Below are 288,358 nucleotides of genomic sequence, written 5' to 3' on the forward strand. Positions count from 1 at the left end.
TCTCAGTGTTCATTCAGGGGCAGATCTGATAATTTTTTACTCACCATGAATCCTAGTAAGAGAAACAGGGAATGAGACACATCCAGAAAAAAAATCAGTCTGAGCTGCCTCATCTTACTTTTCTCCTTCTGGGTCCACTTCTACATTGCTGCTCTTGGCAGATGCATTTACCAACAGAAGACAGTGACCCACTTGGTTCTCAGCTAAAAATGCATAATGATCTTCGCTGAGTATGACCATCAGATTTGCTCTACTGTTTCAACTGAAAAACCAAGCTGCTACTGTAAATAGTTTTTGGAGCTATTTACTATCAAGCTTGCTGCATTAATGTGAGAAGATTTCCTGTGTTAAATTTTTACTGTAAAGAAATCATTGGGCCTGATCACAGGCTGAGTGAGGATAATATTTATATCCTCAGAAATGGTAAAAGGAAAGAGAGGAGTGAAAATAAGTGGCATGAAACAGAACATGTGTTACAGGCAAAATTGGAGACTTGCATGCCCCTGGATTCTACTTAGCACCCTGCCTGTCAGCTCCAAGCTGAATGCATTGCCACTGGAAGATACTGCAGTCTTGGCCAGTAGTTGTATACAAATCCTAAAGACAATAGGGGAAACAGCAGGGTATGAAAGCTGGCTAAACCCCAAAACCCTAAGCATGAAAAAAACAACACAATGCTGCCACCAATGATAAATCTGGTAAATAATAACTGAAACAGCTGATGGTTCCAAAAAGGGCAGCAAAGCAAATGGAAGAGAGAATCTGCTCTATTATATCAAATAAATCGCTTATTTCTCAGGAAATCTGCACGTCATGAGTGTGCTATGGTGCACTTCTCATGCTAAATGCCTGTCCACAAGACATAAGTGTGTATCTGATAATCTTTTCTTTTGCATGAAATGCTCTGCATGTCATGTTTTGAATGTCTTCTGAGAGTCCAAGCTGTTGGCTCACTGAATGAAAAGTGCACCTCACACACGATTGTGCCTGAGATTTCACAAAGAGGCTGGAGCTACCTATGGGTCTCTGCAAAGCAAACACCAGCTTCAGTAAAGGCAGTAAACACGTGAATACCTCCTAAACAAATAATTACACTGAGAGCAATACTGGGAGAACGGATGCATTCCAGACTTGCACTCAGTTGAGAGTTTCTGGATAAAACAAATTTGTTCAGCAACACTTGATATTAATCCCTTTGTTCTCTGTACACATTAAGTTGTTCCCATATGTTTTATGTCGTTAACAGATGGACTCTGAGGAGCTGCCTGTTACCTGCTAGTACTCAAAATACTGAAGAAAAAGCACAATTTGTACTTTTTCTAATGCTAAAAAACCTTCTGTGCTGACAGTACATGATGAATGCCTACACAAACATTTTACTTGACTTCAGGTCTTCCAGGTTTCCCACAGCCCTTCTTTCCCCTCTGAATGGGTCTGAAGTTCAAACTCTTTCAGTAACATGCAACTGTAACTCCCACCTGCACTACCAGTATTCACCAGCCCTACTGATACCTCCAGAGGCCTATTGGAAGACTGAAGACTCTGGGTCTTTTGGATCAAGCTAAAGCAAAATATTCCTTTTAATTAAGCATCATTTTATATAATTAATCTGTACAGAAAGCATTAATTTTTCTTTCTATCTCAAATTTCCCCAGAGAAAAAACTTAACAATTCAGGCGATCCCAATATTTATCACTATAAATCACTGTACCTTAATAACACAGCCTGCAAGTACAAAGAGCATCCCACAAACTCATTTTAATCACAACAGAAATGCTGCCTTACACAGCATGCACATGAATTCCAGCCTTCAGCAAAAACAAATTGTGCCACAAAACTCTCATAGAGCAAATCTGTCAGCATCACCGAGGCTCTATCCATTCACAGCTCTGGTGTTTCACATATGTCAGCAACCCAGGAATCCACAGTTTGAGCCAACTCAAACCACAACTCCAGTGACTAGGCAGTCTCGTTTCCCAGGCTTGCCATCTTTGGAAGAACGTTCCCTAAAGTCCTGTTCTTACCTACCAAAATCAAGGCTGTCTTCCATTTTTATTGATACTGCTCAGGACCTTGCCTCATGTACTTAGAGATGTGCATGCCAGTGTGTGCAGAGATGCCCATTAACCAGGTTCGTTAATTTGCCTTAGAGGAGGGAAGAAGTATTCCCTCATGATAGCAGCTTGGGGATTCATTTCATACAGGATCAATAGCCCTCACCCACCCTCAGTCCCGCTGTTGTGTTGAGAATGATTACCCCAGAAATGGAGGACAGTTCAGAAGGAAGTATTTAAAACTGAAAGGAAGAACACATCTTAGGCCTTGAGCCCATACTGGGCACCCTACATTTTTAGGTTGTCTCTATGGTACAGTCAAAGCTGAGCAGATGCACACAAGATACCATCACAGTGTCACAAGCAACTTTTCCCCAGCAGCTGATTCATATGGGTTGTGGGCTGGACAGACCCCTCAAAGAAAAATGCTTTTTTTGGATAAATGGAAATGAACTTTAGTCTGTGCTGAAATGCTTTGTTTGTATTTCTTGACTTACCAGTCACAAGTTCTGAATAACCCTATACCATCTTCCCACAAATAAGTCTAGTTTACCTTGTAGGGCAAAGTGGCATAATGAAATAACTATTCTCTGTAGAATTTGTACTCCAAAGAAACATAGTAATTGCTTTTGATTTGGTCAGTATTTACTAGCTGCCATTTGTATAGGTGAGAGCAGCATCTTTTGGCAGGACTTTGTGTGTAAGGCTCATCACTTTTGGAGAAGGGCAACACTGTGCCATCCACAGATGTGTTGGTATAACAGAGGGGCAGCTGAATTAGGACAGGTACAAAAATAGTTTTATGCACAGTTACCTGGTTTGGCAAGGACACCAGCATATCAGAGATCAGCAGGTTCATACTCTTCAGTTCCTCCAGGAAATGGAGTTCCAGCACTGAGGGGACAATCCTGGAGAAAAGCAGGGAATAGGAAGTTCAGATTCTCCCTCTCATTCTCCTGCATGAAACTTTCAAATTGTCATTTGATTTCAGAGAATTTACCATTTATTGTTAATTGTTACATCATTATGTCTGGAACTATCCACTTTAAAAAAAATAAATTGTCCACTTGGAATAACAGGTAACACAATAGCCTTCACAGACTCTCTAAAAGCATTGCCTCTGCTTTCAGGATCATATGTGCAGCTGGGAAACGAGGCAGGGGAAGTATGCAGGAAAAGACAGCCTATGTTCACATACAAGAAGACTGGGAATGCATAGGACAGGCCTGAGAAAGAGCCAGTTAGTAGCTGAGCACTTGGCGAATGATAATTGTTTTCCAAGTCACAAGATTTTGACTGACTGATTGACAAATCTGGGTAGAACATCCATGATGCTCAACATGCCTGTCTTCTTCACACTCATTTGTTTTCACTGACACGAGCTTTCCAAACCTTTAATCACCTCAATGAAAACAGCATCATTTCAACTTCCTGAATACTTCACTTTTTAAAGCTACCATAAAAAACAGCTTTTAGTCTAAATACTGTTTTCTTTTAAATATTCAAAGATGTGCTGGGATAATTGTTTCTGCTTGACTGCAAGCAAGAACAACCCGATATTGGATGTATCTATGCATGAGAAATACCATGGTTTAAGGAGACACATAGTTATTTAAAAAAAACCCACCCAAAACCACACCCCCCACCAGCCACTCAGGTAGGTGGTAATGAAAGAGTGAGGGGAAAAAACACTTCTGAAATGCATTAAGTACATGTACACTCATACACAAAACCTACCTACAGTATTATCCTTCAGGAATTTCATTTACAGCTTTGGAAAATCGTATATGACCAAAGATTATGGGTCTGTCTTGCAGCAAAACTTGACTGTCTCTTCTGTGAAGTTCACACTGAACTAGACTGGAGTTGAGGGAAGATGATTACTTACTGTTCTGCACTCTAGGTGGGGATTGACAGGCAGGCTTTCAACATCAGCCAAAAAGCAATCAGCAATTACAAATCATATTGTGTGATGAAGACCATGCTGTGCACATGTGGAGTATTCTGGCTGCACACTGTCTCCTCGCCAAGAGTTAACGAGATAATTTCTTTCCTTGGAGGCTATGCCACTGCTAAATCCATGAGTAAAGGCAGCCCTTGCACAAGCAGTACCTCCCATTGAGCAGGCCCCTGAAACAAAACATTACCTAATTGTAGGCTGCTACTCAAAAGCAACAGCCAAGGAAGGCTCCTCCTGGCTCTGACAGCAACTGTTCTTAAGTGGGATGTATTATTTGAATGTGAGAACCTGCAGGATCTATGTGCATACTCTCAAGGATGTTTACATCCCTTCTACACATCTTTGATAGGTGGTCTTTTTCTGTTTTTTGATTGTTTCTACCTCCTGCTCTTTCCCTCAAATACCATCATTATTATTATTTTAATTACTATTCCTTAGCCTGATTAAGGACTTCTCTGACTCTAGGAGGTATTTTTAATTTTGGTTTAATAAAACAAAACAACGCAGCAGAGAACCCTCAGGTCTTTCAGCAGATTCATGCAAGGCTTGACATTTTTATCATCCCTGCTAATTGTTTCTAGCCAGATCAGAATAAAGCATTTAAGGTATTTAAGCCTGCACCTGACTTCAAATTAGGAGTCATGACATTAGCTTCAACCTGACAGTGCATCTATCTGATCATCTGCATAATGTCTTGCTGAGTCAGTCAACAAGAAAAACAAAACAGTCCAGGAAAGTAAACCGCATGCATGCTGGTATTTGAACCCCCTAAGGTCTCTTAAAAAAAGCACTCCCCTGAAAATGAAATCTGAAACAGGCTCAGCAGAGACTTTAGGAGGATTTTGTAGTCAGCCTAAGATTTCACAAGGAAAATAAATGCAACAGAAAACCTTTTTTTTTTTTTTTTTTTTTTAATTAACCAAATTAAATCAGTAAGGACAAATCTCAGCAATGAAAGCCCCATTTAGGTTTGTTTCACAGGCAGAATGGGTGGTCTGCAAAACAGGTTAACAATAAACACTAGAAAGATGGCTCTGCCAGCATTTCCTGCTGAAACCATTCGTGTAAATCCTGGCCCTTATGAGGACAAATTTTCCAAGCTCAAGTCCAAATTTTTAAGTGTGCAGCAGGGAGTGTGGAGGCCAGATTTGCAGGAACTTGGGTCCCATTTAGACATTTAACAAAGGGTTCAGATTTTTGCAAGTTCTTTGTGAAGTAACTGAAGACTTCTGAAAATTTGCTGTGTTACAAGAAGCAGTTTCTGCTGCATGGAATAATCTCTACTTAACCTGGTTCATACCTAGTAGCACAGATATGTTTCCACACAAAACAGTGAGAGTCCAATGCTGTAATAATCTATCAAGACGTCGTACATCATGAACAGGTAAGGCTCTACAACAGGACAACACATTACAGCAAGTGATCAGGTGTACAGTGGCAATTACTCTAACCCTTAATGTAGTTGAACAATGGAGTAAACATGCAATTATGCCCAACAGCTGGCTGGGCAAACATTCAGTCCTTTTCATCTGGTCCGTACATCAGTAAAGACAGCCAGCTATGCAAAATTTTGCAATAAGGTGAAGTCCTCCTTGTGTCTTAAGCAAATCTAGGTTTTAGCCTAGCTCAGCATAAGAGCTTGGGCATCATTACTTTCTTATCCCTGGAAAGTTTGCTTGACTTAAGTTTTAGATGTGAACTTATGCAGAGAGTAAAACATAACATACCCTGAACTCCCTCCCACTGAGTCAAAACTCCCAGTTCCTTCTGCCCACATTCCCCTTCAAATTGGTGACCCATTCACTGCTGTACTTCTAAGTTGCTTTCTATGGATGACCAACCACCCTCAAAAGCTGTGTACAACATAATGCTTAGGGGCTTCTCCAGCACAATTTTTTTCTACCAATACATGTTTGTCCGTGCTACGAAACCAAAATCCTGAAAACACCAAGCCAAACTCTGAGGAAGATGGCTGAGCATGTTCTTTTGTAATTTGTTAACTTGGAACTATTAGATGCTTCTATTGCTTCAACTACAGTGGTAGTACAACTACAACTACAGTAGTACTGCTACAGCTACAGTAGTAGTTGGAGGTCTACTAAGAAATTAGGGTCCCATGTGCTAGTGGCAAAGGGTCAGTGAGGGTACACCATAACAGTATTATTCATAGATAAGAGCTTCCTAGCAGTGTATTATCCACCCATCATATTTGTGCATTGATCTGTCTAAGCTCCTGACTGATACTAAAAATAGTTCTGAAAAACTCAGAAACTCTTACCTTTTTTACAGCCTGTTTAACAACGGACTTAAGTTCCTGCAATTATTCTGGGTTCCATCATCAGTTCCTTATAAATCTTTAAAACAAGCAAACAAACAATTAAAGGACTGCAATCTAAAGGACTAATGACCTCACCTCATTCTTAGGGACTACATTTACCACCTAAAGGTGCTAGTATGTGTCCTCTTGGAAAATTCAATCCTGTCACCTTGGAGGATGAAAAGCCTGGTTGGGGATCACTGTCATAGAAACTGGAGAAGAAGGGTTGGAGCTGCAATGGAAAGCTGACTTCAGAAAGGCTCTGGGAGAGCCAATCCTGCCCTCCCCACTTCCCCAGAGGACAAGACATACTCAGTGCTGCTTCTAGAGCAATCTCTCCATCCCTGGGAGGAAGTGCAGTCCTGGCTTTCCAAAACTGGCAGAGTGGGTGTTGTGAATTTTCCTGGAAAATCACTTATCTTTCTGTACTTCAGCATCCCTCTTCCTCCTTGGATACACACACATATAATGCAGGTAAGGTGTAAAAATGAGAAGCTTACATACCTATTCGTATTTGTACAAGACCCAAAGGCAAAAAACTTCTTGGGCTCTGTAACCAACAGAATTGCTATTTGCCAAAGCATTAGAATTCCATTTTGTAACATGGCATGAGAGTGACCAGTCTGTCACAGCCAGAGTACACATGTATTCAGCCTTAAGTACCCCAAATTCTCAGCAAGTTTGTTCAGCACACAAGGTCTGTCCTACTGCATGCTTAACAGTATTCATCCAGTCCTGGTTTCACATGGATGGGTACCACAGAGAAGAGATGAGACAAAACGAGAAGTAGATTGAATGAAGCGGGAAGTGATGGAAGGCTGAGGTTCCTTCTTTCTTTTGGTATTCACCAGATGACCACTAAGTATCTTCAAGTTCAGTATAATAAATTCCTAATACCCATATGTTTAGATTAGTTGCCCCTGTGACCATTTATTGCACAACTTTTATGTGCAGCACACATAGTAAGGCTGCTTGGCTTTTTTCACTGCCTTTTTTTTTCCTGCTATTTCTCAAAAAAAAAAAACAAACCCCAACCCACCAAAAAACAAACCCAAACCCCAAAAAAGGTAAAAGAAAAGAAAAAAATAAAGGCAGCCAGGTTGTCTTTGCAGCAACAGGAGGTGACAGTTCATGTCACTGTCTCAGGATGTGAGAACCCAAGAGCAGCCCTAGTCCATAAGGTAAGTTGGTTCTCCTCTAACAAGCAATGAGCAGGAGGCAGTAATTTGAAGTACAGTCCTAGGTGTCAGTTTATTCCACCTTGTCAGGAAAGAGTAATTAGAGAATGCCTCCCTATTGCCTTCAACTGACTCTTGCCACCCCCACTGATTTTAATCCATCATCAGGAAGACTTCATTCAGTGATTCATTAAGAGAGGGCTGCCTTTTCAAGGGAGGCACTGAGGAATTTTCCACTTCTCCCTCCCCCTGTGCACAGCAATCTCATTTCATTACAAATCCAGGATCCTAATGTCTGTGTCTTTGGGCATCTGCTAATAAGGAACAAGCAGAAAACACAAAGTGTGCATTAAGAAAATCTTCTGAGAAAGAAACCTCATTACATGTTTATGATAGGGCAAGTGAGCAAAAGGTAAGGGCTTATGAAAAGCTGAATGAAATCCTGGGTGGAGGATGGGAGGGCCTGTAAAGTACACAGTAAAAGCACTATCAGGAAGGATGAAAGACAGCAAAGCAGCTTGGGCAAATACTGGTTTATGTACAGGACTTTGAGAAGAAAAGAAGGGTTAACATATATTTGCACATATAGTACAAAGCATTTCAAAAGCAGTAAGGATATTTGGAACAACTGAGCTCAGATAGATTCCAACAGCACTGGGTTCTAACTGCCCATTTTGCTGCTTTCTTCTTCAAAAGTAATTGCAAAATTTCTCTCTGCATGATGTGGCAAGAAGACTTATTTTAGTAAAGCACTTAGATTCATGTTTATGTGCATGCACTACGTTTCTATGCAAAAACTGCAAAGGAGGAACTGCCATTATTCCAGCTCCTTTGAGCTGTTCTAGCTGGGTTCAGAGGATTTTCCAAAGAGAGCTGGCACTTTTTAACAGCACTATCAGTTTAAAAAATTCTGTTTGCTAACTATACTGTTATAGATGCATTTATTATACATATATGTATACAGCATAGAGTTACATACTAAACTAAAGTCTTGTTCAATCTTCCAGGTACATATTGCAACTAGGGCATCTTTTTAGACCTGGAGTAGGAGTGTCCCAGTTGATGAGCCGCCCTTAGAAAGCACTGAAAATTGGTTCTACACTTAGGAAATGCAATCCTCTAGAGAGCCACTAAGCTCCTCTCTTGAGGACATCATCCTACACCTGATGTTACCTATCGTGGAGGTTGGAGAAACAATGTTTCTTGAAAAAAACAGCTTTACTTGAAATGAAAATTTAAAATCAGAGATAGCAGCTCATTCAAGTTTTGAAGGGTTTGAGAAAAAAAATGCATTTAGGGTAGGAATGAAACCAAGGCAAATCAAATTAATTGATGCAATGGCAAGAAAGTCAACCCTTTTGTGGAAGCTGCATGTCGTGTGCTCACTAAAAGTATGTTTCTGAAACTCCAGGTTTGTACAATACTTTTCAAGTAATTATACAGCAGAACACAGACCGTGCTACTACTTTGCTCACTGGTGCTGGAACTGCATGCTAAGCTCCCAAAAAGGATAAAGCTCTTTCTGTGGATGTAATTGAAAAAAAAGAAAAAAGAACAGCTCTGACTTGTTTTTAATCAACTTGCTATGAGAATGCCAACTGAGAAATATTTAAGGCTAAAAAACTGTCCTTCAAAGCTGGTAGAATAAGTCAGAATACTCAGAGGATGAATATGTTCAATTTGTATAAGAACACTGACAGCCTGAGACAATGGAAAATTGAGTAATGGCAGGATATCACATGCTAATTTAGCTAAAATTATGACTGCTAGCAAAGGCTAAGTATCATATGGTTGAGTCCATGACATTTAGTTCCAAATTCTGGTCTAAATTTATCTGTTAACACAAATTATTTGTTCCTTATTGAGTCCTTTTAATAGAGATCTGAAGTGAAGAATAGTGGATGTTATAGGAAGAGATCCATCCAAAAAGCTTGACACCTCCTAGCTTGTGATATTTTAGTGTATCATATAAAAATGTCAGTGAGATTAGGCCCCCCTGCTATAGCTACATGCAGGCCTCGGTGCCTATATTTCCCTACTGAGAAGCTGTGAGAAAACTTAGCAAAAAGAATTTGGTGGTTTACTACTGCTGAGGCAGAGCTTTTATGCCTTAACAAGCAACAGAAGGACACAAAAGCACTATGCAAACTGATCTGCTTCTCCTCTTCTACACATAACTTCTGTGCACATAACACAAACCCACTTAAAATGCTAAAAGAGAAAAAACTGCTAAGAGAAAAAAACCCCCGAAAATAAAAAATAAAAGTACTTTCTTATTATGCTCTGACCTCTGCTTTATAAGGCAGGCTATGATTTTATTGCTGGCATTCTAGGGTTACAAAGCCTGGTATTCCATTAGTTTTACAGAAGGTGCCAATCTTGATAAACATCAAAGAAAAATCTAAGTATTGTCGTCATTGAAAACACATCATAATTTATTACGGCCCAACTGCATCAAAGTGTTTATTATACCATGATTGCTGATCTAGCTAACCAAAATTTATAACAAGCTTTGTAATATGAGAGCTTCTTCATCACTAGTACTATATACGTGATAGATGCTGTGAATTGTATGTGGGAATGCTGAAATTCATTCATTAATAGGACTTACAAGTGAAAGGATTGTTTACAAAATTAGTGATGGAGGACTCATGTTATCTATGTTTGGCTTCCCAAAAACCAGCTTGTTCCTAGGAGAGAAGTATTTAGTCTTTAGCGTCTACGTTGTCCTCAAACTCACACATTTTAAGTAGTCACAGTACTCACTACATTTTTTTGTCTACACTGAGTAGAATCAGGAAGTGTTAACGGCCTCGGAACTGAGTCACCCAGATTATGAAAGACATACCAGAAGTTTGTAGCAAGGCAGGCAATAATAGCCTGGTAACTCAACTTACTGCCATAAGCACTGGATCTCTTAAATCCCCCCAGTTATTTCATTTAACTGTTTTGTACTCACAGGACTTTTACTCCTTTGGCCAGCTCAGCTGGCAAGAGCTGATACCACCAGATGCTATGACTCTAAAATGATGTAATGCCACATAACCCTAGATAGACAAAGATAGACAAAGAAGAGACAAATTTAAAACTGCTTCAGTTAGGAAATATTAATTAAAACAGCAGTCTACAACTTTTCTCCAGATTGTTCCATTGAATACAATGATTAACACATTGGTATCTGGGTTTCTCTACTGTATCTAGTTTTTCACACAGATTACTGTGTCTGGAAACTTGGTGCCTGTATATTACAGAATATAGCTCCTAAAGCACATAAGGAGCTATCACCAGCAAAGTAAAATATATGAATTACAAGAGCACATGCACCAGGGTCTCTACCTTTCTGTGCAAGACCACAACCTGAGGTTAATCTGAACACGGATTTACATTATGGTTAAACACATTTTGGGAAAAAAAGTTTTACAAGAAATAATTACAAACTGATTCCATGGTAATGAAACTCATTCAATTTGGTTTTTTTTTGACCAGTTTCTTTAAACTCTACATAACATTGGTTTACTAAACACGAACAGAAGATAACAGCCACACTGCAATATTGAATTATGTTTGAGCACATGCTTATGGTAGTACGTGATGAATCTGTCAGCCTAAATTAGTGGAATACAGACTCTGTTGTCATAGGACACAAACTGTTGTCCAATAGGTATTTTAGTATAACTAATTAAAAGGCACCACCAGCAGCAAACTTTGAGCTTTATGGTTACTTGAAAGGCAAATGAAACACTTTTTAAATTAGGAAGCAGTTTCTGGCATCAGCTCTCTACTGAGGCTGGGAATCTAAACTAATGACAATATTAGTGTTATAGCTTGGGATTCAAAGAAAAAGGAAAACTGTAGTTTTGCTAATCTAATACACAAATCTGATGTTAGCTCAATCAGCACAGATCAAGTTTCACTACTTCTCCTGGAAAGAAACACTCTTTTGGGAGGAATAACTCTTTCAGTCAATCTTCACAAGCTGGGCCCAGAAGAAAGAATTAAAAATAGCAAGATAATACTGATGGCAGTAGTTAAGTTTCTAACATAAAAGTGAGAGAGACCAGTCTGACTCATCAGCAAAGAAAAGATAACTGGAAATGGGAGATTAAAAGGGTACACTCATTCCCACACAATTCGCAGAACTCCTAGTAACTCAATATGAACACTATGAAATGTAAATAAAGATAAAGTTTTTATATTAACTGAAGAAACTTGGTAAGATACTAAAACTGCAAATGTAAATTAAATCTCTGTAAGGGATATTCTGGACAACATTCACACTCTGCAAATAGGAGTAGCAAGTATGTCTCAGGTCACAAAACAAACAGGCTCTCATAGTACCTCCCTAAATAGTAACATGAGTTATAGAGCTGCTGAAGAGCTCATATTTTTTGAGTTTGGGTTTGTTTGGTTTTTTGAGTTTTGTGTGTGCAGCTCTGAAGTCCAGCTCAGAGGTACTCCTATATCTTGGGGTATCTTCCTTAGCTGGCTAGAAAAGAAAGGGAAGACTAGACAGTGATATCCAGAAGGTCATAGAAAAAACATTGAATCACTGTATTATGCCCATACAGATTATTTCTACACAAAGGCATAGAGGGATAGCAAAAAGGAAGCGTAGTGATCTTGTCAATTAGCCTAATAGTAGATTGAAGCCTGGAAAAACAAACAAGGAAAGGATGGTATTGAAACCCTTTACCCAGCCTGACAAATTATTTAGCTCTTCACACTTCTAGAGATTATTCAGGAGACTGGAAAAATAAATCACCTAAGTGAAAGAATACACACCTGTCTCTGCAGAGCTGCTATGGTTACTGTTTCTATTTCACAAATATCAGAAAGACTGACTAGCAAATAACTTGGACTACCAGTGGGGAGAATATAAATCAAAAGCAAAAACTCATGCTAAGTTAAAAAAAAAAAAACAAAACACCAACAAACAAAACCCAAACAACAAACCAGAATTACCTGAAGTGAACCAGATTAATGAAAGCTAAAGTGAACTAAACATCACAACTTACTCCCTTCTACACAAGGCAAGTTGTTCCCATCCTGAGTTGGGAAGATACCATGGTCATAGTTGTCCTAGATTTAGAGAAACCAGGATGACAAAGGGAAAAAAGACAGGTCCAGGAAGGGAGGTTCCTAGGATAAGAACAGATAGCCTTAGACTTTGCTCAAAAAAGCAGACCAAATAGGACAGATATCCACCTGTGATCAACAGATAAGGAAAACCCCAAGTTGAATACTGTTTCTCAACCATTGTGGTAAACAGTGAGAAAGAAGGCTCTTTCGTAATGTTGCCTAATCCTTCTTTATGGGTATTTTTATAGACTGTTGGCCTCTTTTGGTGATGAATTTCACGTTTTAAGGATGTACTTTCTAGAAAAGATGGGATGTTCTATTTTGGTTGCCTCTTTTTCCAAATTGAAGAGTTTCAGTCCACATAACTAACATCATCTTATTCTGACTGTTCTGTGTCCATTCTAACCCTGTGTATCCCATCTATGCTGTGTTCAAAATGTACCATAGGGGTTAATTCTCTGATGGCATAACTTGTTTTCTTATTTCCTCACTACCAGAATAATACCCTGTGTGGCTTTCTGGCTGCTGCATTTGCAATGATATCTTATGATATCTTATCTGTCAACAAATTCACTGTTGAATATGATTTAAACTGTTGTTCTCCAGGGCTTCATGTGTACCCCTTCACAGTGAGTCTCTCTGACACTGAGTTATCACAAGGTCTTTCTCATTCTACATGCAGCCAGGCACAATTTGGATCAGTGGAAGCTTGTTAGTAACCTCACTGCTCCTCTGTCTCCAGATAAATTTCAAGTTAGGGCCTTCCCAGAAACTGCTGTAGAATCCTCTGCTAACAGCAGAACATCATGGTCTGTCCCGAAGTTTCATTTCTGATCCCGTAACTCAGTCACTCCGCCAGGTATCTTGGATTTTTAAAGTCAAAAACTTCTTGAAAGCTTCAGTAAATTATGCTGACCTTAGACAAAAGAAAGCCTGCATATGTATTAGCATGTGGTAATTGCACAGAGTTGTTTTAGACAAATCACTGCCAAGATAGAGAGCTAAAAGGTGCTTTCCTTCCTCCATACTGTTTTTTACTCATTATACGTTTTCAATAAAACTCTCAAACCACAGCTGTGGCAAGACTAAACCTCCCTGGAGACAGCACATAATGCTAATGACTAGCTTCTGAAGATTCAGGACAAAATCTGATCATCGCACAGGCGGGAACAAAGATGTCCTCTTTCAGCATCTTCTTAAAGGTCTTGTCTTCCACGGTTCCAGTTAAAAGAAACCAGCCCAATCAACCCCTCTCCCCCCAGAAAAAACCCAAATCAAAACCAAAACCCACAGAACAAGTGACCATTTTGCCAATTATTTACAGAAACTATTCACAGCCTTCTCACTGACCCTCTCTCTCGGTTGTTGTTGTTGGTTGGGGGTGTTTGTTTGGGGGTGTGGTTGGGTGTGGGGGTTTGGTGTTTGTGGGTTGGGGGTGGGGGGGGGTTTGTTTTTTGGTGTTGGTTTTGGGGGGTGTGGTTTTCTTACAACTGTCTGTTTTGGAATTCACTTATGACAGAAGAAAAATGAAATAATGTTAGCTGCTGCAATGTTCCATTTGCCAAACTAGAACCTATTCATGCTATAAAATCCTCAGCTAAGGTGTAAGATAACCACACCTTCCAGAGCAAATCCTCATTAACCTAACAGTGAGGTTGTATCATATAAACTGCTGTGTCCTAAATAATGATCTAATAAAGAGTATGGTGTCAAGTTCACAAATTAACAGGCAACTGTAACCATGTAAAGAGATCTTTGGTGTAATTTTGTTCATTTTACAAAATACATTTTAATCCATACATTTAAGTGATCCGTGTAATGTCATACCAGTGTTTTCTAAACTTTAAAATTGTAGAAAAAGCAATGTAAAGTTTCTTGTCTTCTACAATAAATTATTTCAAATTCCCATTTAATTTCAGAGCCATACTGTCAGTCTCATCACACCTGGTTTTGCTGGATTAAGGGTACTATTTTCAAGCGGCACTCTTGAAGACAGATTCTTTTCTTTTCCTAGTCTTTTTTCTCCCACATTATTTTTAGAATTCTGGATCTGACATGCTAGCAAAGCTAACCTGGGATTCTGATGTGGAGAAATTAGGGTGGGTTTGTTTGCACATATGCAGAAAGACGGTACTTATCTGAATCAAATTTAGCTTTTCAGCAACAGAGAGATGCCAATTCCTGTTTCTCTCTGTGATTTCAATACTTTTGGCTTCTTATTGCAAAGCAATTTCCACATCTCTAGTGCACAGTCACCTTATGCCCTTTGTGGAAGCCTGCTTTCACTCATCTACAGCACTTGGTGTAGATGAGTGGAAGTTTAGAAACAGGTTTAGTTTAGAAACAGGTTTATTGTCTCAATCTGTCAGTTTTAAAGTTCATGTCTAAGGAGCAGGATTTAATTAAAAAAAAAAAAAAGACAAAATTGACACCACTAGCTGAAAGAGCAGAAAACCAAACAGAAGTTTGCACCTCCACTTCATACAAGAGTGATTACTGTCAAATGTTTTCATATGAAAATTAAAATTGCAGTGTTTCTTTTTAAGGCATGAGATTCTAAAATGGGAAAGCACTATTATTCATGGAGTATCTGATCTATAGTCATAAGTCATAGTATTGTCAACAGCCTACCTTTTCAGCAAATGTAACTGTTTTAGAAATTGTTGCATTTGCTGTGTTTGTGGAAATAGAATGTTAAATTCTCCAAGGAGGAGCAGGCCTTCTCCACTTCTGTAGGATATGATATAGTCTGAATTGACTCAGCAGCAGCTCTTACAGTGACTTCCAATCTGAGACACATCTTTATTACTAATCCAGATGAAACAATGCTTTTCAAAAAGAAAGTAGGTTACAAGATGCAGCAATTACTCTTTAAAATATTCAAGAACACACTTTTTTTTTTTTCCACAGGATACACACAGGGTACAGTTTCAGCTTGTAACTTTCAACATTCACAGTAAAATATTTTTGAAAAATAATCTATTTAAATGCAGCTTAGAGCCAGCCAGTGCTAGTTTACTTTGTTCTGCATAAATATTTATAAGACACCAAATGTCAGCTGAGTTACTCTTTGTGTCCAGACTTGCTCAACTAGTTGTGCACTACATCAGTGCTGAAAGAGGTTTCCTGGAAAGCTTGAAGCTTCACAGTCTTCATCTGTTCCAACTGAAGCTCTATACCAAAGAATAAACACAAAGCTCCTGTGATCAAGATCTGCAGGATAAGACATGATCATCATGATAGCTTGTATAGTGAAGATGCCATAATGCCCTTTGGGTTCAGGTAAGATTTCCCTATTCAAACAGATTGTCCTGAATGTTTAAAGTCACTTAAATTTGTGGAGAAGGAACAGTGAGGAGACCAGTTGGCTTGATCTTGTTGATTCCTCCATCTAGGATGCATACCCTTGGATATTTGTTTTTCACTAGGTGAGCTGCAAACTGAAACAGATACATCATTAGCATGCTGTATATTACAGTCCTTAAATCAAAATAACTTCATATTCAGTGTGGCAAGTTAAGCAAAAGAAAAAATTATTGGGCCCTAGAAGCTCCTTCTTTGCACCAACTAGTCCAACACAGGAACCCAGGCCTGTGTTGAAACAGCTGGAATTAATTTGGTGGTCATGAAAGTGTCACTTATAACCCTGAAATTTATTTATCTCTGCTTAGGCAGGATTTTACCTCATCCTAACAGGATTTTCTAATATTCAGGTAACTGCTGGAACTCCTCCCAAAGTACGAAATACCAGGTATTTTTCTCTGCATTAGTCTAAATCCCAACTGTTTTCTGTAGAATCCCAAATACACAAGCATCACAGTTCGATGGTACAGTATCTGCTTACCTGTCAAACTTGTTTGACATGACTTAATTTCACAGATGTCAAATACGAATTTGGGGTCCAGCAGCTGCACTTCCCCTGCCCCTAGTCTGCCCATAGGCAGGTTACACAGTGCAAGCACATCTCCCCCCTCCCTCTCCAGTCCCTGAAAGCCTTTCTTCTCGGTTAATCCATTACACATCAATTGCTATACTGATGATGGAACAATATTTTGTATATCAAAATAACAATAATGATTAAAAAATTAAAAATACTAAAAAGTTTTAAAATATCAAAATAAAAAAGGAACAGCATTTTGTGTATCATGTCAAACTTGCCTTTTAACTACTGACTGCAATACATTAAAAAGCAAGCCACCAAAATGGATTAATCAGAGAAACTATAATACTTTTACTTTATTTGCAATAGCTGTGAAAAAAATGCCCTGCCATTCCAGCCTTTGAGATGGTTGAAAAATTAGTACAATTTATAAAATTACCGAGTGCTTCCAAATGGGATATGTAAAACACTTTTAATTAACTTTTTGACTGTGTAAAATAATTCGTAATACTATTGCAGGATCCTGTGCAAGTATGATGTGCAAATAACTAACTCTGCACAAAGAACTAACTTTGCACAAAGAACTAAATCACCGACTCTAGAACTGCAGTAGACACACCATCCAAACAGTGCACGGGATTTCTTTTTACATTTACATTCCCTCTAATTACCTGTAATAGTATAACAGATACTAAGGCAGAACAAGATGTACTACATGATTACCTGACCAAGTACAATCCTGAAATAAACTCTTTACCAGGTAACAGTTCACAGCAGCAAAGTTTTAAACTCCTTCCAGGCGAGAACTTTTGCTTCACACTGAAGGTATTTTGTATATGCAAGGAATTTATTTCTGTTAACTATGTGTCAGACATAGCTACTGCATTCGTTTCTCTCTGTTTCAGGATAGATTTAACCAGGGCATGAGCAACTCGTACATGACCTGTAACCACAGAGGACTTGTTGAGACAGAGTAAGAGGTCATAGTGATCAGTCAGGACATTTTGACTGTTATGTTTGCTTCAGTTACTTGCCTAAGGAAGACCAAAAAGAAGTTCAATAATCTCTTCTCCCATTAGTTTGGGTCAAGTCAGTACAGGATTCAAAGGTTTTAATGAAAAAATCCCCATAATCAAATAATCAAACCAGCTAATAGTAAAGTTAGACAATATGTGGATGCCACTTTTCATAAGAAAAGTAAATGCCAGGCTTTTAGAGAGGTTTTCTGATGCAGAGGTGGTGTAATATGCATGGAGGTATAATTGGGAGAGTCCAACAACCTCTTGCTATAATCACAGTCCATGAAGTTATGGTGTAGAGTAAAACAGAGACAAAGACATTTCTGTCTGTCAAAAACAGCGCTCAGCTGTGCATACCATGAGGTACAAAAATAGCATACATTCCTAGCGAAATACTCCTACCAGACATCTCTACTTCGTATGTACTTATCTGTCACCTCACAGTGCTCTCCACCTGTGACTAATGGATGGTGCTCTGTCTCAGACACTAATGCTGCTCATAACTGGCAGAAGTGAAAAATGGCCACAAACGTTCAGACTGAGAGGAAGCAGCATGTTATTTGGCAAGTACAGTGTCCCATGTGTCAGCAGAGAGATTCCACTCTCTGTCTACTGATAACTTTACACTTCAGACAATGAACTGTAAACTCTGCTCCAAGTGTTTGTATGCCCTAGCCACAGTAAAACTAATATTCCATGTAATATTAGAAAATATGAAAATATGCAAACAAATGCTTTGCATTTAGGGGTTGAGCATTAAGGCCTGTGTCCCTCTGTATTTTAGAACTGCTTTAGAAACCAGTCTATGGCTGGAAATAAATTTTCTTCACTACGTATGATAAGAGGTTCCTTTATAATCTTACTGTGAGGAATCTCTCACTTCTTGCAGGGCCTCCGTGAAGCATGCAACTGCAGAGTCTGTGGCTGTTAGCAAATGACAGGCAGAAGGCACATGAGCACAATGAGATGATATACCACAAGATGAACTGCATTTTTTTTTTTCTTGTAAGTTGTCATGAACAGTCTGCAGTTGTTTACATATCTTCAGTGAAAAAGGCTCCAAATACAGCTCAAAATACTGCATCTCAACATACAGCCAGGGAAAATACAGAGTACTACTACTGGTACCCTAACACTGTGGGAACTATTTTCAAGTCAGGAGCCCAAAGGCACGTATATTGCCATAAGCTGAGAGCTGCCATCATACTTCAAATATCAGCCTCCAAGAGCTTTGCACATACACCTGTCTCCACAACTGCAAAGTGCCAAGGCTTAAATCATAGGGTAATAGAATTTGATCCGATTAAAGACATTCCTAGTTTTACCTTCTGCCATCTCACTCTGTGTCACAGAAAGTAGAAACAGTAACTTTCAGTGAAGAGCAGGTTTAGAAGTAGTGGCTAACTAGTACTGCAGTCTTCCTAGTTAAAGCTTTGACTTTTTATAGTTCTGCTCCTCAGTACATGTTTGTGCCTTTCTCTCCCAGACAGAGGAGTACGTCTGTCAGAGACAAGAACAGCAACTTGTTCACCATGTTTCTGAAATGTTCCAGCACCACCTGGTAACTTTGCCTGCCAAAATATACTGTATGAAGCCATATTTTCAAAACACATGAAAGTGTTATTTCTGGCATGTGTACTGATGGACTGCCATGAGAGGACAGACTATTTGAAATAGCTACACAGTTTTCTTCCACAATGTGACCTTCATTAATGTTCAAATATCAGTAACTTAAACCCAAGAAATAAACAAAAAAAATCCTAAAAAGTTGAAAAAATCAGTGGTCCACAAAAAAAGCGCAAGGTGGTTTTTTTTAATTAATGCCAGACTTTTTACAGCAGAAACTGCCACCTTACACTTCACACATGGGCTCTATTTCCTTTCCAAATGCTATCATAAATTGTCAACTAGAAGTTTAATAACAGCTATGTGAATATGTAATTTGTAGTCCACTAAACAATTTACAGAGGTGCTCTTAAGACAGAAGATAACATGGTGAGGGGATAAGCAAATAGGTTACATCACCCTTAGCAACCTGTAAACCACCTACATTTTAGAGAGAGATTTATTGAACCTATAAAAATAGTGCACAATAAAATTTTCACATTCAGGCTGATTTTAAATAGAAATGGACCTTATGTCATTTATATATTGATTATACTTTCTCAAATTTATCAAGTGTTTGTGTTGACATTACTTCTGAGATATATCTGTTTCCCCATACCACCAACGGATGACAGTCCTCTGCAGGGCTTCTGTTTCCATATAGACAATACCACTAGTTGGACGAAAAGAGTTATGCTTGTCTGAGGCAGAGGATTAGAGGGATGCTACAAGATTAGGCTTTTTCCCTTTCTGCCTCATGTGGCCTTTCCTCAAAATGCACTTTCCAAGAAAGTTCAGTTACTTACTGTGTTTGTACTGGCTGCATCTTACTCCTTCTACTTTCACAGCAAATATTACATATGAAAGGGTGAATATGTGAACAACTTGTTTAATGACTACTATGTGATGGCTTTGGTGAAAACTGTGGAAACACTGTTCCTCTATTAAGTAATGCATCAATCTATTCTAGATAAAACAGCTTTCCTGGTGAGCATAACTGAGCCAGAAATTTGTAATTTACATTTGAAAGCAGTCAGCTAAGACTCTTTCATGCAGATACAAGAACTCAGGCTTTTAAAGACAGACAAGATCCCAGCAAATCCATATCAAAATTTGGGCAAATATTAAACATTTTACCCTGTATTGATGTTGCTGTCAATACAAACAGCATAACTTGACTGCTTCTTTAAGTATCATCAAGAACCTTCATAATCTGCACACTGAAGCATTTATCAAAATGTTTCTACTACCCTGTTCCAAGCAGTGAAATCACAGCTTTCAAGTATGTCAAATGTATTACACCAGGCATATCACATTTTTAGGCTGTCTACAGCAAACAGGCTAATAACACAACAGCTTGAGTGGCATCGTTCCCAGCACCCTTCAGGCTAGCCATCAGGGTTGCTATGTACACATTATTCACCTTCAGACATTCTTGTGACAGGCTGTAATTAAAGGGCAAGTTGGGAGGGAAGGAGGAGTATCATACTGTACTGGAATACCAAAAACAGACTGCTGCGACAAATGTTACCAGGGTATAAATGTCAATATCATATTCTGAAAGAGTCAGAAGAAAAAGAGATACTTTAAAAGCTGGAAGAGAAATATCAACCCAACAATAAAAAGGACATGGAACTGTTGGAGCAAGTCCAGAGGAGGGCCATGAGGATGATCAGGGGGCTGGAGCACCTCCCATATGAAGACAGGCTGAGAAAGTTGGTGCTGTTCAGCCTGGAGAAGAGAAGGCTGTGTGGAGACCTCATAGCAGCCTTCCAGTATCTGAAGGGGGCCTATAGGGATGCTGGGGAGGGACTCTTCATTAGGGACTGTAGTGACAGGACAAGGGGTAATGGGTTCAAACTTAAACAGAGGAAGTTTAGATTGGATATAAGGAGGAAATTCTTTCCTGTTAGGGTGGTGAGGCACTGGAATGGGTTGCCCAGGGAGGTTGTGAATGCTCCATCCCTGGCAGCGTTCAAGGCCAGGTTGGACGAGGCCTTTGGTGATATGGTACAGTGTAAGGTGTCCCTGCCCATGGCAGGGGGGTTGGAACTTGATGATCTCAAGGTCCTTTCCAACCCTAACTATTCTATGATTCTATGAAACATTAGGACAAAAGTCACTGGACTTCCCACACAATAGATACATTCCCTCCTGAAGCAGTTGGTCAATCCCCTTCAAAAGCTGATTCAGATACAGTTTAGGGAACACTCCAGAGCTGAAAAACAGCTTCAGAAAGTGATAATTCTATGTTACAATGCAGTATCCCTGAGTGATAAGGATACAACCTAAACCATGCAAGCTCATACAAGGATAAGGGTGCTCTTTCAGAAGTGCAGCCCACGAAGACAGTATAACCCAAGGCTGACATGCCTGAATGAAACTCTGGACCCTGACAGCACCACTCCAGGATTCAGGATTCATTACCTCTCATCTTTCCTGTCCCTATGATTGGGAAGAGCTGAGTTCCTGCTTGCCAGCATATCAGAAGTCAGATATTTTTGGTAGGTAAAGTGGAGGGCTCTGCAATCGTTCATCTTGGGAACATCCAAACCCTGTGAAATAAGGCACCCAGATGTGCCAAACAATGTCTACAACTAAAATTTACGGTAACTGTAGCCATTGGTCTCAATAAAAATTAAGAGACGGAACCTATTTGGAGGTTTAGAAGTAGCCTACTTTCTTTGGCACCTACTTCAGAAGAGGAAAAGGAACACTCAGATTCTGCTCCTGTGACTCCATCTTCAATTTCCCCCTTTCCTCTTTCATACCTAGCTGGATGGCAGAATATTTAGGTCACTCTGCTGTACCTTAGGTATTCAGAGCAAACTAATCCAAGCCACTGATGGACAGAATTTCAAAAGCAGATCACTACCCCTGGCTGGCAGCCCAAGTACCTTTCTCAGGATGTGTGAAGGGCAACATACTGGCAACAGCAGCTGGGCTACTTTCTGTTGATGAAGGAAAACATGCATTCACTATGCATATTACAATAATACAAACTTTACAGTATAAAATAATGAAGACTTAACCATGTTTGGGGTAGGGTTACAATCAGCAGGATTGTTGCTGATTAAGTCTTTCAGTCTTAGTTAATCTCTTCGTCTTTAAAGGCAACAGAGAGGCACCTGATGATTCCAGTAGTCTCTGAGTGCAGAAGGGAGGGTGATGCCTTAATAAAGCAAACATGAAAAAAGCCATTCTGGGAATCATAAGGAACCCCTCCATCCCCGCAAAGAGAAAGTACCTTCAGTTTTCATTCACCTTGTTCAATCACTTTTCCGCAGAGAATACTTACAAGGAAATGTAGAATCTAAAAGATGTATAGTGGAAACATCTCAAGAAATTTATCACCTAATTTCTATTTACTTTCACTCCAGAGATTTCACTGGACCCTTCTAACTAAATGTATCTGTCTTTAGAAGCATGAATGCACCTGCCCTCTAGTATTCTATGCAACACCTAATCTTCAGATCGCCCTATAAAGTTTAATGGGTATCCATTTGTGGTTTTAAGACAGGTTTGTAACAAGAAACCAACTTCAGCATGCAGGGACTTGCTTCTCTGGCAAGGCCTTTTTAATAATCTTGAGGAAGATGACAACAAAATCACACAAATTCAGTGGTAACTGGACACTTTAACCTATATGTCTCAGATTTCTTAGAATAAGAAATGCATTTTTTATAGTGTACTGAGAGAGAGAAAATGTTACTTTCATACAGAAATTACATTTTTTTTCAGGCTAGGAATATATTATACAGGAAGAATCTTGAACTTGACCCTCTCCCTCTTGCCTTGAAAAGGGTCAGAAAGATCTCCTGGAAAATCAGGAATGCTTGTCTTTGCTTTGGAGATAATTCATACATTTTATCTATTAGCTACTGTGATGCAATAAGAATGACTACTTTGCTTCAGTAACTTGTAGAAATTGTTTTGACAACATATTTATAGCAGCAAAACTTATCTAGACAAAAAATAATCAATGTAACAATCAGACATTATGGTTTAGAATTTACTTCCCTGCTATAAAGACACGTTTTTTAAGCATTTATCAAGCCACCAGGAAACACATATACATTAAACCTCCACATCACACAAGCAGAAGTGTGTTACTGTGAAAACTGAGTTGCTGAAGTATGATTTAGTAACAGGCAAGGTATTTTCTTGTTCTAATTTCAGTCAATACTGTGGTAACAGAGGCAAAAAGTTGGAAATGAAAACAGATAATAGCTTAGGACCTAGAGCTGATTAAAGGAGGGAAGATAAATTAATGTCACCCTTCAAAAAAAAAGACCAAAAAACCAATTCCCATCCTACATATGCATAACTACCATCTGCTTTTGTACTTGCTGTATCTCAGACTTTGAAAGTGACAAAAATCAGAAGACATGCTATTTGCCATACACCAAAAAAAAAAGGAAACTACAGTTCAGCACTCATTGACTATTTAAGTACCATTCTCCCAGCTGTAATGATCCCTTGCCTATACTGGAATTTACAAGGTACTTTTCTATCAATGGATGTGGGAAAAGGGGAATTAATTCACTTAAGAGATGCTACCACTTAAAAGTTAAAAAGCGAAACAGAATCTGGTTGATTAACTCCAGCATAATGCCTTTTATGTAGAGGTTTCCTGCTATTTTCAGAGACAAACAAGTATCTGCTCTGTTACCAAGTGCCCAGAATCCCTTAGGAGAAGAAAGGCTGCCATGAAGTGAGAACCAGCCCAATGGAAGTATTCTGCAGAGAAGCATGAGCCAAGCAGCACAACCCAATGTCCAGTGCAAGCTCCTCTTTACAATACCTTTATGCTGCTAATGGCACATTCAGTAAGGCTCTTCTACATCAGCCAATCTATTCTTTAGGGTGAGTAAATTAAATGGTTTAACAAGCATTCAACTAGAGCCAGAGCTATGCTTAAGTCTGTGGCACTCCTGGCTTCCTTTGCCTCCTGCTGGAACAGTGCTGTGATGAAGTTTTCAGGTTTCCCTCTCGTCTATCAAGTTCTAGACAGCATTTTATTTCCAATTTAAATGTTTCATCATCTGGCACTAAATAAAATACAAAAGATACAAACACAAAAGTGTGAAAAGGGGAAAAAGGCTTTTTCTACAGGTCTGCACAGTACACTCGACTTTAAATTTTTTTTGAATTTATTATTTATTTAATGATGCCAATTAGGCTACTGATATTAAGCGCAACTGAAAGATTCAACCTTCTATTTACAAATAGCCCCTAAAAAACTCAGTGCTTTTTCCACACTTATCCTCACCTCTCTCCTTCCTGCATATATTTAAACCAAACATCTTACAGTGCCAATCTCCATATGTTTAATGGAGTAAATACCAGTGAATGCTTCTGAAAAATTCTCCTTTATGGTGGAGGGTATAATTTGTGGCTCATTCCTTTTCAGCTGGAAATACATAATTGTTTAGAAAAAATACATTTTAAGCTGAACATCTTACATTTCTTTGTACAAAATTGTTTTGTTTCCAAGCACTCACATCTGCAATTTTTCATATGATTGGATTACCTAGTAAAATTCAAAAAGTATCAGCTATTGTTCTTGTCAAGTCTCAAGCTATACAGTTTTGGAATGGTTCAATTTGTGAATAGTGGCAAACAGTTCTGTGCAGTCATGCAGAGTAAGACTGAAACTGGCCTTAAAAAAAAATTCACAAAAGGAAGGCATTCTAAATTTTATCAATGCAGTCAAATGGAGGCTGGTTTTATATGTACTTTACGGACGTGATAGAGGTGGCGAGTCCCTACCAGTATTTAGGTTCCAGTATTTAATTAATTTCTGGTCAAACTGGTCAATCCAGTATTTTGTTGCTATTTAAAACTCTACACTCTTTAGTTAGACTTTCAAGAACTCTAAAGGCAAATCAAGAGGCAAAACAGCATTTCTCTTCTGTGGAAAAGATATAATATTGACAATCCCAGTTAAACTGGGTCAACATTGTCTCAGCTGCAGAAAGTGAGGGTTTAGAGGATAAGGCAGCACCCTTTCACATGACTTAAGTACCTGCACTTATTAAGCACACTGAAAGTTTTCTTTAGCTGCACTGCAAAGGAACGATTCAATTTTCATTTAAAAAACATTAAAAAAAAATCTAAGTTTGCATAAGAAGTGTCACTACATTACAGGAGAAAACTGTACCTTCTTAACTATGGTGTCATCCACAATCTGCACTGTAAAAGCCTCTGTCCTTTCTGTCCGTCACACACTTGTTTCAGATTGTTCCTTTGTTCTGTTTTGAACAGAATACTTGCAGTTTTACTTCGCTAATGGTCCTGGAAAACTACTTGGTAGCATGTGGGATATCTCTCATAGACACTCATTAGCGAATACCAAAGCACCTTCTTTTTCTTGTTCCTATTCCTCAGGAGGTTAGTGAATGGTTAGGATCCTACTGAGGTAAATTAGGATGTTTAGTGTTTTACAGTGTAATTGTTGAAAGCTGCATAACCCACCATCAAACATGTAAGGTGTCATTGAAATAATCTCTGTTTGGATCTTGGCATCTTATACACTTAAAGAGAAATATGTCTTGGTCTAGAAGCAGAAACGAACAACAACAGAAAAATCACTCCAAATGCTGTCATCATACCTAAAGTTACTAATTAGAATTACTCAGACTCAGCATTTATTTACTACTGTCTGCACTCATGCCATTGATGTATTTTTAAGTATAAACATACACGTTATAGTAATATACTTACAGCAGCTGTGTTCTTCACTGCATTTCCTACAATCACCACAACTCTTCCTTTAAAGCTCTGGAGTGTGGCAGTTGCTGGACACTGGACAAGATCGCCTTCTGCAGTAAATGCTGATGCAAATGGGACATTGATGCTGCCTGAAATGTGGCCACGGTTAAAGCTTAGGAAGATCAGTTAAGGACATCTTAAAGGCAGAGAAATCTGTGGTACATGCAAAGCTGTAGAAGGAACCTAGTCTTCATTCTGGCTGTCATGATACAACAGTGCTGGTCTTTTATGCTGGTATATTTTGACTAACCTCCTTGATTATTTACTCTTGCGCAGAAAACAACTTCTGACAATACCTATTAAAAAAAGGATGGAATGAAGAGTTGTTTTTCCATGAAGGACATCGCACAGCACTACAGAAACTGATCTGCTAAATGAAACACTTTGTGCTACAGAGCCACTATCCACAGTATACATATTTTCGCGGATTTTACTTCAAATCAGCTCTAGTCTGATAACAGGAGCCAATTACCAACAAGCAGCAGGAGCACCTCTTCCAGAGATGCTTTATGCAAAAAGAAAGTACTTGAAATGAGAACCAAAACTAAATGGAGATTATTGGAAAATTTCCTTAAGACTTCTGACAAGCCCCATGAGTCCCCTGCAATTTTGATCCAAACTGAAATTCTAATGCACATGCACTCAGATTCCCAGACAATGAGCATCATATATATCATTTGCAGTCCCAGTAACAGAAACAACATGCAAGTGCAAGCAACATTAAGATATAGCCAGTTGTGCTTCACTCTCAAAGGATGATCATTCAATGAGGTTTTATGATCAAATACTGAATGTGAAAGTCTCTTCCATAAAATCAAGCTGGACCACTACTACATTACTTTTTATGAATTTGAAAATGCACAATGACCTTGACAAACCTCTGACTTACTTTCCTGGACACAAGCCTGGGAACACTCCCTTTCTCCAACAATTTGAAAGAACAGCTTTGACAAGATGGGAAACAGAAAAGTTCTGCAAAAATATTCACAATATCAAATATCTAATTAGTCACTCTTTATAACTGTACTTGCAGAAAGCTAGTTCAGTTTATAATTAAATTCCAGAATAATTTTTAATAAAGAAGGTGCCTTAAATGGAGATAAAACTGAATTGACTTAGATTAATATTAGCATGCATTGCTTGTGATTTCTGTAACACTTTCAGGTTTATGATTATCGTTACAGTTTGGGATAAACACAGCTATATAAGAACATTTGAAAGAACAAAAGATCATCACGTACCATTCATTAGTGTTGACTGTTTCTATTTTGAAGGGGAAAATTATGACATCTGCTTTTCCAATCTGTGCCAACCCCCTTTCCTCAATCCCATTTATAACCACACTACTCTCGTTGCTACTGACCACAGTAAAAGTTCTGAAACAATCATCAGTTAGACAGAAAATTACTTTGGACAGATTTAGTTGCTCACACTTACATTCAACTATGCTTAACTGCTCAGAGAAACTTGACCTAATCTGTTAAAATATAAATACATTCGATATCAACATTAGTACCAAGCTAGATAGATCCAATTTTTTTTTTTTTGTCATTCACACGCCCCCTAACCTTATGTGAGCATTTAAAGCATTCCAGTACTAAGACAACAAAAAGGACAAGATTTTATGCTACAGACTGAGAGACTGTAATAATGCAGTTACCATTTTTGTATCAGGAATGGAAAGCTGCCAGTATTTCTGCTAACATGCTTAAAGAAATGAATCTTAGATGAATTGCTGGCCAACACAGGCACTGCTTTGAGTTTATTACCTTTTCATTAGAAGGTCTTCTGATACAAAGCTGTCTACTAGGGAAAAAGGGCCAATAGCTCTTGGTCTTGGAATGTGAGCTTTATTACAAAACAATGCCTTAGCTTTCAAGTGCATCCTAGTATGAAAAATGAAACATGTTTGATACTTATTGAAAGTCCTCTCATGCTTTTTTGAAATCACACTGAAAACAAAGTGAGGGTGAAGTTTAGCACGACAGGCGTAGACAATGAAGATGAGTAACACTAAAACATACGAAATGACCATATTTTTGAAACACCTCACAGTGGTCTGTCACATGAAAGACAGCCTCATAAAACCCCTCACATCATAGCAGTCAAATGATTTCAAAATAATTGAAATTTTGAATCTACTCTGCTAGAATAGAATAAGATTAGTGCAACAGTAGAGTAAAACCTACTACCAAGCTATTAGGAAGGCTACAGAAACATCTAAAGAAACACCTTGACTTTGACCCTGATTATAATATAAATAAATCTATTACTATACACAGATACACTGAAAGTTGACTTTCAGTGCAACAACTGTAGTCCAGGCATTTTATATTACTTGCTCTCCTTCTGCATTCCCCTTGATGATTTCTAGGAAGTAGCTTAAATAATTAATAACAGAATGATCCATGTAGAAATAGAAGCATTATTTAACCTGGTTTTATCAACACTTTCTATGCAGTAACAATAAGCTTTTACAGTTTTTAATTCCAGGGAATTATCTCTTAAACTGAATCTGAAAAGTATTCTCTCTTGATGAGGAAATTATCCTTCATAAAATCGCCTGCATGTTTACTGTTTTCTGAGTAAAGAAGACCATGTTTTCAACAATCTAGATCCAGAAGTAAAGAAGCTGCTGAAATCCAGACAATAAAGAGTCAAACTACCCAGACACATGTATCTCTGCTTAACTGGAGTACTTAACTGATGCATGAAATTAATGCATGCAAGGAAAACTACTTTTTGTGTTCCTTTGACCATTCTGTCTTAACTACACAGAGGATCACATTACAGATTGAAGTTTGGCATACAATAAAATTGTAATTCCTAAAAATAAACAGTTTTAATTTGGAATAGTCCAGTTATACTATTCCATTTACTACGTAAATAGTAAATTTACCTCTACATAGTAAAAATAAGATTTTTTTTTCTACTTCACCTGACTTTGTCACAAATATTGCTAAAAATTTAATAGAGAAAAATGTTAGTAGTGGTGTTTTTCTACATATACAATTACCTCTAAAGTGGTATTTTAACAAGCTAGATGAAAAAGTTGAAAGTTGAAACATTGTTTATTTACTTTTTTACTACACATTTTAGCCCAAATATTGGCACCAATCCATTCATTTCACTGTCTTGAATTTTCAAGGCCAGGTTGGACGAGGCCTTGGGTGATATGGTTTAGAGCGAGGTGTCCCTGCCCATGGCAGGGGGGTTGGAACTAGATGATCTTAAGGTCCTTTCCAAGCCTAACTATTCTATGATTCTATGAATTTACACTTTTCTGGTAAGCATGCAGTATGTTAGCGCATTTGTTAGACACTGGAAGATCTTTTCTGATCATAAAGGTTTGGGTGCTGGTTGAATCTCTCTTACTGGAGATCTCTAAGAACAAGCCAGATGTATGTAAGAGAAATGATCTTCCTTTCTGAAAGTAAAAGGTGGACCAAATCTCATGATTCTTTCACTATTTTTCCGCTGAGTACTGTTTGCCCATTAAGCTAAAAACATTAATTCTTAATGGGCAAATGTAGATATGTATGTAAGTTGTTTTTAAGCTTGTGACACAGCAAGCTAAGAGTACACCTACCGCAACACCAAATTCTACATCACCTTTGCTATTGTGAAAGGAGGAGCAATACTTAAAAAAAAAAAAAACACAAACCAAAACCAAGCCAAGTATATTCCCAAACACTCGGCATAATGTTAACAGTTATCTCTAATGAAACCTTATCATTACCCCCACTTTTAGATGGATGTTGATGAAGAAGGTAACTAGAAGATATGTTAGGCAGCCATATGGCTGCATTTCCTGACAGTACCAAGAAGTCATTCATTGGAATTGATTTTCCACTGAGGGACTGGCAAAGCACATGATCTATTAACTCATCTTTATCTCCCCTCTACTTAATTGGAAAGCCTCACACCCTTCCAAAATACTAAACAAGGAAGGTCTACTGATAACACTTGTCATAAAAAAACGCTATTGGTACAAAGTGGTTTAACTAGACCCACAGCTTAAAATGGGAAGGCAAAAATATATTTGTCCTCTTCTCTGCAAACTGAGTCTGTCCATAACAAAGTCTGCCATCCGTCCTTGCACTGTACCTCTACCACATCCCTTCCATTATTTACCATTCTAACATTTCACTGCCTGCAGACAATGAGAAAATAATTAACACAAGCATGATTTGGCAAGGCTGGCACTCAGATTTGAAGGATACTCTTCACTGTTACGGATGTCCACAACCAGCAACTTTGGCTTGCTAGACTTCGTCTTCTTTACAGGTGTTTTGGAATGATTAGGTCCTGTCAACTCACACAGATCAATCAGATCTTCTGCTGAAATTCGTGGTGACACCTCTGCCTTCAGGTCATCCAACTTGATGGAATCCCTAGACTTTAAAAGAAGAAAATTAATCTTAAAAAGTGACAGAATACATGGTTTTCTTTGAAACTTCTATTTATTTGACAACCTCAAAGTGTAACAACCCAGTTAGACAGAAACAGATCTTTTCCTTATAACTCTGAAATAGTTTGTGTTAAAACCATCAGGACAGAAAAGCTCCAGAGCAGTGCCAAATGCCCATCTGCCAATTATTCTGTTGAAGTTGTTAAAAACTAAAATGGCTCAACAATCTGTGCAAACTATTTCAGTTTGTGATTTGTTAATGAATTATTCACTGTGGCCGAGGGGGTCACAAAACACACAAGAAGTTTCTCAGCATCAGAAGGTACATAAATTGGCTAGAACGTACACTCTGAAAGAAGAAGCTGAAAGGCCTCATCCTTGGAGTGGGGAAAAAAGGGTAGCAATTGTAGACTTTGCACAAAAGCTGCAGGGATACCTCTGTAAGATACAGAGCTATCTAAATACCAGGTATCACCCCAGCCAAAGACAAGGCACAAATCAGGACACTAGAAGTGTAAGAAGAAACAATCCTCTACTATAACCCAGGAAATTTGTTCCTTAGTTTTGGGGGATGAGGAAATTGGGGGACAGAACTGTTTTTCATAAGAGAGCCTTCACTGTGAATTATTTCAGAACTATTTCTAAGTGCTAGCATTTCTTCACTTTACATTCTTAAAAGATCATGCATATCTAAATGAAATAAAAAACCCAAAACTCTAACCCTCCTTATTTTTGTGAATAACAATGCAGAAATCCTGTGTTTTCATTAATTACCAACACATATAAATCTCTGAACTGCAGAAGAAAATAATGAAATATGGTCACCCAAAATTACTCACAAAATCTGTAACTGTACTTCAGGGAATATATTAGCCTACCTTTTCCATTGTATGTGACAGTATCCAAAACAGAACTTACAAATTGCTAGAGTCTCAGTACATAATTTCCTCCCAAATTCAGAATACCAGAGGTCACAATACTTTATAATCAGAAAAATGCTTCCTTTTCTGGACAATGTGTTCTCCTGTGGGGAAGGACTTGGGGGTGCTGGTTGATGAGAAACTTAACATGAGCCAGCTGCAGTGTGCGCTTGCAGCCCAGAAAGCCAACTGTATCCTGGGCTGCAACAAAAGGAGCGTGACCAGCAGGTTGAAGGAGGTGATCCTGCCCCTCTACTCTGCTCTCATGAGAACTCACTTGGAGTACTGTGTGCAGTTCTCAACATAAAAAGGACATGGCAACTGTTGGTCCAGAGGAGGGCCACGAGGATGACCAGGGGGCTGGAGCACCTCCCATATGAAGATAGGCTGAGAAAGTTGGTGCCAAAATCAAACTCTTCTCACAAACTTCAGACTTGCCAAAAAAATTCAGCAGTTGATGTCTAGGGGATTCACAGCAGACACAAGCTTGCAGTATCCAAGAAAGGTATCAATGTAGAAAGAGTAGTGATGACACAAATACACATTTAGCTGAGACAGCTTAATTTGCCTGATGACTAAAACTGGCAGATGTCACTACACCCTCCTCAAGTGACCCTTCTTCCTCAGGAGAACATTAGTGGAGCAACACTGAGGTGTGAAGGGAAGTAAGTCCACTGCGAAGAGTTTAATCCTTAAAGTAGGGTCAGATTACAGGTAACAATAAACCTGGTAGCAAAGTCAGGCACTATAAATGTGGACCATGCCAGTGAAGCTGGCTGAGATGACCCAAATTAAGGCTTACAGAGAAATATTTACATTATGATGGAGACCAATTACACAACCACTTCCTACTTTTATTTACGTAATTCTTGTCTAATTCAGCAGACGGGATGAATGCCTCAGGAAAAAATAAAAGTTTAAGAGGCAAGCATGAAGTCTACAGCAGAAAACAAACTAGTCAAATTTTTCCTATGCTCCTCATCTCAAAGTATAACGCCACAAGAAGTGCTCCACAGGTAAACATTATCTGTCCTGTGAATAGGTTTCAATAACCAGGACATTTTTTTTACTTTAACTGGGTTGAAAATAAGGAGAAACACATTCAACCGTGAATTTTACGATCATCTTTGCTTTGACCTAGTACGTCCAGATCTGCTTCAGCGGCATATTTAACGATACAATATCTTTATGTAGGCTTTGAAAAAGCTGCAGCTGAAAGCTCCTCAACAGACTTGTGGGAAATAGAATTGCTGAATTTTCTTTTTTTTAGCAACTGTTTTATCAGATGAATTTATTTCCTTCAAATGCACAGTGAAATATATGCATGCATTTATAAGATCATCTTTCCTAATTATATTTTAAAAACTGACTTTATCTGCTGTATCTGATAACCACTGTATTTCATGTCAGGCATGTCCTCACAGGAATTTTCTAATGAACTGTCACTCAGCACAAGCTAAACACAGCTAACAATAAACTGTCAATTCTTCTACCCAGTCCACCTCATACTTCTCCTCTTCATACCACCATTCTGCTATGGATACCTGCAGTTTGGAACTGGACTAAAGTTCAGACAGTGCTTGAGGCTGTCATGGCCCCATAACACCTAAACCTTGCAGATTCTCCTGAACCTTTAACACCCTTCCTACTGCCCTCCACAACAGTGTTCCAGCTGTTGTCTGCCACTTCTGTGACTACTCTGTCCCTCAGCCTGGCCAGCTAAGAAGAGATGCACAAAATGCAGGCTGACATGTTAAACAGGAGGCTTAGTATTTGTCCTGACTGCTGGTTTCAATTCCTTGTGTAGGCTTCAATATGTCATTGCAGCCATCAGTTTCCAGCTGTGAAGAACCAAAAGGAACAGCAGGTGAGGGAACGGTGAGGACCCACTTCAGACCAAGTCGTTTAAGGCTCTTAGAAAAGTTTAGGGCACTGGTAGTCTCTTAGTTATTATTTACAAATATCCAACAGATTGTGAACAGGCAGTAGTATACAACTGAGATTTTGATTCCAGCTAAATTAAGATGCAGGTAGTTAATTCTCAGGACACCTGCTTACATCTAGTTGAATCTGCAATTTTTTGTTTAAAAAAAATGAAGGGAGGGTGTAAGGATTATTCCACAAACCAAAATGTCCACGCTAGTAATACTTATTAGTCTATTTGGGCTACAAATAGGACAATTTAAAAAGAAAAATTAAAATAGCCAGCATAACCACTGGGAAAAGTTTAAGTTCAGGCAGCATATCACATACAAGATGCTTGTTCCTTCCTTTTGTTCATCCTTCTCCTGTGATCTATTTACTCTTTTCCAAGGCAGACATGGTACATAATTTCTAAGAAACCACTCCTCACTCCTTAAAAAAGGCAAAAGCTCTACTTTAATCACAGTTCCAGAAGGTAGTTACACAGTTGTGATTTTATCGTATCAAAGCATGAATCTTGCTTTAGACTAATCAGCTATAAGAAGTTGTTCATCAGGGAAGATTGCCTGATCAGCAGGCTGGTAATAGGAAAAAGAGTACTTAAGCTGAAGTGTGAGTTCTGCTTGCCTCCCAGAAGTTTCTCTGACAACACCCTAAATTGTTTACTTTCAAAGTACTTACTGTTCTCACCCCATTAATTTTCAAATAGGCCTGGGAATTGCTAAACCACATGCATTTACTGCTCTTAATAAGAAGTAACAGGCATTAGGAATTTATTATTTTTTCTTTTTTTAATATTAGGAATTAAAGCTGCCTAAGAATTCTCCAATTATAAGTCAAGCTTCAGAAAGATTAAAGCACTCCAAAACATTAGGCTGGCACAATCATAGCTACTATCTCTTTTTCCATTAGCCTGTAATCTCTTATAAGCATTTCATTCTGGCTATTAAATAAAGATATACATTATTTATTTATTTATTTAGAAAATAAGGAAGTATCTTTAGTTCTGCTGAACCTGAATTTAACAGTCCCATCTGATAAAACAGAGAGGATATAAAGGAACTTTTTACCCATGGAAAAGATAGCTTTATCTGAGTAGAAGCAGGGTTTTCCCCCTTTTGTCTTTGAAGTTGGTGAAACTTACTGCAGCAAATTTAATACAGAAGGAACTTCAGCATGAAGCTCAGTATAATCAAAATCTGGTGTTCAAGTAAAACCACCTAGTCAAAGTATCAAAGTCCTTCATAAAAAAAAAAGCTTCATGGAAGATGTCATTCCAGATAGCTGGAATATCATGTTTTGTTTCTGAAACCAATGTATGCATGTATATCTAGAAATAAGATGACAAAATATTTTAAAACCATCTTAGAAAATAGTGGGTTTTGAAGACTTCAGTAAACAGAGACAAAGGCAGATTCACACAGCAACCAAACAGATGCAACTCCAAATCAAAAGTCACACTAGTCTGTAGCAAAGACATTTCTGTTTGTGCTTTGTTTTACTTTAAATAACCATTATGGAAGGAAGAGAATGTATTTTTTACAGCGAATTTCACCTGAATAATACTCAATCCCATGGTGCCATCACATAAGCTCTGAGATAAAAAAAAAAATGTATATAGTAGCACTATTTTATACCAACTAAAACGTAACTTCTTTTCAGAAGAAAACAACTAGTAGAAAAGGAGAGAATAAGCAAGAACACGTCACTTCAGGACAAATTTATAAGCAAAGCCACTGCTATCACGTTCTTATCCAAAAAAGAATTTTCAAGACCTGCAAAGTCAGTTTACAGGAAGCATCTAAGAACAAAACCAATTAAATAAGAACACTGGATTTTAGCCACATCATCCAAAAGTATTTTATAACTGAAACCAATCATTACCAGCATGTTTGCACTTAGTATTTTCCATGCAAATGTTTTTGTCTGTATCCTTCGTAATTAAGTAGATGAAGGCAGTACTTAGTTCCCTAAGACCACTGTCCTTTGCATGTTTATCTTTGGTGGGGTGTTTTTGTTTTTAAACGAATAGAATGACTACATCAAATTCTGATGGCCCAGTAAATACTTAAGTCCTGTACCAACTGAGAAAGATTAATGCTTAAATCCACTGTTACTGACAGAACAAAACCTAAACAGGCAGGTATTCTAATGATCATAAATAAATAAAAAGGAATACAAGTTTTGATACATTCCCTAATTCCTCCCCCTCCACCCCGACCATTTTTTGATGACCATTATTAACAAATGGTATACAAAAAGTTTTCAATGTTTTGATGTTGAATCAGAATTACCTATTAAAATGAAACAACCAAAAGTGCAGACTTTAGGAACTGTTCTTGAAAATTTTCTAAACACTATAAAGCCACTGTTCTCAATACAACCTCTCTAGCAAACTCACACTTCACGTTCAGTCCTTTCTTGCCATCGTATTGCTACCCTCCTTGCCTCCCTCTACTTCGTATTTCTAAACTTTGCTCCATTTCAGTTTGCAGGCTGTACTTCTCCACCTCTTCTCCACAACCCCAATTCCCCACAAAGATTCCAGCTCCAGAACCCACACCTTAAAAAGCAGTGTGCAAACAGCAATTTCTAGCCATTTGTAATCCATCAGCATTCTCCAAATGTCTTCATTGTAGGCACTCTATAGAAATGTAAGTGAAGTGTGTTTGCCAAAGTAGCTCGTTATTAAGGAAACCTCTCTCTCTCTCCCTGGAATAACATAATTGAGTGAATAAGCTGAGTCAGCAGAGCAGAAAGACAAGTTACTCCCTGCATGCAGCTAGGCAGACATGCTGGGAAGTCTCATTAATGTCTCTGATGTGATAAAACAGGTAAACACCTCTCACCACTGCAGGGAACCATTTTAAAATAAAAAGCTGAGCCATAATCCAGTCATGCCTGAAAATACCCACAAGATGCTTCAACATGAAATAAAACTTGAAGTAAAAGTAGCAACAAGAATGATCTTGTAAGCCTTCCCCACTTTCCATCAGAGCCTCTTTTCTGACTCTTGATAGATGTGCTCTCCTTGACAAGAAACTGTATTACTTTGCCTTGGGAAAAAGAAAACGCAAAACCTACAGAATCTTAAACTATCAGATTTCCTTGCCCTCCTTAAAACCAAAATCAACAGGAATTTTATATCACATCTCAATGCAAACTGTAACTGGAAGAGGAATTTCCCTTGCAATGTGATCACATATGTTACTTGGTGTCAGACAGAGACCTTGGGTTTAGGCAATCCATGTTTTTTTAGGATTCAACTGTAGTTGTTATTTATCCACAATTTCTGTTCTCTGAACTGGCATTTACAATGGCAGCATTGCTCTGTAGCATTTTCAGTTTGCAGCATGGGCTCTGTGGCTAACTTTTGCTGCAAGTTCAACTTTGCAATCAGTATACGCGTTTTCTTCTAGTTACGCTGTCACACATATTTGAAAATCAGATTTTCCATTGGTAAAAATGACCGATGAGAAAAAAAATAAACACAGCTGTAACAATTTTACTAGTAGATTAAGATGATGTTAACACAATCACACAAACCACTGGACAATCTGTACTAGGCTATTAACTGCAATAATGCAGCAACAGAACAGGCAAGAGAGCTGCATTCAGGAAAGTCTTTTTCATCCTCTCACTGAACTTCCTAACAAAATTAGATCATAATGACACTGCATCCTGACTCAACTGAGAAAACACACAACACTTAGCCTGGCCTAAGGTGCATTAAGAAAGGGATGTGATGGAATCCTGGATTCCAGGTTAGCCTAAGGAGGGGTCCCATACAGACCTATGTAGAGACAAGAAATAGGGTAGGACAGAGGATAGGAGCAGAGGAAAGAAAACACTACAGGCCTTTGATAGATAGAGATACAGGCCTTGTATCTCTGACACAGTACACCCCCTCCCCATGTAATGAAATTAATTTCTATTACATTTTCTCAATAGCACTTTTGCACAGCACTGTGTTCCAAGACATAACTTTCACAGTAGTAATAAATATATGGCATATATATGAAGGAGTTAGTGCATGCTGGACTGAGAGCTGCTGTGAGTGGCAGGAGGTAGCTATGTCTGTGGAAGCATATTAGTGTGTGTGATAAACTAATAAGATCCCTAATATATAATCGATCAAAGGGTTACAAACCCAGAATTTGATTTTAAAGCATTATCAAAATTAGAAAAAAAAATTTTAAAAATAACATTCCCACAAGGTGCAGAGCGAGAGAAGTGGGTAGATTATTTTTCTCTTTTTCTAATTAATTTTACAGGTATAATTACCTCCCCATTCCCAGCACGTGTTAATCAGTCATGGAATCCCAATTGTGTGAGGTCAAAAAGGTCAGATGCACCCAGCTTTCAACTTCAAAGTGGGTATAATCACAAAGGCTTGTGAGGAAGGACTATAGAGACAATCAATGAATCCAGAACCTGAGCCTAAGGCTGCAGTAGAGAGTGCTCTGGCAGCTCCAAATGCTCCATTTACATTCACAGCAGACAAACATGTCTCAGGGAGGCTTGGAAACTAAGTCTGCACAAAGTATGTTTGTAATCCTTAAATACGATCTAAGTGACTGTCTAATAAACTATTAAAATCTCACATAAATAATATTTAGATTATAAACATACTCCTTTAATTCTGCCTCAACTAATAAAAAACACAGCCCATTTGTTTCAATGAGTTTACATTCAATTAAAATAATTGCTATTTGCATTACAACCTTAAAATCCCACAACTTTCATTAGAGACTTGTAAATTAATATTTAACATCAGTTATTTCTTAAGTCATATATTTCTTGTTTTATCCACTCTGCTAATTAATTTACTATCTTATCTTCTATCAGAAAGAGTTCTAAACATTAGAAAATACATTCATACTCTTAAAGTGGAGTGAAGAAAATCTAAACAGGCTTCCTTCACCTAATTTAATCTGCAGAAACAAAGCGCTGGAAGCAAGAGGTTTCCTTACACTCCCCGCTTCTTGGATGCTGTCTGCCTAATGGTAGAAGCAAAAGAAAAACCTGGAGAAGTTAACATATACACAAAAGAAGTTCTGATGCTTTCAACAATTCCAGAAAACATTTGCCAGAATATAATGAACTTACGACATGCCTAAATAGTGAATTGTTTATTCACTCACAGGAAAGAAACATAAACATTTTAACCAGCTCATCTCAAAAATGACAAATAAACCCAACTTCTCACTCAAGTCACAAAACCAGAAGTATCAAAGGCAGATGCAAAATAAATTAGAAGCATTAACTCAGGTCTTGATTGGTAAATGCCTTACACAAAGAACTAAAGACAAATTTGAGGAACAGCTTTCTGTTGAGTAGTAGAACAATGAAAGAAGAAAACAAAAACAAGTTCCCTACAAAAACAGAACACAAACCAAACCTGAAATAGGTCAAGGCAGTCAGAAGACACTTGAGGCAGAAGATATGTAACCACCATTATGAACAGCGCAAACACTTCACAATCATAGAATCATAGAATAGTTAGGGTTGGAAAGGACCTTAAAATCATCTAGTTCCAACCCCCCTGCCATGGGCAGGGACACCTCACACTATACCATCTCATCCAAGGCTCTGTCCAACCTGGCCTTGAAAACTGCCAGGGATGGAGCATTCACAACCTCCTTGGACAACCTATTCCAGTGCCTCACCACCCTTACAGTAAAGAACTTCTTCCTTATATCCAATCTAAACTTCCCCTGTTTAAGTTTTAACCCGTTACCCCTTGTCCTGTCACTACAGTCCCTAATGAAGAGTCCCTCTCCAGCATCCTTATATGCCCCCTTCAGATACTAGAAGTCTACTATGAGGTCTCCATGCAGCCTTCTCTTCTCCAGGCTGAACAGTCCCCACTTTCTCAGCCTATCTTCATACAGGAGGTGCTTCAGTCCCCTGATCATTCTCGTTGCTCTCCTCTGGACTTGTTCCAATAAACCCATGTCCTTTTTATGTTGAGAACACCAGAACTGTACACAATACTCCAAGTGAGTTCTCATGAGAGCAGAGTAGAGGAGCACGAGCTTGAACATTTCCTAGCTTATACACTGAAAGAGAAATGTGGGTATAAACTACTCATCATGCTTGTTTTAGAAGAATATACACACCAGTTATTAAAGGACTTGATATAAACCCAGGCAATACATTTTTTATATGGACAAATATACTCTAGGTGCAAAGGGGAAGTTAGAAGCAACGGAGTGCTGGTATATTTATTGCCAATAGGCCCAAATTCCCATCTATAAGAAGTCTGTCATGCAAGCTATCCTTGATTATCTGCAAAGAAAGTCAACCAGCAGGAAAGTTTGCTGATACGTCCTTTTGATAAAAACAAGTGTTTTTCATGTTTGTACTGTTTCATAAAGACATTAATTCATCTTCCCACTTAGGTATTTATCCTACTCTTTATCAAATCAAAAGCTAAACTGAACTGTTGGCATTCACATCTGTGCAAAGAACAACAGTCATCTGGTAGACTTTTATCCAGTTGAATGCTTCAATTCCCCAACATTCAACAGGTACTCTCACCCTTGAAAAAGGGATTGGTAGTCAAAGACCAAGACAAAGGCATAATTGTATCAGCTTTGGGATTTCTGGGAGTCCACCTGCCACATTTGAACAGTCATCAACAAAGAAATTGCATCATTCTCTCTTTTGTTTAGAAATATACAGGTAGCTGGAGAGAGTGTACATCTACCACGTCTGTAACAATGGAGAAAGGGGCATAGAAGAAAATTGTTACATGGCAAGTATTATTTGGCTCTCTGAGTCCTGGATATTCAACAAAAACACTTTGAAAACACTTTGGAAATTTCCAAAGGAAAAAGTTTTTTAGGAAGAACAAAACAAACCAATCTGTGTACTGTTCAAGAGAAAATGACAGACACAAAGCTGAACAGACTACTACTAAAATTATGGAATTTGACTTTTTTTTTTCATTCGTGATACTTTATCTTTCTCAAAATAAATATGCAAACCCACTTAAGATGTACATTCATTTTCCCTGAAACTATTTCCTCCTTGAGATTTTATCTCAGTAGAATTATGCTTCATGGCTGAAAGAGTAAATGGTTAAGCATCACAAGTCCAGGAGGGAAGAGAGTACCCAAGCCTACTTACAAAGCTGCAGATGGCACTTCAATAGAAAATAGGTGCAACCAAAATAAAAACTAAGTCACACTAGTGAGAAAAAGAGTCAAAACAATTTTGTTTTGCTGACTGTTTATTTAGGCAGAAAAAGTGCTCACACGGGGCAAATACTTCTCATGTTATTATTAACTAAAGCATCATAAAATGCAGATATACAGATATACATGAGTAGCCAATAAAAAACACTTAAACTAACTGAAGCAGCTTAGAAAGAAAATACAGGTATAGAAGTAGAAGACAGCTGGTGCTCAGAATTAAATACACTAATGTTTCAAGAAATCATAAATTAACTTCAGAAGCAAACCCACAGCTTTCTTTCTAAAAGGAATTGTTTCTTACCTTACCCACCCTCAAATACAGAGGTGAACCACAAACATAAAACCAGAGATACAAAAGTAATGTAAAATACTTGTCAAAATAATGACCAATGAAAAAGGCAGAGACAGAGCAAAGTAGTTTTTTAAGAGCTAGACTGACCAGAAAGGACACAATGGTGTTTTAGAAAATGCATTAAAGGCTACTGTGCATATTAAAGGTTGATCTCAGATTCCACTGCTTTCAAGTAGGAAATAAGTTTCCTCATGGCAACAAACAAATAGAGGACATGTGTGAAGAAACAGATAGTTCCAGGATAAAGGGTAAAAAACCCCTACTAACCACCAAAAAAACCCCCACTCAAAACCAAAAGACCAAACACATTTGGGTGTAAATAGTGTATTTCACTAAGAATTTCATTTTTTTTATTTGAGCAGTGTTGCTCAAAACCCTGAGAAGTGTCATCTCACAAAGACAAATATCCAGAAGTACAGAACTGGTCACAACTGAGGTAGCTTGCTAATGGCACACATTACACAGTATTTTTTAAATGTGAATCATGGCTACTGACAGAACCATAACACATTTAGCTTATATGTATGTATCTCAAAATCTAGCACACAGAAATACAGCAATGAGAGCAAACACTGCCCTCAGTAGTAGACTATAACTTAACATGTGAATTGTTTTCTTTCTCATTCTGGTATCCATGAGATTAGCTTCCCCTCTGATACAGAAAAAGCCTGAATACATTCCCCATTTCTATATAAATTTCATAGTGTTGCACCCTATGATATGCTAATCCCTCTGACCCCCAAAACCCCCACCAAGAAACAAAAAAACCAAAACCAAAACCGAAGCAAATCAAGTAGTGCGCTGTGTGAGGTGTCCCTGTGCATGGCAGAGGGCTGGAACTAGATGATCTGCAGGTCCTTTCCAGCCCTAACCATTCTTTGATTCTGTGATTCTATGAAAAAACCCCTAAAGCTCTACCCAAAAGATCCAATACACTTGATCTTCAAAAGACGTTAAACCATCAGTTACACTGAAGTAAATTAAAAGTGCTTTGTTGTTCAGTAGAAATAGAAAAGAAGGCAACAAAGGTTACAGTATTTATTTTTCTTCTCTATAACATACCAAAACTGTTAGCTTAATTTCTTGGAAATTGTGGAATAGATGAGCCTAGTTACTGGCGTTATAAACAAACACATCTTCTGGAATGAAAATAAAATGACTACCAGTAAAAAAATACCAAACAAATTTCTTGGGAATACAGAAAGAAACTTTGCTTGACCCAAAATTATGAATTTTTATCTTTGCTACAAATCTAAACCTTTGTTCTATTTACCAGTTCAGCAGACTATTGCTGCTTTCTCCCATCTCTCTCCTTGCTATTTCCAACTCCGTTCACCCAGCTTGGCACAGCACATCACACACTGAGGAGACTTGCCTTTTTAGTCTCTTGCTGTCATATCGTTAAGGAAAGCTAGCACACATACAAAACCATTTCCACCATTAGTACCTCCAGGCACCAGGCAAGGCTGTCAAGAATGACTGCATAATCTCTTTCTCTGGAAGTTTTCATGATCTGACAGAACAAACCCCTGGGCAATCCCACCTGAATTCAGTATTGCGCTTGTTTTCTGCAGGAATTTGTACCAGATGACTTCCTAAGGTCCTATCTGAATTATTCTATGAATGTGCAGCCCTTAGATCCTTCAGAAAATCTCTACATCTCTCTAGTGTTGGCTATAATTCTTGTTTGATGATAACCAATATTCTCCTCTCATTTTTCTTCCCAGATGCTTTTCTAGATCCATCTAGTTCTTAAATTACTCTAAGTGCTTTGAATTTCCTTTTGTTCTGCATTTGCACGTCTAACTCTCGGAGCCCTAGATTTGTTGTCAAAGCTTCCAGAACATACAACTATACAAATAAAATCAAAACTAAAAACCAAGAAAATTACTGAATATCAGATTCAGGTTTAAGTACTACTTAAAAATTAAGATACACTTGAGGGCCAATACGCTACTTAGTTTCTTAGCAGTTGGGAAAACAGACGGGAAGACTAAAGCCTAATGCAATTGACCAAATAGATATGTCAGGTCTATATATACTACCCCTAGTATTACAATGTACTTGTGAGTGAATTCCCATTGTAGGTGAAGATGGAGGTAAAAATCCCAAATAAATAAAACTGTTTAATTTTTAAGAGAATGACTAGATTTATACTCCTGAGGAAGGGAAGCAGTCATTTCAAATCACCATTCGTAAGATGGTGTATTTGACAAGAAAAACCACCATCAGGTTTTACTGGAGAGAGGGAAAAATATTTTTGCTAAACTGAGTATCTATTTAATGTACCTGTTTGCCACTAGATATTTTTTGCTAAGATAAACATAGGCATAACTCATATACCATATACTACCTCTCATAACTTTAGCTATACCTTTAACCTTTTCATGCTAAGATGGAAAAAGCAGCCAGAGTTGCCTGCATCACTTTCCAGTTAGCCATTTCTCACTGGCTAATTTTTGTTTTTACTATTTTTCTCCAAAGATAAAGCCTGTTTGCAGTTTTACAGGTGAGTCATAGACATTGGTCTGCTGTGGTAACAAACACCACAGAGGCAAAGGAGCAGGATTTGGGAGAGGCAGAAATACAGCACAAGAAGAAACAATTTTATTGGCATATACATCAAAGAAGCTGAAGTTCAAAGCAGTTGAAGTTCTGAAAAAACAAACCCCAACAACCTTTCAGTTAATTTTCATTCGCTGTACTGTTCATTAAAATTAATATTATGGCATAGGCTCTAACACTGTGCATTTACTGACAAACAAATCAGAACACCTGATGAATGTGTCAAACCCTTGTGCTTGGAAGTGACAACATAAATGCCAATAACTGAGATTTGATGGGTATTTTCTTTCTGTCTAAATTTTAAAGAGATAAAAAAAACCCCAAACCCACCTGGGACAGGAGAAACATGTAGTCTGAACAATTCTACCCCCTCCAATTCCCAGGTCACTTACTAGGTCGCTTCGAGGTGCTTCCTGATAGTCTGCTGAAAAGCAGGACATGGAACTTGTGCCGTTGCTCTCACTGCTTTGTCGTGGAGGCTGCGCATATTGCCTGTATGTAGCACTCTTTGGTGTCCAGCGGAACAGGTTGATTGACTCACGAACACAACGCTCAATATCAATCTCTGATCAGGGATTTAAAGAGAAAACAAGAAATGCAAGCATGAAAAAAAAATCAACAAAGCCAATTAGCCTATCTATGATATTGCTAAACATATATATATATATATATATATATATATATATCAGTGTCTGCCTGTTTCAGGGCTCATAATTTTCAAAAACATTTTCCTATAAAAAAACACTTAGAATTTTTAATGAAAAACTAGCACAGACATTTTAAGCATTAATTTTATCTCTAGTTATGTATGGGAAATGTAACAGAACTTTGATCAGTGCAAAGACAGGAATATAATAGAAGCCTAGTCCACTGTAAGGCACCTTCATTAAATGTTTTTGTGAGTCAGGCTGTTGATTCTTGTAAGTACGTAAGTACCTGCAGTCCATCAAAAGTACATTTCATGCAGTATATGGACATCAGGAATTTTGGATCAACCAAGTGTCATATTCATCAGTGCTAGAGCCATACTGAAAGCTTTTAGCTGTCAAATGTATGGTCTGCCATTCTGACAAAGCTACACGTTACAGGGTGGAAAACAGTTCTCAGCACTAACTTGTGTTTGACAGCAAACACAGTGGATTTGTTTGAGAGCTTTATTAAAAAGCCAACGGAAAACAACAAAGTGAAAAAAAAACAGTCTAAACACCAAACAGGCATTCACAGTGAAACATTCTGTCTCAAAGAGTAAAGTGTTGTGTGTGACGAAAGTATTACTCAACCTGAAAGGAAAGCAGATACCCCCCAAATAGGATGCATCCTAAAATAAGCAGTGATCAAATTAAAATTACCAAAGCATACTGAAAAAATGCAAAAGAAAAAAGTAAACATATCATTTTTTTTTGCAACACTAAGCATCCTGCATGCATCTATCTTCCAGCAATATGTAACATAAAGCCCATTTATTTTTCTATCACTGTAAAAGGACTTGTTAGTTCTGCATTTCCTGTCTGCAGTCTCATGAAAAGAACACTTATCCTAGCTTGCATTTAATGACAAACCTAGAGTAGTGCTCCAGATATTGGCTCAGATTGGCCAGATAGTGCAACAGGAATATTAGCACTTCTTGGGTTTGTCCCAAGAATCCTGGGATGATTCATTACAGCACTTGGAGTTAAGAAGATGTAAGCATCAGCTTCTATGAATAGCGGAACTGTAGCCAAGCTTTACATATCTCAAACGGATATGCTGAATTGCCATTGACCATTCATTGCCATCAACAGACTTGATGACTTGACATCAGTCAGGCAGTTCCTCCAGAAACCTCAGTCATCTGCAGGGTGGGTGAGCGAAAGAAGCTAAAACTGAAGCTTAGGGAAGAATATTCTAGTTGGATACAATTATTTATTTTGCTTAAAATCTGAATGATGTGATCTATTAATCTCCCATTCAAAAACCTGACTGTATTCAGGCAGGAGACAATCTCCAGCATATGCTTTAATTCCACTGAAGACAACACGCTTATGTGCTTCCTTCTGAAAAATCTGTGACTAAAACTGTGGTTTACCCAATTTTAATTTAGAGCTAGAATTTTAATTCTAGCGCTAAAACCTTTCTGTGGTTGCAAAGGTAGGTCACAGTTTTCCTTAACCATATCAGATTCCCAAGTATCATTGGAATAACACTTGCCAGAGACAAATAATGTGGTGACTCAACAGCAATTATTTTTCCTTCTGTGATGAAAACTTTAGAAATTTTTCATTTTGAATATACTGTAATGGCAGAGTGTTATTTAGTATTATTCCATGTAACTGGATGATCTGACACAATTTCTAAATTCAGGTAAAGACAGCAGTTGCCTTTCACTGGTTGTTATTCCTAGAGCTTAGAATACATTCTGAATCATGGTAATTACAGTTGCTTTCTCTAAATTTTTGAAGACACATTTTATTTATAAAGTTGAGAATTTCAGTTCAAGACTGGAGCACATTTATGGCTTTTGTTTTTTTTTTTCCTGTAAAGGGACAGCTATAACTGTGGGTTATAGCCCTGTCTCCTGAGATCCTTAGCTAACGAAATGTCAGCAGTACTTTTGTAATACGTGAGATCAAAGCAGAATTTAGCCAGTGAAAAAAAAAAAATAAATTCTGAACAACATTTGGTTGTGAGAGAGCATAACAGCCTACAAATATCTGAAATTGAAAACAGAGAACTGTGGGATGGAATAGGAACAATATGTTCAGTAGAAAGTTATGAAAAAGCCGAAAGCAGAAATTGAAATTGACAGAGTTAAACTTTGAGACAGACTATCAAAATATTTTACCTAGGAACAAGCTCTCTAATTGCAAAAGGAATCAATTTAGAGAACTGGAAAATGCAGCAATGGGTTTCCCTAAAAACAATATCCAGTTCTCACACACCAGAGTGCAAGTGAAAAAAATGCAGGAGTCTCTTGTTCTGCGATTCTTAGCTGTTTGGTTTCTCATTTCTTCTAAGCAGCATTTCAGGAGGACAGTGGCCGTAGCTGAAAATTACATTCAATGGAACAAGAGGGAATTTTAAATGATTTGTGAGGGAGGTCGTCAAAAGCCTAACACCAGTTTATGGTCTGCTGATTAATTAACCTGCTTCTAAGTAGTACAGAATAAAAATATAATACGGAGATTGTGGTTTCCACAAATAATAAAACAAATAACAATGCATGCACATAGGCACACGTATGCCTGTATATGGGAATGGTCAACATTTATTACCCAGAAGGGAGACAAAACTATTGGTAATGAATTTACTCACATTGTTTTCTTTTCTTTTTCTTTTTTTTAAACCCAATTAGCTTTAGAATACTGGAGTTACTACATTAAACTGGTGTAAGTATTTATTAGTCACATTACATGAAGAGCCGTTGCACTTGCGTAACCTTCAAGCCTGTTTTTATCCTTTCTTTTGTCTTCTGGTTTCATTCATACAAATTATTCTGTTTGAAAATCTGTAACAATAACATGCTGACATACTATGATGTCACTAACTGTGAAGCATGCACTAAAAAAAATTAAGCCTAACTTTAAACATAATATGAATACCAAAAAAAGAAGTTCTCATTTCAAAATTTAGTACCTCTTCATGCAGTCTGGGTTTCAAAAAGTGCAGAGCACCTTTCAAAAGCCAAAGCTGGCACCTGAGTACCTAGGAACTAAAAATCACAAGTTTCACTTTAAAACATTGGTGTTAGGAGTTCTGGCTCAACAAAGCTTAACTATTTCACAACCACGCAGCAATCAGACCTTGTAAGAAACAATTCTATGGCATCGGCTAATTCCTCCATTATTGGGCATCAAAAGACTTTTCCTGAGATTTCTAAACATGCAAATAATACAGGAATTGAAAAAGGTGGGGGTGGAGAAGTAAATAAGTGATCTAACAGTAATACCCTGGGTTTGCCATGGCCCTATCCCAATATTAAGCCTATGGAAATGTATTATTCCTTTTTTGAACTAAACTTCTTGGTTGCTCTAAGATGTTCTTAAGTTTTCTCTGTTTGTGCTGAATTATCATTCCCTAACAGGTTGCCACCTTCCTCTGTCAACAGCCTCAACTGAAAAGGATGGCTCAGTCTGACATATCTGCTTTTTAAGCTACATATATATAGTGGTTATTATTAATTAAAGATAAAGGAGAGAAATAGACAGCACATTGATGAGATGTTAGAAAGAAGCATCAGTTTGAAGGCAGTACACCTTTGACAAAAGCACATAGAATTTTCTAGTTTTACTGCAAAACTGGATATGCACACATTGTTCACAGCAAGTGAAAGCAAGTAATGGAGAAAAACCTAACACAAATGACTCTTATTGAAAATGTATACAGACCAAGTCTTTGTGTGCAGTTAATCAAATCCAGAGCCTTTTCCTTGAGTAACAGGATACCAGTTAAGAAATTTGGCCAAAATAAACTGCTTCTGCATTTTGGGAACAGCTCAGATTTATAGGCCTGGTTTGACCTCTCCATCACAAATACTTTATTACCACCCTCCCAGGCAACATCAGCTTCACCACACAGCCACATAAATAGGCCAGAAAACTTCTGTGCTATAAAAGCTGGGAAGCTGAATAAGTCACACAGTTCAATCTCCCAATTCCTGCTCTCAGAAGAGAGTGAGTGGTGGAAGGCCGTAAGAGAAGACACATCAGAGAAGCATCTTGTCTGATGACACACAAAAAGGTACATTAAGCCTAGATATTTAAAAGGACAACTCTAGGAAGAGAACTGACATTTCTGTCCAACAACTATATAGTAACCTCCTAGCAATAATGGATACAAACAGAAAAATCAAAGCAAAATTATTCTCTTTATGTAATTTATTTCATACATTACAGGATAGTGGTGTTACTTCATTTTGTGGATACTGATTTGCTTTTACACACATCAGCATCCTTTCCAGTGCATCTTGGGACAAAATTTCAAAGGCAACATAAATATCAGTCATTAATTTATAACTCTTCAGCTAATACGTTCTTTTTTCAACATGGATGCAAAGTGTGCCTCTTTAAAGAGCTGCTGAGAGGACAAGTGCTGTCAATCAAGGAGCCATCCTATTTTTTATGAAATGCAGCAGGTGTACAGAAGTTGCACGTAGCTAGAAAAATGACTGGATACAGAAGCAAAGGAAAAAACTATATACTATGTCTTCAGACAGACTGCAAGTTGCATGTAATAAGGATCAAAATTTCAATGCTCCATTGACAGACTACCTTGTCTTTCACTATCTTGGAATAAAAAAATCTCCAGATGGTTCTCCACAGCCAATGTTGTTTACTGCCTTTGGATGATATTGCTGGTTTTGTTGAACAAAACAGAAACAGCTGGGCCTGAATGCCCAAAAGCAATGTTAGAATATCAAAAGTAAGATGGTCCAGGTCCTGGTGTCTAGTGCACACTTTTGCTTCCTAAGCCCTAGTCTGATCCTGAACCAGTTGTTATGCTCATAACTTTAACAGGGAAAAAACAATAAAAGAAAAAGGAAGGAAATATTTTTCCAATATTGTAAAGAGAAAAAACATATGCCACATCTTGGAGCAAAGCTCAGATAAGAGTGGCCTGAATGCTGTCTTTCCATGTCTAGAAATGCTAGTATTTTATTCTCTTATGTCCCCTTTCCTTATGAAGAGTACATAGAGGCTCTATCAAGAAACATGAGACATAAGCTGTGTATCAGTGATTTTAAGAGATGCATTTGGAAAGTTCTGCTGATGAACTCACTTTTTACCCTTTTTATGAAATACCATCTCTTGAGACAGTCTTTTGCTAAAGGATATTTGTCTTCCGCCAGTGACAACTACAGACTAGCAAAAACACTAACATGAATAAAGGATTTTGGTATATTTTCTTTAGTGTGTCACCCACCACAGCATTTCTCTTTAGTCTCAAGAGGATATAATCTATAAATAGAACTGCATTTTGCTCATGTCACTACAAGTGGAAAATGTGAATAATTAAAGAATTCACAGCTTCAGGTAAAATGACATTAATCTTACACAATTTGACACTACCAAACAGCCTTGGTGAGCAGGTGTGCCCCAACAAATTGCTCTGCCAGGTCCCAACCCAGTGGCTGTAAGCCATAAAAAACAAACCAAAACACACACACAAACACACACAAACAGATGGCGGGCTAGCGAGTGCAAAGGGGGAGGAGTGGAGAAAAGAATACTTAATAGCAGCTACACTCAGTTTATGCTTCATAAATGCCCTTATTTAGCAATGAAAATCTTCAGGAATGCATTGTAAAATACACCTGTCTCTGCAGAAAAACACCTAACACAGTGAAGATGAGGAGTATGTTCAGAAAAAGATGTTTCTCTAAGTATCAACCTGACTTACATCTTTCAGGAAAACTGGAAATATGATTTCATTTTTACTTCTGATACTTTTTCTCTTTCCAATCCATTTTTCATGTCATAGTTATAGTGCCATTATCATGTACATCATGTGACAGAGACCAAGTTGCTGTTTTTCTTCTGCTATATTATAATTTGAGAAAGTAGTCCAGCTCTGCTAACTCCATGATAAATCACCTTGCAGTGTCATCTTCCATGACTGACAACAGTTTTGAACTTGGGCAAGCTACAACAAAGCCACATGCCAAAATTTTACAGCTAAAGTTACAAAAAGTTTCCTTTTAAAGGAAGAGCTATTATGATGTGTTCCTCAGAGTCTTCATCTAAGCAATAGGACATTTTCAAAACTGTATGATTAAAAGTTGAACCCTAATCAAATCACTCTATTACCTTTACTTTTCTACTGCTCACTGGCACACGGAAGACCCCACTGTATCTCTTTCAATCTCTTTAAAGTTAGTGTTTTGATCTCAGAGCTTACACTTTCATTCAAGAAGTGAATGAAACAATGGGAACATGCACCAAAAACCCTCAAACAGCATGGGCTAAGGTGGCCAACTGCCATTTCTTCCTCCTACCAAATCATAATTAACTAGATGCAGAACCACCAGAAATCCTGGCACAATAAAAGCGTATGAATCACAGACATGGGCAGACAAAGGGTTTTCAGGAAGAAAAACAACAGAAAGAAAAATGGTAGCAGCCTAGGGTCAGACATGTATCTAAAATAGAGTCCTCTGATGCGTGCCCAATTCTGCTGCTGTCAGCAGAAACATATCATTCAAAACTGCAGCATACAATCTTAGTGTAGAATTATACTAGTTTTTAATCTTTAGTCCATTTCTGAGGTGGATGTAATCCTTCTAATTATTTATTTGGTTTTCATCATCATGGGACTCAACGTTTTGGCATGTCACTATAGCGGCAACAGATAAAATTCTTTCTCCCACATTAGAGAAACTCTGTTCCTTGGAGAACCATTTATTTTTGTGGTTTGGCAATAGCCAGCTCCTTCACTATGTCGCATCTTAAAGTTACATGCCTGTGTGCTACAAAGTAGAATCCTATGTTTTCCACTTCAAGCATTTTACTGTAGCTTCTCATTGCACTGGATTGCTTTTCCACAGCTAGTCTTTCTGCAGTTCTGCACTTCTCATCTGAGGCCAAGGTTCTTTCTTTGTAAGCACTGACTAACCTAGAGTCAGCAAAACTACACCTTTCTAAGGTGAGCAGTGTCAAAAGAACAAACCTCCTTTGTGTTCTAAAGTTACAAAACATCAGCTTATTTTGTGAACTAACCTAAAAGGCTTATTTGAAACTATGTTTTATCTCACTTCTAGGGTTAGTGTTTCCCTGTTCTTTAATAGCATCTGTCCCCATCTTTTTTTGTTAGTTGCCCTATGCTTTCTGTAGTCCATAAATAATCTCTGTATGTCAGTGATGGTATTGGCATAGATCTATAGAGGAAGATCTATCTACAAGGCCTTATATGGCATCATATTTCAGGTGAGAGTCAGGTGGTCTATGGAATCCTTCAACTGTTTGCAAAGAGCTACACACATCCAGATGCGTTCTTCCTGGGTTTGTTTCCTAACAAAAGGTGCTGGTGACTCTGTACTACTTGTACAGAGGCTAAGGAACTTAGTAATCAAATCCAGCTACAGTAATCAGTAATCATAATTTTTGAGTGGCACAATGTACATTATCCAAAAACTTTGAGCAAGATGCTAAAGACTAAGCTATAGGAAAACCTGTAAGTTTTAAAGTAAAGCTACCTATATAGCTGGCCCTCAATGCATGAAAGAGTCTTCTGGATTGCAGATTCACCAATATGCAAGATGAAACTATCCAAACTGGCTTAGTACAAGTCGGTATTTGAAAGCAGAGTCCTGAATCTGTTGCTGGTACTTCAGGAACCACATCATAGTAGTGAAGTTTTATCACCCTCATTTTCCTGCCACATTCTCCTGATATGTATCAGACAAAAGAAAACCAAAGGTAATGCATGCTGCAACTGCTCTGTTGCATCACCTGAATAAGATTAAGTTTACTCAAAACATAAAGGATTAGCAATGACTCCAGGGTTGGTTTTGTTTGTCTCAAATAGTAACTCCTAAATCTCTGGTACTGATACGTTTAAATCAAATTTATACATAACAAAGCTCCTTAGACACAAGAGAAAAAATCCCTATGAAAGAACAAATGAAAGAGAATAAAACAACCACCTTAGTGTGGCAATTTCCTAAACAATCTAATTCTATTTAAGTAATCAATATTGGCACTGTGCCCTTCTTTTTCTTCACATCATTAACTTTTTTAAACAGTAATTGAAACTGTGTTACATGTGTTTCCAGTGAAATGGAAATAAAACAGGCTTTTTGGGTTTGTTTTGTTTTGGTGTGTTTTTGTTTGTTTGGTTGGTTGGTTGTTTGGTTTGGTTTTTTTTACTTTTTTAAACATACTTTTTTAGAAATAACTACTGTAAAACCAAGAAATCTCGAAGTGTTTCACAAAGTTGCACGACTGCAGTAGAATAGCCTTATCAGTCTGGAAAGCAAGTCACTTTCACTGCCAGCCTGAGATAAGCTGTTCCATTGCACGGAAAGCTTAAAAACCACAGGAGTTTCAGATTGTTGAGCAACAATTGATTTTAGATTGAAATTATCACAGATGTTTTGAAGAACATAATCTCTTCCTCAGGGTGACCCAGTTTCAGGTGAAGGTTGTTTATAAATTGCTTTCAGAAAAATTCTCAGATATGGCACACAGTTTATTTTAACCAAAATAACAGACGTCTCATTTGGAAGACATAGGTGACAAAAAGTCAATACTCCTTAACAAGAAATAAGACTCAGGTCAGAAAGAGTAGGCACAAGCTATCATAACTGTATGTTAAAAGAAGTTACTGATTCCAGAAATCTCAGCTAGTTGAATAACATTTATCTAAGTCACACTAGGATTGTCTTCCATCCTGATTCTTTATTCCCTTACTAGTTGGTTTATGATATGCTTTGGATTAATCTCACAATATTCAACTGTGTTACTGTTGACATCAAAAAATACTGTAGACAACACCAGCATTACAATAAATAAATCTTTTCAGAAATTTCTTTTCAGAAACACCATTCTACCAAAACATTTCCTCCCAGAGTATCAGCAAAGCTGTCATAATCAGCAGAAAGCATGTACATTATAACCCTACAGATTTTAGTGATTTAATTATTTTATAAACAGTCATGTATTATGAGAACCAATGTATTGGTACACATGACCTCAGCATAAAGTACTTCAATTGTCAGTAAATCAGCAGGTTCAAGATAAATTGGAATATATGATTTAGAACCACTCAAGGAAAAAAGAAAAATAGGGAGAAGCTACCTTAGGCAAGAAACTAAGTTAAATATTAATGAATCTATATTTAACTAAGACATGCAGCTAATAGATGGGGGGTAGGAAAGGAGGAGAGAGACAATCTTACAGTTTAGCTCTCACTTTTTGGACCATCTGAAAATATCCAGTTAAATTTAATAAGAGCATTTGAAATGACTAAGCATATAGACTGAAACTGAAAAATCCCACACCATAAGGAATGGCCTAATCAATTTCTTATAAATTGAAAAATACAGCAGCAATTGCATTATTACACACTGAACTGAAAGGTAGCAGAAAGCAAAATTTTGAAATCTGGATGTGTGTTCAAGGGTATACAGCAAGAGACAGAATTTGCGACAATAATATTTAGAGTAATTGCAGACCTTCATCCCTGACAACTCACTGAATTCTTGGGAGACTGATTTATGAAACTATGAACTTAGCTTCAGCCTGCTTGCTCCCATATCACAGACTACTGCTAACCTCTGTAAACTCTGCAGTTATGGAGACTGCCACACTTAAGACCTTTTAAATCTAAATGCTCTTCCAAACTTCATTCTCTCATTGAGTTTTGGGGGTATTTCTAGGTTTCTTCTGAAAGCTTCATATTTCAAATGGAAACTGTTTTAACACAGAGCAATTCCAACAGTTTCTATATTGCTTTCTCTAATACTTTTACATTAATTGTATCCACAGCAAAAGTTTAATCATTTTCGAAAGTAAGACAGGCTAGTACCAGCATCAAAGTGGAAAAGCACTGTTCAGTTCACAACAGCACTGATTTTTTTATTTTTTTTCCACTAAGAAATCCCTATCAACTGGATTGTTTCTATGTATAGCATATCTACAAACAGTTGCTTAGGAATTATTCAATATTGTTCTAGTTTTCACATGAAAGTATACCAACCTACCCCTAGAAGCAATGACAAGCTCACCCAATTCTTACTGGTATAGCAAAAAGACTTCTGATTTCATCAAGCTGTAGTTAAGACCTACATATTCTGACAGTGAGTTGCCTAAATCTACCATGATTTCCACATACATACAATATTTGTAGTATATATTCACATACAAGCACATACTTTCTTCAGCAACACACTGGGGAGGACAAAGGAAGAGAGAAGAAGTATTTTTTCTGTACCTGGCAAGTCTGAAAAAAGAAGAATGCATTCATTGAATCCATTAGCCAGAAGACGATCCCTCAGCTGTTGAAGTATTGCAACTCCAATACAGAATGGGAAAGAGGAATTTCCAAGCAGTAATGTATCCCACAAGTGAAAAATTTTGTGCAAAGGAAAGACATCTGCATGATGAACAAGCACAATAAAAAGAAAAAAAGAAGCTATAGGCATCTAACATAATAAAAGCATATACACACACAGTCTATATAATTTTTCTCTCCCATCTTAGGGTTTTTTACTTTTTATTTGGCAGCAAAAAGGACTCAAACAGTTCAGAAATAGGTTTATCTTCATATGCAGTTTGATTATTCTGGAAATCATCTGTATCTTCTTTCATTATTAAATATTTAGAAATTTGCAGGTTTTCATATTTAAAACACACACAAAGTTAGCCAATTTATTTCTCTTTTGGCACAGTACAATTATGCATTAGGACATGCATATCATTTTTTCCAACAGTATGAATTCATTAATGGGTTAACGAATACGCTCAACCACTTAAAATTCAACAAGAAAATGAGCAAAGCACAGCAAAAATTCACAGAAGAAAGGAATGACAAGGAGAAAGGCCTATAAAATGTAGCAACATTTTACATAGAAAGCTGAAATTGGCTCTCCTAAAATAAGCCATCTTCCAGCAAAATAGTCCCAACATTCTATTGCAATTCATTGCTGAGGAAACCATCTCCTTGGTTTTCCAAAGGTAGTGATTCTTATGAAAGTTCTTATTAAAGAATGGGCAACTGCAAGAACCAGTGCTTTATAGTCAGGATCTTTAGAAATTGCAGTCAAGAATCTCACATTAAATTCTTTGATATTTCATCACAGAAATAATCCATCAGCTCTTTTCAGAGCTGCCAATTTTGTTTTTAATTCAAAGTCTGCAAATGTTGACATGACATTAACAGAAAAAAAAAAATCACAGAGATCTTTGAGGAAAGGTTTATAATTGCTTTCTAGACCTGCTGTATCAACTTTGTCCTCTTTCATTAAAAGCTCACCAAATTAGAAAGCTCTTTCTGTTCCTAACATACATGTGGAAATATCATAGTAAACTAGTGTTAGTAAAATGACAATGAAAAAAACCCCTTATTTCATTGATCTTTGAAAGCAAAGTTACTCTCTTTCTTACATTATTTGGGTAAGGGGAGGGGACGCTGGTGAGGTGGGGTTTTTTTTTTGTTGTTTGTTTTGTTTTTTTTTTTGTTAACCATATCTTTTTTCCACTAGATAACAGCTTCCTTTGCACACTCCCTAAATCCTGCATGTGTAAAATAATCCATGTTGAATTTAATAAAATTCTTAAAAGAAAAGAAAAAGAAAAGAAGATAATTATTGTAAAATCAGGGTACAAAGTATGTGAGGCACTGTTGAGACTCAAACCACACCACAACACACATCCTTGCAAATTATAAGTGTCCTACTAAATGATAGACACACCCCACCAATTAGGAGGATGTTAGCTGAAAATGTGAGAAAAACTATGCTGAAGAAATTTAAGAACTTTTAATCAAAGAAAAAGGGTGCATACTCACGTGTAAACATTGTAAGAAACCAAGGAATAGCATAAAGCTGCAGAAGGTGGTGATGAGGAAAGAGAACAAAAAAAATGTTTTAAGAGTTATCTGTGACAATTATCTACTACATTAAAAATTGCCTAACTTGGCATAAATGTATCTAAAATAGGAAATAACAGGAGTGGCAGAACAACTATCACACAACTTTTAGCCCCTCAGAGACGCTCTTTTCTTCCCCAAGTTCCCATTTGCATTTCTTTCAAGTTATTAGTTTGTGATACTGTACTGAAAACAATAACAAAAACAACCATCACCCTCACTAGGCTTACTGTTTGCAAAAAATAATCCCCAAAGTCTTAAAGAACTCAGAAACCTGCTCTATTACACTGTCACTGTTCTCACCTTACATATATATATATATATACTGTTAAATGATAACAAGCATAAACCAACTTGATTCAATATATCTTTTTGACTATGGAAAAAAAACCCTGATTCTATATAAATAACTAAAAGTGCAAATCACAATTTCTAACAGAAAAATTAACCGTATCTATCTTTTTTCTATGTTGCTATTTATTAAAACATATACTTGGCATTGAGCAGCAGTAAGAACAGTTTCATTCTCAGAACCATATAGTGCCAGTTACTAAAACCTAAAGTATTCATGTTGTTCTACTGTGACCTTTAAAGGCAGGTGTCATCTGATTTGAGGCTGCTTCAGCACTTACACAACTATTAGACTAAGAACTGCTGCTGCAGCGGACACAGAAAACCTTTAGTTTCTGTCAACTTTCATTCTCGTAATACCATATAGAGAAAATTTCAGTATGCATTAGAAAAGCTAAGCATTTGTTACCTTAAGAGTTTCTTAATTTTAAATTAATTATTTAGCATGTTGAAAGCAAGAGAATCTACTTTCTTGAAACACTGAACTGCACAGAAAGTCACCACAAATAAGGGAAGCAAGAGCGAGATGATCATTGTTAAATTTTACTCAGTTGCATAGCTCATGTGCTCTGTTTTCTACTTCTGAAGATTTACAGTTAGACATAAAGCTTAATATATTACTTTTTAGCTCATAAAGTGCAAATTAGTCCCCCTATTAAGCTTTCCCTGGAAGCAAGCAAATGAGAACTAGAAAGCCTAATTGATATTATGTTAATAAATTACTACTTATTCCATAAACCCTTAACTGGGTTATGGCACTGGCTAAACGATGCACACATTTGCTGAAAAGCTCTTCAGCACAGCTCTAAGTTTTAATTCTATGTCTTCATCTGAGCATCTGATAATAGCTGAACCATACTGTCCATAAAACTAAAACAGCTGTGATGATCAGACTGTTCACCACTTTCAGTATTCAGGAGGCTTTAACAAAGCTTGGCCTCCAATCAGCCAATTGGTTTTAAGGGTTCAAACCCCCTTAAACCCCCTGAAAATTGCGAAATTTCTATTACTATTTTCATCTTCTAATACATTCGTACTATTTCACTGAGTATATCTTTGCATGTCTTCAATAGATGGCTCTCTGCTCAATAACAACATACCCTGTTCCCTGAAATACCTCCTACATAGTGGTTATGATCAGCCAATACCTGTTTACCTGCTTGCTTTCAATGCACTAGAAAATCAAGCACTCCTAAAAGCCTGAGGCTCCTTTTTGCTTGGAGGTACATATTATGCAGAAGTAATTTTGAACTATATTACTTCCTTGGTATTTAAAAGCAATTACTTCCTCCTTTTCATACATTTGATTAATATGTTTAACCCAGATCCACACTTTCTCCTAATTTCACAAACATCTCTAATTTTGTATGCATCTACTTAGAAATATACAGGAAAATACCCAAAATTTTTAGCATTAGGCAGATTATTAAGATGTAACCGCAAGGCAAAGCATCACTTTGCTGTAAACCATCATTACCAAACTTAACAATGACATGAAAATATAGGTCAACGTATTTAAGTGTAAAGTATTAGGCAAGTTTTTTATTGAAGGGATTTTTCCATCTAATTTTCATAATGGTCTAAGACAAGGAAGTCTTAGTAAACCTGAAGAGGTTACGATTACTATTAATAAGCAAGCAAAGAAAAGCCACAACACTGGTCATATTATTCCACCATACAAGGCAAGTTAAAAAACAGACGAAAAGAACTGCACTGACTTGAAGTCCTTAAATGAATAGGCTACCAAACTCGATGAAATGACTGCACTTTTAACATATTATTAGTAAATGCTGCCCTCTAGCAATCACCGGCTGGAACAGCATCGGGCCATGCTTCCGTACTAACCAGCTGCTGAAGAGGAGGTTTTCCAGCTTTCACTACTGAACCCTGAAACATAATGGGGTTGTGGATTTACTGAAACTTAACTCTTCGTAGCTAGAAAACACAGCTAATGTTTAATTAAAGCAGCGTTTTTTAACTCCTGGAACAGCCTGAGAATAAGCCACATTAAAATGAGAGCCTGTAAAACTAATACTCAATATTTTTTTAGAGTGAACTTGAGATCAGCAATGCCATAACTACCATTTTGCTTTGCTAGCAAAATTCAAGCTTTTTTTTTTTTTTAATCTATTTCTTACACATTAAGAAAACAGCAGTCCCCTAACATAAGTTCCCAATCAAACAATCATCTGAATAAATCCACAGGGTTTTTTTTTTTAGTTATATTTGTCCTTAGGCTTGCTTTCCTTCTCCATCTTTTCCTACCTCATTATTCCTGTCTAAAGCTTCTTTTCCAAGAGTGCTCTGCTGTAACAAATTCTGATCAGTACCTGAGCTTGGAGATGCAGTTCATTGCTCTTCAACAGGGTGAAAATGTTTTACTTGTCCATACTTAGATGGGTATATTTTGAAAAGGATGCATCTCTCATTAGACATTAAAAGATCTTAGATATACTGGTTCAGATCTTGATGAAAGTTTTTCTGTGGGCATTTCCTTAATCCCCTGCTATTACTGTCCGGGTTTTTTTCATTATTTGACTGTTTCTCCAGAAGATGAGAGCTTTACACACTTGTGTCTACAGCAGATTGAGATTTCAGTTGCAAAGACAGTAGTTTTAAAGAAAACTAGGCTCAGGGGATTTTGATTCTAACGATATTTCAGAAGAAATAGCAAGGTGAAAATGAGTGTTAATGTTTGTTGTTGGGGATGGTAGAGAGTAGTAAAAGGCTCAAACAAGCTTCTTGTACTCTGAAAAGTCTGTAAGAATTAAGTGGCTGTCCTGTATGATTCAAGTGTACCTTATGAACATTATAAGACACGTACAGTGAAGCTATGTACCTGTCTGCAGGATAATGAAAATTAGTTATTTACAACTGAAGATTTGAGTTTTCAAAACATCAAAAATGCCAACATTCTTCACAAGTTCTTGTTTGTTATGTATGTATATAACGCTTGAGTGTCCCAAAAAACTAAGAAAATTCAGAAATCTCTACTACATGTCAGAGAATTATAGAGCTGAGCTCAAGGTTAAATACCAACAGTCTTAAAGATAAGAAACACAATAGGAGTAACCATTATTCTTGCAGTCTTTCATAGAAGAATCTTCTCCTGACAATCTGTCATTCAATGCAGTGTGTTATGTTAAACTGGTAAACTGTTAAGTCTTCACCATCTTAAAAATATTTATAGATGGATAAAAAAAAAACCCAATACATGCTAAGGCATGTATTTCACACTAATACATGCTAAGGCAAGTATTTCACACTGTTTTCAGCGCTCAAGACTTTTTTATGTTAGAGCCTTTCTTTCTCAAGGCTGAAGTCACACAGGAATATAGGAACTACCACAATCAATGGCAACTGTGCAAGCATTCTATCTCCAGCAATGAGCTCGCCATTTGCTTTAGGAGGAACAAAATTTTCTGTCTACGAAGTTGCTGTGGTTTACTTGTTTGGGGTTGATTTGGGGTTTGGTTTTTATTTTGTTTGGGTTTTTTTGTTTGTTGGTGTTCTGTTTTGCCTGATTGATGTGTGTGTGAAAGTGTTGTCCAACAATAAGGTGGAATTGTCCTAACAAGGCTGCCTCCCAGCTACTGCTTTTTGTTTCAATTTTTATTTGTGAAAAAAAAAAAAGTTTTTGCCCTCTACAGCTTCCTGAAGTGGGGAAGTGAAGACAAAGGTGTTGATCTATTCTCCCTTGTATCCAGTGATAGGACATGCAGGAATGGTTCAAAGCTACACCAGGAGACATTTAGACTGAACATTAAGAAGCATTTCTTTACTCAGATGCTGGAACCAGCTTCTTGGAAGGTGGTTGATGCCCCAAATCTATCAGTATTTAAGAGGCATTTGGACAACGCCCTTAACATGCTTTAGCTTGGTTGACCCTTAACTGGTCAGGCAGTTGGACCAGATTATCATTGTAGGTCCCTTCCAACTGCAGTAGTCTATTCTATAAACCCCCCATCTTGCACCTTTATGTTCTGACTTCAAAATACATACACACATACTTAGCCTCAAGCCTATATGGTGCCTAGACAATTAGTCAGAACTTTAAATGCTACAGAAAGGTGCAAAAATGTTTTGATGACTGGGGACGCAAAGAGAATCTACCTACCTATATGCAGCTACACAAACAAAATATGAAGAATGATCACTTTCCTCACAAGATAAATATACCAGCAAGAAATCTCTCCCCAGGATTCACCAGTAGGTAAACAGGTAACAGAACAGAGATAAAGTACTTCAATTGTGGTATTTTTAATTCTCAGGTGAAGGCCTATTACTAACACCTCCTGCATATCACCAAAACCAAGCTAAGATATCCAGACACAACTAGCTGGCCAGCTAAGCAAAATACAGCAGCAGAACCTGGAGATATGTAATTTGGATCCAAATACAGGATACCTGTTTAAAGTCCGTGCTGTCAACAAAGGAGGCCAAGGAGACTGGAGTGAGATCTGTAAGGTATTGTAGATTCTTCCTACACTTCAGAGAGCTGCATTAAATTTCTTGCCTCCACAATTGTTTTTTACTCCATATATTTATAAGGCTTTTAAGAAACATTGCCTATCTAGGTAAGTGATACTAATAGTTACACTGGATTTGTCCATACATTGTTCTTTCTAGCTCAGTTTGCAGGTGCTTGACCTATGTAGAATGTTCCTCATTTTTTCTGGCAGTGATGCTGTGCCATGAGTGCATCAGACAAGTCACTTTAATTCATATTGCTTCAGGACTGATAGAGCCTTTGCACTAATCTCTCTGAATACACAGAGGAAGAGTTATTAAGTATCAGATCTAAATGCTTTCATGCTAGAACAAAGCAGTAATCATTAAAAGACAAGAAACAAACAGAAAATTTAGAATATTCTTTGGCACCTTTGGACATGAGCCTCCTTTACTGTGGTTTTAGGAGTTTTAATTACAAATGACACCTTCCTGGACTGTTCCACTTACTATCCACAAACCACTGAGCACAGCAGTTTCTTTTTATCTAACACATTGGAATGGTAGAGTGATTTTTTTATTTTTCCTGAAATCTGTACTTTCTGCATGCAGCACAGTCATATTAATATTCCAGAGAAACTCACTTAACATCTGCTGTAATTTCATAGAATCATAGAATAGTTAGGGTTGGAAAGGACCTTAAGATCATCAAGTTCCAACCCCCCTGCCATGGGCAGGGACACCTCTCTCTAAACCATATCACCCAAGGCCTCGTCCAACCTGGCCTTGGGTGATATCTACCTATGACAGCAGTTCCAGCACAATGATATTAGTAACTGCATCCAGACTTCATCATCTCTGTTCATGGACACCTGTCAGCTGTGTCTAGCTTCCATAATTTGCAGCTGAAAGCTCTTCAGATTAATTTATAGCCATAGTTAACCTTTTATTAATGTAGCACACTTCCTTGTTTTCCTTCAGTTCAAAATTGCCTGCTGTTGGTGTTAGCATTATTCAGTAAAATATAGAATGAGTTCTAAGGCATTATATCGGGCAGAAAGGGAGAAATTATAAACTTCAGGAAAGTGAGCAAAGAACTGTAAGATTCACCATATATATCCCTCTATTTACATGTAAATCGCATAGCTGCAGCAATGTACTTAATCCAGGCCCTGCATCAGCTATTCAAGTTTCAGCAATATTCAATATTCTGAGAGCTACGTGACCTGAAGCAAATGAGAAGGGTGCCAGGAAACACAATCTTTCCTGCAGCAGAGCCTGCACTTCAATGATGAAACACTAATCAGGGTTTACTCTGATAGCATTAGTACTCAAGCAAGAAACTCTGGTTCAGGTCTCATTACTACAGTGCATATCCTTCACCTCGATGGATCCTGTGCTATCTTGTTACAGGTACAAAAAGTCACTTCTCACTAACCTAAAAGGCAGAACAACTTTTACTTGTTAAAAACAAAAAAATATGATTTAGAAAGGAGAACCTCTCTTCAGAGGCTAGTGTTAATTTTAGAACTATCATACATATTCAATGAAAGTTTTTTTTAATATACCTCTATTTTGTAATTATTTAGTATATTATCTAATCATCTCAGACTTCAACATTTAAGAGACATTTGACTCTCAAATTTCACTATGCATTGTCCATTGGCTAGCACAACACAAACCCTAAAATATAAAAAAAACGTGATTTTAAACTATTCCATTTGACTTGCACCTTGGAGGTTTTCAGTGGAGAATTTTAAATGTACAAGAAGACACTAGAAGCCGCTGAAAGATCAAGTTAACACCCAAGAGAGGTTGCCACAGAGCTCTCATGTAGGTTAGTGGCAAAAATGGGAACCTGTAAGACTGTCAGGGAAAACTACATCTCTACTTCTTCAGTTGGAACTAGCATCCTGGACAAAATACATAGAGGAATTGCTCTGGTCATCCACAGCCTTTACCAAATAAATATCAAGTGCATTTACATAGTGCTGCTGTAAAACTGATTCTCCTTCAGGAACTTAAACCTTGCTGTTACCCATGCTCTTCAACCCCCCAGATATTTAGACTTCCTAGAAATCAATGTTCTCCCTTCTTCCCACCTTTCCTTCATCTTCCTCTCACTTATCCTGCTGAGATGTGGGCTATCAGCAATACGTGTGGTCTTCTCAAACATCTCTCTTTATATTGCAATACTCTGGCTTTTTCTTCTGCTCATTTTAATGTCACAGTATCTTTTAAATTTGTGTCATTCATAAACAACATTATTACTTTAAAACCAACTCTACAAATCAAAGCATGTACCTGCTTTTCCATTACAATCTTTGTAAACAGTGATAATGAGTATCTGTCAGTCCCAAAGACATACACAATTTCACCCAGGAATTAGTGAATATGTACAACAAATGACTTTCAGAGGCTTAGCCTTGCTGTTTCAACTTGAATTATTTCCTAATAGGCATAAAGCTTTATACTGCTTACAGAAGAAATGCATATAAATTTCTTGTAAAATTTATATTTCTACATCAGCATCACTTGACTTCCTCCTTCCATTTTGACCTCTCAGTCATCATCTCATCTTGTTGTTACAAAATTTCTAAATGTCAAATGTAACATGACATAGACATTATCAATCAATAATGTTCTCTCTATAGCCTTGCCTAAATCTACTTTTCAGAAACATCAATCAAACTTCAGTGATGCTACAGTAGATAGACAAATATTTTTATAGTGTTATCTTGGCTTTCTGGAATATATATATGTCTCTAAACAAAAGAGGAAAGCTTCACTATCTGCAGTGACAGCTAAAAGTGAGCCTTTAAAGAAAGCCTTCTTTTGCCTTTTCCAACATACCCCTCCCTCTATTACATTTTGGTTGAGTTTTAAGTTTTCATTTTCCTCTGTCTTACAGACTTCTTCCAATGAAAGCATAGAACTTGAATACAAGTTATGCACTTGTCCAATGCTTCTGATAGATTCTAACAAATGACTGCTATGCATCTTCCAAAGTATGACATATCTACAGATTAACCATCATTCACACACATTTTTCTATATTATTTGCAAGTTTGTGTGTCTTTTGTGTTAATCAATGGCATTTAACTTGCTTGGAGAAATTTAGCTTTTAGTCATTTATGGACATATTAATTTCTGTATATTAATCCATGCTTTATAAATAAAATTACATTACATAAAATTATACCTTTTAAGATGAATCATAGAATCATAGAATAGTTAGGGTTGGAAAGGACCTTAAGATCATCAAGTTCCAACCCCCCTGCCATGGGCAGGGACACCTCGCTCTAAACCCTATCACCCAAGGCCTCGTCCAACCTGGCCTTGAACACTGCCAGGGATGGAACATTCACAACCTCCCTGGGCAACCTATTCTAGTGCCTCACCACCCTAACAGGAAAGAATTTCCTCCTTATATCCAATTTAAACTTCCCCTGTTTAAGTTTTAACCCATTACCCCTTGTCCTATCACTACAGTCCCTAATGAAGAGTACATCCCCAGCATCCCTATAGGCCCCCTTCAGATACTGAAAGGCTGCTATGAGGTCTCCATGCAGCCTTCTCTTCTCCAGGCTGAACAGTCCCAACTTTCTCAGCCTATCTTCATATGGGAGGTGCTCCAGTCCCTGATCATTCTCGTGGCCTCCTCTGGACTTGTTCCAATAAATCCATGTCCTTTTTATGTTGAGAACACCAGAACTGTACACAATACTCCAAGTGAGGTGTCACGAGAGCAGAGGGGCAGGATCACCTCCTTCGACCTGCTGGTCACACGTCAAGTTATAACTGACAATTAGTACTTTTCTGTATTTACCATGCTAACGGAACAGGAAAGACTGAGGTATGTAAAACAACAATCCAAACTTTATCATTTTATCAGCATACTCAAAAAAGTCCATTAATAAGAAAGTTTCATTTATATCAAACTACTACTGAAATAATCTGGAAAGGCATCTCATCCAAATTGCCCTCATTTTCCATTTTTTACTTCCTTTGAACAGTACTTATAGAAATGCTTAGCACTTACATCTGGAATAAAACCAATTTCATTGAGGTGGTTACTCAGCTCTGGATCATGGAATGCAATCATCTGGGAAAACACTGTCAGGTATTCTGAAACAACAAGCAAATTCAAGATCATTGACAAAAAAACAAGCCACCACATGCTGTTAGCTGATAACTGAGCTGTAGAAAAGGAGTAACACTGTTTTTTTTAGTAATTTTTTTTCAACCTAAAATTAAGCAGCAAGTGAATACTAGTGCTGCCCTCTTTGTCATCATTATATTCAATACAGAAGGAATGTTCAATATCTCTTTCTCAGTACTTCACAATCTGGATTTTCAACAACGGTTTACTTGGTTCATACTCAGGTTGTTATGGTTGTTTGACATGCAAAGTTAAAGAATTTCCAGTATGACTATGAGCCACAAGATATTCATGGAAGCAAATCAGAACAGGGCTTTCCAAGGATTTTTTAGCCCCGAATTATTCTAATGATAGACAAAGTTTATACTCTTTAAATTATATCCCATGTGCTTTCTTTTCTACAAAGTTAAATTTTGTAACCCAGAAGTTTAAAGAAATGGGGATTTAAGGTTACCATTTCCATGACCAGTAACACTTCAGTTTGTAATTTTTTGAATAGATAAGAAGATGTATTTATTGTAAAAGATAAAATGTATTACATTTTCAGCATAGCACATTAGGCCAATGGGCACAATTTAATTATCTAAATAATGCTTTTAATTGGAAGAGAAGCAGACAGCAGAACACAGACATTGACAGATTTCTTTCTGTTCTGCCCCTCTTCCAGTTTCATCCACATTGTCATATGCTTTGTTATGAGGAAGATGAAGAAGCAATAACATTGTAGTTTTGTAACAGATGGCAATTCCTTTTCCTCTATGCTCCCAAGAAGAGAATAATTAGGGCCCAGACAGCTACTTGAGGGGGAGAAGAGAGACAAAGAATGAGAACCCTCCTCCCACGTCAGCATATGCTGACATCTCAGTGCATCCCCTGAAGATAAGGCCCCAAAGATCAAGTCCACACAATTCCAAAACTTAACCATCCAGAGTTGCCGTGGTTTTTTTAAAGTCTACTGTAAGGACTAGATGCCTACTCCTGTCCCTCTTGGGGAGAGCAAATAACTCCCTATTTCTCAGCTTGACTTTATCCCTGAAGGGACAAAATCAAATTCCAATTCCACTCCTAAGAAGCACAGAAGTGGTTCTGCTGGGTTCATGCTTAAACAGCTTTAAAAATAGAACTGGGTCTAAACATCCACTTGTTTACAGGCTCCTATCTCACTCAAATCTTCATTATCTGTATTCAAGTTAACTCCTTTCAGGTTAAGCTGGCAAGTTAAGATCAATCACTCTGTAAAATAATTCTGTACGGACCAGAAATTTTAAAAGCTGATTCTGCCTTAGGAGGGCCGATCAACAGTGCTCTCGTAACAGCACGAGGGAAATAAGCCACAGTCCTACTGGAAATTATCCTTGAAAGGATGCGTAATTCTCCAATGTAAGTTACAATTAGAAATTAAGACCTCTTGAGCCTCCTTCAGAAATTCTGCAACTTTTGCTTCTAGCTGCAATGACAAAGCCCCTGCACTAAACCTCTTAAGAGGTATCTGGCATCTTATGAGTGCCAGCCTCTCCCCTCTGATACTGCACCTCTCTTATGCCACTGATGCCCTGGCAGCACTCAGATGAGGAGGTTAAGTGGGTAAACAGACCCAATACTGAGTTTTGCGTCACCAAGGTGAGACTGTTTTGGAGCTACTCACAGATCATGTTTTCTCAGTTTCAAGCCAAAGTTATTCACATGCATACAAGGTTGGGTGATAACTGAATCTATGTCTTAAATGCATACAACACTGCGTTATTTGTTATTTTTTTAAAGGGCATTTCACATCAGTTTTATTTCATGAAACAGCCAGCAATCACAAGTCAGGTACAGCAAACCAGTAATTCCACACAACCCTACACATTCAGCTGTATATTGATGAAAATGATTTCACAAGTAGCTTCTCTGAAGCACATTTAATTTAAAAATGAAGATCCGTGCCCATGATGGTTCTCCACAGATATAATAAAGGTTGATAAAAAACATCTTTATTTGAGTAACTAGTCTTATGAAATATAATTAGTGCATGGGATTACATGGTTAATTAGGTTTTTAAAAAAACACAAGTCTTCACAAAAATGTACCACTCAGGTCCAGCCAACTGCTGCTGGCTGGAATTTCATTGTATGATTTTTCTGTTTTATGTAATTTGGCATTCCATACCCAAACCTCTTGAACTGCTTATTCCTATTTCATGTGAGGAAATACATCTGACAAGCTTAGAAAAAAACACCTGTCTTCATAGTGTAGGACAAGTTCAGAAATGAGGTATGTGTTAAACTCTGCAGTTCAAAAGACTCTTCCTGTCCACGTCTACAGGGAAGACACAAAGAAGCTCAGAAGCTAAAACTGCAGTAGGCAGTTAAATGACACATTCTTAACACTTTCTTCACACCCAATAAAGCAGGGAAATTACACAGGATTTTCACTTAAAACTGCCATTTACACATTGGCATTTGACATACAACCCAAGAAAGGATTAAATCAGAGTAATAAATGACTCCTAAAAGGTCTTCCTGAGTCCCTGATGATGCTAGACATTGCACAGGAACTCAGGAATGCCTGAATTGACACTTTGGTTCACAGAATCCTACTGACCTGTATTTCTGACTTTTTATAAAGCCCCTTAGGGATAACATCAGGAAACTCTAGAGAGGAAAAGTATTACTTTATGGAAGGATATACCGCTTGAGAAAAGTCTTTATCAAGCTATTAAAGTCTAAAGAGGTTGTCACCACAGGAGCATATATTTATTCTGTTCATCTTTACACCTCTACTGCCCCTTTTATCCAGCAAGCACTCTTTCTTTATAGACAAAATGATGCAAAGAAGTTCTATTGAATAGTTTTTCCAAACTATTTATTTTACATATTCAGTTCATAACACTTCTTACTAATTGTGTCTCCTAACAATTCCTTATGTTAGCTCCCTCCCTATTATCCAGTACGTCTAATTATATGTTGTTGATCAGGTCTTAATTTCATTTTGTTTTTTTGCAGAAAAAAAATTACAGGCACTGCTCCTAAATTGAGGACTTTCACAAGTTCTATACAGAAGAATTTCTCTAAAAGAAACAGAAGGACAGGAAGCCATGCTGAAAGCCAGTATTCAATAAATACTCATAACTGCTTGTAATTAAAAACATTCATTACCAGTTATTTTTTTTAACTATTAATGGCTTTCAAAAAGCTTATACAGAGCATTTGTTTTTTTTCTGCCTGAATTACCCATTTATTTTTATCCTATTTTTCTTGCACAGCTGTTGTTCTTACTTATCTAAAATAAACCTTTTGAAATAAATAGGTGAGTATTTCTACAGTGAGATTCTAATTGTGTTTCAATTTTGCAACTTGAAAAAGTGCATTTATAATCCAGAAATAATTCCACTTTTCCAGAAAAAAAAAAATAAAAAAATAAGGGACAGACTTACCTTGAATAACATGAGAATTATCCTTCAAAAAGAAGTTATACAAATATTTGGGGATAAAAGCAGACATGCAGGCATATGCTAGAGCTGAAAGAAATAGAAAAATAAATGCACCTACAGAGATAGAAATGTAAGTAAGTATACCTAAAAGTTCATTATTAAGCAGGTAATAAGCTTATGCTTATTATTATTCTTAAATCAATCTATACACAAAAATGATTGTATGCACAGTAGGCATAATAGGAATCATTGTCCTAAGAAACTAGTTTCTCCCCCCCTCCCTCCAGGCCTTACATAAGAAAGCCAGATGCAAGAGAACAGAAGATTGGACTACACCTATTCTGAACAAATCACATTCTACGCTGATAAAGGCCACATATCCAAAGCTGGTCAGATAAGCTTTTAGGCATTTAAAGCAATCATCAGCTTTTCTGAATAAAGCTAGTCTGGAGAGGTTAACAGGTTAGAAATTATACACTCACATTAAACAAGGCTGAACTACAGCTTCACTGAAAAAGACATACTAGAGAAGCTTTTCTTGCTTTCTATAAACAAAGTTATTTGTGCTTTTTATTATATATTCATTATTCTACTCAATAATTATGCATTATGTATTCATTACTGTATTTAATAAATGCAGGATTTGAACCCCTGCTTGAAGAGTAGCACCCCATATACACGTTTCAAAACCCAACTGTTTCTTTTGACTTGTGCCAACAAGAGCTTTAAAATTCTTTTGTAGCTACAGAAAGTTTCCATCTATAAGTGGGTGCATGTGTATCTGTCTACAACTAGACAGAGATGACAGATTATGCTTCCCCTTCACCCTCAGCAGAAAAGGGTACTCACCTTCATTGTTAAAATTCAAGTACAGAAATGGTGCACAAAGAGAGTCAAGACCTGAAGAGAGAAAAGCCACAAAAAACCATCATAAAGAGCTCATTTACAGCAAGGCACAAAATAAATTTGCACTCTTGATACTGATTATAATTCTGCAACCTCAGGCTTTACGTGTAATGCTGAAAACAACTGTGAAATCGATGCATGAAAGAAGATGTTGAACTATAATGCTGAATTGATTATTCTGCCAAGGCTACCAAGAAATGCAATTTACTATCCAAAGAACTTGCCCAGTAACTTCAGCAGTTTTACCTTGGAGCTGAACAATAAGCAACAGACTTTTTTTTTTTTTTGTTTAAGTGACTGAAGCTTAGGAAGAGTAAATATATAAGAAAGACTGGGGTGATTTTTCATTATGAATTAAATATAAATTAGTAGGATCTAAATTTGTAATAACCCATAGATTCCTTCTTCAAAAGAAACAGAAAGGAAAGTGCTCAAAAAAAAAAAAAAAGCTTACACTGGGGGTAGGGATAAAGGTGGAGGCATTTTTAAGTCAGCCATAGCTTTCCAGTTAATTATCTGACCTAGCCAACCAGTCAAACTCACCTTGCCAGTACACCAAATCAGGATGGGAAACAACCCAGGCCTTCAATACACGTCTAAATTTTGCATGACCCTCTGGTGATGACAGCAACTCATCATACTGATGGCAACGAGGAATATCAACTTCAATCTGCATCACAGCCAGGCATATAATATAAAGAGAAATCAGGATAAGTGAGATAGTAGTACAGCAATCTTGCAACACTAGAGGTGGAAGTGAGCCAAAGAATATAAGTCAGACCATCATCATAAACACAATCGGCTTCCTCTATCACACTCAAAATCAACACTGAAAGGGGACTTGGGACTCTAATAGCCCTGTCCAAGATTAAAAAGAGGGATTTTTTTTTTTTCTTTTTCCAGATTCATATTTTTAAAAAGCCTTGAAAAAGGCAGAATGCAGACTACTACTATAGGTTTTTTTTCTGACCCAACTTTTGGACTCATTCCAGGTGCTATGATCCCTTTGCTCTAAAGGATAATCAAATCAGAGTTCTCAGAATGTTGTACCCAATTTGATGTAAAATATTTCTTCAGCTAGCCAAAAGGAACAGCTGTTGCTTGTGATGTCTTTTTAGGTCTGGCAAGACTTCTGGAGAACCAAATTGCTCAAGCACAACTCACCTCACAGGATCTCCAGGTACTCGGCACTATCTGCTACAAGGTCCAACATGCACAACAAACATTCACTAAAAACAGGATTTAGCAGGACATCAGTAATATTGCTTACTACACTCTGCTGCTGTTACAGAAACAGTGATTCTGAAGTAGAAGATTTAGCTTTCCACATATTATAATTCGAGTTAAACTACCCATTCCTCTGTTTTGCAAGATTCTTGCTCCAGTAGGAGTAGGGTTAGAGGACAGGGGGAAACCTTTTATTAGTATTGGCCATATCTGTTGTAACAGGCAAATGTCTGTAGCTCTAGGAAAAGATCTTTCCATTTCTTTAAGTGGCAATATCTGATAACACCAGAAGTCTTACTTGTCTGTCCGTAGGAATCGGTGTGTCTTTATCAATGGCATCATATTTTGCTTGTATGGCACCCTAAATGTGGAAGAACAACACCCAAATTTAGAAAGTCATTACTAACATGAATGCATATGACAGTGTACACACTGATGTACAGAAGTTGACTGGTTTTGTTAGGTGCTTTAGTTAGCAACTTCCCCCCCCCCCCCAAATCTTTCCCAAAATACAGGAAATTCTGACATCTGAATTTCAAACAAAGCCATCTTTATTCTGTTATCAGGACATATAAACCTTTTCATGATCTCCTCAGTACAATCTTCAGCAATTTTCAGTTGTTTATGCAGAAAATTGTGTACTTGATACAGTTTTCCATTTTCAAGTTAAAAAATGATCTTCAGTTTGAATTAAGTGCTTATCTAAACCACAAGCAAGTGGCTTTCAGCAACATCTCTCTGAAGGCACTGAATCCAGCTATACACATCCAATATATACTACTCTTACATAGCCTGTCCTTACATGAATCCCAAGATAGGCATGCTGACAAGTCCATCTTACTACCATGGCACAGGGAAACACTATCTGCATTGTACAGATGATAAGCTTATGAAGCATGAGAACTTCCTCAACTCCCAAGATCCAGGCCACAACCCTGAGCAATAACTGTTATTTACATTACAGCTTTTTTTTTTTTTGTCTTATTAGATAGCACTCAGCAGATCACCTCCTAAGCTAAACATCCTAAATAACCTGGATGTGTTATCTAAGAAAACCTCTTTGTTGCACTACAAACAAATTGCAAGCAGGGTAGATGCAAGAAGAGGGTAAGTCAAACAACCTCTGTGAGGAGCTGTCACTTCTGGGATACTCCTTTCTACTCCTTTGTCCAAAAGTGTTACATTTATTTATTCTCTAGTCTTTTGAGAAAATGTATTGGTGAGAAAAATACATTTGGTATGTTTCATCCTGTTTTGCCCCACTGTTGCTGACTGGAGCAGAATAATTCTAAACTGCATTTGTCAAAAATATTTAAAATCAAAGCAAAAAGAAATTTTAAATATTCAAGCAAATATTAAAGCAAAAATATTTATAATCAAAGGAAAAAGAAAAAAAAAACTGTTAACAACCAATTGTATTTAAACAATCTAGCAAAGTTTGTAAGTAGTATTTTTCCATCCCATAATCAAAATTAAAGGCAGCCAAATTAGCATACATTCTCTGAAATCAAATAATCTTAAGAAACAAAAAGCAAGTCTGAACATTATCTCCATTCACACAATTTCATGACTTATTTTGTTTGACATTTGAAATTCTACCTGACAAATCTTCAAATCCATTCCGTCTTCCCTGTCAAATCCCATTGCTATCCCATTCCGTCCCAGTAAGTAATGCCCTCCAACTATCCTTACCTCAACACCCAACAGGGCAGCCCAGGTTATGCCTCTCAGAAGAGGAGGGATGTCAACCCTGGCTTCTTTCCAAATTTGGTTTTTCTTATATGGGTAGGCCTTCAAAGAGAAGAAATTAATAGCAAAAAAAATGTTACTATGTAATTGAAACAATTCAAATTCCAATTCTGGGACGGCGTTTCCTCCAAAAGACAAATGCTGTCAGCCAAAACAGAGAATGCCAGTTTTACAAGTTAATTTCATTCTTAACTGGACACCTAGATGGAGGAACTCTGATCTTAAAATGCCCATTTCTTCTCATTAATGTATTCATGTGCTTTCCCACGGTGGTCTCTTGATCTCTGCTCCCTTTTTCAATTATTTGGTCCTTTAAAAATCCTCAAATTAACAGATCAAATCTAATTATCCAGCATCAGAAAGGTTCCATACCTTCAGCAGCCTGTCAAACAGGACAATTCTATTTAGCTGGTATTCTGTGTCCCTCTCCCGGATGATGAGAGGAAGACTTGCAGCTGCAGACAGCTCATTACTACTGTTTGAATGAGGTAAAGTTGACTGTCTGGAAAAAGAGTTAGGATAGTAGCAGTGAACAGCAAGAAATACAAATCACCATAAAAAAAATTAATATCCTGTGATGCATTTCTGAGTCATAAACAAGTTTAAATGGACACTTTTGAATACTCTGTTCTGGAAATCAGCTAACAAAACAGTTGATTCCAGGACAGAGAAACAGGCTAGGATCTTCGATTTGGTATCAGGGCCCTAAGTCCACCACTACAGTGTTTGTCAGCTCTTAAGTCTAACAGCCAAACAAGTACATGTTAGGTTTGCTTTTGGAAGACAGCTGTGTCTAGCTGTGCAGTGTGCCACTCAAATAAAACTAGTGACTCAAAATTCAGTCCCTCATATATGTACAAGCTTATACACAAACTTACTCATCTTCAAGCAGTGGATAAAATGCTTCCCCACCAACATCTTTCAGTCTCTGAAAAGAAGAATAAAAATAATTCATTATCAGAAAGCTGTTCAGAATTCAAGTGGAAATATTTAGTGGAATAAAGATCAATTAGCAATTTATTTGCCAAAGTTCCTAGCTTGCCTTGAGACCTAAGCATTAGCTCAGTCCTCCATCAGCAAAGAAATGTACAGCATTGAAAACTATAAACTTTTGCTAATAGGGGCTTTTTGAGTTGATAGAAGTTGTTCTGCCCGAAGATAACACTCATTCATAAATCTGCTTACAGACAAAACATAGTTCTATAAGCCATGAATTAAATGGATAGTAAAATGGGAAGTTCAATTCTACTATATAGTTCTTTTACTTTTCCTCATTTTTCTACATGGACTTCCTATCCAAGTAGCTGCAAAGCAGGTGAACAACTTGGTTTTATGTTTTTAATCAGTTCAGGAGTTAACACAAATCTGTGTTCCTCTCAGCATCTGAAAGTTACACACAAATATAGACACTCTCTGGAAAGGTAAACAGGCAAACATGCACAGACTTTTGCCTCAAGTTTTCAGGTATCTTTGATGCATGATGATAAATGTTTAATACCACCTTCCCTGCAGTATTCTGTTTTGCAGTTCAACCCCTAACTTAAAGGCATACAGTGCACTGCCTGTGCCTCCTGGGACTGACAGTACAGTTCATTCTTAGTTCATTCAATACTTATCCTCTTTTGATTATAAGCATCATGCTCTGCTCTATAAAAGGTGTTTAAAGAAATGCATAAGTTCAAAAGTTTATTTCAGCTAACACTGCAAGGTTCAGGCTTGCATATTCCCCCCAAATCAGATTTCAGTATATACTTATTTGTTGCTGCATTTATAGAAGTAGTGGGTGATACACAAAATTACAGATTAAAAAGTTAAAAAAAATGCCTTAAAAGCTACCCCTTTTTTAGGAACAACAGTAGAAGTTGCAGTGCATGTTACCTTCAAAATAGCTGTTGCATATTCTTAACCTCCTTTGCTTGCCCCTCAAATCCCACCAACCAAGCAACAAAATAATCCAGTTATTTGGTCTCTTTTCATGCATTTGTGTGAAGCAATGCAAAGTTCTACCAAAGAAATACGTTTATACAGTATTTGCCACATTGCCACTAAAATTAAGATAACGGCAAAGATTAAGACTTCAGGAGTCACCTTTCTTTCTGTATTAACCCCTGTAATCATATGGAAAGGTTCTTTCTAAAGACTGTGACAGAATTGCATTCACTGCTATAAAAAGGAAGCTGCAAATAGTACAGCGTAAATTTTTAATTCTACAGCAATAAAGCTCTACATGTGCAGAGACATGAACAATTACCACATTTCAGTAATATACGCAGTAAATCTTTTAACTGATATGAACAATTACCACATTTCAGTAATATACGCAGTAAATCTTTTAACTGATCATGACATCACACAAAATTATGAGTTATCTCACGTTGATTTTTCCACTGAAGATGAAAATTGCACTACTGCATTCAGGAAAAATGCTCTGAAGTGATCTTTTGAACTAGTTGTTTCATAGCTATATATTCCAAAGATTAGTAATTAGCTACTAGAAACTTGGTATAAAGGCTTTCAGGAGCTGCAACTGAACCAAGTTTATCTTTCTTTTCGATCTTGTGTGCCACCTACAGACAGGAATTAAACAATGCAAGATGACAGTGTCCAATTAATTTAGCAATACTGGAGAATATCAGGTACCACAGAACTATTTGGGCTTCACCAGAACAAAGTAGGTAACAAAAACAGGGAAAGGGAGGGACACATGAAGGGGATGGAGGAACAGAAGATAAATCATATTTAGTAAGCTTCTGCAGACAAAGCAAGAAGAATTTGCTTAGAATTAACAACACTGTCATTTGAAGGAACAGCAGTAGGAGCTGCTGTTACATATCCCCTTCAAACAAATATTTCTACAGTGAAGACAAGAACAAGTACACAATATTCTTCTTACGTTTCGGAGCTGGCACAGAGACAAAGTCACAGTTGTGTCATCTAAGAGGGAACTTCTATCTCGTCCTTGCCCAAAGCTCTCACCATCTTCTAATAAAAAGCTTCAGAAGGAAGGAAAAAAAACAAACCGTCATTTTAAAACACAAGACTTGAATTAAAAAAAAATAAAACATTTTTACTATCAGTTTCCTCTTTAAAGCAAAATACTACTGCTTAGAAGCATACTGTATTGACTCTGCATGGCATGAAGCCTGCTATCAAGGGAATGTGCAATTGCTTTAAATTATTCAAACAGGTTTTGGAGTAAAAAAGGCACATTTCAGGTTTTCTATAACTCTGGTTTGCACACAAAAGAACAGTAATGAGATATGGGATTAATATTCCCTTTTATTCCTTGGCCTGGCACAGACCAGGACTGACATTTATTGTGAAAAGCAAAAATAAGACATTATTGTAATCTGAAAGCCATTTCCCACCATGACAAAAAACCCAAACAAAAGTCTGACAAAGACCTTTCCTGCTGCAGTCCGTCAAAGAATACAAATTCATGCAACACAGCACACACAAATTGTCTATCTTGTGATATTTTTAAAGCCGATCACATGAAGTTGATTTCCAGAAATTAAGCTAGCATTCTCAGTACCACTTAGAGGATGGAGTTAGATTGTACTTTTGAAATGAACACATTGTTTTCAACACAGATAGTATGACAAAAGTATTTTCCCCTCATAATTCAAAAGGACATGCATATACACCTGTGGGTACAGAAATAGGCAATCATTTGAAATCCACACTAATTATGCCACCAAATTTCACATAAAATCTAGCTCCACCTTTTTTTTTTTTTTTCCCCAGTTACCGCATTTTGGCTGTACATTGACTTTACGTGTTTTTAAAACCCAGAACCAGCAAATTGATCTGTATGGACACATAATCATGCTTATTAAGATCCGCTTCTAAGATGAAAACATGAATATACTACATAAAATTGCAACATGTGTAGCAGTAAGATAAAGGCAGTAATGACTAAAATGCTGTCACAGAACTGCAAGTCATAAACCTAAATTTAAAAAAAAAAGTAAATTAGCCAATCTGATGAATAACTGGGTTGACCATTCAGCTCTGCTGCCATGCGAAAGGGATGCAGAACGTGAGAATTTGCTACAGAATGTATTGAATTAAATTACAAATACACTGTTGAAGCACAGTGAGATGTTTTTACTAGAACTTAATGGTATTGTAAAGTGTGCTAAATTTAGGGACTTACATTTTAGTGTTTTGCACTTCACCTACATTTCTTCAGATTTCAGAAAGAACTATGCAAGTGCAGGCAGGCAACATATATAAAGCACTCAAATAATGCCATGAATTGGGTAAGAGGGGAAGTGACATGATTTCTTGCTGTTCAAGAATGTTATTTTCAATATTTTTCATGAATACAGGTCTTGAAACTAAAAACCAAACCAAAATGTTTCCTCAGAACATTAGCTTTCTCCATCCATTCTTCTTTCCCTTAAAGTGCTTCTCCTTCCTTACTTGGGAAGCGTGCAGACAGGTGGCTTTGATCGAATGATTTCCTTGTTGACAAGTTCTTTCTCCAAGTCTCCTCCAGCCAAACACCACAGGTAATAAACCTCTTCAATTGATCTTTCTGCTAGGTAATCATTATCTTCATCTATGAGGAGAAATCACCCAAAAATTAATTACAGCTTTTTAGGTAACCTATATTTCTTCCTACCACTCCAAACACATACTATAAAAAAAAAAAAACCAAAAACAAACACCCATGCTTTAAAGGTCCTAGACCTTAATGCGAAGTTAGCAGAAAAGTGATCTTCCCTTTGCAAGTGCTCTTTAGGAAGATTTTTCAGAAAGAACAGATGGGTAAAAGTCAGAAAAAAAGCAAATATTTCTGCAGTTAGCCTCGGTGCCAGAAAACAGTACCAATCATATAAATACACTGAAATGTGGACTTTCGTTTCCTGTGTGTCTTTACAAAAACAACCACCACCACAAACAAACAAAAAAGCCTAAAACCAAACACTATCTTAGTCTCCCAAAACTGTGTAATGACAGTTTCTGAACAAGTAGAAAACTGAAGAATTCAGAAAAAGTTAACGAGGACTTCAGAGTGGTAACACTTTCAGCATATGCAGTTTTAAACTTAGAAATGTTGTCTTTTATTCTAGAATGTGACCTTTTTCACAAGGATTTCCAATACTTCCAAAAATCATGCTGTGATCCAGCAGAATCCTCTTACCAAATCACAACACAATTCAGTGAAAAAAAACAAACCCACAACCAAAACCCCAAACAAAATACTAACAAAACAAACCCTTGTACATGCACCTGTCCAAATTCCAAAGGTAAAAGTATTGATATTCCAAGCTGGACTTGAATATTAATGATAACTATTTATTCCTCAAGATTGTTGTGCAAAATCAAGATGCCCTCCTTTGACATACATGTATCTCTCAAAACATGCTTGCCCATATTGCTGCCCATCAAACAACTTACTAAAATAATGTAGTGTTGTAATATTTAATCAACTCCCCTCCAACAAAATATTAAAAGAAAACACAAATACAATTTATTTTCCTTCCCCCTGCAATGACATTTATCACAATACCTGCTTTTACCTTTACATAATTGACTTATGTCTTCAGGAAGTGTTAAATTAGCACATCTTGGAGAAGATGAGAACAGACCAGCAGGTTTGTGGAAGAGAGGATATAATGAGGATATCTCACTGAACAAGCTGTCATGCAGCAATTCCTCTGGAGTTGGCCTTGAATTAAGAAAAAAGAATAAAACACTAAAACACTTCCAGAAATGTTACATGTCAGTGTGAAATGTCCCTAGGAACAAATACTGGCAAGTTATTTTAAACTATAATGGATTTCAGAAATTTTAGTAGCAAAAACGTCTACCAATTTTGTTTAATTCCTCATGCATAACACACTACGTAGTCTGTTTACAGCCCAAGTTGAGATCTCACCTTCATTTAATGCACACCATAACCGTTTTATTAGTTTCCCTTTAATTCCTTTAAGCAGAAATAAAAAAAAAATGCAAATGCAAAGCTTTGATTGAAGAACAAAAGCATACTTCAGTTTTCAGAAGAAAGTTGTGATAGACTGACATAATGAAAAAGTACTTTTAAAGAGATGTGAAGACAATAGCCCTAATTCTAGCTATTTCAGAACTACAGTAACCACCACCAACTTTCAGACATGGAAGTAAAACCTGTGAACTTAGAACTACAAATACCCCCACAACACTCAGATTTTATCTCAAGGTTTTGCACAGTTGATTCCTGCAGACACAACCCCTGCAACTCAAAAGCAACAAACCCAAGAATTTCCTATCAGCACCATAAATCGTCAGTCTTCCGAAAAAGGTTCAGCAATAGGTCTTCTAATTTCATAATATCTCAGCAGTTTACTAGGACTTGGACTGAATACTTGCCTCTTAGAAGGTTGGAATGTAAGACATTTCTTCAGTAAAGCTATGATATTTTCAGAAAGGTCCTGGAACATAAGAAGAATATGGAGGTCTCCATTATGGTCTTAATTCAGCAGGCCACTTAGCCCATACCTAACTTTTAACATACACTGCCCTCCTTTGCAGCCAATAAAATTTCACACCTACACTATGAGTTAGCTGTGTTGGACCAAAATGCTGGGGAAGCAATTCTCACCTGCATTTGCCTGGGGAAGGGGGTGGTGGGTGGAGAGAGAACCTGAAAAATTTGCAATGTTTGCAGCACAGATTTTTACTTTTAATTTAGATATTCTGTACCCAGCTTGAAAAAACGCAGTACCTGGGAACAATCTTCTGCTAACAGAATCCTTTCGCAGAATGTCTCAAAACATACAGACACTGCAAGTCAGTGATTAACTGGGGGAGTGGGAAGGAGTTGAACAGTATAAACCTATGCTATCGGAATGTGCAGTGAACAAGATATAAGACTAAATATTGAGAAAAAAAAAAAACAACTTAACCCCAACAATTCAAATAAAGTTCACAACTTAGTAAACTATCCAAAGAGCATTAATATTTACTGAAATTGACAGTAATTTGGGAAACATAAATATTAACAGTATGGCTATTTGAAAGGATCTTAAATAAGTAGTTTATTTTTTCTCATACTGCAATACATTAAGTGACCAAATAAGTTTAAAAAAAAAAAAAAAAGTTTGTATGTGTGAAATACTATACAATAATAATAAAATGTTTCGGATAAGACAGCATAGAAGAGCAAGCTAGTTCCACAAACCTGAACAATATCAAGGCAACCATGTTCTTCTGCCAATACAGTTACAATATCATCTACACAGCCTTTGAAAGACAAACAGGACAATAAAAAATTAAAGACTATAAAAAAAATTGATCCCAGTTACATAGGATATCAGATAAAATCCCACCCCAATATAAAGCACTTAACTTTGGCTTTTTATTGACATTGTCACGTCACCTGAAAGTGAATTCTCAAAGTTAGAAATTAGAATTATTGTTATCACCTATGCAGACAGAAAACTGAAGCCTAAGAAAGTTAAGCAGCACATCTAATTTAACAGTGAAAAAATTTTTGCAGGCTTAGTAAATCCAGATTGTTAGTCTCTAGCAAATTAAAATAGTCTTTCCACTTAAAAAAAACACCCCAGAAAACAAAAACCAACCTGAAAGAAAAATACCTGCATATAGAATCTTGAAGCAATTTCATTTTGTTGCTACTTGCAGACAATACTAGCAGTATTTTATAGCTTGTTTTCAACACTTTATTGAGAAAATAATTCCCAAGACAGGACATGAATGTTTTCTAGTGGGTAAAGGTTACCAGTAACTTGCATTCAGCTTGAAGGAGACTGAAATGCTTCAGGAAGCTTTATTAACAAATTACTTACTAGAACAGTCAGAATTTCGGCATCTGAGCACTAACTGCTGAATGTTTCTACTGACAGTAACTAACTTTAACTGTATTATTATTTGTTCTGGATAATAACAACTTCCTGACAAAGCTTCAAATTGCAAATTCATGCCCTTCCCCTCCTCAGGGTTTATACATAAACCCCACAAGAAATCAAATTTCAAAAGCCACAGAACAGTACCATTTTCAGGATTATTTGCATTAAGAAAAAGGTCCATGTCTACAGGAATGTTTGATAGTTTGTAGGTGACACCAGAAACAATGGCATGGATCCAGTAGTACACTTCTGAGCTCTCTTTTTATTTTCTGTCTTCCTCTTTCAATCCTGCTTTTCCCTGTTTGGGATTTGGTTCGCAAGTACTGCTAGTTCAGGGGAAGTCTTTTTTAGTGTCATGTAATTCATAACTTGTTTCATAAACCTCCTGAAACAACAAATAACCATCAACATGACAACCTTTCCAGAGCATTTTTGGTGGTTTTTTTTTTTTTTTTTCTTTTTCGGTTGGTTGTTTTTTTATATCCTGCTTTTACTCTAATATACTCATAGCTCTCCTGGTAAGTTATTTTTCCTGTCATCTACCTGTGTACCTTCCCTAGACAAGCAGCCATGCTTCAAATGCCTATTAAATTTTGGAAATGAAAGTTGACAAAAGGTAAACTGCTTTAGGTCTGAGCAGCTGAATAGTCTGTAAAGCTCTAATTATAGAACTGCTTGAAACTTGAAATATTGATTTTGTGCTACTTACCTAACATAATTATAAATTTCAATCTTTCTGCTATCTCCAAACTCTGGAATAATTTTCTCCCCTAAATGAATAACAAGATCAAGTCAACAATTGAATGCTATTACACACAAAAAATTAGATAGCATACACACCCATCCATATACAAACACAGTGAAATAAGTTTCTACACCTGTATTTTTAGATTTAGGAAAATTATGTGTTAGAACAGAAAACATTGCTTACCCCAACTACAGCAGAAACAGTTTCATGTCACCATAATGAAAAGAAATGTATCATTTATAACATCTCTTAATTGGAACAAATGTAATCCCCCCCCAAAGAAAACAACCAAAAAAACCCAACGTGTTGGTGTGAGTGTGAACAAAGGTAATTACTTAATAAACATGGTAATCATCATAGCTTGTATTACTGCTCAGTGCTTTTGAAAAGTCATCTGAAAAATAACTTTAAAGGTGTTTCAAAAAATATCATTGCTTTCAGAAAATGTATTATTCAAAACAATAAATAATGATCTATGAACACTACGTGAACTTACAGAAAAGTAGAATATGCCAAAGAAGACTATTCCCAGTGTCCTGATCTAATTAGCATATAAAACACATTCTTGACCATGCAATTGTCTGGCAATTTAGTTGTCTTATATGAGACTAAATATCAATATTAAAGTATTTGTTAGATCATATATATTCCTATAGAATGTTGTTGTCTTTGAATGAAAAAAGTCCAGCTTAACATATATTGAAAGTAAAGACTATGCTGTGTCATAATTTATTTCAACTGATAGAGTCAAATAAGAATTTTCCAAACACTGAATTCTGTACCCAAGTTCCTTAAACTCTGGTGGTAAGACATTTTCCTTTCCCTTCCTTTCCATGAAACTTTTAGTAGTTTGTCATCCTTTCCAAGAAGGATGAGGGCATGAGTGCAATGGTTATTTCATGCTTAAAAGCACAATTAGAACAAACAAAAAAATCCAGAGACACTTCTTGGTTCAGAAGGTATTACTCGCTAGGAATTCAGTCATGCATTCACAGCTGTCCTTCATGGTTCACACATATACTCAGACCAAGCCATTATGCACCTGATTACTTGAACCACCACCAAATCTGTATATGTAGGAATGCTAATGTATTCTGATATTTGGATTTTGGTGATGGTCAAAGTGTTATTAACCCCATACTCAAGAGCAATCAAGTTAATGTAACTATTCCTCAAGAGCCACAGTCAAAAGAATTATCCTCTAACTTACCATGCAAAGCTCAAATAATATCATACCAAGAGACCACAGATCTGATTTAGGGCCAGAAGGCAAAGGCTTCTCACACTGAGCATGATCATTCGGTTTGACTATTCCCTGTGCAATTACTTCAGGTGCCAGATATGATGGGTGCCTAGAAAGATGCAGCAACATTAAGTAATATCCTGTCTGTCCATAAAAACTTACTTTTCAGTTACAGTAATCAAAATAATTTTGCATTCTGAGAAACTGGAATTCATTGCAGTGCAGATTGTTCTACTCTATTCAGTCAAAATCTACATATTGCAGCAAAGTTTCACTGCAATTGCAAAATACATAGTCCCTACTGGATAAAAGGTCAGATCTCAACCACTAGGTCTGCCTTTTTTTGAGAGGAACTAACAGCAGCTTTCAAAACTGTATGCCTACATATCTCAAAACATATATTGAGTTCCAACACTAGGACATTAAATAAATGTATCCTAGAGCCATATTTGGGGGTGGTGGCAGTATTCCCCCTCTTATTGACAGTGCTTCCATCAAATAACTTTTGAATTTGTAAAACAAGAAAATGCGTTTAGGACATATTCTACCTTCTGCTAGATAATTTTAAAATAACATTATTGCTTTCAGTGTCAACAATTCATTATAATACTTAAAAAAATAATCTGAAATCACCCTTTGAAGGGAAACAGCATTACTTCTTTCAGGCATCTTTAAGAATCAATTTAGTATTTCAATTGTAAACAGCATTATACCTTAAAAGAAACTAAAAAGTGGCAAGGAAACACTGCAACAAAGCATATCACTTTGGCTAGACAGTAAGATCACTTGAAAATAAATCACAGACTGATAAAGAGAGGCCTACAGTGGTATGCAATAGCTTTAGGTTGGCTTTTTCCTAAATTTGAAATCAGATTGTCCCTCCAGAATTTGAGTCATAAGGAATTGTTAGCATTTGAAGGTAAATCTAGGCAGTAAGAACTTACAGCACAATTACAGTAACATGCTTGTGTGGCACCTGTTCTCTGTCTTTCATTAATTTAACCTAGTCAGATGATAGCCACTTCAGTCACATGACTAGAAGCTTCTGTGTAAGGGCTATATGCACTATATAGGAATTAAAAAAACAATCTATAACCTGTGCATACAACACACTTTTGAAGATGATGCCTCAAAACACAAATATATTTCCTGAAAAAAAAAAAATCCCTGATAAATTTTACTGTGTAGGTACATCCTTACCCTATAGGAAAATCAACATCAACACCTTGAGCAGTCATATGGTAGAGCCCAAATTTAGCCAATTTCACATGTCCCTGAAAAATGAAAAAAATAAATAAATATTAAGAGCAGCAAAATCTGACATTGGAAGAATCTGGTTTTAAGTTGAAAAAACAACAACAAACCAATAAAACCCCAAAGAAACCAATAAAAACCCAAACAAACCAAAACAACAAAAAAAACCCACAAACAACACTAACATTTGAAGTTGCTTTAGCTGTCAGAAGACAGTTAAAAAGTCACCTGTGTCATCTGTTATGCAGAACTGCACTGAAAGTTAATAAGATGCTTATTTCTAATGCTTTTACTTTCCAAACACATTAAGTAATCACCTTGCTCAGACCACACAAGAAAATCAGAACTTTGTAAGTTACAGTATATTTTCAGTAAATTGAAAAGGCTTACATACTCTATTAAACATTTTCCCTGTTTGACAACTGTTCAAAATACTGTTTGAATATTAGAACTCCCTAAACATCACCACTATTACCTCACCTTTTTCATTTACCCAGACTTGCTTCTCCAGTTGTTTCAATCAACTCATTACTGTTTTGCTCTCATTAACTGTATCAACATATATACAAAAGAAACAAGTTTTCCAGGTGTTTGTCTTTATTCTGTGGAGGCAGTGAGTTAACACCGAAACAGCAAAAAATAGGCGTAGAAGTTAAAGTGAGGTATTATTTTGGTGGGTTTTTGATTATACTCATCCAGCCTGTAGATGGTGCAACTACATCAGCAACCTACTCAAAGCGCAGGGGAAAAGGTTTCAAGTTTATTGTTTTATGGCCCATATTTTGTTCTTTTATAGATTTTAGGAATATCTTCAAATCCTAAAGTACTTTTGCTGTGAGAATATTACTATGATTTTCATTTGTTTACAAGTATATAAAAAGTAGTGCTCCTTCCTTCCTTCTTCCTCTCTTTTCTTTCTGTCTTCCAAAGGAAGGATTTAGCTATTCTTGCTAAACTCAGTAAGAAGGGGAAGGAGAGAGAGGTTACGCAGACAGGTTAAGCTCTTTATCTGTCAAGTTCAGATAAAGCAACTACTTTGAGTACAACAGCAGCTATCAGTTTCTCTCAGCCTTTATAGGCATAACCTATACGCCACACTGCCAACTCAACAGTCTGTGACAGAACTGGCACTAAAATTTTAATAATCCAACATGAATAAAGAAATATGTTGATATCTTAAAAGTCAAGTATCAGATCACCATGAAATGAAGAAAATATTAACAGCTAGTTAGCCAGGAAAAATACTTCCCTATTTAAACAAGTAGGAAGGTCTTGTAACTAATTATGATAAGTACACTTAGATTACCACCTTCAGAAGAAAAGGGTGAAAAAAGTGGTTTGGGATACAAGAAAATGGGAAAGGAGAAAAATAAAATCTGAAATACATTTGAAATTTAGGAAATGGGGGGAAACTAGGTTAAAACAAACAAACCCCCCCCCAAAAAAAAAAAACCCAACAGCCCCCTACCCAAAAAATCCAAATGCAAACCAACATGTTTTCAGGCATGCATTTTTTTCCCCCATCAGAAGGACTGTGACTGCCCAATCTCCATATACATATATATACGGAGATACACATATGTATATAGCATGCTACTTATTGGCAGCAAGAGAAAAACAAACAAACAAAACAAACCCATAGATTTATTCATGTAACTGTACCTTTCGATCCAAAAGAATATTGCAAGGGGAGAGTGCTCGGTGGACCATTCCATGTTTGTTCATATATTGCAAACCTTGCAAAACTTCATAAGCTATGCAAAAGATCCTTGAAGAACTGCAGGGAAAAGAAAAGATAAAGCAATATGTTTCCCTTTTTAATTTGTAAAAGTTCCACAGCTATACCAAACACAAACAAAACATTTACAATTCCAAAACAGTTTAAGGAATTAACACTGAGTATGGTAGGATATGTTCAGTGCCACACAGAGCTTAAAATCCCATTACTAGGTTACTTCCCCTGAACTGGTCCTTCAAAACAGCACAGAACTGAGACAAAATATAAAATATTGTCTGTAATACAAACTGTGAGATATGCCTTTACTAATTGGAGAAAAAACCCCAATGAATTTTACCACCCAAACCATTCTGACATAACCATGTATTTTGACAAAATTTATCATTTACTGTAAGAACTGATAGCCCTAAAGAGCAGTTCCTGTGAACAAGAGAATAGGAATTTGTACAGAGACCACCAGTACTAGGCTTCCAAAGTACACTCAAGATAAGAACAAAAGGTACAATCTAATGTCAACCAAAAAGATTCCTTTTAACTTTTTACCCTCAGGGAGCACATTTCAGGTCTGTTTGGCAACTTTGAATACACTGGTGTACAAAATATCATGAAAACAAAGCATATTTACTTCTAAAGGGCTAACTTAACATCTCCCCCATTCCTTTTTTTTTTTTCTTTTATTTCGTTGATAAAGAATAACATAGAATAACATTCTGGACAATGCCCAACACCATCTCTTATTAAAAATCTGTGCAACAGCAAAATGAGGGGCAGCATTACAGACTGGCAAGAGTGATAAGCCAACCAGCTCACTAAATACCAACATTAATTTCTTTATTATGGCCTTATTAGCTGCTATTCATACCTAATAGAATGCCAAAACTTTGCCACAAGGATAAATAGATACATTTGGACAAAAGCCACAGGTCCAGTAAATTCTGAGACAAGGGCAACACAGAAATACTGAAAATAGCTGTTTCAATAATAGTCTAAGGCCACCTTTAAGTTACCTTACGTGGTGCCATTTTCTAGACTCTAACCTTTCCCTAGGAGGAGAGCTCTGTACTGCTTCCTGCTAGTTGCTAGCATACACTTCTAAGTCAAATTTTAAGCACAAAGGGGATTTACGCTAAGAACAATTCCCTTTAAGCCACATAAGCCATAAGCCACACTGTTGTACCTAGACCATAGCATAGCTAATAACCTCAAAACCAACCCAAAACCCCACAAATCTCACTCCTCCCTCACTGGCACTTTTTCTTCCCCATCTCTCTCACTCCCAAGTTATATAATACATCATAGCATCAGACATCACCAGCTGTGATTTCCCCCCAGTCATTCTTGGGCAGAGAGATAACTATGGTAAAAAACCTACTTTACTAGCAGGCAAAAAAACTACACAGGGAGGCTGAAGGTAAAGCAAATATTAATGATAACAGTTGCAAACAGAATCCTTTTGCTTTTTGCACAGTTTTGCTAAAGATGACACGAAAAATAAATGATAGAGAATTCAGGTTTCTAGTATGTAAACAACTGCATGTGTAAAATGAGTACACCACAAGGTATTTTAGCTTAAAAAGTGTTTCTTTGTATTAAAAATTAAAGTGCAATTTTGTAAGAAGTAAGTGTGCTCTGGTGGCACTAGGGGGCTTCAGTCATCCATTTATTCTCCAACTTCTCTAGCAATTCATAAAACCAGAGCCTGGGCAAATGCCTGAAAATACTGCTTTTAGGTTCTTTGCTATTTAAGATAAATCCTCCATGGTGTTACAACGACCAGCAACACATGCCTGAGATGTAGTTTTCACTGCACATAATTCTCAGTGTTCTTAAACTCTTGCTACCCTGCTTGGCAGAAGCGTTCCACCAAGTACCCTCAGGCTGAAGCATGTACACCACCTCCCCAGGAGAGAGGAAACCCTGTATAACAAGCTCTTCATAGTGCTGTTGCACATTATCTAGTTGTTACTTTATTTCTTAGGTAAATCACGCTGTTTGTGGTTATTACCCATGAGATTCGCATTTAACTGCAAAAGGCGTGACAATAGTCATTGCTGTTACTGAGCACAAGAGAAATCTCTGATTTAAACCCCCAAAGGACAAGTTCAACAGCACTCACTTGACTCACTGGAGATGCCTACCACAGCTGTCTCCTCACTTCAGTATCTCAGCTTTCCCCCAGTTTCTACAACTAACGTTGGTGGCAAGGTCTAAGCAGATTCAGAAACTTTCTCCTGATTATCTGGAATTCTGTTTTCCAATAGGCTAGCTAGGGTCCAACATGACAGACCTAGAGAACTGGTTTAGCCACTGGGGCTCTTAAACCAGAGGTTTCAACACTCTCCTTTAACAGGAGGTGAGAGAAAAACAAAACAAAACAAATAAACCCCAGCAAAAGCCCTAGAAAAAATACAGGAGAAAAGGCAGCAAAATGGAGGTGTGTCAGGTTCAAACACCAATCATGTTATACCACTGACCTAGTGAGAGTTGTGTGGCATGATATACCCTGTTCATCTCAGCAGCTGATGATCATGGCTGTGATTTTAAACTATTGTGAAGCAAATCAATCTGCTGCTCAAGGCAGATATAGTAGGAGGCAGTAAGTAAAAGGATGACTGTGATACACTTCAACAACTGGCAGATCTGAAGGGGCACTAGTTGTCTCCAGTTTCCTAACTCTCCTAACAAGACTTGTTTAAGGTTCTTCTCTCCACCAACGGGAGAAACAGAAAAGCAACATGACGTTCTCTGTAAAAGGAACATTTCACAGATATAAAAAAAGAGCATAATTTCTCTACAACTATCAGCACATTTTCAAGAAACAGGCTTCATTTTAATCCTAGGTCTGGTTACCAAAAACTTTACAGTTGTAGCCTACTCAGCTAGCCTTTTGAAAAGGAGTTGTCTTCAAGTGAAAGGATTACACTGATATAAAATCAAACTGCTTGAATTTAATCATTGTCTGCTTTTTTCCTGGTTTGAAGAAGAAATGTAACCATGGAAAGGGGATATTTTGTGCCTTCATTCTAGAAATGAAGAACTAAAAGAATATATGGATTAAAACCTATACCAGGTTTAGGTCTGTAACTTGACTGTATAGAGCCACAGTAAAGGAAACACAAAGGATAACTGAATTCCTCCTTCAGAAAATTCATCTGTAAGTAGGAAGGGAAAAAACCTCTGTACAAATTGATATGAGCAAGTTCAGCCAACATTACAAACCCAGCATGGTTAAGAAAGGCATGTGCATGGCATTTGTGGGTGGAGAGAGAAGGGAAGATGACTTAGAAACCCACAAAAATGAGGACTGTTTTATTACCTCCAGAATTTGTCAGACCAAAAGCTATACCAGACAAATGACTAATTTCCACACTGTAATAGTACGCAGGTGCTGCATTGTGCCTTCACAAAAAACATTAACTTTTCCACTTAGCGGTCAGCCTGATCTCCAGTCTGTTGAATTCTTGCTGTTAAGGACACAAAGCTGTACTCCGGAAGTTTACTTCAAGAACAATGAATCTAACCTGTCAGGAAACAGATGTTTTAGCAGAGTTTCAAACTCTTGTGGTGCTGCAAATCCACTGATGAACTAATATGACTACTTAGGATACTTTTGTCACTTTTCCATTTGAGGCAGAGTTAAAATGAAGAATCATCTTAATGTACCCAGTACAATCTTCCCTCTGACTAAGAACATATTCTGGGCCAAGTTGAAAGGGAAAAGTTGTACTAGAAGAAATTAGCATACCAAGAGTCCTACCTTTCTTCAAAAGGATCTGATATTAACAAACAGGGAGAGGAAGAAAGAAGGATTTATCAGGAACCAAGTAAAGACAATAAGCTCCCAAAATAATTAGTGGAATGGAGAGCTAAGAGTGAGAGTACTCTCCAGTCCTACCTTGTTCTAGATAAAGCAGTCTCCCTTTTTGATAACTTTGATACAAGACAGCTGTAGCTATTACAGTGGAGTTAACCAGAACACACAGATGTACCTGGACAGTACTACTGGGGCTGCATCCTGGTTTAACCCCAGCTGGCAATTAAGTACCATACAGCTGCTTGCTTATTCCTCCCACCCCCAGTGGGATGTGGAGGAAAACTGGGAAAGAAAGTAAAACCTGTACATTGAGGCTTCATAATTAAAATAAAGCACAACACAATACTACTACTACTATTACTAGTAATAATGAAAAGGGAAATGACCAGGAGAAAGATCTAAAACTAAAAGGGAACATCACCACCTTCAAAACACCTCCCACCAAAACCAACCAAACTGTCCAAAATGAAAGAAAAAAAACCCAGCAGTGATACACAATACAATTGCTCATCACCCACTGACCAATACCCAGCCCAACCCAAGCAGCGATATGGGCCTTCCGGGTAACTTCGCCATATTTATATACTGGACGTGATGTGCTGTGGTATGGAATATCCCTTCGGCTAGTTTGGGTCAGGTGTCCTATCTCTGCTCCCTCCTGGATTCTTGTGCCCCTCCTCACTGGCAGAGCATGAGGGACTGAAAAGTCCTTGATCAGAGTAAGTGCTACTTGGCAACAACTAAAACATCAGTGTGTTGTCAGCAGTGCTCTCAGATTAAAGCCAAAACACAGTGCTGTACCAGCTACTTGAGAGAAACTTAACTCTATCCCAGGACAGGCTAGAGGCAAAGTGGTAGCAGCAGCAAAAAATCCTGAGGAGAGAATTATTTCTCTATGTGGTATTTTTAAATGGTTATGGCCAGCTGTAAATTACACTTGCTTTTTATGCTCTTATAACAGTCTACATGGAGTACCTAATCCATTTTGTAGAAGAAAGCAAGCTGTGCCTGGGAAGTACTGACAGCACAATCAACACTTACTGGACTATTTTGAGTAACAGTGTTTCATCTACTGAAATGAACAGAAGCCCCACTGGACACTCAGACAACACAGGACTGGCACCAGAAAGCAAGCCTCATCACCTACATAACTGTAGACAGCCCTGTGAGTTTTGTACCTACTGGAGACAAAAATGTGGATTAGTGTTAAGTCATGATTCTTCAACGCAGTGGCAACTTCAGGCAAGAGGAAGTTGATAACAAAAACTGGAACTAGAACTATTTTGACTTCCCTCGGGATAAGATTATGCTGATGGTACCATGTTCCAGAGCTTCTCTTTCCTCAGACTTACAACTCATAAGTACATACACAGAAATGCATGCCTAAGGAAACCCTTTATCAAATCTGCGCATCTTGTTCTAACATTGTACTATTGCTGAAAACAAGTAAACGCTGGAGGAAGAGAATCTCAGCAGCCAGGAGTCTTAAGAAGCTTATGGCACTGATACACAGGAGCAAAAACACGGGTTCCTCTTCCAAAGAGGAGTGTCAGACAGAGTCTGCCCTGAGGAAGCATACCAGAGCAACACAAACCAGGAATGTCATCAATCACTACCCCAGAACTTGTGAAACTAACACGCATTTGGAATTCAGGAAAGAGATTCATCACAAAAAAATTGTGTCTGCTCAAAGTGGAACGGAACCAGGTTGTGAACAGATGTAATGTCTCTGAACTCATAAAAGTGACAATATATCAGTACAAGCAAAACTATAAACCAAAGCAAATGACACTTGCAGTTAGGTCCATTACTGCCAACAATGTGGACAGACTGGTTCAGGGTGGTGTGGTCAACTGCTTACAGCAAAGGATAAATTTTGGGTATAATCCCAGCTGAGACAATCACTACACTGACCTCAAGAAAGCCATCTGACCTCCTTACGCCTCAATCAACCAGCTGGAAAACTGGATAAAAAGCAGGACTGGGTTGAAAACCAGATGTGCAGATAAATTGGGTCTTCCTGGGTAAATAAATTACAAAATGGCCTACACAGAACATAAAGAGTTTGATGCAGGTGGGAATGGTTTATTTAGCACTTTATTATGTGTTTGATTAAAAAATGGCACTGGGGACTGAGATTATAAACACTGCCAATTGACTTCAAAATACATTCACATTATCAGAATGAAATGAACTGGAAGGGAATGTAACAAGCAGAGAATACAAGACAAAAAAGTGAATTTTTATACACAGAGTCCTCAGGAAGTCTCTAACTCATGCACAAAGGTATTTCACACAGGATATCTTCAACAAGTTCACATTGCCCACCTGAGGAAACTTAAAAGTCCTTCCATTCCTTTTTTAAAGGTCTAAGCTGAAAGCACAATTTTAAAAGCAATACAAATGATGTTGCATTTTTATGAAGGTCTCAACTTGTAATGTACAATAAAAAAAGTCCATAAAACAATGGATGAAGGCACAGATAAAGAACAACTTCATATGTAGCGCAGATTTCACACAAAGACCTTTAATAGGTGATTTTTCAGATCATTCTCACTCTGAATGATTTAAATGTATCTGCTCCTCATAAAGCAAATATTTTGAAAACATTTCATCTTGAATTCCTTTAAGATATTCAGCATCCCTCCCATAAACTGGGGGAGCAAATGAACAGAGTCCTTTTAAAAAGTAAGCACACCTTATAAAGAAAGCATCATCTTAATGAAACCTCTAGTGCCATCTGGTTTAAAGCATGGAAGGGGATAGACACAGCCATAATCCCAGTTTTTGATCATGCCACTGTTTAACTCCTAAGAAGTAGTCTTTTGAATCTTAGCCTCAGCTTACTCATATATAAAAGGTATAATAATGATACTTTTAATTGAACCAGAAAGTGCAATGAAATAAACAAAATTTCAGTCATCACATGTAAAGATTATGTTAAGTATCCCTCATATAAAACAAGATCACAGTCTTTGCATTCTTATCACTGACATTCTGAGGTAACTAACATAACTAGACAGTGACAATAACAGAACAAAAGGTAATGGGATGAAAACCAAGACAGTGACCTCAAAATATACAAAAAAAGAACTTAGCTTCAATAGTGTTATACACATGCACCATACGTCACACTGCCCACATTTCATTAAAGGAAAAAACACATCTCGCATTCTTCTCTCCTTCTCCAAAAAGAGTAAACTGGTAAAATACAGAAGTAGAATTAAGATCAAATGAAGTCAGATCTCAAAAAAAATTTATTGTGTTTTCTTTTAGACTTCATCTAAACATATACATGTACCTTTAAAATTGCATACATTTTGTGACCAACAGTCCTGGCAAGGTCTATTACAATCTGATAGACTCAGGAAACCAATCAGATGACATTTAAAAACCAAATAAGGGAATTAACTTCAGCTAGGACACTATTCTTTTACAATAGAAGGCAATAAATTGGACCTTCTGTTGCTTGGGCGGGCCCTGTGTAGTTCCAAACCAGGTATCAAAACCCATGCTCTAGGCAAGGACTATAATTCCTTTGTATCTGAGCGGATCAGCATTTAAACTTCTTGGCATAAGGTATGTTAAGTTTCAGCTCTCTAAAGTACAGAGGCCTTGACATTTGCCTATTAAGCATTTACTACACAGTAAATGGTACAAGTAGCAGTAGTATCAGAGCCTTAAACCACACAGTCATTGAAAAAAAAAAAAAAGAGTGACTTTCTAAAGGTACATGATGCATGGTCACACAGTAGGCAAGATCTACTTCCTAAACTTTCTCCATGTTAAAGATGTACCTGAAAAATAATTGCTGCTTGCATGCTGAAAAGCCAACTGGCAATGATAGATCAATGCCTGACTCAGATTCTATGCTTTTGAAGACACCTATCTGATGTTTTGAATTATTACTGACATAAAATGATGACTTCAACTGGACTAAATCTACAGAACACCGTCCTTCCATGTTTCCAGTTTTTTCCCTCAAACACATTAATGATTTAAGAAGAAATTATGCTTTAAAAAAAGCTTAGATCACATTATGTATTGCTTATTACATATCTATTACATAGTGTAATGTAAGCTTTTTTGGTTAAGAAAAAAAAAAAGTCTAATTTTTAAATATAAATGTTGACCTAACATCAATTATGGCAACACTACGTTGACCTCAAGCCTGTTTAAAGTATTCTCTCAAGAAGATCATGATAATCTTTTACAGTCATCACAATCATTCACTATAAACGTTTAAAAAAGTATGATTTCCACTCTCCCTGTTTATAGTCAATTGATATCTTTAATGATTGCTGAATCCACAGCAAGAAACAAAAACAGTGTTTAATGCCCATGCATTAAATTTTAACTGAACCAGAGTTGTCAGAAACTCAGTCTGGTCAGTAACTAACCAAAACTGCCCATCCTGTGTTGTCAGCATACCCAAACAATATCCAAAAGTTACTCAAAGCTTTCAATACTACACTTAAAATAGACATTACCATGTGCTTGCTCAGCAGTGATTCTGTAAAGTCAGCAAGTCTCAGTACTATTTTGCATTACTCACTCAAAATTACTGCTTCAAAGGTTTGCTGACAGGATACTGCTAATTAATTTCATCACTGCTTTTCTGCCTCCTCCCATTAAGAAAAGAGGTAATACTGCACAGAGTTCGCTAGCGTGGTCTTTGCCAGGAAAAAAGGGAAGTGGGGTGGATAGGAGGATATTACCAGAACTGCCTTTCTGTGCTACAGTTAACTTAGTGCAGCTTCTTTTTACACGCCAAGGCCAGAAGGAAAATATTTTCTTAATCAAAGGCGCAGCCATATACATATGAAAGAACAGTATCAGTGAGCCACCTCAGACTGTACGTTTGAAGAACTGTCTTAAAACAAATGTTCATATGTTTAAGGTATGTTATTGTGAGATATTAAAATAGCCTCTTTTCACCCTGAACTCCTATACCCTGCAGGCTTAGCTCCAGAGGATTCTTCTCCTGCCACCACTGTCTTTATCCAGGCAGAACTCAAACCTTATAAACTGGAAGCTGTAACCTTATATCCACTTCTTAAAGATAACTGTGATTTTACTATCACTAAGGATTCCCTGCTACAAAGATCAGTCTCACAGCAATATTTCTTAAAAAAAAAAAATGCCAACATAGCAAAATTTTGAAGTTTTCATTTTTGATGGGGAGTGGGTCATAATCTGCATTTGCTCTTAGAAGCAACTTTGCAACCATGTCACTACGAAACTAAAAGTCCTGTCATACTTTCAACTGTGAGCAATGGGATTGAGATCGCTACTAAGAGGAAGCTTTCCAAGAAGTTTTTGCTTAGAGTGACATTATTCATAAGACAAAAAAGTTAAGATATTTTATTTGGAAACTATACTTTTGGTTGAGTCTTCAGAAGGGGCTTTTACTCCTATATTACATAGTTCTTGGTCTGTAGCAAATATATACACTGAAATAAAAGTGGGGGATACCCACAGAATTACAAGTTTGCTTTAAGCATTATTTATTAAAAGAAAAAGTCAATCCATTTTCTTTCCTTATGCCAATTTCTTTGCACGTCAGCTTCTCTGCGTATATAAACACGCCTATGCACACATAGTGGACTGTAACAGTGGCTTTACAGTGCTAAAAACTTTCTCCATAAAGAAAAGCAAACCCAATGTTTTATTACTTTTGTAATAGCCACTAGCAAAACAGCTGAACTTAGCTTGTACAAATTGCTTATCATCTTTGATAAAATTACGAGAGCAGAAGAAAAATGAGATTTCAGAAATCACTAGAAAATAAAATCAAGATAAAGTTGTCTGTTCAGGATTTGATGGAAATTTTGTACAGAAAGGAAATGACTAGCCATAACTGAAGTACAGGAAAGAAACATGTCTCCAATGCTAATCTAATTTTTCATCACCATATTAAGTCTGCAGATCTCTGAAGATCAAAGTGTCTGAAGAGTTAAAATAAACCCCAAACAAATAAATAAAAACCCCAACAACCTAATGCCTAGATTTCCTTTAGTGAGATTTAAACCTGAATGACTTCTGGAGACTACAAAATATTATTAATAGCAGACAAGAAAGAGTTCACATGTCTGCCTTTGTATTTTATCATAAACTTGCACAAACTTCAGCTATGTCTGGAAGCCAAGCGTAAATTAATCACAGAGCAAGCAGGTACTGCACAATCCAGTGTTTTCCTTATCTTTGAACCTCTCCCAGGTTGGACAGATGTGCCACTCTTCACTGTGCTGGAAGCAAACAGAATAGACAAGCTACTGGAAAAACAGCTTTCATATTCAGGCAGTCAAAGCAAGAGGTGACCAACCATTAAAATATTGCCTGAATTCAAAGATCATGTATTACGGTTAAGAAAAATTCTAAACATCATGTCTTCTGCAAAAATTCAACATTCTTTTTGCCCTTGTTTTGGGGCTTAAAAAAAAAAAAAATCACAAATCACTCAAATGCACAAAAAGTTAACAGAATTCTCAAAACATTCAGACCATAAAAAAAATAGAGAGCTTCTCTTCTTCAAAGACCTAACAGTCAAAGAACTGAGCTCCCTTTAAGAGTTTAGCTTCTCTGCACACAACAGTTTTCCTGCACACATAATTTAATGCAAGTAGTAGCCAAGGAATAATCTTCTGACGAGATTAAAGATGACCTTGTGACTACTGCATGAGATTCACTAGATGGGGAAAAGGAAAAAAGTAGACATCATCACTGAAATATATTGAAAGTAGGCATTATCATTCTGTTTAAAGAAACCAAACACACACAGAAAAAGTTTTTCTATGGTAGCAAAGGATCAAGAAAATAACACATGAACAAACATTTGGAATTTAAAAAAACTTGCATGAGGGCTATAAATGTTATACCATCTCACTATAGCAGGACAGAACACAAAAGTGAGCAACCTCACAGGTACTACATTGAAAACTTAAGAATACATAGAGATTACTGAGGACATATGGGGAAAAATAATCACCTTTTCCCCCAAGAAGTACACACAAACAAACACAAAGTTGTACAAGAACCAACAGTCCTCATCTACCTTCAGCATCTTACCTGTAATTTTACTAACATAAAGAAAAGCCAGACCTATGTCCCACAACTTCTAGCTTCCCTTCTTTCACTCTGTACCAAAACATGGTAAGTATTTCATCCTTTAAAATTAATCTATCTGTGAGGAATTCTGAGCAACTAAGAATAAAGGAGAAGCTTGGCTCAATTTACAAGTTACTTTGCTAATCAGCAAATGGGATACATAAACAGGGATACATAAAAGCTTTTCTGCAGTTTATGCAAAAGTGAGCTTTATTTAAGTTAAACAAATGAAAACAGCAACCTTCAGTTTTGTGTTTGCAGCAAAGAGCCCAAGGCAACCTAAGAAGTTCAAACATTTAAGACCTGAGTTTGGATCAGAGCACACTTTTGAAGTATACCCTCCCATCATGCTTGATTCTGAGAGTGGTTTCAGAGCACACAAACTGGATTCCTTCTAGATTAACTAGACGGTAGGATCCAGAACCTGCCTACTGCCCTGTCAATGGATATTTGATTTTGAGCAGACTGAAAGGAAACACATGGAATCAGCACCCCTAAAAGTGTATAGCATGAAATCAGAACCCCTAAAATATGTATTTGCTGTACACATCTATTCCTATTAGATCACATTACTTTGTAATAAAGAGATAGCCTGAGAAAAGTCTCTTTCTCAGCACAGGTCATCCAAGGCTTTTTTAACCTCATCTGTGGTTAAAAATATGCTCCTGGGTGCCCACAAAGACACACTAGCACTGTGGGCAAAGAGGAGTACAGCCAGACTACATACATGTCATCCCCATGACTGAGCTAGCTGCCAATCTAGCTCAAAAAGACAGCATTTCCTGTATGAACTCCTTCCCACAGCACCAGCAGGGCACATGCAGGGGCGGAAGTCTCAGCTGCAGCTGTCCACAGCTTCCTCCACTGCAGCTAGGGAGTATACATGGTTAGCTTCTCAGGGTGGAGGGCTCTTGCCCTACTGCAACTGAGAGACAGGTATTGAGCAGACACTTTAAGGTCATAGGTGTGCTTTCTCCCATTGAAGGTTACAATAGTCAACTGCATGTTTTACTTTATTTTTAATGAAGACATATATCTATGGCATGAGAATAGTTTTGCTTAACATAAGCCAGTCTTTCTCCTTCCCACTGCAACAGAAGTGATGGGTCCCTAACTTCATTATACAAGGAGATGGATACTCTTATTCTTTCTGTGGTGCCCCAGGTGGACCAGAAAAATCTCTAACAATCTATCAACGAAAACTTTTAAAAGAAAAGCTGTAGTTATTAATGCAGTTCACATTACTGCAGCTGTGGGGCAGTATGAACTGAACTGACAGCTCTAGAAATCGTGACTAGCTAACAATAAATAATGCTGTCCTTGCAGCCAGACAGGATTGATTTTTTGTTATTAATTTCTGCAGTTCTGTGAAGCACTGCCAGTTTCAAAAAAAAAAAGGGAAAAAAGGAGCAGGGCAGGCCTGCTGGCTACTTCACAACAGAGTAGCTGCAGAGCTAACACACTAGAAGATAATTAACTTTTAAAAAAAATTAAAAAGGAAAGTAATTTCAAAGAAATAAATATAACCACTAACTCCAGTAAGTACAGATATGAGTAGGAATGATAATGAAGCATGTTTCTCTTTTCTGAGTTACAGGGTAGCAGGAAAAGCAGCTAGAACTTTTTGTAACTGCACTAAAGCAATCTTTACAAATTTCTCAGCCTTTGAGAAAGATTGCAGGCAACTCTGCATGAGAGGATTAAGCATTAGCAACAAGCCACATTCCTAATTAAAGTCCTGCCCCCCCATCCCCATTTTATAAAGGTACAAGAGAATTTTTAAAGCTATGAACAAAATGCAACAATGCACAGCTCTTCTCCTAAAGCCAGGCATTTCCTGTAGATCAGTAGACTTTGCAACGGTGTTCTTCCACAATTAAAAAAACTCCCAAACCTCTAAATATGTAATATTAAAAGCTGTACTTAGGGACAGTTTAGTGTTCCGCTCAAAAAATCTGGATTCCTGTATCAATGGTACAGATGCTACTCAAAAGTGAAACAGAATGGAAAGTTCCAAGAGAAGAACAGTCTCAAATGCAGGTGATCAAAGGGACTTTGCAACTAGGCCAATAAGCAACAGTGCTTAGGAATTTCATCACTAGCAACTAATATTCCAAGAGGCATTAGAAGTGTATCGCTTTGATCTATATCCCAATACGTGTCATCACAAAAGGCAGGAAACACCTACCTAGAGAGGTAACAATAAACTTAAGTGTAGCCAAAAGTAGATGCCTGTAACTATAAATTAGAAATTGACACATAATTAATATTAAATCTCCTTGAAAGTGATATGAGAAATGTGATCACCAAAGGGGCAAGTAGAGATAGGTATAGCTGCATGTAGGAGAAATCTATCAACAAAAGTTGCCAGACAAAAGCACAAGAGAAGCTCAGCAAACTGTAAATATGCAAGACATACTCCCAAATACCTAAGAAGGATGACTGCCAAAACATAAAACAGAACAAGCAGTACTGGGTGTACAGGAGACCACCACTAGGGGGGGCTGGAGCATGGCGATAAAAGCATCGGGCTTTAGATAACAGTAGAAGAAAGACTGGTTCATACTGGTTCTTACTTCACTCACAGAGCTATCAAGCACGATGACCTTGACTCCCAAGAACCAAGGGCCATCACTACCACTGTTAACTGTACAGCATCAGTTCTGTGGTATTGTATGCTCACATCTAATTTACAGTATATGTTACAGACTAACAATTTTGTGTACACAGTGGTGTTTAACAACATGCATGAGTTAACCTCTAGCAAGATATGTGCTGTTAATGAACGAAATTAACAGTTTTAAACCTTGAAACTAGCCCAATCTGCCAGCATTCTAACCTTCTAAACACTCCTATCACAGCACTCTCCAATCCCACGGTATCTATCTAGCTATAAACACACATGCAAGTGCATATATCAGTCCCAACACAAGTTTCTTCTGTCTGCATATGTACCTGTGTATCTGAAGGTCCTGTTGGTTTAAGAGCAGAGCAATTCAGTCATCTTAGTGCTGTGCCCATGGTATGGTGCCCAAAACAATTGCAGGGTGGGAAAAAATGGCTACATGATGTTTCCCATAACATTATATTATGTGAATCTATTATTTCAAGTCTGGCACAACACTGATGTGGGGACAATATGGAACTAACACAGCTTCTAGGCAGGAAAGCAGCTAGCTTGGGTCTGGGTATATTTGTGCTATAGAGAGGAACTTAAAAGAGAGAGCATCCATATGCACAAAAGAAACGATCTCAAACCACAATGACGTTAGAAATGTTTGCAAGCATATCAATGTATAAGCCAGCTGCCTCATCACTAATTGGTGACAAATGCTCTCCTGAAGACATTACTCAGTAGTCCCAAATGCAACAACTTGCACTTTTAAATTATAGTCCCTTTCTAGAAGCGCATACTATATAACAAGTTTAATGAGTGTTAGCTTTTCCTTTTTTTTCCTTCATAGAAACAGGATGAAGTGTCAAACACTGTATTAAGTTGGAATAACCCTATACTAATCACATCTTGCTCTCACAAGTGTACAGACAATTTTCATTCTACACACAACTATAATAAATCAACATTAAGATTAGTAATGTGCCTCAAATCCAGTAAGATTTGCACAGTATGAATTTGACATTTGTTTTTTTCAGCCATTAGCTCATTAGTAGCAGTTTGCCCATTTATGCAGAATGGAATCTTAACACTGATCGTTTCACAGTTCCTTGTAGAAATGTTTCCGCAGGATGAAGCCACCCTCTCACTGAGGATGGCATTTGATCTGTTTGAAAGAAACTCATCACCCTCTTTCACTAGATACTGAAGACTCAAAACGCTCTGCTTCTTTTGTTCTCAATTAACTCAGCATAAGTCATATTTAGCTCAAGATCTTTAATACTGCTTTTAGCACGGAAATCTGTATGAAGTATCTACAAGAAACTACAGAAGCAGCATAGTAGAGCAAAAGGTTGAAATACTACTACACACTTTTTCCACATCTACAGATTTTATATTGAATGCAGCCATCATATCTACTTTTTAATAGCAAGAAATAGACTATCATATCCTCAAAGAGTAGGATTCTGTTTTCTTTTTTTCCTGGAAGAGAGTAAGCTAAGAAATAAGCATGTACCCACTGCTATGTTTCACATATAAGAGAGACACGGGCATGTGTTCTGGGATGTCATTGTGCTGCCACCAACAGTGCAGCTAACTACACAAAGAATTTGGTTCCATACCTAAAAAAAGTCCCTCAGCCATCAAGATCAACAATGTTCACCTCAACTACCTCTTGGAAGTTACACCCCTTTTCTATTTCAAACAATTGTTTCTGTTCTGTGAGGGGAAAGGCAGTCACAGGAGAAAATCTATGCTAAAAGGAACAGTATGAGAGGACTTGCAGTCAGACTAAAGATTACTTACAGGAATAAAAACACTCCTATATGAAGAAAAGCATCATTGGACAATATATAAACAAGCCTGGACAAATGGCTAATCTTCCGTCATAGTTTTGGAAGTAAAGCATTGGCAAGAAACTAAAGAAAAACTCTTCAAACATGAAATGCCCAAACTACAGACTCTCACACATGCTTAGGAAAAAAAAAGGAAGTTTGTTTATTAATGCTACTTTATTTTACTACATCATTTATCCTTGATAAATGCAGCCTCATTATGACATATGGTTTTCTCATGTGAAATTCCAACGCAGACTTGATTCAAAGCAGAATATGCTCAGCCCTTGAAGTTCTGCTCATACACAGCTCTTTAAGTCAAATCATGTAAAACCTTCAGCCTTTTGATGACTTGCACCTGTCTTACAATATTTTTTAAGAATCCCTTGCTACGCAGAAATTGATTCCCCCCTATCTAAAAATCTCTTCTGCAGCATAGTTTTACTTCAAATTTGCCAAAAACACACCAACAGGAAGTATGGCATAAAGAAATCACTGATCAATCACTGAGAAATCACTGAGCAGACAACTGTGTAATGCAGTCAAATAAAACGTACTCATCCAAATCAGTCAGATCATGTTTTCTCCAAACTAGTAAACAGCTGCAGACACAGTCTGTTTCCTATCAAATGTTCCGTGTATAACAAAACTATACCTTGTATCTCTGACGGTTCACTAGTAATTTTTCAAAACCATGACTTTCAAAGCATACAACAACTACGTTTTACTGAAGAACTCAAGACTGCTCAAGCCACAAGTTGAAGACCCGTCCAGAAACTCTATTGTAGATGCCAAAAGTCTGCTGAATGTCAGTATTTGCCAGCATTTTTATTATTACGAATACAAGTGCAGATCAACTTCTTCAAAGAAGAAACACACTTCAAGCGTGACAGAGAAGGGAAAGCTCTCAACTCCTACAATCACAGCACAAGAGCAGAGAAAATAACTCCTTTACCACTGTCTGGAAAAGGTATCCCAAAGGAGTAGTCTTAGATGTGTTTAAAAGATGGAGAAGCTTAAAATATAAAGGCACATCTTACATTCAGGTCTGTGGCATCAACAGTGCTAAAATAGCCATTTCGAAAAGCTTGTAAAATTTTGACTGCCACAAGCATGAAAAGTAGCCTTAGTGAGGTTGCTGAAGTACAAAACTCCTTCTCATAACTTTTTGTAACTTATTTTCAGCTCATTCACAAGAAAATATCCTTGCATGCACAAGGCAACACAGAAGAAGCCAGATGGACCAAGACATGTTTTCAAATCTCTGAACAGCATCAAACTATTTTGAGCTTAAATCAGATATTTACTATTTTTTGCTTGACTACCTAAATGAATTCCTATCTCTTTAAAATTTAACTGACTCTTAAACATGCTGATTTTGCACGAATGTGACTGCTATAAACTAAGTACATACTTTCTCTAACACAGAGTAACAACGGACAGAATAATAAATTGGGAATTAAACAAACAGGAAACAATGACCCAGACACTAATCTCTCATGCAGAGGACAATGGAGATTGGTCTGGTAAAAAATGGGACATCAAAGACTAAAGTTTTATCCTACCCTATCCTATCCTAAAACTCTTCCGTGGTTGCAGCCTGAGTTCCCTGTGGAACAGAACTCCAAAAGAGTTTCCCTGCTGTTACTGTGATGCCCTGTGGAAGCAGAGTAAAAGAGATTTGGAGTTAATGTCACTTTTAAAAGCATTAATTGTAGTTATGATGTCCATATGGCATAAAACCCTGAATAAAACACAGAAAACACTCAAGAACTGAGGGTTCCTTCTCTGCATCTGGTTACCTATGGTAAAAATTGCAAAGAGCCCACGCATTTCATCCATTTTAGAGTTCTTGAAATTTACCTGATAAAGAGTTCTAACAGCAGCATATACTCCTAGGATCCCAAATATTCATTGCTTAAAAGAGAAAATTATCTGCCCATAAATTACCAAACATTTTCATTACCCTTTGAAAGTGAAGTGGAACATGTTAACTTTGAGGACAACGACACACTGTCTTTGTAATTACTGGAGACTGCTGTCACAGTATTGTTAGGTAATGAATGAATTCCTGAATATCGTAAATAATCATAAATCCAAGTTCTAGAAAAAATTTGGTGGTATGCTTAGTAAAATTATTTGCTGCACGGTGACATAACAGGTACGGTAAATGGTTAGAGCTCTGATTTCCAGTATTCAGCCTCTATGGGCAACTGATTCATTAGAATGAGAAAACTTGATGAGACTCAGGTTAATAGAACAAATAACTTCCTTGGATTTCTTTTTTCTAAATATAATTCATATATTAAGGAATGTGTGCTACGCTTGATGCATGACTTCAGGAAAGATTAATAACTGCAAATAACTAGCAAACAGCTGTATGGCCTGTTTTCCAGTATGCATGGAAAGACACAGTCCATAATGTAATGTCTTGAATTTCAGTACTAACATAATAGAAGCTTTCCTGCTGACTTTACATCAGCTTGTGGTACAGGTGCAAAGGACTTAGGTTACTGGCAAGCATAAGGAAAATTAATCTAGAAACCAGAAAAGCAGCTTCTCACATTCCACAAACAGTTTATAAAATTAATTGCAATAGCATACACATCAACTCCGGATGTGTAACCAGCTATGCTATCATTGACCAATACAATCAGAATACACGTAAAAAGCCAAATATTTCCCCCCCAAAGGTAATTGATATAGACAGATCATATAACCAGTAACTGGGAATTGGCACATCCAAGTTATTTCTGGAAATTTATGGGTCTCACATAAGAACCAAAAATGTCTGCTTTTATTAAAAAAAGAAAAAAGTAGAGGAAAAACATCAATCTTGTGAGAAGCTTCATGTGAAGTGAACATAATTTATCTTTTAGCTACTACTGCAAAAGCTGTAATTTATAGTAGATGAATCACTAATGTCTCTTAAAGCTATGAACATTCATACAGGCTATATTTTAGCCCTATGCCATAGGTGTTACAGCTTCCTGAAGAAATCACAATTGGCTCATTAAAAAGAAAAATCAGATAGCAGAACAACTTATTTTAATAAAAACTCTCACAAGACAAGAGGAAAAAATAAAGCCGAGCTTTAGGCATCTACTGTCAAAAAAGCTACAGCCTAAATAGCTGAGGAAACTGTCACAAACTAAGTAACTTCTTTTAGCACATAAAAAAACTTGAAACTGCATACCCTAGCAAACTAGCTAGAAAGGTCTCAAAATTCCTAGTACAGAGGGAAATAATAGATATGCATATAACCACAACTGTTATTTGAGACAGTTTTGTTTATAGAATTATGAACAATTTTTTTTCCCCTCAGAAAGTTATCTTGCAATACTAAAGATGCAGGATTAAATTGCAACAGAAGTTGTCAAGAGTATCTACATAAGTATACTACATCAAGCAATTCAAAGCAAATTAAAACAGCTCCATGCATGTTTTCTCAAAACAGTCAAGATGCAGCAGGCAGCCTGGGTTGCTTCTCATCTGACACCAGGATACACATGTTCAAAGAACAGTGTGAGGACTGACTGAAAAAAGAAAGCAAAGAGTTTCTGATGCTTTAACTATTTCTGGAACTTTCCATAACAGTAACCTGATGCAAAACTGTGTGAAGGGCTGTAATCTATACCACACAGGAAAAGCCCTTCGCACCTGAACACTTCTCTACCTTAAGAAAAAATGGAAGCCATATTTCCCTAACATTCCTGTTCAACACATACCGTCATACAAGCTTAAGCCCCCCAAAAGCTAACAAGTAGGCATGGGCCATTTCACATTTAGATTTACCTCTGCCAGACAACACTGTTAGCATCCTATTGAGGAGTTGCAAGGCTCAAAAGGCTACAGATCCAGTATTACTCCTTTTATACAAATCAAACCTGGGATGAGTCACATGAAATTTATCTGTATAGTTCCTGATCAAACACAGCCCACCTGAGATGCCCAACATTAACTGGGAAGACACATAAAAACCCATTAATTATTTCACTGAGTAATCATCATCTCAATGCCTTTATGAACACCAAGAGAGATGAAATCTAATGTTTGCTATAAACTTTTCAGAAACTAGAATGAAGAGACTTTGGATTTCTCTAAACGTGCTTTGTATTTATATATTTGTGTGCTCTGGAAATAGCCAGTTAGCCTATGATGTCTTGCTATTCCAAACTGAAATCATGTTACTCTTCTTCCACTCTTTTAATTTTCTGAATTACATATTCTTTAGGACAAGATGCCACTTCTTTGCTCCTAAGATGCTAGTGACAGACTTAAAACTGCAGTTAACACTTTTAGCAACAAGTATAATGGGAATTTTGTTTGTTTGAGTCTTTAAAGATACAGCTCAAAAGTTCCATACATCCCAGTATGAAAGCAAATATTCTTGACATCCAGCCTTTGGACCTTGTTTTGACCAAAGCCTTGCTGAATTGACTGTATTAACTCAAATGTAAATCACTTACTAGCACCCTGGCATATGTATCTGACATACTGTCCATTTTCTAGTTAATAAATAAAATACATTTTTGCATATGAAAAACACACATAAATTCTGTGCATTCTAATGAAAAGCTGTATTTCATCATCTGGCAGGCATACAGTGTTCAAATTAATTCTTACAAAGATACTTATCCAGTCATAGATCTGATCTTATTTTAAAGAAGAAAACCCAAAACTAGTATTACAAGACAGACAGCACGAGTTACAAATGTTTCAGTTTTAAGCAAGTTCCCCATAATCCTTCTGGCTTTCAGAATCGTATGGAAATAAGTACTCCCTCTTACAGGCATGTGTTTTGTCTGAAAAACAATATCTTTAGGTTAAACATTAACATAGTAAAATTTACATAAACCAGTAAAAGTTAGAAAAAAGTTTGGGATTTTGCCATAGATGATGTGAAATTATGGTGAATGGATCTGATTTTAGCTTGATACCTTACCTGACTGGCTTTCCTTCTCGTAGCAAATCTTCCAGACTCTCTTCGCAGTGCTCAGCAGCCACCACCAGTCTCTCTAATTGAAAAAAGTATAAGAGGAGTAGAATCCAAAGAAGACAATGGGAGTACAGACTTCTCAGTCTACCTATCTGGCAGATATAAAATATTTCATATATTGCATGTAAAATTACACATAATTAAATGTTGAAGATGTACAACTTCTGGATATCACCACCATTTTCATTCATGGGATACAGAAGATTATCTTTCCTCCTTCCTCATGCAAAGCACTGTTGTCCTGGGTTTAGCAGTAGCAGTCATTTTTTCTCTTTCTTGGTAGCTGGTGCAGTGCTGTGTGTTGACTCACCGGCTGGGAACAAAGCTGATAACAATGATGTTTTGGTTTGGCCAAGGACTTTGTGAGCCTCATGCTCTGCCAGGGAGGAGGGGAAGCCGGGAGGAAGCAGAGACAGGACACCTGACCCAAACTGACAAAAGAGGTATTCCATACCACAGCACCTCATGCCCACGGGAGAACTGGGAGTTACCCGGAAGGACAGGGGTCTGCCGAGTCGGACTCGTTGTTCGGCGGGTGGTATTGTACTCTTTTCCCTTGCTATTATCTCTTATCATTGTTGTTAGTGGTGGTAGCGGTGGTGATTTGTGTTGTACATTGGTTGCTGGACTGTTCTTATCTCAGCCCATGGGAGTTGCATTCTTTCGATTCTCCTCCCCATCCCTCTGGGAGCGGGGAAGGGGGGGGAGCCCCTGGGGAGGGGGGGTGGGACGTGGGCCTCGACTGCTTCCAGCCCGGCACCACTCACTGGGAGTGAGTGAACAAGCTGTCTGGCTGGGGTTAAACCACGACAACTGTCAATCCATCTATCCAGTAACCTCCTAACAAATGCTGAATCCCCCAACCAATGTCAATCAAATCTGACTTAAGGTCTGAGGTCTCAAAGAAGATAAACATCCACATATTTGCAGGAACCTGTGAACGGCTTATTGAGAGATAGACTCAAAATAACATCAGCTTTGAGAAAAGGTGCTTGGAGTGAGCACAGGAGTTTTAGTCCTGATGAACCAACTAGCACATTACTAGCTCTAGTATCTTTTACTCAACAAATAGTGATGGGACTGGCAGGGATCCCACATGTTCCATAGACTGATGGGCTGGCTCTGAATACTGACATTTGCAAGAAAAATAACAATAAATTACAATGCATAGGGTTGACAAATGAAAACTTCTGTCAGGGTCAGAATGATGAAATTTGCACAAAATCTGCCATTTTATTTGAAAGTGATTAACTGCTACTTAACCACTAGAAAGAAAACGGTCTCCTGACTTCAGGGCTAGACATTTTATTTGCTGTCCTTCAAGTTACTTCAATTATGAGAAGATTGTTTCTCCTTCATATTTATACATGCTCAAACTTTCACGTCATTGACTCTTCACTGCCAAAAAGGCTGTGTTTTCCTATTTAACTGTATCTTTCACTTACAAAATGTTAGCTAATGTTTCTTAACCTTTCATCCCAAAGAATGTTGTAAGAAAATCCCAGTTCCTGTTTCAAAAGGTACTAGAAAAAACAAGATGAAAATGAATAAACTTTCTAGATCTCCGGATGGCAGAAAATGAAAAATATGCAAATAAAGAGCAAATAAAAACACAAAGAACCCCCACCCCACAGAATACTTCCATGTTTGGAGTCAGCAATATCCTAAAGATTTGAAACATCCTCTCATACTACATACTAAAAGGGAAAAACGTACTTTCTCTACTTTATGAGACCCTGTAGCTAATCAAATACATACAATCCATTTTCATGTGGGAACATTGTGATTTAAAAGTTAAAGATGGCAACCACTTAAATTGTCACAGGTGTTCCAGCCTTTTTGTGACAATTAAGTGCTGTATTCCTGCTGAGCTTGCAACAGAATAAGATCATCTGGAGTACAAAAAAAAAAAAAACCAAACCCAAACAACTAAAGCCTATTTGAGTCAACTATAAGTGTGATAACAATTACTAAGGGAAAAAAAATCTAAAATTGTACTAGAATAAAGTAATTGTTAGGGGAAGAGATCTTAAAGAGCTAGAACAGAAAATAAATAAATAATGGAAGCTTGCAGCCAAGACACAAAATAACTGCAACAGCAAGATCAGCTGCAATGTACAAGAAACCTAACTATGACATGAAAATGTTCACAATATTAGAACATGGGCATAGGAGCTCAGTGTCAAAAATACATGTATTTCAACATCCTACACAAAAACATGGCACAGCAACTGAGTATAAGAATTTTAGTGAGGTATAAAAAGAAGAAAGTTCTTGGCTTTTATCACTTAGCATATCATAGAACAAAATAGGACAGACAATTAATCCCTTTGATTCTGTATAGAAGAAACAAAAGCACCAGTACCACCAGTCACAGCAAAGGTATACAGTCATTTTGAGACTAAAAAACAGCCACTTTCTGGTGCTATAAAGGCAATATACTGCTAGGTCACCTTTAGATAGGCTGTCACAAAAACATTATTGTAACCATACATAAAATTTCCTTACTAAACTGATACTCACCGTGTTTGCCTCTGGTAATGTCAACATACTGGCAAAGTCTGGGATGGGTGATTGTTTTAAGGATTTGAAATCTCCCCAGAATTTTGATGGAGTTAGGTGTCAGAGGAAGGCCATTACTTCCACAAACATCATGTGGCAGAGCAGAGGCAAAAAAGGTGGAGGCACCCATTTCAGTGTCTTTTAAAGGAAACATCTTTTTTGCACACTCCTAAGCCCTTCAGAACAATTTCCGTTCCTTAAAAAGAGAACAGAGAATAAAGATTTATCTGCAAAATAGATAGACTCTTGTGACTAAGCTTACTAGTTGCTTACTAAATAACACAATTTGAATGGTTTGGGGAAATGAGACTTTTTGCATAATAAAAACAATAACAATACAATGCTACTGCATCATAAGCACTACATTTGAAGATCAAAAAACAGTGATAGTTTTAAGAACGGATCTAAGAACCAAATAATACTATTTTAAAAGCAGATAAAAGCTTTCATGCAAACAATCTTCAGGTGACTACTGTAATACAGTAGGCTATTGATTAAAAAGCAGTAAAGGCATGAAACAAACTCTTCTATAATACCTTCTTTGCAGCAGAAAATTCCAGTAAAAAACCTAAAAAGTATTTTCTATGACTCTTGAGTGACCCCATGACAAGTTGCACACAGATGCCCAGATATGAAACATATTTACCTAGTTTATGAAAATGTAAATTATGGAATGTATCCTCTGCTTTAACTAATACAGTCCAATTTAAAATACAAAGGAAATATAAGACTCTCATCTGCATTTTTCCCCCTGAATACAAAAATGAGATATGCACATTTAAATGCTAATATACATTATCCCATTAAATATAAATGCAGAGTATTAAGCAATCAAACTTAAAGGAAGAAAATCTGAAACAGCATTGAGCATTGGAGTTTTCTAGTAGTATTTTTGGTATTAAAGGTCTTATTTGTAAAGATACAATGCTTTCATATCTCATGAATATTTACTATCTTCTGGAAAGCATTTATTTTAGGATGCCAACAATGCAATTTAGAGTTAGAATGTTCCATTGCAAAGACATAAATTGGACTGAATGCAAGCACAAAGACTTACTGGCATACAGCAAGTTCCAACTGGAAAACTTTAACTGAGTATTTGTATTAAGACCCTATAAAAACATCATGTCTGCCAAATGAACTACCTGGCTTCAGAAAGAAAACATATATTAATCAGGAGAAAAAATATCTTGATTTGAAGAATTAATTATAATCTTGCTTGGCACAACAATTCTCAAATAATTGCTCTAAAATAAAAGAATGTTAATATGATCAGGGTTGAGGAGGAAGAGTAAAATTATGCCAAACAGTGAGATGCATTATGTCTCTGAAAAGTAAAATATGTAGGGTGCAGTATTTACTATTTTTAAGGTAGAAAAATAAGCTTCTAGATAATACTTCTCTAATACACTGCATCTGCATTCAGTGGACATTTAGAAAGGAGTTTTTATTCAAAATGTTAAATATCAAGTCAATAACTATTCTGAGATATTAAACTTTTCTTGTACTGTTGGGCACTTGGCCTACAATAATGAATTAGACCACTGCAATGCTTTCAACTAGACAACTGCAGATTTATCATTTACTTCCTTTGGTTAGGAACCACACAGACAAAAAAGAAGACATGATATAAGCAAACAATCTATCCTGTCAGCCACCTAAAAGAACCAATAAAGAATTTTAATATATATGCATTAAAACAAGTTCCCTTACTATAGAGTTCATTTTGTGCAATCTGCTAAAGCAATGAAAAAAAACAACCCTCTCTGATGATGGAGAAGAGCTAGTTCTGTCAATACTCACCTTCACAACTTAACTCAAATCTCTGTCCTTAACTCTCAACTTCTACAAATTCCAGAGGCTGACTTGAAAAATAAACCAAGTAATCCCCAAACCTAAAAGCTTAATCCTTCCAACACCTTTAAAAAGGGACACATATATTACAGCTAAAGTGAAAGGCATTGTTTTAATGAAATTATTTCAGTCTAGTCATGTATTCAGTTGCTCATTGCCATTTCTAAATTCAAACAGAAGTGTTATACATATTTTAAAATTTCATCTCAAAAAAAATCTCATCTAACTATTTTTAAATTAGGTTTTTTCTTTTTTTCAAATCCACATCAAAGTCTGGCACAACTATAAACAGACAGAATGCTGCACATTCTCCTCATGTTCAAGGCATGCAATTTCACACCTTAAACTCACCTTTTCTGTACAGAAAAGATACATATTGCATTAATTTTATGATTTGGAGGAATGAATTATGGCCTGTAGAACTTCCTTATTACTTTGGAATAAAAAGAGGAAGAGAAAGGTTTGTTATTTTAAACTGACACTAGAAACAGATAAGGTAAATTCAATTTTGGGACTGAATTCTGAAAATTCAATTCTGCTAATCTGGAACAGTGAGGATGGAAGAGCAAAGAAAAACTTGTCTTATTACTGTCAACTAAAATTACTGAGCCGTTGTTTCCAAAGTACCATTTATTCCATATATGTCTATCACATCTGCAAAATAGGTCTGACAAAGATCAGAAGTCCAGCAGTTGTTTTTTTTTTGCATCCAACCTCTCAATGATCTTCTCTAGCCCATTGCCTCCATCCAAATCTCCCTTAGCAACCTTTACAGTACACAAAGCCACTAACCAACATTCTCAACAAAATCCACCATAAGCAGAAGAACTTTACAAATTCCTATTTAACATTCAGATTAGCTCTACTTCAACAATCTTCCACTTGATAGCTTTTCTATGCCCGACACTGAAAAATAAAATACAAAAACCTGTCAACTAGAAAGCAATTTATTTGCTTCTCTGAATACCTACTGCTCTCAAAGAACAAATATTTTTTCTTCAGAATTCAGCATTTTACAGCCATCATTTACAACTTTTCTCACTGCCCTGCTCTAAGGCATCAGACTCACTGGACACTAAGAACTTTGCCCTTAAAAAAACTCAAAACATAAATTTGGCTCTCAGAAGCAAACATTGCACATACCAACCTGTATGAATCCATTCTGTGAAACACATCTTTGGTTTATAAAGGATCCACATGCCGAAATAAAGACAACTAGCCATGTGCTAATACCTGATAGCCATTTTAAATGGCCAGTTATTTAAATGCCTCCTGAGTATCCAAGTGTAAATGTCCCTTGCCTAATGAAGGCAATTTTTCAGAATTAAAACATGATTATAATCAGTACTGCTATTGAATTATTTTTAAAGCAATTAACAACAATTTCAGGAGAGCAGGTGGCCTGAACATCCTATGTTTACCCTGGTCTTCATTAAACCACAGTATTTTCAACAAAGTGAGCTATTTCATATGAAGAAATTGTTTCACAAAATATCTTTTCTTCTGCTCTTAAGTCTGAAAATATCCCTGTTGCAACAAGAGTAACTACTAATTTGACAAAGTAACTGAAATAAAAGGTGCAATTTTAGCTACAGTGTTGCTACTTCAGAAAAAAAACAAAACTGTGTGATTTGCCTCCCACTGTGCAGCATCACTTAACTATTCATATTAAGATGCAGAAAAGAAATTGAAAAGATGAATTCAGATTCCTATGGAATGGAGCATAGAAAGCAAGTATTTGTTAGGACAGCCACAAACAATGAGTTGGGACATATTCACTTCATAATAAAAAGTATTAACTTATCAGCTTAATTCTTGCAGGGGGTGATGGAACTCAGGATTAAATTTAGTTTACCTCACAAATCTTTTTTTTCATCTGCAGTATAAACACCTACTACAAACACCATAAGGCTGCATAAAAATATAAATGTAATCAGAATTGTGTTTAATCAGATGTTTTGTCCTATGGCAAAACATCAAATTGTTCTCTTTTACAAAATTTTCTAATTTTTCTAACATTCATTGAAGTAAGAGGTACTCTACCTATAGAAAAGAATAACTATGGAGTCATGGGCAGGTAATCACAGACTACACACACGTTAGGCATACTTTAAAAACAAGCAAACAAATTGTTGTTTTGTCCAAACTAATACATTCAGTGCAGGAAAGAAACACTTTGGATCACAGTTATACAAATTTGGTAATAGATAAAATAAATAACTATGCCAGAATTTTCATTATAATGCTATTACTTGAGATCAACAGAAAATGAAAACCAGATTTTGGAAAGGTTCCAATGTCATTATTTTGTCTTCAATACACAAATTTCAAAGGAAAAAAACAAAACACAAAACCCATAGAAGTATCACAGTGGTTTTGGCATATATGGCTAACAAATATTTGAGGAGTTATTTCATGAAAATACTAAATGGTAATTCCTTTCCCTACTGTTGTGGGGATAAGAAAGCAGCACTTAAGTGAAATGTAAGACAACAGCAAAGATTAAAAAATGCTCTATCTCAGTAGCATTTGGAGAATTTTGTGACAGGTACATTAAAGCATCCTTATCCCATACAGGTGCCTGCATAAGTAGAGTTCCTGGTGTTGTTTGCAGCATTTACAACATTACTGCATAGAATAAAATGCTGCTGCTCTGAAAGCCAGGCCTAAGGGTTAGTGAAACTTACAGACACCTCAAATTTTGTATCTGCAGCTAGGACATTTAGCTAGTGAGGAAAAATAAGAACACTTGGATAGCATGAAGAAATTATAGCCTAATTTTGATAGAATTTAATAGTCTAATAGACTCTCTGTTTTATAAACCTTTCTTTTAGTTGTTTATCAGTGTCTTGGTTACTGCCAGCCTGCCTGTTCCACTACATCGGTGTCGATATACACACAGAGATGTTATGTTAGCACTTGATACTGCACACATTATAAACGGCTGTTCAGGAATTCAGTGGAATTCAGATTTAATCAGGTTGCTGAAGGACTGCTAAAAGTGCCGGTAACCCCGAGCCGCTCCAGTAACCCCCAACGCCCTAAGGAAACGCGACCAGACACCAACCCCCCCCCCCGCCGGCGCTACACCCAAGTCACTTCGCAGCTCGAAAAGGCGCGACCCGGCGGCGCTGCCTTTCCCTCCGGCCCAGCACACCTCACGGGGCTGCAAGGCAGCGCTCGCCCCGCGCCTCCGCCCCACACACCACTCCCTCGGCGCCTCTATCACCCAACGACCACCGGCGAGGAGCTGCCCTCGGCGGGGGGTGCTGCCCTGAGCACAGCCGGGTATAAGAAGGGAAAGAGAGGAGGGGAAGGGAGGAGAGCCGGGACCTGGGCTAGGAGGTACCTCCCCGAGCGCCGCCGTCCCCGCTGCGAGCCCCTCCCCTGAGCGCGGCATCACCGCCCTCTCTGCTCCGTGGCGTCACTCCTCGCTGACAGAGCCAGAAGGACCCCCGGCATAGAAGTGTCTTCTGCGGTGCCTGACCTTTCTCTTTTTCGGGCTGTTTAAAAAAAAAAAGAGTTTAATAGTTCCCCTCCCGCCACTTGTGTGCGTGCTCTATCAGTACTCCGACAACGACATGTTGAGCATCGTGGCAGCAAAAGCAATGCTTGCTGCTGGTAGTGAGGCTTTCCTAGGCGCTTTCTTTATAAACTTCAGGCGCTCACGCAGGCAGTTTGGGGGAAAGGGGTCTTTTTTCTCCTCAGCGGGTGGAGGTGTGTGGCGGCGGCTCGGTTCATGTGAGTGCCTCCCGGTGGGGCCCAGCAAGGTCCCGACACGGTGGGGTGGTGGCTGTGCCCCCTCAGTGTGCTCCTAGCGCTCCCGTGGGTGACTTGGTTCTGACGCCCCTAGCTGCTGGGGGCTCGCGTCGTGGCGGTCTGCCGTGGGGCCCCCCCTTGGGTCAGGCCGAGCTATCTGGGGAGCCAGATAGGGCTCAGTTTGCTTCGGAGGCGACTGAGGGCGGGATGTCCTTGCAGGCTGTGTGCTGCTGCTGCGGCGGCGGCGGTGGCGGTGGTTGAGGGAGGCTGCTGCTGTCCTTCTGAGGGCAATTCCCCTGCAGTGGAGAAGTAGGCTGAGGGGGTTTAAAATAGAGGAAACCATGATTGTTGTTGTTTAATTTGTATATGGGATTTAATCACGGGGCGTAGTGTGCATTGTAGCTATAGGGTGGCACTACAAATACAGATACCGCATTTTGCGGGGAAGGAGCATACATGTAAAGTGGTTCTTCTGAAATCGGTTGAGTTCCTTTATTTAGCTCATCGACTGGAATGACAGTTTGAAAGCGGCATAGTGTGGCGGGCGTTGAAGAAAATGCTGTAATAGCCTGGGAATTATGTGTGTACGGACTTGAGCTTTGCATAGGGCCGGCTGTTACTTATTGAAAAACAGATGCTTTCTCTGTTTTGGTAAATGGTATATGTTTGTTATGCTTTTGCATAGACTTCAGTGAGTGAAAACCAGTTTTAGCTAAGTATTTGGTCATTTCTCGGTAGAGATACTTGCAAGATTTAATATGCAGAACATTCTGTAGAGGGATGCATGATAATCCTTGTTAAATTATCTTACAAGTTTAGAGCTAAGCAGCATATGGCAATGTAACTGAAGTACTGTATATCTCAATAAGCAGTTTTGTTTTGGGTTTAGCAGCTAGCAAAATGAAGAAAATACTACGGCAAAATATCCTTGCATTTTCTGATCTTTCTGTTTCTTTAACTCAGATTTTTTTTTTTTTTATTATGCAGTTATTACTTTTCACAGGTAGTTTTGCAGTTTGGGATAGTTACATGAAATTTGTAGAAGGTGAGGCAATGGTCATTAAATATAGCATCCCATTTTAGTATGTCATTGTTGTTCTCTTACTATATTATTCTCAAGTTATGTTTAAATAATAATATGTTATTTGGCAGACCTCTGCAAAAGTAAACCTAATATTTTTTAAATAACACTGAAGTCCTGAAACAGAATTTTTAATACTGGATATTATTTAAAGAGATAAGGCTTTAGAAATAAGTAAAAGATAGAACATTGACATTTTATCAAATAGTCAATAGAGTGGGGGTTTTCATCCTTCTGATTTTGGGGATGTTCTCTGAAATTTCTTTTCTCCTAAATGTATTTTACTGAAGTCTGTTTAATACAGTACTGTTATTTCAATTACATGTGTTATCCAAGAAGACTAGCAATGAAGTTAACTGTATGCCATGATCTGGGAGGAAGCAGGCAACCCTCCGGGACTTTGCATGCTTTACAAAATCCTTTAATTCATGACTTTTTCTTTAAGTTATTCCTGCAAATCACTCAAGGGATTCTAGTCTACTACAGTCTTTGACTTTCTACTGACCTGCAAGTTTCACAATACTGTGCTTTCATGAAAAGGGAACTATAAAATGTCATGTGAATAATGCTCCGCCATGCAAGGCTTATTGGTGGCATTCCTCCCTGCTCTTGTTCTTTCTAAAGCTGCCTGCTTAATACCCTTGATAAAATCATGTTTTTGAAGAATAGAGTCATAATTTAGAGAATGTTGAAATATATATTTACTGTAATATTTATCACTGAAATTTCATGCAATGTGCTTGACAGACTGAATTCCTAATTCAGATGAAACATCACGATAATTTGATCAGGGTTTCCACATTATCTCTCATTCTTTTGTTTGTTTTTCTTCCATAAGCTCCATAAAGATGAGGTTGTTTGTGATGTGTTGTGTGGTGGTGTTTCTTAAATTAGGACTAAAGTAGAAAGTAAAAAACTTTGCTTTTATTTTGATCTGTAATATATTGAGATACCATGCACTCAGTTGGCGTGAAGGTTTAAAAACAGTTTCTGGAAATATTGTAAAAATACCTCAAAGTACTTCTATACACAGCACACTTCATCCTATAGAACTCTGCTAGGTTGTATTATAAGATAGTAAGTCATAACATAAGGTAATAATCAGCTATAGTGATTTGTGGGCTTGCTTTCTGAGTCAACAGACTACTTCTGAAATTGTTGCTTTGTGTAAATTTGCTAACTACCAGTAGAATAAAATTAGAAAAGTACTGGTCTCTCAGCTTCCCTCCCACCAACATGAAAATAGAATAAATAATTTTATGTCTGTCATGTTACTCTATTCATTTCTGAAAAAGCCTGAAGCAGCCGCAGCAGAGGTAGCTTGTACATTCTGGAGGACAAGAACTGAAATAACGGCATCAGAATGAAGAGCAGATCTTGAATTGCAAGAAAAAAAGTGTATTGAGATCAAAATAGGAGATAAGTGTTATTCATGGCCTCTCTAGACCAAGAGTGAAAAGAAAAAATTGAGCTTGGGTATGTATAAATCCCACCTACTTTACAAGTCCCCAAAAGCATTCTGGGAAGATGTCTCTGTAATAAAAATAATGGAAAGCAGTTGTCAGCAGAAGATGATCAAGTGTGCAGGAAGACAAATCTGGTATCTACCATAACACTTTTGAACTTTTCTGATTATGTTTGATTGCTGTATGTTGCAGCTCCCATGTGAACGAATTAATTCACGTTTGTCTCTTCAAAGGGAATGTTTCCTAAAACTTAAAGAATGTCAAATGCTAGACAACACAAGTAAACTGAAGGGTCAGCATAGAGGGTGGCTGCTAGGAACATCAGATGTGAGTAAAGTAAATAGCTTCTCTTGTTTCTTGTATAGTGATATTAATTATATGATGTCAGTCCAGCAGAGACCCCCGGAAACCCCTGTTTATTTTCCTACTAAACAGTTACCTGTATGGTTCTTATTAACATCACCAAGAAATATTTCCCTTGTTAGATATCCTGGCATCCTGGCGGTGAGGAAGAAATTGATATTTAGTTTTCATTTCCGTGGTTACATTAGTGTTAAACAGTAGGGGGGAAATATTTCCACAGTTACGTTAGTTTTAAAAAGTGTTGGAGGGAAGTCTTATATGGCTCTTATCCCCCAGTGTGGTGGAAGCCATCCTTAGTCATAATTTAGTATGGTTTCAAAAAGATTTGGATACTTCTCAAAGCAGTTTTCTGCTTTCATTGTTTGGGTTTTGGTTTGGTTTGTTTTTTTTTTGTTGTTGGGTTTGTTTGTTTTGTTATTGTGGGTTGTGGGTTTTTTGATACTTGAGAAAAAGTGCTTTCCTTTAAAAAAAAAACAACCAACAAGCAAATACTTTAAGCAAAAACTGAAAAATGGTTGGCTGGCTAGGCTTTGTGACCGCAAATCAGTAAGTCATCAGTTAAAATTTTCACAAATTTCTTTTCTCTTGGAGAACAAGAAAATATAGTACTGTCTACATTATGACATTAGAGGATAATTTCTTCAGTCCGAGTGCAAACCTAATGCATTGATGTTTTACTTCACAGGTGATTTCTTTATCCTGCTTTCACAGTTAGCAAATCTTTGATGTGTGTTTTGCTCTACCAAATAATCACACTTGAATGTGTGGAAATGTCACATTTAAAGGGATAGGTTTTACAAAGTTCAATAAAGTGCAGGGGTGTGAAAGGAGGAAGTACTGTTGTGTTTGTAATGCTGGGTAACCTTAGCGGAAGAGGAGCAAAAGATCTCAAATTCACTCTAATCTATTGTATCTTAATCAGTTCTGACAGATGTTTGCATAATCTCTTCTTAAAATCTTCCAGTGATTGATATTCCACAACCTCCATAGGTAGCCTGGTCAGTCAATTAGTCTTAATTGAAAGGTTTCTAAATGTCTAACTTAAATCTGCCTTGTTTTTTCATGTGCAGTAAACCTGGTGAACAGTTTAGTCCTGTTCCCATACCAACTTCCTTTGCTTTTGAAGAACGAGGCCAAGCCTTCCATCTATCTTCTCTCCTGTAGACTAAACAACTGCACTTCTTTCAAGCTTTTTGATCTTCTTTGAAGTGTCTTTAAAAAGTTGAGAGACAAGAAAGGAGACCCTGGACAAAAGCAAATCTCTGTAGCAGTTGTGGGGGGGTCTTGAGTATGCATGAGTGCAATGTGAACATTTCTTGGGAAGCCTCCTGAGCAGCTGAGGCAGTTTGCCTGTAGTAAAATGTGGCTAGTCAGGCCTTTCCTGACTTGCCTCTCCTATATTTCCTCCTGTATCCCTCATACTTCTTGTCTATAGAAAAGACAAGTTTGAGCAGATTTCCCCACTCCCTTTTTTTCTTTTAAACTGGAGGGGAGAGGCATGGCAAGATAATTTCCGGGTGAAAAGTTGTTCTTCTCTATACTGTTTGTGTTGTTAATTATTTAGTTGCCTTTACATTTTTGAGCCGTAAAGCCTTCTAATGGTGAAGTCTATAACAAGTATGACACGTTCTGCAAGCAGGTGTTCCCTGCCTGAAACTGTAGTCCCTGTAGCTCTGGTCTATTGAATAGATCTGATAGAACAAGAGAAAGCACTTACTGAATTTAAGAAATATAAGCTAGTTTGCTTGGTTAGTGTGGTGGCTTCAAATATTTTGAGATTGTCACTATATTCATTTGAGTATTCCTATATTGTCCAAGTTTATAGTTAAATAAGGAAAGTTTGTTGCTTGAACTTGCTCTGTGCTACTGACAAATGCTTATAAATTTAGCATGGTTAGAAATTTGTAAGTAATTATAACTGTGGTTTAGGCATGGCAGTCACTGGCATTCCTGATTATAAAATTCAGTGTGCCAGCTCCCTGTTCAGCTTTCTAGGAGACATGCAAGTCATGACCTGCTCCCAGGTGATATTTTGTATCGGGCGACTGGCCAACACAAGAAGAAATCGGTTTAATTTATAGGATTTTTTCTGAATGTCAGTTTTGAGTTTTTATTTCTCCCCCTAAATAAGCTATCTCAAAAATGTCATGCCTTTCAGGACTGTCAGATGGCAGCTGTTAGTATCCTCTTATTTTCTTATTGTTAGCTTGTAAAGTAGTTTGCAATTTTGGTTTTCAATATTGCATTTTAAATAACTGGCTGGTTCAAATAGAAATAGAGAAGCAGTTCAATCACTTGTTTATTCCTTTGTATATTATTTATTTGCTGTGGTAATTAATCTATCCTAGTAAATCTAATGCTGCTGCTTAATGGCTAACATTGAGCTGCATTAGCAGTAGTGTGTAACCACCAAAGAATCAGTGTCTGAGTCACGTGTTCTTCTTGAATGTCCATGACTGTGTTCCTCTTCTGTTACTAAAAAATTATCATGTCCTACCATGGGATCAGAGCAGGAATGGGGGGATAAAATTAACTGGGTAAATAAGTCCACATCTGAATATCTGAGTAACTTTTTGAGCCTTCCAGTTGTTCAATTTTGTGGTTTGTTTTGCTTCATTCTGTTTTGTCAGAATATTGTCAATTGATCAGTGGACTTCTAGTAGGGGTAGGTCACCTGTTCTGTCTAGAGAAACTGACGAGGGGATGTTTGTCCAAAAAACTCTTATTGCCCATATAGAGTGCAAGTTTTATGCCTTTAAAAGTAATTCATATCTTTATTAATAGGGTGAGGGAATCATCTCTGGCTACCCAGGTGAAAGATAAGGTTTCTCTTCAGTTACATTTAAAGCCTAGAGTCATGATAGTCTGAAATTGATCCAATTTGGTGATTAAATACCTCAGTGGGAGCATGTAACAGCAGCTGTCATAAGTTGTTGACACTTGTTGTTTCTGAAGAAAATGACTGATACCTTACTGAAATGAGAATTAGATAAAGTCCTCTTTGCTATGTACAGTTTTCAGAGAGAAATTCCAGAAAAGAAATGCCTTCTGCTGACCTAGCTTTTGTAATTTTTGTTGTGCTGCACAACTTTTATGTACAGTTCTTAAGTTCTTATGCCACTTTATAGTAACAGCCTAGAAACTGTTCCTTGACTTCAAAAACTCTAGAGATGGAAGCTTAAACTAGCATTCATAGTAGAAAGCAATATATCCTGTATTTAACCGTCATCCATTAAATACAATTCATGTAGAAGAACCCATTCTTTTCTCAGAATGCTGGCAAAAAACCTATGCTGGATTATAAAACAAATGAGTTCCTCTTATAACTGCTTCCCTGATGTGTTGTCTCATATCCTAATTATCTGAAAGCAGGCAGATTCTGAGATGCCTTTTACATTTGAAAGCAGTTCGTAATCCATAAAACATTGTCAAAAGTTGCTTTGAGTTAGCAAATCTCTTCTTGAGATCATTTGGTGCAATCTTTTGGCATAACACTGTCTGTTATAGAAGACTTTTATTTCCATTTCCTTCTCATCAGGAGCTTTCCCAATGTAACTTCAACTGAGTATGAATTAATAGGTTAAAGATTAGTCTCTGACTTCAGGACCCTCTGTCAGAAGCGATCCATGGCTTTTGGATCTGGTTTCTATCCCAGAGTGTCTCTCAATTACAGTTTAATATACAGCTTTGTAGCAGGATCTTGTTTCTGACTGAAGATAAGTGAGCAGATATTTCAGCAGCTCATTTGGCCAGGGCAGCCAGGGACTGCTCTTTCCAGAGAGTGCACAGGCTTGCACATGGCATGCAAGAGGTACTACATTTGGTTTAGTAGCAGCTGCTCTGGAGTGAAGGCCATAAGTTCACATTTGTGCTTGTCCTACTGTAAGAGCTACTTTTGTGTCAAGTGCTCCAGTAATTGGTAAGAGTCACACTAGGAAGTCACTGTTGCCAGCTAGGATATGACACTGAATTGTACACCAGGGAAATGAATCTTTTCTTAGGGGCTGAATTAGCCTGGTATGACACAGTGGGTAAGTAATTTCACATCCATATGACCATCTATAAAATGATAAGAACTAGGCACAGATTTTTTTTTTTTCCCCCTTTACATATAGCTTATGAATTTAGCGTTTACTGAGAACTTGCCTGCAAATTTTGCAGGTTTTGAAGGTGCTAAACCAAGGTATTTTAATTGAAAATAATTGGCTTTAAATGGTTGGATTTATAATAGGATAACTTGGAACACAGCAAAATTAGAATTTAGCTCAATTTCAAACTATGGAAACAAAAGAAGCTTTGAATCCATGGGTGAAATATGGCTGTTGCCCAAAAGCTGCTTGGAGGATTTCTCTGTCAGATGCTGTCAGTCATACAGCTGACATCAGTCTTCTCAGTGTCCAGGAGGAATGCACGAGGGTTTTGTTTTTCTTTTCTCTGCACAGACTCAGTATTGAAAGAGGGGAAAATAATTTTCATCCTAGAAGCTGTAAAAGCTGCAAACCTCAAATGCTTCTCTCTACATACAATTACAAAGAAGGTTTTGAAAGGCTATTACAAGACTGCCTACATTTTTGGTGCCATTAAAATATACAATATTGCTGTGCTTTCTCTCAAGCATTACTTAAGTATTTATAGAAGATGTGGTCCAGAAGTTTTACTTCAACTAACATACTGCAAATTCAGTAATGGTGTTGCTGTTCTGGCCTGTGCCCGAAGGACTAGTGAGTATATTTACTTTTAAATTGGGTAAATTTATATAAATAGGTATTTAGTAGCAGTGATGTTCCTAACTTAGTTCTTTTCAGCACCAGTGCATGAACATTTTAGTGAGAAGTTACTCAGTAAACTACGCAATATTCAATTAACAAGGGAAGTAGCAGCTTGATTTTTTTCAGGGGTGCTAAAAGGTAATCCAAAATACTCTTGGTGTTCCTTTCTAGTTTTAGAATACAGAAAACAAGTCAGGCCAAAAGTAAACTTTTCAAAATGGTTTGGGAAGGTAGTTACTATGTGTCAACTAGAATAAGTGCAATAGTCAAAGGTGTATTTGTTTGTGTGGGGTTTATATTAGTCTTGGAAAGCTAACTTGCTTTTCAAAATGTGAAATAAGCATATAAAATCTGAGTGATGATTCTCTATTAGTAAGAAATTATTCTAATTTTAAAAAGACCTGTGTTAAATATAAACAGCATTTCCTGTACAGGAAAACGTGGTGTGTTTTTTTTTTTGTTTTGGTGGTTTTTGTGTTTGTTTTTTTTTTTGTTTGTTTTGTTTGGTTTTTTTTCAGGTTTTTTTGTGTGTTTGTTGTTTGTTTTTTATTTATTTTTTTTTTAATTTGAAGGATACTCTTCTGGAAAAATCTGTTTCACATCAGTAGAAGATCTGAAATGGCTATGTTGTAATAAAACCTTTGGTGGATATCCACGTCTAAGCAGAAGCTGGCATTTTTATTTCAAGCATCCTTTGAATTTTTACTTTTTGCACTTTATTTATAAATGATTGACAGGTAGTTATTGTACACTCTTTGCTTCAGAAGTTGGTTGGTTTGTTTTCCTGCTGAGAATAGTGAAGTCTTCATCTGCAGAAATGCAAATCTACTGAAAACTTTTTTTCTTAGGAGTTCCTTTCTTTTACCTCCAAAGGGGGAAAACTATTCTGCATATTTCTACCACACAAGTTAAAACCATTGATCTGAAAGGTAGTTGGTTACAATAATTAATAGTTATATCTGAAGATTTTCCAAGTACATGAGATGCTTGCTAGGAATTTTAACTCTTCACTCTACATTGTCAGTGTAGAGTATTTTGAGGCTGATGCCAGGAATATGCAGTTATGAATACTGCTGGCATGTGGTTTGAAATGACATGTAACTGCTTCTGGCTGCTGAGGATTAGTTGTCAGCCAGCTTTAAAGTCAAGTTAGACTTTTCACTGCACAGCTGAATAAATAATTTTCTCTGCACAGGGTAAGTTAGTTTTTTTGTATATTGTGTCTGAATAAATTCAGTACTGGAAAGTACAGTTATTTGTGTGATGAAACTGGTGTGTTGAGTATGTGTGGGAGGGTTTTGCCTGTGTAAATAAGATACAGCAGGTGCAGTTCAGCGAGGAGTAGTTTTCCCCTCAGAGCTTTGTTGTCCCTGGTTAAGAGATGTTTGCCATTCTTTCAGTGATTACACACAGACACATGCACACATAAAGCTGCAAGTTTTCAGGTTTAATTTTCTTCACCTTTTGCTTGGTCCAAATAAAAGAATATGTAAAGTTTCTTCCTCAGTAAGTACCGGCAGTTGTTAATGTGGTTGTTAGAGAAGGCCAGTTCTTTTGCTGTACATCTGCCTGATGTCTACTGAATGTTTTCCTGAATACATAATGGTTATTTTTAATCTTAGCACTTGCGTTAACTGAATGGTTAAATCGTGTTTTCCTTTAGCTGTGCCACAAGATACTACTTTTATATATAAGAAAAGCTGAAACTAATGTAAAAAGTAATAAATTTCACAGTTTAACTAAATAAGGTAACTAGTAGGCAGGTTTTGGATGTGAAGAGTATTGTGAATTAAAACTGAAAAGGGGGATTGATGTTGCTGTGAACTACCTAACCAGTGCTATTATTTTGCAGACTGTTGCTGACACAAAATGTATTGCTTAACAGTATTCTTATTTCCAAACTCCTCAGTTTTTTGAGGAGAAAGTGTCTTTAAAATGTCTTTTTAGCAGCTGGGATTTTCAACAAGGGTTATTATCCTTACTGCTCTGACAGATCCAAAAGAAAAAGATTGGGTTTTGAGAGAGACTTTTAAAATACATTTTTGTTCTGATGTGATGCCTGTCTTAGGGAGAGAGGGTAAATATTTTTCTTTATGTTTTTATAGCTGCTGTGCCTGCTCTTAATTAAGGAGGTAGTATGAATGCTTACCTTTTGAGGATAAAGTTACAAAAATAAGTGAAATACCTAAGAAACAGTTTTCTACTTGGTATCAACAGGTAGATTTCAAAGCAGTTCTGGTTACTCTTCTGCTATCTGATTTACGATTTTTTTTTACCATGTAGTTATGACAGTAATCTAAAGCTTTCGCTCCCCAGTAAAACCCTAGAGGTTAAACTGCTCTACAGATTCTTTGTGTTCCTGTGACATATGCTGACCTTGTAGACATGTCCAGATGCAGCTGAGTCTGCTTATATTTTTTGTTTTATAGGCATATATGTGTGTAATTCTAAAGTCCATCACCTGTCATAGAATCACAGAATGGTTTTGATTGGAAGGGACCTTAGAGATTATCTAGTTCTACACCCCCCCCCCACTAGGCCACCTCCAGGTGGGGTCTTACGAGAGTGGAGTAGAGGGGCAGGATCACTTCCTTCGACCTGCTGGTCATGCTTCTTTTGATGCAGCCCAGGACATGGTTGGTTTCTGGGCTATGAGCACGTGCTGCCATATCATGTTGAGCTTTTCAGCAACCAACACCCCAAGTCCTTCTCTTCAGGGCTGGTGTGAATCACTTCTGTGCTCAACCTGTAGCTGTGATTGGGTTTTCCCCAGGCCAGGTGTAGGACCTTACACTTCGTTTTCTTGAGCTTCATGAGGTTTGCACCGGCCTACATCTCAAGTGTGTTAACCACACCACACAGCTTGACATCATCAGCAAGATTGATGAGGGCGTGCTCAATCCCATTGTCCATGTTGCTGACAAAGATATTGAACAGGATTGGTCCTAACACCAATCCCTGAGGAACACCACTTGTTAGTGGTCTCTGTGAACATTGAGCCTTTGCGTTTTGTGAGGTTACTTGGAAGCATGAGTAGCAGCTACTTATTTTATTTTGTATACAGTGATAGCCACTGGATACACCTAGTTTCAGAAAATTAAGTTTTTCTGAACTAAAAAAAAATACAAAATCCCAAACAAACAGAAAAACCCACAACAAAAAAACCACCAAAACCAAACAAAAATAACAACAAAAAAAAACAACAACACCCCAAACCAACCAAAAAGCCACAACAAAACTTGCTAATGTAAGCTTTATGATCCAAATAATTGGATATATTTTTGGTTTGGAAATCAGTGCTTAAGGTCAAAGAAATAAGGTAGCATTTTGTGCATGTTGCATCTTTTCCACCATGGGATTTATGTGAGAATTCCTTCTGCACGTGGTGATCATTTACTGTAAGATTCTGATATTACCATCAAAATATTAATGCAGTAGGATCCAAAAGTTACACAGTGCTGAAAAAAATACATACTTCTGTCCAACTGTTTTGGCGTATGAGCTGCTACTTAAATTTCAGACTGCACTATAAAGCACAGCCAGCTGAATCTCTACTGCCAGGGGACCCGGCAAATGTAGTGGGTGTGTAACCTGTTAAGGCTTAAGTCAAGCAGTGCAAAGAAGCTGCTTTTCTTGAGCCATATTGTGAGCCATCCATGTCTACCGAATTACTGGGCAGTCCTCTTGGATTAATAAGTTATGTACAACTTTATATGTAGTCTTTGTGACAGGCCACATCCAAATCACTTGACTTACCTTAACCTGGACATAGCTCCATGTAGTCTCTGCTGTGTTTAGTCCTTGGGGTGTCTGCTCAGAAGTGAGAAAGAGTGCAAAGTTAATTCAGAATTGGACTGAGACAAGCACTAGTAAAACTTCTCCCTCAATACAAATTTAGCACAATCTTACAGCCAGGATGGGAATGAAATTGAAAGTACTCTTAACTTTTTGAATGTTGCAGCTGTGGTCTGTTAAGATATGATAAGGGTAATTAATAAGTCATGGCATCTACTAAGTCTTGAAAGGCAAACTTGAACAAAATACTAAAATAATTTTTACTTCTGACTGATCAGTTTCTAATGATCTCTACCATATAGATCAAAGCGATTCATTTTAACTCAAAGTAAGCCTGTCGTAACACTCTTAAAGTAAAAATTTCTTGCTTCTACCTTTGTTCTAACATGTCTGTTTTCTTCATTCATTGTTTCTCATAGATTTGATTTTTGCCTGTTTCATTAATGCTGTGACTTGCTTGTGACTTTGATAAATCATTCCCTTCCAAGACAGCTTTGTCTACATTTTTAAAAGTAATCATTACTGAGTAGCTTCTATTGTGTCAAAATTGGTACCAGTGGATGGGCCTTTTTTTCATGTGTGTGTGTGCAGTGTTCCATCAAATTAAAAAAAAAAATAAACCTCTTTCATGTTGCAGTGTTTTTCAATATGAAAAGGTTGGGTTGTGTGTGTTTTTACTATTCACAGGCCTTTAAAATAGGGAGGGGTAGGCTCTTAGGACTACTAAAAGATCTGTCTGCAGCTGGGTTTGAGCCTGATTTATCTGGCAGCCAAAAGGGTTGGACTGTGGTCTCTAGAGCTAGCAAATCATTCCTTAGGGCTGGCACAGCTATTTGGATGGACTGCGTTATTCATGCTAGTTGTTTGGAGATCTGCAACACAATTATTCTGACTTTCGCAGAGTTGAAATAACATATGGGAGAAATGTACAACTTCGTACAGTTTGCTTGCTAAAAAAACCAGCCAAGGCTGTTCAACTATTTAAAGCCCCAGTTACAGCAATCACTCAATCATGTGTTTGGGGAGATGAGAAAGATGGAATTCTTATGTCATTTTTCAGTGATAAGTCTTCAAAACTGTATTGCCGTACTTTAAAATACTGTCTTACATTTTAGGCTGTAATTCCATTTTACTCATTAAAAAGAGCATTCTTTGTTTAGCAAAATACAAGGGTCATAGTTTGATAATTCCGTTTGCCTTTTACAATGCCACGTTTCTCGTACCTTGTAGCGGGTCACTGGTCTAGTACTGAGAGTCAAAAATTAGTTTTCATGATGATTTATTTGATAATAAGTTCTAGATTTTGAGTTTGTACACAGCAATTTATCAATATTGTTCAAAATTTTGATTAAGAAATATGTGGTGAGGTTGTGTGTTGGGATTGTTTTTTTCTTCTGTTTGTTCATTTGCTTGCTTTTAATCGTTTTATCATTGATAGTTGTTGCTTTCAAGTGTTTTAGCCATTGCCAAAATATTTTGGTAGGTCTCCTTTGCTGTATGCAGAGGAAGACCCAAGTGAGCATCTACATTTTCATCATTTACATGTATTTACTTAGAGCCTTAAGCTGTATTTTTAGTTATGTAAACTTGCTTCAACAATGTGAGATTTGGGAAAGTTGCATTTTTCCCTTACAGTGCTAACAACATACTTAATTCTCATAGTTAAATAACTGATGTGTGTTTGTCTTTTCAAAGTGGGTGGAATGATACTTAAGTGTAATGGAGTGCACTATATCTTTTTCCTCTAGTATTACAAGGGAAATGGTGCTTTGATTATGACAAAATAGTCTCAAGCAATGCAGAAGTTATATCTAATATATCTGAAATACTTCTGTTTTCTTTCTCAGCATTACACTGCTGCCTACTGATAACTTAGCCTATTTGTATACGGGTTTAAAAGGCAAGTTTTTTGAAACATGCTTGTGAGCAGCTTCATCTTTTCCTTCATTAGGCAATTAAGGAATTATGATTTCCAAAATGTCCTAGCAACAGAACTAATCACTGCAAAGTTGTGACTAAATGTTACAGACTGTTGCCTCCCTAATGAGAAATCGAGAGGTGCTGCTGATCATCTGTGCTTTAATTAGAATAAAGTAGGGAGATGATAAAGTCAAATCTAAGATTTGATCTCAAAGCTAATCAGTTGTAGCTCTCCTCAGTTTTGTTTTTGTTTTTGGTATTTTTTTTTCTTTCTTACTTGGTTTTGTTTTATTTTGTTTGGGGGTTGGGTTTTCTTTGTTTGGGTTTTATTTATGTGTGTGTGTGGGGTGTGGTGTGCATGTTTAATAGATTAAATTTTCATAATTTTGAAATCTAAATCTGAAGTTTTATTATCAAAAAAGTGAAATAGGGAAAGCACGAACCCTGATTCTCTGGGACAGGAGAAGATAAGAGATGAGTTACAATTTCCTAGTTGCACTGATACTTTGGTTTAATGAAAGTTAACAGTTGCTCTCTTTTTCCCTTCTGTTTTGATCTGCTTGCTACTGTTCCTTACTTTGAAGAATAAAAAGGCGTGATGTGAGATTCTTAAATGTGATTCACTGTGTCCTGACGGTGCATAGAAGTGCAAAGCACAGAAATCAGAATCTGGCAAACAGCTGGCACTTTCTGTTTATGGGGTTTTGTAAGATTGTCTGCCAGAAATTACCATAGTCAAAAAAGATGCTCAGATAGAAGTCTTTGAACACGCTTCTTAAAGAAACAAAGTGATCATTGATACTTTCTATCTTACAGAAAGTATAGTACTTTGCTATAGAAATTGGCCACAATAAAGCGTCTTGAAACTTCTCGTGGAAGAAGAAAAGGAGTTTGAGATCTGCTGGAGACTTAAGACCAAAAGCTTAGGAAGAGGAATGCTATTAAATGTTTTTCTATAGTTTAAATTAATTAACTTTATTTAACATTGGAGATACTACCTTTGTGTCATTGATAGCTTTTAGAATAATGCTGATCCCACTGTTTCTGCTTCATGAGGCAAACTTCTAATTTTTTTTCTTTTCAGTTGAGAATTGCAATTCTCAACTGAAAAGCAAACAACCTGTTTTTCAGGCTTTTACTTTCTGCTGTAGTGATTCCTTGCCTTAGGTCTTGGTTGATGGCTATTCATAAACATGGTACTCTCTGTAAGGCGTGTGTTTATGCTGTCTGGGTCATCTTGTTATTGGTGTCTGCTCTTTGCTACAGATCAGTAGGATTGGCTTTGATGTAAAAATACTTGATGCCCCCATAGCTAGCACAAAGTGAGGAGCAATAATGAGTCAGAATGATGTTGAAGTTTACCCTATTGTTGTGGAGGAGTTAGTGTTTATGTGAGAGAGAAAGAAGGGAGTTGCAGGCAGTTGTGGTAATTTTGTTTCATTTTACATAGTTTGAGAGGAAATGTATCTACTTTTTGTCTGTACACATGCTCAGGGTGACCAACTGAAATGCACATGGTGTTTGGTTGTGTTGCATTAAGGCCCATGGGGAAAAATTGAGAACAAGAAATAAGATGCCTGTTACCTAAGTGAGCAGCATAAAAATTTACTGAATTGAAAATGCTAAAATAAAGCTTCATCACTGTCACAGATGTACCTGACACATACATGGAGAATGTGTTGATCTGTAGGCAGTAGGTCTTAAGAAGCAGCCCGTATGTTAGATCTCGTATTTAGTAGTCTTGTGTGTTGACATTAACAAAGCATTGCAAGAAAAAGCTGAGATCTTTAAAGTACTGAGCTTTCTTAGCCCCCAGCTGGAGAAAGGAATGCTTAGAGCTGATTATTTTAGGTTTTGGGAATAAGTTGACTTCTAATTTCTGGGTTGTGGGTTTGTTTTTTTTTTTTTGTTTGTTTGTTTGTTTGTTTGGTTGGTTGGTTTGGGTTTTTTGTTTTGGTTTTTTGTTTTGGTTTGGGGTTTTTTTATTGTTGTCAAATGATTACTTTTCTAATAGTGAAAAGTAATTGATTATGTGTTCAGACTATGGCTAGATTCCAGATGCAGTTTTTAGAGTTTGAGTTTTAAATCTTGTTATTAATTTTGTGGGGATTTGGCTTTTCATTGCTTGTAAAACAAAAAAAAAAAAATCATACTAATGTTGCAGAGGGAACTATAACAAGGTGTATGGCTTTTAGCATCTTCTTGGTGTGTTTGTTTTTGATCTGGATATATCCTAAGGTCAAGGCCAATGTTGATAAACCAGTATTCGTAAAACGTTGAAATTTTGGGGTAATTTGTACTATATGAGAAGTCTTGATTTATTACAGAGTTTGTCATTTTGGGGACCCTTTCATGTTATGTTCTAGAGAAACAAAGTTTCCTGTAAGGGTATTGCAGCTACTTAGAAGATGGCAGGAGGTAATGTGTTCCGTTTAAAAAAGATAGGCAACTTTGTTAATGAGCAAGTAGAGTGATGAGAAATTAGCAACTTTTATGTCTTGATATGTAACTTACTCAGTAACTGCAGGACTTGAGTCTTTCATTTGAAGATTGAGTTCCATTGTAGTGGAGCAAGTCAGTTTTGGAGTGGTTCTGAATGTCTTGTAGGTAACAAAGTCCTCAGAAGTCTAATATTGCTTAGCTAAGGGAAACTGTTTAACCAGCTAACTTGAGGAAGTTACCCTTTGAGAAGGTCTGAATATAGCTACTCTTTAATTGGGTTTTTTTTCAGAACTGTTTTTTGTTTGAAGAGAAAGCATTTCATTAGGCACACTGTATGAAGTAACGATATTTTCAGTTGGCCTCTGGAGTGTTTTCTGCAACACAGCTCAGAATGTGTCTGTAATAAGATACGATTTAAGTTTTTTAAGCTATATTATTTCTTTCTTTGTGTATTGCCAATAGGAGTTGGTTCTTTGGGGGCTTTTTTTTTCCTGTGGAGTGGGGGGGTGGGGTGTATTAGCATAGTAGAAGACAAAAGAAATGGGGAAAAACTTTAAAAAAATAATAAATTGACTGTAACTTTTTATTGTTGAAGTGCTAAAATTTTTAATGTGCTTTGTGTTTTGTAATAAAGGGTGGGGCTTAACTATTTTTTGTATGTACTCCTTTTAGGTACAGTTTTATCACTCTGTTGTGTGTGCAGCAGTTCATTTCAGCCGGTTGGCTCTTTATATTAGTATCGGAAATACCTGTTCCTATGTGTTATTGTTATAATACTAGGTTTACAGAAATTTATTTGACAACTGGGAAAATGTCTACCTGTTGTAATCATGTAACTTCATTTCCAGATCTTCAGTTCATTCGCCAACTTGGCTAAAACCTACAAAATGTACCAGTTCTATTCAGTTTGAAGTATTTGTAGCATTTCTGTTGCTATTGGCAAAGTTTCCACTGTTAGTATTGTGTTTCCCTGAGAGAATATGTAGCTTGCAAGAAATCTTACTGGTATGCAGACAGTAATACCCCAGACTTTGTATTATGCTGTTTTGTGCCATAATAGTTTTATGTCTATTTCAATTTGACAACTAAATCAGTAACTTACTGGAATAGCTTTCCTTTTTAAAACCCTCTGTTTTCAAACTGCACATAAAGCAAAAATTATTTCTTAATAGCAGAGGTTAATTTGAATATTAAAATTAATTTACCTGTTCCAGGGAGATTATTTTACAGCTTTTCTCTCCATGAGAGTCCCTTTCTTTTAAAAGAAAAATCTGTTGCAGATGATCAGAAGGTGTGATGGCAGTAATGCTCTTGCATCTTTAAGTGAAGCAGTGTGTGTAAAACAGACTGTGATCTTATTAGACTGCAAAGGAGTGAAGATGTTGGTTCATTCATCTTTGTGCAGGAGCAGTATACCACATGTATCATCTGACTACTGTATATCTCACTGGCATTGTGAATTTTACTTTGGGAGCTTTTAATTAGACTGAGTTTTATTTATTGTCTTTTACCTTTTTTTTTAAGATCTATAGCTATGGAGAATTAAATTCTTTGTAATAGAAGATCAGATATCAAATATAAGTTGATAGCAAGAGTGCAGTAAGGTGGTAGGTTGACACTGGCATTAGTGTGATTCTATCTGTTCAACTCTGAGTTATTTCTAAACCTGTTTTGTTTTTTAGCATGGCTTTTGTTACAAATATTAACAGAGCATATTGGTATGTTAAAAACAGATTTAGGTCATAGTGTCAGAATAATCTTGCAATAAAATGGAAAGTTTTCTTCTGCTTTGATATGGGAAAAGGCATTTTTGGGCTTTGATAAGGTTGAGAAGCCAATGCATGCATCTAAATTACCATTTTCTTACCAGTTCTTCCCTTTGTTGCAGTTGATGGGCAAATTCACAGGAATTGTGTCACTGTTATTTGTGAAGATCTGCAAGGTGTCTTTTCTTCCCACCTATAATCAATTTTCTTGATTTAAAGATGTTCCAGCTTTTAGTACACTTTTTTTGTTCATCCAGATACTGATAAAGGATCTGCTGCAGATATGAGTGACTGTATTTCATCATTCTGTTGATACTATACAAGCTTTTGTGGTCAGACACAAATGTTGCAGAGAAGGAAGTAGCCAGATATGGTAGCTTGCAAGAAATATGGGCTATGCACAAAGTATAGCTAGTTTCTGGAACATTACAGAAACCCAATAAAAGGAATTGAACATGCTAAAAGAAGGTTGAATGGCGTTTATTTGTGCTCTTGCGTTTACTGATCTTCTGTGTTTCCTTCTTCTTTAATTTGTTAACTGTGTGCCCAGCCTTCCATTTTACTGGAAACAAAATAAGACAGTTGAAATCAGTGCTACAATAACTCTGATGGTGTAAACCTGCAATAAAAGTTGTATCAACCTGAGTAAAAATACTGATTAAATTCTGCTTAAAAGTAAAATTACAGGAATTCTTAATGTAGGCACAACCACAGTGTGTGAAGTATTCAGTATATTTTGAATGATTGTATTAGAAAAGTTTGGAAACTTTTGTGGGATGTTTCTGTTTTCTTAGTCTCATAAAATTCTGCATATATTTAATAAATTATTCAGCTGAAACCAGGACATGGTATTCTGCTGTCCAACCTTTTCTCTTTTATTTCCTTCCTCCGTCTCCCCTGATTTATTCAGACCTTTGTGAGAAGGTGGAATTTTTTGTTTCATGAAGGAAGAACATGTTTTCTGCAGCTGGGAAAAAAAAGTAGCTTTTCTTCCAAAATACTTGAAAGCAGCTGTCAGACATAGATTCTGTTCAACATTGCTTTTCGTTTGAGCTTTGCATTAGGAGGTGGGAGCCCAGCTTCTTCATTTATCAAATTTCCTTATCCAGCAACTGAATTTAGGTGAGAGATGGCAGCATTATTATGTTAAGAAGTCATTAATTTTAGACTGTCTGTTGTTTGTCTAGGTTTTCAGCCCGTTTCTTGGTAAAGATGGCAGCCAACAATGCAGTGCTGAACAGACTGGAGCAGAAGGGTGCAGAGGCCGATCAAGTTATTGAATACCTCAAGCAACAAGTTGCTCTGCTCAAGGAGAAAGCTAGTAAGGGATTATCTATCTTATGCTAAACTCATTAACCAGATGGTTAACATTAACTCCCTGTAGAAAAGAAAGAGAACATGGACAGCTTCACTGATGTTGTCAGCCTTTTAAGTGTGATTCAAGTTGTCCAGGTTAAAGATTGTAATAGTAGCACTACTTTATTGTCTAGTGGTTTGTGGGTTGTTTTTTTTTTTTTTTTGAAGCTGCTTATTCTGAAGTTGAAGAGGCACGAATGAGGAAGGATTAATGACACAAACAGGTAATGAAAATTCAGTAGGCCACAGTCCTATCTGGGGGAAGAAAGGGAGTCAGGAACAGTGTGAGGCTGTGTATTTTCCTGAACGTGTTACTGCTTTTTCACCACTGGGTTTCTCTCAAAAGTATCATACCTTCAACTTTTATATTGGTATCAATGAATTAAGGTGCTCTGTATTATAAACAGGAACAAGCTTTTTTGAAGAGGTTTCTTGTGAGTCTGTTTAGGGGTCTGAGAAGCTTGAGAGGCAACATGAGTACATAAGTATTGTAAAAAATGGCTATTTCAACAAAAAAAGGATTACAAAATATTTCTGATTATATACTCCTTGAAAGCTTCCACGTTTGTCGTTTTGCTCACTGTGTTTCACTTTTCTTTAAAACAAACAAACAAACAAAACAAACAAACAAACAAAAAACAAATCCAAAAAACCCAAACCTCTGTTTGCCAAATTATGAATTCTAATGATTGAATCCTAATGATTGAAATCTCTAGTCTTGCAGGCATCTCTCCGAGAAGAGAAGAAGCTCCGTGTGGAAAATGCTAAACTGAAGAAAGAAATTGAAGGGCTGAAACAGGAGCTGATTCAGGCAGAAATTCGAAATGGAGGTGGGGGAAGAGTCCTATCCTCATCCAACATAGATCTACTTAGCACAAAATATGATCTGAACTATCTTGATTTTTATCTTTCTCTATGTGACTCTGTGGCATTTCTTACAAATTCTGGATTTTCCTAGGTTCCATGCCTATGACAAGTTACTCAATTCCAACATTTTATTATGTGCAAGACTAACATGCTGGACCTTAATCAGACATGGAACTGCTTCTCTGTGTGATTTTGCACAATGACTTTCATAATTAGCCATGAATTTGACTGATGGCAGTCATTTCTTATAGTACCTTAGAAATTGCTGAATGTCTAACACTTTGTGATGCTTTGTGATGCTCGCGAGGTTTTAATCTGTCATGACTGAAAAACCCCTATGGAAAATCAAGCCATAGTTCAAAGTACAGATACGCAGTGACTTGTTAGAAAATCTGTGGTAACATAAAATTAGAAACAATGTGTTTTGAATTTTTGATTTCATGCTTTAGTAAGACCAGCTGTTCATTGCACTTCTTCCTTCTTTGCACTCTTCTGTGTAGCTCTGCTCATCTTGCACCATCTTTATATAATTCGTAGTAAAACAGGAGAAAAAACCAAAACTGAAGTGTTTCAGATCCTGCATATTTTGTTTAAAATTATTTTCAAAGAAAGCTTCCTCTGCCATCAACAGCTATTAGTATTTTTACCCAAGCTGTCAAGAGTTAGTATCCAATTTAGCTGGATGCTAGCATTCAACTGAATGTTTTTTCTGGTAAAACAACACATTCCATTTTCAGAGAGATTAGCATTGTATAAATGCAGAGAAATATTTTTCTCCTTTGGGTATGAATAAAGCCATGTTATCTACTAAACCAAACCATTAATTTATATTTTTCCATTGTCTGTTACTCTGCAGCAGTACTTGAGAGGTATAGGATATTTCACAGAATTTGTTATGCTTGAGAGAGGTTTCAAGGATTATTTTTTTTCCAAGATGGGAAAACTAGCTTTATTTAGCTGTTTTATCTACAGGGTAATAGGACTACATTAATATTTTTTTTTTAAGTAAATTAGTGTATGCTACTTTGACAGATTTAACTAGTTGAACACAGAAATTAGATGAACACAGTCAAAGACATTGTTTTTAACATCATATATAGATTGAGTTGTGAAATGTGTTTCACAATGTTGTGCTTCACTATTCAGCAGCTGTAATATAGGTATTTTAAGCAAAATTCTCAGTTCTCTCTACTTTTTTATCTATGTCAGAAACTTTAAATGTCATAATGTTCAAAGTTCTGGTAGTCCTTCTAACTTCTGTGGTTTTGATTTTAGTAAAACAGATCACAGTTCCTCCTGGTACAGCCATTTCTTCAGCTTCGTTTTCAGATGATGTTCCACAAACTACAGCAGTCACATCATCTACTGGTTCCAAAGATGAAATTAAAGGTGAAGATGAAGAAAAGAAAAAGAAGGAAAAAGTAGAAAAAAAAGGTACTTAAGTTTTCTTAGTTGTGATAGACAGTTGAGGCATTTAATTTATGCAAGTATTTTTACATCATTTTGGGTACAGAAAAAAAACAGCTTCTACAGCCATGGTAGGAAGAGTCATGCACTAGCTCTTAAATCTTGGAAGTACTTGAAGTTAATGAAGGCTGTCAGATAAGCTGCGGATTCTTAATTACATAGAATACATGCCAGATTTCTTCTAATGTGACTGAACTCCTTTTTTTTAAACAATAACAAAAAAAAAACCTCCCACAAAGCACCCAAATAGCTCACAGCAGAAAAAAAGCAAAATCAGAATACACACACAAGGGGGGGGAAATAAAAGGGGAAGGAGGTGGGATGAAAATGAGGACACAAAACTTAGAGAAGTTTGGCAGACTGTATGGCTTTCTGTTCTGAGGCTTAGTTAGAATTTTTTTCTGCTATGGAAACAGTACAAGCAAAAGGTGAAGACAAGGTCAGCAAAATCTATTGCAAACAGTAGTAGCATAACAATACTAAAGGAAGAGTGCAAAATTGCCATTTTCTGCAAAAAAAGTATGTGGGTTTGTTGGGGTTTTCTTTTTTTTGTTTGTTTTTTAAGGGTTTTGTTGTTGTTGGTTTTGGGTTGTTCTGTTTTTTTTGTTTTTTTTTTTATTATTCCTGGAAAATTCTTACAGGTAGTAAAGTTCCATTAGATCAAAAGCATCCCTGTCAACACTGGTGAAATTGTGTGGCTAAGAGTAAGCATACTGGGGTAAGCACATAGGCAGATAACATAATCTAGTTTGGTCAACAGGGAGTAAATGTGCGAGAAGGATATGTAGCCTTCCTAACACCTTTCATTCTCCTTTTCTCTTTTAGCTGTATGTATTGACTTTTGTTTAACCAACTGTCTTAATAGAAGAAAAGATAGATGTGTGTTACACTTGCACAAAAATACAGATGTCTGTATTTGTAATTGAAACTGATATTTTGGAATCATTCTCTTAGGCAAGTTATTATTTATTTGCTATGAACTGATTTGTACAGCTTTTCACAGTTTGGATATTATGCTGATAGGGCACTGTGTCTCTGATTTTTCCAGTGAGCTATATGTAGACTTATAAGATTCTTCATTTCTTTTGATGTACCACAGCCTTTGACACATCAATATTCCACAGGGCTGTTAATATAAAAGCAGAAGCCCTATGTCATATCAGGCAATTAACTATTTTCTTCAAGTATTCAGTGGCTGCAGAGCAAGCATGTAGTTGGTAAGGAAAAATAAAACTTTCTTGTGTTGTGTTTCCTCTCATTTTGCATAAGTAGCTTGAATTTGGAAGGCAGTCTATTTGGCTTTTTCCTTCCAGTGACTGTATTTGGGAAAAGGTGAAATACCGTATGAGCCCTAAACAGATTATTTCTGGGCAGTTAAACATCTGTTGTAAGTGTAGTATTTAAAAGTCAAAGTAACTAATAAAATTTGTTTTGCAGTCTTGAAATTGATGAAATTATGGAACATCTCAAATCCCTTTGCTTTCTGTCACCCATCTCATATGTTTCCTCTCTGGTTATTCCCATTGTCTTTGTTCAGCTTGCAAACCTCATATATGAGGCTTCTCTGGATATTGATTCTGGACTAATGCCAGCACAGGCCAGACAAGTGCTGTTCTCTCCTTAGCCTGCAGCACTGAAATGGATGTTTTCTGCACATCCATACGTATGCTGTATGCAGGCATGCTTTGCTCTTTTCTTTGTTTTGTGACAGGCTATATTTCTCTAAAGTGAAATAAATAGGGTGTTAAATGCTGATTTTTTTGGCTTCAGATGATTATCATAGAATGGTTTGGGTTGGAAAGGACCTTAAGATCATCCAGTTCCAATACCCCTACCACAGGCAGGGAGACCTCCCATTAGACCAGTTTGCGCAAGGACCTGTCCAACCTGGCCTTGACCACTTCCCAGGGAGGTTTCTGACAGCCCGTTTCTCCAGCCTGCTCAGTTATCTCTGGAGGGTACCATGGTCCTTTGGCCTGTCAACCACTCCTCCCAGTTGTATATTATAGAGAAATGTCATGAAGTGGAGAACAGTGAATAATGATACCAAGGGTAAATATAGCAGGTCTTTTGAAATTATCTTAGACAGACATTAATTGTTAAGTATTTTGATGTTATTTTTTCAGTTTCTGTTCAATTATTATGAATATGACTGGTTTTATTAATCTTAATTACATTACAATTTGATTAATAAACACCAGATCTTTCTGTTCATCATATATGAACTATTTTTGAAGAGCTACCACTAATGTTAATAATAAAAAGGCAGTATTTTTCCGAATGTGTTGTGTAATTTCAAGCTTCTAATAGAGCGAGGATAATGAAAAATTATATGCTGTGTCCACTTTTTCCTCTTTTGCTCTGTAAAAAAGGGAGTTTAGTTTACATTAATGAGTAAGCTATCTTGCATAAAGGAGTAACAGAATATGCTTATTTTAAGTAAGTTTTCTTTGATGTGTCTTAGTCCCACAGAGATTATAGTTGTTAAGCAAATCTTGAATAACTTTTAAACAGGAGAGTCTCATATATAAATTGGATGTAACTTGCGCATCTTGAAAGGAATATCTAAATAAGCAGCTAAGTATGGGGAATGTTGCTTCATTGATGTTTTATACTCTACAGTATGTGCGGGTAATAATAAATCCTTGCATTGTCATAGAATAAAGACTCTGCATCAGTGGAACCCCGTAAGCCATGATCATTTTCGTACACTAGTATATTTGGATAGTGGAGAATGTTAGCTAAAGTCATCTTGAAGGGCTGCTCTTGAAGAGAGGCTGAGAGAATTGGGGTGGTTAAATTTGGAGAAGGCCCTGGGGAGACCTTGTAATAGTCTTCTGATACATAAAGGGAGCCTACAAAAAGTCTGGAGAAGGACTTTACAAGGGCATGTCATGACAGGAGAAGGGGGAATGTGTTTAAACTGATAAAGGGGAGATGTAGATTGGATAATAAGAAAAAAATACTTACTATGAGGGTGGTGAGACCCTAGCACAGGTCACCCAGAGAAGTTGTGGCTGCCACATCCCTGGCAGTGTTCAAGGCTGGGTTGGATGGGGCTTTGAGCAGCCTTGTCTAATGGAAGGGGCTTGGAACTCCATGATCTTTAAGGTCTCATCCAACCCAATCCATTATAGGATTGTATGATTCTCTACTGGAAACTAGTAATAAAGGTGCTAGCTCTTTACTCTTCATTTATGTTTTGCACTTGTTTTTCAGATTGCACTTTGCTTTCCTTTGCAATAGTCATATACATTATTTATGCTTTTTTAAATGTTTATTTCATGAACTAAACTTTCTTTAATAGGTGACAAGAAGGAGAAGAAACAGCAGGTAGCTGCTGGAAGTAGTGATGCAAAACCTGTAGATGTTTCTCGACTGGATCTTCGTGTTGGCTGCATTATCACTGCCAAAAAGCATCCAGATGCAGACAGTCTGTATGTTGAAGAAGTGGATGTTGGTGAAGCAAGCCCAAGGACTGTTGTCAGTGGTTTAGTGAAACATGTTCCTCTGGATCAGGTATTGACAAAATTATTTATTGATATCTTTTCCATTCCTCAAGTATCTCAAGAGCTTCATAAACATCCTGTTTATAGGATGTGTTTCATCTGCTAAAAGATTTTTGTGGTCATGAAAACAAAAGTAAAATGCAAACGCAAGTAATGCTAACAACATTTGCCAGAAAACAGAGGAGTACCCTTCCCCTTGATCAGTTCCTTTCTGCTTCTGTCCTGGGATCATGCCCTGACTCCTCTGTGATGCTATTAATACACAGTGGGCTCCTAAACCAAACAGATGTGACTCTCCCTTTAGGTTTCCTAGTATGTAATAGAGAACCCATAATAAATTATTTTGCTATCAGCCGAACTTTTGAAACCTTTGCCTTCCAACTTTCTTCATAGTCTGTTGAAGTGTTTGGCATGGAGTAAAGCAAAGCGCATGTAAATTTGACTTAGATGGTAGTGAGTGGCTTAAACAACAGGAATTCAAAATGTGTATTTTTACTTTCTTGTCCAGAATAGGGTCTGCCTCTGTGCTTTTTTTAGTTGATACATTTTGCGTTTGATATACATGTTTTATGTATGTCTTGGAAACAGTGTAACACTTCAAGATTAGATTTGCCTTTTAGAGAAATCTTCCTTCTAAAGGGTTCATGGAAGGCAGGAATTTACTGAAGGCTGCTTTTAAACTCAAATGCAAGCTTGGTAGTTAAAGCAATGTTGTATAGATCAACTGTGGAACGGGTCATGAAGGAATTGATCTTAGTGTGGAAAAGCAGCTTTTTCTCAAGTGGCTTTTCAGTCCTTATTAATGCCCTGTCCCTGTGTTAAGACTGCAAGTACAGAAAGCAATTAAAATTGTGATTGTTGTTATGATGCAGGAAGTTAGTGAACTGAAAAAAAATAGTAAATACACTAACTGTTCTGTGCTGACACCTGATAATGTCCAGTTACTAGATTTGCAGTGGGCAGAAATTCAAATTGCTGGCAGTTAACTCTCAAGTTGTAAGTCCGCTCTCAAAGTATGTATGTAGAAAAATATCTTTAAAGCCTTTCTAAATAAACTTAGGAACATGAAGTGTATAGAATGCAGTGGCAGTACCAGTCTTTTCTCTTGAACCTGCTTTCTGTCTGGAAAAAATAATCCAAAGTACTCATTAAAAAAGAATTAGGGATCATTTTTGCACGTTCTTTTGGGAACAGCTAGTTTGTGTGTCAGGGTTTGGTTTTTGGCAAGTCTGTATTAAAGAGTAAATTCTTAGGGGCAAGCTTCCATCTTTTGTGGTTTTTTGAAATGTTCAAAGACATGAAGGCCTGCCATGAAACTACTGACATATTTATATAAAAATCTGTATGTCAGATCAAGGACTAGGGGTGTAATTCACAAAAAAAAATCAGCTATTTATGATTGCAGTGTTTGATGTTCTAATTTAGCAGTGTTTGTTGTATTTGTACCATCTGATTTTACTTTTGGGTAAGAAGTACAATGTATATCTTCATTAACATTTTGGTATGCTGCGCAAGTTATTTAGGGGTGTGAAAACTTCTTGCATGCCTACTTCATGTGTCGTACGTTCTGCTTTTGTGCACCACTGCTGGTGGTGAAGCCAAGTCAGAAGTTGCAGTCTGAATTATCTTGTGCAGATGGTAACAGGGATATGGAACTGAAGCACGAAATGGACCATGCTAATACTAGCTCTTTCAGCAGTAGTTGAGGGCAACTGGAGAACATTCTGAAATGTCAGCAGGAATGGACAGCTTTTCTGCCACTGCATCTGGCTTTCTGAAGTGGATCTCTGTGTGCTTCTAGTGTCAATACCTGTCTCGGGCAATTACTCTTGAAGTACAGACCATTCTCAAGTATTGCTTTTTTTCCCCTCCTGAAATCCCCTTTAACCTAGGAGATGCTCATGTCAGTGGTCTAAAATGAAGGATGAGAGTGCAGGGCATGTATCTTAAACCTAGCAAGAAGAGAAGAGGCCATCATCAGAAATGCTACCTACAACCATTCTTTGTGAGAGAATGCATTACAGCTATATCTGTTAGGAACTGTATAGTCTCATTTTTATACCAGAAACTTTTCCTTTTTAAATTGGCTTAACATTTCTTTCTTTCTAGAGCATTATTTAAGGGTTAATGTTGTCCACCCAGGAGTTAGCAAACAGTACTGGAATTGACATTTCTTTTTCTTAGATAGAGTGGTAATTATGTTCTTTATACATAATCTGGATCTTCTGATTTTCCTTGTCTAGTCTGCATGGAAAACATTTTTCTATAAATTATAAAGAACCGTGACTACAGCATGATTGTAAACATATTGACACATTCTGTGTGATAGAAGACACCTTTCTTAAACCATTTTTCCTCTTGCTTTTGTAGCATTTGGCTTCAAGTATATTAAATGCTACTGTGTTTCTTTTCAGATATGAAACAAATAGAAGTCTGTGTAACCAAGCTTCTTACATTTGCTGACAAAATTACATTTGCTGGCAAAATTAAGATGCAGGCAAGCATGTAATAGATTGAGGAGGGCTTTTTGTTGGTGTTAGCATGGCAGCTTGCTCTAGTTTTAAAGCAATCGGTGTGTTGGTTTTAACTCTTACTCACTAGTCATTGCAGTCTGGCACACTATCTGATTTTGAGATAGAGAAGGATAGCTACCTGATAACAAGTTAGACGGGTATGGGTAAGGTCTTGGGGTTTGTGTACGGTAAACTTCAGGATTAACTTTTCCTTGGTTTAGTTCCTGTGCTTCATTGATGTTGGGAAACTTCATTATTTTATTCTGAATGTGAAGTAGCTGTGCATCCAACCTTAGAAACTGTCACAACTGACATGTTTGCTGAAAGTAAATGAGTTTATCACTAGTTGAGTTGTCAGTTTTGAAGTTCCTGGATTTCTGAAACAAAAGGCTGTTTGGAAGGCCAACAGCGATTGTTGCTATTTCTTGAAGGAGATAACATTTGAATATCCTTTGCTGAGTCTCAGGTCATTTACGTATCAAACATGTCCTGAGCTATCAAAGCCTTATCAGTTCCCTGTAGACAAAGACTTGTTTCTGTTTGTTTCCTTGTAAGTGTAGAGACTTACCCTATAGTTCTTAACCAGAATTTACTTTACTGGATAATAAGAGAGGTGAAGGAGGAAGCACACTATCTGTGTCACCTTCAGCTGCTTTCAGTAACTCCCTGTATTTCTGATAAAACTTTTCACATAATGGGTGCCAGATTTCTTTATTTTTTTCTGCCTAATCTTATCTATCTGCCAGGAAACTCCCAAATTTACTTTTACACTTAGCTTTGAAAAACTAGGCTGCTTATATGTTCCTCTAATTTTTGTAGTTACAGAGAGTGGTCATCAGTAGAATTGCAGGACATGACCCTTTGTAGCTGATGCTTTTCAGGGTTTAATTTATCATTTACTGTATAGAGATCTCCTAAGAGCAGTGCAGATAGAATGACACCTGAACATCAGCTTCCGTGACAGGAGGAATGCCTGAATACAGAGCTGTTGTTATTGTAACCAACCCTGTGTTTTCTGGAAACCCACAACTGAAAACTTTTGCAGTTAGGAAGCACTTGTTCAGGTCTATTTTCTTTTTTTTTCTCTATTCTTAAGGAATTGTCATTTATCTGAAGGCAGGCTTAAAAATTGAGCTATTTATAATAAAGAGCAAAAAAAACCACCCTTCAAATAGCAGTGTCCATCTTGGGGTGGGATTTTCTTTTTGTTTTATGAAAATTAACCTTGTGGGGTTTTTACTATTAATTTGTGAAATCAATGTGAATCTTAGTTTAGAGCAGTTTTTTAAAAGCATTTGAATTAAAAGTGATGGAATAATGTATATCTTTGAAATGTTTATAAATAGTTATTAATTTTGTGATAGTAATCTACTTCTCATACAAAAATATAATGCAATATATATAAACATTTGGACCACTGATTGGAGAGGAGGGAGTGATGTGATGCTAGTTTGGTTTTTTCTCGTGTTAGCTTGATGAAGATGATGATCTCCATTTCTGTATTAATACAGTCTGGTTTTGTCAATTGTATAATCTGTAATAAAAAAGCAATGCTCTGAAATCTGGATTTTTTTCCAGTTAGTCAAAACTGAAGTTGAGTACCAAATGCAGAAATCTTGTTTCTTCTATTCTATTTATCTATTTACTGATTTTTATTCAGTGCTAGATAATATCCACAGTTTGCACTTCAGTGTTACTGACACCTTGCAGCCATTTCTTGTGTAGCAGTAACTTAAGAAAGTTTCAGTCAAAGGGCTTCCTTAAAGTTTATGCAAGATCAACTTGTTACTGTAACTGTTTCATTTGGGGTATTTATATTCTTTTTAAATTGTTTTACTTTGAAAATATGGTATAATCATAATACTTAATAAAACTCATATGTTCAAGTATTAATATTCCGGGGGGGTGGGGGTTAAGTTTATTTTGTAATGCAGAAAGACCAAAATCGAGAAATAGATGTGTAGTAAGAGTATGGGCATTAAGGCTTCTTACTTTCTGACTCTCCCTAAATTTTTTATTTAATTTTTATTGAAAAGGTGGTGTTTTTTAGGCCTAAGTGTGGCAGTTTCCCCTAACCAAGTATGTTTTCTCTGGTTTATTATTTTTATTAAAACAGTAAAGGAAGATAACTAGTGTTACAGTTTTAACAAATTGCAGTGCACAGTATATGCAGCCATATTTAATGGCTAAAAAAATAATTCAAAACGTTTTGGTTAAACAAGTAATATTTAAGATTCAAGTGAACTGATTATGTAAAACACCTATATGTTTCCAGTACACACTAATTTGTAGGATGGGGTTTGGTGTTGTTTTTTTTTTTGTTTGTCTGTTGGGTTGTTGGGGGTTTTTTTAACTATTAATTATATGGAAATTGCTTGGTTGATTGTCCTATATTGAAAGTAGACTGAAGTGATGATCTAGAATGAGTGAAGATGGAATGTGGGTGAAATGCATTGCCTGGTTTGGGGATTTCTGAACTGCATGTTTTGTATTTCCATAAGTATGTCACAATTCAGCAATTACTCCCTTATTCCCTGGCCAACTCTCAAGTGGTTTAAGTGTTGTTACTGGTGTCCAGGCATTAAAATTGTACATCTGTTTCTGTGTGATTCTTGTCCATATTAAGGTATCTTCATTGTGGTTCTTCTGCTGTAATGAAATATTTGGAATCTCCAAAAGCATATGGCATTTAACTTCTCACATCCTTCTGTTTTCTTCCCCAAGATGCAGAATCGAATGGCAATACTACTCTGTAACTTGAAGCCTGCAAAGATGAGAGGAGTAGTATCTCAGGCAATGGTGATGTGTGCCAGCTCCCCAGAAAAAGTGGAAATTCTGGCTCCCCCACCCGGGGCAGTACCTGGAGATAGAATCACTTTTGATGGTTTTCCTGGTAAGTAGGTATCTGGGAAAGTGGAGAAAATGGCTGACCACGGTGCTGAAGCAGATAAAATAGTATTTTAAAGCTGGTTGCATTTTTTTTGTTGCTGAAATTTTCTGGTTTAGTTATATTCAAACTATTTTATTATTAGCATACTAATACTGTACAAATAACGGGTTGCAAATAACGGATTGCAAACCTGAGGGGTTTGGTTTGGTTTCATTTTAATTTCTTTTAGCTAGAGACTAAGGTTTTTTTGCTACTTACCTTTTTGTCCAAGTAATTACCAACTTCTGGTCAGTTTGGTATCTCCTTGAAGGCAATCTAGCACTTCATAGTACTGTAATGAGGCGGGTAGAATCCTTGCTATGTCAGATGTCGTTTAATTTCAGTATTTGTAATTAAACATTTACATTCTGATCAAGTTATTTGAAAGCATAAAGGTTCAGTTTGAGTCCTTGAAATGAAAATTGAAAGGACAGCTGGGTCTTATTTTAGTTTGAAGTATGAAAGCCTCTGAGGCAACAGAAGCAGCAGCAGCAACAATAAAGCAACTCTAAAACATATGCAGCTGTCCATCAGGCAGCCTGGAGTCAAGTTATTTTTAAGCCTTCTTTTTCTACCATAAAAAAGTATTCATGAGATACAGGCTAATATTCCTTGGTCCTTTTAGTCAAAGTAAACACATGGTGTCTTGATTCAAAGCAATTGGATTTTTTTCTGCAGACTTGAGAGTTTTCCTAGAACTATCTTGAGTATCATAGGGAAATGATTTGGTAAGGAATGCCATTGTCTGAAGGAGTGTTCTTTTCTGTTTGTTTGATGTCGTTGCCCTTAAGTGGACTTGACACTGTTGTACACTCCAATACATGAATCTTCAAGATCTGTTGGACCTTTCGTTCTATTAAGAACTTCGTGAAATTTCTGTCCTCCTTCAGTGATCCAGTTTATGAGCCATTGAAAAATTATTCCATTATATGTCTGTAAATACTACACCCTCCCACACAGTAACTGCTGTAAGGCAGCAATAATTCTTGGAGATTTCACAGCTAACTGCCAAACCAAATCTACTTTCTAATAGTTTAACTGATAGTTTGACAAAACTCTTCAACGCAAAAATGCCACAGGACCCATATATCTGTTACTTATTTGTGTAATGAAGTAATGATTCTGGTCTAAGAAACCCTGGCAATTTAGTAATAATTATCTCTTTAAAAAAATAGAAAGTGCTAAAAGTGAAGTGCAGTGGTTAGTCTGTATTTAACAGGTTTCTTTAATTAAAGCTTTGGAGGACAGATGCTTTCCTTCAGTTGTATAGTTATAGCACACAGCAGCTAAGTGGTATTAATTTTTCATAAGGTCATGTACATCACCCAAGCTTTTTGCCCCTTCTTACACATTATTTCAGTAGTTATCGAGCTGTTACAAAGCAGAGAGGTTTCTTGTTTATTATGGGAAATTCTTTTGTAATATTTAAGCTGCCAAACTGAATTACATGCTTAACAAAATTTGGGACCTCTTACTTGTTTCTTTTTGTGTAAAGAGAGTGAGAAGCTTGTTAAGCCTGTACAAGTTATTTATTTATGGAAACCCTTCTAAAGAATATTTTCTGGGAAGAAAGAATGCAATGAGGAGAATTCATAGGCAAATGCACAGCCTAAAGCTCTGGTAATGTTTAAAATTGGTGCCTATGCTAATCTAATATGAGCTCACCACAGTTCCCAAGGGAGCTTGAGAGAGGATTCCAAAGAAACATCCAAAGCATGGTTTATATAATAAAAGTCAAGGGTTTTTTCTTACTAAAAAAATTTGCTTGCTTTTTATATTTAAGGAGGGGGAAAGAAATGCACAGATCATTTGACATTCTGTTTAATGGTTTTATTAGTTTGTATGCATTCACTTTAGTCTAAGTCCAAGTCTGTCTTTGCTTATGAACTTGAGCATTAAGCAGGATTTTTACTTTTGTTAAAATGCACAGTTACCTCTAAATGTTTAATTTACTAATGGTATTACTGATTTTTCTTTTAAATATTAAGTGCACTGTGGTTATGAAATAACTGCATTACTGAATTTTGCTCTAGCAAGGCTAGCCTACTTAACAGAGAAATCTGGCCTGCTCTACTTCTCTTACACAGTTACAGACATAGAAGTTACAGAACTTAGACCCCTCTACAGGCAGAAGTAACTTACTTTTGGAAGCATTGAGAATGAATAGATTGAACCATTGAAAATATCTGAAGGAGAAAAACAGTAAAACAGGAGGAATTAGAGTAGTTCATTTGACTGCCTGTTGGACATGCAGTCCAGAATACACCAAGCAATAATGAACCTCAAACAGCTACCAGAAACACATACGTTGAAGTCCCTGTAGCCTTATAGTTGGCTTGTGGTCATTAGAGATTCTTAAATAATTAGATTTGGTAATGTAGTTAGACTGTCGATGCCTCTAGGGGCTGTGTAGCTTACCTGGGTGTGTACACAGCAACAGGGAACTGAGACTTGCAGAGACTGAGGCCATAATTGCTGAAATACAAGCTCATTGCTAGTGCTGTTATTTTAAGCACCAGAACTTGATGTCAAATAGTACAAAAAGAAGTATGAGAACAGTGTTGAAACTCGGGGCTAAAATAATGCATCAGTATCCTAATTTTGGACTATTTTTGACTAAGTTCAATATTCCTCAACTGTAAGGGCACCTGCCAAATGCACTTAATAAATGTAAGATGTTGACAAACCTGTGTCAACGCAGGTGAGTAGTAATTTCTATGGTCCACATCTACTTAATTCTTAGGAGCCCTCTTGGTCTCTAGTAAATTGTGTAAATCAACAGCCAGCAATGATTTGATTTCTTCTTTTTGATAGTATTTGTAGTCTGTTACTTAAAACCTTTTTTCCCCCTGAAAAAGCAGCATTTTGAGACATGCTCTGGAGATATTTCCTAGAATATCCCTAGTTCCAGTTAAAAGTATTTGTTCTGGGAATTGTTGGTAATGTTTGGGGGTTCCCTCTGTCCCCCTTCCCCCCCCAAAAAAAAAATAAAATGTGTGTGGTAAAGTTATGTACACATCTGTGACATCCTGCATAAACAGATCTTTTGCTCTGCCTTCTGTGTTGTGTGCTATTAAGTTATTCTTTGTTTTGAAACAGGAGATCCTGAGAAGGAACTTAATCCCAAGAAGAAGATTTGGGAGCAAATCCAACCTGATCTTCATACCAATGACCAGTGTGTTGCTACATACAAAGGAGTTCCATTTGAAGTGAAAGGAAAAGGAGTCTGCAGGGCAGAGACCATGGCAAACAGCGGAATTAAATAAATAAATGGTTGTTAGAAACTTTTTTAGATGTTGAGATGAAAAGTAATGCAAGCACAATAAAAGACACGAAATGCATGGCTAATACCCTTTTTGTTTGACTGCTCTTCCAGAGGGCGCAGAATGTGTTATGCTTCCAACACTTTCACACTTCACACATTCACGGTGCTTACTGTCCCTGAGGTTAAGTGTTGTCGTTAACCACTCAGTGCTCAAGACTTCATTGGCAAGGCTTGTTCATGGTAGAACTACAGGTAGGCAAGCATATTTTCTGGACAGCTAAAAGGTTTAGATGATCTATGGAGCAAGAGCATCTCAATAAGGAAAAAATTTCTGCCATCTTCCTTGTGTGCTAACTGTTTTCCAAGAGGTCCAAGACTACCAGTTGGTCAGGAAAGACCATGATTGTCTTCATTCTTCTTGTTACCTTTTAATAGTTTTTCTCCTCTTTATATAAGCAGTTTTCACGTATATTATAAACTTCTGCAAATTTGTTCTTGGCTGTGTTGTCTCAGTAGTCTGCAGACAGTTGTAAGGGGAAGATTAAACCCTTTGTGCCCTAAATAGACAAATAGGTGTAATTTCTTGTCCCACAATCAAGTTACCATGTTAGTAAGATCAAAGCTGTCATTTTGCTGTAATAGTTATCTATCTATCTAGTCCATTTTTATATTTCCTTCCAAAAGAATGAAGTGCAGATAGACTGGATAGACCAGAGCTAGTCAAACACTATCATAAAAATACCTGATTCCAGTGCCCGGACAGGTATAAAATGAGTTGATTTTTTTTAGGTTTATTCTGTTTTAATGTGTTTTTATGCAGTGATATTTTATAAATATATGTATACGTATATGTATATAAAAATATTTATAAAACAGAAATAGCTTCTTCAGTTGTTGCTGTTAGAATTATTCCATAATAATGTAGTACAAGTAGTAATTGTTGCTGTGGTAATAGCCTCAAATTGCTTCTTTTAATTCCTGCCTTTTAATAATCTGAAAATAACTATTTTAGATCAATTTACAAGAAACTTTTGAAGTAACTGTTTAGAGGTAGTTCAGATACTTTGGCATATAATATTTAGTTAACTGCTTACTGTCTAACCACTGAAACAGTAAGTGCTTTTTTAACCACTGAAATAAAAAAAAATATAGCCACTCTGATTTTGTAGGCTTTGAACTTCATTCAGTAAACTGGTTGGTAAAACAAAGTGACACTAACATAAAATTAAAAGGAACAGGCACAAAAGAAGAGATGAATGGTTTTATTTTTCAAATGAGTTTTGTATGTGCCTGTAAACTATTAGTTTTTCATGCATTGGGGAGTAAGCAAGAGTATTGGTTCTTTTAAATGTGCTGAGTAGTATTAAACACATAGGAGCTATTTTATCTGCTGTGTAAACTACATAGCCAGTAATGTCTTATTAAACAAACTTCTTTGGAGTTCAGAATCTCAATTCTAACTAGTTCTTACTCAGGGTAAAGAAGTACTTTTACAGTAGGTAAAACTTATCATTTAATACTTGAAAGCTCTTCACAACCTTTGGAATTCAGAGAAACTCCTGAAAACTTGAAGAAGCAGTCTGAATTCATGTTCATTTTTAACTTCTATTTTCCAGATCAGTGTTCTGTAAGAGCTGCGGTATATAGTTTGGTGGAGAATAAAATCTGATTTGTGACTACATATATATTAGGACTGTGATTTAGAGCACTAGCTTGCTTGAATTTTTCCTTTGAAGCTACAGTTGTGGATGCACTAGTGTGAAGTACTCTGAAGGACAAGTAGTTTGGTAATCTAAGGAGCCATCTCCAACTGTTCAGAGGTATTTTGTATGGGTGTGGACTTTTCCAGTTCCAGCACTCTTTTATTAAATATTACCTGCTATAGCAAATAGACAAATGAGCACCTGAAAGCTAATTTTATGCTTTGTTATGTTTAAGTGGAAGCATTTGATAATTATTTTGTTTTATAAAATTCAAGAGCTTTCTTAAGACAGTAGCTCTTTCCTCTTTAATTATGCTCTTATGGTTGTCTAGGAAGATGTATTTATGCTGTACTGAGCTCAAAAGTGACAACAGGGTACTTGAGGCACTGTGCAAGTATGCTTCCTCGTTGAATCCAGCCTCTTCTGCCTTGTCTGCATGAGTAAGTAGAACTGCAGTGAAATCATTCCATGTGGGACCCAGAAGTTCCTGTAATAAAAAACAAATACTAAATAGTTATCTTTCCTTGTTCGTCTTCCCCGCTGCCACCTCATATACTTAGGCATTAACAGACCAGCTACATGTTCTTTTCCTGGCAGTAATCCAGTTCATGCTATCTGAGTTGCTGAAATTTTTGGGGTTTTTCACCTTCCCAAGACATTGACATCCATTTTAAGTGGAAATATGTTTTGTGCAGTGCTAGCAGTTCTTTGTTCTCTTGCTACAGATGTGAATAGTATTTCTCCAGTTAAAAAATGGCTATGTAAATAAGGAAAAATGGTTGTTTAGCTGTGTCACACATTTGTTTAAATCATTGGTTTCCTCATATCCGTATTTCTACAGTTTTTACAGATAATTGAAATTTGGGTTTCAAAATCACCAAATTACCTTGTGTTGAAAAATAAATGATGAATTTATACATAGGACCAACTGCAGTTCCAGCTGTATCCTGTAGAATTGAACTGTTCTCAGCAATTCAGGATGATCACAAATCAAATGCATCAAATGCAGTCTGAGCGACAGGCCGGAGAATTTGTCTGTAACCACTGTGGTTCATCTGATGGAGGGGAATGGAGAAAACAAGCTGCTTTTTGCAATGAGTATAGAAAATTTTAATGGAAATAAGTGCTCAGGCTTTCATTTGCAGATGTAAATTAAATTACAACTTCAGTGCAATCACGCTAATGCCCATGTATGACAAGAAACCTACTTGGAATAAAGTCCACTTTGCAAAGTCTTAACTGTAGCCTAAATACCAAGGTGTATAAAACTTTTAAAGTATACCTTTGTACTGCCAGGGTAAGCAGGGAATTAGAAAAAACTGTCTATTGATAGTGATTAATCTGCTTTAGACACTAGGGTAAAAAAAAATTGTACCCACACAAATTTTTGGCATAAGCTGTCTAAGCCCATGTCACTTTTGGAGAGAAAGGATAGTGCCTTGATTTGCTGAGGACTCACACTCAATGCTAATGTTCTGAAGTCAGTATCCACCACTCTGAATTCTTTAGGCTATATTCACTGATACGCCGTCTCTGATTTGCAGAGGAACGTTGTGAAAATTCCTGATTGCTGAAGGTAGTCTTCACACTAATGTCTTTTTAGAATGACATACTGAAACATAACCAATAAAAGTACAGAATTCCTATTCCCAACATCTGGGCAGCTGCCTTGCCCTGGTTGTGGCTGAGGAAATCACAACATCTGGTCTGCTAAGTGGAAAGTAACTAAAAAGCTGACCATTATATATGCTGAGAGCGAGCTGTAATCATGAAACAGAAGTGTTGCTTCATTTTTAAACATGCTTTCTTTCCAGTATGGGTTTTAAGGGTCCATTTAAAGAGAAAAGGCATTAGTGGCATCTCTTATGCTTTTGATGCCCACATGGACTTGATCCAGAACAGTCTGAAACTAAGGAACGTGATGATTTTTCATTTGCTTAGAGTAAAAATAGTTTGAGTAAATGCTGCTCTTTAATACCATGAAGTATAGAGAGATGGAGAACTGTATAAGGGAACAGAGTAACAGTGAAAACAAGTATATATAAACAGACAATGAGTAAGAGTGTTGAAATTAGAACCAACTCTTAAACTACTGGAAAAGTGAGGAGTAGCCTACCAATAAAGAGTAATCAGAAAGTAACAGAAGAGCAAATCAAACAAAACACTTGAAAGCTGTTTTTCTATCTATATATGTATATGTTGGTATATTTTTAACTACATATATATGTTATAGATGTATTTAGGTAATACCAGTTACAGCAGGTGATAAGACTTGATGAACCAGGAAGTCCTTCCCATCCTGAAGATGTTTATAAAGTTCATTAGTGTAAGACAGATGCAAAGCATAATGTGACTTTGGCAACAACTGAAACCCTGTGTTGTCATTAATAGTCCAAAAGTAGTTCATCTGATCAGACAGATAAACTGAGCAGTATCTGTTTGTTGGCATCTTTTTCCTTTTATGAATAAATTTATGGTAACTTCCTAGTTGTTTTGTCTTACAGATACAGCAGTAGTGACAGTACAGGACAGAGCTGAGCATCCTTGTGTCAAGTCAGTCAGATTTTCTGTAGGATTTTGGACCTGTTGCTCCATTTTGTCTACTCAGAGTGCAGGAGGGTGAGGTAACCTGATTTTTGCTTGCTTTAAAAGCTTTTCAGTCAGCTAGAATGTTTACGATAAAATTTTAACTGATTACTGAGAGAAAAGCTTTCTTTGAAAAGTAAATGTTGTTCCTAAACTCCTTTGGGCTGAGCCCATGCACAAGGGAGAACAGTTTTGGCTATTTCCAGATTTAGTGTGGTAAGTGTAGCTGTGGTGTTGGGAGTTGCGAATGCTGTGTTTCATGAAATGTTTTCAGCTGCACTTCTGTATTTCACTTTTGCAGTCAACTCTTTCATAGCTATTGCCACCTGAATACAGGAGTTGCCATTAGGGCAGAGACTATTTATTTGTTACCTGGATGAACTGAATTGTATGATAGTTTTCATCCGGACACAGAGGCAAGTCAGCCCTCAGGACCAAGAGAGCGAGATGCAGGCCTTCCTCCCCGAAGTGGTGAGCCAGGGCTGAGCTCACTCTGTCTCTCACCTCCTCTTTGCTCAGACTACTGTGAGGGTAGCCTGGAGTGTCAAGTACTCGAACACGGAGAGCTAGCTCACTGCCATTTCTTCGTATAATTCCCAAAATACAGCAGCTGCGTCCAAGGCTGCAGCATGTAGTCACAGATCTTGGAGAGCAATAATTCTTAAAGTCTGAGCTGCCCAGCAAGCTGTTCCCAGCAGCACTTTTACCACTCTGAGTTCTTCCAAGGACAACAAGGTTGATGGTCATCTCGTTGTTGCCTGCCATTTTCTGTGCTTTTATCCCCAAACCTGTCATTAGGTGAAGAACAAATAACATGAGCTGTTTCAGATCTAGCAAAAAATTGCAAAATTCAGTATCTTTTGAGTGTCATGTCCTGCTTGAAATGTTTTAAGGAGTGTGTGGTGTAGCTAGACGTGAAGTACAGCACGTATACCTCTGATCCAAGGACAGTTCTTTGCTGCCCTTCTTAGTCTGCTTCTTAGAAATAAGACCCCATAGAAGGTGTCATAGATACAAGAGCAACCTAACAGGCTGCGCTCATACACTTGCAGAAACTGAAGAGCTGCGAAAGAACTGGGTGTGGGAAGTGTTTGCGGAACAAGTAAAGCAGATAAAGCTAAGGAAGAGCAACAGGGAATGAAGAACTTGGGAAACAACCATGGAAAACAGGATCAGCATGCAGAGAGAGTTGGTAATGAAAAGGAGGAAAGCTAGGGGAGGAAGAAGGGAATGGTGATAAATATCTGCTGCTGTTGTTAAGTGACCATGTTTCAAGAAGTAAATCTTTACTTAGTTTTTAGGAAAAAAAAATGGAGAGTCAAGGAAGGAGCACTTTTTGACAGCAGAGAACAACTTAGAGTACGTATTTGATCAGCTACTACTAAATTTGACATAGATGGTAATCTGAAAGTGCTTTCTGATGTAGATAAATGTTAGAAGTATGTCCTAATGAAAAAAAAAGAAAGAAAAGCTGAACTAGCCAATGCTGCAGGTTCTAACCCCACGTGAAATCAAGACTTTGCAAGTGTATACTGTACAGACTTCTAGACTTACGGTGCAGTTAGTGGAAAAGAAAAGCATAGACTGGTGAATGGGGATGAGTGATGGGTATAATTTCCAGTTACCGTAATTGTTCATAAATACATCCTCTTGTTCTCTTTGTACTTTTTTTTTGTAATCCAGTATCTGAAGGGGTTTTGGTGCACAGTAATTGTCTAACAGGAATACTGGCTGATTAAATAAATTCAGAGGCGTTTCCAATATGGAAAACTATTGGCAAAGAAGTAGTTGGTTTCAAGTTGTCAGTGGCACCTGAACTTGAGAAAGTTTGGTTTTTTTGTTGGTGGTTTATTGTTTTGTTGTGGCGTTTGTTGTTTGTGGTTTGGTTTTGGGTTTTTTTAACATACCATGTTTAGGTGCTCAAAGAGATCCTGAATAATTTTAGAATGGGATTTCCTGTGATTAGTTTATTTAGATTCTTGCACATGCAGTTCCAGCTTTCTCCCTCATATTAAACCCGTGCCCAAGTCAATCTTTTTGAAATAACCAGTACAAAGCCAAACATGAAAGACCTGTTAACATACTAATTTTGTAACATTACAATCTTCCCTACTGAATTCAAGTGAGGTTTTTGTGGATTTTTCAATGATCAATTTACCTTTTTTTTTTTTTTTTTTAAGAATACCTTTTAAAAAAGACACATTATGAAATGGTTGTCATCAGTTATTCATCAGTCTGGATATGCATTGTATTCTTTTTCTGTATCATAGTAATGTGATATGGTGGTCATGCATGTTTTGTATTCCTTTTTTAAATCACAGAATCATAGAATCATCATCCAGGTTGGAAAAGATCTTTAAGATCATCAAGTCCAACCATTCCCCATCACTGCCAAAGCCACCACTAACCCATGACACTGACGGCCTCATCTGAACAGTGTGTGAACACTTCCAGGGACTGTATCTTCACCACTGCTCTGGCCAGCCTGTTCCAATGCCTGAGCATCCTCTGGGGAAGGAATTGTGCCTCATCTCCATCTAAACCTTCCCTGGTGCATTTTGAGGCCATTTCCTCTTGTCCTGTCCCTTGTTCCTTGGGAGCAGAGACCAGCCCCCTCCTGGCTCCATCCTCCTGTGATCAAGGATTTCTTTTTTTTTTTTTCCAGTAAGCAGTCTATACTTAAATAATGACATTAATTTCATATTATATCACTTACCTTATTTTCCCTTAAATTCCTTTTTCATTCAGACTTCACGAACCATGTGTGCAGTGTAAAAAGAAGTTCATATGTGAACTTTGAAACTAACAGCAGCGATGTACCATGCTGAGACTGTTACGTACACATTAACCTGGTTAATCTGTTACTAATAGATCTCCATTTAATAGGTTTGGTCAGTAATTGGCAATGAATTTTTGCAACTTAGCTGCAGATGCATTTTTTGCAATCACTTTAGTGATCGTATGAATTTGTTTGGTTTGTTTGTTTGTTTTGGGGTTTTTTTTTTGAAAGTTACTTGAGTTCTACCAGCAGTTAAGTGTGACAGTGGTAATGGAGGGTCAGGGATTATTTTGTGTTGCATGTTCTTGAATGGGTGTTCATATATGCATGTGAAGAGCAGATGAACTTTCTCTTATAATTGCAATGAATTAATGATTGCAATATTTTCAAAGTACCGTGTAAAGCATATGCAGATGTAAAGCTGTTTGCCTAACAAACATGGATTAAAATAATAAAAAATGGATTAAAATGCAGAAATTATGTGTGAAATCTGGAAGAAAACTCAAGACTTGCACCACTGCCAGTCATACGTGTTAGCTGTTGGTTTGCTAGCTTGAAACATTTGTTAGGGGTTTTGGTCTAGATGATCTCAAAGTCCTTTCCAACCCAAACCATTCTGTGATTCCATGATTTCTCTTGCAAGCATAATTCTTTGCCATGCTATAGTAGCATTAAAACAAGGGATAAAAAGATTGTCCAGTAAGAACCTATCACTTGCACTTTAGACAATTTTGCACAAGGGGGAAAGTCATTGATTTAACCTTCTATGCCTTATGAAGAAATTAATATAAATTTGTGCATTAATTACCAGGTTGTAGCAATAAAATGAAAGATTGTCTGTTCAGAAGGAAGGGTTTAGATAAGCCCGCTCTCTGGCTCTAAATCCCAGATGGATGGAAGCACATGTTTACTCCAGAGGTATGTGTCATTACAGTAAGAACAGGAATCTGGTACAAGGCTGTCTGTGGTGGGAGGAAAAAAGGAAGGTGCTTTTGAGAGCCCAGTCCAGCTGGTGACATTTTCATCCAAAATGTAGTTCTATGTGGGAACCTGTAAATACTGGTTTACTGCAATGCCAGGGCTGTTCCTGCCTGCTACAGCAGTGGAGAGAGACATCAATTCCTCTAGAAGCTTGTTGTCTTCCACTGTGGTACCACAAGCACAGCTAGTGCTTTAGCAGAACATAGGAGTTAATGTTGCCTTCACATCCTCCTCGTGTAAATTTGCATCATTCATCATGAAAGAATTCATCAGTTTTGTTACTTGGCTCCAGATGGATGTGTAATAATTTTGTTGGTTGGTGTTTTTGAAGAGTACGTAGACAAGTTAGTTGTTTTCATACAGTTTCCTGCTCTTGAGCTTCACCCGGTGAGAGGTGAAACATTAAATCATTTCCTGTATTGCATGTGTAGCCAAGGCAACTACTGATAATTTCCACTGTGAAAAGGCTTGTGGCTCAATCCTGTGCACAGCCTTTGTGCATCAAGCCTATATTTATATATAAAGTATATAGCAAGGTTCCTTCATTTGCTAATGGATACAAACCCAAAGAAGTCTGAATGGAGGGTGACTTGCAAAGCAAAATGATAGGTCTTCCTCATAAAACTGTAGATAAAATCCACAAGCTTTCTTTAATTTGCCTAGAAGTCTTGATTTTGGTTAAATTGTCACAGTTTGGCTCTGTACTTTTTGTTGGACTGTTCCTATGCACAGTAATGCCTTCTATGATATCTGAAGCAGAGGTATGTCCTAGTAGTCACATCCAACTGAGCCAGTGGCCTGCCAAGGGGATAATTCGAGCTGTGCCTGGACAAGGATTTAGACTACCAAGAAAGGTAGAATCCCAGAAGCAGAGTGTTATATGCAAAATATAGCTTGCTCAGTTTCATGCAGAACAGAGCTTTTATGCTAAGAAAGATGGCTGTAAAATAAAGAGTACTGGAAATGAGGCACTGCTTAAATGATGGCTATAACATAGCTAAGCACACTTCTCCACAGAAAAAGGCATTTCTTTAGACCATTATTATGAATGTAATACAGTCCCAGTTGGAGTGCATCTGGAAGATCTTACAGCAGCACGGGCAGAAGATTTTAAGAAGCCTTTCTTGGGAGTATATGACAAGGAAAAAAACAAACTGATTTATAGGACACTTGCTTAGGCTCCTCAATGTACGTGGAGTCTTCCCCAAGGTGGCAGTATCAGCCTGCACCACAGGTACTGTAAAACTCAGCTGGGGGCCCCCTGCTCTGGAGTCCGCTGCTGAAATACAATACCAGGTCAGAAATGAGCTAAAGCATTAGAAAATATAGAATAATTAAGGAGTCTTCAAGTGTGCCTTGAAATAAGAAATGTAAAAACCATTTGTTTCTCCTTTGTCACAAGAAACATTTTTTGATCTATAAAACGCAGACAGCGTAGCACCTCAACCAATTTGAGCAAGAGTAGTGGAAAGGTAGCAGGTAAGAAACTGGAAATGTTACTGTCCCTTATTTGATTATTTTTCTAATCTAAACCTTTGTTTTCATTGGCTTTTGAGTGGGGGATATTTATTATGGGGCTTTGGGTATGAGATCATAAAATCTACTCTCAGAGCATGAATTTGTAAAGAACAAATACAGGGTTCAAGATTGCCTTGGATGATTTTTAGCAGTGCTCAGTGCCATTGGGTAAGCTTTTAATTTTGTTTTCTTTGTTTTGTATAACTTTATTATTGAAGTGGCAAAGAGAAAACCAAAACTGAGCTTATTACAGATTGACAGGTAGGAAAGCTTCCTGTAACTGATAAAGAAAGCCTTGTACTGCTCCCATAGAAATACCAAGCAAGTCTAGTGAGGAATTGTCAAGAATCTAAGGAAGTAGGCCCCCTGAAAATAAGCAGCGTGTGTACCCAGCTTCTTTAGTTGCCTTTGAAAAACTAAAGCTAAAATCATTTGCAAGTGCTTGTTGTATTTGTGTTTATCTACAGAGTTAACTACAATTGCAATGCATCTTAGTCACATTACTGTGTCAGCTGCTGTTCTGTTGTAGTCCCTGTGATCACCCAGCTGGTTTGCATGCACCCTAAACAAGCTGTCTGTGATGCTTGTTAGGGTATACCAAGCAGGCTAGATCTTGTAAACTGAAACAGCATAGTTTCTCCTTAGGCACATGTCGTGTCTTACCATGTGTCATCTTTCAGTTCCCACGCCTTCTCATCCCTTACAGCTTCTTTCCTGATGTGGGCTCTCATTTTAGTTCAAGATGATGCCATAATAAGTAATTTAAGATGTGCTTTGATGAATTTCTGTTACTTAGAGAAAACCCAGTGAGGCCATTTTATGGATTGCCACACACAGAGGAAGGCTCTTAGCCTTCCCAAATAACATGAGAAATCCAGAAAGGTATGCAGTCCATGTAGTCAGTGTGGCTTCATTCTGTTAGATGTGTCATTTCTAAAACACATAAAGCACATCACTGATGAGTGATAGGACAGACAGATCTGCTGATGCTCTACTCCTTTTGGACTGCGTTCACGACAAAAGTGTCTGTGGTGATCCTAAAGGAGCACACACACAAAATACACTAATGCTTTCTTAAAACAGACCTTTTTTTTCCCCCTTCCCTTTGCTTAAGCCAGTCCCCAGCATCCTTAGTATTTTTTAACAAAAGCAAGCACTTACCAGCAATCTACAAGACTGTTTCTCTTTGCAGTATAGACAGCGGTGTAGCTTATGTGAGACTACATTGGCATTGTTAAGGGGAAGGCAGGTGGGGTATAGCTCCAGGCTAATGCTTCAGTTGCATCAGCTGTCAGACAACTGGTCTGCTGGTACAATTGTGGAATCAGCTCCCTAGTCTCCCAATGTACTTCTTACACTGATACTGCTGGCAGAAAGGCAGAACAAGGACCCACCTTGTGTTTAAAAGAAGATTGAGCAGGACTATCAGCATAGTGATATATCAGTCAGACATCCTCCTCCTCCCTCCCTCCCCCCATTCACTCACTGAATCATCCAGATCCACAAGATATCCTTTTCCTTCATCCTCTGCAAATAATAGGCAACTTCATCCTCAAAACCAGCATCAGTACATCCTGATCTGGTAAGTCTGCTGTGGAAGTATTGTGTCTCTTCAGTTGGCACAAATGTTATTCTTCGAAGCATTCTGCTTCAGAGTGCACTAAGAACAGAGCACTGTAATAAGCCAAAAGAGCACTGTTTTTTCTTGTTTCCTGTTAATATGGTTTGGGGTGACCTGGCTTTTCAAAATGCTGGGGCATGCATTGTAAAATAGAGCACATCACACTTACTGTCACAGCTTGCCAGTTTCTTAATTCCCTTACTAATTCAAACATTCTCCAATTTAACTAATGATTTTCCCACATAATTTTGGGGGGCTTTTTTTTTTTTAGTATGTAAAGAATGTTTTTAATATATTGTGCTATATTGTCTCTTGAGCAGATTAGAGACATTGAAACTATCTTGTGTTTATCCATGTTGCCAAGATATGTTATTGATAATATAGCGGTTGGGCATAAGTCACTAATGTGCAGGTTTAGCCATAGCGCTGTGCTTCAAGTCTGACATGTTTGTGTCTGTTCACAGCTCCATGTGAAATATGCAAAATATTCAAAGAAATAAAGCTGATATTGCAAGTAAGACCATACATACATAAATAACATTACCCCCGCCCCAGCATCCCACCTCTCCCACCCTGAAATCATGAACTTGATTTCAAAGGCATGTATTTTGGAAAGAAACAATAATCAGAAACTATGAAAATACAGACTTAAGGGAGAACCCTTTTTCCTTTATATATACTTAGCTGGATGAACTCTGTGACTGACCCAATACTCATTCACCTTCTTCTGATTAGCCTCAAAATTCATCCATGTGTGTAAAAATATTTTGCATCTGGGGCAAAAGTCCTGTGAATGGCAAACATACCTGGAAGTTCAGGAAACCTAGATCTGGCTGCTGTTTCTGTAACACTCATTCCCTTATTCTGAGAAGCTGCACGATTTCTCAGCTTCCTCATCTAAATAGTATGGGGAGTATTCACCTCTTTTGAAGATGTGTAGTAAGATTGATTTAACTGAAGGGAACAGATTTCTGAGGGGCAATAACAGCATTGATTGCATTTTAGAAAAAGCATTTTTATCATATTGGAGATTGCTCTATAGAGACCTAAATGACGTAAAGATCACTTTCCAAAAACATTCCCACAATGCCTGGGAAGGGTAACACTAATAACCATAGAACTTGCATTGATACACAGAGTTGAACTGGTCGCACTGCTACCCTTATGTACTCTAATCATTAAGAGACGTTTCATAGAATGTCAGGAATACAGAGCATATAAAGCTTGAACTCAAGGATGTGTGAAAATGCACCTTTCTACTCAATAGCATGTGTTCAGGACAGTACTTAGGTCCTTCATTTTCTTATTTTTTGCAGTGTGTTTTTATTTCTAAGGAAACACATAACACACATTGAGGACTTGCTTTAAAATACCCAACAACTAACAACCTGGTATTTTTTATGTTTAATTCTGATTATTAGTCTTTCTTGTCTTCTCTTTGTATACTTACGCTTTAGAAGCAATACGCTCAATTGCAAAGAGCATTTCTTAAAAATGCAAGTTTAAGAAACTCAAATACTAATTAGAAGTATTTTTGCTTTTGATAATCATGATACCTTGTGGACATAAGCCTGGACAGGTGCTTTTTGTATTTTAAAGCATTCCAAACAAGCTGAATCTGAGGACATCTTCCAATATATTTTGCGATGCCAAGCCACTTGAACATGTAACGTTAGGATTATGCTGTAAAAGTTGTCTTACAAGCCAGTGTGACCTGCTTTGGCAATGCAGTTATTTAGAAAAGTAGAATTGCTGTAGATGGTTTATTAAAATTCTGAATAGTATGTGTAAGGAAAGAGTGCAGTTACAAAGTTACACAGTTACGGTTACAAAGCTGGTGTGTGTTTTGGGACTGTGAGCCCCAGACTCAGTAATTGACCCCGATGCTTGTAACTTTCCAGTATCAACTGTCACAAAACACTGTGAGATTGGAGCTTTTTAAATCAGTGTCCTTTCTGCAAGAGGGGACAAAAGGGGCAAAAATGCCCATCTTCCTTTGACAGTGGAAATGATTTAAGAAATTGGAGTATTTCTGGTCTCCAATGCTGTGCGTGCTGTAGCATCTGCAGTATACCATGTTCAGGAATGTGGTACTTCTGTAAAGTGTGCAGAGCGTCTAGGATCTTTAGGGCTTGAAGTGTGATAGACCTTATTCAGTGGCTGGAAATCTGCTTGTTGTTAATGCAAATACAGAGTTGTATCCCTGCTTGCTCTCCTGAAATTAAAGTTTTGGTACAGACAAGAAAAATGTCTGTGCAAACACCGAAGACCTGAAGCCTGGTTCCAGTGAGCACTGGACCTAGGAGCAATGGAAGTCACACTTGACCTTCAGGAACAGCAGAGGACTGAGAAGTTGCAGGTCGCTGGATTTTATCCTATGTTTGTCTTGCTTGTTATGGCAGTGCTTGGCAGACTGAAACATCCACACACAGTGGAAGTCTTCTGCCAGGTATCTTCAGGTAAAACAGCCCCAGGTCTAGCACTCCACATGCCGCACAGAATTGTGAACCCAGTTCCTTCTGATGTCATACATTTTACTCGTTTAAGTCCCCAGAATTTAAAGGCTGGAAATTTTAAGGGTATTACTACTACATGAAGAAACAAATAGGAACCAGACGGAAATTTTCAGAAGCCAGTTCATATTGTGTATTGTTCTGAGTGTTTTTGGTGTTTGGGCTTTTTTTAGGGGAGGGGAGAAGGGGTCCTTTTTTCTTTCTTTCTTTCCCTTGAGGTCTGCGAACCAGTTTGTCAGTCCAAATTCAGTGAATATGCTCTGCTCCTTCAGGTCATCAAAGTCTTGATTAGGAGACTGCTTGCCACCTTCCCCATCTAGGCTTGGCTTGTTTCCTTCTCCTTGTGACTGTCTTTCCAGCCAGGAAGAGCTAGGTACAACTTCCATCCATTAGTTTCCTTAGTTGACAGCAGCCTCTGTGCCCCAAAGAAAGTTTTTAGGGTGTTACTTAGTTGTTTCATTTGGGGTTATTTTTCCTCCTCTATCAGACATCTGGCATCCTGGAATGAGTTGTTTCTTGCCAGTGATTCCAGTTCTGTTGCAAGCCTGGGTTCCCTGTACAGATTGGGACTAACACGTCAGAAGGGAAGGGTGATGATTATGCGGCTTCACTAACTCACTATCAAGTTCATGGACTATGATAAAGTAAGTTAAAGTATAGCTTCCCCTGCATGTAGTTAGCTATATTTTTTTACCCAAATAGTTAAAGTCTGTGATGTATTTTATGATACAGTACACTAAACCATGAGACAAGGTTAAAATGTGGTGTCATGCTGTGAGTAACCTCTGCGGGAGAGATGGGAGTATTCCATCTGTAGCGCAATGCAAATGCAGCACTGCTGGTGAAAACTCAGCTATAACTTACCGTCATACAATGTTCAGTAGGCCTTTTCTCAGAAGAGAGGTGCACAGAGGACAGATGTATAGGACAGACCAAATGATGACTCCCAGTAGGTTAACAAAATTTTCTGTCTCCCTGGTTAGTGAACCAGCAGGAATAATTTCGGGCTTCAAGTGAAGTTTAGTTCTGAATCGGAAAAAAAAAAACTTAACATAGTGACTTGACATTTTTACATTACCTTAACTGTAGCTCAAACAGTGCTTGCCCATTCTCATCAGCTAAGGTTTTACAAAACCTTTTTTTAGAGTCAGCACAAAATCATCACGAAAAACAAACAAGAGAACTCATCTTTTAAGTCCTACACCCACAACTCTTTCTTCAGAAATGGTATTTGTCTCAAGCAAGAGAACAGATTTGTTGAGGTTTTTTCTAAGGAAAAAAAAAAACAAAACAAAAACGATGGAAACTGTAATGCGGGAACAAACCTTTCAGCTGTCAGCATTTCCGTAACCTCACAAGACCCGATTTTCATGTCTTAATTTATAATGTTGGTGTAAAGAGAAAACATGTCTTTGTTTTTCCTGTTTCAGATTTGAATAACTGGGTGTTTATATATAAATTTACAGCATTTGTGCAGAAGATGTGCCAGTTTAAACATCTGTCAGAGAGCTGCATCTTAAATTCCTTCCCATGATCATCTTTTGGGTGTTATTTTCTGGCAAGTTTGGGACTTTAAACTGTTTTCGAAAATTCTTACTGTAGCATAGATAAATCCATCCTTACTCAAGGAAGTACTCTGTCTAGCATGCATACAGTTAGGATTTAGTGGCTAAATTATCAGTGACAAAATTCAACAGTTAGTTGAGTTCTGGTGCTTCCTGAGGGAGCTTCAAAGGCCTGTAGCAAAGCCCTGAAATGTAAAATAGGTTGCTACAGAGAGACAGCCTTAAACAGATGGTAGAGAAGTCTTACTTTTAATTAGAAGTCTGTGTGTAGTGATTTGGCACACCTTTGATGCCATCACTCAAGTTGTTTGGTTATGAAATAGCTTCTGTTTTCTGGTAGGATTTGAGAGAGTTCACTGGAGGCTGAGAGAGTGTGATGAAGACTTCAGTCATTCTGTAAGAGCTCCAAATGCAGTTTCTGCTGTATATTCTCTATCCTTCAAACACATAACTTCACTTTATGAATAGATAAAATAGGTGCTTTCTTAGAAATGGTAAGAAATAGCTTCTTAAAGGCACAATTCTTAACCTACCTCTAGCACCAAAGTTCCACAGGCTGCATGTGGAGCTGACAGGCTTTGCAAATAGGTGTTGTTGGGAAAGGCAGACATCTACCAGAACATGCTAAGAAAGCATGAGAAATCATAATATAGAAATAGTTCACAAAAAAAAAGACTCTGCTTTAATAGATGAGAGATTCAGTAGTTGTTTGAAATATGCCCTGTACCATACTGATTTGTGCTGCATTGTTTAATATTAGTCTGCAAAATTTGGCCCACTGTCTTACACTCCATGATAATAACTGTTATGGAAGATTTAGCTTGTGGACCCTGGCAGCTGAAAAGAGGAGTTATGACTTCAGTGTTTAGAATTTCTGCATTTAGGGAATATTACGGAACTGCTAACAAATTAGTCCTTCTTAATTGTAATGTCATGTATGTGTTTCCTGTCCCAGCATCTCCATGCTTATTCATAGCACACCAAAATAATTAGAGATACTTTCTTGCCTTTGACTAGAAGCAGCATGAAGAAAGATTATTTTCTAGACATCAAAGAGAATGAAATCAAAATGGCCAAACACAGAAAACTGAGCAGAAATCTAAATATTGGCCTGTTTCATCCCATTTCATGAGAGCAAGACCAGCTATTGAAGAAAACAAAAGGAAAAAAAGAAAGGGAAGAGGGCATTTGCCCCCCAGTTTGTATTTAATCATGGACATAAAGCTTATAACAGAATTGCAATTTGCACTGTAATCTGGTGAAAATAGCCTTTTAGGACCTTAGTACAAGGATGATATAGTAATTCAGACTGTAATTTGAATAAAACATATTGGATACTTAAGTCTGCCCTAGCACATGACATTTATAGTTTCACCTTTCAGATTTCTTGGATCTGAATGTGCCTAACCTTATTGAAATGCAAATTTAGACACTGGAATCACTTAACTGCAGCTATGTCAGCAGTAAACCATTAGTTTGCTGTGTTTCAGAGTAAGAAGTTAAATACATCAGAATAAACCAAAGGATTGTACAGGCAGAGGGTAAACTTTTAAATGCAATATTGACAAGGATTACCTGCTAACTCTTGGCAAAAATGTCACAGGAGTGTGCTTTTGTTGCTACTTCTTCCCAGATACTGCGGTTACACAGTAGGAAAAAAACCTGTCCAAATTGAAAGGGAAGAGTGGAGGTATATGTCATCCTTTTATATGAGGGAGTGCTACACATTTGCAGGCCCAGCAGAAAAAAGATGAATTATTGCCCAAGTGAAGAAAAGGCACCACAAAGTGGGGCAAAATTTATGAACAGAAAGATAAAATTAGACTGGACAAAGCAGGAGAATGACTCTGGTTTGTTTGTTGGTTGATTTATTTGGTTGGAGTATTCTAATCTGAGTATTTGAATCTCTATATAAGAGTAAGGAATTGAACTTGGTGAAGCAAATGGTAAGATTGTACAGCTTTGTGTTAAAATAAGGACTTTTTATTTTGTTTGGAATCCATATTAACTATCTGTGTCTCTTGGCATCTGATATCAGGAATGTAAATTCAGACTATCTGCAAGATTAGCAAAAGGTGAAACTTCTGAGGTTTAGGATAAGAATGTCTCAGAAGGATGTTCCAAGTAGTCTTCTCTTTGTCGTGTCCCCTGAATAAGGTCTCTAATTTCCAGAAGTGCTCAGCATCCAAAAATTCTCATTCGAATTAGTAGGAACAGAAAAATATTGCAGTTCTGAATCAGAATTGGGAATTGAAATGCTTAAATGCGAATGTAACAAGCAACTCTTCTGTCTCCTTAAAATAAAATAACAAGACCCATGTTTCCATTCTAAGCTGTTCCTAGATAACAGTGCAGGGGCACTCTCTGGGCTTGGGAACCTGACTGCAGCTCCAGCAAATCCTGGATCATTACTGTTGGAAGGCTTTGCAGAAGTGTGTTTCAGAGAAGAGACTTGCTTTGATTGAAAGGCCATATGTTTACAGGAACCTGGATCCAACTTTCACTGGCATAGGTGGGAATTTTAGCACTGAATTTCTCTGCTTTTCTTCCAGATCATACAGTTTATGTCCTTTTCTTGTGCATTCAGTTTTTCTGTTCTTTGGCAAGGTTCCAAAATAAAGATCATCCAGTGGCTACCAAAGAGCGCTCTTGTCCAGCTCTTTCCTGTGTTTGTCAGTCTCTTTTGTGTTCACCTTGAAACTTGTAGACTCTATAGTCTGCAGCTTTTCAGATTCACCAACTGAAAAGACTTTCAAGCCTAAAAACATGACTGTAGCAGTAGCTGAAGAATACTGACCAAGCTTTAATGCATGGAATTATTGAACAAAAGCAGGATGGCGGTCTTCTATGTAGGCACTGTTGAGCTTACTGAGAAAAAAGCTACTGGATTGCTCTTGCATTGAGCCAGTAGAACATGACAATGGTAAAACATCATGAAGATAGGTTCAATTTCCATGCATAACAGTAACTCATGACTCTTGCAAATACAGCAGATTGAATTCCTTTCTGCTGTACTCCAGAATAACTCCATTGGGTTCATTTGCTAGAACTACAACTGTGCTCTTTTGGTTGGGCATGCTTATAAATCATTTGAGTAATGCTGGTTAAAACTGAAATAACATTGATGTAAGCGAGACCTTTCACTTCAAATTGAGATGGCAAAATATGTTCAACCTCTTGAGAGGAAATGACAATGAGCTATGGCATACTAAAGGAAAGCTGAGCATTGTAACTCTTGGGATCACATTGAGAAACTCTTTCTAAGGCCACGGCCTCTCACTTCATATTTTCAAGTGTCCAAACTGACTTTAATTCTGTTCCAAACGAGGACACTCAGGCTTTTATTTTTCCTGCAAGTTTGTGTTCTCATTTCTCTCACTTTCACAAAGAATGTTACCTCAGAAACATTAAATAGGAAACATGTGTTTCAGGGCTGATGGTATTGCTGCTTTGTAAGGTCAGCTCCAAAGCCTCAACATAAAGGCGTTCTTAATCTAAAGTGAAATAAAAGCAGCTGTCATAAAACATGTGATGTATAAACTCTCATCTAAAGTTGTATTATATTCCTCTTATTATTTTTAATAGTCTGAATTGAGAGAGAGAAAAATATTTCTTGAAAGGATAAAAAGCAGCACATTTCTAAACTTCCCAAGAAACGGGAGAAATATTTTGTCACTGATAAAAAGACACTATCTTTAAGTACCTTTTCCTCCTCTCTGATACTCATTTCTCTTGGGTCATATATTCTGTCTACAAAAGAACAAGGAGTGTTGGTGTTCTGTAGCAGAATATCAGACGTCTTTTTCAAGCTGATGAAAGAGCATCTTTCTGAAGTTCTTGTTCTGTCACTCCCAGTCAGCGGTTTGATTTAGTTTGGTGGTCCCAAGGAAAGGAATTCTCCCATGTTCCTACTTCATTTATTTGAAAGTTGCAGTCAACATTAAACAAAATCAGGCGTTGCTGTTCACGTCATGAGACCTCTGTGTGTTGATGAATACTGGTGTTTCTCTCACTGCAAATTTAAGTTGCTTCTGTCTTCTACTGCCCCCTCCAATCCCTAGCTCATATCTCATTAAGACTAGTGTAAAGAGGTTGAGTTACTCCTTGCTACAAATGATCATTTGGTCTCCGTTGGAGCAACTTTAGATGTTGCACTTTGAGGCCCAAAAGAAATGCTTCACGTTGCAGAAGCTTCATGTAGGGTATACAATGAGGAAAGATGTTAGGATGCTTGACAGACAGTTCCAGCTATGAAGTCCATGGATTCTTACCTGCCAGAAAAGGGAGGAAGCAGCTGGTACATATGAACAGTTATCTCGATTTTCATTTTAGAATTGTATCTATACAACTTTTAAATGCAGAATGTGGTATGTGTACACATCATGAGAAAAGTTGCTGCTTTTCTAAAAACCACAGGTCCCTGTGTGTGTCTGATTCTTCTCTCTAAAGATTCTTTTGCAAATACATGTATTAAAAGCAGGACCCTAAGACATAACCTGAGGCTGAACTATTTCATCAAGAACTAAAACTTTCTTGACAAAGGTAAACTGTGAACATGCAAACTAAAACTGTCTGCAAGTGTTGCGTATGAACTTTTTCTGATACTATAATGATCTAGTTAGCTTTATCAAATTACATTACAGAAAAGTGTAGAAATGTGTGAGCAGTTTAAAAGATGTTGGCTTAGAAATGTGCCTTTTAATGTATCTCAGTAAGAGAAGAAACAACTGAAGAAGCCTCAAACAAGATTTTTCTTTTTCATTGCCTTGCTGGTCCTCATCAAAGCTATTACCTTGGCAAACAGAAAACTTAGAGCCCTGGAGAGAAGTTTGGAGCTTTTTAAATGGTATTATGTACATTTCTCATATATATCTTGAGACAGTTATTTTTCTCCTCCTGGTTGTTTTGGTTCTAGTGAACAGCTTTAGTTGTGATGTGGCTATATAGTTTCTGATAACACAGCAGTAAAGACTACTGACAATTTTGGCACTCTACAGAGTAAAATAAGAATAAAAATTATATTAGTAGAACACTAAACTAACAGTTCTACAATTTACGAGCAGCACAATTCTTTCCTTCTCAGTTTCAGCTTCTGTTCCACATTTTTAACTTCAAAATTAATTTCTGGGTTTGTCTTACTTAATATCTGTTTAATGTATTTCATATTTGCCACGTCCAGCAAATCTTTCTTCATTAACTGTAGCTTTTTTACTGAGTGTAGTTTTATGACAGCATAAAAATGCCTTTGTTTTCAGTGTATAATTATAGCTATTCTTTATAGAGCTTATACCAATTTCATAATGTACATCTTGAGGTACTTGTTTTGGTGAACTTTAACTGGAATATCCTTATCTCTCTTTTATAACTATTTTGGATATCTTTCTTCTAATTTTCTTTTTTCATTTTTTTTTGGGGGGGAGTGTGTGTGGAAATCACAGTTTCTCTTTTTACAGCTCTTCAAGAAATCAGAAACCTTATTAAAAACTGTCAAAATGGAAAAAACATGTTCTGTGAAGCCAGAATATCTGTCTAAGTGTTTTTATGGTCCATTCTTCCTTTCATACAAGATCAAAGCATCAAGAGACAAGAAAATAGGGTGCGAAAAGTCAATTCAAACTTGCAAAAATCACGCTCAGGCCAAATATTTATCCAGTGATTCATCAAAAATGTTGCAAAATGTAGTACTGGATCTTTAATGATTACAGGTTTTACTGCCAGTTCTTGTAGGACATCCTGTTTTGATGCAGTGTTTAAAAAAATAAAAAAGAATTAAACAAATGAAGCAAATGCACTAGGTCAAACCATAATTCAGGGACAACTGAAGCTGTGGTTTTCAAAAGAATGTAAATACTTATATTGGTGGTAGAAGACTCACATTTAATCTGATGGTAGAGAAATTTCTTGTAATTGAACAAGTTCCTGTTGCTGCTCCCAGAATAAAAGGATTCTTCAAGAGTGAAGCAAGTTTGGAAAAGAAGTGGTACTGGCATGACAGTGGTAATCTCTCTCATTTCAGTTCTGCTGAAAGAAAAGGTGAGATTTCAGAACTTCAAACCACGAGATGGTGAGCAACAGATTACTTGTTGAAGGACACTGATAAAGTTTATAGGGAACCTTGGCATATAGAACAAAAGCATACACAAGAGAAGCAAATGGACCCTGAACTCTGTTGGCATATTAGGTACTGGTTGAACAAGGCACAGTGATAGAAAATAGTAGAGCAAATGAGGTAAAGCAGAAAGGTGTGAGTCACTATCAAAGGAGTTGCAGGACAAAATAGCTGTGAATGCTAGTCAAGGTCTGTGTAACAGTTTATCAAGTACAACTGAGAGATGTCTACATGAAATCTACTGTTTTGCTAAACTTTAACATTTACAAACCACTAATACAGAAAGATTTGTTCCAATGCTTTTATCCTATCAGGAATTGTTGTATTCTAGCTGGCTGCCCTTGTTCACTCTAGGTTGCTGTATTTCAGATATAGACCTGTTCCTTTTATACAAGTAGTAACACTACAAGAGGTGCTCAGTCTATGGAGAAGAGGAGGGGTCTTGAGAGGCTTCACATCCTGAGGCACTTTCCTAAGTACCTTTCCAACCATGCTCTGCATAAAAATGAAGTCCAAACACCGTTTTTCAGCCTAACTACAACTCCTTTCCACTATGTCTCCTACTATATCATGCATCAAAACTTGGGTTTTTTTATCAAAAAAAATGTGAAACATCTTAATGCATGTACAACCATATAACCTCTATATTAATGAGATAAACTTATAGACATTAACAGAGGAGACACTAAGAGGTAACTTCGGAAACTCTTTTTTGTGTTTGAAGGAGCAGAACTGCTACTGAAGATGAGTTTTGCTAACAAAGCATAGGATGCCTGCTGTGCAAACTGTATCACATGTCTGTATCCACAGTTCTGCATTTTATTTTAAAACCAATCTTTGACCTTTTTTCATATGGTAATCTTAAAAGTGAGAAGACATTTCAGTGCATTGGACTGTAGTGCACAACCACATATAACCACAAAGGTTATATAGTAATGAAGGTATAAAATAAAGAACAAACTTGGAATGAAATGCATGGGAAAACTTTGGCTCTCATTCTACACAGAAAAAGGCAAGCAGATTTCTCTCTTGTGAAACATGAAGGAAATTATGTAACTGAAATTTTAAACATACAAGTTTCTTGGCTTCTTCTCCCTCCAGGATTACTGAGGTAATGAAGATGGGATTCTACTCCTACTTTTCAAAATGTTATTAATGGCATTCCTGATTGTGAATGGAAATATCTCTGCTGACTTCTGCTAGACTATTAATTTCTTTTGGAGCTGTAAAACACTGACTATTCCCAATCATCTTAAAGGTGCACCTTCTTGGTCACTCCAGGAGATTTCCAGTGAAAAATCCATCAGACTTAACACAGTTTACATACTTGTGTGCATGTAAGCAAGGAGAAGTGCCCACCCTCTCTAATGCAGAGGGGACTGCAGGCAAAGGGGCACATGGTGCTTGGCCACCTTCTCTAGTGCTGCTGGTTTGGCAGTGTTTTCATGCTCATGGTAGAGCAGCAATGAATACTATAGTAATGGGGGATTCTTCACCCTGTTGTTAAAAGCATCAGTGCCAACAAAACGTGCATTTTAAGGAAATGTCAAATTCTTACTTAACCACATTTTTTTCACATAAGAAAGCATGGAAAAGTATGAGGAAAGTGGCTCAGACTAAGTTGAATAGGAATTAGAGTGCAGGAAGAAGACTAATTCTCTTTGCTCTTTTGGGCTAATCCTTAAGACCAGTGAATAGACAGTAGAAGATTTGTCAGAAAAGGAAACATGATTCCCACAGGGAAAACTATAGTCTTCTTGCAATTTTTTTCTTTGGATAATGCACTGAAAGGATTCAAGGAAAAGCTGGAGAGTTTGACAGCTCTGGGAAGAAAGCCCCTCTCTTCACTTTTAAAATAAACAGTTTTGTTAATATTCTTGAAAATAAAATAGTACCAAGTAAACAGGTGATTTGGTTTGAAACACACACAGAGGCATTTATTGCAATTGTAAAGCATTGTTGATATGATGCTGTTATCTTTCTGGACCAGCAAAAATGTGGCTGAGTGGTGATTTAGGCTTTGATTCCTACCACCTGTGCTACACAGGTGATGGCATCCAAACAAGGGGTGCACCTGTGACCTGCTGGCATGCCATGGGAAGGCTTTGTTCCCTTATTTGAGCATAGGTCTGCTCTGTGCAGGATTTTTTCTCTGAAGAAGCATAGTAGTTGTTGATTTACAGTTAATTCTTTTACATTGCAAAACTAGAAGAGAAGCTGACCTCTGATGAGCAGCAGCATCTGGTTTTCTGCATTGAGTAATGGAGGTAAGTGACTGCTGCAGCAAAGTGGGTGTTGAGATGCTGGAATTAATTATTAAGGTATAGAAAGAAGGAGTTATTTAAATGTAGGCTGGGGAGAAAGAGGAGATGGATGGGGACAGTGGAGAAGTGGTGGTGCTTGATAGATTAAGTGGAGGATATGCGGATGAAATTCTGTTTCCTGTGCGCAAGATGATCTGACCAGCCCTGCATTCTCATAGTTATTTTGGAAATTTCTGGTACTTTTTGCCTGTGGAGGAGGCACTTGTGCTTGTTTATCTTGATATGTGTGTACCCTTTTGTTGCTCTCTTGGGTGAGTTGGGATTTAGAGAGCTTGCAACATTTTTCAGGAGTGTCTGAGGCTCTAAATCTGATTAGCGAAGCAAATTCTCATCTAGACTTGGGAGCATTTCAATTAAGCCTTTTCTGTCCATGTCTAAAAAGATTCATCCCCTGCTCTGCTCCCAGATAGCTTCAGTTTCTAGAGGTTTATCCTAACTTGTGAGCTTTCTGGGGAAGGAACTGTCAATTTGGTTTTCAGTTGGGCTGTTATGAAGAGATGCAAGTCATGTGGATCTGGATGCAATGTATATGTGGCCAGTTTTCTGGGCAAAAGCTGGAGGAAAGACACAAGAAGCAGAATTTGATGCTTTGTGGAAAGGCTAGTCTGTCTGAGAGCATGGCTGCCACACACAGTACTGAACTGAGACCTAATTCAGTTAAATGCCTTATTGAGAGTCTTAGTAGCCCAGAGAAGGATACAGTCCTGGAGGTACCAAAAAGAGAGTGCTTTGTGTTTGCTGATGTGTAAGGAGGAGAAAGCTGGTGACGCTGTGGCTGAGTTGTTTAGAGGAAAGTAGTCAATGTCTGCCACCGTAGTCCTTACTTGTCTCAGTTAATCATGGGTATTTGGGGAGATGGATGTGGTGGAGCTCAAAACCAAAAAGGAACTTATACAGATGTGTGTGGAGGTGAGTGCTGTTCAAAGAGTTACTCTTTTTCTGTCTGTGCTGACCTTAAAATGTCACATATGAGTGGGAAATTGTTTAAGTGCTTCATTTTTTAACTCCTATATTCAGTTAAATTTGAATTTATACAAATAGGTCAGCCACGTAAGTAGTTTGTTGGTTTTTTTTTTTTTTTGTTGCTCCTTCTCATGATGAAGAAAGAATTTCACCAGGTTTAAAACAAAAAGAGAAGTTTATATGGAAAACTTTAGGTTGGAGTGAATTAGTCCAACTACTGCAACAGTCTTTATTCCAGATGAAGTTGCACTAGCTTGAAGTGCCTGAAACTTGTGTGAGGCAGGTGTGCTCATGATCAGAATATGGACATGAAGTGTGTTTCTGCTGCCTCAATGGATCATGCTAACTATAGGAGGCAGAGAATCAGCTGGTATCAGTTAGCCATCAAGATGTATGCCTCCACTTGGCTTGCTGCCTGGCACACGCCTGTGCAGTAACAAGAGACAGGCAGGACTTACGAGTACATTAGGAGACAATTTGACACAGAACCGAACAGGCAGCGCAGAAGATGAAACAGGGAGTTTTAGAGGTAGGCGTAGAGTAAATTACCAAAGCATTTCTCTTTTCCATGTGTTTAATTTGAGGTCTGACTGCATAATAAGTGATCCCATGTGGTGCTTCCTTAAAGCAATACTTACCTATTGTAATCCTTTAAACATTTTGAGATGCCTGAAGAATGAAGTAATTTTAATCTATTACCTGCAATGTACTAATCACACTCAACAAATTTTTGAGCTGCTATTAAATATCTGAGTGTCATTTTCCCTCCTCATTCTGCTCCACCAACCCCTCCCTGGGCTGGAGTCACTCCTGTCAGTACTGTTTCTACAGCAACCCTGGCATAGATACAGCTGTATCACATATAATCCTGTTGGTGGTGAATGGTGGTTGAATAGAAAGTTTTAGCTGGATGTGTATGTTTGGACAATATAAATCAATGGTTTAATATAGTGAGTAACTTTCTCCTCAGTTCAGCTGGTAGCTTTTAGAGAAAGCATTTCTACAAGGGGGGCAACTTTTTTTCTTTTTTTTTTAAATTTTCTTTTAAATTTCTTTTTTTCTTCCATCAAATGTATGATAAATAGTGACTGTTGCTTTTTGCCAAACAACTTGTGTAGCCCTGGCTTGACTCCTGATAAACGTCTTGAAATCGCACTGGGTTGATTGTACTCGTTTTGGGGATGTGAAACAAAAGAAACAATGTTCCGTGCTTGTAGGTCTCTTTGCAAGGAATAGCACTGAGAATCTGAAGAATGTGAAAGTTTTCCAGTAAAAACATCACAGTAATTGCATTAAAAGAGTGAATCATACATGTAATCTTTCAAATATGCTGGCATGGGTTTTATTAAGACTGACTGACCTGGCTAGTATGAGAGGTGCTATACTAAAGAAACACCTAATGATAATACAGAGACTGAGTGTGATCTCAAAGCAAGGTATGGCCAAGTGGGGATAGCTTTTGGACATGAAACTTCCTGGGACACAACAGTTTGCAGAAGCAGATGATTTTTATTTTGGGAGATGCTGCACTGCTGCTAGAAGTGGTCTCTGTAATTATCATCATGATCCTGGAGTTCTAGTGACAGCAATAAAAGTCAGCCAGGTTGGGAGGGATGTTAGGAGGTTGCCCAACGCTGAATTCAGAACTAAGAAGCATAATCATTTTCGTAGAAAATTGGCTGCATATGCTCTTAAGCCTTTGTTCTTGCCAGGTTGTGTGTATCACTGTTTAACCTCCTGCCCACCAGGTCCCCAGGCTTGCAGTGGAGCTGCCAGCCACTTGGCCAATCCTTGTTCCAGGCCCTGTGCAGCTCTTTCCTTGTAAGAGGAGATCTAGTTTGCCAGGTTCCACCACCATTGCTTTTAGATAAGAAGCTATGTCTGTATAATCTAGACCTGAGAAAATGTGATGAAAATGCAGACAATCTTGTGGAATGCTCTGAAGCTTTCTAAATGAAGGACACTAGAGAAGTGCAATGTGCTGGTGCAAGATAGTTTGTTTTTTTTTCTTCTAAGACTCATTGTTATGGGATTCTCTGTATTTTAACACATACAGTTGAAGTTTTCATCTGAATACATGACTCACCAAAACTGAGCGTGAAAGGGGACATGCTTGTACTGAGTAATAAATAAGACCTTGATTAGTCCGAATACAAACCTAGACTCGGAACATAGGTTAATAGTGAAATACTGGTTATTCTGTATACTAATATATACAGAATATAGCATATATATCTATGTCAAGAGCTATTCTATATATATAGAATACTATACCATATCATATGAAATTCACAGTTCATGTTACTACAGGATATGACAAGTGATTCCCACCTGGTGAAGCAGAAATGCCTTTAAAACCCATTTCTTCATTTACTACTCTAATCCAGTGGTGTTGTTATTGTGGAAATGAATGGGTTTGGAGGTTTTTTTCCTTCCACTTCTTTAAATCATACAAAAACTATGCTGTTTTCTGTTCCCATCTCTTTCAGAGATTTCTTTAGTGCAAATTCTGAGATGTATTGCTCGGTTAGCTTGTGATGCTGGGGGGAGGGGTTGGGGGTGGGCATAAACTAACTGTCCAGTGCTATTAATTTAATGAAATGTGGGACTTAAATATTTTTCTCTGACAACTTTCCAGAAATTAATTTAATCTTCATCCGTGTTTGTTTTCAAGCAGTAAATGAGCGATGATAATAAAAAAAGCCGGTACTGGTCTAGGATAGAAAATGTGACAAAGGAGACACTGCAGTCATCACTGATGATGGTCATGGAATTGCTGGGTGATTTTTCTCTTCTGGAGACCTTGTTCATCCACTTGGAACCCTATAAGGCTTTTTGGAAGTGTGTGAAAGAATCTTTTTAGATAATAGTTGTATTTAACATGTCTTTCCATCAATTCATCTACCAGTTAGGGTTGATACTAATGTGGCTGTTGCATTTTTGCCCTATACTCCCTTTGTTTGCCACACATATTTCTTCCTGCACCCATATGGTGGCAGGTGCTTTGTACGGTAGGGTAGCTGTTGAAAATTGTTGCAGCTGTTACTCGCTTAGCTATACAGCAGCAGAGTAGCTCAAATCAGGGGTAGTTGTCTGTGAGCTATCTGCTGACACTTGGTTCGTGCAATTATTTATTCATTCTTGCTTGGTTCATTCAGTTCACCACTATAAATAGTTCAAAGAACTTCAGTGGCTCTCTAAATTGGCTTAAAAATGCTGGAAAAACATAAAAATCTGACGTTAACTGAATTGTCTTTGTTCTCCATTTGAGATTGGTTTACGTGTTTTTTAAGTTGTTGTGTAGCTTTCCAAACAGGTTGGTGTTTAGAGAGGAGTGAAAAATAATGGAAAAAGTTAACACGCATTCAGTATTTGAAAAAGATGGAGTTTAAATATTTATCCAAACTCTGCATTCCAATGGACTGTACAAAAACATTTTCCTTATGCTTTTCTGTCTCTTAGGGTAACAATTTCTACTAGATTTGGTTTTCCCCTTAAATATATGCAGGAGAATGAGAACTCTCTCTAGTTATCTTTTTCTAAAAATGTTGGTGGGAGGGGAGAAGAATAAAGTAAAAAAAGAAAAACCAACAAACCACCAACCTCCTCCATGCCTTTCTTCTGAAATACCCATGCCTTTGTTTGTATTGCATAATTAAAACAGGATGTTGGCTTTTATAGGAAATTAGGAAAGCAATCAATGCATAATATAATAAACTACTTTAGCACATATTGAGAAATACCCTAACAATGGGTGAGGTACAATGTTACTCTTGGAAAGCAAACAGAAGTTCTGTCCCCTGTTGGTACAGAGAACCAGTGCAGTCAGTTGCTGAACAAGGGAGAGCTATAATTGTTAATTCTGGGCTCCTGAAGAGCAGGGGCCCATGTGGCTGGGAAGTGGAGTAGGACTACTGAGTGCAATGTGAGACAACATTGTAGTCCTGACATTGTCATAGACAAGAGGCACGGGGGAGACCATGATTTGCTGCTGGCTAGACTGGCTCCAGAGTAATTTTGAATTAATATGTGGTAGATTAATGTTTTTGAAGGCTATATTGTTTCGTTTGGCCACCTGAAAGGTTAGTGACAAGAATCATTTAATTAAGTGGGTTTTAGAGACCAACAGTGAACCCTGAAGGGAGCTTTGTCTTGGACATAATGCATGAGGGTGTCTTCGAACTCTGTACAGAGCCCTGGAAATACTTTTGACTCTGGTTCCTTGGGGAACAGAAATACAGAGAAGACAAGAGAATATTGGGAAAAATTATATATTAACTGTACTTGCATTGTGCCTTGACGATTTCTTGGAAAGTCCTGTCAGACAAAAATCCACAGCCAAAGTGTCAGCCTGTCTGAATGGGAGCATGGGTAATGGTTCCATCAACTTCTTCTCTTTATAAAGACCAAAAATTACACTTTTAAAATAAGAATTTAGAGGCAAAAAAATAATCCCCAAACCCACAGACAGCTCTTCCTTTTGTATTTTATTTGTGGAATCATAAAACCAGCCAAACCCCATCCCCAGTAACTTACATGCATCCAGTTCCTGAAAACTGAGTTCCTGAAAAATTCAATATAATTGCAAGAAAAAGAGGCTTGTCATTCTTAAATTTGATGAGCAATTAGGTCAGTGAAAGTCTGGCCACTGTTGCACTCTTTTATTCAGTCACTGAATTTGAATATAAAATGAGCCTTTAAACTGTGCCAGATGCAGCATAAAATTGTCTTGCCAGTAAGGCTGCTAACCTGAAATATTTGAAGTAAATGCATGTATATTTTTAAAGCGATGGAAAAATGTTGTGAGATTATGCTCTTAGCATGGGTACATTGGGCTGTCTGCCAGGGCTTTCTGAGAGAAATTTGTCAGTAAACTTTTTCTGCTAACTCTGGTGTACAGTGATGACTTCATAAAAATCCAAACAATTTTGTTCATTAATCAGACTGAGAAATGTTCTTCAGTTTCACTTTAATTGTTCTGTTATGCAAATTAGATGGCTTTAGCTGGTGTTTGTTGGCTCAGCAGTGAGTGAAAGCAGTGCGAGCTGTTGAGCCAACATTTAATGGAGCAAACTGATAAGGGAAGTTGCAGTCAGTAGAAAGCAGCATCCCTCACAGCTAGTGGTCATTTAGCTAGGTTGAAATAGGAATCAGTTTGCCAGCTCACAGTATGAGTACAGATATGGCCTAGTGTTTTAATGTCTCCTTCATCTGAACCTCAAAAGAACAAATTATTATTAGGAATAATATTTTTTCTTTATGCTGATAAAAAGATAAGTTTAAAAATTAATGTAGAACTTCAAAGTGGTGGACAGACAGATTTAAGCACAGATCTTGCTTGGGCCATTCAGTTAGTATGACCTAAAAATCTGCTTTAGGGTCATATGACCTGTAAGTGAAAAAGTTGTAGTAGTAACCTAAATGTTGAGGTGCTACCAGTTCTGAAAATTACTCTTAGCCATGTTGCTGTATCTACTCATATCCAAGTTTCACAAGAAATACGTATTGCAAGTAATCAAGGCAGACGTAGCTACTTAGGGTTTCATTTGAGTTAAAAAAAAAAAACCAACCAGAAAAAACCACCGCTAAAACTATGTTTTAATTTTCAAAAGCATGAAATATTTCATATGTATTGGGAGAAGAAAAGGCAAGATGCCAGCTGATTCCAAGAAGACTGTCGCAAAGACTTGAGGTTTAGTGAATATACTGGGTGTTTTCAGCAATGCCTTTGAGGTTCACCCACTAACAGTACTTCTGAAAAATGTCTTTAAAGTCTGCATCTTATTCTGCTGATGGATTACCAGAATCTCAGGCTCATGCTTGAACTTAGTGCAACATAAACTGCAGCTAAGGCAGAGAATGAGGAAATTAGATGGGAATGCCTGAAGAAACTTTGAATGTCTTTGCTTTGATGTATTTCACAATCTTAGCATGACTTCATAGCTGGCAGTATACCATATATACAAGACTTGGAGAGCCAACACAACATGACAGCCTGAAACAGAAGAATGTATTATATATCAAGAGAAAAGTGAACTAAAAATGTCAGGAATAACTGCAACATTCAAGCAAAGTTGTTACAAGAGTGCTGATTGTGGCTCCATAGTTATGAACTGGCTTGGATTTTATTTCTGAAGGAGGTATTAGGCCCCTGTGATATCTAGAAAGAATTGGAGCCCTTCCACATTATAGCAAAGAGCAAATAAAGGTTACGTTGCTTTTCTGTGTCGTGTTCATACCTGCCTGGGTGTTCTTATTCCTTCTGAAATGTTTTGCTTATTGTCAGACTTGGGAGATTTATTGCTTTCATGTATGAACCTCCCTAATCAACTTGTAAAGAGCTCTAAGACTACTTGGAGCCCTTGCTAGACAAACATGCTCTAACAGAGATTGTTAGACACCCTGAATATTTCAGGGAGAAGAGTAGCCAGCTGTAATGTATTCTGCTATGCAAAAGTGAAGATTGCTATGAAATGAATGTTAAACAAGTTCTTTACTACTACTTCAAAGAGCTACTTTCAGGCATATATTGCTGTGATGTGTGCCTCGACCACTTTTTGCAAATGAAGTTAAACATCAGTGAGCAGTTGTAATGAAGTTTGAGTTTATTACATGGCCACCTAATCACAGCATGACCGTGGAAACTTGTGCATCAGAGACCATTTGCTGTCAGCCATAAACCTGGATTAGCCATAGAAGGTTTACAGGAATATTTCTTCTTTCATTTTTTTTTTGCCTGAAAAAGTAAACACAGTCAAGGGTGTCACTGTTTCTGCCTCGGAATTCAGCAGATCTTTGAGTGCTCAGGGCTTCTGAGGTTCAGCTCTTTTAATAGTAATCCTGGCAGATCCTGGCGATATTGCTTTTCATCTGTACTTAGATCTGATTGCTTCAGTGGCAAAAATGTTGGGGTGTTAACCACATTTTAAAAAATACTTGCAAACACTGGAGAACTGACATTCCTAAGATGGCAAGAAGCTGATGCTTTACTGTCTATAAGTGGCAATTGTTACAAAATCTGCTTGCTCGCTTTTGTGCAACAGGATAAATTCTGGGAATAACTTTGGAAGTGGAATTAGAAGAAAATTTGACTAGCAGAATTCTTATTTGCCATATAAGGTGGATGAATGTTTTGTTCTTTCTGCTTTCATGTCAAGAAAACACAATTTTATTTGGCAACCTTAGAAATCTGATCTGGGATTCCTCAAGCTTCTTTTTGACTTCCCTGCGTGTGTACATGCTCAAATGGGTGTCCAGCCTTTTAGCAGTAGTGGAAAAGTAAGGTCTGTCCTGATGACTTAAGTGGGTGCTTTTATTATACTGAAAAAAAAGGACCAATATCTTTGCTGGTTTTACTTTACAGATTTCAGTTCTGTTTCACCTATAAACAGTTTGGGTTCAGCAGGGAATGCATGGTCCTGAAACAGTACAGTACAGTAACCAGCAAAAACGATGAGACGTGATCATGGAGGCTGGTCTGTTCTTGCACTGTAAAGCTGGAATCCTCTTTTGGTGAAAGATTAAGATGCCATTTGTTACCTTTTACAGCAGTACTTACAGTTTGATTTCCAGCTTCTCAGGCAAGTATCTGTTGTCAAAGGCATTCATGACTAAGGTAAAAGAATGAAGGATTTTGTCAAACAAATAGTAAAAATTGACACTATCCATGTTCATTGTTTCAGATGAAGATTATATTAAAGACATGTTTAGGTAGCGTGGTTAAACTTATTTTTGGTATCTCATTTTTATTTAAAGTCTAACTTGCCTTTATAATACAGCTTTTTTAATTAGCTGGTCACATTATATGAATTGTTTAAGAAACAGCATATGATAATTTTAGACAAGTATACGTAATATCTTGAATGTAGCTGCCAGTCCTTTTAGTTAATTATGATCCAGTATATTATAGCGTTAGGGAGGGAGACAGTGAGAGATACAATGATGAGCAAAGGGTTTTCTCTTTGAGCTGGGTAATCTTAACCTTTTTATGCATAATACTAAACTGATAGCAAAGGCAGAGTAGAATAGTGTTAAGGTAAAAATGTAGTCAGCTGTACAAAGGCTGAAGCCTAATATATCAGCATGGACAGAGAGAGTAGAGGCTAGACTTTGGCCAAAGAGGAATTTCTCTTTTCCTCAGAGGAAGGAGGCATTATTTCCTGAAATGGAGGTATTCTGCTTATTTAAAAGTCATTAGGAATGCACTAATCCCATCACAGTATCACAGTATCACAGTATGTTAGAGATTGGAAGGGACCTCAAAAGATCATCTAGTCCAATCCCCCTGCCAGAGCAGGAACACCTAGATAAGGTTACATAGGAACGTGTCCAGGTGGGCTTTGAATGTCTCCAAAGAAGGAGACCCTAATCCCATAGTTTAAGACTACTGAGTTGCCATTTGAAAATCCAGCTTTGTGCACAGTGGCAAATATAAGAAGTGAGCTCTGTTTTGGTGGAGAATAGTAGCTGTGCTATTCCAACAAAACATCGGAACACAGCTCCGTTTTACTCTTCCAAAGCACATCATCGCTAATTCTTAACCTGCACAAAGTCTTCAAATCCTGTTACAGTTAGTGAATTGTGTATTATAAGCAAATAATGCTGAGGGGATTTTTCACGGAGGAGGTGATGTGATTCTGTGGCTTTACAAGCTCTTATTCCTCTTTTTCCAGTAAGATGTTAGTAGGCAATCTTGACATCTATAGTGAATGCAGAATCTCTTTCCTGTGCATTTCACGAGTTCATTGAAAATATGACAATGACAAAAGTTTGTAGTTACTTGTAAAACAAGAACATGTCATCCAAAGCAGCCTTTGCCGGAACTGAGTGAGGCATGCCTTCCTCCTTTTGCTTTTTCCTGTACCTCTATAGGACTTAATAAAATTGTTTTGATAATAGAAACTGCTGGGTAACTCGCATCTGAGAATGAAGTAAAGGATTTAGTGGATCTGATATGGACTTAGAGTATATTGTATTGTGTGCAGTTCTGGTGTCCTCAACATAAAAAGGACATTGAACTGTTGGAACAAGTCCAGAGGAGGGCCACGAGAATGATCAGGGGACTGGAGCACCTCCCGTATGAAGACAGGCTGAGAAAGTTGGGGCTGTTCAGCCTGGAGAAGAGAAGGCTGCGTGGAGACCTCATAGCAGCCTTCCAGTATCTGACAGGGGCCTATAGGGATGCTGGGGATGGACTCTTCATTAGGGACTGCAGTGACAGGACAAGGGGTAACAGGTTAAAACTTAAACAGGGGAAGGTTAGATTTGATATAAGGAGGAAATTCTTTCCTGTTAGGGTGGTGAGGCACTGGAATAGGTTGCCCAAGGAGGTTGTGAATGCTCCATCCCTGGCGGTGTTCAAAGCCAGATTGGACAGAGCCTTGGGTGAGATGGTTTAGTGTGAGGTGTCCCTGCCCATGGCAGGGGGGTTGGAACTTGATGATCTTAAGGTCCTTTCCAACCCTAACTATTCTATGATTCTGTCTCTAGCACTTGGTCTAGCAACCTGATTTTAGTTATAGAATCTTTGGATTCATTCCTTGATAGTGTTTGTTCATGCAACTATGTTTTCATAAGTTACCATGAATTCCTTCCTAAAACTTTATGGTAAACTAAAAGAATACTAAACGATAGGGGTCAATCTGTTTTTCTTATACGATTTTGCATGTGCATTACTTCTTCAAGATTTCCAAACTGACTCAACATCTTTTGACAAACAAAACACCATCTCGATAAATGAGCAGCAGATCAAATCAACTACTCTTCCATTTGAACATCCAGTGTTAACTTGTTGACATTGATCCAAAATATTTTGCTGATCTACTTGGTATGAGTAAACAGAATGAGCTCAAATGAGAGGAAATAATTTTGGAGAAAAGTTCATGAGGAACTCGTAAGAATGTATTGAATTATCCGACATGCAGATGTGCGATGACTAAAATAATAACAGAAAAGATTAATAAAACAGTTGTGTTAGGAATTTATCAAACATCAGGATGGTCTAAAGCAGTGGAGAAGGTGGTCTGTATGTACTCTGAGAACTGTGCCAAAAGTAGCTCACAAATGTCTCTGTGGAGCAAAGGGCTGAGCTAATTTCACAGCATTGCAATGGCTCTGCTGTTAAGTGACTTGTGTCAGATCTCTAGAGGTTGTTGGGTGGGTGGTCTTGGTGTGATATGGTGTACTTCTTTCCAAGCACTAGTAGCTGGGAATGGCGTGCTGGCAGATAGGATGTGCAGTGACATACCTACCAGAGAAAGCAATGACATATAAACCAGAGAAAGAGTGCAGAGGTGCATCTACTGTCAGAAAGACTGAAATGTGAAAATGTCACATTTGGGAAGAGTGGGCATTTGAACTTCTCTGGAAATTTTGCTGTAAAACTTGGAGTTAAAATACTCTGCAAATGTGGATCCCTGTATTCCTGTTAGGTTTCCAGCCCTCACCATAACTGGACCATTTTTTGTACCTGAAATATCTTGTATCTTTCCATAGCATATGTGCCCTCAGTTCTTACTATGCTGCTGCTGAACAGCCTTGGTTTGGTTTATTTTCTTGTTGTTCCTCCTCCCCCATTCTCCTTCCCCCTCCCAGTGCTCATACTGTCTGATGTCTTAATCCTGCACTTTCTTTATCAAAATGTAAAATCTCTGGTGGCAGCAAACATGCTGAAAATTTTAATGGGGCATTGTCTCACCCCACATGAGGTATTTGGCAGCCTCAGAGTGACTGTAATCACAGCTGCTTTCAAACCTGCTTGCTGTCAGAGGATCTCCCACAGGCCTTGTGAAAGCCAACACTGAGACCAGAGCAGGAGCAAAACTGCTGTCTTCCATGGTTATAGACATCCCAAAGCCTACTCAAAGGTTCACTTAAACTGTGACCAAAATCATCACTTTTCAGCTGGAGTTGCAGACATGGAAAAAAACCTTTCCCTTGATAGTGTTAATGGATCAGTGTTGAAGAAAGCTACAGTATAGTGATTTACTTACCTGGTTTAGTATCTTTCTTCAAAATTCTTGTGCTGGGGAAATACTGATTACAGCTATGACCCTTTTCCAGTCTGTTCAACTGCAAAACTTCTTGGCAGGCAAACAGATTTCTCTCTGTAGATGTTGGCCCCCCTATTCCCATCCTCATACTTGTAAAATTATCAGTGTTGTCACCCTATAGTAATTTCACCCCACAGGAATGTTGTGATCAGACTCATGAATAAGCGGGACTCTTGCAACACACTGAATATATAAACCAACACCAGTTACTCTTCCTGAAGACCTTGTGAAGTTCAGTCTGGGTCTTGGGAAACCCGCACAAATGTGCCTCCTTTTCCTTTCTTCTTTTTTTTTTTTCTTCTCTTTTTTTTCTTCCTTTTTTTTTTTTTTTAATGGGACTAGTTTTAAAGTTATTTTCTTTAAATAAATAAATAAACCTAATGAAAAGGGCTGTCTTTCTTGACAAGTGGTTAAATCCCACTGCTATAGAGGATGTAATCCAGATGACTCTTTCAGGGGATGGGAAGAACTTTTGCCAATATTCCTGTATTGCTGAAAGATTCACCAGGCAGCCTTCCTAGCTGGAAGGAAACATTACTGCATCGCTGTTAGTGTTACCTCCATCTTCCACTGCCAATCCCCCTTTCTTAAATCTTTTGAGAAAAAAAAAGCAGCAAGAGTTCAAGTGAAGAACTGGAAAGGAATTTCTTACTTGTTTTAAAAGTTAGCTTTGCAAACTTTTGGTAAAGAAATTAACTGAAACTTGCCATTGTGCAGCTTATTTTCATTTAGTGAGTGGTGATAGAGTAATGCCATTTACCAAAAGGCCTCTTCAGCAAGAACTGAAAAAGCTTTAATTTGAAGAAATAAATGTTGTCCAAATTTAACATCTGATAGTAAAGATTTTGGATTGTTGGACTGTCTCCATGAGGTGGTTTTCTATTTATGTATGTATGCATTTACTTATATGTTTAACAACATTGACCCCCAAATATTAGCCACGGCAGGTTTTGCATTTTTCAAAAAAAACACATTTTCTGAATCCCTTCGTGGTTGTGTGAGTTGTTTAAAACACTGTGAATAACTGAGCATGAATCACAGTTTCTTCATCAGGCATTTCTTTGCTTACATTTTATTTGTTCAGCATTCAGTATTCCTGAATTTTAGCAAGGCTGTGAAAATGTACCCTACTAAAGCTTTGTTTGCTTAAATTTCTTTGAAGCGTAGACTTTAGACTATTTGAGTAAAATGTGAATACATAAATAATTCCAGTTGCTTCCTGAGTCCTTTGCTTCAGAACATCTTCACAGTTTAAAAAAACCCAAGTAAACAAAAAAACCTTCCATCTATTCAGTTAAATGGGAAAATCTTATTTTTGCTCTTTCTAGATGTTCTCTATGCAACTGTGGATACTGTGCTTTGGATTTTATTTCATTCATCTTTGTTGCAGTGTGTATTTACTTTCTCATGTTATGTAGCACTTTCCTGTGCGTTAATCTGTTGGCTAGCAGTTTCTAAAAGTAGCATTCAGACCTGCTCCTCTGTGAATTCAGACGTAAGATTAGCACAGATTAATATATCAAGCCCATCACTCTACAGATAGGCATTATATGAAGTATAGTAAACAAAAATACAGCTTTTGGGGTCTTCTCGTCAGAGATCAGATAGAGTAGCTGGAAGATCAAAGGCAAATATCTGATTTCATTCTGGCATTAACTCGCAACAGCTCATGGACTATTTTAAGAACCCTCTTTGTTTTGTTGGGGCTGGGTTTCAAATAGTGTTGCAGAGTAATGAGTAGTCTTGGCAGGCAGAAAAATTCCCTGAAATTGGAAATGAAATTAGATCAGCATAAATGGTGTTACAACAATAAGGTTAATCAGGTAAGGGAATAATTTGTGGGAAAGGGTCGTTAAAACATAAGTGTCAGAAATGTTCCTCGACTGCACAGGGCATAGACAACGCTTCACTGGAAAGGAAGGGTTGGGAAAGTCTGTTCTTCCTCAGTGACTGTAGCACAAAGAACTTCTGCTTTTGTGCTTGTACATTCTTTTTCATTTAGCAGCAAACTCCTTGGTGAAGATCAGAAAAGTCTTTAAATAACCACTTCCTGGTATGTCCTTGAGTTGCTGATAGCTCAAAAGAGAATCTTTTTTTAAGTGTGAGTATTCTGTTCCTGATCATGGCTTGTGTGGAACTGTTTGTGACTGATGAATATGTATAAACTGTAAGTAAAAATCTTAATGATTTGTGTATGTACAAAACTATGACCAAATGCCTTTTCCACTGTCAAAAGTTATCACACAGACATGCTTAGAAATGGCCACCTGATTTAAAAACAAACCTTGGATCTCCTTAGTCCTATATTATGTCTTCTTTTTTGACTAGTAACGGACTGAGATGGCAACGCATGACATTCTAGTGTATGTTAAAGTAGGACAGTTTCCAGTTCCTGTAATAACTGTAAATCCTTTTCTCAAATCTACTCTAAATATGTAATGTTATTTTGAAGCATGTGCCACCATTGCATAAGGAAAAAATAAATGATCTTAAGGAATGAAATTTCATAGGATAAAAACAGTGGGAGTGAGGAGCTGCTGGCAGCACTTCAGTTGAAGTGTCAAAGCAGTGGGTTGATCATTTTATCAGTTTTATCTATGGTTTTCACCTCTCTGAATAAACAGATGAGGAAGAGCTGTACTTGTAGTATCCATAGCCACTCCCAAGTGTGTCTCATTATGGCTGCACAGTTTCTTCATTGATGAAACTATCCTCCTACAGCGCTAAAGGTATGTCTAAACTGCAGGTCTTTGGAGTCTCTTCAAACTACCTTACCAGAGTATGTAGTTGGGTCATTTCAAGCCCATTTGGGGTAGAATGAGACATGATACCATCCCTCATCCCTCCTTTGCATCAAAAAGGAGTCTAGGCACATGGGCCCAGACAAACCCCAAGTATCCTTTTCATGAAATTGTATTTGTGTTATCAATAACTAAATTCAAAAGAAAAAAAAAAGAAAGCCAGTTGCATTGAACTTTTAGTGATTCAGAAAACAAATGCTAGTTTCTAACCAGCATTTCTGTTGCTTGATTGTTAGAGTCCCTGACTACTACTGCATGTCAGTGTTAGGACCTTCAAAATAGCCTAGCAAAATTGGTTCTTTCTTGCATGGTTTTGATGTAGCAGGGGAAGACTAGAAAGGGCCATTTCCTTTTAAGAAAAATCTGTTGGCTACTGGTTGTCCTACAGAGGCTTCAAGAGCCCATCTGGCAGTGAAGCAGGGAGAGATGACAATAAAATTAGGGCAATATCTAGAAGAAGAGATAAAAGTTGAAGATAAGAATATTTTCTTCTTTTATTATAGTCCTTCTGCCTCTTGTTTGTTCATTTTGTGCTTCAGCTGTAAAACAGGAATATGATAGTGATAAGGATTTATGTTCTCTGTTAATGTGAGCTGCAGTTGAAACATCACAGAAGTTGAAGGACAGATAAAGGAAAACCAAACAAACCAGGAACTATTTGTTTTCACAACACAGTGGGTCGCAGTACTATCCTAAGTAAGACAAAGGAGAAGAAAATGGAAAGTCAGTGCTACCTTCAGGAGACTGAGGGTGGGGTGGTAAAAAGCTACAGGTAAAATTGCATTTTATTGTTTTATACTAAACTTGTACATTGGCCAGAGTCCCTCATACAAATTCTTCACAGTGGAAAAATGTTTCTCAAGGGAATCTATCTTATTACTTTTTTTTTTCCATTTTTATGAAAAAAGTAATGATTTGAAGTAGAAAATGTCAAGTAAAATTAATCTAAATATTGGCTTCATGTAACCCAATAGAAAACACATTTTACTGTGCTGTGGTGTTATTCACTAAAGACCTTAAATACAGGTGTGCCAAACTGTTGGGACATTTTTTACGCAACTTTCCTTTGCTAGAAAACACTGTGGTCCCTAGGGCTTGTTCTCCCCTTGGACCATGACCTAGAAAAGTTCTTAAACACCTGCTGCACAAGACCTATCACCCCATTTCTTTTCATACCTATATAGAGTTGTAAATGGGAATATTTTCCATCTTTGTAGCATCGTCTTATTATGACAGTGCCTAAGGATCTCACGTGGACCATTTCTGCTTTCTCAAAGACAAGAGCATGAAAGTGAGGGACAAACACTTTAGAGCTGGTATGACAACTGCAATCTAGATATAGATACAGTTTGCTTTCATTGCATGTCTACAGGAAGTCTGTTCTATGTGTGTCCTATCCCCAGCATATGGAAGCAGATCAGAAACCCAAGCACCATGTGAGCAGGTAATGGAAGTCTGCCACTGGAGTCTGCTGCCCAGATTCCCTCATGTGTCCCCTGGGGACCTCACTAGATAGAAGAGAGTTGTTCAGCATTGGCAAGGCTGATATGCTATTGCTGTACTCCAAAACAGAGAGTTTCTTATTTCATTAACTGGAAGGTAGAAAGCATACATGCTGATGGAGTTAGATGCTTCCAAATTAAGCAACTACTCTTTTTGATGCAAATTTAATGCTGAGTTTGTTATCAAGTTTGATTTTTAGATTGTTGGAATCCCTTTGGTAATGTAATCCAAGATACACTGGAAACCCTTGCGAGAGCAAGAAATCAAACCCACATTTGCAAGTCTTGGCCAATTTCCTAAGCGCTACAATGTCCTCCCTCTTGGAGTGTGTTTTTCTGAAAAAGAGCACTCCTGATTATGTGCTGTTGGATGACAGCTTGAGAAATTTGTAACAGGAGTGAAGGGTGACCTACTTGCATCTTAATTTTTCTTGCATTCTTAGTGAAGATGTTCCAGTTTAGTAGCTGATTTTAATATAATCACATGTGATCTGAAACCCCTTTGTACCACAAATAGCTTTTTTCCAAGTAGAAACCAAACAACTCTTTAAGTAGAATATGTTTATACTAAAACAACTGGGGCTGATGTGTCCATCACTGCTACATAGTTACTGATGTTTATATATACTTTCCATTGTTTTGAAGAGCCATATTGTCTCAGGTCACCTACAATTCTCACTTAAAGAGTTTTTAGGCTTTTGCTCTAATGGATACTGACCTTCTTTATTAATTTTTAAACTTCATCACATCTATACACACACATATTATTTGCGGCCAGTGGTGAAAATGGATTTTAAGAATTTAAAATAACACTGTGGCCACAGTGTTTGATTCTTTCAGGGTTAGAAGAATATTTACTGCCTGTCAGCAACATTCTCTGAGGTATCTGTTTCAAGGTCCATGCCTTTGTTCATAAATAAACATTTCTATGACTATTTATTTCTGTCTGTATACTTTGATTGTCTCCCACTGGTGAGAATAGCTGGCTTACCTTCAATACGCAACAAGCAGTCAATTTAAGTACAATTCAAATTTGCTTCTGTTTCTCTTAGCTAATGAATAGCAAGTGATGTGCTAGCCCTACTTATGGTGATAATGTGTTTCCAAGAGGCACAGAGAGAATAATTGCTATTGAATTCTACAGTGGCTTAAAGCAGTTTGGTGTAACTGTGTTTAAACAAAGCAGCCTCTCTTTGTTTCATGGAGTCAGTGGTGGCAGCTGAGAGGTTTTTTTGTATGACAAAGAGCAGGCAAACTAAATGTCAGATTAGAACTGCCCTGCAGAAACCCAAAGAACTAGTTTATTTTTATTTGGTAGAGGTTTTTTACAAACTCTTCAGAAATGCATATGCCAGCTCTCTGATGATGTGATCTTCAAGGTTTCACAGTCAATTGAGGAGGTTGTATAGAAAGTAGAATCAAAACCTGAGGTTCTGTGTTGCATACCCTGAAGCTGAGTACCACAAAATAAGTGGGCAAAGAGAAGTGTGGGTCTTTTTAGCTGGTTGGGTTTTTTGTTTTGTTTTGGTTTGGTTTTTTTCTGAGTTTTTTAACATACTGATGTGAAATTGCACTGACAATCCCATCACCCTCAACTTGGTCATGTGGCATGTGAAAAATAGCCTGTTTGAGTATAGCAAATCCTTTCAGAAGGTACAGCTGGCTTGAAATGAGCTGTTAGAGAGGATTGTTGTATGGCCTGTTTCATACAAAAGTCTCTTTTCCTCTTTATATCTCCTCTTTCATTGAAAATGTATTAGAAGCACTGAGTTTGCGCTTTCCTTGAAAGCTTTAAAAAACCTTATATTCATATAGAGCAACTTATGTTTTCCTTATGTAGCTCCTGATGCCAGAGGAATTTATATAGTGCTTTTAATGACTTAAAAGCCTGCAAAATGTAGGATAATCCCTCCCTGTCTTTAACACAGTCCAGTATCCCTTCATCAGCTGTCTTAGTGGGATGGCTCCTTATTCTAGTAATATGTCTTCTCCACTGTGGATGTACTCAGGCTTATAGGGAGGTTGATAGCTTGTATTGACAAATGTATCTTATTTTTATCCTACTTTTCCTTCTAGATCTGGGATCTTTCTGAAATGTACCTGGTAGTACCAGTGTGATAAGGCCATTGTAGTGTACACACATGTATGTGAATCCTTCTCACTTCTCTCTCGATTTTGTCATACTACTTCACAAGATTTTCAAATTCCTAATCTGTTGACAGGTACAGCACAGAAGCACCAAGTATATCGTGCTGCTTTGAGTGAAAAGCAGAGACTCCACCACCCCCATTTTCTACAAGTGATTTTTTTGCTGTTAGTTCACATGTCATTTTGGTTTATAATTTGGGTCTGTGTCCTAATCTTAATAGTTCAAGTATGTCTAGAAAGCCTCGTAATTGTATTTTTCACTGCCAATAAAGAGGCTAATCGTTGGGTAGAGCCACATATGAAGCTCTGTCAGCTTAAAAAAGCTGGAGCTGTACAAAAGCTAAGGCTGGATTTGTACAGAAAGTATTTAGGACCTTCACTTCATACACCTAAAAGAGATTTGGGGGAAACTGTTCCAAATCTTGTAGGATTTTTTCTTGGTCTCTTGTTGCGTGTTTCTGTATAAGTTTTACAGACTGAAAGTAAAGCAGGTAACTGAAAATCGCAGTCCAGAAAACCACATAATAAAATAAAGCACTTATCTGGATTGGAATGTGAACCCTAAACTCCACTGAAAGTTTGGTACCTACTTAGTCACCTTTTGAGAGTCACAATGTGGGTGACCTGTCTGAAGACAGTGTTGCTATAGCACCAGGGTCAGAATTCAGGAGATTCCAATTAATCCTTTTCTATTGACAGTAAATGATAACATCTCTTCCCTCACTTAAACTGAACAGTGGTTGTGTCTTTTTCACTCCATACGGAAAACCCATTTCATGCTTTGTCTTACCTTGTGTTCCAGACAATGGCTGGGGAAAGACTTCAGAGTGGAAAATATAGGAAAATTGGACTCTGATACTTATCTGAACTGAAACAGTCAGGAAATACCATATTTTAAGCTTAGTGGGCGCTGACATTTTTTTTCTTAAAGAGATTCTTAGTCCTTAATATGACCCATATTAAAAAAATATCCTGTTAAATTCATCAGCTGCTCCCCACATGGTCTTGAAACACTTTCTAAAAAGGTATCTATGAATGTAACTTCTTTTTTTTTTGTTTGTTTCAACAGATTATTTAGTGTTTTCTTTTACATGTCTCAAAGTTGAATGGCTACCTAGAAAGGAAAAATTCTTGAATAGCAGGTGGTATTCCAAGGTTCAGATAACATGTCTTGATGAAACTTAATTCAGTGATATAAAATAGAGGGATATTTACTAGTGTCAGATTTAATGAATGGAATTTTCAAACTTTAAACATAACCCAAAATGTTATGTGTTGGACAAATGAAGTTTTAGTGATTTGTTTGAATTAGCATGGTCTCCTTTTGTCATGTTTGATGCCAGATTGGTGGGGGAGGGGCGGGAATCCAGTTTCTGAAAGTAAAAAAGTAAAATCTAGTTTTATTTTAGAGTTGCATTTCCTTTCTGCCTCTGAAAACCTTCAGACAACAGATTTCAATGGAGTTGCCTCCAATTTACAAAGAAAATACTGAGTCATGGCCAAACAAGTTATGTGACTGCTTTCCTTGCAGCTGTCAGAGGCTAAAACTTGGAATAAAACACAGATCTTCCAACTCTTTTGTGTGTCACGAAATCAGCTTACTACTGTGTCATTTATAGCATCTTCTCTAACACCTTCCTTTCCACTGAGCAGGGACGTTAACCTTTACCTGATATTCTGTTTGGGTGGTCCTTTTACATATGGCAGAGAGATAAACAACGTGAAAGTTTAGCTGATTCAAGGAACTATATTGTATTACAATTCTTGGTTAGTTTAACTTTGGCACATGATTGAATACAAGGGGTAATTATATTCTGGAGTTATTAAATATTTGAACAGCTTGGAAAGGACAATCTTCAGGGAGGTGAAGGGCTCAGTCTGGTTATAGAGCTGCCTTATTTATGCCTTATGGGACTACACTGTTTGCTGATTTGTCTCTGATTTGAGGTGCAAAAGAAATAAAATACTAACATACAGATTTGAGTTAAAGTAGCTAAACACCAACAAGAGTGTTTTGTTGAACAGTGAATTTGATGGGCAGTGTTTAGCCATATTCACAACAGAAGTCATGGTCTTATTATTCCACATTGTACCTCTTCCTTATGAGCATGTGTAAGAAGAGGAATGAAAGACTGAATGCTAATGCTTTACTGAAAAATCAATTAAGCATTCATTCTGGGTGTATTGCCTGACACCTTATGTTGGCTTACCGTTTCAGTTCCTACTTACGATAACAGTCTGCTGTAGGAATTAACTGTGTTGTTCTTGATCCATCACTAGAAATTTAAAGTCAGCATTTGACCTGTCAAACATATTCGAAAATTAATGACAAAGTAATCCTGGCAGCTCTAAAATCCTATTTTTAATGTTTCTGTACTATACATTATCATAGTTGTGATAAGATGCTATAGTAACAAGCGCCTGAGGGCCTAAGATACCCATCATTATTTGCCTTTCTTTTTGCCTGTGTAAGGTATGTTGCTCTGTTTCTGGAACTGTGTTTAATATGCGGTAATGATCACTCCACTTTCCCAAGTTTTCTGAGGTAATGCTAGAAAGCAGCACACTGTCCCTTAAGAGGCCAAGGCAGATGACTGTTAGGAGGACATGAACCACATTATCTGTCCTGCAATGCACATCTGTTTCAAGATTTCCAGCATGCTGGGAATGATTAACGAGTGTTTTTAAAACACATTTACCTTTGCGAGTATCTGACTGGCACTAAATGTCTGTCATCTTTCACTTATAAGATATTACAGCATACTCCTGAGCTCTGAAGTATTTACATTCATTTTTCTGTCGTCTTCTGCGTTTGAATACATAAATGTATAGCATACAGCACTGTTTTCCCCCTTAGGACTTCTGAAAGCAAACTTTCTGTGGATGTGTAGGCTTGCGGGGAATCATTCTGTGCAGAAGGTGACTTTCCAAAAGAATGTGACATTATTGAGAATCAGGAGAAAAATATTTGTTTATCATTTGTCCAGGGGCCCAGGTTACTGAGAAAACAGAGATTTCCTAGCATGATTGCAGGTAAATGAGGAATTTCCCAGCAGCTGAGCAAGTCAAGAGTGTGTAACTATTGAATGTCCTTGACATGAGTAAGGGTCACATTGAGGGTGGGTTTGCATGGTGCTATTTTGCAACCTGAAAGGCCACAGATGAGGCAAGAGAGATGGCAGGAAGATACGGGTCAATTCTGTTAATGTTCTTTTTACATAATAGCTAGAATCTCTGTGGCTAACTCCAGAATAACACCCGTTGTCATCACAAAAGATTTTGAACAGCAGCCACAAATAGAATTCCCTGTCCAGTGAAAGCTATTCTGAAGAGTGGGAATCTGTGAGAGGGTCTTGAGGAAGAAGAGAGGAGCAGAGCCATGAGGAAGATTGAAAAATCAGCTAATTTATTATTCTCTTAGCACTGCATAAGATCCACCTGGTTTTGTGTGACGTGCCTGTTCTGTAGACGTCAATGAAACCTGGGAATGCAGCATGGAAAGAATACAAGAGTATGTTCAGCACCTCACTGAAACCATTTGCAGCTTCACTGGCAAGCAGACAAGGCATTTAAGGTTGTTGATCACTCTCACCAGCTGGACATTCAGACAATAGCTTTTCTCCTCCTATTGTTCTGAGGAAATATGATGGGGAAAAGCTTTAGTTCTGGATTGACTAATTTGGCTACAGAAGAGGTTAATCTATCTGTTCCAGTTCATAACTGTTCTGCAGGTTTTTTAATTTTAGGAAAAAGAATTAGCTCTTAAATGCTTTCAAGGATGGAATCCATGCCCCTTCCATTCTCAGAACCAATTTTGCTGTAACATTAGTGTGTGTGTGTTTATGTGGCTTTACTCTGCTTGAAATGGAGATGTGTGTAGCCAGTTGATATGGCCCATTGTGTTCTTGCAGTTGCTGGGAATTAGTCACCCGTGACTAGGCAGTAGATGAGCCCTTTTCCTAAATCCAAGGGCCAAGTCCTGTCACTGACACAGTGAGGACAACCACTTCCCTCCCAGGTGATTCTTCCTTCCTTATACAGCAAATCCTTTTCCACTGCAAGAGGCCTTTCTGTGCTGCATGAATAGCATCAAAACTGAGCCATCAAAATCAGCTCAAAGCCCTTAAGCCCAAGATGTCACATCTGCTTTACAGAAACTACAATGGGAAAACAACATCATTAAAAAAAAAAAAAAAAAGAAAAGAAAAGTCCTTTCAAAACAAACACTGTAAAAACTTAGTGGAAAAACATCTGCAGTTTTCAGACCATTACAGCAGTTTGTCAGGAAGGTCGTGGAGAATTTTTGCATTTTTTCCCTTGAATTTATTATTGTTGCCTTCTATTTCTAAGTAGCATCATTTCTTACCAAGGAAGACTTAACATGCGCTGATGTCAGCAACAGCGTGTTGCTGTTAGGAGAGGTATACAGAGTGTCTGAAATAGTGGGAAGAATGCAATAATTAGGACAGGAGAATAAATATGAAAGGCAACCACTATAAGGGTTTGCTCTTGTAGGTTGTCTTAGAGGATGGAGATGCCTGGGAGATAAACAACCCCAACCAAACAAAAGCCAAACCAAAAATCCCCCAAACCCCCAACAACAAGAACTTTCCAAGCTGCTAGAGCAGTTAGTGGAAGAAGCAATGATATTTTTTACATGGAAACAAAAAATAGCAAGCAGAGTCATAAAGGAAGTGTTGTAATTATGGCTGCACTAGAAAGGGCAGAGTCGTATAAAGAGATATTGTGCCTGTATATTTTCGCACAGCTGTTGGAAACCATATAGCTAAAGCTGCATGGGCGTAGGAGGGTTGTTGGTGAGCTGGTAATGTTGTGGGGCAGAGCTGATTTGATCATACTGAACTTGTCTGGAAATGGGACCTAAACCCTAAACTACTTTTGAACTACCTTGCAAAAGCTAAGGAGGTGTCTTCCCCAAACTGTACTTTCCTGGAGAAACAGAGGCAACAGCAGTGCTAAGCAGGGTCACCCAAGATCTGAAATGCTGTCAAATGCTTGCATTGGTAAATGGCAGGACTTTGGTCCTGCAGACCTTCCAAAATGCTTGCATTCTGTATGAAATGTTTGCCAGTTCTGTAGATGTGATGCTGGGGAGGGGCTCTTCATCAGGGACTGTATTGATAGGACAAGGGTTAATGGGTTCAAAGTTACGCAGGGGAAGTTCAGGTTAGATATAAGGAAGAAGCTCTTTACTGTGAGGCTGGTGAGGCACTGGAATGGGCTGCCCAGAGAAGTGGTGAATGCTCTATCCCTGTCAGTGTTCAAGGCAAGGTTGGACGGAGCCTTGGGTGACATGGTTTAGTGGGAGGTGTTCCTGCCCATGGCAGGGGGTGTGGAACTAAATGATCTTAAGGTCCTTTCCAACTCGAACTATTCTATGATTCTATAATGTTGCCATTGTAACAGAAGTGTTTGCTATCTCCTCCTTTCATAGATGCACAAAGGGAAATATTCAGGCATCACAGAGATGCCCAAAACAGAATAGTAAAAGCTTAAGTCACTCTTGGTAGATTCTTGTGCATGTTCAAAGCAAGCTTTCTAGTCATTAGCACTTTTATTATGTTTCTATTCATTAGCATTGAATAGAAGTACTGTTACTGAAGGAGTTGAGTCAGTCTTTAAGAGACAGTATTGCCGTGACTGGCTTAAATCAAGACTTTAAACTTCTGATGTAACTGAATGCAGCTCAGCCTATGAATAACAATAAGCAAACCTGTCTCTTCAGTTGTGATGTCTTGAAGTACTTGGTGTAACTTCTGAAAGCACAAAACTTGTTGACTTTCCAGTGCCCAATGTCACATATGGCTTTCTGAAGCTGACAGAAGGCAGACATTGTTGTACTTGGACTACAAAACTAAACAGGGATTGCTTGCGGTGTGGAGGATCAGCCCAAGTTGTGTTTGGTGCTAGGTTATGAGAGTGCTCTTTGAAATTAGCTCAAGGCTCTTCCTCAGACTTCACATGGTAAGTGGGAGGCCTGTAACAAATCTAGTAGGATGTGCTTTACTTGTTTTAGAGCTGTAAAAAAAAAGAGCTGAACCATCAAACAAGCAAGCTGTCTGATGATAGTGTTATATTCTATTACTTTGTAACCAGCCTACACTCACTGAAGTAAAGCTCAAAATAACTCTTCATGTGCAAAGCTCGTTCAACATGCGGCTGAGAAGTCCCTTTAAATTCAAGAGCAAATGGGCTTATTAGGTTTGCCTAGAGTTACACAGGTAATGCAAATGCAAATAGTTTGCAGTAGTCAACTTCTATACCAGCTAATGTAAATTAGTGGGAAAAGATGGTAGGTTGGTCTTGATAATGTAATCTGGTCAAATTCAAGTAATTTCTGGCAACTATTTTTTTGGTAGAGTTTCTGAGTTTCCCCATGTGTAGGTCGGGAGGAGTCTGTACTCTATTTGAAATAGCTATTTAAAATTAATTGTACATATTTCTTTGGTGGACAGGGAATATTTTACTCATTGTTCTCCTTTCAGGAAAACCTTGCAAGCATTTTCCTTCTCTTATTTTATATACCTGAATATATTGTTAGGCTGAGATAAGCTGGGAAACCTGTGATCCACCTTCAAAGTGCTGAATTAGAAATGATCCCAGACACACTTAATGCATGAACTCTTGTCTCCTTTTAACTTCAGTTAGCACATAAAACAGCCCCTTACTGTATGTTGAAGCAGGTGGCCTGTGCCATCTATGAATACAGCCCCAGTGGTCTAGGGGCAGAAAGGCTGCACCATTCTAGGATGGGATGTGAAAGAATTATCAGGACTGCTTTGTGCTAATGGGAAACTTTGGGGCATTTCACTTGCACTGAAGAGTATAAACTGCCTTTATATAGTGCCAAACTGTCCACTGAGAGCCTGGACAGGGTGAGCTGGGTTTGTCATACCAGCAGCAGTCTTCAGAGAGCTCTGTCTCCACCTGTAGTGCCACTGATTTCTGATGCAAAAGAGCAAGATTGTGTGTGTGTGTGTGTGCGCGCGCGCACGCAAGTGTGTACCGAGAGGGTTGCATATAAGCTCTTGTGTTTGTTTCTTGTGTAAGGACAGACTCAGAACTGGAATGCTGAAAGAGTCAGGCAGAGAGGCTGGGAACCTAGTTTTGTTCTTGCTTGAAGCTGGGAGAATGCAGCCATTGAGAGGGAGTTGAAAGGGGAAATGGGGATCAAGAAGAAATAAGAATGGAGACATAGTCAATATCACATATTTATATCACATATGTGTCTTGGATTGCTGAAAACATTATTGCTTCCACTTAAGTTCAATCAGCATTCACTGGTTTACAGTGAAGCATTTAAGTGTCAGTGCCTCAGATATCAAACCCACCACTGGATGTGTGCCTAATCATATAAGCCAGCTTATGCCACTATGACTGCGAAGCACTAATGTCCAAACTAACCAACTGAAGGATGCAAGTGCAAAGTTAGCAGTGCATCCAAGCTCTTTCCCAGAGTGGTCTAGAATTTAAATACTGTGAAGAAAGCCCAGATTTTGCATTGAATTGATCTAGTTGTAAGGAAATTATAACACATTTGACAAAATGTTTTGTTTATCTTTATGCTAAAGCAAGGACAATCTTTTGTATGGATGCGTATGGATGAAATTTATCACAACCCTGAATGTAATAAAACATCACCTCTGCTGTAAATCAGGATATGTCTATGAGATGCGGTTGATCTAATTTACAGCTGAGTCTTCTAGTTTAGTTAAAAGGCTTTCCCCTCATAACAAAAATGCTCTATTCAGTCTTCCCAAATCCAATCCCATGCTCTTTCCATATTTGATATCCAGAGTTTTGATGATGTAGAAATTGGGAATGGGACTCTGCTGAATTATCTTCGCTTTCTTTCTCTTTTTCTTCTCTTTGTTTCTCTTTCATTCTCTCTCCCAGACTGATAGTGCAATCCACAGTCAGCAATAGCTTGTAATGTTTTCCTACCCTGTGGTTTGGATCTTCCCCTTGAAGGGGCGTTCTGAAAAAGACAGTCAAGGAAGGACCTGGGAAGAGTACTTAGGCAGAGCATATGCTTATGAGAGTGGCAGATGTAGCAAGCTGTAGCGCAGGTGACCTTTGCATGTAAGGATCCATCTGAAGTTGTAGGATGGAACTCGTGATCTCTTTGGGGAGAGTCAAATATGCCCTTGGGGGAAAAAAAAAAATCACAGGAACACTCCACAGGTCAAAACTGGTGATTTCCAACCTGCTGTCTGTGAGTTATTCCAAACAGAATGCAAATTTGTAAAATGGCAGTTGTTGAGATATTTTTTACACACAGTTATTCCAGGACCTTCATACTCCAGATGAAACTGAGCCATCTGAGAGTATCTACTCAAAGTGCACAGATCCATGAATTTGGAAAAATATTGGAGATTAATATAGCTGCACAGTGTTTCCATGATTTTTCTTCTTAAAATAAACTAAGTTTTAAAAAATCTTGGATCTAATTTATGTTATGGGGGGAATATAGCAATAGCATTGGAAGGTTAGTTTTGAGTAACATAACTGAAATTCCACATTAAGTCTTTGGAAAGTTATTTTCCTGTATGCTGGATGCAGGGAAATGCTAATAGCTTAAGGTGCTCTTGTGGGAACTGTGTATCTTTAATTGCATTCCCTATTCAAGGCCTAATAGTTGGATGTAATTTGCAGTAGGTGCTCAGAAAAATGTCAGTGTGTCCTGTTGAACTGATGAGAGCTTGAAATGGAGGTTATTGAAACCATAAATAAGGTATTATCAAAAATCTCTACCATTAGGGTTCTCAATGTATAAAACAGATCAGCAGACACAACCTCAAATCCTTTCTTGCCTTGTGAATCTCGTCGTTTGTCTCTGGCTGTAGAGTTGCTTCCACATCTGTACTTTTACAACACATTGTGCCAAGTCCTGAGCACTCTGCTCATGTGAATCATCACATTGACCTTAGCTGGATGGCTCCTGTGAGTAAAATGAACACAGTCTGGCCCACTGCCAGCGCAAAAACTAATAGTTAGTCACTGTATCTGGACTTCAGTTTCCTTGATATTTCAAGGTACCTTATTCCAGCTGCCAAACATGGAGTATCTGAAACCCATGTATATTGTTATTTGAAGGCCAACAATCAGGCAATCCTGAGGACTGTTGCACCATGATGGTTATCCCAGAAAATGTTCCATGTTATGCAAAGGCCAAAGATTCCCTGACTTCTGTTGTGGGCTCTCTTTCAAAATATGCTTTTTATTTCAAGATGAATATGTTTCCTAAGAAGGCTTTTAATGACATATTTATTCATGTTGGTCAAATGAAAGTCACGTGGCACACCTCCCTTTCTGCTGTGGTGAGCCACACAGTGCCTGATATAATCCTACTATCTTGTGTGAAAACAACTACAAAAACCCCGACCAAAAAAAATCCCACCAGCAAACAGCTGAATCTCAGATGTGCCTGGTTCGCATGTCAGTGAAACAAGGCATGTTACACAAGTCGCCACACTTTGCAAAATCTATTTTTGTTTTGGAACAACCCTCCCTTCAACTTTTTCCACTCTCTTTTCTTAGGCGCAGGGTGGATCCAGGGCTTTTCCTGAGTTGACTGTATGAAAAGAAGACGTAGGCACCAGAAAAGACACATGAATACCCTGCGTTTTCATGTGTCTTCCCGTATTTCTGGGATTAGGTGTAATGACTGGTTAGCTGATTTTTATACTCTGGATTAAAGATATGAAGGTGATTTCTGTAAGGGGCTGTTCAGTAGTCCTCTCCAATACAGGAAAGTGAAAACTCAAGTAAAATGTCATAGCTCCAAATAAATATTAAAAAATTAACATATTTATTAGCCTTTAAAGTAAGTGTAAATCTTAATCCACTGCCTCTAAAAAATAACGAATTTGGAAACCACATTAGCACAGGTAATGTCTTGGTAGGGCTATCCAGCTTCGCTTCCCTACTTCCTTCCTACCATTGAAAGAACTTAGAGCTGAGAAAATAAGATCCTTTTGCTTTATATACAGATACATACATACCTGGCATAGGTATCTAATAACCTAATGAAAATAAATGTTGAGATAGGGTGGCCTGTGATATGCTATGCAACTAGGTAACTGCTGGGTGTATGCCGTGTTTATCAGCTTGGTTTGTTACTGCCTGGTTTTGACCCCCCCCCCTTTTTTTTTAAACTAAATTGGCTAATTTCCATACAGTTAGACATTCAGGTACCCCATTCATGGTGGCTGAAGAAAGTACTGAGTACAGCCGAGTGACACCAGCATGGAAATAAATGTCAGATTAGTAAAACTGAACAGTGGATGTGAAACAAGAGTATCCCAGAATGATGGCTAGTCTAAATGACTGCCATGTAGAATGAGAGGGGCTTTTTGTGAGAACAGGAGAAGCCTGTCAAGTGTTTGAACAATAGAGAAGTCCACATATGCAGAGGATGTTGATGTGTGTGCTGAAGGGGCAGAGAATGACCATAGTCCTTGCCATCTGAATTGCTCCACTGGTGACTGTATTGGAGGAATAGCAGGAGAGAGATAAGGACTCTTTATTGCCCTACTGCCCAGAGTGTACATTCACAGAAGCGGCTGCATGATCTGGGCAAGCAGGAGTGATGCTTGTAGATGCAATTTGGGTCATCCCAGAAGTCTGCATCTTCCTCTTGGTTATTTCAAAACAAATTGGACCACATTTCAAGCTCTGTGCAGGTGAACCCATTCAGCCTTGGGACATTGCACAATATTTGTTTCAGGATAGAATTTGTCCAATGAGGCTTATTTCTAAAATGTCTGTTTTGGACTTTTAAGACAATACTGCTTCACCTGCAATAGATATCTAAGTCTGAAGCCATCAGGTAAAAGTGCTTGGCAACTTAGGGTGCAGAGGAAAGCTGCATTTGTTTCACGCAGTGGAGTGATGACTCACAGTTAGCAAAATAATAAAAAAACCCAACCTGTGCCATCCTGCTACTAGGAGCTGCAGAAAAATCAGATACAGGCAGAGAAATAGAGAAGGACAAAGGCTCCAGCTCATGGGAACACTGAGACTGTGGTTCTGAATCGAGTCTGTTTTGTTTCCTTCGTCATGCTACGCCTGAAACTCGCAAGTTTTCATGAGAACAAAGAAATTATATGAACTTCAGTACAGCTGGTTATTCCTCTAGGTACCAGTGGATACATTTCAGTGTAATTTACTACTAAAAGTGAAGGATGTTTTGTTTGATAGAAAGCAGACCAAAAGAGGGAATTAACATCATAAGTGAAAGAAACGTGCTTCCTCTAAGCCATGGTATTGGGCTACTGCACTCTGGACGTGACTGTTGCAGCGCATGATGTTCCCTGTTCTGAGCATGCCCTGGGCAAAGAGCACAGAAAACCATTGCTTCACGAATGCTACTTCTGGTGAGCAAAGAGGTGGAGTAGGCTATTTTGTACTCTCTTACAACTGACCTTTGATTGTGGAGTTTTGGTGGGAGCTGCTGCCTCACTGTCAGAGGATGGGGTATGAAGAGGTGACTGCTGCTGTTGAAACATATTTTGCCATCATGTTATACCTGCTTAAGCTAGAAATCTTAGCTGGTTATGCAAAGCAATTTGGAATAACTTTTCTTCATGGTATTCTTGCTTTCCTGTCTATGATCAATCTGTGCAAGCCACAGTAATTTTACTAGCTAGTACCAGTACAGTATGTGGTTTTCTTCTTCCACGAGATGCAGGAGCTGGCACCTCTACAAAGGCCTTGTTATTAGTTTATAATTGAGTAGCCGTGGGCTTGTGCTTTTAGGACTGGGGTTTTGTTACTTTCTCTGCCTCCCTCTTTTCCCACCCCACTGGACCCTTCTGTATTACTCCTTCAGTGGGGTTGTAGAGAGAGGGCAAGGTACTGTTTGTGCAAGCAATACTAAGCTATAGGCTGCTTTTTCCTGTTAAGCTCCATAGAGGTAAAAGTGAGCTGATAGAAACCTGCTGCAATATTTGAAGTGAATGTGAATGGATCACTTGGTCACACAGCCAAGACATCTCCTGGTAGCCCTGTGGTACTAATGCAGCACTCATGCAGTTACTAAATGGAGGAAAACAGAGTGCACTCACAAGAAAAGCTACCCAAAAAAGAGGAGCTTTACTATTTTTCCAACTGGTGCAAAAATCAGACGAAAAGTTGTTGGAAATATATCCAAAGCTGGATGATCCAACAGCTCCAGGAAGACAAAGCTGCTGGTCCAATCCAGCTAATTCTGGAATTTCTTTTCTTCTTTTTTTTTTTTTTTTTCCCTTCCCCCCTGCACACTTCATCAATTTCTAATATGAAAACCAAACTGTTTCCTTATTTTCATCATTTAATTTGGAACTGGATGGGACTTTTCTCTGTGTCCTCAGAATGATGAGGGCAGAGAGCTCATTTATCAAAGCTCTGCAACGAACAAAGCCAGAGCAGAGCAGCATAGGCGTAATTAACAAGGAAAAAATGGAGCTTGTGGCTTGATGTTGATGGATACAGAATGTGCCACAAAGGAAACAAAGCTTTGAGAATGCTTTGAACACAAAACCAGTCTCACGGGATCAACGAACCCATTCCAGAGAGTAAATTCAGGATAAGATGGATAAGATCCACCTATCATGATGACCAACAGCCATACTGCCGCAGCAGCAGAGGAGGATCTAGGTAGTTCCTGGACATGTTTTGGGGTTGTTTCAGAAGGGAGGAGCCAATTTACTTATCTTCCCTAGGAATGCTCCAGTTGGATTGAGCATTATTTTTATAGTTCATTTTTTAATGGCAGAAGCGTGTCGCAAAAGGATTTGTCCATAGTGAAATGGCATGCATTTGTCTGAGTTGTCTTCAGCTTCTCTCTGTAGAAGAACCCAAAGATAAGACAGATGTGGTTAGACTGGCTCTGTTTGCATATATGATCACAAACCTACTGTAGCTTGTCATGCAACTGAGCTCAGTGTTATGGATAGCATGTTACTTTTCTCACCCCAACAGTCCTTAAGAAAAAGTAAACTAAAATTCCATTTCACTTCAGAAAGGATTGAGGGAAGCAAGCACTTTAAAATGTGTATCTTTTTTTTCTGGAAAATGTTTCTTTTACCATATTCATTTTAATTTTAAGTGTTGACTTAGAAGTCCTTGGTACTTAACTCCTGCAAAAATGTGCTTGCATATACCTAAATCTGCCATCAAGTGCTGGACTAATCAGTAACAGTTTCAGCATGTAAAGTGGAAATTGTCCTGGATAGGAATAAACAAAACTTCTCTCCTGAATGATAGGATGGAAATATGATCATGCAGAACAGAACTAGAGAGTAGGTTGCCAGTCCTGCTTGGTGGTAGTCCTGATGAGATCAGTGAGGATTACTGTAAAGCCCTCTGAGTCTCCTGTATTTCTAAGATAGGTAACAAGATTTAAAGCATCAAAAAGGAAAGGAAATGCATCTCAGTGCTGCATCTATAAGAAATACAGCTGAATGAGTTAAATATAGGGCTGTCAAAGATGAGGAATTCAGTTACCTTACACTGACTTCTTATTAATGTCTTCTACGGATAATCTGCCTTGATCAAGTCAGCAAAACAAGCATATGATTTAATGAACCTGTTCATATAAATTTCAGTGAACTAAAAATATGCTATTTAAAACAGTAATGTGGTATATCATGGAACTTTTCCTGCTTCTGAATGCTTATGAAATAGAATCCATATTTCAAGACAAAATATTGGTCATCTGGAATATAATTTGTTCAGTCTTGGGAAAAAAAGTCAACTTCTTTAAATACGTCAAGCATTAAAATACTTATGTTACACTCATCATTTTACATGCATTTTTACAGATTACCCGTGTCATAGAACTCACCTGTATTAATACCAAACTTGAATTCTGATTAAATCACTGAGAGGGGCTTGCGCAGGTCTTCCTAATTCATTAAAGTCCAGAAATTGTCATGGTGGCCTTGATGATGTAACTGTGCTTTCTGCTTTTTTTTTGTTTGTTTTTTAAATGCCTTTAGGCTTTTCCTCTATTGTAAATGTTTGTGGAACATCAACTTGTTTTAAAAGGTATCTGTTCTCAGCTGGCTTGCAATCACAAATCTGACAATCCGTTTTCTTTGGCCATGTCTCTTCCAATGCCCACCAAGAATCTCTTACAAATTTCATAGTGATTTTCCTAGTGTTTATTTATGGTTTTTGAGAATCAATGCAAACCATATGTTTCAGTGAGGTTATGTGACAGTATTCTCTTCATACAAAACCACACAATTTTCAATTTCAGCACATTTCCACAACAAATGCTTTGCTTAAATTTGCTTTTTTTTTCCATTTTATTTGGTCCCTTCTGTATTCTCATAGTTATGTTATGAGGAGTATTTGGAAAACTCTCAGTCAGGAAGGTGAGGGGGCTGAGAGAAAAAATAGGAGATATTGTTTGTCTAGTCACAGTTATGGTGCAAACCATGAAATATGAGCTCTTCTTTTTTATTTGCGTACTTCTGACCCGGGAAGATAACTGCCTCTAGGGGAAGAAGCTAATCTAATTTCAATTCATGTCATTTGTCTGCAAATAAGCAGCAGATATATTTCAGATTCTGTGGGATCACGTATTTTCCTTTGGCAATACAGCATGTCTCTGCCATGGGATTTAGGTTAGACCACCAGGTTTCCTTTGCTTCAGACCCTTGGGTGAACATGAAACCAAACTGTGTAACTTTAAAGATCTTGCCCAGTAAACAGTCCACTTATCCATTTAGTTTTTATTTTACTTTGATTCTTTCATGAATAAAACAAGATAACAAAAGACCTCAGGAAAGGTGAGGCCTAGAGGTAAAATGAGCAGGGTAGAAAAGGAATGGGAGACAGGTTGAGTTTTCGGTTTTGTAGTCCACGTGCAAAGGAAAGAGATAAAAATTATCCATCTTAAAGCCTGATGTTTAATAACTGGAAGCTATTCAGAAGTGTTGTATGCTCAACATGATCCTGAAAGAAATGAGTTAGCTGAAATTCCTTGGGGAAATTATGATAATTTCATTACCAGTTAGAGTTTGGGGTTTTTTTAATAATTAGTTCCTGAAATCAGTAAACCTTGCCAAATTCAAAGTACTGCAGTCCTCTCAGATGAATTGTTAGATTCCTAGGATGAATTTTAGTCTTTTGTTTGTAGCTCCCTCTTCAATGACTTAAAACAGTGCTGTTGAGTCTTCCTCACTTAATACATTTCTTCTAACTAGAAGGAACTCTGAATTGAATTTAAGGACTTGAAGCCCTTCACAAATAACAAACATGCCATTTCACAGAATCACAGAATGGTTTGTGTTGGAAGGGACCTTAAAGATTATCTCATGCTAAGCTCCCTGCCATGGGCAGAGGCACCTTCCACTAGACCAAGTTGCTTAAAGCCCTGTCCAACCTGGTCTCACTGATGGGACATACACAGCTTCTCTGGGTAGCCTATTCCAGTGCCTCGCCATTCTCATAGTAAAGAATTTCTTCCTAATGTCTAATCTAAATCTCCCCTCTTTCAGTTTAAAGCCATTCCCCCACTTGTCCTATCACGACATGCCCTTGCAAAAATCCCTCTCTGGTATTCTTTAGGCCTCTTCTATGTACTGGAAGACTGTTAAAGGTCTCCCCAAGAGCCTTCTCTTCTGGCTGAATCACTCCAACTCTTCTCAGCCCATCCTCATAGGACAGGTGCCTCTGATAATCTTTATAACTGTCCCTGGACTTGCTCCAACAGGTCCACATCCCTCTTGTGTTGGGGGCCCTAGAGCTGAATGCAGTACTGAAGGTGGGGTCTCACAAGAGTGCAGTAGAGGGGAAAAATTACCTCCCTCTATCTGCTGTCCATATTCCCTTTGATATGGCCCTGGATAAAGTTGACTTTCTGGGCTGCAAGCTCACACTGCCTGCTTTTGTTGAGCTTCTCTTAATCCAGCACCCTCAAGTCTTTCTCCTCAGGGCTGCTTTCAATCCATTCTCCACTCAGCTGCAGTTGTGCTTGGGATTTTCTTGACTCAAGTGCAGGACCTTGCACTTGGCCTTGTTGAACAGTTTTCTGTGACTTACAGATTGTCCTAGCTCTAAAACATGTAAATAAATTGTGTCTCTAGAAACACTGCTGCCTCTCCTCAGTGAGAGGAGCAGTTCCTCATCAGACAAGTCACATTTACTTAACTACTGTGTTTTCCTGTACGTCACTGCAACAAAATGGTTCTGAGTACATGAAGAAAACATCTTGCGCTTTGTTCAACAAACAAGATAATAATCTTTGTGCTAAGATCCCACATTGATTCCTTACTCCAGCCACCAAGTTTCTGCTGGGGAGGAGAGGAGGAACCCAGAACAAAAAATCCCAAACATTAGTTCTGTGTTGCCTTCCTGCTTTCCTGACAAGTCTCACATGCATAAGGGAATTAACATGTGTTCAGGTGAGAAGGCTGTGTTCAGTTTGTGGATATCCAGTTGGTGCTCACCTACTGCCTCACAGGTGAGGCTGTAATGGTGGAGACAGGCCTAACACATGTAAAATTTCAGATGTTGCCATGTGTTTGGCATGTTGCAATTGAGCTCAGGGTGGAGATAGAAGTGAAGATACATCCATAGTCTTCCAGAATAGCTCAGAAATGTCTGGTTTGAATTTTGAAACTTAAAACCTTCTATTGGCTTACATGAAATGTGGGCAGTTTTTGACTGCAAAGACAATTGTCACAAGGTGATAAGCAGGACCTGAGTATTAACACTGACAGATACAACAGCCCTTTTTTGCATAGCTTTTTGTCTTTAACCTTTCGGTGAACTCTTGCTTCCTTGGAAACAAATGGGCTTTTTATCTCTTTAGGTTTTGTTTTTTTTTTTTTTGTTTCTTTTAGTTATTCAAGGAAAAGAATAATCAGTCTTTAATACCTAAATCCTTCATAATTTTGTACTCTCTCCATTTTATGAGGCACATGAAGTCTTTGAATCGATATGGCCACTATGAGTATGCATTAATGCAGAAGAACAATTCTCCCTAGCAAATGAGGGTCTCCTGACTGTAATCTACAGGTACCTTTGGGCCAGTAGGACTCTAATATCCAGAAGCAGTGGAGCACTAGTGAGTGTATTGGTGCCATCTCCTATAGCTGATCCTAGAAAATAATGAGCTAGGCTGTTTGGAATAACAGCCAAACTAGTTGTGGAAACACACGTAACTAATTCACTGTCTCAGCTTTCCATGGTTTGTAGCTCTTGGAGTGGCTTTTATTCTTGCAAATAACTCTGTAAGGTGACCAAATTGTCATCAGTGTGCAGCTTTATCCTGGGTGCATGTTTCAGCCTTTCTGAGTGTGATCCTTAAGGTAACCTTAATGCTATATTGACAGTAGGAGGCTGAAATGCACCTGGGGGGGGGGTTTCAGTTGGTTTGTTTGGATTTTGGTTTTCTGGATTATTTTTTCCCCTTTAATTTCTTAGGAGTGGCTTACATGGTACATTTCTTAATAGAATTCAGAAAATACATACAAAATATGTTATTAAAATGCTGCTGGAGACATATAAGCCCCCAGGCATAATGCAAACATACAGATGTATTAGCAATCAGCCAGGAAGCAATAACTTGCTACGCTTGGAATGCACAAATATGCTGAGATCAGGTGTTCAAAGCATTGGCTGTTGTGTACCACTCAAGTTTCTGGCTGTACCTGAACAAGCTTGCTCTGTGGGATCATGTTTTTGAAGGCTTGCTAGTAACTGCAGGACTGGGACTTCTTGTCCATATTCAAGCTGAAGCTCATGCTGTAAATCATTTGGGTGTAGCACTGTTCTGTTATCCAGGACAATGGAAGATTTTATCAGAAAACTCTCTTTGTACTGAGGAGAAGCTTCTCTCAAAGCTCTCATTACTTGGTCTAGCTTTTTATGGCTTTTGGTTTGATTTAATGACTTTTACCCCAGCAATGGTAAGCCAGTATTGCTCAGAGTTTCTCCTCTACAGGCAGAAGACTCATAAAAGGTGACTTTAGATTTCTGTGTGTTACATAAGGTTAGGTCATAAAGTCCTGAGAAGTTTTGCTTTTAGAGTTGCCAGCCACATAGAGTGTCAGGAATACAAATAAGTGTGAGCAGTGTGTTATCTTGGCCTATAGTCCCTCAGAAAGGAAATATAAAATACATAATATATATAATATAAAAATGATATATGAATTAATTAGGGCTGACAATACTGATGGTTTCATGATGTTTCTTTGATTATACAATGGCATAATAAAAAAATCAATTGTAATATCTCAGAGGAATGAAGAAAGTGGATATGAGTGGCATTTTGCTTTTGTGATTAGTGAGTACATACTGAAGTTAGGTTTCATCTATTTTGATACTACTGTAAACATGAATAGGAACTGGACTTGTCTTAGAATTAGTTTTTTAGTAAATATTAAGCTGTCAGGCCAGTAACAATTTGGGCAGAAACGTGTTTTGCTGAAAACAGACTATGAGATGCTAGATATTGTGTGTATAGACAGTATGCATGGCACATCTAGTTTCAGTGGCATTTCATGTTTTGTTAAACACTAGTCAGGAACTTTCTAAGCATAGGAAATAAATATGGTCATTTTTTGAAAACTGGATATCCTTTCATGATGATATTGTACCGTGAAACACGTGGAAGCTGTAGCAAGAAGAATTTGAGATACAATGATGTAGCTTTGCCGAAGTATAGGACATGAGACACTTCTGTTGATCATTTGTTCACCTTACCTTAAATAATTGAGGTTCTACACCCACTACAAAAAGGTGGGAATTCCCTCTTTCCCTTCCCCCCACTCCTGCCAAAAAAAAGACATCTTGCTGAAATACCACTCGCAGCAGGAGGTCAGAAGTACTCTGTGTGTGTAAATCCTTCTTATTCATCTATGTATGGGGAAACGCAAGGCTAGAGCATAAAATTTTTCAGTTCTGGCCAAGCACGCACAACACCATTGAAGATTACATATTCAGGTGTGGAATCTGCAATAAAGCAGGAAACAAACACATGAGTAAAAACCACATGAGACCAGGCTGTCTGTGCTCCAAGGCTGGCAGAAACATAACTGCATCAACCAAGCAAGATACCTTTTAAGTAGTGGGCTGACATCCAGTTAAAGACATTGTACATCAATTGAAATGTCATACTTTTATGGGAGAGAATATTGTAACACAATTCCCAAGTTAATGACAGAAATGCATCATAGCTGAGAAATGGCATGTTTAATAATGAAAAAGCTCTTTGAATTCTGCTGAAGCGTGCAATATCAGTCCTTTTGTCAGCTTGTCCTGGTTTCGACCCTGTCACAGCTCAGGTAGTATGAAAGTGTTTTGGTTTTGGTCTAGTTAACACACCAAACACCTTTCTTGCAATCACTGCCATAGGCTCATGGATTGGGCAAATTACAAGCAAATAACCTGGATGGCTCTACTTGCCAGTTCAATTAGGTGGGGGAAATGGTACGTGCTCCAGGGCAGTTGTTAAGGGGAAATTCAACTAGGTTGGAGTGGAAGGACTGCAGGATTGAATGTGCTCCTGTGAGCACAGTTCATGGTCATCCTGCTGGTTCTGCAGAAATGTTGGTTGGTGAGTGGTACCCTAGACAGCCTTAGTTCTGCCCTGATGCTCATCCTTCCATCTTTGTTTAACCATGCTACTTTAACCCTTGGAAAAAAATATCCATTTAGAAGCTTTTACTTATAATTCACATACTTGATTTGCTTTAAATAATAGTCTTATGTCTGTTTTACCTCTAAAAGAAAGCTATCCAGGTACAGCTCATTAGTGCAGTTACTGTATGACAGTGAATTAATTTTGTAGATGTGTGTGTCTACAGCATTAACTGCATGGTCATAAAGTACAGGTGTTGTGAAGATATCTAAAGGGGGATTTTTAAAATACACCTGAATTTTCTCATAAAAAGATAAAAACGGGAAAGGTAAATATGAGCAATCTGTCCTAGTGTGGTGAGGAACTTTCTGAGCAGTAAAGAAAGATCTCACTATGACCATAAAGGGTCATGTCTTTTATCAAAGAGCCGCCTTAGAGCATTTTCTCTCTTGAATTGCTTTCCAGATCTAGCAAGGTTTCTTGTTGATCGCCTCTTTCATTCCTGCTTGACAATGATGATTGAAGGACTATAGCTTAGCTCAACAAAGAGGGAATTGCCCCCTTAAGCACAGTAAATTTAAATGATGTACTTCATGTATTTTATCCCTTCCAGCAGTTTTAGGTTGGCTTATATTTTGATGAAACAGTGTCTATTTTGAGGAAGCACAAAGACAAATATCAAGCATCTAGAGAAACTAGGTCCTTGAAAGTGATATTTATTTCTATACTATTATAGCTTTATTATCCTTATTAAAATGAACAGTGATGTAGAATTGGTAATGTTCAGTCTACCCCTGTGATTGCCAAGCAGAGAGGTGGATAATAAGGAAGAGGAGTAGAGATGTCAATAGGTGTTTTCTTAATTAAACAATGAGGAATCGGGTTATGCAACTTTGATAAGTATCCTTTTTAATGCTTGTAGTATATTGTTTTCACCTATGATTTGATTATGTGACTTTTAAGTAGCAAAAAATGCATTCAACTCAAGACAAGTGGTTAGCACAGACTTTCAGACTTTCAGAGCATAATTATGTGCACACATCTCAACCATACTACTCTCTGGAAACAGGAGGACAGTGAGGGAAAGGGTTATGCAATGGACCCTGGACAGACTGAGTAACCACCTCAAATGAGACATCTTCTTTTTAATGGGAAATACAGCTTGTGCTGGTTTGTACTGTTGCTGTAGACATAGCAATTTGCTGAATGGTTTTGTCCATACCTATTTAAAGCTATGGGGCGTTGGAAGAAGGGAGTGTTTTTTGTTTTCATATATCTAGGTTGACTTTTGCTCCAGAGAAATTGTGCCTGAGACTTTCAGTTACTGGAAAATATTGGGTCTTTCTAGTCTAACCCATTGAACAAGGCAGATGTTTTTTACCTGGTTTATGTCCATGAGGAAATAAGGCTCTTGAGACCAGCTTGCTGTGAAATAAAGGATTTTAGGCACACACAGCATGAGCTATGTACGTTTTTACGTATTAATGCATCATCCTTTCTCTCTTACGGTTTCCATAAGCAGAGATTTGACAATATTCTGAAGCCTTCTTTCATAGCTGCAGAATGATATTTTCTGTTTTCCTCTGTGCTTGCAAAATAAGCCTTCATGCTTTTATGGTTAACCTTACCAGCAGCAAAGCACACACAAAACTTGATTTTCAGAACCTATAACTAAAGAAGCTATTTGTGGAGTGTACTCAACTGTATATACTCTAACCACCTGCAGCACAGTATGTGGCTAATTGCTCAAAGAAGAAAGTTACAAACCATCATAAGTAATAAAAGTCACACTTTGCCATAAGTCAGACTTCTTTCATTTGACCTTATTTCTCAGATCTATAGTGCTTGTGCCTTTTGTTTTTTTTTTGTTTAGCTATAAAGATGATAAGAAATACTTGGATTGGGTCATCCAGGCAAGGTGGACAGGAATGAGAGCATTATTGAAGGCTTTCTTTTTTCAGTTGGGAATTAAAATGAAGTAAAGCAGATGATACAGTGTGGTGTGCTGCCCTACAGAGAGGCCTTTGTTGAATAAGGTAGGCAATAACAGGTTTCTGAAAAATTTAGTGGAGCTCATTTTAGACAAAGAATCAGAGGGACATGCTACACTTTCTTCTTAAAATTTGTTCATTACTCAGAAATGAGTCGCAACCAAGAATGTGTAGAAGGGGCACTCACTTTTCCTCTGTCCCTCCCACAGCTGTTTAGATGGAGTCAAAGCCCAAATGGTTCAAGCTTAGTGGTAACTTGAAGTCTGAAGAAAGATGTACCATTATGTTGTTTTGCAACTCCTAAAGTGCCTTGTGGTCCTCAGAGCTAGGAACAGGGTAGTTGTTTTCCACTATTTCATTTCAGTTCCTGAGTCTGGGAACCAAATAACCGGTTGAAGCTGGTTTTTATGTCTAACACCTGATATGCATGTCATGCTTTTCCCTCAAGGGTAATGACTGCTTCTTATTTACTGCTTAGGAGTGGATAATTAATTAATAGGGGTGAGAATACATACACTTGACTAGACATTCAAAAATCACGTAAGTGATTCCTGGGTTTGAATAACAGTGGGTTTTTTTGTGTGTGTGTCATAAAACAGCCTTGAACTGGAAAAGTTATTTTGTCAAAAGTATGTGCTAAAAGTTTTATGTGTATACCATAATTTATTTTTATTACAAATAGTGCTTCTGTTACTCTGTTAAGAACACAGAATCTCTACCAGTAAAATGGAATAAAATATTTGCCACAGTTATTGATGTCACTTTATTGCAGCCATATTGGTGTTTCTTCGCAAGCTGTCTTAGTAACTAGTTTAGATACATGGAGGTAGGTGCATGAGTAGGGTTTAAGTGCTTGTTCTTTAACTCTTCTAAGAAGATCATGATGAAACATACATGACTTTAGCAAGGCGGACAGGGCCATCAGTTTGCAAGCTTATACTCCCTTTGTACTTACAAGTATAAAGTTTAAAGATAACTATATTTAAAACATGTAACAGCAGAATTGTCTTCTCATAAGTAAACTACATTATGACTGAACAACCTCTTATTTTATTTGGTTTGGTGATGTTTAACTTTACAGCTACAGTATAGGAAATCAATGGAGAGTCTTTTTATGGGAGATAAACTCTTTTATCCTGAGCATATTCATAAGCTACTGATAGTTGCTAATTAATATCCAAGGCTCAGGAAGCCATGAGTCTGGCTGAAGACTAGAGTTACACCAGAACACTGTGAATATTGGTTTTAGTTAATTAAGCGTAGTAAAACTTTGGTTTTAAACCTCATTGTTCTTGCATGATCATGTTTCATTGTTGCGCTCTCCAAACGTTCTCCAGAGGGCTGTATACTGAGAGCTCATCTGTGACACTTCTCTGGCTGTGTGTTTTCAAACAGGCAGCTTGAGTATGTATAAAAAAGCTGGGGTGAGCTTGCAGGGCAGTAGGTCAATCACAGTCAGTCATGGACTTCTGATGCAAGAGTGCTCTCTGGGCTTGGTGGTTTATGTGTCAGGTTCCAAAAGGATCCATCGCAGATGTTGCAGTGGTGTTTATGACATCATATTTCTTCCCAACACAGATCACTGAAAGTGGCCATCAGTAAGTGTATGTGTGAGGAACACTTGCATGTGCGATTTCATGTGGGAGACAAGTCAACCATCACATGCTGGAGGAACTTGGCCAAGTAATATACATAAAACTGGACTATATCTCAGTGCTATCCCAAGAGGACCTGCATGCAGATGTTAGTGGGGCATTTGCAAAATGAAATCCCATCGAAGAGAACTAAATCAAAGCTGGACTGCTGAGACATGAAGCTCAAGTTCTTTGTGGCATAGTTTCCTCAAGCAGTTTTTATAAACACTTCCTAAACATTTTATGAGCTATGAAAACAGTTGGGGAAACTGTAGAGCCACAGAAAGGTCACATGCTAAGTACACTGCTGGAGAATGTTCAGTAAGGTTTGAGAACCAGCTATTCACTGACAATGTTATGGACCTCTGACAAGCCTCTCTGAATTGTCTTCTGCTTAATTATTTTTATTAAGACTTATCTGTTGACATTTCTTTCTTTAAAGAAAATGGTTCACTCGCTAGAAGCTCTTCTTAAATTCACGTTCTTTTAATTTGATGCCAAAATTTGTCCTGAATGAGAAAGTGAAAATTGATATGTTTCTGCCTGTGCCAGTGTATGGTCTAGATTATGGAAGAATGGTTTATTAATAAATAAATAAAATTCTTTTTTAAAGTGCTATTTTCTGTATTTGATTTATGTTTGCAATTTCCGTAAATGCCAACAGCTTATATTGTGGTCTCCCACTCCTTAAGTTCCTGGAGTTTCTGCTGACTTCCTTTGGGTTGCCTGTGAATGTTCTTTGATGTGACTGTACAGAATTTATTCAGTGTGCCAAAGCCTTCTCCGTGCTCAGCTTTTCCTAGTCATCTCTGCTAAACAGGTGCCTTTTGCAGACATTTCGTGATGGTCTGCCCATATCAGACAGGCCCATTTCATGGAACTAAGAGCAAAGCTGAACTAATATCCAAGAAGACTGCAGTGCTTGGAGGCTTCCGGCTTGCTTTTTTTCTCCAGTATTTTCTGTACAGGGAACCTTTACAAACCAAGCCAGCTCATCCAAAGAGTAAACTGAATCCAGTGTTATTTTACATGCCACATTATATTTGAATAGAGAATAAGCAAAAAAACATCCAGAGCTAAGTACTAAAATGAGACATCAAACAGTCTGTGCTCATCTGCCCTGTTTTCTTGAAGATAAGGCTTTGAAATGGTGGTAAGCAAACTAAACGATAAATCATCAGATGTTAGCAGTTTCAGACGCAGTGGCTGTTAATTGTACTTTAGGAATGCTTTATATTCATGAACAAAGTTTGTATCGTGAAGCTTGTGCGGTTAGCCATCACTTTCTCCTTTAGATTTTGGCCTTCCTGCAGAAGCAGTGATGTTAGCTGTGGCCTTTCTTCACCTATAAAAAGGGGGAAGCTGGAGGAGGGTGAGTAACTGTCTTTTGGAGTGATGTCAGGAGAGACTTAATCATCTTCAGATCCCCACATAGCTTGGTGACTGCTATGTCAGCCTGTTAGTAATTAAGACAGACCCCAGTTGCCATGCAGGAGAGCTTTGGACTGCCTGCTCCCCAACCCTGAGGAGAGCCAGCATGAGGCCTGACTGATGCACCACTACTCTCCTGGATCTTTCTCTGAAGTTCAGATCACAATAAGGAAAATATCTGGGTGGGAGCTGGAGAGAGGAAGAGTCCACCCCTGTAACATCTCTGTGAGGCAAAAATGCTGTCAAAGAACTATGTGCAACTATTCAGGAAGGCATATATTTTAGACCACTTAGTCTCAATCTTAAGCTCAAACAATACTGAATTTTTCAATAAGCAACTTCTGAAAGACCTGTGTCACCCTGAGCAGAAAGATGACTATACAGCAAAGACAAACTGGGTAGAGAGACTCAATTTCCTTTTACGCATTAAACTTACCTTTCCCTTTGATTATTCTCAAATGTGCATATATGGGAAGGAAGTTGGAGAATACAGGGAACAAGGCTCATAATTGCCTTGTTCCCTGCATGCTTCCTTTTCCCAGTTCATTTCCCAGTTACTGTAGTCCTCAAGACTTTCACTTAACAAGCAGCAAATGCCACATATTGAAACAAACACAAGCATATTTATGATGTTGCTCTGACTTTCTCCAGGAGGTTCAGTCTTTACCTCAACTCTTGCCTATTGGAGAGACTCATAAATCAAAGGAAGTAAGATGCTCAGTGGGACCTTGCTGAGTGGTTGGAAATCTCTAGGTGAATGGATGTGAGACTGGGGCATTTGTGAAGCTGTGATTGTTGATCTGGAATTGAACTTTGAAGGTGAGCTCTTGTGCTTAACTGACGCTAGTGTTCAGTATCTCAGTAGCGTCAATCCACTTCAAATCATCCCTTTTGGGCTGTTAGGCACCACTAAGAAAAATTTTTAAAAGCCTATCTGTGCTTCAGGAAAAGTCTATGGGAGCAAAGATCCTCAGTCCCTATTTTCAGATCAATTAATAGGTATTGATGCAAACACATGCTAGCAGGATTTACAGAGTTCTGTAATCCCACCCAAGGAGGTTATGTACTTCCAAAATCAATGGGGATTGCATATCCATGTCCTTTAATGCTTTTTTGAGGAACTGACAAGATCCCTTCCTGTACCTATGGGCATCTTAGTGTCTTTGGAAGTCTTTGAATGAAGTTCTTAAAACTGTAAGGAGTGCCTACGGGTGCTGTTACAAATATTTATGGATTGTATCTCCTGCCACACCCCCAGGGGGCTTACAGTTTGAAAGTATTGCCACTGCTTTTGCAAATATGAGGAGAATGAAGAAAATGAGTGAATCCTGTAGTGTCAGAAACCGACACTGGCAAGTCTTCTCTGGAGTTGAATAAAATTAAAATCATGCACAAGTCTGTGTGCATCTATAAACAGCTTGGCTGCTTGGATCCCACCAAGCAGGGAGAGGCAGGAAGCTGACAAACATGAGAATGATTTAGTGAGGATGGAGTCAATCACTTCTATAAAGAGGGCAAAGGGGAAGACAGAAACTACTGCTTGAACACTGCTCCCCATATTTAACCTAAATTGAGTCTTGAATGTGCTCCCATTGACGTCAGTGTTTTATCATTATCTTCCCTGGAGTAGGATAGTGTCTCCTGTTTACGTGAAGTGTGGAGCGTTTTCTTCTCATTGTTTGTTTCTTTGTGGTCCTTACCATAGCAGTCTGAGCACCTCCATCAATGTGACTGGAGTGATTCCTGTGCTGTGCGTGCCTGTGAGTCAGATGTGGTGGTCTGCCACTTCAGAGGATGTGAAGTGAGGCACAGAAGTTTTGTGATGCTGTCTCCAGTAGATTGCACAGAAGGAGTCTGGCTGGCTCCGCTGGCCTTTTTGCAGATTGAAATTGGCAGACTATTGTAGTTATCCTCAGTAGAATTTAAATGTGAAAGCTGAACTTGGAGGTGAGAAGCCCTGAATATTTTCTGCGGTAAGTTCTGGACAGTTTGCTTCATTGCTTAACTATTGACTTCGTTGCTAAAGGAACTCAAAGCTCCTACTTGCTCCAGCAGAACCAAGATTTCTCCCTAAAGACTTCATTCAAAGCCCATTGAAAGATATTTTTGGTCTATTCAATTAAATATGGATCCAAAAACCTCAGTTCATGCATCAATTTGTTATGGTGTTTGTGCTGAGGCTGACATTTGCTTCAGCTCTTTTCTAGCATATACTAAGTTGAAAAGTAGTCCATACTTTGACCTTTTTCTTTATGCATCTAATTAAGGCAACTGAGACCTAGTAGCTTGGGTGGAGGAGTGAGAATTGGAAGACTTGGACTTTGGTTTCAGGTTTTACTGCTTATTTTAGACCTATGGAGATGTTAACTTCACTTTGTTTTCCCCTCTGTAAACATTGTAAGGTGTTAACCTTATTATACCAAAAGTTGTTTTTATGGTATTTCTTTTTCCCTGATAATTTATTTTTGTTGTGATCTCCTCAGTAGGAAAGGGTACTTGGCTCTTTTCAACTTCAAATCCTTAGAAAACATTTAGCAAGACTAGAAGGCCTAATCTCATCTCCCAGAAGGTGTTTGGCTGCTAATGGTTGTTGAAGTGTCTATTCATGGGGAGATGCATACCACAGAAGAAGGTAATAGTTCTAGGTGCTTGCAGAGTTACCAAATCTTAAGAGACCAAGCCGTAGTGTGAATATTTAATTATTTCCTGGTTTCCATAATGTTAACAGTAACACATGGGGTAGTTTCTTCTGTGATTTATTTATATTTCAAATTCTTGGGTAAAAGAGTAATCCATGAACACTTGGAAGTGGCTGGAAAAGATGAACAAGATCCTTTGGTGTTTTGGGGGTTTGGAGGTTGAAGAGGGAGATCTCTTAGATTTTGTCTGATTGCTAAATGAAGAGTCTTTATCCTACTAGCTGAAGGGTCTGTAATTTTTTATTTATTTAGTATTTGTAACAATTTGGAAAGCCATGTGACAACTTAGTGCTCATTTGGTGTACGCATGAATAGAATGCATACACAGCAATGTTTTACAGCTCCTTTGTGTATATCTTGATGTGAAGCATTTATGACCTTTATTTACAGCTCTTTGTTATTTGGTGTTCCAGACTTGTAATTCAATTTATCTGTGTCTGAATCATAAAGTACTACTTACCACTGTTAGTTCTTCTTGTCCAGCTTTAATTTTGCCAGGAAACATGATTGCTGTGCAGTCTTTGCCAAACCCTGGTAGCTGCAGAGAAGCTGCATGGGTCAGTTGAAGAGTTCTCTCATATAATATTGGGTGGGGTTTTTTGGTTGCTGTTTTGCATGTTTTGCTTGGGAACTAAAAATAATAAAAATTGATACAGCCAATATTCCCAGCCAGTTGTTGTTGGATTTTAGGTTGGTTTGTTGGGTTGGTTTTTTTGTTTGTTTGTTGTTGTTTTTTTTTTTCAGTAAGAAATGGATGCAGAATGAAGGCCTTATAAATTCATTGTCTTTTTATATGGGCTTTGAATGCTTTACAGCCCACATGGGGTAGTAAAAAGGGTTAAGGTATAAGGATAGTAAAAAGTATGAAGACAAAATATCCAGTTCCTGTCCAGCCCTTCCATGAAGGAAATATTGTGGCTTTCCATCTGAATATGAGATTTGCAGCTACTACCCAGAATATCAGCATTTATGTGTCTGTAAATAAAAAAAATAATAAATTCAGAATAAATTCAGTGCAAGTGTAATTTATAAATGACTTTTTGAAACTTCAAAGAACTGACACCCCACCTGCCCCAGCAGCTACTGATTTTACTAGGGAATCCTTGGTTGATTCCTTTAAATAACTTTTTATTTTTGTCCAGAGAGCAGCCTTACCTATCCTAATCTTAGCTTTTTTTTAACATGTTCGCCAATTAATCTCTTAATTGAAAAAAGATATTAGACAGATTTCATCTGGTTTTTACATTATATGCATGTAATTTATAACATATGCTCAATTCATAACAGTTACAAGTGAACACTTTCAACTCTTAAAGCATTCGACACTTAAATTAACAGTGTCTCCAATATAATCCTGTCTTACCCACAGTATTAGATGTTTTGCTTACAGAACACATGCTCTGTTTAAGACAGAGACACCACCTGTGGTCTGATCTAGGTAGAATAACTTTTAGAATAAGGAATTGGTTTATTAACATGGACTTTAATTATATGAAAGAAAAATATCTAGATATTTGTATTCCTGATGAAAAGGGTTTTTCTCCATGTTCTAACACTGATCTCATATTTACTGCTAAAATGAATGATTCCACCAAAATCATTAGAACTGCCTCAGTGTAAACTTGATGCAAGATTCAAACTGATCCTTAACTGTTGAAATTCAGATGTTTCACCCAAAATCAGAAAATACCTTTTAGAAGTAATGTATGTAAGTTGTGTGTGGTGAGGTAAGGCTCAAGTACCCTTTTTTGAAGTGAAAACTGTTCTGTGTCATAAATGTCAGCTGAGTTGAAAACCACTTTTTTTTTTTGGGGGGGGGTCTTTATTCCTAAAATAAACACCAAAAGATGATGAAATACAGTCTTAAGTAAGTTTTCCTCAAGCTTGATAAAACAGTGAACACTCACTATCAAACTCCCAGGTGAACTGAAACGTTGTCATTGTCATCTGCAGCTGAAGTCTTTACAAGTTATAGAAGAGGGGAAATCCCCCAGTGGGAGGTGGCTGGTTCCTGAAAAATGATTCAGAAAGATGAGCAGTCAGACAAAATGATGAAAACTTGCAAAGACACTGGGTACAGATGGTCATGGCGCAGGTTATATATTGTTTGTAGTTCTTGTTGCCTGCGTTTGAGACTGTTAGTGAGAGCTGGTCTCTTGAAAGCTACATCTATCACTATAAACACTCCAGGGTAAATCTCACTATAACTAGGAAGGAAATTCTGCAGATGAATGTTTTGGCTGAGTGCCTTATGAAGAACGCATTAGCTGAAATATTAGTCTACAGAACTTCCTTTCCTCAGCTGTGTTCAACCTGTTAAAGTCCCTCTTCAGAAAATGTCTAACCCATGGTTTGCTGAAATCAGATCCTGAAACCTGGTAGTTCGATCTGACTTAAAGGGGGGGAAAGCTTTAAAAGCTTGAGGAAAATGGAGGATCATGTTGACTTGCTTAAGAAAAATTAGTTTTCCACAATGAAGAGCAAACTTGGATTACTTAAAGGAAACCAGAAAGAGGTGTTTTAAAAATGTACTGTGAAAGTAACAACTGAAGACTGACCCAGCCATAAGACAGAACCAAGGAATAATGGTCAGATTTACTATTTAGGTTTTTACTTGCTAACTTTGCCGCATTTGACTTTGTTGACAGTTAATGCAAAACCTCTGAAAAAAAATGTTACAAAATTTCCAAGAAAATGCTGTGATATTGTAAGACAACTTTTCTTTTTTTTGTCCCTCCCACCTGGAGAGACTAGTTTACTAAATAGTGTGTGAATAAAATACTAGTGACCCTGGGGACCAGTCCTTGCTTTCTTCTCTGACAGTGTGCATCATCACTGTTCTTATGGTACAGTTGGGTTTCTGAAAGGTCAGACTAAGAAATTAGAGGAATAAATGATTGTTGGTTAGGTTCAGTGGTTAGCTTGCAGAATCTTACCACTTCCTTAACCATGAGAGACATAATCAACATGGAATGCTTTTTAAATGAGTCTCACCTTCTTTGTGTTTATAACAACACATGCCTCTTCAGTACCTCCTGTATGGTATTTAGTGCAAGCCTTCTCCCCTCTATCTGTTAATAGCCTACCTTTAAACTCAATGAATACCAAGCCCATTATTTTATTGCATCCGTGGCCCACTCAATCTGAAAAATAAAGGGCAAAGGGAATGCAGGAAAAAAAAAAAAGGCAACAACAACCCAACAGAAAAATAAAAATAAAAAATCCTACCAGAACCATGGTTATAAGAATGTTTGCAAAGGTCTTAGTAACTGCACTGACATAAAGCATTCTCTCTGCACTCACTGCAGGTGCAGTATTCCTGCTCCCTGGAGAAGCCTGTCTTTAAGTCTTTTCTCCTTGAGTCTTTCCACTCAAGTGAGCAGTGGGAGGCACAGATTGAAAGTGTTTTCCCCCAAGATTTCCTCCCTAAATGCACCAAAAAAGTTATGTCTTCAGGTTTGTCATTTTCCTTGGGCTTTTCCTTAGCAAGTTTACCGTGAGGTAGGACACCTGTTATTACATAGAATAGCCATATATCAGAAGGTACACAAAGCATAATGTAGAGAGGAAGGAAATGAAGATTTGATCTGTCATCCTGGGTAACTGATGGAGTGGTCAGTTGATTTCCCTTTCTAGAAACAAGGCTTTCTGTAGGAGAGGGACTGTTTGCCCCTATAAACTCTAACCTTGGAAACTTCCTGAACTAGATGAACCTCACCAGATCTTGTCACTTTTCTGTAGGTCTCCTCTTTAATTTGTTTATTTTTCTTTCCCCACACCACACACTCCCCCCACCTCTTTAGCATCAGAAGGCAACAGAACTCTTCTTACTCTAGGAAAAGAGGTGGGCATGGAAGAACTTGTAAAAAAAAATAATATATCTTACAAGAATCCAGAGTTCTTATGATGACCTGTTAATGACAATTTCCGCCCCCCCCCCCCGTTATTCCTTGTACTCCCTTCATGAGTACTCCCTTCATGAGAGGATTTTTACAGTAAATCTTCATGCCTTTTTCCTCTTAATAATAATACAGAGCTGCAAATATCTGTCTCATTTTAGTAAGAGTTCCTAACTTGTTTGTGGAAGCTCACCTAAACAGTGTGGGAAATGGAGAAAGATGTATTAGGACAGATTTCCTGTAACCTTTGGTCAGAGCAGACATGAGAAGAGAAAACAATGCTTAATGATTAATCCAGTCAATCATTAGTTTCACATTAGACATTGCTCACCTACACAAAAGTTCTGATGTTTGATGATGAGATTAGATCACTGGGAGGTCTGCCATGGGGAATTTGGCCTAAATATCTGTAAGCTAGGCATGAACTGCTGCTTTCAAGGAGTAAATTTCATATCTTTCTTTTGTTTTGTTTTGTTTTTTATGTTTTGTTTTGTTTTGGGTGGTTTGGTTTTTGTGGGTTTTTTTTTTTGTTTCTTTTTTCTTTTTTTTTCAGTCTCTGAATAAAATATACAAGATTTCACTCTCGACTTGCATGTTTAATTCCTCTTTCAGTTTGATCAACCTTTGATCAATCAAGCCTTTTGAAAATGTTATCAGTTAACCTCTGCGATGAAAGGAAAAGATCCTTGGTTCTTATGCTTTTTATCCTCAAAAATCTGCCTATGAATATAGTCCTTAATACCAAGCTAAGTGCAATCCTGAATGTTGCCTTCATCTATCTGTAAATGTGGTAGTGGCAAATTCTTGCAGAGAAGGATTGAGGAAAGCCTCATTTAGAAAGCAGGAGACATATGAGCGACATTTTGGAATCTGACTACCTGATTTTATAGGCACTAACTTGTTCTGCATGGTATGTATATGTATATTTTTAAGAAAAACTCTCACAGTATCACAGTATCACAGTATGTTAGAGATTGGAAGGGACCTCAAAAGATCATCTAGTCCAATCCCCCTGCCGGAGCAGGAACACCTAGATAAGGTTACACAGGAACGTGTCCAGGCGGGTTTTGAATGTCTCCAAAGAAGGAGATTCCACAACCTCCCTGGGCAGCCTGTTCCAGTGTTCCGTCACCCTCACTGAGAAGAAGTTTCTTCTCAGGTTTAAGTGGAACCTCTTGTGCTCCAATTTGTACCCATTACCCCTCGTCCTTTCATTGTTTGCCACTGAGAAGAGCCTGGCTCCATCCTCGTGACACTCCCCCTTTATATATTTATATACACTAATAAGGTCACCCCTCAATCTCCTCTTCTCCAAACTATAGAGACCCAGCTCCCTCAGTCTTTCCTCATAAGGGAGATGCTCCACTCCCTTAATCATCTTAGTTGCCCTGCGCTGGACTCTCTCCAGCAGGTCCCTGTCCTTCTTAAACTGAGGGGCCCAGAACTGGACACAATATTCCAGATGAGGTCTCACCAGGGCAGAGTAGAGGGGAAGGAGGACCTCTCTCGACCTACTAACCACCCCCTTTCTAATACACCCCAGGATGCCATTGGCCTTCTTGGCCACAAGGGCACAGTGTCGGCTCATGGTCACCCTGTCGTCCACCAGGACCCCCAGGTCCCTCTCCCCTACACTGCTCTCTAACAGGTCGTTCCCCAGCCTATACTGGAACCTGGGGTTGTTCCTGCCCAGATGCAGGACTCTACACTTTCCCTTGTTATATTTCATCAAGTTATTCCCCGCCCAGCTCTCCAGCCTGTCCAGGTCTCTCTGGATGGCAGCACAGCCTTCTGGCGTGTCGGCCACCCCTCCCAGCTTAGTGTCATCAGCAAACTTGCTGATAGGACACTCAATTCCCTCATCTAAATCGTTGATGAATATATTAAATAATACTGGTCCCAGCACCGACCCTTGAGGCACTCCACTAGATACAGGCCTCCAACTAGACTCCGCCCCATAGACTACAACTCTCTGGCTTCTCTCCTTCAGCCAGTTCACAGTCCACCTCAATACCCGATCATCCAGACCATACTTCCTCAATTTAGCCGCAAGGATGCTGTGGGAGACCGTGTCAAACGCTTTGCTGAAGTCGAGGTAGACCACATCCACCGCTCTACCATCATCCATCCACCGTGTTATTTCCTCATAAAAGGCTACAAGATTGGTCAAGCACGACTTCCCCTTGGTGAAGCCATGTTGACTGCCCCTCATAACCCTCTTGTCCTTGATATGCCTTAAGATGGCACCAAGGATAAGGTGTTCCATCACTTTCCCAGGAACGGAGGTGAGGCTAACCGGTCTATAGTTACCCGGGTCCTCCTTCTTGCCCTTTTTGAAGACAGGAGTGACATTTGCTTTCCTCCAGTCCTCAGGCACCTCTCCCGTTTCCCAAGACTTGGTAAAGATGATGGAGAGCGGTCTAGCAATGACCTCAGCCAGTTCCCTCAGCACCCGCGGGTGCATCCCATCTGGACCCATGGATTTATGGATATCCAGATTGCTCAACTGGTCTTTAACCCATTCCTCATCAACTAAGGCAGACCGCTCCGTTGACCTATCTTCATCCGGGGTCTCATTGGTACAGGGCTCTTCAGGACTGCCTCCAGCAGAGTAGACAGAGACAAAGAAGTCATTCAGTAACTCTGCCATCTCTGTATCTTCTGTCACCAGGGCACCCGTCCCGTTCATCAGCAGGCCTACATTGCCTCTGGTGTTAGTTTTACCTGCCATGTATTTGAAAAAGCTCTTTCTGCTGTCCTTGACCCCTCTCGCCAGCTTTAATTCCAAGGAGGCCTTAGCCATCCTAGCAGCTTTCCTACATCCTCTAGCAGCAGCCTTATATTCTTCCCAAGTGGCCAGCCCTTCTTTCCATGACCTGTAAACTCTCCTCTTCCACTTGAGCATACCGAGCAATTCCCTATTTAACCACGCAGGTCTCCTGACCCTCTTCCTCGACTTCCTACGTGTCGGGATGCTCCGATCTTGAGCTCGGAAAAAGCAGTCCTTGAACGTCAACCAACTATCTTGGGCCCCTTTCCCTTCAAGCAGCCTAGCCCACTGGATTTCCCCTAGCAATCGCTTGAAGAGGCCAAAGTTTGCCCTGCTAAAGTCCAGGGTTGCGATTCTACTTGCTATTCTACTGACCCTACCACACAAGATCCTGAATTCCACCATCTCGTGGTCGCTGCAACCAAGGCAGCCCTCAACCTTCACTCCTTCAACCAGACCCTCCTTGTTAGTGAGGATGAGATCCAGCAGCGCACCTCTCCTGGTTGGCTCATCCACCATTTGCATGAGGAAGTTATCATCCATACACTGGAGGAACCTCCTGGACTGCGGCTGGGTTGCCGAGTAGTCCTTCCAGCAAACATCAGGGAAGTTAAAATCCCCCACGATGACCACGGCCTGTGACCGTGAGGCCGCTGTCAGCTGCCTGTAGAAGGCCTCGTCAACTTCCTCACCCTGATCCGGTGGCCTGTAACAGACCCCCACAACAGTATCACCCCTGCCAGCCTGCCCCTTAATTCTCACCCACAGACTCTCGACTCGCTCATCATCTGTCCCCGGACAGAACTCAACGCACTGTAGCTACTCTCGCACGTAAAGAGCAACCCCACCACCCCGCCTGGCTGGCCTGTCTTTCCTGAAAAGGACATAGCCCTCCATGACTATATTCCAGTCATGTGAGCTGTCCCACCACGTCTCTGTAATTGCCACCAGATCATAATCTCCCGACTTAACACAGGTTTCCAGCTCCTCCTGCTTATTTCCCATGCTGCGCGCATTGGCGTACAGACATTTCAGGGAGCGAGGCAAGCACACCGATTTCACCCTAGGATTACAGGAGGCCTCCCAGTCTTCATCAATTCCGGAGCGCTGTCCCACTGAGGCAAGCCGAGCTACAACCCCATCCCCCTTCAAATCTAGTTTAAAGCTCTCCAAATGAGCCCCGCTAATTCGTGCCCCAGCATCCTTTTACCTCTGTGCGATAAACCTTTCCCACATGCCCTTGTCCAGACCGGTGCCCTGTAAAACCAGCCGTTATCAAAGAATCCAAAGCCCTGCCTGGAGCACCAGCCTCGAAGCCAATCGTTTATGGACTGCATTTTCCCATTCAGTCCCACATGTAATCTCTCGATGCAGTGTACTGGTTTCCTGCATGGTGTTTATCAGTGTCTCCAATAGAATGTGTGCAGTTAGTAACATGTTAGGAGGATCATTCTACTGTAGGAAACTTTGTAGTAGTTGTGTTGGTTTTTTTTTTTGTGGTGGTGGGTGGGTTTTCTTCCCTTCCTCAGTCTGACTGGTGTTGCCATTGGCAGCTTTCATAGACTACTGAAAAATTTTTAGCCTTGAAGCATATCTTCATGCTTCTTGAACAGTCTTTATCTTTGCTATCATTTGGCAGGTTACTTCACGCTCTTGCAGGGTAGAGGGTTTTGCTACCCAGCCTGTGGTATCTACACTTGGAAAACAAAGTACTTTAAACACTTCAGTTTAAAATCTTTAGGTCCCTGAGGTATTTGCATGCAAATTCTTAAAGATTACTGATAAATAGATGTGAATAATTATTAAAGTACTTGAGGCAGAGTTGGTAGGAGCTCCAAATAGACAACAGTTGCATTAAATTGCAGCTGGGATGGATTTCTCACAAGTGTGGAAATACCAGATGAGGATAATCTTTCACTGGACTATTAATCATCTGCTTCCTCTGCTTGCTTTCCTGTGTCATAGACTGCAACACCTCATTTGTTTCAACTCACTTAACTTATCCTTGCCAGGATACACCTACATTGAGTATCTGCTACCTGATCAGATAGCATTAAGGACTTCTTTAGAGAGGTGACAAGTGGACAGGTGAAAAGTTAAATAATTAATGAGCATGTATGTCTCTGGAAAACAGGATAGAGAGCACAGCTCACTGTGTTTTAACCAGTAAAAGCTATGTGTGGCCTTCTGAGGTACTTGCATCCCTGGAGGCTGCAGATGCAGGTTCCCTGGCCAGACACAGCACAGTGAGGTTTAGGCTCTCATGCAGCCAAGCCACCCCCACTGCTCACCCTGGCCTTGCTGCCTGACTTAGGGCTGCCTGAATTTGTGTTGGCTTTCACTTTCACAGCTTCAGCCTGGTAGGCAGATAGTGGTTGTAAAATACTGCCAGCCTAGTAATCTGCTTTTCTCCTTTGCTTTCAGCTTTATTGTGTTTTCCTGGTATAAGAACAGTTCCACCCAGCAGGTGCTCAGAAAGTATGTCATGCTGACATTCCAGTGGGTCTGTTCCAGGGCTTCTATATCTCTACATTGATCTGAAGATAGGGGTGACAGGATGTTATGACATAAGCTTTTGCTTGCCGACCATCCAAGCCTTTGTGCAGCACCACTAATTTCTAAGACTTTGCAGCCCTGAACTGAAGCCCATGCTGCTGAGTAGTCTGTGCTGCTGCTAGCTAGATCATGTTATTTTAACAGCAAATTCTATAATCATATTTCTCTTTGTCTTTATATGGAATGAAAAATAATATTCAAGACAGACACAGCATATTATCACATGGTTATGACATTATTTCCTTCCTACCAGCATCATTTCATTCCCAAATTTGAGATCCTTCTTCAAAGAGTTGCAATAGTCTCAGCAACTCCATAAAATATCTGCAAAGGTATTTTAGCATAGACAGTAACAGAGAGCAGCCAAATAGATTATCTTCCTATGCTGAAGCAAACATTTTGTATGAATTGAGGCCAGATTAGCCTAGTCATTTCCAAAAGTAAGTTACAGAAAAGCCCCCACAAACAAAAGCAACAATAAACAACTTTGGGTGTTTACAAAGTGGATTAAAATTTGTGGCTTATGTCCAATTAACCTGTTTTGGGGTTTTTTTCAGTCTACATAGATATAGTTTTCTTTTTAAAGTAAGGAGGAATTCACTTCTTTAATACTGCATGTGATTTTTATTGCCAGTATATTCATACATTATATGGGCTTTTCTTGCTTGACTGGCAACTTTGTAAATGATACATGCCCTGATTTCTTCAGGCTTTCAGTTCTTAAAGTAAATGTTAATTCTTCATATTTATACCCCTTTATGCCAACGAGATAACTTCTATAACATCCCATGTATTTGGAAACAGGTTGTGCTTCAATTCCTTTTTTAAAAGGGACATTGCTTGCACTTTTGGAGGAGATTAAATGTTTACGGTAGGGCTGTATGTGATGTTCTCAGGCACAAGGCTGAAGCGTAGAGGCTTCTGGATGCCTTGATGTAATTCAGAGCAAGGCAAATTAGTCTTTTAAAAATTATAGCCAAGGGTAAAAATGAAACCTTATTCTTGCCTCAGTGAACTTGCAGCACTGTAACAAGTGGTTAATTTCTCTAGCTGCTGGAGCCTGTCTGCTAGTACTCCCAGATCTGTTCCCTGTGTTCTGTCTCAGCCACTTACCTGTTGCACATGCACAGCATCACCAGCTCAGCCCAAGTCCTGACAGAAAGCATGTGGTGTGTTGGTTATGCCCTTGGTTGCCTAGTTCATTACGCTTGCCCACAACAGCTAATGTGGGCACCTTGTGCTCTGAACAGTGTTGGCTCAGCCTCTTTGTTGCTGTAAAAACAAAGAGGAAAAGCATCTAATAACCCTGTTCCATATCCAGGCACTGCCAGATGTTTATGGGTGATTTCTTTGCTCTTCCTTGGCCAGTTCTGTTCTCCTAATTACAGTGTGTATGTGCCAGAATGGTGGAAAGCTGGGATATTATGTGCTTACATGAGGAAGTGTTTGACCACAAACACTTGAGCCTTCATAGAGTGTTATGGGAGAGTTGTGCTTTCAGACTCCTGTGCCAGCACAGTCTTCATATCTGATACTGTTGTAAAAAAATTATCAAGGGACAAGGAACTATAGAACTGCCTATGCTTACTATTGTGCATCCCCAAAAAGTTCAAAAAGAGGATTCTCCCCTCCCAGACCTCCTGTCCCCTCAGCAGGCAGCTCGCCTGCTAGGCAAAGTGAAAATGACAACTTATTTTTCATTTTTACTGTTGACATGTGGAAGTTTCATTCCAAAGCTTAAGTAACCACCATTCTGAAGTCACATAGGTATCCCTTCCAAAAATATCTCTTACTGACATTACTAATTCTACCTGCATTTTTGGAGTCTTGGGACATTTCAATTATGTATTAATGAAGATTGTTCTGGGATGTGATGCTTCTTGTGTATATCTCTGGCTTTCCCTCCTCCCCAAGTTCATGTAAATCTTGATGGTTTATAACTGGGGATAATTAAATCTGCTATAGAAATGGGCTCCCATGCATCCCTAGGAGTGCCATAAAATTTTAACATCTTTGTTATTTAGTGTGCTGTATAAGTCAGGAATAATTTTCTGTTTTTCACAACACCGGACAGTTTCTTTAGCTCTGTAGGATTCCTATTCCCTACAGTGTTCCCATGTCCCCTAAATAAACTGATGCTGTCTTGTGGCTACAAAACTATTCATCTGGAGACAGACAGTTTCACAGAGTACACAGCATGTGTGGTTAATATTCACGGCACATACTTCATTCATAATTTATCATTAACTTATTCATTTTAATTTCTTCCCAGTGGGGTCTGTAACACACCAGTGTTATCCAGTTTCTTTCCCCTACAGCTCTGGCCATCTGGAACAGCCTTGCCACATGTCTTCACCTCAGCTACACTTTCCCATTTTTTAAAACATGTAAATAAAAACTATCAGATATAAAGTCCTAAAATTAGATACCCATAAAAGTGGCTTAGTTGTTAGAGTGAAGGCACTCCTGAAGTTACCACTTAAATGCTTAAACCTGCCAGGGTGGCCAGTAATCAGTGAAGAAGAAGGATGCGTATCTTGTGGCGTGGAGGCTTTAAGTCCTCAAGTAAGGCTTTGGTTGCTGCTTTGCTGTGTTTAACATTTCCATTAATGTGTTAGCAAGCTTTGAAACACATCACCCATTCAACCACATTTAGAACCATTGGTGTGTGGAGCCATCTGACAGCATGTGAATTGGGTTTCCCCAAGCTTCAATAAAACCAAAACATATGCTCCAGTGTGCTAGTGGGCTTTCAGCCCACAGGACCAGACTGCTGGGAGTCAGATGTAGAAGCCCCTGAATTCCCAGCAGTGGGGATATCTCACCTTTCACCATCAGGTGCTTCACTCTATGGATATATTTCTACTGTGCTGCACCACTTGCTAATGTGTGCTTAGTCTATATTCTTATTCTTACTAGTTCCCACCTAATGAAGACTTTTCAATGTTGGTTTGAAAATTGTAGAAGACTTGGAGAAAAAGATGTAACTGCTCCCTTGCTCATCCACCTGAAATAATTCCTGTTGGTACCAAGAGTCTTTAGCTTTAGAACATTATAATCTTTGAGTGGCTTCAGAGCACACTTGCTCAGCAGCTCCTTAGCTGATTTTGCTGTGAGCAGGACTAATTAGAATGCACTTGATTTCTCCTCAGCTGGTAAAATTACCAGTGTGATGCCAATATCTCATTTGGATGTGTTTGGGACTGTTTTTCTGTAGAAGCTTTAGGCCTCCCTTCTGGCAGTGGATTAAAAACCGTGCATTAGAACCATAAAGGATTACTTTATTTTGGTTTTAGCTCAGCAAAGTCTGTGACAAGGTGCTGCACTCTTTCAGCAGCTGTAAAGTCTATCTGGTTATGTAATTATGTGTTTCGTGGAACAGTCTTCCTTTATGCTACTTGATAATTAAATCTGGTTCCTTAAGATCTTCCTAACTGCACATGCATAAATCCTACTGGGAACTGATGCCATCACACCTGTGTTAGTTCAAAATGCACCGGAATATGCTTGCTCTTCCCATACAGCTCACCCTGCTCGGGTTTCTTCCTAGCCTTCATATCTTGAAGATGCACTCCAGGTCTTTCCTGCCCAGTTTTTCAGAATGAAAGGTTTTCACAGACATGATGTTGAAAGCCCTGTAGTGAGACCTGAAGAGGCACAATCACAGTGCTTCCTCAAGGTGATATAAAAACTTGTTTGAATGTTTTCGGGAATGTTGTTATGATATTGGTTAGGAGATTTCATTCTCAAACTTCTGCAAGATACCCTGGATTCTCCTTCTGTGGCTAGTGACAGTATTCATAAATTGTATGTAACTACCTTTTGTTTCATCTTGCTGGCTGTAATTTTGTCAGTTTTTGCACATGTGGAACTTTACTGGATGATGACACATCTGGGGCACACTTTGCAATGTTTTGGTATTTATTGTAAAAATAGAGGCAAAATTAGGGGGTTCTATAAATTGGAAAAGGAGACTTTTGTTCTGCTGTCTAATTGGAAGTAGCAAACAAGGAACTTTAATCAAAAAATTAGTATGACTTTTTTGAAGCATGATGTATTTAAGTACTGAGACATGGATAAAACATGATGTTGCAAAGGTACAGAAGAAAACTGCTGGGAGCCTATTTGCAAAGGATATTTCAGCCAACATAGGCATGATAATGCTTCAGGGGTGCCTAGTAATTACACAGACCTTGGAGCAGCTGGTATTTTACAAGTACTTTCAACACAAGTTTCATTTCAGGTTATTCTTTATCTAATTGAACAAGTGAAAGATGTTGTCTCAGGAAGTGACCGCGCACTGCTCTGTGAAGACACCCAAATGATCTCATTTACTTAACACAGTTTATCTGGAACCAGGACCAGAGTACCTAGGGAGGAAGCTGAAGAGAGCAGAGTTATGGAGACTTTGGGAGGACATGGCATCATGAAGAGAAACAATCAAATGATGTTGATAGTACACAATTAGGGGAGAAAACAGCCTATACATGCCAAGTAGTAGCCAGAGGAGGTCCTCGGAGACTAGTCAGAGCAGTTGGGACAGCTTAAGGAAGAGCTGTACTGGAGTTGCTCTTCTGTGATTTCAGCCTGCTAGTAATGACTTCATGTTCATGTTTGGTTAGCCTGCAGAGGAAAGTATGACACTCTGTAGGTGATATAAGGACTGTTTTTTAGAGGGAGAGCTGTGGATGCAGCTGGAAGAGGAAGTGCAATGGTTACTGGCTGCTTATCACATTCTTCCTCCCAGAGGTTTTCATCCTCTCACACCTGCCAGCTGAGTTGGTCACATGGATGATCACACCTGGTTAAGCAAAAAGGATCTAGGCTAGGTTAATGAGTTCAAATTGTATGCCTTTGGTAATCTGTCTCATGTTGATTGAAAGTAGCTGGAGAATGCTTCTACAGGCCAGTCAATACAAGGATAATTTCTTGCAGCAGCAGGCTGTATAAGACAGTAACCTCTTCAGGTGCAGTGCTACTAAAAATACCCCAAGCAACTGAAGGGATCAGCAGCTGCCTGGGTTTCTAAGGAGTAAGCAGTTGCTAGGGCAGGCAGGAGACGGATGGGGTAAGAAAAATCATTAAAGGAAGAAAACAGATGTTAAAAATAGAGAATATGTTCTCTCGGTGAGGGGTTTTGGTGTGCTCTCTGCAGAGACAGCACCTGAGTCTGTGGGAATTTGGATGTTCTTGTGACTTTTTGTAGGTGTGCGTCTATGTCCTTTTTTAAACTTGGTATGTTAACATTCTCTGTATTAGCATGATAATTGAAACCACTTAGAGACTAACTGGAAACGCAGTAAGGTTTAGCTCCTGTTGTCATCTGAAAACTCAGAATTCAGATGAGCTTCTCGGCATTTCACTGTGATTAGGAGTTACATTACTATCTACCTCCTGCCTTTGGCAGTTGTGGGAAGCTGTTTCTCATTTTTAACCTGACCTGAAAAGTCATGCCCTGCTCTAAAAAGACAGGTAATGTAATCAGTCACCTATCTAACCATGGCTGCTCAAGAGTTAATTACCTCTTGCATATAAGAAGCCAAAAGAAGGGGAACCAGCACCACTCTGCTCCATGTACACACCTTGGTGGGTTTGAATCATCATAGTGCATCACAGGGGAGATGAGAACTGAATGAACTTTTTCTCTAAAGCTACAAATCTTTTGCAAAGTTTAATCAATTTCTGTTCTGTGCTTTTCCCCTCCAAGTACCTTATGCACTAATGGGACCTATTATATTTATTTGCATTGGACATTTTTACAAGAAAAGCCATTAAGAGAAAGGATTCAAACTTGGTCTCATTTACAATGTATCCGGAGGCTTAAACCAAAGCTATTATTACATGAAAGAATGGAGGAAATTAAGAACAGGGCCTTCAGAATACCAAATGACAGTACAATTTTTTTTCTTAATTTTCTTTCTGTCTAATTAAGTATGTCAGGAGTTTGAAAACAATTAGGTACTAAAAAGAAAAAAGGATAAAATAGTCTTACCTAACTCTTCTGTACATGTTAAATACTTCCATGCTGCACAGCAGGCATCTTCTGGACTGAACCCCCCCCCCCCCAAAACTGACTAACATGTACTCTAGTGGTGCTTCTGGAAAAATCCTGTCCTAACTGAAAAGCATGATGATGTTCTCCTAGATAATGACATAGAGAGCTGGAAAACTTAAGGAAAGATCTGGTTTCGATGACACTACTTAGAAGAATATGGCCTTAAAAAAGAAATATTTGTGTAAATTTTTCCAAAGACAAAAAATGGTGAGAAATGTTTTTAAGAGGTCTAAAATATTCTCTTTTGTAAGATTCATCAAGAGTGAATTAGATAGAAATGATAATATCTTGAGAGCAGATAAACTGTTTGAAGTTTGGTTACTAATAACCCAGTTTACTTTGTCATGTTGTGATTTTTTCCTCCAGCCCCATCCCATTTTTTGCAGCCTGTGCCTCATACAATCTCAACATCTGCACCTACTTTGATCATAGCATAAAGATAGTGGACTTAATCTAATTTAATGATAATTGTAGGGGACATGTGCATGGACAATGATGAGAGCAGGTAGAAAAGGCTGTGTGTTATCCAGGAATTAAAAACATGCAATCTGTTCCAATGCCTCTGCCTTTAAACTTGATGAAGTATGTGAAAATTATAATCTCCAGCAAGATTTTAATTATGTCATGAAAATCTGCCTCTTTGTATGAAGTTCCAGCTGGATATTAAAAAGCAGAAGAGCCTGGAACCTGCTAGCGTAGTCAAGACTACAAAGTTAGGAGGCAGTGAGTTCAAATTTGCGTGTAACCCTGTGCTTGCTCCTTTACTGCAAGAGCAATTGAGTATTTCCACCAAGACATAAATGTCTCCCTTCTAAATAAGCCAGCGTGATCTCTGATGTGACAGAAATCTTCGTATAACAAGCCTTTTCTGCTACTGTTTTCTGGAATGCTTCTGTGAAGTTCTGGTACATGGCCTTTGGAACAAAGGAAATGTCAAAAGTATTAATGTTCATCTGTCAATAGAACTTCTCTTTTCTCTCCACATTAACTAAGCAAAATTAATTGCTTAATGCAAATATGACACTTAAATTTTTTTACTGCTTAATAGCTCTGGTTCTTTTGCCTTTGGCTGTTAATTTGGGGTATTATTATTAATTTCATATTTTGGCCAGGATCAGCCTGCTGTTCCCAGGCATAGGGGGTTGCAGGTTCCCTGAGAAGAATTCTGGGAAAAATAGGAAAGACTACAGATCGCCTCAGCTGGCAACATAACAAGAGAAAGTGCAATGTGATGGTAAGTCTTACTGCAGTGCCACTGTGTGTTGAAGGCAGTAATTTTTGTCTCACTGGATGTCACTTCCCACATGCGTGCTTTTCTCGTGGCAGGGAAGACTGCAACACTTCCTTACAAAGGGGAATGAGCTTTTTAAGGCTCATTTCTACAAACTCTTAAGTTATGGACCAAGAATACGCCCTGAATAGATGATGCACTGCAAAATAAAACTCAGATCTGCATTTCCCGAAGGGTCACCATGTGGACCCAAACTCTTTGCCAGGTTAGCTGCAATGGTACTGACCTCTGTAGCTTTTTCTTTGTTGTAATAAGGGACTTAATTTTGATTCTTAATGAGCATAGTTGCATCTTGGTGGTGATCTAACTCCTGGCATGCCAGAGTTGTGAATTTTTCTAAGATTTTCATAAATTAAGAGGAAGGAATTCATTCTATCCTCTGAAGAGTTTTACAGCCCAAATGGGAGAGACAAACAGGAAAAGGGAGGGATGGGAGATAGAAGCCAAAGCATAAAGATTGGATATTGACAGTCATGGAAACTCCACAGTTGTTCTATTTTCTTCTTCAGTTTTCAAGTTTTGGTTATCTTATGTGTTAGGGTGAGGGTTAGAGCAGAAAAGGGGAGCCAGGAATTTGGGAGAGGTGAAGGGAAGTGCTCAGCTGTAGTCCTTTATTCTTTAACAGAGACCTGCTGAGAAATGTTCTCTGGCTGATTAGATAGCTAATGAGAAAAGTTGCTCCTGTGCCTCCATTTTAAATTGAGAAATCAGATGTTTGCATATGTTGGACTTATAAATTTACTTCAGGCTTGTGATTACAGCAAGTGATCTTCACAACAAGAGGTCATCACTGCTTACATTTGTTTTGGGTGCACTTGCTTCAACTGTGGAGTCCTGAAGAAAACCTCTGCCAAGAATAGACTCACTCATTGTGTACTTAGTAGCAGAATGTAGTCTTTGAAAAACCAAATCAAATCCAAAACCAAACAAAAATGTCTAGCTTAGGGTGTACAGACATGCAGTGTTTAAATACATTACCTGAAAATTATTGTTACAGCTATGCATGTTCCATGAATGTAGAACTAGAACCTGGTAGCAAAACAAAGGGTGGAGATTAAATATCTAATGAGCAAATCCCTTTTAAACAGAATACCTTAGTGTAACATGGCCTTTGGTAGTAACCAGTTTTCTTTCTGTTTTGGTAGAATCTTTGTTATGGCTTAGCAAACACGTATTTAAAACAAACTCTTTTCCCTGTCCTGTATGTTGGGGGTTGCCCTTGGAAATTTCAAGTGTTGGTATTAAGTAGACTCTGTGTACAATAAGGAAAAGTGGTAAAAGTAAACAAGCGGATAGACCCAAGAATTAAGAAAGTCTGTTATGGACCTATAGTGCTTCTTTGCTGGTGAACTTGGTTGTTACTATCCTTTAATAGTTAAATCATCTATGCTTTATGTAAAGAAAAAACTTGGTTTCTTGAAGTGTTTGCACATCGGCATAGTATGGGAATGATGAAAGTATATTGCCGACTTTACAATGTACCTCCAATGTCCGTTTCAAAACTGTCACAAAAATTTTTGCTGTTATGGCTGGTATCCAAAGGAAAAGTGCAACAACTTTTATCCCCAGACCATCATTGTTTTCATGGTCTATAATGCTCCAGATTAAGATGATTTAAGATTCTTGGAAAAAGTTTTTCACTTTTGTGGCTTCTACGGTAATGATATTTATTGCATGAATTCCTAGATTTGACTCTGAGAAGCTTTTAGTAACTTGCCAAATTACCTGGAGGAAGAAAACAAAAAGCTTTCTAACCATCTAACTACATCAGTGACAACTGACAGCTATGGGTCAAAGAATAGAGGAACACCCGGGATCAATTATTGATGTCTCAATTTTATTTTAATCATCTTTGCATGTGAGTGTGGACTAATTTCTTTGTCCTCTGTATAGATGTTTTCATTGACTGCTAAAAAAAACTCTGTTTTGATTTACGAAAGGTCATAACAAATTATTGCAAAGAGGTTGCAAGATGTTTCTGCAGCTAGTTCAATCAAAAATTATTCTCCTTTCTCAAGGTATTTCTGGGGAAAGCATGCCACAACATTTCTTCTTAAAAAGTATATGAACATACTGCATCCAGTAGTATGCATTGTGAAAATCTTCCTACTTCTCACTTAGCATACATGATTCAGATGGCTTAACTATGTACCTGATGTTATGTAAATTGATGTGTGAGCTTGACACAAAAGCATGCAGAGATAAGGTGGAACTTGCAACAGACAAAAGCCTTCTTGAGTGGTTATGTGTAGAACTATGTTCAACAGACTTCATTTTGTTAAGTTTCATCACCAATATTGTTTTTAACAAATAGACCAAGGATAAATATTGCATGCCAGTGAGGATGAATTTGAGGTATTTCCATCCAAATTCTCTCAGAGGGATATTTCTGAAGAGTAGGGATCCTGTATGGTCTAACCTGTAGGGAGGAAAATGTGTTTTTGGTAAAATTCTCATAAGTAGCAATATTTTTGCTTCATTGTATTGCTATTTTAAAATATTTCCTCAAGAACTCCCATAAAGGAGAATACAAACTATGTAGTTTTCTCTAGCAATTTTCTAAGAATATTTTGTTTCTTTTCCTCAGCAGGCAGAGTTCAGGGCTTTACCTTGTATTGAAGTTATGATGTAAAGCTTTGACATGATGCTGTAATTTTGAAAAATAGAGAAGTTGCACCAAGTATGGGGATGAGGGACGGAAACCTCTTCATTCTGAATTCACCAACTGGAAAATAAGCTGTGTCTGAGCAGCTCTGATGGAGAAACAATCCTTACAAATGGAAAATAGCCTTTGTTCTTTTATTGCATTTAGTTTACAAGATGAAAAAGAACCAACAGGGCAAACAGCAACTCTTAAGCGATTCCATTTGCTTTATATTTATAGTGCTACAAAAAATACAAACCCCTTCCTTTGGGAGGATTTATATAGTCTTTACCATCCCTAGAGCAGCCATATTATACAGGATCTTCCCCTTTCTTGGCAAAATTTGCTGCGTCTTAGTCTAACAATAAAACAAAAGGGTAAAAGTAAAATGAGTGGTTTCTAGAGAATTTTGTTCTCAATTAATAAAGTCTTAACCAAAAAACCCCACCACCCTCTGAAGTTTAGAATGCTGAAATCAGAACTAAAACTCATGTTAGATATCAATTTCCACCAAAATTAGATGTTATTGTTTCCAGGGATTATAGAGCCATATTTTCAATTTTTCCAACAACCTTACTTTTGGGTTCAGCTTCTTTATTCTTATCTATTTTATTCCATATGATGTTCCTATTTATGTAACTGCAGGAATTCAATTGTTTTGAGGCCTTTTAATTGGCAGCATCTGATGTGTGGTAGATGTCAAACCTCCTTTGACTTACTGAGGATCTCAGTTTGAGGTGCTAGGTCTGGCCAGAGTCTTTTGCTGAAGTGATTTCACAGGTGCTGTGTGGGATGACTGCCCACCTTGTTTGAGGGATACTGGAGGATGGAAAAATCTAATAATCAGGTTCAGCTTCAAAACAAAGCAAAGGTAATGCCACACGTACACCCACCCCACACCCCCCCAACCCCAACCATCAATAGGGGATGAGGCTGAAAGCTCTGTTTCAGGTTGTGACATTTGTTCCAATATGTAATCTTCAGAAATTCATGAGGCCCCTTCTGCTGTAGCTCGAATGTGTTGGGAAAAGCATTATTCCTTTACCATTGCTCACAATCAAAACTGGCGAGGAGACTGGTGGTTTCTCTTAGGTGTGGATCTTGTTACTGTGATCCATGTGTATGATACCTTAAGACAAGATAACTCCATGTAGAACATAGCCATAAACCTCTTCAAATATGAACTGGCAGTAGTACAGCTTATGAGTGCCATATGTTAATGGTGTTCTGTGATATGTGTCATCTGCCTGGGATTTGAGTACTGTTTGAGTTGCTCCTTTGTATTGATTTGAAATCTATCACTTTTGAAATATCACCGTTTCTGAGGCTGTAAAAGTACAAAAAAGTTGGCGTTAACAGTTTTACTCCTCTAGCGTCATGCTCTTTGCACTGTTGCCTATTAAATACTCTGACTCTTCAAAAACAGTCTTGCTCCTTCTCCAAGGAAGAATTAATCTGAATTTGATGAACCAGTCAACACGTTACTGTTAGGAAATATTTGCATCTCAGTGAGAGAACAAGTTACTTGAATTCCCACCGCTTTCTTACATTGTTTGTCACATAACATTCTTGTTATAGGCAAAAAGAACACACCTTACATGCAAAGCCAAGAATTTACCATTAGTATAATTAAAATCTCAATTATCTTATCAAAAGATTATTATTATTCCAGTTACAATGACATATACACATGTTTTCTAGTATGACTCCTTTCTCTAATGTTGTACTTAGCCTTCCACTGGCAGTCTGGATCTGAAGGTCAGTGTTTTCCACCTTGACGGAAGGGGAAGTTTCTGGTGAGGCATCTGCATCCTGAGTATTCTGAGTGCACTCATGGGAGCCGTCTGTCTGCTCAGTTTAGGATCTGCTTGCAGGCACTTTTATATTTGCTAACGTGATCTGCACCCATCTTGTTTTTCAGTGGTCTATAATTCCACATTACATTTGCTGTATATGGTGGGTTTGAGACTTGCTTTTTGCCCTTGGGTACCTTTACATCTGGTTTTACCTAGTTTCCATGACTCATCCCTCTCTTGGGTAGTCGCTGACCAGGTTGTCAGTAGCTTATAGCCCTGTGACCTCCAGGATCATCCTGTGTCCATACTGAGAATGCTACACTGTTGTCCTGTGGCCTCCCTGTTGCTTTTTGGTTTAGGATACCAAGTAGTGCTTGTTATTGCCATTTGCTACCTAAAAGTAAAGACTGTCACCATACAGTTATATGAAGCTAAGTGAAATGTAAAGAAAAGAGATAACAGTCATCTAGCTTGTTAGTTGTTAGCTCTTACAGATAAACAGTCTCAAATAGAACTCCATGCAGGCCAAGGCTGACATGTCCAGAGACCTCCACTGGTAACATACATGCAAAACCAAGGGTAATACTTGGCCTGTTACAAGCAGTGGCAGCACCATGTCACTGAACAACAGGGCTACATTAGGGAGCTGGCAAATAGCATAAGCCCCAGGAGTTCGGGATTATTGAGAGGGAAAGCTGGAGCAGGTGAGGAAGAACCATGCAGCTGATTCAACATGTGAAGGGTAAGCATGGCATGAGGAAAGAAATGAGGCATGGACTTCAGTTTGCTTTTGTATGTCTTCAGATGTGAAAGTATAAGGAGGTAATTGGGAATCATCTTAGTGTAGAAGCTTTACTGGTATGACCTCAGTTTTAGAAAACAGGATGTTTGATAGGTCTCAGTTACAGGACTATGGGATAGCAGGATATAGACCAAATACTAATGAACAGCCAGTTCCAGAAGTTTTTAAAGACTGTCTTCAGCAGACCGTGCTGCCACCCAGTGCTTCTTGGAATGCCTCCTCTTTGTGTTTTCTGTAGAAGACAATAGCAGGTTGTGGTCTGCTGAGAATTTCTCTCATCTGGGTAAGAAGAGTGAACCCTGTGGCTCTTGTCCCACCAGTTACACCAAAAAGTGCACTTTGCTTTATTGTTGCATTACTTTAACTAAAGCAGTTACAAGGGGACAAGTGAGACTTGTCTCAAAAGTGCTTTGGGTCCATATGAACTCTGCCTATTATTGCTATCTATCTATTTTTAAAATTATATTATATTTTGAACACTGATTACATTGAAATCTCGGTGAAATATTTGTAGCAAGTTGAAATACTTTTACTTGAAGTAGCTTGTCCACCATCTCTCTGTTGGTTAGGGAAAACTCTTCAGTAATGTTTCCACTGGTTTAATCAGTCTGGTTTCTAGCATAGTTTCAGCCAGAATGTGGTTAGCCTAAAGTTATTGCAGCTGTTATTGAGAGCAGCAATAGGAAAGGTTTGTCAGTAGTTTAAAGACCAGCTTGGTATTTTGGAGGCCAGGCTAAAACTCCCCATTCTGCCACAGACTTCCAAACTGCCACAGTTGTCTATAGGTAAAATGTGAGCAACAGCACTCGTTTGCTACCAATATTTTGTGAGGAAAAAGAAAATTATTAAATAATGTGAAAATTTGTGTGGGAAAAGAAGCCATAAAACAAATTTTATTGGAAAATCTTTCTTTTATTTTCTGGACACCCTCCCCCCCCCTCCTCTCCCTCCCCCCCAACTTTTTATGAACTTAGCAGTGCTTCTTTGTGTTTGTTTGGGGGTTCTTTGCTGCTGTTTTGGGGTTGCTTTTTTTTTTTCCTTCTTCTCAAGCAGTCAGTAGTACATCAATATAGTCACGACCAAAGTTGGACCGACTATGAAGAACCTAGTATGACAGTGGAGTAGAAAAATTAAAGAAATCCAGGACCTGGAATTCATCGTCACTGAATTATAACCCTTTCAAGAAATACTTTGAGAAACATGGGAACTGATGAGACTGTCCTTTAATGAAGAAAATCAAAGATGATGAGTTCTATAGGCAGTATTGAGCTAGTTGTCAGTAATTAGCTTCAGATGAGATTGTTGTCTTTAATGTTTCTTGACTATTCTTGGATGAGTTGGAACATATGATGAAAGTGTAATTACAGCCTTTGATATTTTGGTGGATGTCTCAATGCTCCCTGGAAGTAGTCCAACAGGTTGTTTGGCCAAGTGGTTTGTGGGGTAGCCAATTGACTATACAAATAAAGGAAGAAAGAGAAAACTGTTTAATTAATCATGCAGTAAATGGTCTCCTCACATACATTTTATGATGTGGTATTTTAAATGCATCTAAGGAAAAGTCAATCTAAGAACAAATGCTTTTTGTCTTTTATGTGGATTGTGTTACTTGTATGCTTATTATATTTTTTAAAGTTTGGGCTTTTTAATGCTAATTATTAAAATAATAACTTCAGTGTGTGTGGGATGGGGAAAAAGAGCAAATTAAAGAATACAGTCTGTGAAAGTGCATTCTGATAGGATGTATGTTGGTTTTGTGCTGGTGCAAGTATGCTACTCTGGAATTACATCTCTGCATTGCAAATCCAAGTCAGGGCTTTAGTGTTTTAAAAGCAGTTATATACCATTTCAGCTTGAATGTTCACAGTTTAGTCAAGCTGTAAGGGGTTTTAAATTAAAGACCTTGTTTTAGAGGTGCTTATAAATTCAAATTTCTCTTTTCACTATATACCCAATGTGATCAGGTGGAGAGGATCAAGGAGCATTATCCCAGATTCTCTTCTACAAATGCAGAGAAGAGATAAAAAATGTCTTCCTTGGGTGAGCTACCTTAGAACAGCATCAAAGCATCTGAGAGGTAGATGTTCCGACTGAGATGGTAACTATCACCTTGCTGCGAAGGGCAACTTCAGCTCTTTGGGGGTCAGCAGATGGAGATCTGGAGAAAACCCTCAAACTTAGCTATAATTCCAGTACAGTAAGTGGGAACTGCAAACCCACCATATGCCAACATGTTTGAATCAGCATTCTGGAGACCTTTGCCCATTGTATATTTTCCTTATGTTTTGTTTAATATCAGTGGAAGAGTATGGAGTGAAAGCTGCCTGCTGCAAAGCTGTTTCAGGGTTTTCATGGGTACATCTTGTAATATCTAGCATATGCAGACAAGCATACCTTGCATATTGATCTCTCCTTGCCTTCCCATAGCTTACACGTCTTTTGTACAGAAAGAATAATCAAATGCTGAAGCAACTTGTTTAATGAGGGTTATATAATGACAGTTCCTGCTTCTTGATACAATAAGCAGCTTAACCGTTGTGATAAATCCCTTCACAATAGAGTTAGTGTTGCTCCTCTGAATTACACCTGTTTAAAACAGTTGGCCAATAATTCTTGAAATCTAGGTAAATAGGTTCTGAAGGTATTTCAGAATGATATTTACAACATAAAATTTAGACAATTTGACTTTGTCAATTTAAACAAAATTGCATGACCTCATGGGAATCAGTAATAAGTCTCAGTAATAAGTTTCATTTGTTATTTATTTGTTATTCCATAGTAACTTTTGGTAATTGGCATGCCTGAGTTATTTGGAGCAGCAGATACCTTCCACAGCAACCCCCATTTCCATCTTACATTTCAGGGCGAGAATGCAGCACTGCACATTCCTCACCTTACATTTGCAGGTAGTAGTTTGTAGCTTCAGAGGTATGGATGAGGATCTGGGATCAATAGCCCATGATTATATTTTCATTGTAAAAGCCTGGAAATTTTCCAGTTATGTTTGGTAAAAGAATGTACCTAGGGCAAATCTGTGACAGTGATTACTGTTGCAATCATCTTTTCAAGGATTTCTCTTGCATTTTAAAAACAAATGGCCACTGTCTTGTTTCTTGCAGTAACTGCACGGAGATAGGGGGAAAGAAAGCGGGAGAAAAGTTGTTACCTGGAAATCTTACAGGAAAACTCAGTTTCACTTGGACCTTAAGCTCAGTACATTAGGAAGTCTTTCAGTATTAGCGTACAAAATGATGCTCCGTTATGCAACAATGGCTTTAGTCTAATAAATTATCTATGTATTTAAACCATAACTAGTTAATTAAAGTTACCATCTTTAATGAAAAGAAAATTAAAACTCCACTCTGTGTCCTTTAATGATAATCCATTGCCTTCCCCTTTTTTTCCTCCCTCTCTCTACCTTTTCTTTTTCAAGTAAGTTTTTAAATACAGTGTTTTTGAAAATCTCTGCACAGTAATTGCAAAGCTCTGAAGTGAGTTATCTTTGGGTTTATCTTCCTTGGATATTTCAAATTATCATTACCTCAAACTGATTCCAGATCTGTAGTTTTCTGTCTGTGGGTGAGAATGACAATTGTTAAAGTATTCAGGTAAGATGCTGAGGAAAGAATTGGGGAAAACAGATTGATTTGTCTGTAGAAGCTGCATCATTGAAATATAGGTCAGATGTCACTTGTATAGGAAGAAATTTGCAAAGCTCTAAAAAAACTCTGGTAGTAATTTTTAAGCACTGCCTTTCAACCAGCATAGGGAGTCAGGCAAAAAAAAGTAATAAAAAAAATAAATTAATAGTTGTAACTTTTTTGTAAAAAAGAGTTGGTTTTGCTACTGTTTTGCTGAGTATGCTTATTATATAGTTTGTTAAATGAGATTGTATAATTTAGGATAGATGTGCTATTTAATTTTTATTTGCTTACGTTACTCTTCCTGTACACATGAACCTAGTTGTTTTCAGCACGGGTTTGCTAATGAATAAATGACTGCAAATCTCAAATTAATGATGAAATCAAAGACAGTGTAATTGAAAAGACAAGGCCTAACAATGCTTATAGTATATATAGTAATTAAATTCATAGAAAAAGCAAATCTTACAGTAGGTACAATCACCAACATTACATTTGTCTTTGTATGGGACAGGGGATCTGACAAATGACTTTATCTGTTTTCTCTTAGCCATATATATGGTGATGTCAGATGGATTCCTTTTATTTTCCTTGCCTTTTGGACTGGAAAATGATAAATAATGCACTCTCTGGTATGAATTTCTATTTGCATGTATTTAGCATAACACAGGAATCTTAGAAATGAGTGAACGTTTCTCTCCCATCTGGAACCTGTCTAGATTATCTCCAATCACGTCCCCACTACAAATGACTGAACAAGACAGTAAGGCAATGTGTCAAATTGAGTCCAATTTCTTCTGTTGTTAAATGAGCAACTACCCAAAACCTGAAGTCATTAGTGTTCCTGAAGTCCTATTTAAAACTGAAACAACCAAGTTTGGAATAACAGCTAGTTTTAGCTATGAGTTTGCTTGATTTTAAATTGGTTTCAAAAGAGCCTTATCCCCTGTGCTTAAGCCCATACATAATAGATTACATATTCTGTAATAACATCACCATTTTATACTCTAGTGATGTTCTGCTAGAACGTGCCTGAGATCTTATGGCTGTGCTTAGCTGAAGTCATTCAGTCCATGGACTTGCTTAGTGTTCAAAAACATTGCCCTCTCAAGATGCACAGAACCATGCCTAGCTTTTCTCCTACTCTGAAAGCAGGTGGTCGGCACATTGGTGCAAAATGTCCAGCCTTGCTGCTGTCTTCAATTAGTATCCATTCAAAGCTGACTCATCTGTTCCTATGGGGTTCTTGTCAACCTGGCTGCTTTCAACCCACAAGTGTTAATGTGCATTTACCGCAGTGCAGTTGTCAATCATTCACACCAACACCCTCATGGCAAGGATTTGCTCCATAGGGTTAGCAGTGGTGCTGTGGGGATGAGACTGCCTCATCCAAACTGCAAAACTGAGGACCACAGTTTTTCTTTGCACATCTGTTCCTTTTATTTTCCATGAACTGAGTAACAGTCTACCACCCAAAGAGATGAAGGGGTATATCCCATGCCTGTTATGTTTGGATACCAGCACAAAGATGAGATGGTCTGTGGTGAAGTCTTGTGGTTTAGGGAATTGTAATGCCTATTTTATTTTTCCAGCAGGGTAAATCAAAGAAATAAATAGAAAATAAGTGATTATTTTTTTTTATTTCATTTTCCATAACCAAGGTCATACTCAGAGTAATTAATGAGCATGCCTTAATACTATGCTCTCCACCCACCCCCTGTGTGGTTTACTGCTCTGTCCCATTCTTTAAGGAACAGAGAAATGGGGGGAGGTTGATTTTTGCAGCCTCTAAAACATTCTCTGGAAGTTTTTTTACTACTGCTAGCACCCCTTCTTGTTTAGATTTATCACAGCTGTTTGTGGCACAGCATCAGCTGCTGCTCAGACCCTGTAGTTGAAAGCATGCCCTTCTTCAGCCCAAAGGCAAATTAGTCCATCAACTTAATTCTTATGGGATTGTGGCTCTTGATTACTGGGCTCCTGCCACAGAGGTGATTTAATATCTTTTGAGTCTATGTGGACCAGGGTTGATGGAAGGTCATATCCCAGCTCAGTGAGAAACATGTAAGTTTTCACTTTGGATTTTTTTTTCCCAGTTTAGGCTCTGGCGACACTGATGCAATCCTCACCTTTTGTTTCCCTTTCCTGTTCCCCACTTCTGGCTCTTGTAGCTTTGTCTAGACTACAGATATGGATGGTGTGGAAATAATGGGCAAATGTGCATGTAGATGCACATGCACATTTTGTGTTTTATAAACTTTGTGTTACCAATGTGAAGTACTCCTGCCTGAATGGTGTTAAATCAAAACAGGCTGTGAGAAGGGAACAACAGGAAATGAAAGAGTGACTAAGATAAGGTATTCAGTTGCATCTACTGGTTTAATAAAAATGTTGCTGGTACCTCTCTTTATATATGCTTTGCATTGCTTATATCCTTAGCTCATCACAGGAAAAGCAATGCAAACTGGGAGATTGATTTAGGGGGATAGAGTTGCATAGTGAAATAAATGTTACCTGAGCAAATATCCCAACCTACTGAACCAGTCAGAAACACCATGGCCCATGGTTCCCTGCCCAAGTGTCACTTTTACTTCTGCACAGGTGCTTATTATGGCATTGAGGGGGAGGACACTTACTAAAGGCAAAGTCAAAGGGCCTGTGGGTTACATCACTCTGTAATGCCACAGGGGTTCCTGAGAGTGCAGGCACTTGTTTATTGATGTAGCAGCATTATTGATCTGCTGAAAGCAACCAGCAGTGTTTCTGCTTGCCTTAAGGGTCTGTCTATACCCTTGGTTTCATTTCTGTGACATTTTTTCTTTACTGGCTGCATGAAAAATAGCTTTCAGATCATGGAGTATATCATCCAGAATGCGATCACACAGCATATGCGGGAAACTTGGGGATAAGGCCAAGACAACACAGGTTTATGATGGGCAGGTTCTGCTTGACCAACCTGATTTCCCTGCCTGGTTGATGAGGGAAAGGTTGTAGGCATTGTCTATATGGACTTTAGTAAAGCACTTGACACTGTTTCCCACAGCATTCTCCTGGAGAAACTGGTTCCTTATGGCCTGGATATGTAGATTCTTTCATAGGTTGAAAACTGGCTGTGTGACAGAGCCCAAAGACTAGTGGTAAATGGTGTCGCATCTAGTTGCCAACTGCTCATTCGTGGTGTCCGTTGGGGCTTGATATTGAGTTCATTCTTATTTAACACCTTTACTGACAATCTGGATGAGGGGATCAAGTGCATCCTCAGTAAGTCTGCAGAAAAGGCCAGGCTGGGTGGGAATGTTGATCTGCTGGAGGATAGGAAGACTCTGCAGAGAGATCCAGACAGGCTGGATAGATGGACTGTGGCAAATGGTATGAGATTCAACAAGGCAAAGTGCTAGGTCTTGCACTTATGCCCTGCACAACAACTCCATGCAAGAATAAAGGCTTAGGGATGAATGGCTGGAAAGATGCTTGGTGGAAAAGGACCTGGGGATGCTGATTGATAGAGCTGAACATGAGCCAGCAGTGTGGTCAGGTGGCCAAGAAGGCTAATAGCATCCTGGGCTGTATCAGAAATGCAGTGGCCAGCAGAATTAAGGAAGTGATCATTCCCCTGTACTCAGTAGTACTGAGGCCGCACCTCAAATCCTGTGTTCAGTTCTGGGCCCCTCACTACAAAAGAGACATTGAAGAGCTGGAACGGGTCCAGAGAAGGGCGACAAAGCTGGTGAAGGGTCTGGAGCACAAGTGTGATGAGGAACAGCTGAGGGAACTGGAGGTGTTTAGTCTGGAGAAGAGAAAGCTCAAATGGGATCTCATCACTCTACAGCTACCTGAAAGGAGGATGGAGCAAGGAGATGGCTGTTCTCCCAAGTGACAGGTGATAGGATAAGAGGTAACAGCTTCAAGCTGCACCAGGGGAGGTTTAAACTGGATATTAGGAAAAATCCCTCCACTGAGAGGGTGGAACAGGCTGCCCAGGGAAGTGGTGGAATCACTGTCCCTGGAAGTGTTCAAACACTTGTAGATGTGGCCCTTAGTAACATGGTTTAGTAGTGGACTTGGCAGTCCAAGTATAAAGGTTGGACTTGATGATCTTAAAGGTCTTTTCCACCTTAGTTGATTCTATGATTCTATGCTTTTATCTTGTTAGGTCCCTTGCACACATGCAGACAGAGTACATACTGTCTTCTTGCTGTTTACTTGTTAAGTATCTGGCATGGTTATGTCCCTGTAGGTCTAGGTCTCTCAGATATATAGAGGGTGAGATAATCTATTGACACATAACTAAACAAACAAGCCATCTTCAAAACCAGAATTTTTGGAGATTTTTGCTTATTCTGTTCGTGTGCTTCAAATATACTTGCACAGGAACATAAAACATTCACAAACTTTTGCATTTCTGCTGCATAGTTAAAATGCATTTCTTCAGCTGGATTTGTCTTCTGCATTGTGTGCAGGGGTGGGAAAACCCAAATCCTGTTAATGCAAAACATATCCTGCATACTCACTTGTCCCCCTGCCAGCAAGATGGGAGAGGGAATGAACTGTGTCTGACTGGTGTTGGTCACACTGATTACTATATCCTACTGGAAGGTATATTGCTTTGAAAAGGCCATTATAGGGACTTGGACCCACACAGAGCAGGACTGCTCACCCCAAAACACAGGCAACTTTCTCTGCCCAGTCTAAAAGAAACAGGAGTGGAACTAAACTAGTAACAGCAGAGTATTTAGAACTAATGGACAAAAATAAAAATGTCTGTAAGCCTTGCTAGGTGCTACTTCTGGGCTTTCCTTAATTGCCTTCTCCACATCTCATTTCACTAGAATGTCTCTTTGTCTTTCTACAACCTCTCCCTTGCTGCTTCTTTTCTTTAGTTTGCCTCTCTCTTTGGGTCTGCTTCATCCCAATATAAATTATTATATTTTAGCTGCCCTTTCTGTTTTTCTGAGAGTGCTGTTTTCTGTCCAGAGCCATTTTTACTCTGTTAGTAGAATGCCTTTCACAGTGGGGTCCTCTCTAGTGGTGGGGCTCCAGGGCTCAGTGGTAAGGAAATAATAAAGGCATGATACTTCATCATTATTTGCTTTTCTGTTGTTGTCAGTAACAGGGTGGTGTGATGAGCAAAAAAAGTAGACCATTTGCCAGGTTTTGGTACTTTGAGTCTAGTTTGTAGCAATTATCTGGCAAAAGAACTTCATTAAAGCAGGTTATGTGGAAACTTCTTGGCTGACAATATAATCAGACCCAAAGAAGCCAACCTAATGGCACCCAGATGCTCCACAAAATCATTGGGTGATCTGAGTATGATTATACTATCATTTCTTTCACCTTAACTAGCCTATGACCACTAGCCTATATTCCTTGGTGATTTTCCTTACTTTATGATTACATAAAAAGAGCTGCAAAGGTTTTTTTCCCTTGGTGTAGGAATAAATTGTACCTAAGAATGGCATTATCATGCTGTAGGAGAGGCTGCCAGGCTGGATTTTTTACTGTGGTATAGTTGACTTGTGAGATCTCAGTGTTGGGAAACCAGCTCTTCAGATTGCTGTAGCCAGATTTGCTGAAGAGAGGTTTATGGCTGCCTTGTGTTTCCAAAATGCTGCAAATTAAGCATGGTGAATTATTTTAGGTGAATCTAACCCAAAGTGACCAGCACCTATAATAAATGCTTGGAGCAATGCAGAGATATTTTGGCTGCTCCAGCCAATGAGCCAACTTCATTTGGAGTTCAGCTCAGATGCGTCTATACAAATGCCCGTAGCATGGGGAACAAACAAGAGGAATTAGAGTTGTGTGCTCGTCTACGGGACTATGATATTATAGGCATCACAGAAACATGGTGGGATGGCTCCTATGACTGGAGTGGTGGAATGGAAGGTTACAGACTCTTTAGAAAAGACAGGCCTGGCAGGCGTGGAGGGGGAGTTGCCTTTTATGTTAGGGATAGGCTGGAGAGTATGGAACTCTGCCTGGGGACAGGTGATCAGTTAACAGAGAGTTTGTGGGTCAGGGTTAAAGGGAAAACAGCGATGGGAGACATTACTGTGGGGATCTGTTATAGACCACCTGCTCAAGAGAAATCTGCGGATGAAGCACTCCATAGGCAGACAGGAAAAGCCTCACGCTCACAGGCCCTTGTTCTCATGGGTGACTTCAACCACCCTGAAATCTGTTGGAATGACGGTACGGCCCAGCACAAGCAATCCAGGAGGTTCCTCGATTGTGTGGAAGACAACTTTCTTCTGCAAGTAATAGAGGAACTGACAAGGAGAGGTGCCATGCTTGACCATGTGCTCACCAACAGGGAAGGCTTCATTGGAAATGTGACACTGCAGGGCAGCCTTGGATGCAGCGACCACGAGATGGTTGAATTTGAGATCCTTAGGACAGTGAGAAGAGAGTGCAGCAAGCTCACTGCCCTGGACTTCAAAAGAGCAGACTCTGGCCTCTTCAGGAACCTGCTTAGTAAGGTTCCGTGGGATATAGCCCTAGAGGGCAGAAGGGCTCAAGACTCTTGGTTGGTCTTCAAGGATCACCTGCTACAAGCTCAGGAGTGTTGCATCCCAATTAGAAGGAAGTGCAGCAGGAGGGCCAGGAGACCTCCTTGGATGGATAAGGAGCTCCTGAGGAAAATTCAAAAGAAAAAATAGTTTTATAGAAAGTGGAAGCAAGGACAGGCGGCCTGGGAAGAGTACAAGGATATTGCCCGGGAATACCAGGTTAGGAAAGCTAAGGCCCAGTTAGAATTAAACTTGGCTAGGGATGTTAAGGATAACAGGAAGGGATTCTACAGATACATAGCAAATAAAAAACAGATTAGGGAGAACGTAGGCTCCCTCAGGAAGCTCTCAGGTGAACTAGCTACACAGGATTTGGAGAAGGCTGAGGTTCTGAATGACTTTGCCTCGGTCTTCTCTAGCAAAGGCTCTGACCGCACCACCCAAGTCTTGGAAGGCAGATGCAGGGACTGTGAGAATGAAGACCTTGGGTCCATTGTAGGAGACGATCTGGTTCGAGACCATCTTAAAAATCTGAACATGCACAGGTCCATGGGTCCTGATGAAACCCATCCTCGGGTCCTGAAGGAGCTGGCAAATGAAGTTGCTAAGCAGCTGGCCATCATATTTGAAAAATCATGGCAGTCAAGTGAAGTTCCCGATGACAAGAAAAAGGGAAATATAACCCCCATTTTCAAGAAGGGGAAAATGGATGACCTGGGGAATTACAGACCAGTCAGTCTCACCTCTGTGCCTGGCAAAATCTTGGAGCAGATTCTCCTGGAAGACATGCTAAGGCACATGAAAAACAACAAGGTGCTTGGTGAAAGCCAGCATGGCTTCACTAAGGGCAAATCCTGCCTGACCAATTTGGTGGCCTTCTATGATGGGGCTACAGAACTGATGGACAGGGGTAGATCAGTTGGTGTCATCTACCTGGATTTGTGTAAAGTGTTCGACACTGTCCCACACAACATCCTTGTCTCTAAATTGGAGAGATATCAATTTGATGGATGGACCACTCAGTGGATAAAGAACTGGCTGGATGGCTGCACACAAAGAGTTGTGGTCAATGGCTCAATGTCCGGCTGGAGACCTGTAACGAGTGGTGTCCCTCAGGGATCGGTGTTGGGACCAGTCTTGTTTAACATCTTCGTTGCTGACATGGACAGTGGGATTGAGTGCGCCCTCAGTGAGTTTGCCGATGACACCAAGCTGTGTGGTTCGGTTGATAAGCTGGAGGGAAGGAATGCCATCCAGAGGGACCTTGACAAGCTTGTGAGGTGGGCTGATGCCAACCTCATGAAGTTTAACCATGCCAAGTGCGAGGTCCTACACCTGGGTCGGATCAATCCCAGGCACAGCTACAGGCTGGGCAGAGAAGAGATTCAGAGCAGCCCTGTGGAGAAGGACTTGGGGGTGCTGATTAATGAGAAAATGAACATGAGCTGGCTTCAGTGTGCGCTTGCAGCCCAGAAAGCCAACCGTATCCTGGACTGCATCAAAAGGAGTGTGGCCAGCAGGTCGAAGGAGGTGATCCTGCCCCTCTATTCTGCTCTCGTGACACCTCACTTGGAGTATTGTGTGCAGTTCTGGTGTCCTCAACATCAAAAGGATGTGGAACTGTTGGAACAAGTCCAGAGGAGGGCCACGAGAATGATCAGGGGACTGGAGCACCTCCCGTATGAAGATCGGCTGAGAAAGTTGGGACTGTTCAGCCTGGAGAAGAGAAGGCTGCGTGGAGACCTCATAGCAGCCTTCCAGTATCTGAAGGGGGCCTATAGGGATGCTGGGGATGGACTCTTCATTAGGGACTGTAGTGATAGGACAAGGGGTAACAGGTTAAAACTGAAACAGGGGAAGTTTAGATTGGATATAAGGAGGAAATTCTTTCCTGTTAGGGTGGTGAGGCACTGGAATGGGTTGCCCAGGGAAGTTGTGAATGCTCCATCCCTGGCAGTGTTCAAGGTCAAGTTGGACGAGGCCTTTGGTGATATGGTTTCCTGTTAGGGTGGTGAGGCACTGGAATGGGTTGCCCAGGGAAGTTAGGAATGCTTCATCCCTGGCAGTGTTCAAGTTCAGGTTGGACGAGGCCTTGGGTGATATGGTTTAGAGTGAGGTGTCCCTGCCCATGGCAGGGGGGTTGGAATTTGATGATCTTAAGGTCCTTTCCAACCCTAACTATTCTATGATTCTATAAAAGCCATTTGGTTATGTTGTGGGTTTTGGGGTGTTTTTTTTGGTAAAATATAACCATGTTGACATTTGCCCTGATCTGACAGGTATTTAGTAATATAACTAACACAGTAGTAATGTAAGCTTGGTATTCTTAGGCAGCTAAATCAAAAATCTTAACTCAGGTTTAAGCAGACAGAACAAAAGGTGAATTGATTTTAATGACAGGGCTTTTCACTTTCATTTAATTGTCACTACTCAGTCTTTATTTGCTGTCCTCTAGATTGCATTTAGGTTTTTAAGCAACTAAACTAGAATAGTTGATTAGTCAGACATCTAAATTTAAGTTTACTTCTAGTACTGAAAAATCTCTTAATCTCTGTGGCTCCGGCATCTGGAGGGGTTTTATTTTAAGTTGATTTATATGTATCATCTGGGTTAAAACAAACTTTTAGGTAGTTATGAGTATGTATGAACACATTAGGACTTGAAAGTGCATTAGTTAGCCATGCCTTTCCATCATCCTGCACTGGTATTCCCTAATGACTTCTTTTAGAAATTGGCATATTAAGGTCCTGATTCACTCAGTAACCCTCTGTTCTAATGAGTGCTTAAATGGTCAGGGTTTATAATGAAACTGCTTACTTATTCATTTGGGTAAAGACTCAAAAGTAATTTGTGTAGTTGTTGTTCTCTTTTGAAAATAAGAAAAAAGTCACAGCTTTGTCAGGTGCCATACAGAAAACCAGTATGTACCAGTATGTATGTACCAGTATGTATCTTTGGGCATCTGAACCTGCTACTAACTGAGCAGGATATTGTGTGACAAAGAATGCAAAATAAAAGTCCATAGGCTAGATAGACATGGTAAGAATAAAACACGGTGAACAGAAAAAAAAAATAAATGGAAAAGGGTAGAATCTGATAATCTAAAAAAAGAAGTCAAGTTTGCGTTTTCTTAGAACTTGACAGGATAACTTTTACTGAGCCTAAAAACTGGAATGATAGAAAAGCAATGAAAGTAAGGGTGATTTGTGAATTTGCCGGTAGCTGTGCTAGCTGGATGTGAAAAAGACAGACCAAGCATGAGGAGACCCCAGAGCACTTCCAGAAGATGCACAGTTTTCTTAGCAGGAGCACTAGCACTTTCTTACCTGGACTGTGACTACATAGTCAGTTTTCTTTAGAATGAGGATTGTGAGGCACTGACACAGGTTGCCTGAGAAGTTGTGGCTGCCCCATCCCTGTCAGTGTTCAAGGCCAGGCTGGATGGGATCTTGAGCAACAGGGTCTAGTGAAAGGTGTCCCTGCCCTTGGGATATGGTTGCCTTTGTAAATATGAGAACACAGGTTAATACCAGGTGCAAGGTAACAGGCTCTTCAGAAGTCTTCTCAGCAGAGGGTCTCTGAAAGAGCATCTTTTCCCTGTTTTTTCTTGGCAAGCTGTTTTTAGCTTTCAGCAGCCTGCAGGTGATGTGAGTAGATGAGGTCCTCATTGAGCTCATGAAGGATGTGGGCTAGCTGCTCCACCAGGGTGAGGCTAGTTTTTGCTAGCACAGCGCTTGTGGGTACTAGAGGAGAGGTGCTAATGTGGGATGGATATAAACTGGAGAAGACTGTTTGCACCTGTTTGTGCCCATGCCAACAGGGTTCTGGATAGCTTTTCTCCCCTGCTAGTGTTAAAATGTTAATCACTCTGACTGAATGCAGAGCAACTGCCCCTTTGAAATTTCTTTTTCGTAAATAGGTTGAATAAACCGCCCTGGTTTTTAACATCCTATCCCTCTGTTCTCTCATTTGTTCTGGTAGCTCTGCTCTGGTTTAAATAAATGTTTTACAATCTTGGCTGACCATAAGTGTGTGCAGTCTTCCAAAAGAGGCCTTGCTAGCGTCTTGTACCCAGACACAAATGTTTGTCCCTGCTGGAAATTCTTCAAGGTACATCCAGGGTTAGATGGCATAAACATGTGAGAGTTACCCTGTGTCTGGAATATGTAGTCAGATTACTCTTTCTTCTGCTGTTTCCATCTGTGGAGCTTTCACAGTAGAAATCTAGTAATCCTGTTCCAGATTTTCTGCTTTTTTGCATCATTTCTTTTGGTATCATGTCTACCTAGAAGATCATTGAGGTTTTCCCCACAGGATACTCCAGCCCTCCACTGCACTCATTCTGCTGGCAGAATCACTAGCGAATTATTCCTGTCTGTGAAAATGTCAGTAACTGAAAATAACTGACTCTAAGACTGAACTCTTGAGAAGCTGCACTAACAACTTTCTTTTAGCCCCATAGTTTCAATACTTCTCATTATGAGTAATCATTTCCACTATCTCTTTTACAGTCCTGGTGCTAATCTCTACTTTACCATCTGAATTAATAACTTCCGATATGGAACCGCATCAAATGTTTCAGTGAAGTCCAGCAGCCTAGATTTTCTGTTTCTTTTGTCTAGGAAAGCAATTACCTTATCAGATAAGATGAAGTACATGAGCTGTCTGAAACATGTTTATGAGACTGGCTGAGGAGCCAAAGGGAAGGTGCTACCATCTGTGGGATTATGGTTTACTGATTTTGGAGACTTGTTACTAATTTTAGGATAAGAGCTGTGCTCAAGTAGAATACTTTACATTTTTGTTGCTGTTGCCTAAACGTTACCTGTAATCTGCTTTTATGATATTGTTAAATTTTTACCGTTACTAACACTGGTTAACCACTTGAGTTCATTTTCATGGAGTTTTGTCTACTTCAGTGGTAATAGAATAGTAACTACTGCATAAATGGAGGAAAAATATGCAAAATGTTTAGAAAAGTTTAGTTTACTGTGCAGTAGGGAAAAGTCTCTATTATCATTTGGACTATAAAATAACTACTAAAACCCACTTGTCTCCATTCTCCTCATTAATTTATCTGATAGCCTTTCTAAAAATAAGATCTGTGTTGTAGCTTTTGCATCATCCGGTCTAGTAATGATACCCCACAATTTACTAAAGTGTTTATTAAGGGGCACAGTAGTTATTTGTCTTAAGGCTCCACAGTCTTTGCTCTCAGTCTTTTAATAGGGAATTTCTGTCTGTTAAGTCTCAGCAACAAAGACAAACTTCTACTGAAAAATTAAAAGAAAGGATTTCCACTCTGTGTGGGGGATTTTTTAGAAGTTGCCTGTAATTGTCAGCTTGGCAGTAACCAAGTATCATACTGCATATTCTTTGAAAACCAAGTATTTATTCATAAAGGTCAGAGTTGTATCAGTGTAATGCATGCAAATAAAGGAAATACTGCAAATATATTGATCCTTTCTTCAAGGGACTGATAATGCAAAAATAACCCAGAAAACATCCTATCGTGTTTGAAGTGAACAAAATTAGAATCCCTGTAAATAAATGGCCACGAGATAGTTTACCTCTTACAGCAATAAAACCACAAATTGACAAAGACACCTTTGTCATTATAAAGAGTTTTCAGTGACAAATATAATAATGCTGATGCTTGTTAAAGTCATTGTAATACTGCTAATGTTGCAAGATTCAATTATGACTTTTTTGAAGAACGGAGACAATTGTTATATTGGTGAAAATTAGTCTGGATAAATTAGATTTCAGTGATCATCTCTCATTTTTTTCAACCATAATGAAGTGGATAGTGTTGTTCAAGCTGCCAAATCCCCTTTCAAAAGACTGTGAGATTTTCCAACAACTTTCCCGTTTTTTTTTTTAACAGTCTCTATTTCATGGGAAAGCACTAATGGTTTGTGCAGAGAACTAGAATTGAATGCAATAGAATTATTCCTGCAAAATACAACATTTAACTCTCCATGCGCATCAACTTCAACAATGGGAGCATTGAAAGCTCCTTGTGCAAATGTTAAGTGTGAAAACCTATTTGGCTTTTGCAGAAGGTTCCCTCTGCATCCACCTCTCGAGATTCAGAAGCTGACATCTGTTTTGATTCCTTGACTGTTTGGTTGAGATAAAATCAGTAAAGAATACCATTCTTTATCATTTATTCCTAGTGGTAGTTTGCTGAATACAAAAGCACATGCACTTGTCCCTATAACTAAATGCTAAAATAGTTAAATATTGAACCGCAGAGAATCGTTAAACATGACCAGATGTAATACTTAGAGGTAGACCTGCATATCTGAGGCTGGAAGGTATCTTCTTTTGCATATGTGTACATTTGTTGTGGGGAGGCAAACTGTACTTCTCTGGACAGGTTCCTTACCAGATGTTTCTTAGTACATCAGATGATTGAGGAACCAAGTACATCTGGCTATTAAAATATCTTTATATGGTTACATGATTTATTCTGAGAGCATGATTGAAACTAGTAAGTTTACAACTACGTGAATAGCTCTTACCAGTATCTGGATAGTGATAGTAAGCTTTGGAACTCAAATTAGACAACATTGCTGTTTTGTGCTTACTTAGAAGGTGTGTTTGTTTATTTTTAATATTATTATGTTCAGGCAGCTTTCTGTTTATTTTGTGCTATTTTGGTATTTTGCTGAGAGTCAAGAGACTTAAATAAACCCAGAGTCTCTATGGGTTATAGTTATGTACTGTTTTATACATGCTGGAAAGCCATAAGCCTTCAGGCAGAGATAACTGCATAATAAATGTATATTTTATGAAATAATACCTTTAACACATGTTGCTTAAAAAAACCAACCCAAAAACGGAGAGGGAAGGCAGTTCATCTCTATTTGCCACAATAGACTTCTATCAAAAATAAATTTAGAAGGCCTCCAGTTTTCTCCCAGTTTTGGAAAAGAGGTGATTTTCCTTGAGGCTTCCATAAGGTATCAATGAGCACTTCTGAGTATATTCAGTGAGCCTAGTGACACTCTGAGAACCAAATTCTAACAAGCTGGCACTCAAAGAGGAAAGAGAAGGTTTCACTAGAAACATGGAAAAGGTACTTTACATTTAAGATTTTGCATTTTCCTGTCAGTGATTGACTTCTATGTTATTGGTCATCTTACCTAAAATTCATCAAATAAGTAGTTAAAGCTTGTTAATTTTTTCTACAGATTCAGGTAACCCCAATGCAGCTGTTCAAACATAGATTTTCCTTTGAGTAATATTTTATAAGCAAAATGGTTTGAAACTTCTTTTCTAGATGCTGGCTTAGATATTGAAGAAAAACACCCACCTTTTTCTGACCTTACTTGCTTTTGATATTGTATTTAGCTTTTGACATTAATATTTACTTGCATTTCTTGCCTGTTCTCTTCCTTATATTTTGATAAGGTTGTAAGAAATTTTAAGTTTTAAAGCATATTTCCTGTCCTGCAGATTAAATTCTAATGAATAACTTGAAGGTAATCTTTTCATGAAAGAAAAGTGAAATTTTACTCTTCTGAATCAAGATTTCCTTCAGCTCAGATATCGTGGCTTCCAACAGTCAATCTAGAAATATGAAAAGTAATTCAAACTGTCAAAAAAAAAGTTTGTAATTTTATTGCCAAAAGAAAAGATGAAGTAACAAAGATGAGACTATTTCATGTTTTGACTAATACATATATTTTTTTTTCTGAAATAATGCCCAAATTGCAAGTAGAAAAATGTACTTTTGGGGCCTCATGGTCTCCTGGCCTCATGGTCTCAATCTCTCTTTGGATTTGGTTTCTTGGTCATTCTGCAATATTCACAATAAATCACATCTATTCTTGGTAAGAGGAACAGATGTATCATAAGAGCTACAGCCAGCCTGGGGAGGAATATGTTTAGTAACTTCCACAAGGCACAATTACATATGTGTGAATAAAACTAGTATTTTACCAATATAGTTTTATAAAATCATAGAATATTTGGGGTTGGAAAGGACCTTAAGATCATCCAGTTCCAACCCTCCTGCAATGGGCAGGGATGCCTCACACTAGACCATGCTACCCAAAGCTCTACCCATCCTGGCCTTGAACACTGCCACGGATGGCGCATTTACCACGTCTGTGGGCAACCTATTCCAGTGCCTCACCACCCTCACAGTAAAGAACTTCTTCCTTATATCTAACCTGAACTTCCCCTGTTGAAGTTTAAACCTATTACCGCTTGTCATATCACCACAGTCCCTAATGAAAAGTCCCTCTTCAGCATCCCTATATGCCCACTTCAGATACTGGAAGGCTGCTATGAGGACTCCACGCAGCCTTCTCTTCTCCAGGCTGAACAGTCCCAACTTTCTCAGCCTGTCTTTGTATGGGAGGTGCTTGAGCCCTTTTATCATCCTCATGGCCCTCCTCTGGACTTGCTCCAACAGCTCCAAGTCTTTCTTATGTTGATGACACCAGAACTGCACGCAGTACTCCCAAGTGGGGACTCACAAGAGCAGAGTAGAGGGGCAGGAACACCTTCTTCGACCTGCTGGTCACACTTCTTTTGATGCAGCCTGGCATATGGCTAGCTTTCTGGGCTGTGAGCGTACACTGCAGGCTCATGTTCAGTTTCTTGTCTATCAGCATTTGCTTCTAGGTTTACATTTATCTTTTCTAGTGACCCATCAGTGTTTTCCCATGGAAAGCTGATAGTTTTTGCAGAAATGTGTCCATTACTTGGAAAAACAAACTTCTGTCAGCAAGAATTTTAAGGCTGAATGAATGCTTTTCCATTGGAAATGTCGGTCTTTGGGAGTCAGTTGCCAAAGTAGGTAGCTACATTTTATGCTGGAGCTTCTGTACAAAGGTAGGCCCGATGAAAGCATAAGGACAACAACTACTTATACAGGTCCATCTTGAACTGTAGCTCACACGGCCTTCTCCAACTAACAAAACATTATATTTGATGTAAGATTTTCTTAGGTTTAGTGAGTGTTAGACTTTCCTGATTTATTTTTAAGTGACTTTTTGTGGTCTTGTTACTTTGTTTGGTTTATCTGGATATACACATTTTTCATTTGTTTGGGTTATCCATCAAGATGCATGTGTAACACAAACAGAACTTGAGATATATACAAAACTTGCGGCCAGATGGTAATTAAGAAATACAGGACTGTGCACACTGCTGTTGCATCTCTGTGGTTTCTTAGCAAGGTGGTTTCAGAGTGGAAAACAGTTTAGGTTGAATTCTATGCTTTGTAATTTGTGTATTTCCTCTAAAAAGTCATTTTCATTGATGCAAGAAAAATAGACACTACAACCTGTTAGTTTCTACTTGATTCTTTATGCTCTCCTTTTTCTCTATAAGTGATTTTTACTGAAACTTGATTTACCTCACTATTCTCATGTCAACTTGATTGCTGGCATAGCACCTCTGTATGGTCACATTGTAGAGCTGCATGCATGGGCGTAACTGAAAACCACATTTTCCCAGGATATTGTTGCTACAGGTTTGTATATACTCATTCCATCCCCCTTTACCATGGAGCATCTGCCACACAATGTCTTTATTTTTTAACTTTTTAATGGTGTAGCAAAGTTACTTGTTATGATTCCTTTTATGGGAAAGGGAGGAGGACTAGCTGGCTTTATACAAGTTTCTGTGCAGGAAAAGAGCAAAAATGTTGCTATCCAAATTTGCATAGCTGCGTATATCCCAACTCCTCTGATGTATGAATATATTTCTGCATGCATACTGACTATTTTTGTTGGTTTTGTTTTGGTTTTGTTTGTTTCAAAGGAGAAAGCATTTGCTGCTAGTGCCAGCACTGTATCTTATAAATACAGTACCTTCTATACTGGTAAAGAGCAGCTTGATTGCCAGTATAATTAACTGCTGGCATAATGTATCCCTAAGACCATTAACTTTTCTTGGAAAACTTTACATATACACCAGGTTTCAGATGTGTAAACACTCTGTGATTGTGTTTAAAGCACAGTAAAAACACACAACCTTACAGCTGAAGATGTATTCAAAAGGCTGTAAAATGCAAAGCATGAATGAGTGCTAGGTAGTGGAATAAAGTGTTGGAAATATTTAGGAAAGTACAAATTCTATGAAGCTGATGTAGCTCCTCTTACAATATTTTTGCCCATGTGGGGTGGCTACTTACTTGAATACTTATGTTTTGACTTTTTTCACTGAAGATGTGACAGGCTTGGACAGACTGGCAATAGCCACAGGGAGGAAGTATTTGCACATCAGCTCTGCACTCATGCTCTGCCAGGAAGGCCTGGATGATGATGGCCAACCCCATCTTCCCCACTGGTACCTTATTAGAAAGGACCCTGTCTTTCAGCGTCGAATGGCCACCTCTATGAGTGCAGCACTGTCTTCCCTGCTTTGAGTTTTAGTCTCTCAGGACTGAAGAAACATCACACCACATGCAGGCTTGGGCTCAATTTAAACAGCCCATTCATTTCACATTGTAATAACCTGCTCGTGCCCTTGACGCTTCCAGTGAATAGAGAATTGGGACATTATCAGTGACTAGTGAGGATGAAAGGAAATACTTCACCTCAGCTGTGGAAGCACCAGCATCTGTTATATTTTAACTGTTATCTTTGGCCAGGGACCTATAACTGATCTCACAACTGAGACAGGAACCATATGCATAAAGAAACTAATTTTAACCCTCTCCTTGCCCATCACTCATGGGCACCTGCTGCGTGTGTTAATGTGAGAGCTATTGACACTCCCTCATCAGGAAATGGCAAAGGGTTAATGACCAAATACAATATTTCTGGTGATGATGCAAGAAGAGAGGCTTGCTTTGTGTGATCATGCAGGAGTATGTTCAAAAGGCCTTATCAAATTAGCCAGGTATCTGACAGGTGCTAGGTATGTAGCTATACCTGCTTCTTTCCAGCTGTCTGTGGTTTCACCCGATGTTTCATCTACTTTAAGGACATTTATATGTACCAATAGTATCCAACAAGTTGACCTATTTAAGGGAAATCTGGGGGAAAGGTGATTTGTTAGCTGTAAAGCTACCTTGGTGGTTTAGTAAGTGGCTGGTGAAATTAAAGTTGATAAATTGGCAATTAAAGTGCTCTAAGAATAAGAAAATAATTTTCTGGAAGCCACAAAATTACTACTAAGAACATGTTGATGTCACTAATTATTTCTAGGTGCTGTGGCTATCAAATTGGCTGAGGAGTTATAAAATGAAAGCAAAAACTCAAAACATTTCTCAGTTAGGAAGACCCAGATGATTTTTTTTTTTATGTGGACTCCTATTCTGTTTATCAATTCCCACACCAAATAAGCAAACAAACAAAATAGACTCATTTTAAGATCACCCTGTAATCATCAGTCAAGGAGTTTTCTTCAGCTTTTACTTCTTAATATGTAAGCTGAAGCTGTCCCATGAGAGCTCCCAGTAACTGATTTGGGAGAAGGAGGAGGTTAGAGGACAAAAACCCAAAAGCACTTTAGAAAGCAAATCTAATTACTGTTGATGGGGTTTTCTTTTTTTCCATTGTAGTTTAAGACCAGCATTGCATCCTGTCTCAAGGTGACTCTGTACAAGTCAGTCTTAAGTGTTCAGGGTACAAATAAATACAAAAGCATAAGGCAAGCCAGAATAAATATTAATATTGAAACTATGAACTGATATCCACAATTAAGTAACCTCTTTGGCAGACACACGCAGTTTTCTTTATAGTGTTCATGTTTGTAATGAATAGGGAAAGAAAGGATTTTTGACAACTGGGATGAGAAGTAGTGATATGAAACACACTGTAAAGAGGTTTCAGGTGCAGTGAATTAAAAAATAAACTTGTTATATTTCAAGTGTTATGATTGACGCATCCTTTGGCTTGACTGTGTAATTTCTGACTGTACAAATATCAGGTTATATACCTTATTTTTGAACGTTTGTAGCCCTTTAGTAGCTCTCACAGCTACAAGGAAGACTTGCAATGCCAATGAATAAAGTTGTTTCATCTGGGGAGTAATACCAAGCATTCCCAATATATTTTTCTTTCATGAGGCTCTAGATAAAGTCATTAAAAGTTTAAACATTGTAAAGCCTATGAAACTATTGGTAGGTAAAACTCTAGCCTATGCATTGCACTACTTTTTTTCCCAATTAAATCTCAAGACAAAATGTGCTTTCCAAGTGGGTCGTTAGTATAGCAGTGGAACACATTATGCAGCATGCCACATTACCTTTTAATGGTCAAAATTCATGACCAGGTCCTCTAATTTTGGAAATAAATCAGGCAGTTTCAAAAGGTACAAAATAATTCTGCTCCTGACGTTCCTAGTGTGATGTTTACAGTAACAGGGAGATGTGCCTGCCTTTCAAATAGGCTGCCTGTAGCTGGTTCCTACTCACAACACAATAACCACATGAAAAAATGGGGTTTTAAAGTTACATTGCAGTATCAGCCATATCTGAAATTTAGTGCATCAAAGAAAATTAATTTCTTTGTATCCTACAGGTATTGTGGATTCAGGGGAAGGAAATAAAAGAATCTGAAGAAGAAAACCCATAAAACATGTAAATAGCCTAAATAGCCAGTTTCTTGCTGTTCTATTTCATTTTATATATGTAAAGAGGAAATAACCTGTTTGCTTAAAGCTGTATAATGCTTCCTGTTAGAAGATCCTTTTAGTAGAGATTCTTTGCTAAACCTAAGACTTGTGAGTTGAAGTTCCCAGCCTTTTTCTCATTTCTTGCCTTCCACCCTCCTTGCTCAAGAAGAAAAATCATGAAAATTAATGTAATTGTTCCAAAACTTATTTCAGGATGTTCAAGACTGAATCTTTTCAAGGTTGAATTAAGGTAAAACACACTATTGGCTTTTGTTAAAATGATTGATTCAGCTGCCAACTGAGCTGCCGAGAAGAGTGATCTTTTGAGAAGCTGCTGAACATAAGCAGAACTAACAAACATTTTCTCTGCTGACACCCAGGCAGTCTGGCAGAGAAGGTAGAAACTGCTGTACTGAAGCCCAGAAAAGTTGGGGGGCAGACAGAAACGGTCTCTGGATAGTAAGGATATTCTTTCAGTTCCTCGTAATGATTATTTTTAAATGGCAGGAAATGTTAATGTCCATTTGTAAGTCAGCAAGGGGAAGGGGCTGCTGTGTAAAGATTTCAGTGTGAGAACACTATTGCAAACCTTTACTACCCCTGCTGTTATAAATTACTTCTGCAAATGGATCTAGTGTAATTAAAAAGATGTTCTGAAACACTGGACAAGAAGGCTCAGGTTGACTTGTAAAAGGTACCTATACCCTTTGAAATCAATGGCATTAGGTATTTGCAATTTCTTCCAATTCATAATTGTGTTCCATCCTGATTAGTCTTAAAATTATGCCAAGGGAACAAGCAAGGATTTAATTTCATCTTATATTAAAACTAAATAAATAACATAACTGCTATTTTGAGATATATTTGTTCCCTTTGTTCGCTCTGCCAATATGTAGCTCAGCTAAGCCTTAGGATTAAAATAAGTGACCCATGTTACTAATTAACAGATTTATAAATCATTCTGTATGATCAAGCCATTCATAATTTTTCTGTCATATATGGGAAGGCGTGTGCAGTTGCCAGAAATGTATTACAAGCATAATGAAAACAAACAGTCCAAAATGCTGAGAAATCAAACAAAGTCTTATTGCAAATAACTTCAGTCAGAGATCCAAAAAAGTAATTATTTGCACAGTTCCTATACTGCACAACACCTGAAAATTAGGTAATGTTTAACATATGTCAGATTGTAGGCCCAAACCCAAAGTCAATTGTTGAAGTCTTTGCCCTGGAGGAAATCCATAAATCAGACAGGATATGAGAAATGGTGTCTGACTAACGCTGTTTAAGGATCAGAACATGCTTAGCAAAGTGCATGTGAGTTGGTAAAAAGACCACCATAAAAGTGACTCCACCACTCATGGCATAGTTGTCATGGTGCCTATGTGCGCTTGTGTACAGAGAAACAGGCAGGCTTTAGAGAAAAGTCTAGATTTCTTAAAAAACAATAATAAAAAATTATTAACTCCAAATGATCTTTTGCTGAAATTCCTCCTATTAAGTTTGAAATAGTTCTCCAGGGGTAAGTTCATTAAGGGTCTGAGATATTTTAAACTGTTTCAGTGGGAATTTTTTGCAGTTTTTCTCTGTGATTCTCACTTAGAAGCTAGAAATCGTCAATATTAGAAGTATTAGGTTGCTTTTGAGGTGAAGATCGAAAGAGAAAACTTTACTCAGCACTCATTAGACCACATCTGGAGTACTCTGTCTGCTTTGGGGCTTCAGGAGAAGAAAGGTGGCTAATAGACTAGATCAAGTTCAGCTGAGAGCCACCAGGATGACTGGGACACAGGCAGGTGCCCTGGGAACCGCAGCAGAGGGACTTGGGCTTGTTCAGCCAGGAAAAGAGGCAGCACTCGGGGACCCCACAGCAGCCACTGCCTACAAGGAAGCTACTGAAGAAATGCCACCAGCCTGCTTATGGAGGTGCATGGCAGGAGAAGGAGAGACAGTGAGCACAGATGGAAACAGGGCAGGTTCCCATTTGACACAGAAAAGCTTGTTACCATGGCAGCCACACATTGGACCAGAGACACGGTGTGGTCTTCGTCCTTGGAGGACACTGAGTTGGAGAAAGCCTTGGGCAATGTGGTGTGAATTCAGACTTGGGACTGCTTTGTGTGGGAGAATGTTCTGGGTGGATGACTTCCCAAAGTCCTTTCCAGCCTGATTCAAGCTCTCTGATCTTAAATGAGGACAGTGGAATAGAGAGGGACAGCAAGTAAGGGATGAAGAAAATTACTAATAAAACTTACGTACCTTGCTAACACTGAATAGCTTGATCTGTTTATTTTACTTAGTAACCAAAAGTACAGAGCTACATAATTGATTCTGACCATGAGAATCCCCAGGCTACCACAAAAAAATGCAGCTCAATGAAGTTTTGCAGTATGTAATGTTGTAACGCCTTGCACTTGTGCAGAACTCCTATCCAGTGATCTCTAACCCTGTACAAACTCGGCTAATGAAGGTTCAGTGCAGTCCTTTGAGGCAAAGGATATATTGCTGCTAATTTCATTTCTGCAGATGCAGCTTGCAGAAAGTTATCTTGCCTCAACTTGTGCTATATTTGACTGTAAATTTTTGTGGGGTCAGGGGAACTAGAACAGATCAGGTGTACCTAGAGCACAAAATGGTGGTCAGCTCTCCACTGAGCAGGCATGGAGTATGCTTGGAGTATGCTTCTTTTTTTGCCTATCCTGGAGCAGCTGATATATTGGCATTGAAGCTCTGCTTTACCAGTGAATGAGTAGTGGATACAGAGTGTGGTTTTCGCAGCTTTCTGCCTGCTGCCTTTGCAATTGGAAAAAATGGGTATAACTTCAGCTTATTTTCCAGTGCTGCTTGACACAGCCTGGCCAGTGCTGTGCGGAAGAGAAAGAATTAGCCCTTTTCTTTTGGGGTCACAGAAAGGAACTGGTGCAGTTTAGTCTACAAAAAAGTTGCACCAGACCCCATTTCCTACATGTGGGCTTTTACTCCAAGAACAGCATGTGCATTACAGAATCACAGAATCCCCAGGGTTGGAAGGGACCTCAAGAGATCATCTGGTCCAACCCCTCCTGCAAGAGCAGGGTAACCTAGAATACATCACACAGGAACTTGTCCAGACGGGCCTTGAATATCTCCAATGTAGGAGACTCCACGACACCCCTGGGCAACCTGTTCCAGTGCTCTGTCACTCTCGCAGTAAAATATTAGTTGGGCAACAGTAAAATATTAGTTGGGCAACAACAGGTGAACGTTTTTTCCTCTATCCACACTTTCTGTACAACAAAAAACCCTACTTCTGATTTCAGTAGTTTAAGGATTGTAATCTTACAATCTGTTTAAGTTATTTTGTGTCTATCAGATTATTATAGCATCTCTTTCCACCATGACAGATTGTTTAACCACTTTGGGAAATTTTTTGCTTACCTAGATCTCAGACCTGCATAAGCATCTCCATACAAGAAAATAGTATTGTGAAAAGAGAGCTTAAAATAATTATGAAATACTTGAAAAGCCTTTAGATACTTTATTAATGTTTGCCTGATAAACACAACAATTTGCTGCTCATCTCACTCAGCTTTCTGGTTAGGCTTAAGGGAAAAGTCAAGGAAAGAGATATTCCCAATTCATAGGATGGTTAGAGTTGGAAAGGACTTTAAGATCATCTGGTTCCAACCCCCCTGCCATGGGCAGGGACACATCACCCTAGACCTTGCAAAGGCAGTGGGTACATCATTTTTTCTCTGCTGGGGGGCTCAGCCTCTACGTATTCCACCAAAATTAAAAGAAGCACAACCTAAGCAGGTGTTCCCCAACATTCACAGATGCAGATCCCCACAGACAGTCGTGTGAGTTCACCTAAGAGAGCACTGAGGTCTGGATTTGGTTTTTTGGTTTAGTTTTTGCCTTTTGGCAAGTCTGACTTTATTAAGGGGGGGGGGGGGGTTCATTAGATGAGCTAATAAGGTTGGAAGAAACAAGCAGTTCTCCTGGGTGCACAGTCTTCTCAGAGGCCAAGGTTGATGAGCAAGGTCAAGGTTAAAACAGAAAAATAAAAAATAACTGCCTGAAGAGCAGCACTTTTTTAATCCTGATTTAAAACACACAGAAAGCAGCATTAGCATTTATTTGAGTTAAGGATGTAATACCATTTGCCCCTCCTCTTGCCACAAGCATGATAAAACATGGGTTGTGTTTTGGTTTAGCTCTCATGGACAGAATTCCCAGTGTATTTTCAGAGTCTGGGTGATTCTGAATTTGTTGAAATTACCTTGTGCTCAAATTTCAGTTCTGCCAACCATTAAATTAAAATTATCTTGATACTTGTGCTGAAAAGATGAACACAATACATTTGCTGTATTTTTTGAAGAATAAGACTGACTTCGAATGCGTAGCTCTGTAGATATAGGGTGAGCATAGCTCTATTTACTGCTGTTCCTTCTTCTGGCTAACTTCAGGAAGATTGCTTCTTCTGCAGCTTGATCAACCCTAAGAAGGCAGAGCATGGAGCTGAAATTTGCTGTTCCATGCCCCAAGTTAGTGTCCTAACCACCAGGCTATTATATTCCACTCAAGCTGGAATATAAAACCTCGAATGAACAATACCCAATTTGACTGTGACTAAATGAAATTTCATTACACTTTTTCCAACTATTGATTGAACAATAATGCTGTGCAACCAAATTATGAAATTCTTAAATGCTTGCTGTGTCCCTAAACTGACAAAGGAAAGGTGAATAAAATCTGTTAATTGCTCTCTGATTTCCCTAGTCAACTTTCATTCCCTAAAAACTACTAAGTGGTTTGTGCAAGATTTTTCTTGGGTCTGCAGCTACCTTTTTAGAATGTAGCATGTGTGCTTGCATATTGTCTGAGCTATTTTTGTAGTCCTCCTTGAGTAGCGAAAGAAATGAAGCATTTCATACAATTTTATAATTTCATTAGTTTAATAGATATATTGTGATTTGCCTCAGTTCTCTTTTTTTATATGGAAGGGTATAATCCACTGAAGTCAATGCAGGAGCCCTCATCTCTTCTAAAATACTCTTAAGCCCAAGTAAAATCAGGCAGGTGGCTTCTGTGGGTGGGCTGGCTGGAGCCTGTGCTGGGCGCAATGTGGGTAGAAGTCTTTGGGGCTGTCCTAGCCGAGAGCTGTAGCTGTGTTCCCATCTCACCCTTTCCTTCATCTTGCTGGTCTGATTATTAGGCTTAGCCTTGGGCCCTTGAGAAAAACTCTCATTCTCAGTGCATGATCATGGCACAGTACCCTGGCAGAGGACATTACCATCTGGTGTCAGAAATTCCTGTTGTCCCAAATCTTGGACCAATTCATATTTTCCAGACAGATGGGTGGCAGGATTTTCTATGGCTGATTTCTTTTGTCTCTTTAAATGCTCATTCTTCATTGTGAGCGTCATGGGCAGCAGGCTGTCCAGCCAAAACGTGTAAACATGGAGGGTTTTTTTCCACTAGTGAGCTTTTCACAATAGATGGCTATTATTCAAAATAAGGAAGGCAGTTTTATAAGGCCAGTGAGTACACACTTCCCAGTCTGCTGCTTCTTAAATTACCAGGAATGCAAAAATAACCAATAGTTTGACCTCTTAAATCACAAATTGGATAGGCCTACCATTAAAGGACATTGTAAATGTGTTTTCCATTATTTAGTTCATTTGGTGTGTTCAGCATTGAGCTTTTGGATGATTTGGATTTTCTATAATTCTTTACAGAAATATTTTGATAACTTTCTTTCCTGGAGTTTGATTGGGTCCTCTGGATCTACAATAAGAAAACCTAAAGACTTTATAATGAAGGTTGGGTGGAGTTAGAACCATGATATTCTTGCTATAAAAACTAATGGGTGTATATTATAACGTATTGGTACAATGAATATAATGACGTTCAGAAATCAGGTCTACCTATCTTTTGTATTTGGTGGACAATTATGCCAGAGAACTGTCCCAAATTGAGACATGCTGTATGCAACTTACCAGAGATTGCTTTTCTGTCTAGGAAGCAAATAAGTTTCTGAAAAATTCCTGCAGAGGGTGGGGCCTGTAAAATTGTGCATGTTGGTCTGATCTTATTCCCATTTAAATCAACGATAATATTGTGCACTCTTTGGGGAAGTCCTGTCTGAGCTGTGTAAGCATGTATTTTCTTTTTATTGCATCCTGTAAAGTTACTCTTTGTCATCCTGTATCTCTCCTCATTTTTATTAACCAATTAAGTTTTATCTTGTAGTGTATCTTTGTAACTTGTGATTAGCTTCTTAAGAAGCAGAGTCCAGTCATTAAGAATGTTTCAGTAAATATGAAATTCCCAACTGTCTGTGGCTGACAGGCTTGGAAAGAGATAGGTGGCCACAACTGTGCTTTAAAAATCATAGAACTGTTGTTTAATTTGTATAGCTTAATTACTACCCAGTTGGTTAGAAGGACATCAGGGCAAAAGGGGACCTTCTATTAGCTGACCAGGCTTGTGATATCGAGTACAGAGGAGTCTAAGCAAGATTAAGTCCTGACCTCAAAGGATGAGAGCTGCTTACCTTTACTTTTCATCTGGGAGGGGGTCATATAAAGTTGCCTGCTGTCAGGCAGAGGAAATGAAAGAGGGTTGAGATAGACAACTGGAAGTGCAGGTGGTTTTACTGCTTTTATGATGAAACTGTCTTCTGCCTTTGATTCTTTTAAGGGGAGCATGAAATATGGCAAACCCCTACATTATCTCAGTGCATGTGAAGGTAAAATGTGTTTCATTAAAATGAGCTTCTAAATGTGTTTCATTAAAATAAGATTTTGAAAAATACTTAGATGATGACGACTAGATTCTCAAAGACAGTTTAAAGAAATGTGCGTAGTATTCTGTGAACAGATAAAATGTCATCTGTAATTCTTTGGATATATTGCCTGTAATATGCACAGTCATCTTCTGTTTAAGGATTTATCAGTACAGTATATAGAATAAAATTGCTATCAGTAGGAGAACATTGTTCTAAAATGGCTTTGTCTGTCAAATGGAAGGCAGGACCAGAAATAGATAGTATTTAACTGTGCAGCTGCTTTTAATGGAGATATGCAAGCAAGCATCACATAATGAATATTCCTAGAATTTTGTTGGGCTGTTTCTAACCTTTTTTTTAAGGAAATGTATTTATAAAAGTTGTAGAGCAGATAAACCTAGTGGTTCAGGTTCCACTTTAAATGGTTCCATAGGTTGAAAGGCTGCTGATATCTCATGGAGTAGACAACTTCCATATAATCAGTCTGTGACCAATTTAAGATACTGGAGAGAGGAAGGAAGGCAAATCTCTGAGGTGCATTGAGTAAAGAAACAGTTTATGTACATATACAACACAGGTAAAGGTGATTTGCTGTCACAACGTTTACACTGGGTTTTCTCGATATGTTTTTAGTCAAGTAATTTGAGTTCTCTATTAGTAATTATTTTGTCCTGTATGCCCTAGTTACTCAGTGTACTTGTTTGAAGTACAGCAAATGCAAAACAAAAAGGTAGCCTGGGACCCTAAGAATTTATTGTCTTTGCATAAGACAAGGAAAAACGTAGGTACACAGTAGAGAAGAGTAATAAAAGAATATTTGTCTACAGGACAGCAAGTGGTCTCAGCATGCAAGCAACTTAACCCTTGTCAGGTCATTTTGGAAGAGCCATCTGTAAAAGAGGGATATGAGCCTTGTGATATGTGTATACTGAAATCCTGTGTAAATACCCAGGTTTCAGTGGAGCCTGGCTATGCAGGCAATAAATCCCTTTGGAACACAGTTTTTAGCCTGTAATAGCTCAGACAATAAGTAGAACTAGAGCTGCTGGCAGCTGCTGAGGACAGGGTCTGTTGAAATTAACAACACATGGTTAATTTATGCCAGGTCCATGCACTGATTCAAATTAATCACACAAACCTTTAGCTTTATTTATATTCAGATGTATTTATTATTTTGAAACTATTTTCTCTGACTAGGAGCATTGCCTATGGGAGCTTGCGACTCACCCGTCTGTACCCATTTATACCACGTTCCAGACAAGAAAGAAAGTTACACATCAGAGTCCTCACCAAGTGGGTTTCCACACTGAAGGAAAATGGGAAGCAGTAGAAAAGCAAATGTGCACATACTGCTAAATCAAAATCAGATTTCATGAGGGTATTGATTAAATACCTACAGAAACAGAAACAACAAACCAAGACTACGGTGAATGTTGCAGAAAGAAGTAATGCAGTTAAAGAAGAGCCAGGACTGGATTTTACAGTGGAAGCCCTAGATAAAGGCATCAGGAATTAGGTTACTCCAACATCCAAAAGAAGAATGAGTGGAAATGAGTTTTTAGGGCAACCACTGATAAGTGCACTTCAAAGTACAGCATTGATTATATGGGAAGAGTAAAACAGGCAGGCTGAGGGATATCTGATGAAGTAGTGAATTCTTGTTTAAGCCTGAGGAGATAATTTCTGGTAATATCCCTGGTGACCTGTGAAGCTTCTCAGTCACTGGAAATGACAAGAGGGGATGAATGACCTCTAGCATCACCTGCCTTTGTGTTCAGTAACAGATGCTAACTTGGAGCATCTTGGTGGACAGAGGGAGGTGTAACACACTTTTGCCTCCCAAAGTGATTCCAGCCAAATACCTGTCATTATCAATACAGCTGTCATGCTGATCCTTGTGGGGTAAGTGCTAATGGTGGGTGTTCATCTAGTTTATGGAACTTGTGGGGGGTTTTATTGCATGTTTGGGTTTGTTTTGTTGTTGTTTTTTTTTTTAAAGAAACTACTCAATTCCCTTTATGGCCAAGCAGCACATTAGTGCATAGAGTAACAGTGCAATTAAATCCTTCTACAAGGCAGAGGAAAGCAATGCTTCCTTTTTCTAGGAATTTAGCAGCATCCAGTAATCACAGTGATATATGTTAGGTTCATGCATTCTCCCAGGGAGAGAAGGTAAGGGAAAAATAACAGATGCTAGGCTGGGTATTGGTCTCCTGTGATAATAAAAACAACACTGAAAATTTCAAGTGGGGAAGGCCTAAATGCAGAAAGTGTTGGAAGATCTGGTTGAAGATTAGTCTTAAACCTCACATGGGGGAAAGGGAGGTGAACTCTTTTCCATAAATCATCCAGATACTTAATTTGATATCAAACATGAACCTTAACATGTGTCATATAATCTGGTTTAATACACATGGGTCTTATTAACATAGTGTGAGCCAAGGACTGTGCTGATTTATACAAGTTTGACTAAGCCCCTTGCAAGGCAGAAAATGTGCCTTAATGTAGAGTGTTTTCATTTAGAGATAGAACTTAGGATGTTTTTAGCAAATCTAGTATTTTTCCTCGCTAAGTGGCCGATTCAGTGCCTGTTGATGCCTTAGGAAATATTCCTATTGCTTCGTGAAGGGAGATTCATCCCCTGAGACACAGGTGGTTATCTGAGGCGTGGGGATTAAGCAGGGAGAGAAGCACTGCCAGAGCAACTGTGATCTTGAGTCCAAACTCAGAGCTGCTTCAGACTGGGATATAAAGCTGGATGCTGTTAGCCCCTCTTCTCTTTTTTTCCCCTCTTCACCCTACCCTGCCTTTTTTCCCCTCTTTAAAATCTACCTCCTCCACCCCATTTTTTTTCCTCTGTATTTGATTTTTTTTTTGTTTGTTCGTTTTCCTCTCTCTTTTTTCCCCAGAACTTCTTACTGGGCTGACCTTTTCAGACTAGATGTGAAGACTTTTGGTTCTGAGCAGGGATAAATAGTTAGTGTTTGGAGTAAGCATGCCAGTTATGTTGTAGCTATGTGACTGGTACTGAAAAATCAACAGCTTGAGCAGACCACTGCCATTGGATTGAGCCTCCCTCAGTCAGGATTATTAGCCCTGCTTCTCTTTCTAGTGCACTCAGTGTGAACTTCACCACTGCATCATTAGTCACCACTGAAAACACACTCGAAAGATACCAGTAATTACATTGTGTTTAATAGGCTAACAGAGGAATGAATATGGCCAATAAAAGCAAGTAAGGGATGCAGGCAGATTTCCTGAAAGACAAATCAGCAGCAAAGTATGATTTGAACCAACAGCCTTAAAAAAACCAAGGAGAATAAGTAAATCAAAGAGTCCACTTTTATCAAACTGAATTGATATCAGTTTTACTGCAGTAATTTTGGTATCATTATGCAGGATTTATAAGGCGTGAGTTGGTCATATTGTAGTCTATTGCAAGGTGTGGTGTTTGTTGTTTTTCACTGTTAAATAGTTCAAAAGTATATTTGGGATGTTAGATATGGAGGACGATGTGAGAAACTTGTGAGATCGATTCCTCTTTCATTCAATCTGCAAAATATTCTGAAACACAAAATGCATGTAAATTAGTTGTGAAGATAGTTCATAATATAATAGCTGTAACATCTGAAAAATGAAGTGAAATCAAGGAATACAGGAAGTGAATTGCTAGCTAATCAAATTCAGGAATTTTCAAGCTGTTCCAGTCAAAGGACAGAAATCAATATTTTTATACTGATATTTTACAGGAATCCCACAGGAATGCTCATTTAAACAAACAAACAAAGAAGATTATGATTCTGGCACACCAGAAACACCTTTATCTGACCTATGAGAGAAGATTCCTGAAGGATGCTGGAAATGACAAAGATCTTAATTTACATGCAGGAAAATTCTGAACTTCTGTGACCGAGGCACAGGGAACTCAACACTTTTAAAAACCATTTATGTGTTAAAAATACAGATGATTTATTGCTGTTGTTAGACATAAGGAAACTTTAATCTTCAGGGATACCAGATCAGTATTTCTGAATAATCAAAACAAGTACATAAAAATAAGGTTTTTCTGTACAATATATTTGGTCAACGGTATCTTTGTCCCGTTTTTTATTTAAGTTCTTAAATATATTCTTACTGTCTTTCAATCTTTTGTACAATTCTTTTTCCTGTGGCAGTGAGAGAGCTCTGTTTCCCAAGTGTTAATTACAGTGAATATTTTGTCTTGTGACAGGATATGATCCAACACTTAACCGGGTACAGTTTCATTGAATTTAGCTGAATCAGGCACAAGGTGTTGCAAAACTGAACATTCAGCAAACATTTTACAGTTGCTTTTTACTGGGAGAAAAATAAGAACTATATTCTGATGGTTTTCCTCTGGCAGACAGTTTTCCTTACTCCATGAGAAGTTACTTTAATGAGGCTTTCAATAAAGTAAGGTGTTAACATCAGGATTATAACAATGTTTCATAAATTTGATCAAAACTTTCACACAAAACAAAGGGGTATTTTTCAGAGTTAGAACCAAGATTTTAGTTGTTCTGCAAAAAGGTTGGGAACTGCTTTGACCATGTTGTTTAATCATATTATTGTAGACAGTCTCACAAGCATAATTCACAGGACTTGATGGGTAATAACTTAGAGTGGTTCGAAAAGGTTCAAAAAGACTCACCTTAGTGTGGTTCAAAAGGTTCAAACATGATAGCATTTAGGTATAGGCAATTTTTTGTAGTTTCTTTCTGCTTCAGTATTTTCATTGAAAGAATAATAAGTGTATTGTACTTAGCTTGGAAGGTCATTGCCTCAAAAACCTGATTGAATAATCAGTGTTTTCCACCAAAGGGACTGAATGAAAAAGCCAGAATTTGAGCATAAGAGATTAGGACACAATAATTTTAGAAAATTTCTTTTCAGTTAGTAAAACATAGGAGAAATTACAAGTTCTTTAAGTAGCAGAGAATGTTTGTGCAGTAGATTGAGCTTTGAAGTAACATCGATTTTAAACAAATATAGGATACATAATTTCTTTGGCTGAAGGAGAAATATGTCAGATGACCTTTTTCCTTAGCTCTACTGCTCTTCCATTCAACACAGTGTGCTGCTTGCTCTCTTTTTGTGTCTGCTTTCTTCATGCCCTGTTCAAAAGATGTGCAATCTCATTCTCTTTTATTCCTTCTCAAGCACTCTATTCCAGGCACCTTTTTGGAGGAGTGGGACATGTGCCTACATTTTTGGTCTAGAGACTGAAATTTTCTGAAAACACTTAATGCTTTTCCCTGTCTGAAAGCAAAGCAATCATTGCACACAGCAAGATCAATGGAAGAACTTTAGTGAAAGCAAGGAAATACAAAACTTTATGAGTAGTAGAGAAGTTGTAAGTATATTTAAAATTTACATAGAAGTTTTCTCTTTTTAATAGCGGATTTGTAGTACACATTATTTCCAGCTTCTGAAAAGTTTTTTGGTTTTGCGATGGGTGTTAAGACTCTTTTAGTAATTGTCTTTTTTATATGAAGTTCAGCAACTGGTGATATCTTGTGTAGTGAAGATTATATATGAACATGAAATTATATGCTACCTAACAGTTGTACTTAAGGCTCTTTTTTTTTTTTTCCCACTTCCATTCTGCAGTTCAACATAAAAAAACACCCATGATGCTGAAAGTATTCTACTTTACAGTCAGCGTTATAGAACAATGAACCTTGGAAATTACATTTCATGGTGTGAGGAAAATCAGCAGCAGTGATGTGTGGTTTGCAAAAAGTCTGTTCAGACACTGGTTTTGGATTCTTTTTTAATGCAGATAGGGTACCCAGATAAGTCTATTCAGAGGAGTAATTCTTAGGTTTTGTGAATGTAAACACATGGAGAAACAAATCCACTGATAAATATTTTGATTCCCTAGAACTGATTTCATTGGTGACAGAATTTAGCTTCTCTAGTTGATTAAATACACTAAAATAGAAAAAGAATAAATACTATTGACTGAGGGAAAGAAAATATCTATATAGTGAAAGTATAAGTTGATCTCATTTAAGCTGACTGTTATGGTTACTGTGACAGAACACCTTGTACAGGAGTTTGATCTGTATAGAAATTCTGTGTTTTCCCAATTATGCAGATGGATAATTGAATTTTAAATATATATCTCATTCCTTGTATTTTGAAAGGAGTAATTATGCGCTTAATGCAGTGCCCTAAACCTATGTACTTCACTGAAAATGTGATCTGTAGGAGAAGATTTTAACTATAGTTAAAATAGTTGGCTACAGTAGATTGTGTAAGCTCATTATGTTGCCACACTAAACATGCTGTTATGACTTAGTGAAAATAGCAATCAACAGAGTCCAGTCTTTCATGATGCACATTGTCATAAGAATAAAGATTTTCAGTTTACAAGTGCACAGTAACCATTTTGTATTAATTCCACAACAATGAGGATTCAAATATAAAATTTTCAGACCTTGCAGTTCTTAAGCAAAATCTCATTAGTTAAGAAAGCTTTGGGCACAAAATATGTTCAAATACAAACACAAAATGTGGGATTATTTTTATAGTCTGTTTATGTTTATATGTTTATTGCTTGTTTTGGGTGGTTTTTTTTTAGTTGTTATGAATAGGTTTGCATTTTCAGGCATTTTTAAGTCAACATTTTACTGTGCATTTTCCATGGATATATTAGCAAAGATGCTTTCAGTTTTTATGTGTAAATACTGCTGCAAAAACACTCATACACAGAGAATGATGCACAGTTTAGAGAACCATTCTGTAGAAGCCATTCAAAAAATACAGGTCTTCTGGAGGGCAAGTAGAAATCAGGTACAAAATTTGCTGAAGATTAAAAAAGTTACTTTGGAAGTGTAAGGACACTTATAGGAAGAGGCAGCAGAGGAATTGCTGCTTGTGGATTCTTTTCTTAATTTGTCTTAACAGTGTTGAAATATTAAGCATAAAATATAACTCAAATTTTATAGCAGAATAGTAATCTCATGGATTTTTTTTTAATAATGTTTCTTACTACTGATGAAATGAAGACATCTAATGTTGACTTAGTAAAATCCTGCATTTGGCATTTTAACTGAGATAATACATTGTAAAAGCAAATATAAATAATTTGGTTTATTTTAGTTATTACACAATCAAAATTTCCCCCTACAATTATACACTTGAACAATTTTCTTCTTGTATATGCTTAAGTGGTTGCTAGTTAGAGAGATTTAGATTTGTTATTATACCCTACATGCTTTTTCCGAATTGTCTAAATTATATTAGATGCAGCTTTATATTTTCAATGGGGTAAGGTATGGCATACATTTATCATCAGTTCAGTAAAGTTAAGTTATTTCATTGGATTAAAAGTTGTTCAGCATGCAGACTAGGGAATGTTTGATCAGTGTACAGATTTACTGTGAATATGAATGGCTGAAATCTTTACCACATAAATTCGTTGCATTATTTCTAAGTCAGTGCTTTAGTCTTTTTTCCCACTCCAGCAACAGTTTTAGTCCTGTTTCTAATCCTAAACTAAACCTCTGATGATGATTCATCATCGATGGAATTTCTATTTTGCTTAAAATTATCATGTTGGGGGTTTATTGTCCATTTACTTGAGCTTAAATTTTGACCTGTGGTTTATGTCCCAGTATTACTACTTTTGCTTGAGGCATCAAGTTGAGGCTAGAAAGGCCTCAGCTGGAGGTGCAGGAAACATTCCTATGCTAATTTGGACAAATATCTTGTCCATCTTTCTGCTTCTCTTATTTAACTTGCATAAATGTGATTGATAGCATACAGCTATCTTGAACTCTTTTTAAAGGGCACTGTATTATAACATTAACTAAACCCCACAGCATTTAATCCATTTGTTTACTGAATGTAGACTCAGGGAGCAGCTCTGCAGGCAGGACTTCGTTATGAAGTTTTCCTTAATGTACGTTATGCTGAAGCACAAGTGAGGCTCTGCATGACCATCCATTGGCGTGTGGAGAGAACTCATGTCACAGCACAGAGCACTAAGATAATCTTTTCTCTAAACTTGGCAGGGCAGTAAAAGATATTTTTACCATAGTTGCTTCTGCGTTGGAGGTGTTTGCAAATTTGGAGCAAAAAAACTGCTTTAGGATTTGCTCCAAACAGATAACAGATTATAATGTTGCTTAAAAAAAACAAGACCATTTGTAATACAGTTGCCAAGTTTCAGAAAGAGCCCAGTTAAGCCTATTTAAGTCCTCTCTCATATATCATTAGAGATTTCCCATTCAAAATCTCTCCATTAATGTTATTTATGGACCATTCAAAGTAATATTATTTTATGTTTGGGGGAAATAAAACTATGGGGATTAAATATTTTACTTGTCAGTGTTCATTCCAGTAAATGTATTTTCCCCCAGCTAAATCCTAGATTTCTTAAGATAGTAGCTTGCACTTGTAAATACTTGTGTCTGTGACCCTGATCTCTTTTTTTTCATCAAAAATGGAATAATTATATTTCACAAATGGGTCAGCCAGCCAAGCAACCTTTACTATATAGTCCTGCCAGTTCTATTTCAGTTTTGCTGTAATCTGAAGCTGACATCTTATAGTAAAATAAAAAACACAGCTATGAAGAACTGACTTTTGCTAGCAAGATGTTGGCTGTGACTTTGTGAAAGCAGATATAAATTTGGTTCAGTTACATGTCACTCACACTTGATCAAATCCTGTCAGAGCACAGGTTCACTCAAGGGTGAACTGGTAGTACTGAACACAGTTTCTCCTGGTCTTTGCAGGTTTTAGAGTAACAGTGGCTGGCCCAACTCCAGGAGTCATCATCTAGCTCAGTGTTTTTGTAGGGAAAATAGTTTTTTTCAGTTCCATCCCTTTCAGTTACTGGTACCTTTGCTGAGGATTGAGTGACAATTTTTATTGTGATTTTTTTCATCTGTGATGTATTTTATATCTCTGTCAAAAATATCCTGAACAGAAATATGGGCACTTGTGGTATGTGGGACATGAGCTGCAACCTCTGTTTATCTGAGAGTTGTTGCATATGCATGACACAGCCTTTGCACATGTAAATTATCCCTGCAAGGTGGTTCTAATGAGTACAGCAAATTCAGCCTGGGGTTGAGTCTATGGCACACTGTGTGGGTTTGATTTTAGTGTACCAAGGAATTTAGCACACCTGGTATATGCTGCACTCTTTGTGTGTTACAGGTTACCCGTGAATGAGCCACGGTGCTTGTCTATAAGTGAGCAGTAGTGATTTCATTAGGGCTGAGGCTGACAGCCAAGACCCAGTCAGTCACCAATGTGCCTTCAGTTTTAAGCTTTATTTGTTTGTCCATTCTGTAATACTACACATTTCTCTAATAACAAGTAGTGAATGGGTCAGAAAAGCATTTCCAAGCTGCATGAGTAAGCAGAGGAAAAAGACAGTTTCTGGCTGATACCCATGATACATGCAAAATGAACCTATGTTCAGAACTCAACAAATTGTGGGTTGCTTCCCTGACATGAAGAAGATCCGTGACAATGCACAGTGCAGGAACAGAGAAATGTAAAATCTAGATTGATTTTATATCATGCAGGTTACTGGAAGGAAAGACTGTGCTTGAGCTGGATAGGGATTTTTCATCTGTAATGTTATTATAGACAAGAATTCTTTTTACTTTGCATACTGTGAATGTATTTTGCCTCATGACATCATACATTTGTGTTGCTGTGGAAACACAATGTTATTTTCGTTGTCCTAGGAAACACAGAAACAACACCTGATAGTGGCTGTCATACCAATTTGGATGGATGATTGTTTTCTCTTCTGTTCAGTGAAATCTCCCATTCCCTAATGTACCTGAAATAGCAGAGGTTCTTGTCATTACTATCATTATCTTTAAGTATCCATTCACAGAACATGGGACAAGCACTTCATGCATGAAAATATTCCATCTCTGAGGTAAGGGCTTTTCAGTCTATGGCACTGGTCCAGCAAGTCACTTTTGCCCTTGCTTAACATCAAACCTGTGAGAAGTCCCACTGAAATCAATGGGGCTGTTCATGTGCTTAAAGTTAACTACATGCATAAGTGCTTTGCTGGATTGATGCCGAATGACCAACCCATGGTTCAGAATGAGTATTTCAGAACTTGAGAAAGTTTGTGGATATTGGTTTAAAAATAGGAGAGGTTATATTAGCTATCTCTGAGTTTTAAAATAGGAGAGGATATATTAGTTATCTCTGAGTTTCCATTTTCCCAGCAACTCTGTTGTGAAGGAAAGTTTTAGCATTCGGGTAAAAAAAAGAGTTACAGAGTATACCTGGGGCAGCTGTACACAGGGGAGTTAGATGTCTTATGCCATTGTAACGTTTTTTTTGTGAGGTTGTTGCAGTTGTTTTCTGGGTGTTTCAGCAAATGTTCAGCTTTTCCCTTCTGCTGCTGTTCTGTAAAAAGGGAAGGCTAACTTTGTTACTACATTTTTTATTACCAGAGAAGCTCTGTGTGTAATTTCTAGCTTTTTGACCATGTGCACACTTATAGGCAGAGCTTTGATTTTTCTCCCGTGTCTCCATAAAATCTGTTTATACAGAATCCTGTGGCTGAGTAATTATCCTTATTTTATAAAGAATCATATAATCATAGAATAGTTTGGGTTAGAAGGGACCTTCAAAGGTCATCTTGTCCAACCCACTGCAATGAGAAGGGACATATTAACTAGATCAAACTGCTCAGAACCACAGCCAGCCTGGCTCTGAATGTCCCCAGGGATGATGCATCCACCACCTCTCTGGGCAACCTGTGCCTGTATTTTACCACCTTAGTTTAATTTTATAATACTGCACGCAAATGTCAATTGTATAAACGTAACTTCCCAGTAAAATCAGGTTCATGCTCTGTTACGCATGGTTATTAAAAAATGTCTTTACTTATATCACAGATTTATGTCTTATACACACTTGTTATATATATTGCTATATAACTTGCTTGTCCATATATACTTACTCATGTTCATTCTCTTCTGACTGTATTTAAATGCTTGTGGCAAAAACAAAAGCCAAGCATTTCAGCATGTAAGAATATCGTTAGTCTAAATTTATACATGGACCAAAGTTCCTGGAAGAAAAAGTTGATAGGTTCAAGCATGAGTCCAGTATAATAATAAATTTTGACTCCCCCTAGATTTCCTAGTGCTGAAAGAAAAAATACCCTGGAATGCTGCTGACCATTTTCCCAAAGGGCCTGACCCCAGTCACCAGCTCCATATAGTACTGTCAGTAAGAATAACTGCTCTTTATTTCCTGCAGACCTTTGCAATTTATCCTAAGTACAGTGTATGTGCATGTGTGAGTGTGAGATGGAAGCAGGCAGGGAGGGGCAAGGAGGGACAGGGAGCAAAGAGGAATGGCTGGACTTGTATTTCAAGAAATGTTTTCTCTTTCTGGAAGTCACTTCTTCTTTCCTTATTATTGTTGTAGCATCCCTTTCCCTACAACCATTGTCATTTCTTTGTCATTTTGTTGTCATTTCTTGCTCACTCTAAGAAGATGACCCATGCAATAGACCAGGTGTAATTGTTAGAAAAAAGTGTTAAGTGTCTCTGAGAAGAAGTATTTTTCGTTAGAAAAGTAAGCAGTTGACAAAACCTGTAATTCTTACATATTTTTATCTGATGAAGGAATGGTATAGTTGTATAATTCTTCAGATGGCTTGGGTGTGGTAAACATTCTGACTTCTTTCTCGGTGGACAAAGAGTTGGATGTCAACAGCATGTAGAGAAGCATCTGCATTTTTCTGGCCTGTGATAGTTTATTTCATGACTACATACATTTGGGGGGAGTACAGAGACGGGGAGAGTCTGCTCCTTAGGGGATGAAATCCAATGAAACATTTGTGCCAGAGCTGTTGTGTGCTCAGTGCACGAGCTATGTAACACTCCAACTGTGTAATTGAGAGCTGACTGCAGTTCTCGTCCATATTAATTTATGTAGGTTTCTTCATTAATGAGCTTTAATTTTATGGTGTGAAGTGAGAAAGTAATCTTCAGAAGGAAACCAAAGGCATCCACACCATGCTCTACTACCTCCATGGCTGTGCAAAGGGCATTCCAAGGACACAGTGGAGGGGCTGCTGAGCCTTCGTGCTGGTGCTTTCTCCAGGGTGGGGGACCTGCCAGGGGATGATTCAGACTACCTGAATTAAGGGCTTAGCTTCCTCACAGGGCTGTCAGGAGCTCAGCTTCCAAATGTGTTTGGTTTGAAGCATAGATCCCTCTAATATTTCTGAGCTGAAGGTTTGTATCTGAAACTGGTGGATCTACATGTGTCATAAATTAGCATAGCTCAACACCAGGTTTGGTTCTGGATGATGTTCCCTAGTGTCATCTGAGTAGTTTACAACCAAGGCTAAATTTATTGTTGGGCTTATGATCCATAGACATAAGCAGAACTCCTAACAGCACTGAATCCTGAAAGCTCTTTTTATTTCTTATTTCTTAGACTTTCCATAAAAGCAGCCCTTAGTCTCAAATCAAAAATGAACACACAATCTAGAAAAATCTTAGCCAAAGAAAGGATTGATTCCATTGCAATCAAAGGAAATATGTAGTGTGGTGTATGGACACAGATCAAGATCCAAGATTTTTATGATCTATGGCCTTCGTAATGGTGATAAATGGTGTCAAAATACCATTTCTTCCTCTGTAGCATTTTGCTTTTGTTTTTCTTTTCAAGTGGATGACAAAGACAATAACATTGAAGATAAAGTAGGGATACAACCAAAACAAAAAAAAATGTATCTTTTTCATATATAATCTAAAATTAATACATAGCTCTGAGTTGCTACTTGCAAGCTTTAGGTCAGAAATTTGGTATTCACATTTCATTCACCAAAATTACTGTACATATGTATCATACTTAAATGCATGCTGATACATTCCTTGACTTAATGAAAAGGTGTGTTTCCTTTACGGATATATATTTGTACTTGAAATCATGAAAATGAACAGTGTGTCTTCAGTAACTCTCTTTAAACCAATTGTTATCTTACTCCCTTGCAGGTTTCTCTCGTCTCTGTCTTTTCAGACTGGCAAATAGTGCATCCAGTAGAAGTGGGCTTGTAGAATAAAACAGTGCTGAAGATCTTATGGCCACATTTTAGGCACAGATTTACTCTGGGTAGGCTTTAATTTGCTGCTATAGACTAACTGCCCATTAGCTATATGAGTATACATGCCACATTATTGCCATCTAGAAGGAGTCCAGGTTGTTCTTGGGTGTGAACTGAAGCATGTCAAAGAACTTTAAAAGCCCGCTCCTGAGCCAGACCATGTAATATCTGTGTGTATGAAGACTAAACAGACATTGTCATCTTGCTCTCCCTTCATAGGTTTCACTTTGATGTGTGATACCTTCTCTTTCCTGCTTCTGCATATTTCCTTCACTGGTCTTGTCTCAACCCATTTGGGTAAGATCCTTATTTCATCATAAAGCAAGAAAGGAGGCTTGTGTTTGTAACATATGGTAGAAAATGCATGATCTGTAACATCACTGTTGATCATGCAAACAAATATTTCTAGTCTATAAATTAGTCTTCTCTATTATGGTTATTAAAAACCGTCTGTTTCCATTTTTGCATATTTACACTCTTTTGTGGTGAAGATCACCACTAATGTGTACCAGAGCTTGATTTGGTATTATACTGATGAAATACACTCAAATTACATGAAATTGGGTCTCACTGCCACTTGTTGAGGACAAGATTTTGTTGGTTATGATAAGGAAGGTGGATGTGCTTGCTAGATAAATGCATATGAATACAAGAAGCCTTAAAACTTTGCTCGATATTTATTAAAATGTATTGAGCTTAAACAGTCTAGAGTTTAACATAGCTGATTAGATTGTAGTATATTTTATGTAATCTATATAGTCTAAATGTGAGTTCAGTACAGAGCAAAAAGCAGATCTGCAATGAAATTCAACGGTAGGAAGTGAAGAGACAAGTTAAAATGAAGGAGAACATTACGATTTGCACATGTAAAAGTGAAGTGATATAATCAATGGACAGAGAATATGAAGGACACCTTAGGAAAGAGCTGTTGCTGAAAGAAAATTTAAGCAAACCAATAGACCCCAGTGTCTCAAGCCCAAGATGGACAGGAGAGTTGCAAATTGCCTTCAAGTTTTCTCTGGCTGTCTCTATTTTCTACAAGCTCATGTTGTCTTCTGTCCTTCCTACAGATTGGGAGTTAGCAATAAAGTATTATCTTACCCAATGGAGAAGCAACCTGACATTATCTAAAATGAAAAAGTTGGGAACCTGAATAAGTTAACTGATGAGCTGAAGGGACAGTACTTGCAGATGAGTTTAACATTTGGGCTACTTAACAGCATAGATGTGTATTTATAGCAATGCACCTGGAGGCATGATCACCTGGGGATTTAATGGGGTTTTACGCATAGAAGTTTGCACTGACAAGAGGTTGGTCTGTGTCAAATAAGTGTCTTACAGGTAATACAGACTGTCACAGGTAACTCATTGGAGTAACAATGACCAGGCTTGCTAATTGGAAAGAAAGTTCAGAATACAGCAAAGTGTGTATGAAAGCACAGGCCTTCCTCTCATCTCAGGTTACCCATCTTCATGTGTTGTGCTCCACCTAATAGCCAAGAAGCAGCTATTAGCTTATTATTATATCTGAAATTAATGTGGGATGAGAATAAACAATACACTGTGGGACTCATTATTTGTCTTCCAGATGCAGGGGGTGAAGAAAATAAGGGAGTTACTGTTTGCATTACAGTACTCATTTTCTGATGGCCACAGTCCAGGCCCTGACTAATGGTTTTGAAATGCTGAGGACAGAAGTTAAACAGGCATCTAGATTCCAGGCTCCACCAGGGAACCCCTGAATTAGTGCAGGGAGGGTGCAAAGCAAGGGAAGCACTGAAACTTGAAACCTGGCCAAGAGCACAAAACTCAGAGGACTTGTGGCTATTGCAGGTAATAACAAAGGGAGATATCCATAGGAGGGTAAAAGAAACGGTTCAGGGAAGGGCAAGTCAAGAAACCAGAAGACTGAGGAGTCAGATGGAGGGGTCTTGCATGAGAGGATTTGCTTCACATTTCAGTCATGGCTTAGGGGAGGCACAATGGCTGAGTAATGGATCTGCACTGAGACTTGCAATCTCGGCATCTTGGTCATTGCTGCGTAGGACCATGCAGGAGAATTATGGTTGGTGCAAATGGAAGCCCTGAAAAGCCATAAGTTCAGAAAGCTAATGGGTAAGAACATTACAAAGCCTGGTAAACAATGCTGTGTTTTTGTTTTATAGCTTTATTGAAGGAAGTTTCCCAGGTTTCCAGAATGCTGTGCTCTTGTCATACTGTCTAATTTTCATTTTGCGTCTTTCTGTTTTTTAGCTTATAAACTGAGATTTCTCCAACAGTCTGGCAAACTCTGGTGTCTTTGGGGCAAAAGCTCTGTAGCACTTCAGAGATCTTTGACTTTGCCCAACATATCTTGAGAAGTAGGTGGTTTTTTAAGTTTCTGTAGTAGAAGTATGTGTCAATAAGCATATCCCTGGCACAGCTGAGATCATCTGAGGTGTTGTTATAATTACATTACAAAGACTATCTTGACTCGGTGTGGTTATTTGGTTTGAAAATACTATAGAGCAGCAACATGCAGAAGTTTGGGACAAATGGAAGTCTGGGTTTCATTCTACTTTTAAGTTTTATAAGAAACCAAGTATTGTAGCTGTACAATCTGAATAGTAAGGAGAAAGTCAAAGAGAAAGGGTAGTAAACATAAGAAATAGAAGCATCTTGAATTGAAGGTATGAATTTTCTACATGGTGAGACCATGGTACTTTCTGTCGAAGTTCAGCTTGAGAAAGTATCTTGTCACCATGAAAAGTTCTGAAGAGGAAGTTTCATTGCTTTTCTTCTTACAGGCATGTCTCTGATTGTGTTATTTGTGAGGGACCAACCAAAGCCAGGCAGTGTTTGCTGGACACTATACAAATGAAAGAGTAAAAGACAATCTCCCTATCATGAAGAGATACTATATAAATAAAATATAGATATAAAATATATAGATACTATATAGATAAAACGGGAAGAGGGGTAGTACATAGCTGTCAATGATATGGTGATAAATGACATGTTAATTTACCCTTTTGGCAAAGGAATATTCTTCAGGGATTAGAAAGTCAGGGAAAAGGGAAGATTTGTGGGAAACAATATGGGAGGAGAGGAAGATGAGAAGGGCAGCTGTGGAGCACAGCACAGGTGAAGGGACTGAGCTGAGTGCGGAACAAGTTTGGATGAAGCAGCCTGATGTCAAGGGAAGCTTAAGTCTAGTCAGAATTGAGATGATATGTTCAGTATCAGCAGTCCCTGCTTTAGCTTTCTCTGTGGCTGCTCAGCTGGCTTCAGTGCCTGGGACTGCTTCCTTGCTTTTTCTTTTCCAAAGCTCACATGGCTTGAGTCAAAGGAGGTCACCTTTCTGGGACATACACTGCCTCTGACAGTGAGCAGTCCAAGCCCCTTGCAAGGCACACTGAGGGGCAGGAGAACAGGCTGCAGCAGCCAGGATTCTCACCCTTTCCTCCAGGCTGGGCTCTTGAGAAAATCTTCCAGCTTCCATGAGAAAGCTCAAGGTTTTTAAGTGAACAGAAAGTATCTTGCACTTGAGTAAAAAGTGTAATATGTAGGATTTGTGTTACAAAAGTAAAAGTACTCTTTTTATATACAGTGTATTAGAAGTTTGCCACTAGGATTTACATTCAAATTGCAATTCTGAAAGTACGTCTACCAATAATATGACAGGTTCAAGTGTAGCAAAACCAATGTAACAATTATAAAAGTCATAAGAAGTATTTTTTTTAATGAAAATTGTTGAAAAGCTCAACTCAGAAACCAGGAAAATTGTTGCAAATCACTGTTTCTGAAAATCTCACTTGATTTGTCCTCGTTCGACATCTCAGTCAAATGACCAATCAAAAGTCCTTCCAGTTTCAGGACTGGAACTAAGTGTTTTGTCTCTGGAAAGCACTTTTCCTGCATGAAACAAATAATGGGAAGTTTGTTTATTTATGTTTGTTTGTTTTGCTTATTATAAATTGTAAATTCAGTTACATCATTATAGCCATATGAATGCGATCTCATTCAGAGGCAGGAAAATTCATTCAACTTACTGCTCATACAGGAAAAATAGAGTCGAAATCTAGCCCTTGGCATTTGATATATAAGGTTTAATTAATTTAAATGCTTAAGATTTTTTATGAAGTTCAAAATATGGATATTAGACTGTTGGATCTGTGTTTTCAGATTCTGAGTAAGAGCATGCCTTGCTTGAGAACAGCTAAGTAGTATAAAGATCTTTCTTCATCCTGTGCAGTCTGGTATATTCTAAAAGCTTTTTAATGTAGTATGTTACAGTGGATGTCCTTCCCTTCACCAATCAGAACCAATTCCAAAATACTGTCTCACAATCTGTGTTACATTTGAAAAACAATGAAAAGGGCTCTAAGGGACCAACTGTTACAAGGAGAACTATTCATTTTTTGTTAGAAATATGATGTCAATGTTCGACAATTTTCAAAGAGAGTTGAAAATTTTTTAAATTATGTAGAAGCACAGTCCTTATAATTTTTTTTCTTTTTTTTTGAGGAAAATGGGCTCGTTAATAGAAGCAAATATAATAAAGAGAAAGTGGGTTTTAGATTTTTCAGTGGAAAGGGTGATACATACAGACATAATGACCGCACAGCTGATTAAAAAAATGAAAAATATTCATTGTGACATGATGTTTTTCATCTTCAGAACGGGGTGAATTACCTCAGGAGTCGAGCTAACTATATATTTTGTCCCTCTGTAGATTTCTAGGGCTTTTAGGATTGTTTTGAAGATGGCGAAGTTAATAGACTTCTAGCTTGGCTGCAAAAAGTAAAGGATGCTTTCAGGTAAACTTTGTTGTGAGTCATTGACATTACATTCCTCTGATATGTAGAGCTCTGCTAAATGCCTGTAAAAAGGGAAAGTTGTGTTAATTCAGGACTAGGTAAAGGATAATATTGTTACAGCCCAAGCATAGCTGAGTCCAGCATATGTCCCATAGCTCCAGACTCAGTCAGTAAATAGCAGTAAACAAAAGCCACTGGGCAGATAAAGTTTGAATTCCTAGAACATACCTGAAAGGTCTTTCTACCCCAGTACTGACCTTCCCAGTTCAGGAGTCTAAACACCTCTTCCCTTTCCACTATGAAATCAACCAAACAGCAGAGAAAAACCCTGTCCTGAGTTACAGAAGCTTTCAAAACACTAAAAGTAAAGTGATTTCAGGGAAAAAGGTCCAAGAAACTTACTCTGAGCAGAAAACTTGCCCCTTCAGGGGAAGGAGTGATGCTATATTTTGATGAGACTCCACTGGTTTTAAGGGTTTGGTGTTGGCTAAAGGAAAGACTGATAGCATGAAGAAGAAGGGAGGGAAGTTTTTCTACTTAAGGGAAAAAAAAAAGCATGACAATCATGTACAAAATATGCTTCCATGTCCAACCTTCCTCTTTGAAGGCTGGCATCATTTTAAGGTCAAAAACTATATAGTGTTTACTTTAGATCTCATATTTCATATAATGTACCAAGTTCCTGTATTGCAAAGCTTATTTTAACTTATTTGATTTCCCTGAGTTGATAATGAATGGCTTTTAACAACCACATGAATCAGCCTGCTGTACAGGGCACCAAATAGGTGTAATGGCATTGGTCAACAGTGCCTGATGTGCCCAACCTCCATGGGCTTGTGCAGAGTCACAGAATCACATATACGTCTGTCAGTGCCACAGTTGTCACTTTGAGCAGGGAGACATATGTCCATAACCTATTCTACGTTCAGCAAGTGTTTGCTTTTCTCCCACCAGGAGAAGTGAACAGCTTTACTGGACTGCACTATTCAGCTTATCCATCATGTCTACCTTGAGGACTACCTTGAGCTATGAATCACTCCGCCTTTCCACGTGTGATGCATGGAGCTTCTGGGGGCCTTCTCTTTTACAACCACAGGTGCACACAGCCTCTTCATTTCCCAAGGAGACCCTTCCTCGTGGGCCCTGTGGTGGCTGGACTGTGTCACCTTTCTCAGCATGGTGCAGCTTAAGCTGAGTAACTCCTTAGAGAGACACCTGTCAGGAAAAGACAAAGAATGGGCCTCTCCAGCTTATTTCCACCTTGGGCCTCATTATAACAAAATAAAGATTGCCAGTTGGAGCAAAGCAGAGCCAATCTAGGAGCTCTACTTCTCTGGGAATAGGTCCAAGACCACCAACCACCAAGTGTGCAGAGCATTTTACTATCACATCATCAGGACAAGCTGGAGTCCCCTTGGTCATGGCTGGAGCTGGACCAGGGTGCTTTTGGTGAAAGATCATGGGTTTAAAATTGGCTTGACAAAGTGCCCTGGTCTTCTAATTAGCGATTCTGTCTAACCCCTTCTCACAATGAACTCCTCTACCTCCTTAGCTGGCCAAAGCCTGCACACCCCCTGGCAGGCTGTTTTTAATTTACAGCCCTGAAGCCTCCTTTCCATCAGTCCAGGGTTAGGTTGCTGCATTTTCCAGGCAATAGATAAAAAAATTAGATTGACAAATGAGTTTAGCATATGACTGTCATGCATCATTTATTAAAAAAAAAAAAAAAAAAGAAAAAGATTAACTGGAAGGTCCATCTACTTCTTGTTTGCCTTGCCCGTCTGAGAAATGGAGTTTAAATCACCACATTGCTTTAGGAGCAATTTGTAACCGGCAGAGGTATATGTTTTTAATGGGATGAGAACAGCAGATAATAGGTTTCTGCAGTTAGCACGATTAGCAAGTGTAGCGGCAAGATACACTTTAAAGTATTGTTGTAGGTGGAAACACACAGCCACAGAAAGAGCAGTTTTGCTTTCCTGGGAGAAGACACCGGAGTGCTGCCATGCATGCATTTGCATTTGTTTGCATTTGCAGATACCCAGAGATTGAGTCATTCTTGCTGAAAAGATGTAATGAGTTCCTAGAGCCTTTAACAGGCTGATCTTTATGCAGAGTATGAGGTTTGCACTCTTGTGGGGGTTTTTTTTCCTGGCCTCTGATTTCCAAACTTCTATTTTTTTTTCCATCTTACTGACAGTAGGCATGCTTTCTAGTTTAAGCTCTCCAAATATGGGGCTTCATGAACCACAGGTTGAAACTGCTGTAGTGTGAGACATGATGGTGCTGTGTTTTCATTTTGCTTTAGGAATCATTAACAGAATAATCCCATCTGATGTTTTTATTTCCAATTATATGTGAGAGTAAAAATAGTAAAGGTAATAGACCTTTAGCTGTGAACTAGGATCTTCTTGTGCTAAGTGCTTTTGAATTCAGAACAAAAAGCCAGTCCCAGCACCAAAGAGTTTAGACTTCAAGTACAGCGAAGTGGCTGCAGACTGGGAACTGGAGGACGTGGGTAAAACAAAACAATAGGGCCATGCTTGTGGTTCAGCTGCTGTCAAAGATGTATGGTTTGTTTACAGGTAGCCTCTTCCAGAAACAAAGGGTTAATGACAGTGGAAACTCT

The 288,358-nt window shown here is 38.1% G+C and overlaps 3 protein-coding genes and 1 long non-coding RNA gene across 8 annotated transcripts; 2 read left to right on the forward strand and 2 right to left on the reverse strand.

Annotated features, from left to right (window-relative positions):
* Positions 1–14,328: 14,328 nt before the first annotated feature.
* On the reverse strand, positions 14,329–113,086 carry TBCK (TBC1 domain containing kinase). 4 transcript variants are annotated; one of them, XM_061359438.1, is made up of 26 exons: positions 113,033–113,086; positions 107,791–108,025; positions 105,214–105,286; positions 84,823–84,937; positions 83,107–83,180; positions 81,874–82,015; positions 80,625–80,685; positions 79,228–79,289; positions 78,417–78,478; positions 77,588–77,736; positions 76,485–76,623; positions 74,950–75,049; positions 72,935–72,984; positions 72,429–72,558; positions 72,000–72,098; positions 70,606–70,668; positions 69,624–69,750; positions 69,024–69,074; positions 68,178–68,261; positions 64,643–64,728; positions 55,720–55,756; positions 54,145–54,306; positions 43,632–43,804; positions 30,090–30,265; positions 25,819–25,978; positions 14,329–16,028 (listed from the first exon to the last, which is right to left on the reverse strand). In XM_061359438.1, exons 2-26 carry the CDS (start codon positions 107,981–107,983, stop codon positions 15,918–15,920), a joined length of 2,679 nt encoding a protein of 892 aa, XP_061215422.1. In that variant the 5' UTR covers positions 107,984–108,025; positions 113,033–113,086; the 3' UTR covers positions 14,329–15,917. The 4 variants fall into 4 exon arrangements, with proteins under 4 accessions (XP_061215422.1, XP_061215423.1, XP_061215425.1 ...); XM_061359439.1 differs by lacking the exon at positions 70,606–70,668; XM_061359441.1 differs by lacking the exons at positions 25,819–25,978; positions 30,090–30,265.
* A 195-nt stretch (positions 113,087–113,281) lies between these two features.
* On the forward strand, positions 113,282–147,026 carry AIMP1 (aminoacyl tRNA synthetase complex interacting multifunctional protein 1). Its single transcript, XM_061359435.1, has 7 exons — positions 113,282–113,424; positions 132,232–132,365; positions 133,117–133,230; positions 134,543–134,701; positions 138,042–138,253; positions 143,481–143,649; positions 146,785–147,026. Coding segments are annotated over exons 1-7 (957 nt in total). The 5' UTR covers positions 113,282–113,422; the 3' UTR covers positions 146,952–147,026.
* Positions 147,027–148,535: 1,509 nt separating this feature from the next.
* GIMD1 (GIMAP family P-loop NTPase domain containing 1) lies at positions 148,536–154,224 on the reverse strand. 2 transcript variants are annotated; one of them, XM_061359437.1, is made up of 3 exons: positions 153,956–154,224; positions 151,744–152,027; positions 148,536–149,140 (listed from the first exon to the last, which is right to left on the reverse strand). In XM_061359437.1, the coding sequence occupies exons 2-3, from the start codon at positions 152,002–152,004 to the stop codon at positions 148,868–148,870; spliced, it is 534 nt and encodes a 177-aa protein (XP_061215421.1). In that variant the 5' UTR covers positions 152,005–152,027; positions 153,956–154,224; the 3' UTR covers positions 148,536–148,867. The 2 variants fall into 2 exon arrangements, with proteins under 2 accessions (XP_061215421.1, XP_061215420.1); XM_061359436.1 differs by having other exon boundaries at positions 151,612–152,027.
* Positions 151,900–153,012, forward strand: LOC133215413 (uncharacterized). Its single transcript, XR_009726405.1, has 2 exons — positions 151,900–152,037; positions 152,636–153,012. It is a non-coding gene; the product is annotated as an uncharacterized LOC133215413 (long non-coding RNA).
* Positions 154,225–288,358: the final 134,134 nt, after the last annotated feature.

The sequence above is a fragment of the Neopsephotus bourkii genome, unplaced genomic scaffold, assembly GCF_033783945.1.
Source record: "Neopsephotus bourkii isolate Nb327-2 ecotype Australia unplaced genomic scaffold, CSIRO-AGI_Nbou_v1 NB_977, whole genome shotgun sequence".
NCBI classification, from domain to species: domain Eukaryota; kingdom Metazoa; phylum Chordata; class Aves; order Psittaciformes; family Psittacidae; genus Neopsephotus; species Neopsephotus bourkii.

What these genes read in the sequence shown, in the direction of transcription:
- TBCK (XM_061359438.1), bottom strand. Translation starts at nt 107,983, where the DNA reads ATGTTTCCTTTAAAAGACACTGAAATGGGTGCCTCCACCTTTTTTGCC. An exon ending in GATGTTGATTTTCCTATAGG is followed by an intron (nt 82,016 to 83,106) that starts GTAAGGATGTAC and finishes GCATCTTTCTAG; the next exon opens with GCACCCATCATATCTGGCAC. An exon ending in CTTGAATTTTAACAATGAAG is followed by an intron (nt 68,262 to 69,023) that starts GTGAGTACCCTT and finishes TATTTCTTTCAG; the next exon opens with CTCTAGCATATGCCTGCATG.
- AIMP1 (XM_061359435.1), top strand. An exon ending in GGCAGAAATTCGAAATGGAG is followed by an intron (nt 133,231 to 134,542) that starts GTGGGGGAAGAG and finishes TTTTGATTTTAG; the next exon opens with TAAAACAGATCACAGTTCCT. An exon ending in AACATGTTCCTCTGGATCAG is followed by an intron (nt 138,254 to 143,480) that starts GTATTGACAAAA and finishes TTCTTCCCCAAG; the next exon opens with ATGCAGAATCGAATGGCAAT.
- GIMD1 (XM_061359436.1), bottom strand. Translation starts at nt 152,004, where the DNA reads ATGGCAGGCAACAACGAGATGACCATCAACCTTGTTGTCCTTGGAAGA. An exon ending in ATACAATTCAGTTCATCCAG is followed by an intron (nt 149,141 to 151,611) that starts GTAACAAATAAA and finishes TTTTTATTACAG; the next exon opens with GAACTTCTGGGTCCCACATG.